Here is a 288,358-nt window from a genome sequence, read left to right as displayed (position 1 = left end):
CGGTATGTGTCTGTGAGTGTGGTATGTGTTTGTGAGTGCGGTATGTGTCTGTGAGTGTGGTATGTGTCTTTGAGTACGGTATGTGTCTGTGAGTGTGGTATGTGTTTGTGAGTGCGGTATGTGTCTGTGAGTGTGGTATGTGTCTGTGAGTGTGGTATGTATCTGTGAGTGTGGTATGTGTCTGTGAGTGCGATATGTGTCTGTGAGTGTGGTATGTGTCTGTGAGTACGGTATGTATCTGTGAGTGCGGTATGTGTCTGTGAGTGTGGTATGTGTCTTTGAGTACGGTATGTGTCTGTGAGTGCGGTATGTGTCTGTGAGTGCGGTATGTATCTGTGAGTGTGGTATGTGTCTGTGAGTGCGGTATGTGTCTGTGAGTACGGTATGTGTCTTTGATTACGGTATGTGTCTGTGAGTGCGGTATGTGTCTGTGAGTGCGGTATGTATCTGTGAGTGCGGTATGTGTCTGTGAGTGTGGTATGTGTTTGTGACTGTGGTATGTGTCTGTGAGTGCGGTATGTGCCTGTGAGTGCGGTATGTATCTGTAAGTGCGGTATGTATCTGTGAGTACGGTATGTATCTGTGAGTGTGGTATGTGTCTTTGATTACGGTATGTGTCTGTGAGTGCGGTATGTGTCTGTGAGTGCGGTATGTGTCTGTGAGTGCGGTATGTGTCTGTGAGTGCGGTATGTGTCTGTGAGTGCGGTATGTGTCTGTGAGTGCGGTATGTATCTGTGAGTGCGGTATGTGTCTGTGAGTGTGGTATGTGTCTTTGATTACGGTATGTGTCTGTGAGTGCGGTATGTGTCTGTGAGTGCGGTATGTGTCTGTGAGTGTGGTATGTGTTTGTGAGTGCGGTATGTGTCTGTGAGTGTGGTATGTGTCTGTGAGTGTGGTATGTATCTGTGAGTGTGGTATGTGTCTGTGAGTGCGATATGTGTCTGTGAGTGTGGTCTGTGTCTGTGAGTGCGGTATGTGTCTGTGAGTGCGGTATGTGTCTGTGAGTGTGGTATGTGTCTGTGAGTGCGGTATGTGTCTGTGAGTGCGGTATGTATCTGTGAGTGTGGTATGTGTCTGTGAGTGCGATATGTGTCTGTGAGTGTGGTATGTGTCAGTGAGTGCGGTATGTGTCTGTGAGTGCGGTATGTGTCTGTGAGTGTGGTATGTGTTTGTGACTGTGGTATGTGTCTGTGAGTGCGGTATGTGTCTGTGAGTGCGGTATGTGTCTGTGAGTGCGGTATGTGTCTTTGAGTACGGTATGTGTCTGTGAGTACGGTATGTGTCTGTGAGTGTGGTATGTGTCTTTGAGTACGGTATGTGTCTGTGAGTGCGGTATGTGTCTGTGAGTGCGGTATGTGTCTGTGAGTGTGGTATGTGTCTGTGAGTGTGGTATGTGTCTTTGAGTACGGTATGTGTCTGTGAGTGCGGTATGTATCTGTGAGTGTGGTATGTGTCTTTGAGTACGGTATGTGTCTGTGAGTACGGTATGTGTCTGTGAGTGTGGTATGTGTTTGTGAGTGCGGTATGTGTCTGTGAGTACGGTATGTGTCTGTGAGTGCGGGATGTATCTGTGAGTGCGGTGTGTGTTTGTGAGTGCGGTATGTCTCTGTGAGTGTGGTATGTGTCTGTGAGTGCGGTATGTGTTTGTGAGTGCGGTATGTGTCTGTGAGTGCAGTATGTGTCTGTGAGTGCGGTATGTATCTGTAAGTGCGGTATGTGTTTGTGAGTGTGGTATGTGTTTGTGAGTGTGGTATGTATCTGTGAGTGCGATATGTGTTTGTGAGTGCAGTATGTGTCTGTGAGTGCGGTATGTGTTTGTGAGTGTGGTATGTGTCTTTGATTACGGTATGTGTCTGTGAGTACGGTATGTATCTGTGAGTGCGGTATGTATCTGTGAGTGTGGTATGTGTCTTTGAGTACGGTATGTGTCTGTGAGTGCGGTCTGTATCTGTGAGTGCGGTATGTATCTGTGAGTGTGGTATGTGTCTTTGATTACGGTATGTGTCTGTGAGTACGGTATGTATCTGTGAGTGCGGTATGTGTCTTTGAGTACGGTATGTGTCTGTGAGTGCGGTATGTGTCTGTGAGTGCGGTATGTATCTGTGAGTGTGGTATGTGTCTTTGATTACGGTATGTGTCTGTGAGTGCGGTATGTGTCTGTGAGTGCGGTATGTATCTGTGAGTGCGGTATGTGTCTGTGAGTGCGGTATGTATCTGTGAGTGCGGTATGTATCTATGAGTGTGGTATGTGTCTGTGAGTGCGGTATGTGTCTGTGAGTGCAGTATGTGTCTGTGAGTGCAGTATGTATCTGTGAGTGCGGTATGTATCTATGAGTGTGGTATGTGTCTGTGAGTGCGGTATGTATCTATGAGTGTGGAATGTGTCTGTGAGTGCGGTATGTGTCTGTGAGTGCGGTATGTGTCTGTGAGTGCGGTATGTGTTTGTGAGTGCGGTATGTGTCTGTGAGTGTGGTATGTGTCTGTGAGTGCGGTATGTATCTGTTAGTGCGATATGTGTTTGTGAGTGTGGTATGTGTCTGTGAGTGCGGTATGTATCTGTTAGTGCGATATGTGTTTGTGAGTGCAGTATGTGTCTGTGAGTGCAGTATGTCTCTGTGAGTGCGGTATGTATCTATGAGTGTGGTATGTGTCTGTGAGTGCGGTATTTGTCTGTGAGTGCAGTATGTGTCTGTGAGTGCAGTATGTATCTGTGAGTGCGGTATGTGTCTGTGAGTGCGGTATGTGTTTGTGAGTGCGGTATGTGTCTGTGAGTGTGGTATGTGTCTGTGAGTGCGGTATGTATCTGTTAGTGCGATATGTGTTTGTGAGTGTGGTATGTGTCTGTGAGTGCGGTATGTATCTGTGAGTGCGGTATGTATCTGTAAGTGCGGTATGTGTTTGTGAGTGCGGTATGTGTCTGTGAGTGCGGTATGTGTCTGTGAGTGCAGTATGTATCTGTGAGTGCGGTATGTATCTGTGAGTGCGGTATGTGTCTGTGAGTGTGGTATGTGTCTGTGAGTGCGGTATATGTCTGTGAGTGCGGTATGTGTCTGTGAGTGTGGTATGTGTCTGTGAGTGCGGTATGTGTCTGTGAGTGCAGTATGTGTCTGTTTGTGCGGTATGTGTCTGTGAGTGTGGTATGTGTCTGTGAGTGCAGTATGTGTCTGTGAGTGCGGTATGTATCTGTGAGTGTGGTATGTGTCTTTGATTACGGTATGTGTCTGTGAGTGCGGTATGTGTCTGTGAGTGCGGTATGTATCTGTGAGTGCGGTATGTGTCTGTGAGTGCGGTATGTATCTGTGAGTGCGGTATGTATCTATGAGTGTGGTATGTGTCTGTGAGTGTGGTATGTGTCTGTGAGTGTGGTATGTGTCTGTGAGTGCGGTATGTGTCTGTGAGTACGGTATGTATCTGTGAGTGCGGTATGTGTCTGTGAGTGCGGTATGTATCTGTGAGTGCGGTATGTATCTGTGAGTGTGGTATGTGTCTGTGAGTGTGGTATGTGTCTGTGAGTACGGTATGTGTCTGTGAGTGTGGTATGTATCTGTGAGTGCGGTATGTATCTGTGAGTGTGGTATGTGTCTGTGAGTGCGGTATGTATCTGTGAGTGCGGTATGTATCTGTGAGTGCGGTATGTATCTGTGAGTGCGGTATGTATCTGTGAGTGTGGTATGTGTCTGTGAGTGTGGTATGTGTCTATGAGTACGGTATGTATCTGTGAGTGCGGTATGTGTCTGTGAGTGTGGTATGTGTCTGTGAGTACGGTATGTGTCAGGGAGTGTGGTATGTGTCTTTGAGTACGGTATGTGTCTGTGAGTACGGTATGTGTCTGTGAGTGCGGTATGTGTTTGTGAGTGTGGTATGTGTCTGTGAGTGCGGTATGTGTCTGTGTGTGCGGTATGTGTCTGTGTGTGCGGTATGTGTCTGTGAGTGTGGTATGTGTCTGTGTGTGCGGTATGTGTCTGTGAGTGTGGTATGTGTCTGTGAGTGCGGTATGTGTCTGTGTGTGCGGTATGTGTCTGTGTGTGCGGTATGTGTCTGTGAGTGTGGTATGTGTCTGTGTGTGCGGTATGTGTCTGTGAGTGTGGTATGTGTCTGTGAGTGCGGTATGTGTCTGTGTGTGCGGTATGTGTCTGTGAGTGTGGTATGTATCTGTGAGTGCGGTATGTGTCTGTGTGTGCGGTATGTGTCTGTGAGTGTGGTATGTGTCTGTGAGTACGGTATGTGTCTGTGAGTACGGTATGTATCTGTGAGTGCGGTATGTGTCTGTGAGTACGGTATGTATCTGTGAGTGCGGTATGTATCTGTGAGTGCAGTATGTAACTGTGAGTGTGGTATGTGTCTGTGAGTGTGGTATGTATCTGTGAGTGCGGTATGTATCTGTGAGTGTGGTATGTGTCTGTGAGTGTGGTATGTATCTGTGAGTGCGGTATGTATCTGTGAGTGTGGTATGTGTCTGTGAGTGTGGTATGTATCTGTGAGTGTGGTATGTGTCTGTGAGTGCGGTATGTATCTGTGAGTGCGGTATGTGTCTGTGAGTGCGGTATGTATCTGTGAGTGCGGTATGTGTTTGTGAGTGCGGTATGTGTCTGTGAGTGCAGTATGTGTCTGTGAGTGCAGTATGTATCTGTGAGTGCGGTATGTGTCTGTGAGTGCGGTATGTGTCTGTGAGTGCAGTATGTGTCTGTGACTGCAGTATGTATCTGTGAGTGCGGTATGTGTCTGTGAGTGTGGTATGTGTCTGTGAGTGTGGTATGTGTCTGTGAGTGTGGTATGTGTCTTTGAGTACGGTATGTGTCTGTGAGTACGGTATGTGTCTGTGAGTGCGGTATGTGTCTGTGAGTGCGGTATGTATCTGTGAGTGCGGTATGTGTTTGTGAGTGTGGTATGTGTCTGTGAGTGCGGTATGTATCTGTGAGTGCAGTATGTGTCTGTGAGTGCAGTATGTATCTGTGAGTGTGGTATGTGTCTGTGAGTGCGGTATGTGTCTGTGACTGCAGTATGTGTCTGTGAGTGCAGTATGTATCTGTGAGTGCAGTATGTGTCTGTGAGTGCAGTATGTATCTGTGAGTGTGGTATGTGTCTGTGAGTGCGGTATGTGTCTGTGAGTGTGGTATGTGTCTTTGAGTACGGTATGTGTCTGTGAGTACGGTATGTGTCTGTGAGTGCGGTATGTGTCTGTGAGTGCGGTATGTGTCTTTGAGTACGGTATGTGTCTGTGAGTGTGGTATGTGTCTTTGATTACGGTATGTGTCTGTGAGTGCGGTATGTGTCTGTGAGTGCGGTATGTATCTGTGAGTGCGGTATGTGTCTGTGAGTGCGGTATGTATCTGTGAGTGCGGTATGTATCTATGAGTGTGGTATGTGTCTGTGAGTGCGGTATGTGTCTGTGAGTGCAGTATGTGTCTGTGAGTGCAGTATGTATCTGTGAGTGCGGTATGTATCTATGAGTGTGGTATGTGTCTGTGAGTGCGGTATGTATCTATGAGTGTGGTATGTGTCTGTGAGTGCGGTATGTGTCTGTGAGTGCGGTATGTGTCTGTGAGTGCGGTATGTGTTTGTGAGTGCGGTATGTGTCTGTGAGTGTGGTATGTGTCTGTGAGTGCGGTATGTATCTGTTAGTGCGATATGTGTTTGTGAGTGTGGTATGTGTCTGTGAGTGCTTTATGTATCTGTTAGTGCGATATGTGTTTGTGAGTGCAGTATGTGTCTGTGAGTGCAGTATGTCTCTGTGAGTGCGGTATGTATCTATGAGTGTGGTATGTGTCTGTGAGTGCGGTATGTGTCTGTGAGTGCAGTATGTGTCTGTGAGTGCAGTATGTATCTGTGAGTGCGGTATGTGTATGTGAGTGCGGTATGTGTTTGTGAGTGCGGTATGTGTCTGTGAGTGTGGTATGTGTCTGTGAGTGCGGTATGTATCTGTTAGTGCGATATGTGTTTGTGAGTGTGGTATGTGTCTGTGAGTGCGGTATGTATCTGTGAGTGCGGTATGTATCTGTAAGTGCGGTATGTGTTTGTGAGTGCGGTATGTGTCTGTGAGTGCGGTATGTGTCTGTGAGTGCAGTATGTATCTGTGAGTGCGGTATGTATCTGTGAGTGCGGTATGTGTCTGTGAGTGTGGTATGTGTCTGTGAGTGCGGTATATGTCTGTGAGTGCGGTATGTGTCTGTGAGTGTGGTATGTGTCTGTGAGTGCAGTATGTATCTGTGAGTGCGGTATGTGTCTGTGAGTGCGGTATGTGTCTGTGAGTGCAGTATGTATCTGTGAGTGCGGTATGTGTCTGTGAGTGCAGTATGTATCTGTGAGTGCAGTATGTGTCTGTGAGTGCAGTATGTATCTGTGAGTGTGGTATGTGTCTGTGAGTGCGGTAAGTGTTTGTGAGTGTGGTATGTGTCTGTGAGTGCGGTATGTATCTGTTCGTGCGATATGTGTTTGTGAGTGTGGTATGTGTCTGTGAGTGCGGTATGTATCTGTGAGTGCGGTATGTATCTGTAAGTGCGGTATGTGTTTGTGAGTGCGGTATGTGTCTGTGAGTGCGGTATGTGTCTGTGAGTGTGGTATGTGTCTGTGAGTGCGGTATGTGTCTGTGAGTGTGGTATGTGTGTGAGTGTGGTATGTGTCTGTGAGTGCGGTATGTGTCTGTGAGTGTGGTATGTGTCTGTGAGTGCGGTATGTGTTTGTGAGTGCGGTATGTGTTTGTGAGTGCGGTATGTGTTTTTGAGTGTGGTATGTGTTTGTGAGTGTGGTATGTGTCTGTGAGTGCGGTCTGTGTCTGTGAGTGTGGTATGTGTCTGTGAGTGTGGTATGTGTCTGTGAGTGCGGTATGTGTTTGTGAGTGTGGTATGTGTTTGTGAGTGCGGTATGTGTTTGTGAGTGTGGTATGTGTCTGTGAGTGCGGTATGTGTCTGTGAGTGCGGTATGTGTTTGTGAGTGCGGTTTGTGTTTGTGAGTGTGGTATGTGTTTGTGAGTGCAGTATGTTTTTGTGAGTGTGGTATGTGTCTGTGAGTGTGGTATGTGTCTGTGAGTGCGGTATGTGTTTGTGAGTGTGGTATGTGTTTGTGAGTGCGGTATGTGTCTGTGAGTGCGGTATGTGTTTGTGAGTGTGGTATGTGTCTGTGAGTGCAGTATGTGTCTGTGAGTGTGGTATGTGTTTGTGAGTGCGGTATGTATCTGTGAGTGTGGTATGTATCTGTGAGTGCGGTATGTGTCTGTGAGTGTGGTATGTGTCTGTGAGTGCAGTATGTGTCTGTGAGTGTGGTATGTGTTTGTGAGTGCGGTATGTATCTGTGAGTGCGGTATGTATCTGTGAGTGCGGTATGTATCTGTGAGTGCGGTATGTGTCTGTGATTGTGGTATGTGTCTGTGAGTGCGGTATGTGTTTGTGAGTGTGGTATGTGTCTGTGAGTGTGGTATGTGTCTGTGAGTGCGGTATGTGTCTGTGAGTGTGGTATGTGTTTGTGAGTGCGGTATGTGTTTGTGAGTGTGGTATGTGTTTGTGAGTGTGGTATGTGTTTGTGGGTGTGGTATGTGTTTGTGAGTGTGGTATGTGTCTGTGAGTGTGGTATGTGTTTGTGAGTGTGGTATGTGTTTGTGGGTGTGGTATGTGTTTGTGAGTGTGGTATGTGTCTGTGAGTGCGGTATGTGTTTGTGAGTGTGGTATGTGTTTGTGAGTGCGGTATGTGTTTGTGAGTGCGGTATGTGTCTGTGAGTGCGGTATGTATCTGTGAGTGCGGTATGTATCTGTGAGTGTGGTATGTGTTTGTGAGTGTGGTATGTGTTTGTGAGTGCGGTATGTGTCTGTGAGTGTGGTATGTGTCTGTGAGTGCGGTATGTGTCTGTGAGTGCGGTATGTGTCTGTGAGTGCGGTATGTGTCTGTGAGTGCGGTATGTATCTGTGAGTGCGGTATGTGTCTGTGAGTGCAGTATGTGTCTGTGAGTGTGGTATGTGTTTGTGAGTGCGGTATGTATCTGTGAGTGTGGTATGTGTTTGTGAGTGTGGTATGTATCTGTGAGTGCGTTTGTATCTGTGAGTGCGGTATGTATCTGTGAGTGCGGTATGTATCTGTGAGTGTGGTATGTGTTTGTGAGTGTGGTATGTGTTTGTGAGTGCGGTATGTGTCTGTGAGTGTGGTATGTGTCTGTGAGTGCGGTATGTATCTGTGAGTGCGGTATGTGTCTGTGAGTGTGGTATGTGTCTGTGAGTGCAGTATGTGTCTGTGAGTGTGGTATGTGTTTGTGAGTGCGGTATGTATCTGTGAGTGCGGTATGTATCTGTGAGTGCGGTATGTATCTGTAAGTGCGATATGTGTCTGTGATTGTGGTATGTGTCTGTGAGTGCGGTATGTGTTTGTGAGTGTGGTATGTGTCTGTGAGTGTGGTATGTGTTTGTGAGTGTGGTATGTGTTTGTGAGTGTGGTATGTGTCTGTGAGTGCGGTATGTGTTTGTGAGTGTGGTATGTGTTTGCGAGTGCGGTATGTGTCTGTGAGTGTGGTATGTGTTTGTGAGTGTGGTATGTGTTTGTGAGTGTGGTATGTGTCTGTGAGTGCGGTATGTATCTGTAAGTGCGATATGTGTCTGTGAGTGTGGTATGTGTCTGTGAGTGCGGTATGTATCTGTAAGTGCGATATGTGTCTGTGAGTGTGGTATGTGTCTGTGAGTGCGGTATGTGTTTGTGAGTGTGGTATGTGTCTGTGAGTGCGGTATGTGTTTGCGAGTGCGGTATGTGTCTGTGAGTGTGGTATGTGTTTGTGAGTGCGGTGTGTGTCTGTGAGTGCGGTATGTATCTGTGAGTGCGGTATGTGTTTGTGAGTGTGGTATGTGTCTGTGAGTGCGGTATGTGTTTGTGAGTGTGGTATGTGTCTGTGAGTGCGGTATGTATCTGTGAGTGCGGTATGTATCTGTAAGTGCGGTATGTGTCTGTGAGTGTGGTATGTGTCTGTGAGTGCGGTATGTATCTGTTAGTGCGATATGTGTTTGTGAGTGTGGTATGTGTCTGTGAGTGCGGTATGTATCTGTGAGTGCGGTATGTATCTGTAAGTGCGGTATGTGTCTGTGAGTGTGGTATGTGTCTGTGAGTGCGGTATGTATCTGTGAGTGCGGTATGTGTCTGTGAGTGTGGTATGTGTCTGTGAGTGCGGTAAGTGTCTGTGAGTGCGGTATGTATCTTTAAGTGCGATATGTGTTTGTGAGTGCGGTATGTGTCTGTGAGTGTGGTATGTGTCTGTGAGTGTGGTATGTGTCTGTGAGTGCGGTAAGTGTCTGTGAGTGCGGTAAGTGTCTGTGAGTGCGGTATGTGTCTGTGAGTGCGGTATGTGTCTGTGAGTGTGGTATGTGTCTGTGAGTGCGGTAAGTGTCTGTGAGTGCGGTATGTGTCTGTGAGTGCGGTATGTGTCTGTGAGTGTGGTATGTGTCTGTGAGTACGGTATGTGTCTGTGAGTGCGGTATGTGTCTGTGAGTGTGGTATGTGTTTGTGAGTGCGGTATGTGTCTGTGAGGGTGGTATGTGTCTGTGAGTGCGGTATGTGTCTGTGAGTGCGGTAAGTGTCTGTGAGTGTGGTATGTGTCTGTGAGTGCGGTAAGTGTCTGTGAGTGCGGTATGTATCTGTGAGTGCGGTATGTGTTTGTGAGTGTGGTATGTGTCTGTGAGTGCGGTATGTGTCTGTGAGTATGGTATGTGTCTGTGAGTGCGGTATGTGTCTGTGAGTATGGTATGTGTCTGTGAGTGCGGTATGTGTTTGTGAGTGCGTTATGTATCTGTGAGTGCGGTATGTATCTGTGAGTGCGGTATGTGTCTGTGAGTGCGGTGTGTGTCTGTGAGTATGGTATGTGTCTGTGAGTGCGGTATGTGTCTGTGAGTGTGGTATGTGTTTGTGAGTGCGGTATGTGTCTGTGAGTGTGGTATGTGTCTTTGAGAACGGTATGTGTCTGTGTGTGCGGTATGTATCTGTGAGTGCGGTATGTTTTGTGAGTGTGGTATGTGTTTTTGAGTGTGGTATGTGTCTGTGAGTGTGGTATGTGTTTGTGAGTGCGGTATGTGTCTGTGAGTGTGGTATGTGTCTTTGAGTACGGTATGTGTCTGTGAGTACGGTATGTATCTGTGAGTGCGGTATGTATCTGTGAGTATGGTATGTGTTTGTGAGTGCGGTATGTGTCTGTGAGTGTGGTATGTGTCTTTGAGTACGGTATGTGTCTGTGAGTACGGTATGTATCTGTGAGTATGGTATGTGTTTGTGAGTGCGGTATGTGTCTGTGAGTGTGGTATCTGTCTTTGAGTACGGTACGTGTCTGTGAGTACGGTATGTATCTGTGAGTGCGGTATGTATCTGTGAGTATGGTATGTGTTTGTGAGTGCGGTATGTATCTGTGAGTGCGGTATTTGTCTGTGAGTGTGGTATGTGTCTGTGAGTGCGGTAAGTGTCTGTGAGTGCGGTATGTGTCTGTGAGTGCGGTATGTGTCTGTGAGTGTGGTATGTGTTTGTGAGTGCGGTATGTGTCTGTGAGTGTGGTATGTGTCTGTGAGTACGGTATGTGTCTGTGAGTGCGGTATGTGTCTGTGAGTGTGGTATGTGTTTGTGAGTGCGGTATGTGTCTGTGAGGGTGGTATGTGTCTGTGAGTGCGGTATGTGTCTGTGAGTGTGGTATGTGTCTGTGAGTATGGTATGTGTCTGTGAGTGCGGTATGTTTTGTGAGTGTGGTATGTGTTTTTGAGTGTGGTATGTGTCTGTGAGTGTGGTATGTGTTTGTGAGTACGGTATGTGTCTGTGAGTGCGGTATGTGTCTGTGAGTGTGGTATGTGTTTGTGAGTGCGGTATGTGTCTGTGAGGGTGGTATGTGTCTGTGAGTGCGGTATGTGTCTGTGAGTGTGGTATGTGTTTGTGAGTGCGGTATGTGTCTGTGAGTGTGGTATGTGTCTTTGAGTACGGTATGTGTCTGTGAGTGTGGTATGTGTCTGTGAGTGCGGTATGTGTTTGTGAGTGCGGTATGTGTCTGTGAGTGCGGTATGTGTTTGTGAGTGCGGTATGTGTCTGTGAGTGTGGTATGTGTCTGTGAGTGTGGTATGTATCTGTGAGTGTGGTATGTGTCTGTGAGTGTGGTATGTGTCTGTGAGTGTGGTATGTATCTGTGAGTGTGGTATGTGTCTGTGAGTGCGGTATGTGTCTGTGAGTACGGTATGTATCTGTGAGTGCGATATGTGTCTGTGAGTGTGGTATGTGTCTGTGAGTACGGTATGTATCTGTGAGTGCGGTATGTATCTGTGAGTGTGGTATGTGTCTTTGAGTACGGTATGTGTCTGTGAGTGCGGTATGTGTCTGTGAGTGCGGTATGTATCTGTGAGTGTGGTATGTGTCTTTGATTACGGTATGTGTCTGTGAGTGCGGTATGTGTCTGTGAGTGCGGTATGTATCTGTGAGTGCGGTATGTGTCTGTGAGTGCGGTATGTATCTGTGAGTGCGGTATGTATCTATGAGTGTGGTATGTGTCTGTGAGTGCGGTATGTGTCTGTGAGTGCAGTATGTGTCTGTGAGTGCGGTATGTGTTTGTGAGTGTGGTATGTGTCTTTGATTACGGTATGTGTCTGTGAGTACGGTATGTATCTGTGAGTGCGGTATGTATCTGTGAGTGTGGTATGTGTCTTTGAGTACGGTATGTGTCTGTGAGTGCGGTCTGTATCTGTGAGTGCGGTATGTATCTGTGAGTGTGGTATGTGTCTTTGATTACGGTATGTGTCTGTGAGTACGGTATGTATCTGTGAGTGCGGTATGTGTCTTTGAGTACGGTATGTGTCTGTGAGTGCGGTATGTGTCTGTGAGTGCGGTATGTATCTGTGAGTGTGGTATGTGTCTTTGATTACGGTATGTGTCTGTGAGTGCGGTATGTGTCTGTGAGTGCGGTATGTATCTGTGAGTGCGGTATGTGTCTGTGAGTGCGGTATGTATCTGTGAGTGCGGTATGTATCTATGAGTGTGGTATGTGTCTGTGAGTGCGGTATGTGTCTGTGAGTGCAGTATGTGTCTGTGAGTGCAGTATGTATCTGTGAGTGCGGTATGTATCTATGAGTGTGGTATGTGTCTGTGAGTGCGGTATGTATCTATGAGTGTGGAATGTGTCTGTGAGTGCGGTATGTGTCTGTGAGTGCGGTATGTGTCTGTGAGTGCGGTATGTGTTTGTGAGTGCGGTATGTGTCTGTGAGTGTGGTATGTGTCTGTGAGTGCGGTATGTATCTGTTAGTGCGATATGTGTTTGTGAGTGTGGTATGTGTCTGTGAGTGCGGTATGTATCTGTTAGTGCGATATGTGTTTGTGAGTGCAGTATGTGTCTGTGAGTGCAGTATGTCTCTGTGAGTGCGGTATGTATCTATGAGTGTGGTATGTGTCTGTGAGTGCGGTATGTGTCTGTGAGTGCAGTATGTGTCTGTGAGTGCAGTATGTATCTGTGAGTGCGGTATGTGTCTGTGAGTGCGGTATGTGTTTGTGAGTGCGGTATGTGTCTGTGAGTGTGGTATGTGTCTGTGAGTGCGGTATGTATCTGTTAGTGCGATATGTGTTTGTGAGTGTGGTATGTGTCTGTGAGTGCGGTATGTATCTGTGAGTGCGGTATGTATCTGTAAGTGCGGTATGTGTTTGTGAGTGCGGTATGTGTCTGTGAGTGCGGTATGTGTCTGTGAGTGCAGTATGTATCTGTGAGTGCGGTATGTATCTGTGAGTGCGGTATGTGTCTGTGAGTGTGGTATGTGTCTGTGAGTGCGGTATATGTCTGTGAGTGCGGTATGTGTCTGTGAGTGTGGTATGTGTCTGTGAGTGCGGTATGTGTCTGTGAGTGCAGTATGTGTCTGTTTGTGCGGTATGTGTCTGTGAGTGTGGTATGTGTCTGTGAGTGCAGTATGTGTCTGTGAGTGCGGTATGTATCTGTGAGTGTGGTATGTGTCTTTGATTACGGTATGTGTCTGTGAGTGCGGTATGTGTCTGTGAGTGCGGTATGTATCTGTGAGTGCGGTATGTGTCTGTGAGTGCGGTATGTATCTGTGAGTGCGGTATGTATCTATGAGTGTGGTATGTGTCTGTGAGTGTGGTATGTGTCTGTGAGTGTGGTATGTGTCTGTGAGTGCGGTATGTGTCTGTGAGTACGGTATGTATCTGTGAGTGCGGTATGTGTCTGTGAGTGCGGTATGTATCTGTGAGTGCGGTATGTATCTGTGAGTGTGGTATGTGTCTGTGAGTGTGGTATGTGTCTGTGAGTACGGTATGTGTCTGTGAGTGTGGTATGTATCTGTGAGTGCGGTATGTATCTGTGAGTGTGGTATGTGTCTGTGAGTGCGGTATGTGTCTGTGAGTACGGTATGTATCTGTGAGTGCGGTATGTATCTGTGAGTGCGGTATGTATCTGTGAGTGCGGTATGTATCTGTGAGTGTGGTATGTGTCTGTGAGTGTGGTATGTGTCTGTGAGTACGGTATGTATCTGTGAGTACGGTATGTATCTGTGAGTGCGGTATGTGTCTGTGAGTACGGTATGTATCTGTGAGTGCGGTATGTATCTGTGAGTGCGGTATGTATCTGTGAGTGCGGTATGTATCTGTGAGTGTGGTATGTGTCTGTGAGTGTGGTATGTGTCTATGAGTACGGTATGTATCTGTGAGTGCGGTATGTGTCTGTGAGTACGGTATGTGTCAGGGAGTGTGGTATGTGTCTTTGAGTACGGTATGTGTCTGTGAGTACGGTATGTGTCTGTGAGTGCGGTATGTGTTTGTGAGTGTGGTATGTGTCTGTGAGTGCGGTATGTGTCTGTGTGTGCGGTATGTGTCTGTGTGTGCGGTATGTGTCTGTGAGTGTGGTATGTGTCTGTGTGTGCGGTATGTGTCTGTGAGTGTGGTATGTGTCTGTGAGTGTGGTATGTGTCTGTGTGTGCGGTATGTGTCTGTGAGTGTGGTATGTGTCTGTGTGTGCGGTATGTGTCTGTGAGTGTGGTATGTGTCTGTGTGTGCGGTATGTGTCTGTGTGTGCGGTATGTGTCTGTGAGTGTGGTATGTGTCTGTGTGTGCGGTATGTGTCTGTGAGTGTGGTATGTGTCTGTGAGTGCGGTATGTGTCTGTGTGTGCGGTATGTGTCTGTGAGTGTGGTATGTGTCTGTGAGTGTGGTATGTGTCTGTGTGTGCGGTATGTGTCTGTGTGTGCGGTATGTGTCTGTGAGTGTGGTATGTGTCTGTGTGTGCGGTATGTGTCTGTGAGTGTGGTATGTGTCTGTGAGTGCGGTATGTGTCTGTGTGTGCGGTATGTGTCTGTGAGTGTGGTATGTATCTGTGAGTGCGGTATGTGTCTGTGTGTGCGGTATGTGTCTGTGAGTGTGGTATGTGTCTGTGAGTACGGTATGTGTCTGTGAGTACGGTATGTATCTGTGAGTGCGGTATGTGTCTGTGAGTACGGTATGTATCTGTGAGTGCGGTATGTATCTGTGAGTGTGGTATGTGTCTGTGAGTGTGGTATGTATCTGTGAGTGCGGTATGTATCTGTGAGTGTGGTATGTGTCTGTGAGTGTGGTATGTATCTGTGAGTGTGGTATGTGTCTGTGAGTACGGTATGTGTCTGTGAGTGTGGTATGTGTCTGTGAGTGCGGTATGTATCTGTGAGTGCGGTATGTGTCTGTGAGTGCGGTATGTATCTGTGAGTGCGGTATGTGTTTGTGAGTGCGGTATGTGTCTGTGAGTGCAGTATGTGTCTGTGAGTGCAGTATGTATCTGTGAGTGCGGTATGTGTCTGTGAGTGCGGTATGTGTCTGTGAGTGCAGTATGTGTCTGTGACTGCAGTATGTATCTGTGAGTGCGGTATGTGTCTGTGAGTGTGGTATGTGTCTGTGAGTGTGGTATGTGTCTGTGAGTGTGGTATGTGTCTTTGAGTACGGTATGTGTCTGTGAGTACGGTATGTGTCTGTGAGTGCGGTATGTGTCTGTGAGTGCGGTATGTATCTGTGAGTGCGGTATGTGTTTGTGAGTGCGGTATGTGTCTGTGAGTGCAGTATGTGTCTGTGAGTGCAGTATGTATCTGTGAGTGTGGTATGTGTCTGTGAGTGCGGTATGTGTCTGTGACTGCAGTATGTGTCTGTGAGTGCAGTATGTATCTGTGAGTGCAGTATGTGTCTGTGAGTGCAGTATGTATCTGTGAGTGTGGTATGTGTCTGTGAGTGCGGTATGTGTCTGTGAGTGTGGTATGTGTCTTTGAGTACGGTATGTGTCTGTGAGTACGGTATGTGTCTGTGAGTGCGGTATGTGTCTGTGAGTGCGGTATGTATCTGTGAGTGCGGTATGTGTTTGTGAGTGCGGTATGTGTCTGTGAGTGCAGTATGTGTCTGTGAGTGCAGTATGTATCTGTGAGTGCGGTATGTGTCTGTGAGTGCGGTATGTGTCTGTGAGTGCAGTATGTATCTGTGAGTGCGGTATGTGTCTGTGAGTGCGGTATGTATCTGTGAGTGCGGTATGTGTCTGTGAGTGCGGTATGTATCTGTGAGTGCGGTATGTATCTATGAGTGTGGTATGTGTCTGTGAGTGTGGTATGTGTCTGTGAGTGTGGTATGTGTCTGTGAGTGCGGTATGTGTCTGTGAGTGTGGTATGTGTCTGTGAGTACGGTATGTGTCTGTGAGTGCGGTATGTGTCTGTGAGTACGGTATGTATCTGTGAGTGCGGTATGTGTCTGTGAGTGCGGTATGTATCTGTGAGTGTGGTATGTGTCTGTGAGTGTGGTATGTATCTGTGAGTGTGGTATGTGTCTGTGAGTGTGGTATGTGTCTGTGAGTGCGGTATGTGTCTGTGAGTGCGGTATGTGTTTGTGAGTGCGGTATGTGTCTGTGAGTGTGGTATGTGTCTGTGAGTGTGGTATGTGTCTGTGAGTGTGGTATGTGTCTGTGAGTGTGGTATGTATCTGTGAGTGTGGTATGTGTCTGTGAGTGCGGTATGTGTCTGTGAGTACGGTATGTATCTGTGAGTGCGATATGTGTCTGTGAGTGTGGTATGTGTCTGTGAGTACGGTATGTATCTGTGAGTACGGTATGTATCTGTGAGTGTGGTATGTGTCTGTGAGTGTGGTATGTGTCTGTGAGTACGGTATGTATCTGTGAGTACGGTATGTGTCTGTGAGTGTGGTATGTATCTGTGAGTGTGGTATGTGTCTGTGAGTGCGGTATGTGTCTGTGAGTACGGTATGTATCTGTGAGTACGGTATGTGTCTGTGAGTGTGGTATGTGTTTGTGAGTGCGGTATGTATCTGTGAGTGTGGTATGTGTCTGTGAGTGCGGTATGTGTCTGTGAGTGCGGTATGTATCTGTGAGTGTGGTATGTGTCTGTGAGTGTGGTATGTGTCTGTGAGTGCGGTATGTGTCTGTGAGTGCGGTATGTGTTTGTGAGTGCGGTATGTGTCTGTGAGTGTGGTATGTGTCTGTGAGTGTGGTATGTGTCTGTGAGTGCGGTATGTGTCTGTGAGTACGGTATGTATCTGTGAGTGCGGTCTGTATCTGTGAGTGTGGTATGTGTCTTTGAGTACGGTATGTGTCTGTGAGTGCGGTATGTATCTGTGAGTGTGGTATGTGTCTTTGATTACGGTATGTGTCTGTGAGTGCGGTATGTGTCTGTGAGTGCGGTATGTATCTGTGAGTGCGGTATGTGTCTGTGAGTGCGGTATGTATCTGTGAGTGCGGTATGTGTCTGTGAGTACGGTATGTGTCTGTGAGTGCAGTATGTGTCTGTGAGTGCAGTATGTGTCTGTGAGTGCGGTATGTATCTGTGAGTGTGGTATGTGTCTTTGATTACGGTATGTGTCTGTGAGTGCGGTATGTGTCTGTGAGTGCGGTATGTATCTGTGAGTGCGGTATGTGTCTGTGAGTGCGGTATGTATCTGTGAGTGCGGTATGTATCTATGAGTGTGGTATGTGTCTGTGAGTGTGGTATGTGTCTGTGAGTGTGGTATGTGTCTGTGAGTGCGGTATGTGTCTGTGAGTACGGTATGTATCTGTGAGTGCGGTATGTGTCTGTGAGTGCGGTATGTATCTGTGAGTGCGGTATGTGTCTGTGAGTGTGGTATGTGTCTGTGAGTGTGGTATGTGTCTGTGAGTACGGTATGTGTCTGTGAGTGTGGTATGTATCTGTGAGTGCGGTATGTATCTGTGAGTGTGGTATGTGTCTGTGAGTGCGGTATGTATCTGTAAGTGCGGTATGTATCTGTGAGTGCGGTATGTATCTGTGAGTGCGGTATGTATCTGTGAGTGTGGTATGTGTCTGTGAGTGTGGTATGTGTCTATGAGTACGGTATGTATCTGTGAGTGCGGTATGTGTCTGTGAGTGTGGTATGTGTCTGTGAGTACGGTATGTGTCAGGGAGTGTGGTATGTGTCTTTGAGTACGGTATGTGTCTGTGAGTACGGTATGTGTCTGTGAGTGCGGTATGTGTCTGTGAGTGCGGTATGTGTCTGTGAGTGCGGTATGTATCTGTGAGTGCGGTATGTGTCTGTGTGTGCGGTATGTGTCTGTGAGTGTGGTATGTGTCTGTGAGTACGGTATGTGTCTGTGAGTACGGTATGTGTCTGTGAGTACGGTATGTATCTGTGAGTGCGGTATGTATCTGTGAGTGCGGTATGTATCTGTGAGTGTGGTATGTGTCTGTGAGTGTGGTATGTATCTGTGAGTGCGGTATGTATCTGTGAGTGTGGTATGTGTCTGTGAGTGTGGTATGTATCTGTGAGTGTGGTATGTGTCTGTGAGTACGGTATGTGTCTGTGAGTGTGGTATGTGTCTGTGAGTGCGGTATGTATCTGTGAGTGCGGTATGTGTCTGTGAGTGCGGTATGTATCTGTGAGTGCGGTATGTGTTTGTGAGTGCGGTATGTGTCTGTGAGTGCAGTATGTGTCTGTGAGTGCAGTATGTATCTGTGAGTGCGGTATGTGTCTGTGAGTGCGGTATGTGTCTGTGAGTGCAGTATGTGTCTGTGAGTGCAGTATGTATCTGTGAGTGCGGTATGTGTCTGTGAGTGCAGTATGTATCTGTGAGTGCAGTATGTGTCTGTGAGTGCAGTATGTATCTGTGAGTGTGGTATGTGTCTGTGAGTGCGGTATGTGTCTGTGAGTGTGGTATGTGTCTTTGAGTACGGTATGTGTCTGTGAGTACGGTATGTGTCTGTGAGTGCGGTATGTGTCTGTGAGTGCGGTATGTATCTGTGAGTGCGGTATGTGTTTGTGAGTGCGGTATGTGTCTGTGAGTGCAGTATGTGTCTGTGAGTGCAGTATGTATCTGTGAGTGCGGTATGTGTCTGTGAGTGCGGTATGTGTCTGTGAGTGCAGTATGTATCTGTGAGTGCGGTATGTGTCTGTGAGTGCGGTATGTATCTGTGAGTGCGGTATGTGTCTGTGAGTGCGGTATGTATCTGTGAGTGCGGTATGTATCTATGAGTGTGGTATGTGTCTGTGAGTGTGGATTGTGTCTGTGAGTGTGGTATGTGTCTGTGAGTGCGGTATGTGTCTGTGAGTGTGGTATGTGTCTGTGAGTACGGTATGTGTCTGTGAGTGCGGTATGTGTCTGTGAGTACGGTATGTATCTGTGAGTGCGGTATGTGTCTGTGAGTGCGGTATGTATCTGTGAGTGTGGTATGTGTCTGTGAGTGTGGTATGTATCTGTGAGTGTGGTATGTGTCTGTGAGTGTGGTATGTGTCTGTGAGTGCGGTATGTGTCTGTGAGTGCGGTATGTGTCTGTGAGTGTGGTATGTGTCTGTGAGTGCGGTATGTGTTTGTGAGTGCGGTATGTGTCTGTGAGTGTGGTATGTGTCTGTGAGTGTGGTATGTGTCTGTGAGTGTGGTATGTATCTGTGAGTGTGGTATGTGTCTGTGAGTGCGGTATGTGTCTGTGAGTACGGTATGTATCTGTGAGTGCGATATGAGTCTGTGAGTGTGGTATGTGTCTGTGAGTACGGTATGTATCTGTGAGTACGGTATGTATCTGTGAGTGTGGTATGTGTCTGTGAGTGTGGTATGTGTCTGTGAGTACGGTATGTATCTGTGAGTACGGTATGTGTCTGTGAGTGTGGTATGTATCTGTGAGTGTGGTATGTGTCTGTGAGTGCGGTATGTGTCTGTGAGTACGGTATGTATCTGTGAGTACGGTATGTGTCTGTGAGTGTGGTATGTATCTGTGAGTGTGGTATGTGTCTGTGAGTGCGGTATGTGTCTGTGAGTACGGTATGTATCTGTGAGTGCGGTATGTATCTGTGAGTGTGGTATGTGTCTGTGAGTGTGGTATGTGTCTGTGAGTGCGGTATGTGTCTGTGAGTGCGGTATGTGTTTGTGAGTGCGGTATGTGTCTGTGAGTGTGGTATGTGTCTGTGAGTGTGGTATGTGTCTGTGAGTGCGGTATGTATCTGTGAGTGTGGTATGTATCTGTGAGTGTGGTATGTGTCTTTGAGTACGGTATGTGTCTGTGAGTGCGGTATGTGTCTGTGAGTGCGGTATGTATCTGTGAGTGTGGTATGTGTCTTTGATTACGGTATGTGTCTGTGAGTGCGGTATGTGTCTGTGAGTGCGGTATGTATCTGTGAGTGCGGTATGTGTCTGTGAGTGCGGTATGTATCTGTGAGTGCGGTATGTATCTATGAGTGTGGTATGTGTCTGTGAGTGCGGTATGTGTCTGTGAGTGCAGTATGTGTCTCTGAGTGCGGTATGTGTTTGTGAGTGTGGTATGTGTCTTTGATTACGGTATGTGTCTGTGAGTACGGTATGTATCTGTGAGTGCGGTATGTGTCTTTGAGTACGGTATGTGTCTGTGAGTGCGGTATGTGTCTGTGAGTGCGGTATGTATCTGTGAGTGTGGTATGTGTCTTTGATTACGGTATGTGTCTGTGAGTGCGGTATGTGTCTGTGAGTGCGGTATGTATCTGTGAGTGCGGTATGTGTCTGTGAGTGCGGTATGTATCTGTGAGTGCGGTATGTATCTATGAGTGTGGTATGTGTCTGTGAGTGCGGTATGTGTCTGTGAGTGCAGTATGTGTCTGTGAGTGCAGTATGTATCTGTGAGTGCGGTATGTATCTATGAGTGTGGTATGTGTCTGTGAGTGCGGTATGTATCTATGAGTGTGGTATGTGTCTGTGAGTGCGGTATGTGTCTGTGAGTGCGGTATGTGTCTGTGAGTGCGGTATGTGTTTGTGAGTGCGGTATGTGTCTGTGAGTGTGGTATGTGTCTGTGAGTGCGGTATGTATCTGTTAGTGCGATATGTGTTTGTGAGTGTGGTATGTGTCTGTGAGTGCGGTATGTATCTGTTAGTGCGATATGTGTTTGTGAGTGCAGTATGTGTCTGTGAGTGCAGTATGTCTCTGTGAGTGCGGTATGTATCTATGAGTGTGGTATGTGTCTGTGAGTGTGGTATGTGTCTGTGAGTGCAGTATGTGTCTGTGAGTGCAGTATGTATCTGTGAATGCGGTATGTGTCTGTGAGTGCGGTATGTGTTTGTGAGTGCGGTATGTGTCTGTGAGTGTGGTATGTGTCTGTGAGTGCGGTATGTATCTGTTAGTGCGATATGTGTTTGTGAGTGTGGTATGTATCTGTGAGTGCGGTATGTATCTGTAAGTGCGGTATGTGTTTGTGAGTGCGGTATGTGTCTGTGAGTGCGGTATGTGTCTGTGAGTGCAGTATGTATCTGTGAGTGCGGTATGTATCTGTGAGTGCGGTATGTGTCTGTGAGTGCGGTATGTATCTGTAAGTGCGGTATGTGTTTGTGAGTGCGGTATGTGTCTGTGAGTGCAGTATGTATCTGTGAGTGCGGTATGTGTTTGTGAGTGCGGTATGTGTCTGTGAGTGCAGTATGTATCTGTGAGTGCGGTATGTGTCTGTGAGTGCGGTATGTATCTGTGAGTGCGGTATGTATCTGTAAGTGCGGTATGTGTTTGTGAGTGCGGTATGTGTCTGTGAGTGCGGTATGTGTCTGTGAGTGCAGTATGTATCTGTGAGTGCGGTATGTATCTGTGAGTGCGGTATGTGTCTGTGAGTGTGGTATGTGTCTGTGAGTGCGGTATATGTCTGTGAGTGCGGTATGTGTCTGTCAGTGTGGTATGTGTCTGTGAGTGCGGTATGTATCTGTGAGTGCGGTATGTGTCTGTGAGTGTGGTATGTGTCTGTGAGTGCAGTATGTGTCTGTGAGTGCGGTATGTATCTGTGAGTGTGGTATGTGTCTTTGATTACGGTATGTGTCTGTGAGTGCGGTATGTGTCTTTGAGTGCGGTATGTATCTGTGAGTGCGGTATGTGTCTGTGAGTGCGGTATGTATCTGTGAGTGCGGTATGTATCTATGAGTGTGGTATGTGTCTGTGAGTGTGGTATGTGTCTGTGAGTGTGGTATGTGTCTGTGAGTGCGGTATGTGTCTGTGAGTGTGGTATGTGTCTGTGAGTACGGTATGTGTCTGTGAGTGCGGTATGTGTCTGTGAGTACGGTATGTATCTGTGAGTGCGGTATGTGTCTGTGAGTGCGGTATGTATCTGTGAGTGCGGTATGTATCTGTGAGTGTGGTATGTGTCTGTGAGTGTGGTATGTGTCTGTGAGTACGGTATGTGTCTGTGAGTGTGGTATGTATCTGTGAGTGCGGTATGTATCTGTGAGTGCGGTATGTATCTGTGAGTGCGGTATGTATCTGTGAGTGCGGTATGTATCTGTGAGTGTGGTATGTGTCTGTGAGTGTGGTATGTGTCTATGAGTACGGTATGTATCTGTGAGTGCGGTATGTATCTGTGAGTGTGGTATGTGTCTGTGAGTGTGGTATGTGTCTGTGAGTACGGTATGTGTCTGTGAGTGTGGTATGTGTCTTTGAGTACGGTATGTGTCTGTGAGTACGGTATGTGTCTGTGAGTGCGGTATGTGTCTGTGAGTGCGGTATGTATCTGTGAGTGCGGTATGTGTCTGTGTGTGCGGTATGTGTCTGTGAGTGTGGTATGTGTCTGTGAGTACGGTATGTGTCTGTGAGTACGGTATGTGTCTGTGAGTGCGGTATGTATCTGTGAGTGCGGTATGTATCTGTGAGTGTGGTATGTGTCTGTGAGTGTGGTATGTATCTGTGAGTGCGGTATGTATCTGTGAGTGTGGTATGTGTCTGTGAGTGTGGTATGTATCTGTGAGTGTGGTATGTGTCTGTGAGTACGGTATGTATCTGTGAGTGTGGTATGTGTCTGTGAGTGCGTTATGTGTCTGTGTGTGCGGTATGTATCTGTGAGTGTGGTATGTGTCTGTGAGTGCGGTATGTGTCTGTGAGTGTGGTATGTGTCTGTGAGTGCGGTATGTATCTGTGAGTGCGGTATGTGTCTGTGAGTGCGGTATGTATCTGTGAGTGCGATATGTGTTTGTGAGTGCGGTATGTGTCTGTGAGTGCAGTATGTGTCTGTGAGTGCAGTATGTATCTGTGAGTGTGGTATGTGTCTGTGAGTGCGGTATGTGTCTGTGAGTGTGGTATGTGTCTGTGAGTGCGGTATGTATCTGTGAGTGCGGTATGTGTCTGTGAGTGCGGTATGTATCTGTGAGTGCGATATGTGTTTGTGAGTGCGGTATGTGTCTGTGAGTGCAGTATGTGTCTGTGAGTGCAGTATGTATCTGTGAGTGCGGTATGTGTCTGTGAGTGCGGTATGTGTCTGTGAGTGCAGTATGTGTCTGTGAGTGCAGTATGTGTCTGTGAGTGCAGTATGTATCTGTGAGTGTGGTATGTGTCTGTGAGTGCGGTATGTGTCTGTGAGTGTGGTATGTGTCTTTGAGTACGGTATGTGTCTGTGAGTACGGTATGTGTCTGTGAGTGCAGTATGTATCTGTGAGTGCATAATGTGTCTGTGAGTGCAGTATGTATCTGTGAGTGTGGTATGTGTCTGTGAGTGCGGTATGTGTCTGTGAGTGTGGTATGTGTCTTTGAGTACGGTATGTGTCTGTGAGTGTGGTATGTATCTGTGAGTGCGGTATGTGTCTGTGAGTGCAGTATGTATCTGTGAGTGCAGTATGTGTCTGTGAGTGCAGTATGTATCTGTGAGTGTGGTATGTGTCTGTGAGTGCGGTATGTGTCTGTGAGTGTGGTATGTGTCTTTGAGTACGGTATGTGTCTGTGAGTACGGTATGTGTCTGTGAGTGCGGTATGTGTCTGTGAGTGCGGTATGTATCTGTGAGTGCGGTATGTGTTTGTGAGTGCGGTATGTGTCTGTGAGTGCAGTATGTGTCTGTGAGTGCAGTATGTATCTGTGAGTGCGGTATGTGTCTGTGAGTGCGGTATGTGTCTGTGAGTGCAGTATGTATCTGTGAGTGCGGTATGTGTCTGTGAGTGCAGTATGTATCTGTGAGTGCAGTATGTGTCTGTGAGTGCAGTATGTATCTGTGAGTGTGGTATGTGTCTGTGAGTGCGGTAAGTGTTTGTGAGTGTGGTATGTGTCTGTGAGTGCGGTATGTATCTGTTCGTGCGATATGTGTTTGTGAGTGTGGTATGTGTCTGTGAGTGCGGTATGTGTCTGTGAGTGTGGTATGTGTCTGTGAGTGCGGTATGTGTCTGTGAGTGTGGTATGTGTGTGAGTGTGGTATGTGTCTGTGAGTGCGGTATGTGTCTGTGAGTGCGGTATGTGTCTGTGAGTGCGGTATGTGTCTGTGAGTGCGGTATGTGTCTGTGAGTGTGGTATGTGTCTGTGAGTGCGGTATGTGTTTGTGAGTGCGGTATGTGTTTGTGAGTGCGGTATGTGTTTTTGAGTGTGGTATGTGTTTGTGAGTGTGGTATGTGTCTGTGAGTGCGGTCTGTGTCTGTGAGTGTGGTATGTGTCTGTGAGTGTGGTATGTGTCTGTGAGTGCGGTATGTGTTTGTGAGTGTGGTATGTGTTTGTGAGTGCGGTATGTGTTTGTGAGTGTGGTATGTGTCTGTGAGTGCGGTATGTGTCTGTGAGTGCGGTATGTGTTTGTGAGTGCGGTATGTGTTTGTGAGTGTGGTATGTGTTTGTGAGTGCAGTATGTTTTTGTGAGTGTGGTATGTGTCTGTGAGTGTGGTATGTGTCTGTGAGTGCGGTATGTGTTTGTGAGTGTGGTATGTGTTTGTGAGTGCGGTATGTTTTTGTGAGTGTGGTATGTGTCTGTGAGTGCGGTATGTGTTTATGAGTGTGGTATGTGTTTGTGAGTGCGGTATGTGTCTGTGAGTGCGGTATGTGTTTGTGAGTGTGGTATGTGTCTGTGAGTGCAGTATGTGTCTGTGAGTGTGGTATGTGTTTGTGAGTGCGGTATGTATCTGTGAGTGTGGTATGTATCTGTGAGTGCGGTATGTGTCTGTGAGTGCGGTATGTGTCTGTGATTGTGGTATGTGTCTGTGAGTGCGGTATGTGTCTGTGAGTGTGGTATGTGTCTGTGAGTGCAGTATGTGTCTGTGAGTGTGGTATGTGTTTGTGAGTGCGGTATGTATCTGTGAGTGCGGTATGTATCTGTGAGTGCGGTATGTATCTGTGAGTGCGGTATGTGTCTGTGATTGTGGTATGTGTCTGTGAGTGCGGTATGTGTTTGTGAGTGTGGTATGTGTCTGTGAGTGTGGTATGTGTCTGTGAGTGCGGTATGTGTTTGTGAGTGTGGTATGTGTCTGTGAGTGCGGTATGTGTTTGTGAGTGCGGTATGTGTTTGTGAGTGTGGTATGTGTTTGTGAGTGTGGTATGTGTTTGTGGGTGTGGTATGTGTTTGTGAGTGTGGTATGTGTCTGTGAGTGCGGTATGTGTTTGTGAGTGTGGTATGTGTTTGTGAGTGCGGTATGTGTTTGTGAGTGCGGTATGTGTCTGTGAGTGCGGTATGTATCTGTGAGTGCGGTATGTATCTGTGAGTGCGGTATGTATCTGTGAGTGTGGTATGTGTTTGTGAGTGTGGTATGTGTTTGTGAGTGCGGTATGTGTCTGTGAGTGTGGTATGTGTCTGTGAGTGCGGTATGTGTCTGTGAGTGCGGTATATGTCTGTGAGTGCGGTATGTGTCTGTGAGTGCGGTATGTATCTGTGAGTGCGGTATGTGTCTGTGAGTGCAGTATGTGTCTGTGAGTGTGGTATGTGTTTGTGAGTGCGGTATGTATCTGTGAGTGTGGTATGTGTTTGTGAGTGTGGTATGTATCTGTGAGTGCGTTTGTATCTGTGAGTGCGGTATGTATCTGTGAGTGCGGTATGTATCTGTGAGTGTGGTATGTGTTTGTGAGTGTGGTATGTGTTTGTGAGTGCGGTATGTGTCTGTGAGTGTGGTATGTGTCTGTGAGTGCGGTATGTATCTGTGAGTGCGGTATGTGTCTGTGAGTGTGGTATGTGTCTGTGAGTGCAGTATGTGTCTGTGAGTGTGGTATGTGTTTGTGAGTGCGGTATGTGTCTGTGAGTGCGGTATGTGTTTGTGAGTGCGGTATGTGTTTGTGAGTGTGGTATGTGTTTGTGAGTGCAGTATGTTTTTGTGAGTGTGGTATGTGTCTGTGAGTGTGGTATGTGTCTGTGAGTGCGGTATGTGTTTGTGAGTGTGGTATGTGTTTGTGAGTGCGGTATGTTTTTGTGAGTGTGGTATGTGTCTGTGAGTGCGGTATGTGTTTGTGAGTGTGGTATGTGTTTGTGAGTGCGGTATGTGTCTGTGAGTGCGGTATGTGTTTGTGAGTGTGGTATGTGTCTGTGAGTGCAGTATGTGTCTGTGAGTGTGGTATGTGTTTGTGAGTGCGGTATGTATCTGTGAGTGTGGTATGTATCTGTGAGTGCGGTATGTGTCTGTGAGTGTGGTATGTGTCTGTGAGTGCAGTATGTGTCTGTGAGTGTGGTATGTGTTTGTGAGTGCGGTATGTATCTGTGAGTGCGGTATGTATCTGTGAGTGCGGTATGTATTTGTGAGTGCGGTATGTGTCTGTGATTGTGGTATGTGTCTGTGAGTGCGGTATGTGTTTGTGAGTGTGGTATGTGTCTGTGAGTGTGGTATGTGTCTGTGAGTGCGGTATGTGTTTGTGAGTGTGGTATGTGTCTGTGAGTGCGGTATGTGTTTGTGAGTGCGGTATGTGTTTGTGAGTGTGGTATGTGTTTGTGAGTGTGGTATGTGTTTGTGGGTGTGGTATGTGTTTGTGAGTGTGGTATGTGTCTGTGAGTGCGGTATGTGTTTGTGAGTGTGGTATGTGTTTGTGAGTGCGGTATGTGTTTGTGAGTGCGGTATGTGTCTGTGAGTGCGGTATGTATCTGTGAGTGCGGTATGTATCTGTGAGTGCGGTATGTATCTGTGAGTGTGGTATGTGTTTGTGAGTGTGGTATGTGTTTGTGAGTGCGGTATGTGTCTGTGAGTGTGGTATGTGTCTGTGAGTGCGGTATGTGTCTGTGAGTGCGGTATATGTCTGTGAGTGCGGTATGTGTCTGTGAGTGCGGTATGTATCTGTGAGTGCGGTATGTGTCTGTGAGTGCAGTATGTGTCTGTGAGTGTGGTATGTGTTTGTGAGTGCGGTATGTATCTGTGAGTGTGGTATGTGTTTGTGAGTGTGGTATGTATCTGTGAGTGCGTTTGTATCTGTGAGTGCGGTATGTATCTGTGAGTGCGGTATGTATCTGTGAGTGTGGTATGTGTTTGTGAGTGTGGTATGTGTTTGTGAGTGCGGTATGTGTCTGTGAGTGTGGTATGTGTCTGTGAGTGCGGTATGTATCTGTGAGTGCGGTATGTGTCTGTGAGTGTGGTATGTGTCTGTGAGTGCAGTATGTGTCTGTGAGTGTGGTATGTGTTTGTGAGTGCGGTATGTATCTGTGAGTGCGGTATGTATCTGTGAGTGCGGTATGTATCTGTAAGTGCGATATGTGTCTGTGATTGTGGTATGTGTCTGTGAGTGCGGTATGTGTTTGTGAGTGTGGTATGTGTCTGTGAGTGTGGTATGTGTTTGTGAGTGTGGTATGTGTTTGTGAGTGTGGTATGTGTCTGTGAGTGCGGTATGTGTTTGTGAGTGTGGTATGTGTTTGCGAGTGCGGTATGTGTCTGTGAGTGTGGTATGTGTTTGTGAGTGTGGTATGTGTTTGTGAGTGTGGTATGTGTCTGTGAGTGCGGTATGTATCTGTAAGTGCGATATGTGTCTGTGAGTGTGGTATGTGTCTGTGAGTGCGGTATGTATCTGTAAGTGCGATATGTGTCTGTGAGTGTGGTATGTGTCTGTGAGTGCGGTATGTGTTTGTGAGTGTGGTATGTGTCTGTGAGTGCGGTATGTATCTGTAAGTGCGATATGTGTCTGTGAGTGTGGTATGTGTCTGTGAGTGCGGTATGTATCTGTAAGTGCGATATGTGTCTGTGAGTGCGGTATGTGTCTGTGAGTGCGGTATGTGTCTGTGAGTGCGGTATGTGTTTGTGAGTGCGGTATGTGTCTGTGAGTGTGGTATGTGTTTGTGAGTGCGGTATGTGTCTGTGAGTGCGGTATGTATCTGTGAGTGCGGTATGTGTTTGTGAGTGTGGTATGTGTCTGTGAGTGCGGTATGTATCTGTGAGTACGGTATGTGTCTGTGAGTGCAGTATGTGTCTGTGAGTGTGGTATGTGTCTGTGAGTGCGGTATGTGTTTGTGAGTGTGGTATGTGTCTGTGAGTGCGGTATGTGTTTGTGAGTGTGGTATGTGTCTGTGAGTGCGGTATGTATCTGTGAGTGCGGTATGTGTCTGTGAGTGCAGTATGTGTCTGTGAGTGTGGTATGTGTCTGTGAGTGCGGTATGTATCTGTGAGTGCGGTATGTATCTGTGAGTGCGGTATGTATCTGTGAGTGTGGTATGTGTTTGTGAGTGTGGTATGTGTTTGTGAGTGCGGTATGTGTCTGTGAGTGTGGTATGTGTCTGTGAGTGCGGTATGTGTCTGTGAGTGTGGTATGTGTTTGTGAGTGCGGTATGTGTCTGTGAGGGTGGTATGTGTCTGTGAGAGCGATATGTATCTGTGAGTGCGGTATGTGTCTGTGAGTGCGGTATGTGTCTGTGAGTGCGATATGCGTTTGAGTGCGGTATGTGTCTGTGAGTGCGGTATGTATCTGTGAGTGCGGTATGTGTCTGTGAGTGCGGTATGTGTTTGTGAGTGCGATATGTGTCTGTGAGTGCGATATGCGTTTGATTGCGGTATGTGTCTGTGAGTGCGGTATGTGTATGTGAGTGCGGTCTGTGTCTGTGAGTGCGATATGCGTTTGAGTCCGGTATGTGTCTGTGAGTTCGGTATGTATCTGTGAGTGCGGTATGTGTCTGTGAGTGCGGTATGTGTTTGTGAGTGCGGTATGTGTCTGTGAGTGTGGTATGTGTCTGTGAGTGCGATGTGTCTGTGAGTGCGGTTTGTGTCTGTGAGTGCGGTATGTATCTGTGAGTGCGGTATGTATCTGTGAGTGTGGTATGTGTCTGTGAGTGCGATATGTGTCTGGGAGTGCTGTATATATCTGTGAGAGCTTTATATATCAGTGATTGTTGTATATATCTGTGAATGCTCTGTCTCTTTGAATTTTGTCTGTATAGGTGAGTATTGTATATATCTTTGAGAGCTGCATATATCTGTGACTGTTATATAAATCTGAGAGTGCTGTGTATATATGTGAGTACTGTCTGTATCTGTGAGTACTGCCTGTATCTCTGAGTACTGCCTGTATCTGTGAGTGCTGTATGTATCTGTGAGTGATATATATATAGATCTCTGAGTGCTCTTTGTATCTGTGAGTGCTGTATATATCTGCAAAAGCTATCTGTATCTGTGAGTGCTGTATATAATGGAGAGTGCTGTCTATATCTGTGAGTGCGGCATACATCTGCAGAAGCTGTCTGTATCTGTGAGTGCTATATAGAACGGAGAGTGCTGTATATATCTGTGAGAGCTGTATATATCTGTGAGAGCTGTCTGTACCTGTGAGAGCTGTCTGTACCTGTGAGTTGTGTATATATCTATGAATGTTGCATATAACTGTGTGTGCTGTATATAACTGTGAGTGCTGTATATATCTGTGAGTGATATATATATATATCTGTGATTGCTCTCTGTATCTGTGAGTGCTGTCTGTATATGTGAGTGCTGTATATATCTGTGAGTGCTGTATATTACAGTGAGTGCTCTATATTACAGTGAGTGCTGAATATGTCAGTGAGTGCTATATATATCTGTGAGTGACGTCTGTATCTGTGAATGCAGTATATTACAGTGAGTGCTGTATATATCTGGGACTGCTGTATATGTCTGTGAGTGCTGTATATTACAGTGAGTGCTTCATATTACAGTGAGTGCTGAATATGTCAATGAGTGCTGTATATATCTGTGAGTGACGTCTGTATCTGTGAGTGCTGTATATATCTCTGATCGTGTTTTCCGGGTCCTGGAGGGGGAGGGGGAGCAACCCGCAGTCGTGGTCCACATTGGCACCAACGACATAGGTAGGAGGAGTGCTGAGGATGTTAGACAGGCTTTCAGGGAGCTAGGTTGGAAGCTTGGAGTTAGAACAAACAGAGTTGTTGTCTCTGGTTTGTTACCCGTGCCACGTGATAGAGATTCGAGGAATAGGGAGAGAGAACAATTAAATGCGTGGCTTCAGGGATGGTGCAGGAGGGAGGGGTTCCAGTTTTTGGATAACTGGGGTTCTTTCTGGGGACGGTGGGACCTCTATAAACAGGATGGTCTACACCTGAACCTGAGGGGAACCAGTATCCTTGGGGGGAGGTTTGCTAGTGCTCTTGGGGGGGGTTTAAACTAACTCGGCAGGGGCATGGGAACCCAGATTGTAGCTTCAGGGTGCAGGGCCTGGAGTGTAGGGAGGTGAGGAACATGGCATCAATTTCCAAGGAGGGTGCCTGTAAACAGGGAAGTGGCTTGAAGTGTGTATACTTCAATGCAAGAAGTATACGAAATAAGGTAGGTGAACTTGCAGCGTTGGTTGGTACCTGGGACTTCGATGTTGTGGCTATTACGGAGACATGGCTAGAACAGGGACAGGATTGGCTGTTGCAGGTTCCGGGATTTAAATGTTTTAGTAGGTTTAGAGGTGGGGGTAAAAGAGGGGGAGGTGTGGCATTGCTTGTCAAAGATAGTATTACAGCGGTGGAAAGGACGATGGATGAGGACTTGCCATCTGAGGTAGTTTGGGCTGAGGTTAGGAATAGGAAAGGTGAGGTCACCCTGTTAGGAGTCTTTTACAGGCCTCCTAATAGTCCTAGAATCATTGAAGAAAGGATTGGGAAGGTGATTCAGGAGATGAGTGACAGTAATAGGGTGGTTGTTATGGGGGACTTTAACTTTCCTGATATTGATTGGGAAAGCTATAGCTCAAGTTCGTTAGATGGGTCAGTGTTTGTTCAATGTGTGCAGGAGAGTTTCCTGACACAATATGTAGACAGGCCATCAAGAGGTGAGGCCATACTGGATTTGGTTCTGGGTAACGAACCAGGCCAGGTGTTAGAATTAGAGGTAGGTGAGCACTTTGGGGATAGTGACCATAATTCGGTGATTTTTACACTCGTGATGGAGAGGGATAAGTGTGTACTACAGGGCAAGAATTATAGCTGGGGTAAGGGAAATTATGATGCGGTGAGGCATGACTTAGGATGTGTGGCTTGGAAAAGTAGACTCCAAGGCAAGAGTGTAAATGATATGTGGAACTTGTTCAAGGGGCAACTATTGAGTGCCCTTGATAATTATGTACCTGTCAGGCAGGTAGGAAAGGGTCGTGCGAGGGAGCCGTGGTTTAATAAGGAATTGGAATCCCTTGTTAAATGGAAGAGGGCGGCCTATCTCAAGATGAGACGTGAAGGTTCAATTGGGGCGATTGAGAGTTATAGGGTAGCCAGAAAGGACCTGAAGAGAGAGCTAAAAGCAGCAAGGAGGGGACACGAAAGGTCCTTAGTAGATAGGATTAGGGAAAACCCTAAGGCTTTCTATAGGTATGTTAGGAATAAAAGAATGACTAGGGTAGGAATAGGTCCAGTCAAGGATAGTAGGGGGAAGTTGCGTGTGGAGGCGGAAGAGATTGGGGAGACACTGAATGAATACTTTTCTTCAGTATTCACTCAGGAACAGGGCATTGTTGTCGATGAGAATACTGAGGCACAAATAAGTAGAATGGATGGCTTTGAGGTATGTAGAGAAGAGGTGTTGGAAATCCTGGAAAAGGTGAAAATAGATAAGTCCCCTGGGCCTGATGGCATTTATCCTAGGATTCTCTGGGAAGCAAGGGAGGAGATTGCAGAGCCATTGGCCTTGATTTTTATGTCCTCTTTGTCTACAGGAGTAGTCCCAGAAGACTGGAGGATAGCAAATGTGGTTCCCTTGTTCAAAAAGGGGAGTAGGGATAGCCCTAGTAACTATAGGCCGGTGAGTCTCACTTCTGTTGTGGGCAAAGTCTTAGAGAGAATTGTAAGGGATAGGATTTATGCACATCTAGATAGGAATAATGTGATCAAGGATAGTCAGCATGGTTTTGTGAAGGGCAAGTCGTACCTCACAAACCTTATTGAATTCTTTGAAAAGGTGACGAAGGAGGTTGATGAGGGGAAAGCGGTAGATGTGGTATATATGGATTTTAGTAAGGCGTTTGATAAGGTTCCCCATGGTAGGCTACTGCAGAAAATACGGAGATATGGCATTGAGGGTGAGTTGGAGGTTTGGATTAGGAATTGGCTGGATGGAAGAAGACAGAGGGTAGTAGTTGATGGCAAAGTTTCTTCATGGAGTGCCGTCACTAGCGGTGTTCCGCAAGGATCTGTTTTGGGACCATTGCTGTTTGTCATTTTTATAAATGACCTGGAAGAGGGGTTAGAAGGTTGGGTGAGCAAGTTTGCGGATGACACAAAAGTCGGAGGAGTTGTTGACAGTGAGGAAGCATGTGGCAGGTTACAGCAGGATATAGAGAAGCTGCAGAGCTGGGCAGAAAGGTGGCAGATGGAATTCAATGTAGCTAAGTGCGAGGTGATTCACTTTGGGAAGAATAACAAAAAGATGGGGTACTGGGCTAATGGTCGGATACTTGGTAGTGTGGATGAGCAGAGGGATCTTGGTGTCCATGTACACAGATCTCTGAAAGTTGCCACCCAGGTAAATAGTGCGGTGAGGAAGGCATATGGCGTACTGGCTTTTATTGGTAGAGGAATTGAGTTCCGGAGTCCTGAGGTCATGATGCAGTTGTATAAGACTCTGGTACGGCCGCATCTGGAATATTGTGTGCAGTTTTGGTCGCCATACTATAGGAAGGATGTGGAGGCATTGGAACGGGTGCAGAGGAGGTTTACCAGGATGTTGCCTGGTATGGAAGGAAAATCGTATGAGGAAAGACTGAGGCACTTGGGGCTGTTTTCACTAGAGAAAAGAAGGTTTAGGGGTGACTTGATTGAGGTGTACAAGATGATTAGGGGGTTAGATAGGGTCGACAGTATGAACCTTTTCCCGCGTATTGAGTCGGGTATTACAAGGGGGCATAGCTTTAAATTAAGGGGGGGTAGATATAGGACTGATGTTAGGGGTAGGTTCTTCACTCAGCGAGTCGTTAGTTCATGGAATGCCCTGCCAGTAACAGTGGTGGACTCTCCCTCTTTATGGGCATTTAAGAGGGCATTGGATAGGTATATGGAGGATAGTGGGTTAGTGTAGTTTAGGTGGGCTTGGATCGGTGCAACATCGAGGGCCCAAGGGCCTGTACTGCGCTGTATTCTTCTATGTTCTATGTTCTATGTTCTATCTGGGACTGCTGTATATATCGGTGATTGCTGAATATTACAGTGAGTGCTGTATATATCTGTGAGTGCGGTATATTACAGTGAGTGCTGAATATATCTGTGAGTGCTGTATATTACAGTGAGTGCTGCATATTACAGTGAGTGCTGAGTATATCAGTGAGTGCTGTATATATCTGTGAGTTCTGTCTGTACCTGTGAGAGCTGTCTGTATCAGTGAGAGCTGTCTGTATCTGTGAGTGGTATATATATCTATGAGTGTTGTGTATATCTGGGACTGATGTACATATCTGTGAGTGCTGTATATATCAGTGAGTGCTGAATAATACAGTGAGTGCTGAATATTACAGTGAGTGCTGTATATACCTGTGGTAGCTGTATATACCTGGGACTGCTGTATATGTCTGTGAGTGCTGAATATTGCAGTGAGTGCTGTATATTACTGTGAGTGTTGTATATTACAGTGAGTGCTGAACATATCTGTGAGTTCTGTCTGTATCTGCGAGAGCTCTCTGGATCTGTGAGAGCTCTCTGTATCTGCGAGAGCTGTCTGTATCTGCGAGAGCTGTCTGTATCTGAGAGGGCTGTCTGTCTTTGCGAGAGCTGTCTGTATCTGTGAGGGCTGTCTGTATCTGCAAGAGCTGTCTGTATCTGCATGAGCTGTCTGTATCTGCGAGAGCTGTCTGTATCTGTGAGAGCTATCTGTACCTGTGAGTGCTGTCTGTAGCTGTGAGAGCTGTCTGTACCTGTGAGAGCTGTCTATATCTGCGAGACCGGTCTGAATTTGTGAGAGCTGTCTGTATCTGCGAGAGCTGTCTGCATCTGTGAGTGCTGTCTATATCTGCGAGAGCTATCTGTATCTGTGAGAGCTATCAGTATCTGTGAGAGCTGTCTGTATCTGCGAGAGCTGTCTGTATCTGTGAGAGCTATCTGTACCTGTGAGTGCTGTCTGTAGCTGTGAGAGCTGTCTGTACCTGTGAGAGCTGTCTATATCTGCGAGACCGGTCTGAATTTGTGAGAGCTGTCTGTATCTGCGAGAGCTATCTGTATCTGTGAGAGCTATCAATATCTGTGAGAGCTGTCTGTATCTGCTAGAGCTGTCGGTATCTGTGAGAGCTGTCTGTGTCTGGGAGAGCTGTCTGTACATGTGGGTTCTGTCTGTACCTGTCAGAGCTGTCTGTACCTGTGAGAGCTGTCTGTATCTGTGAGTGCTGGCTGTACCTGAGAGTGCTGTTTGTATCTATGAGAGCTGTCTGTATCTGCAAGAGCTGTCGGTATCTGTGAGTGCTGGCTGTACCTGTGAGAGCTGTCTGTATCTGCGAGAGCTGTCTGTATCTGCAAGAGCTGTCGGTATCTGTGAGTGCAGTCTGTACCTGTGAGAGCTGCCAGTATCTGTGAGTTCTGTCTGTACCTGGTGTGCTGTCTGTATCTGTGAGAGCTGTCTGTATCTGCAAGAGCTGACTGTATCTGGGAGAGCTGTCTGGACCTGTGAGTGCTGTCTGTACCTGTGAGAGCTGCCTGTACCTGCGAGAACAGTCTGTATCTGCGAGAGATGTCTGTATCTGTGAGAGCTGTCTGTACCTGTGAGTGCTGTCCGTACCTGTGAGAGCTGTCTGTACCTGTGAGAGCGGTCTGTATCTGCGAGAGATGTCTGTATCTGCGAGAGCTGTCTGTATCTGCGAGAGCTGTCTATATCTGTAAGAGCTGTCCATATCTGTGAGAGCTGACTGTATCTGTGAGAGCTGTATGTATAGTGAGAGGTGTCTGTATCGGTGAGACATGTCTGTATCTGTGAGAGGTGTCTGTATCTGCGAGAACTGTCTCTATCTGATAGAGCTGTCTGTATCTGTGAGAGCTGTCTATACCTGTGAGAGCTGTCTGTACCTGTGAGTGCTACCTAAACCTGTGAGACCTCTCTGTGCCAGTGAGAGCTGTTTGTATCTGCGAGAGCTCTCTGTATCTGTGAGAGCTGTCTGCACCCGTGAGAGCTGTCTGTACCTGTGAGTGCTGTCTGTACCTGTGAGTGCTGTCTGCACCTGTGAGAGCTGTCTGCACCTGTGAGAGCTATCTGTATCTGTGAGTGCTGTCTGTACCTGTGAGAGCTGTCTGTATCTGTGAGAGCTGTCTGCACCTGTGAGAGCTGTCTGCACCTGTGAGAGCTGTCTGTACCTGTGAGAGCTGTCTGTATCTGCGAGAGCTATCTGTATCTGTGAGAGCTGTCTGCACCTGTGAGAGCTGTCTGTATCTGCGAGAGCTATCTGTATCTGTGAGTGCTGTCTGTACCTGTGAGTGCTGTGTGTACCTGCGAGAGCTGTCTGTATCTGCGAGAGCTGTCTATATCTGTAAGAGCTGTCCATATCTGTGAGAGCTGACTGTATCTGTGAGAGCTGTATGTATAGTGAGAGGTGTCTGTATCGGTGAGACATGTCTGTATCTGTGAGAGGTGTCTGTATCTGCGAGAACTGTCTCTATCTGATAGAGCTGTCTGTATCTGTGAGAGCTGTCTATACCTGTGAGAGCTGTCTGTACCTGTGAGTGCTACCTAAACCTGTGAGACCTCTCTGTGCCAGTGAGAGCTGTTTGTATCTGCGAGAGCTCTCTGTATCTGTGAGAGCTGTCTGCACCTGTGAGAGCTGTCTGCACCTGTGAGAGCTGTCTATATCTGTGAGAGCTGTCTGTACCAGTGAGAGCTGTCTGTATCTGTGAGAGCTGTCTATATCTGTGAGAGCTGTCTATATCTGTGAGAGCTGTCTGCACCTGTGAGAGCTGTCTGCACCTGTGAGAGCTGTCTGTACCTGTGAGAGCTGTCTGTATCTGCGAGAGCTATCTGTATCTGTGAGAGCTGTCTGCACCTGTGAGAGCTGTCTGTATCTGCGAGAGCTATCTGTATCTGTGAGTGCTGTCTGTACCTGTGAGTGCTGTCTGCATCTGTGAGAGCTGTCTGTATCTGTGAGTTCTGTGTGTACCTGCGAGAGCGGCCTGTATCTGTGAGTGCTGTCTATATCTGCGAGAGCTATCTGTATCTGCAACAGCTCCCTGTATCTGTGACAGCTGTCTGTACCTGTGAGAGCTGTCGGTATCTGTGAGTGCTGTCTGTACCTATGAGTTCTGTCTGTACCTGTGAGAGCTGTCTGTATCTGTGACAGCTGCCTGTATCTGTGAGAGCTGTCTGTACCTATGAGTTCTGTCTGTATCTGCGAGAGCTGTCTGTATCTGCGAGAGCTGTCTGTATCTGTGAGGGCTGTCTGTATCTGCGAGAGCTGTCTGTATCTGTGTGAACTGTCTGTAACTGTGAAAGCTGTCTGTACGTGTGAGAGCAGTCTTTCTTAGCAAGAGCTGTCTGTATCTGTGAGTGCTGTCTATATCAGCGAGAGCTGTCTGTATCTGCCACAGCTGTCTGTGTCCATGAGTGCTGTCTATATCAGCGAGAGCAATCTGAATCTGCGAGAGCTGTCCGTATCTGTGAGAGCTGTCTGTACCTGTGAATTCTGTCTGTATCTGCGAGAGCTGTCTGTATCTGTGAGTACTGTCTATATCAGCGAGAGTTGTCTGTATCTGTGAGTGCTGTCTGTACCTGTCAGTGCTTTCTGTATCTGTGAGAGCTGTCTGTATCTGCGAGAGCTGTCTGTATCAGCGAGAGCTGTCCGTATCTGTGAGAGCTGTCTGTATCTGTGAGAGCTGTCTGTATCTGCGAGAGCTGTCTCTATCTGCGAGAGCGGTCTGTATCTGTGAGAGCTGTCTGTACCTGTGAGAGCGGTCCGTATCTGCGAGAGCTGACTATATCTGTGAGAGCTGTCTGTACCAGTGAGAGCCGTCTGTACCTGTGAGAGGTGTCTGTATCTGCGAGAGCTGCCTGTATCTGAGAGTTCTGTCTGTACCTGTGAGTGCAGTCTGTACCTGTGAGTGCAGTCTGTACCTGTGAGAGCTGTCTGTACCTGTGAGTGCTGTCTATATCTGTAAGAGCTGTCGTATCTGCGAGAGCTGACTGTATCTGTGTGAGCTGTCTGTACCAGTGAGAGCTGTCTGTATCTGTGAGAGGTGTCTGTATCTGTGAGAGCTGTCTATACCTGTGAGAGCTGTCTATACCTGTGAGAGCAGTCTGTACATGTGAGTGCTGTCTGAACCTGTGAGACATCTCTGTGCCTGTGAGAGCTGTCTGTATCTGCGAGAGCTCTCTGTATCTGTGAGAGCTGTCTGTACCCATGAGAGCTGTCTGTACCTGTGAGAGCTGTCTGCATCTGTGAGTGCTGTCTGTACCTGTGAGGGCTGCCTGTACCTGTGAGTGCTGTCGGTATCTGTGAGAGCTGTCTGTATCTGTGAGTTCTGTGTGTACCTGCGAGAGCGGCCTGTATCTGTGAGAGCTGTCTGTACCTGTGAGTTCTGTCTGTAACTGTGAGAGCTGTCTATTTCTGCGAGACCTGTCTGTATCTGTGAGTGCTGTCTATATCAGCGAAAGCTATCCGTATCTGCCAGAGCTGTCAGTATCTGTGAGAGCTGTCTGTATCTGTGAGAGCTGTTTGTACCTGTGAGAGCGGTCTGTATCTGTTAGAGCTGTCTGTATCTGTGAGTGCTGTCTATATCTGTAAGAGCTGTCCGTATGTGCGAGAGCTGTCTGTATCTGTGAGTGCTGTCTATATCTGTAAGAGGTGTCCGTATCTGCGAGAGCTGGATATATCTGTGAGAGCTGTCTGTACCAGTGAGAGCTGTCTGTACCTGTGAGAGCTGTCTGTATCTGTGAGAGCTGTCTGTACCTGTGAGAGCCGTCTGTACCTGTGAGTGCTGTCTGAACCTGTGAGACCTCTCTGTGCCTGTGAGAACCATCTGTATCTGACAGAGCTGTCTGTATCTGTGAGAGCTGTCTGTACCCCTGAGAGCTGTCTGTACCTGTGAGAGCTGTCTGTATCTGCGAGAGCTGTCTGTATCAGCGAGAGCTGTCGGTATCTGTGAGAACTGTCTGTATCTGTGAAAGCTGTCTGTATCTGCGAGAGCTGCCTCTATCTGTGAGAGCGGTCCGTATCAGCGAGAGCTGACTATATCTGTGAGAGCTGTCTGTACCTGTGAGAGCTGTCTGTATCTCTGAGTGCTGTCTGTATCTGTGAGAGCTGTCCGTATGTGCGAGAGCTGACTGTATCTGCGAGAGCTGTATGTATATGTGAGAGGTGCCTGTATCTGTGAGAGCTGTCTGTATCTGTGAGAACAGTCTCTGTCTGTTAGAGCTGTCTGTATCTGTGAGAGTGTCTGTACCTGTGAGAGCTGTATGTACCTGTGAATGCTGTCTGAACTTGTGAGACCTCTCTGTGCCTGTGAGAGCTGTTTGTATCTATGAGAACTGTCTGTATCTGTGAGAGCTGTCTCTACCTGTGAGAGCTGTCTGTACCTGTGAGAGTTGTCTGTATCTGCAAGAACTATCTCTATCTGTGAGTGCTGTCTGTACCTGGGAGAGCTGTCTGTACCTGTAAGAGCTGTCTGTATCTGCGAGAGCTGTCTGTATCTCTGAGTGCTGTCTGTATCTGTGAGAGCTGTCTGAATGTGTGAGTTCTGTGTGTTCCTGTGAGAGCTGCCTGGATCTGCGAGAGCTGTCTGTATCTGCCAGAGCTGTCTGTATCTGTGAGCTCTGTCTGTATCTGTGAGAGCTGTCTGTATCTGTGAGTTCTGTGTTTTCCTGTGAGTGCTGCCTGTATCTGCGAGCGCTGTCTGTATCTGCAAGAGCTGTCTGTATCTGCCAGAGCTGTCTGTATCTGTGAGAGCTGTCTGTATCTGTGTGCTCTGTCTGTATCTGTGAGAGCTGTCTGTATCTGTGAGTTCTGTGTGTTCCTGTGAGTGCTGCCTGTATCTGTGAGAGCTGTCTGTATCTGTGAGAGCTATCTGTATCTGTGAGAGGTGAATGTACCAGTGATGGCTGTCTGTATCTGTGAGTTCTGTCTGTAACTGTGAGTGCTGTCTGTACCTGTGAGAGCTGTCTGTACCTGCAAGTGCTGACTGTATCTATGAGAGCTGTCTGTATCTGTGTGAGTTGTCTGTATCTGTGTGGGTTGTCTGTACCTGTGAGTGCAGTCTGTATCTGCAAGAGCTGTCTTTATCTGCGAGAGCTGTCTGCATCTTTGAGAGCGGTCTGTATCTCCGAGAGCTGTCTGTACCTGTGAGAGCTGTCTGCATCTGCAAGACCTGTCTGTATCTGTGAGACCTGTCTGTACCTGTGAGAGCTGTCTGTATCTGTGAGAGCTGTCTGCATCTTTGAGAGCAAACTGTATCTCCGAAAGCTGTCTGTACCTGCGAGAGCTGTCTGCATCTGCGAAAGCTGTCTCTATCTGTGAGAGCTGTCTCTATATGTGAGTGCTGTCTGTATCTGTGAAAGCTGTCCCGCATCTGTGAGAGCTGTCTGTATCTGTGAGAGCTGTCTGTACCTGTGAGTGCTGATTGTATCTGTGAGAGCTGTCTGTGCCCATGAGAGCTGTCTGTACCTGTGAGAGCTGTCTGTTTCTGTTAGAGCTGTCTGTATCTGTGAGAGCTGTCTGTTTCTGTGAGTGCTGGCTGTATCTGTGAGACCTGTCAGTATCTGTGAGAGATGTCTGCACCTGTGAGTGCTGTCTGTACCTGTGAGAACAGCCTCTACCTGTGAGATGTGTCTGTATCTGCGAGTGATTTCAGTATCTGTGAGAGCTGTCTGTACTTGTGAGTGCTATCTGAATCTGTGAGAGCGCTCTGTATCTGCGAGAGTTGTCTGTACCTGTGAGTGCTGTCTATATCTATGAGAGCTGTCTGTATCTGCGAGAACTGTCTGCATCTGTTAGAGCTGTCTGTATCTGTGAGTGCTGTCTGTGCCTGTGAGAGCTGTCTGTAGCTGTGACTGCTGTCTGTATCTGTGAGAGCTATCTGCACCTGTGAGAGCTGCCTGTACCTGAGAGAGGTGTCTGTATCTGTGAGCGCTGTCTGTATCTGTGAGTTCTGTTTGTACCTGTGAGTGCTGTCTGTATCTGTGAGAGCTCTCTGTACCTGTGAGAGCTGTCTGTATTCTGTGAGACCTATCTGTATCTGTGAGAGGTGAATGTACCAGTGAGAGCTGTCTGTATCTGTGAGTTCTGTCTGTAACTGTGAGTGCTGTCTGTACCTGTGAGAGCTGTCTGTACCTGCGAGTGCTGACTGTATCTATGAGAGCTGTCTGTATCTGTGTGAGTTGTCTGTATCTGTGTGGGTTGTCTGTACCTGTGAGTGCAGTCTGTATCTGCAAGAGCTGTCTTTATCTGCGAGAGCTGTCTGCATCTTTGAGAGCGGTCTGTATCTCCGAGAGCTGTCTGTACCTGTGAGAGCTGTCTGCATCTGCAAGACCTGTCTGTATCTGTGAGACCTGTCTGTACCTGTGAGAGCTGTCTGTATCTGTGAGAGCTGTCTGCATCTTTGAGAGCAAACTGTATCTCCGAAAGCTGTCTGTACCTGCGAGAGCTGTCTGCATCTGCGAAAGCTGTCTCTATCTGTGAGAGCTGTCTCTATATGTGAGTGCTGTCTGTATCTGTGAAAGCTGTCCCGCATCTGTGAGAGCTGTCTGTATCTGTGAGAGCTGTCTGTACCTGTGAGTGCTGATTGTATCTGTGAGAGCTGTCTGTGCCCATGAGAGCTGTCTGTACCTGTGAGAGCTGTCTGTTTCTGTTAGAGCTGTCTGTATCTGTGAGAGCTGTCTGTTTCTGTGAGTGCTGGCTGTATCTGTGAGACCTGTCAGTATCTGTGAGAGATGTCTGCACCTGTGAGTGCTGTCTGTACCTGTGAGAACAGCCTCTACCTGTGAGATGTGTCTGTATCTGCGAGTGATTTCAGTATCTGTGAGAGCTGTCTGTACTTGTGAGTGCTATCTGAATCTGTGAGAGCGCTCTGTATCTGCGAGAGTTGTCTGTACCTGTGAGTGCTGTCTATATCTATGAGAGCTGTCTGTATCTGCGAGAACTGTCTGCATCTGTTAGAGCTGTCTGTATCTGTGAGTGCTGTCTGTGCCTGTGAGAGCTGTCTGTAGCTGTGACTGCTGTCTGTATCTGTGAGAGCTATCTGCACCTGTGAGAGCTGCCTGTACCTGAGAGAGGTGTCTGTATCTGTGAGAGCTGTCTGTATCTGTGAGAGCAGACTGTACCTGTGAGTGCTGTCTGAACCTGTGAGAGCTGTCTGTACCTGTGAGAGCTGTCTGTATCTATGAGAGCTGTCAGTACCTGTGAGAGTGTCTGTACCTGTGAGGGTTGTCTGTTTCTGTTAGAGCTGCCTGTTTCTGTGAGAGCTCTCTGTACCTGTGAGAGCTGTCTGTATCTGTGAGAGCTGTCAGTATCTGTGAGTTCTGTCTGTACCTGTGAGTGCTGTCTGTATCTGTGAGAGCTGACTGTACCTGTGAGAGCTGTCTGTATCTGTGAGAGCAGACTGTACCTGTGAATGCTGTCTGTACCTGTGAGAGCTGTCTGTACCTGTGAGAGCTGTCTGTATCTGCGAGAGCTGTCTGTATCTCTGAGTGCTGTCTGTATCTGTGAGAGCTGTCCGTTTTTGTGAGAGCTGACTGTATCTGTGAGAGCTGTATGTATATGTGAGAGGTGTCTGTATCTGCGAGAGCTGTCTGTACCTGCGGGAGCTGTCTCTATCTGTGCGAGCTGTGTGCATCTGTGAGTGCTGCCTGTACCTGTGGGTGCTGCCTGTACCTGTGAGAGCTGTCTGAATCTGCGAGAGCTGACTGTATCTGTGAGAGCTATATGTACCTGTGAATGCTGTCTGAACTTGTGAGACCTCTCTGTGCCTGTGAGAGCTGTCTGTATCTATGAGAACTGTCTGTATCTGCGAGAACTATCTCTATCTGTGAGTGCTGTCTGTAACTGGGAGAGCTGTCTGTACCTGTGAGAGCTGTCTGTATCTCTGAGTGCTGTCTGTATCTGTGAGAGCTGTCTGTATCTGTGAGTTCTGTGTGTTCCTGTGAGTGCTGCCTGTATCTGTGAGAGCTGTCTGTATTCTGTGAGACCTATCTGTATCTGTGAGAGGTGAATGTACCAGTGAGAGCTGTCTGTATCTGTGAGTTCTGTCTGTAACTGTGAGTGCTGTCTGTACCTGTGAGAGCTGTCTGTACCTGCGAGTGCTGACTGTATCTATGAGAGCTGTCTGTATCTGTGAGTTCTGTCTGTAACTGTGAGTGCTGTCTGTACCTGTGAGAGCTGTCTGTACCTGCAAGTGCTGACTGTATCTATGAGAGCTGTCTGTATCTGTGTGAGTTGTCTGTATCTGTGTGAGTTGACTGTACCTGTGAGTGCAGTCTGTATCTGCAAGAGCTGTCTTTATCTGCGAGAGCTGTTTGCATCTTTGAGAGCGGTCTGTATCTCCGAGAGCTGTCTGTACCTGCGAGAGCTGTCTGCATCTGCGAGACCTGTCTGTATCTGTGAGACCTGTCTGTACCCTTGAGTGCTGTCTGTACCTGTGAGAGCTGTCTCTATATGTGAGTGCTGTCTGTATCTGTGAAAGCTGTCCCGCATCTGTGAGAGCTGTCTGTATCTGTGAGAGCTGTCTGTACCTGTGAGTGCTGACTGTATCTGTGAGAGCTGGCTGTATCTGTGAGACCTGTCAGTATCTGTGAGAGATGTCTGCACCTGTGAGTGCTGTCTGTACCTGAGAGAACAGCCTGTACCTGTGAGATGTGTCTGTATCTGTGAGTGATGTCTGTATCTGTGAGAGCTGTCTGTATCTGCGAGAACTGTCTGCATCTGTTAGAGCTGTCTGCATCTGTGAGTGCTGTCTGTGCCTGTGAGAGCTGTCTGTAGCTGTGAGTGCTGTCTGGATCTGTGAGAGCTGTCTTTATCTGTGAGAGCTGTCTATACCTGTGAGTGTTGTCTGTTTCTGTGAGAGCGGCCTGTACCTGTGAGAGCTGTCTGCATCTGCGAGAGGTGTCTGTAACTGTGAGAGCTGTCTGTACCTGTGAGAGTGTTCTGTATCTGCGAGAGCTGCCTGTATCTGCGAGCGCTGTCTGTATCTGTGAGCGCTGTCTGTATCTGTGAGTTCTGTTTGTACCTGTGAGTGCTGTCTGTATCTGTGAGAGCTCTCTGTACCTGTGAGTGCTGTCTGTACCTGTGAGAGCTGTCTGAACCTGTGAGTGCTGTCTGTATCTGAGAGAGCTGTCTGTATCTGTGAGAGCTGTCTGTATCTATGAGAGCTGTCTGTATCTGTGAGAGCTGTCTGTACCTGTGAGAGCTGTCTGTATCTGCAAGAGCTGTCTGTATCTGTGAGAGATGTCTGTACCTGTGAGTGCTGTGTGTACCTGTGACAGCAGTCTGTACCTGTGAGTGCTGCCTGTATCTGCGAGAGCTGTCTCTATCTGCGAGAGCTGTCTGTATCTGTGAGTTCTGTCTATATCTATGAACGCTGTCTGTATCTATGAGAGCTGTCTGTATCTGCGAGAGCTGTCTGTACCTGCGAGAGCTGTCTGTATCTGTGAGAACTGTCTGTAGCTGTGAGCTCTGTCCGTATCTGTGAGAGCTGTCGGTATTTGTGAGAGCAGTCTGTATCTGTGAGAGCTGTCTGTGTCTGTGTGTGCTGTTTGTACTTATGAGAGCTGTCTGTACCTGTGAGAGCTGTCTGCCGCTGTGAGAGCTGTCTGTATCTGTGAGAGCAGACTGTACCTGTGAGTGCTGTCTGTACCTGTGAGAGCTGTCTGTACCTGTGAGAACTGTCTGTGTCTGCGAGAGCTGTCTGTATCTCTAAGTGCTGTCTGTATCTGTGAGGGCTGTCCGTATCTGCGAGAGCTGACTGTATCTGTGAGAGCTATATGTATATGTGAGAGGTGTCTGTATCTGTGAGAGCTGTCTGTATCTGTGAGAGCTGTCTGTATCTGCGAGAGCTGTCTGTATCTGTGAGAGCTGTCTGTATCTGTGAGAGCTGTCTGTATCTGCGAGAGCTGTCTGTATCTCTGAGTGCTGTCTGTATCTGTGAGAGCTGTCTGTACCTGCGAGAGCTGTCTGTATCTGTGAGAACTGTCTGTAGCTGTGAGCTCTGTCCGTATCTGTGAGAGCTGTCGGTATTTGTGAGAGCAGTCTGTATATGTGAGAGCTGTCTGTGTCTGTGTGTGCTGTTTGTACTTATGAGAGCTGTCTGTACCTGTGAGAGCTGTCTGCCGCTGTGAGAGCTGTCTGTATCTGTGAGAGCAGACTGTACCTGTGAGTGCTGTCTGTACCTGTGAGAGCTGTCTGTACCTGTGAGAGCTGTCTGTGTCTGCGAGAGCTGTCTGTATCTCTAAGTGCTGTCTGTATCTGTGAGGGCTGTCCGTATCTGCGAGAGCTGACTGTATCTGTGAGAGCTATATGTATATGTGAGAGGTGTCTGTATCTGTGAGAGCTGTCTGTATCTGCCAGAGCTGTCTGTATCTATGAGCTCTGTCTGTATCTGTGAGAGCTGTCTGTATCTGTGAGAGCTGTCTGTATCTGCGAGAGCTGTCTGTATCTCTGAGTGCTGTCTGTATCTGTGAGAGCTGTCAGTATCTGTGAGAGATGACTGTATCTGTGAGAGCTGTATGTATATGTGAGAGGTGTCTGTACCTGTGAGAGCTGTATGTACCTGTGAATGCTGTCTGAACTTGTGAGACCTCTCTGTGCGTGTAAGAACTGTTTGTATCTATGAGAACTGTCTGTATCTGTGAGAGCTGTCTGTATCTGCGAGAGCTGTCTGTATCTCTGAGTGCTGTCTGTACCTGTGAGAGCTGTCTGTATCTGCGAGAGCTGTCTGCATCTCTGAGTGCTGTCTGTATCTGTGAGAGCTGTCTGTATCTGTGAGTTCTGTGTGTTCCTGTGAGTGCTGCCTGTATCTGCGAGAGCTGTCTGTATCTGCAGGAGCTGTCTGTATCTATGAGCTCTGTCTGTATCTGTGAGAGCTGCCTGTATCTGTGAGTTCTGTGTGTTCCTGTGAGTGCTGCCTGTATCTGTGAGAGCTGTCTGTATTCTGTGAGAGCTATCTGTATCTGTGAGAGGTGAATGTACCAGTGAGAGCTGTCTGTATCTGTGAGTTCTGTCTGTAACTGTGAGTGCTGTCTGTACCTGTGAGAGCTGTCTGTACCTGCAAGTGCTGACTGTATCTATGAGAGCTGTCTGTATCTGTGTGTGTTGTCTGTATCTGTGTGAGTTGACTGTACCTGTGAGTGCAGTCTGTATCTGCAAGAGCTGTCTTTATCTGCGAGAGCTGTTTGCATCTTTGAGAGCGGTCTGTATCTCTGAGAGCTGTCTGTACCTGCGAGAGCTGTCTGCATCTGCGAGACCTGTCTGTATCTGTGAGACCTGTCTGTACCCTTGAGTGCTGTCTGTACCTGTGAGAGCTGTCTCTATATGTGAGTGCTGTCTGTATCTGTGAAAGCTGTCCCGCATCTGTGAGAGCTGTCTGTATCTGTGAGAGCTGTCTGTATCTGTGAGTGCTGGCTGTATCTGTGAGACCTGTCAGTATCTGTGAGAGATGTCTGCACCTGTGAGTGCTGTCTGTACCTGAGAGAACAGCCTGTACCTGTGAGATGTGTCTGTATCTGTGAGTGATGTCTGTATCTGTGAGAGCTGTCTGTATCTGCGAGAACTGTCTGCATCTGTTAGAGCTGTCTGCATCTGTGAGTGCTGTCTGTGCCTGTGAGAGCTGTCTGTAGCTGTGAGTGCTGTCTGGATCTGTGAGAGCTGTCTTTATCTGTGAGAGCTGTCTATACCTGTGAGTGTTGTCTGTTTCTGTGAGAGCTGCCTGTACCTGTGAGAGCTGTCTGCATCTGCGAGAGGTGTCTGTAACTGTGAGAGCTGTCTCTACCTGTGAGAGTGTTCTGTATCTGCGAGAGCTGCCTGTATCTGCGAGCGCTGTCTGTATCTGTGAGCGCTGTCTGTATCTGTGAGTTCTGTTTGTACCTGTGAGTGCTGTCTGTATCTGTTAGAGCTGTCTGCATCTGTGAGTGCTGTCTGTGCCTGTGAGAGCTGTCTGTAGCTGTGAGTGCTGTCTGGATCTGTGAGTGCTGTCTTTATCTGTGAGAGCTGTCTGTACCTGTGAGTGTTGTCTGTTTCTGTGAGAGCTGCCTGTACCTGTGAGAGGTGTCTGTATCTGGGAGAGATGTCTGTATCTGTGAGAGCTGTCTGTACCTGTGAGTGCTGTCTGTATCTGTGAGAGCTGTCTGTATCTGTGAGTTCTGTGTGTTCCTGTGAGTGCTGTTTGTATCTGCGAGCACAGTCTGTATCTGCGAGAGCAGTCTGTATCTGTGAGAGCTGTCTGTACCTGTGAGAGCTGTCTTTATCTGCAAGAGCTGTCTGTACCTGTGAGTGCTGTCTGTTTCTGTGAGAGCTGCCAGTACCTGTGAGAGCTGTCTGCATCTGCGAGAGGTGTCTGTAACTGTGAGAGCTGTCTCTACCTGTGAGAGTGTTCTGTATCTGCGAGAGCTGCCTGTATCTGCGAGCGCTGTCTGTATCTGTGAGTGCTGTCTGTATCTGTGAGTTCTGTTTGTACCTGTGAGTGCTGTCTGTACCTGTGAGAGAAATGTCTGTACCTGTGAGTGCTGTCTGTACCTGTGAGAGCTGTCTGTACCTGTGAGAGCTGTCTGTATCTATGAGAGCTGTCTGTATCTGTGAGAGCTGTCTGTACCTGTGAGAGCTGTCTGTATCTGCAAGAGCTGTCTGTATCTGTGAGAGATGTCTGTACCTGTGAGTGCTGTGTGTACCTGTGAGAGCAGTCTGTACCTGTGAGTGCTGCCTGTATCTGCGAAAGCTGTCTCTATCTGCGAGAGCTGTCTGTATCTGTGAGTTCTGTCTATATCTACGAACGCTGTCTGTATCTATGAGAGCAGTCTGTATCTGCGAGAGCTGTCTGTACCAGCGAGAGCTGTCTGTATCTGTGAGAACTGTCTGTATCTGTGAGAGCTGTCTGTACCTGTGAATGCTGTCTGAACTTGTGAGACCTCTCTGTGCCTGTGAGAGCTGTCTGTATCTGCGAGAGCTGTCTGTATCTGTGAGAGCTGTCTCTACCTGTGATTGCTGTCTGTACCTGTAATTGCTGTCTATATCTGCGAGAGCAGTCTGTATCTGTGAGAGGTATCTGTACCTGTGAGAGCTGTCTGTATCTGCGAGAGCTGTCTGTATCTGTGAGAGCAGACTGTATCTCTGAGTGCTGTCTGTATCAGTGAGAGCTGTCAGTATCTGCGAGAGATGACTGTATCTGTGAGAGCTGTATGTATATGTGAGAGGTGTCTGTACCTGTGAGAGCTGTATGTACCTGTGAATGCTGCCTGAACTTGTGAGACCTCTGTGTGTGTGTGAGAACTGTTTGTATCTATGAGAACTGTCTGTATCTGTGAGAGCTGTCTGTATCTGCGAGAGCTGTCTGTATCTCTGAGTGCTGTCTGTACCTGTGAGAGCTGTGTGTATCTGCGAGAGCTGTCTGCATCTCTGAGTGCTGTCTGTATCTGTGAGAGCTGTCTGTATCTGTGAGTTCTGTGTGTTCCTGTGAGTGCTGCCTGTATCTGCGAGCACTGTCTGTATCTGCCAGAGCTGTCTGTATCTATGAGCTCTGTCTGTATCTGTGAGAGCTGTCTGTATCTGTGTGCTCTGTCTATATCTGTGAGAGCTGTCTGTATCTGTGAGTTCTGTGTGTTCCTGTGAGTGCTGCCTGTATCTGTGATTGCTGTCTGTATCTGTGAGAGCTATCTGTATCTGTGAGAGGTGAATGTACCAATGAGGGCTGTCTGTATCTGTGAGTTCTGTCTGTAACTGTGAGTGCTGTCTGTACCTGTGAGAGCTGTCTGTACATGCGAGTGCTGACTGTATCTATGAGAGCTGTCTGTATCTGTGTGAGTTGTCTGTATCTGTGTGGGTTGTCTGTACCTGTGAGTGCAGTCTGTATCTGCAAGAGCTGTCTTTATCTGCGAGAGCTGTCTGCATCTTTGAGAACGTATATTTCAGGTCTGTATCTGCGAGAGCTGTCTGTATCTGTGAGAGCTGTCTGTACCTGTGACAGCTGTCGGTACCTGTGAATGCTGTCTGAACTTGTGAGACCTCTCTGTGCCTGTGAGAGCTGTCTGTATCTGCGAGAGCTGTCTGTACCTGTGAGAGCTGTCTGTACCTGTGAATGCTGTCTGAACTTGTGAGACCTCTCTGTGCCTGTGAGAGCTGTCTGTATCTGCGAGAGCTGTCTGTATCTGTGAGAGCTATCTCTACCCGTGAGAGCTGTCTGTACCTGTGAGAGCTGTCTGTATCTGCGAGAACTATCTCTATCTGTGATTGCTGCCTGTACCTGTGATTGCTGTCTGTTTCTGCAAGAGCAGTCTGTATCTGTGAGAGCAGACTGTACCTGTGAGTGCTGTCTGTACCTGTGAGAGCTGTCTGTATCTGTGAGAGCTGTCTGTATCTGTGAGTGCTGTCTGTAGCTGTGAGAGCTGTCAGTATCTGCGAGAGATGACTGTATCTGTGAGAGCTGTCTGTACTTGAGAGAGCTGTCTGTATCTGCAAGAGCTGTCTTTATCTGCGAGAGCTGTCTGCATCTTTGAGAACGTATATTTCAGGTCTGTATCTGCGAGAGCTGTCTGTATCTGTGAGAGCTGTCTGTACCTGTGACAGCTGTCGGTACCTGTGAATGCTGTCTGAACTTGTGAGACCTCTCTGTGCCTGTGAGAGCTGTCTGTATCTGCGAGAGCTGTCTGTACCTGTGAGAGCTGTCTGTACCTGTGAATGCTGTCTGAACTTGTGAGACCTCTCTGTGCCTGTGAGAGCTGTCTGTATCTGCGAGAGCTGTCTGTATCTGTGAGAGCTATCTCTACCCGTGAGAGCTGTCTGTACCTGTGAGAGCTGTCTGTATCTGCGAGAACTATCTCTATCTGTGATTGCTGCCTGTACCTGTGATTGCTGTCTGTTTCTGCAAGAGCAGTCTGTATCTGTGAGAGCAGACTGTACCTGTGAGTGCTGTCTGTACCTGTGAGAGCTGTCTGTATCTGTGAGAGCTGTCTGTATCTGTGAGTGCTGTCTGTAGCTGTGAGAGCTGTCAGTATCTGCGAGAGATGACTGTATCTGTGAGAGCTGTCTGTACTTGAGAGAGCTGTCTGTATCTGCAAAAGCTGTGAGTATCTGTGACAGCTGTCTGTATCTGCGATAGCTGTCTGTATCTATGAGTTCTGTCTATATCTGCTAAAGCTGTCTGCATCTGTGAGAGCTGTCTGTACCTGTGAGAGCTGTCTGTACCTGTGAATTCTGTCTGAACTTGTGAGACCTCTCTGTGCCTGTGAGAGCTGTTTGTATCTATGGGGAAGTGTCTGTGTCTGTGAGAGCTGTCTCTACCCATGAGAGCTGTCTGTACCTGTGAGAGCTATCTGTATCTGTGAGAACTATCTCTATCTGTGAGTGCTGTCTGTACCTGTGAGAGCTGCCTGTACCTGTGAGAGTGGTCTGTATCTGCGAGAGCTGTCTGTATCTCTGAGTGCTGTCTGTATCTGTGAGAGCTGTCCGTATCTGCGAGAGCTGACTGTATCTGTGAGAGCTATATGTATATGTGAGAGGTGTCTGAATCTGTGAGAGCTGTCTGTATCTACGAGAACTGTCTCTATCTGTTAGAGCTGTCTGTATCTGTGAGAGCTGTCTGTACCAGTGAGAACTGTCTATACCTGTGAATGCTGTCTGAACTTGTGAGACCTCTCTGTGCCTGTGAGAGCTGTCTGTATCTGCGAGAGCTGTCTGTATCTGCGAGAGCTGTCTGTATCTGTGAGAGCTGTCTCTACCCGTGAGAGCTGTCTGTACCTGTGAGAGTTGTCTGTATCTGCGAGAACTATCTCTATCTGTGATTGCTGTCTGTACCTGTGATTGCTGTCTGTATCTGCGAGAGCAGTCTGTATCTGTGAGAGGTATCTGTACCTGTGAGTGCTGTCTGTACCTGTGAGAGCTGTCTGTACCTGTGAGAGTTGTCTGTATCTGCGAGAACTATCTCTATCCGTGATTGCTGCCTGTACCTGTGATTGCTGTCTGTATCTGTGAAAGCAGTCTGTATCTGTGAGAGGTATCTGTACCTGTGAGTGCTGTCTGTGTCTGTGAGAGCGGTCTGTATCTGCAAGAGCTGCCTGTACCTGTGAGAGCTGTCTGTATCTGTGAGAGCTGTCTGTATCTGTGAGAGCTGTCCGTATCTGCGAGAGCTGACTGTATCTGTGAGAGATGTATGTATATGTGAGAGGTGTCTGTATCTGCGAGAACTGTCTCTATCTGTTAGTGCTGTCTGTATCTGTGAGAGCTGTCTGTACTTGTGAGACCTCTCTGTGCCTGTGAGAGCTGTTTGTATCTATGAGAGCTGTCTGTATCTGTGAGAGCTGTCTCTACCCGTGAGAGCTATCTGTACCTGTGAGAGCTCTCTGTATCTGTGAGAACTATCTCTATCTGTGATTGCTATCTGTACCTGTGAGTGCTGTCTGTATCTGCGAGAGGTGTCTGTACCTCTGAGAGCTGTCTGTATCTGCGAGAGCTGTCTGTATCTGTGAGAGCTGTCTGTACCTGTGACAGCTGTCGGTACCTGTGAATGCTGTCTGAACTTGTGAGACCTCTCTGTGCCTGTGAGAGCTGCCTGTATCTGCGAGAGCTGTCTGTACCAGTGAGAGCTGTCTGTACCTGTGAATGCTGTCTGAACTTGTGAGACCTCTCTGTACCTGTGAGTGCTGCCTGTATCTGCGAGAGCTGTCTCTATCTGCGAGAGCTCTCTGTATCTGTGAGTTCTGTCTATATCTGCGAGAGCTGCCTGTATCTGCGAGCGCTGTCTGTATCTGTGAGCGCTGTCTGTATCTGTGAGTTCTGTTTGTACCTGTGAGTGCTGTCTGTATCTGTGAGAGCTCTCTGTACCTGTGAGTGCTGTCTGTACCTGTGAGAGCTGTCTGAACCTGTGAGTGCTGTCTGTATCTGAGAGAGCTGTCTGTATCTGTGAGAGCTGTCTGTATCTATGAGAGCTGTCTGTATCTGTGAGAGCTGTCTGTACCTGTGAGAGCTGTCTGTATCTGCAAGAGCTGTCTGTATCTGTGAGAGATGTCTGTACCTGTGAGTGCTGTGTGTACCTGTGACAGCAGTCTGTACCTGTGAGTGCTGCCTGTATCTGCGAGAGCTGTCTCTATCTGCGAGAGCTGTCTGTATCTGTGAGTTCTGTCTATATCTATGAACGCTGTCTGTATCTATGAGAGCTGTCTGTATCTGCGAGAGCTGTCTGTACCTGCGAGAGCTGTCTGTATCTGTGAGAACTGTCTGTAGCTGTGAGCTCTGTCCGTATCTGTGAGAGCTGTCGGTATTTGTGAGAGCAGTCTGTATCTGTGAGAGCTGTCTGTGTCTGTGTGTGCTGTCTGTACTTATGAGAGCTGACTGTACCTGTGAGAGCTGTCTGCCGCTATGAGAGCTGTCTGTATCTGTGAGAGCAGACTGTACCTGTGAGTGCTGTCTGTACCTGTGAGAGCTGTCTGTACCTGTGAGAGCTGTCTGTGTCTGCGAGAGCTGTCTGTATCTCTAACTGCTATCTGTATCTGTGAGGGCTGTCCGTATCTGCCAGAGCTGTCTGTATCTATGAGCTCTGTCTGTATATGTGAGAAGTGTCTGTATCTGTGAGAGCTGTCTGTATCTGCCAGAGCTGTCTGTATCTATGAGCTCTGTCTGTATCTGTGAGAGCTGTCTGTATCTGTGAGAGCTGTCTGTATCTGCGAGAGCTGTCTGTATCTCTGAGTGCTGTCTGTATCTGTGAGAGCTGTCAGTATCTGCGAGAGGTGACTGTATCTGTGAGAGCTGTATGTATATGTGAGAGGTGTCTGTACCTGTGAGAGCTGTATGTACCTGTGAATGCTGTCTGAACTTGTGAGACCTCTCTGTGCGTGTGAGAACTGTTTGTATCTATGAGAACTGTCTGTATCTGTGAGAGCTGTCTGTATCTGCGAGAGCTGTCTGTATCTCTGAGTGCTGTCTGTACCTGTGAGAGCTGTCTGTATCTGCGAGAGCTGTCTGCATCTCTGAGTGCTGTCTGTATCTGTGAGAGCTGTCTGTATCTGTGAGTTCTGTGTGTTCCTGTGAGTGCTGCCTGTATCTGCGAGAGCTGTCTGTATCTGCAGGAGCTGTCTGTATCTATGAGCTCTGTCTGTATCTGTGAGAGCTGTCTGTATCTGTGAGTTCTGTGTGTTCCTGTGAGTGCTGCCTGTATCTGTGAGAGCTGTCTGTATTCTGTGAGAGCTATCTGTATCTGTGAGAGGTGAATGTACCAGTGAGAGCTGTCTGTATCTGTGAGTTCTGTCTGTAACTGTGAGTGCTGTCTGTACCTGCAAGTGCTGACTGTATCTATGAGAGCTGTCTGTATCTGTGTGAGTTGTCTGTATCTGTGTGAGTTGACTGTACCTGTGAGTGCAGTCTGTATCTGCAAGAGCTGTCTTTATCTGCGAGAGCTGTTTGCATCTTTGAGAGCGGTCTGTATCTCCGAGAGCTGTCTGTACCTGCGAGAGCTGTCTGCATCTGCGAGACCTGTCTGTATCTGTGAGACCTGTCTGTACCCTTGAGTGCTGTCTGTACCTGTGAGAGCTGTCTCTATATGTGAGTGCTGTCTGTATCTGTGAAAGCTGTCCCGCATCTGTGAGAGCTGTCTGTATCTGTGAGAGCTGTCTGTACCTGTGAGTGCTGACTGTATCTGTGAGAGCTGGCTGTATCTGTGAGACCTGTCAGTATCTGTGAGAGATGTCTGCACCTGTGAGTGCTGTCTGTACCTGAGAGAACAGCCTGTACCTGTGAGATGTGTCTGTATCTGTGAGTGATGTCTGTATCTGTGAGAGCTGTCTGTATCTGCGAGAACTGTCTGCATCTGTTAGAGCTGTCTGCATCTGTGAGTGCTGTCTGTGCCTGTGAGAGCTGTCTGTAGCTGTGAGTGCTGTCTGGATCTGTGAGTGCTGTCTTTATCTGTGAGAGCTGTCTGTACCTGTGAGTGTTGTCTGTTTCTGTGAGAGCTGCCTGTACCTGTGAGAGGTGTCTGTATCTGGGAGAGATGTCTGTATCTGTGAGAGCTGTCTGTACCTGTGAGTGCTGTCTGTATCTGTGAGAGCTGTCTGTATCTGTGAGTTCTGTGTGTTCCTGTGAGTGCTGTTTGTATCTGCGAGCACATTCTGTATCTGCGAGAGCAGTCTGTATCTGTGAGAGCTGTCTGTACCTGTGAGAGCTGTCTTTCTCTGCAAGAGCTGTCTGTACCTGTGAGTGCTGTCTGTTTCTGTGAGAGCTGCCAGTACCTGTGAGAGCTGTCTGCATCTGCGAGAGGTGTCTGTAACTGTGAGAGCTGTCTCTACCTGTGAGAGTGTTCTGTATCTGCGAGAGCTGCCTGTATCTGCGAGCGCTGTCTGTATCTGTGAGTGCTGTCTGTATCTGTGAGAGCTCTCTGTACCTGTGAGTGCTGTCTGTACCTGTGAGAGAAATGTCTGTACCTGTGAGTGCTGTCTGTACCTGTGAGAGCTGTCTGTATCTGTGAGAGCTGTCTGTATCTATGAGAGCTGTCTGTATCTGTGAGAGCTGTCTGTACCTGTGAGAGCTGTCTGTATCTGCAAGAGCTGTCTGTATCTGTGAGAGATGTCTGTACCTGTGAGTGCTGTGTGTACCTGTGAGAGCAGTCTGTACCTGTGAGTGCTGCCTGTATCTGCGAAAGCTGTCTCTATCTGCGAGAGCTGTCTGTATCTGTGAGTTCTGTCTATATCTACGAACGCTGTCTGTATCTATGAGAGCAGTCTGTATCTGCGAGAGCTGTCTGTACCAGCGAGAGCTGTCTGTATCTGTGAGAACTGTCTGTATCTGTGAGAGCTGTCTGTACCTGTGAATGCTGTCTGAACTTGTGAGACCTCTCTGTGCCTGTGAGAGCTGTCTGTATCTGCGAGAGCTGTCTGTATCTGTGAGAGCTGTCTCTACCTGTGATTGCTGTCTGTACCTGTAATTGCTGTCTATATCTGCGAGAGCAGTCTGTATCTGTGAGAGGTATCTGTACCTGTGAGAGCTGACTGTATCTGTGAGAGCTATATGTATATGTGAGAGGTGTCTGTATCTGTGAGAGCTGTCTGTATCTGCCAGAGCTGTCTGTATCTATGAGCTCTGTCTGTATCTGTGAGAGCTGTCTGTATCTGTGAGAGCTGTCTGTATCTGCGAGAGCTGTCTGTATCTCTGAGTGCTGTCTGTATCTGTGAGAGCTGTCAGTATCTGTGAGAGATGACTGTATCTGTGAGAGCTGTATGTATATGTGAGAGGTGTCTGTACCTGTGAGAGCTGTATGTACCTGTGAATGCTGTCTGAACTTGTGAGACCTCTCTGTGCGTGTAAGAACTGTTTGTATCTATGAGAACTGTCTGTATCTGTGAGAGCTGTCTGTATCTGCGAGAGCTGTCTGTATCTCTGAGTGCTGTCTGTACCTGTGAGAGCTGTCTGTATCTGCGAGAGCTGTCTGCATCTCTGAGTGCTGTCTGTATCTGTGAGAGCTGTCTGTATCTGTGAGTTCTGTGTGTTCCTGTGAGTGCTGCCTGTATCTGCGAGAGCTGTCTGTATCTGCAGGAGCTGTCTGTATCTATGAGCTCTGTCTGTATCTGTGAGAGCTGCCTGTATCTGTGAGTTCTGTGTGTTCCTGTGAGTGCTGCCTGTATCTGTGAGAGCTGTCTGTATTCTGTGAGAGCTATCTGTATCTGTGAGAGGTGAATGTACCAGTGAGAGCTGTCTGTATCTGTGAGTTCTGTCTGTAACTGTGAGTGCTGTCTGTACCTGTGAGAGCTGTCTGTACCTGCAAGTGCTGACTGTATCTATGAGAGCTGTCTGTATCTGTGTGAGTTGTCTGTATCTGTGTGAGTTGACTGTACCTGTGAGTGCAGTCTGTATCTGCAAGAGCTGTCTTTATCTGCGAGAGCTGTTTGCATCTTTGAGAGCGGTCTGTATCTCTGAGAGCTGTCTGTACCTGCGAGAGCTGTCTGCATCTGCGAGACCTGTCTGTATCTGTGAGACCTGTCTGTACCCTTGAGTGCTGTCTGTACCTGTGAGAGCTGTCTCTATATGTGAGTGCTGTCTGTATCTGTGAAAGCTGTCCCGCATCTGTGAGAGCTGTCTGTATCTGTGAGAGCTGTCTGTATCTGTGAGTGCTGGCTGTATCTGTGAGACCTGTCAGTATCTGTGAGAGATGTCTGCACCTGTGAGTGCTGTCTGTACCTGAGAGAACAGCCTGTACCTGTGAGATGTGTCTGTATCTGTGAGTGATGTCTGTATCTGTGAGAGCTGTCTGTATCTGCGAGAACTGTCTGCATCTGTTAGAGCTGTCTGCATCTGTGAGTGCTGTCTGTGCCTGTGAGAGCTGTCTGTAGCTGTGAGTGCTGTCTGGATCTGTGAGAGCTGTCTTTATCTGTGAGAGCTGTCTATACCTGTGAGTGTTGTCTGTTTCTGTGAGAGCTGCCTGTACCTGTGAGAGCTGTCTGCATCTGCGAGAGGTGTCTGTAACTGTGAGAGCTGTCTCTACCTGTGAGAGTGTTCTGTATCTGCGAGAGCTGCCTGTATCTGCGAGCGCTGTCTGTATCTGTGAGCGCTGTCTGTATCTGTGAGTTCTGTTTGTACCTGTGAGTGCTGTCTGTATCTGTTAGAGCTGTCTGCATCTGTGAGTGCTGTCTGTGCCTGTGAGAGCTGTCTGTAGCTGTGAGTGCTGTCTGGATCTGTGAGTGCTGTCTTTATCTGTGAGAGCTGTCTGTACCTGTGAGTGTTGTCTGTTTCTGTGAGAGCTGCCTGTACCTGTGAGAGGTGTCTGTATCTGGGAGAGATGTCTGTATCTGTGAGAGCTGTCTGTACCTGTGAGTGCTGTCTGTATCTGTGAGAGCTGTCTGTATCTGTGAGTTCTGTGTGTTCCTGTGAGTGCTGTTTGTATCTGCGAGCACAGTCTGTATCTGCGAGAGCAGTCTGTATCTGTGAGAGCTGTCTGTACCTGTGAGAGCTGTCTTTATCTGCAAGAGCTGTCTGTACCTGTGAGTGCTGTCTGTTTCTGTGAGAGCTGCCAGTACCTGTGAGAGCTGTCTGCATCTGCGAGAGGTGTCTGTAACTGTGAGAGCTGTCTCTACCTGTGAGAGTGTTCTGTATCTGCGAGAGCTGCCTGTATCTGCGAGCGCTGTCTGTATCTGTGAGTGCTGTCTGTATCTGTGAGTTCTGTTTGTACCTGTGAGTGCTGTCTGTACCTGTGAGAGAAATGTCTGTACCTGTGAGTGCTGTCTGTACCTGTGAGAGCTGTCTGTACCTGTGAGAGCTGTCTGTATCTATGAGAGCTGTCTGTATCTGTGAGAGCTGTCTGTACCTGTGAGAGCTGTCTGTATCTGCAAGAGCTGTCTGTATCTGTGAGAGATGTCTGTACCTGTGAGTGCTGTGTGTACCTGTGAGAGCAGTCTGTACCTGTGAGTGCTGCCTGTATCTGCGAAAGCTGTCTCTATCTGCGAGAGCTGTCTGTATCTGTGAGTTCTGTCTATATCTACGAACGCTGTCTGTATCTATGAGAGCAGTCTGTATCTGCGAGAGCTGTCTGTACCAGCGAGAGCTGTCTGTATCTGTGAGAACTGTCTGTATCTGTGAGAGCTGTCTGTACCTGTGAATGCTGTCTGAACTTGTGAGACCTCTCTGTGCCTGTGAGAGCTGTCTGTATCTGCGAGAGCTGTCTGTATCTGTGAGAGCTGTCTCTACCTGTGATTGCTGTCTGTACCTGTAATTGCTGTCTATATCTGCGAGAGCAGTCTGTATCTGTGAGAGGTATCTGTACCTGTGAGAGCTGTCTGTATCTGCGAGAGCTGTCTGTATCTGTGAGAGCAGACTGTATCTCTGAGTGCTGTCTGTATCAGTGAGAGCTGTCAGTATCTGCGAGAGATGACTGTATCTGTGAGAGCTGTATGTATATGTGAGAGGTGTCTGTACCTGTGAGAGCTGTATGTACCTGTGAATGCTGCCTGAACTTGTGAGACCTCTGTGTGTGTGTGAGAACTGTTTGTATCTATGAGAACTGTCTGTATCTGTGAGAGCTGTCTGTATCTGCGAGAGCTGTCTGTATCTCTGAGTGCTGTCTGTACCTGTGAGAGCTGTGTGTATCTGCGAGAGCTGTCTGCATCTCTGAGTGCTGTCTGTATCTGTGAGAGCTGTCTGTATCTGTGAGTTCTGTGTGTTCCTGTGAGTGCTGCCTGTATCTGCGAGCACTGTCTGTATCTGCCAGAGCTGTCTGTATCTATGAGCTCTGTCTGTATCTGTGAGAGCTGTCTGTATCTGTGTGCTCTGTCTATATCTGTGAGAGCTGTCTGTATCTGTGAGTTCTGTGTGTTCCTGTGAGTGCTGCCTGTATCTGTGATTGCTGTCTGTATCTGTGAGAGCTATCTGTATCTGTGAGAGGTGAATGTACCAATGAGGGCTGTCTGTATCTGTGAGTTCTGTCTGTAACTGTGAGTGCTGTCTGTACCTGTGAGAGCTGTCTGTACATGCGAGTGCTGACTGTATCTATGAGAGCTGTCTGTATCTGTGTGAGTTGTCTGTATCTGTGTGGGTTGTCTGTACCTGTGAGTGCAGTCTGTATCTGCAAGAGCTGTCTTTATCTGCGAGAGCTGTCTGCATCTTTGAGAACGTATATTTCAGGTCTGTATCTGCGAGAGCTGTCTGTATCTGTGAGAGCTGTCTGTACCTGTGACAGCTGTCGGTACCTGTGAATGCTGTCTGAACTTGTGAGACCTCTCTGTGCCTGTGAGAGCTGTCTGTATCTGCGAGAGCTGTCTGTACCTGTGAGAGCTGTCTGTACCTGTGAATGCTGTCTGAACTTGTGAGACCTCTCTGTGCCTGTGAGAGCTGTCTGTATCTGCGAGAGCTGTCTGTATCTGTGAGAGCTATCTCTACCCGTGAGAGCTGTCTGTACCTGTGAGAGCTGTCTGTATCTGCGAGAACTATCTCTATCTGTGATTGCTGCCTGTACCTGTGATTGCTGTCTGTTTCTGCAAGAGCAGTCTGTATCTGTGAGAGCAGACTGTACCTGTGAGTGCTGTCTGTACCTGTGAGAGCTGTCTGTATCTGTGAGAGCTGTCTGTATCTGTGAGTGCTGTCTGTAGCTGTGAGAGCTGTCAGTATCTGCGAGAGATGACTGTATCTGTGAGAGCTGTCTGTACTTGAGAGAGCTGTCTGTATCTGCAAGAGCTGTCTTTATCTGCGAGAGCTGTCTGCATCTTTGAGAACGTATATTTCAGGTCTGTATCTGCGAGAGCTGTCTGTATCTGTGAGAGCTGTCTGTACCTGTGACAGCTGTCTGTACCTGTGAATGCTGTCTGAACTTGTGAGACCTCTCTGTGCCTGTGAGAGCTGTCTGTATCTGCGAGAGCTGTCTGTACCTGTGAGAGCTGTCTGTACCTGTGAATGCTGTCTGAACTTGTGAGACCTCTCTGTGCCTGTGAGAGCTGTCTGTATCTGCGAGAGCTGTCTGTATCTGTGAGAGCTATCTCTACCCGTGAGAGCTGTCTGTACCTGTGAGAGCTGTCTGTATCTGCGAGAACTATCTCTATCTGTGATTGCTGCCTGTACCTGTGATTGCTGTCTGTTTCTGCAAGAGCAGTCTGTATCTGTGAGAGCAGACTGTACCTGTGAGTGCTGTCTGTACCTGTGAGAGCTGTCTGTATCTGTGAGAGCTGTCTGTATCTGTGAGTGCTGTCTGTAGCTGTGAGAGCTGTCAGTATCTGCGAGAGATGACTGTATCTGTGAGAGCTGTCTGTACTTGAGAGAGCTGTCTGTATCTGCAAAAGCTGTGAGTATCTGTGACAGCTGTCTGTATCTGCGATAGCTGTCTGTATCTATGAGTTCTGTCTATATCTGCTAAAGCTGTCTGCATCTGTGAGAGCTGTCTGTACCTGTGAGAGCTGTCTGTACCTGTGAATTCTGTCTGAACTTGTGAGACCTCTCTGTGCCTGTGAGAGCTGTTTGTATCTATGGGGAAGTGTCTGTGTCTGTGAGAGCTGTCTCTACCCATGAGAGCTGTCTGTACCTGTGAGAGCTATCTGTATCTGTGAGAACTATCTCTATCTGTGAGTGCTGTCTGTACCTGTGAGAGCTGCCTGTACCTGTGAGAGTGGTCTGTATCTGCGAGAGCTGTCTGTATCTCTGAGTGCTGTCTGTATCTGTGAGAGCTGTCCGTATCTGCGAGAGCTGACTGTATCTGTGAGAGCTATATGTATATGTGAGAGGTGTCTGAATCTGTGAGAGCTGTCTGTATCTACGAGAACTGTCTCTATCTGTTAGAGCTGTCTGTATCTGTGAGAGCTGTCTGTACCAGTGAGAACTGTCTATACCTGTGAATGCTGTCTGAACTTGTGAGACCTCTCTGTGCCTGTGAGAGCTGTCTGTATCTGCGAGAGCTGTCTGTATCTGCGAGAGCTGTCTGTATCTGTGAGAGCTGTCTCTACCCGTGAGAGCTGTCTGTACCTGTGAGAGTTGTCTGTATCTGCGAGAACTATCTCTATCTGTGATTGCTGTCTGTACCTGTGATTGCTGTCTGTATCTGCGAGAGCAGTCTGTATCTGTGAGAGGTATCTGTACCTGTGAGTGCTGTCTGTACCTGTGAGAGCTGTCTGTACCTGTGAGAGTTGTCTGTATCTGCGAGAACTATCTCTATCCGTGATTGCTGCCTGTACCTGTGATTGCTGTCTGTATCTGTGAAAGCAGTCTGTATCTGTGAGAGGTATCTGTACCTGTGAGTGCTGTCTGTGTCTGTGAGAGCGGTCTGTATCTGCAAGAGCTGCCTGTACCTGTGAGAGCTGTCTGTATCTGTGAGAGCTGTCTGTATCTGTGAGAGCTGTCCGTATCTGCGAGAGCTGACTGTATCTGTGAGAGATGTATGTATATGTGAGAGGTGTCTGTATCTGCGAGAACTGTCTCTATCTGTTAGTGCTGTCTGTATCTGTGAGAGCTGTCTGTACTTGTGAGACCTCTCTGTGCCTGTGAGAGCTGTTTGTATCTATGAGAGCTGTCTGTATCTGTGAGAGCTGTCTCTACCCGTGAGAGCTATCTGTACCTGTGAGAGCTCTCTGTATCTGTGAGAACTATCTCTATCTGTGATTGCTATCTGTACCTGTGAGTGCTGTCTGTATCTGCGAGAGGTGTCTGTACCTCTGAGAGCTGTCTGTATCTGCGAGAGCTGTCTGTATCTGTGAGAGCTGTCTGTACCTGTGACAGCTGTCGGTACCTGTGAATGCTGTCTGAACTTGTGAGACCTCTCTGTGCCTGTGAGAGCTGCCTGTATCTGCGAGAGCTGTCTGTACCAGTGAGAGCTGTCTGTACCTGTGAATGCTGTCTGAACTTGTGAGACCTCTCTGTACCTGTGAGTGCTGCCTGTATCTGCGAGAGCTGTCTCTATCTGCGAGAGCTCTCTGTATCTGTGAGTTCTGTCTATATCTGCGAGAGCTGCCTGTATCTGCGAGCGCTGTCTGTATCTGTGAGCGCTGTCTGTATCTGTGAGTTCTGTTTGTACCTGTGAGTGCTGTCTGTATCTGTGAGAGCTCTCTGTACCTGTGAGTGCTGTCTGTACCTGTGAGAGCTGTCTGAACCTGTGAGTGCTGTCTGTATCTGAGAGAGCTGTCTGTATCTGTGAGAGCTGTCTGTATCTATGAGAGCTGTCTGTATCTGTGAGAGCTGTCTGTACCTGTGAGAGCTGTCTGTATCTGCAAGAGCTGTCTGTATCTGTGAGAGATGTCTGTACCTGTGAGTGCTGTGTGTACCTGTGACAGCAGTCTGTACCTGTGAGTGCTGCCTGTATCTGCGAGAGCTGTCTCTATCTGCGAGAGCTGTCTGTATCTGTGAGTTCTGTCTATATCTATGAACGCTGTCTGTATCTATGAGAGCTGTCTGTATCTGCGAGAGCTGTCTGTACCTGCGAGAGCTGTCTGTATCTGTGAGAACTGTCTGTAGCTGTGAGCTCTGTCCGTATCTGTGAGAGCTGTCGGTATTTGTGAGAGCAGTCTGTATCTGTGAGAGCTGTCTGTGTCTGTGTGTGCTGTCTGTACTTATGAGAGCTGACTGTACCTGTGAGAGCTGTCTGCCGCTATGAGAGCTGTCTGTATCTGTGAGAGCAGACTGTACCTGTGAGTGCTGTCTGTACCTGTGAGAGCTGTCTGTACCTGTGAGAGCTGTCTGTGTCTGCGAGAGCTGTCTGTATCTCTAACTGCTATCTGTATCTGTGAGGGCTGTCCGTATCTGCCAGAGCTGTCTGTATCTATGAGCTCTGTCTGTATATGTGAGAAGTGTCTGTATCTGTGAGAGCTGTCTGTATCTGCCAGAGCTGTCTGTATCTATGAGCTCTGTCTGTATCTGTGAGAGCTGTCTGTATCTGTGAGAGCTGTCTGTATCTGCGAGAGCTGTCTGTATCTCTGAGTGCTGTCTGTATCTGTGAGAGCTGTCAGTATCTGCGAGAGGTGACTGTATCTGTGAGAGCTGTATGTATATGTGAGAGGTGTCTGTACCTGTGAGAGCTGTATGTACCTGTGAATGCTGTCTGAACTTGTGAGACCTCTCTGTGCGTGTGAGAACTGTTTGTATCTATGAGAACTGTCTGTATCTGTGAGAGCTGTCTGTATCTGCGAGAGCTGTCTGTATCTCTGAGTGCTGTCTGTACCTGTGAGAGCTGTCTGTATCTGCGATAGCTGTCTGTATCTATGAGTTCTGTCTATATCTGCTAAAGCTGTCTGCATCTGTGAGAGCTGTCTGTACCTGTGAGAGCTGTCTGTACCTGTGAATTCTGTCTGAACTTGTGAGACCTCTCTGTGCCTGTGAGAGCTGTTTGTATCTATGGGGAAGTGTCTGTGTCTGTGAGAGCTGTCTCTACCCATGAGAGCTGTCTGTACCTGTGAGAGCTATCTGTATCTGTGAGAACTATCTCTATCTGTGAGTGCTGTCTGTACCTGTGAGAGCTGCCTGTACCTGTGAGAGTGGTCTGTATCTGCGAGAGCTGTCTGTATCTCTGAGTGCTGTCTGTATCTGTGAGAGCTGTCCGTATCTGCGAGAGCTGACTGTATCTGTGAGAGCTATATGTATATGTGAGAGGTGTCTGAATCTGTGAGAGCTGTCTGTATCTACGAGAACTGTCTCTATCTGTTAGAGCTGTCTGTATCTGTGAGAGCTGTCTGTACCAGTGAGAACTGTCTATACCTGTGAATGCTGTCTGAACTTGTGAGACCTCTCTGTGCCTGTGAGAGCTGTCTGTATCTGCGAGAGCTGTCTGTATCTGCGAGAGCTGTCTGTATCTGTGAGAGCTGTCTCTACCCGTGAGAGCTGTCTGTACCTGTGAGAGTTGTCTGTATCTGCGAGAACTATCTCTATCTGTGATTGCTGTCTGTACCTGTGATTGCTGTCTGTATCTGCGAGAGCAGTCTGTATCTGTGAGAGGTATCTGTACCTGTGAGTGCTGTCTGTACCTGTGAGAGCTGTCTGTACCTGTGAGAGTTGTCTGTATCTGCGAGAACTATCTCTATCCGTGATTGCTGCCTGTACCTGTGATTGCTGTCTGTATCTGTGAAAGCAGTCTGTATCTGTGAGAGGTATCTGTACCTGTGAGTGCTGTCTGTGTCTGTGAGAGCGGTCTGTATCTGCAAGAGCTGCCTGTACCTGTGAGAGCTGTCTGTATCTGTGAGAGCTGTCTGTATCTGTGAGAGCTGTCCGTATCTGCGAGAGCTGACTGTATCTGTGAGAGATGTATGTATATGTGAGAGGTGTCTGTATCTGCGAGAACTGTCTCTATCTGTTAGTGCTGTCTGTATCTGTGAGAGCTGTCTGTACTTGTGAGACCTCTCTGTGCCTGTGAGAGCTGTTTGTATCTATGAGAGCTGTCTGTATCTGTGAGAGCTGTCTCTACCCGTGAGAGCTATCTGTACCTGTGAGAGCTCTCTGTATCTGTGAGAACTATCTCTATCTGTGATTGCTATCTGTACCTGTGAGTGCTGTCTGTATCTGCGAGAGGTGTCTGTACCTCTGAGAGCTGTCTGTATCTGCGAGAGCTGTCTGTATCTGTGAGAGCTGTCTGTACCTGTGACAGCTGTCGGTACCTGTGAATGCTGTCTGAACTTGTGAGACCTCTCTGTGCCTGTGAGAGCTGCCTGTATCTGCGAGAGCTGTCTGTACCAGTGAGAGCTGTCTGTACCTGTGAATGCTGTCTGAACTTGTGAGACCTCTCTGTACCTGTGAGTGCTGCCTGTATCTGCGAGAGCTGTCTCTATCTGCGAGAGCTCTCTGTATCTGTGAGTTCTGTCTATATCTGCGAGAGCTGCCTGTATCTGCGAGCGCTGTCTGTATCTGTGAGCGCTGTCTGTATCTGTGAGTTCTGTTTGTACCTGTGAGTGCTGTCTGTATCTGTGAGAGCTCTCTGTACCTGTGAGTGCTGTCTGTACCTGTGAGAGCTGTCTGAACCTGTGAGTGCTGTCTGTATCTGAGAGAGCTGTCTGTATCTGTGAGAGCTGTCTGTATCTATGAGAGCTGTCTGTATCTGTGAGAGCTGTCTGTACCTGTGAGAGCTGTCTGTATCTGCAAGAGCTGTCTGTATCTGTGAGAGATGTCTGTACCTGTGAGTGCTGTGTGTACCTGTGACAGCAGTCTGTACCTGTGAGTGCTGCCTGTATCTGCGAGAGCTGTCTCTATCTGCGAGAGCTGTCTGTATCTGTGAGTTCTGTCTATATCTATGAACGCTGTCTGTATCTATGAGAGCTGTCTGTATCTGCGAGAGCTGTCTGTACCTGCGAGAGCTGTCTGTATCTGTGAGAACTGTCTGTAGCTGTGAGCTCTGTCCGTATCTGTGAGAGCTGTCGGTATTTGTGAGAGCAGTCTGTATCTGTGAGAGCTGTCTGTGTCTGTGTGTGCTGTCTGTACTTATGAGAGCTGACTGTACCTGTGAGAGCTGTCTGCCGCTATGAGAGCTGTCTGTATCTGTGAGAGCAGACTGTACCTGTGAGTGCTGTCTGTACCTGTGAGAGCTGTCTGTACCTGTGAGAGCTGTCTGTGTCTGCGAGAGCTGTCTGTATCTCTAACTGCTATCTGTATCTGTGAGGGCTGTCCGTATCTGCCAGAGCTGTCTGTATCTATGAGCTCTGTCTGTATATGTGAGAAGTGTCTGTATCTGTGAGAGCTGTCTGTATCTGCCAGAGCTGTCTGTATCTATGAGCTCTGTCTGTATCTGTGAGAGCTGTCTGTATCTGTGAGAGCTGTCTGTATCTGCGAGAGCTGTCTGTATCTCTGAGTGCTGTCTGTATCTGTGAGAGCTGTCAGTATCTGCGAGAGGTGACTGTATCTGTGAGAGCTGTATGTATATGTGAGAGGTGTCTGTACCTGTGAGAGCTGTATGTACCTGTGAATGCTGTCTGAACTTGTGAGACCTCTCTGTGCGTGTGAGAACTGTTTGTATCTATGAGAACTGTCTGTATCTGTGAGAGCTGTCTGTATCTGCGAGAGCTGTCTGTATCTCTGAGTGCTGTCTGTACCTGTGAGAGCTGTCTGTATCTGCGAGAGCTGTCTGCATCTCTGAGTGCTGTCTGTATCTGTGAGAGCTGTCTGTATCTGTGAGTTCTGTGTGTTCCTGTGAGTGCTGCCTGTATCTGCGAGAGCTGTCTGTATCTGCGAGAGCTGTCTGTATCTCTGAGTGCTGTCTGTATCTGTGAGAGCTGTCAGTATCTGCGAGAGGTGACTGTATCTGTGAGAGCTGTATGTATATGTGAGAGGTGTCTGTACCTGTGAGAGCTGTATGTACCTGTGAATGCTGTCTGAACTTGTGAGACCTCTCTGTGCGTGTGAGAACTGTTTGTATCTATGAGAACTGTCTGTATCTGTGAGAGCTGTCTGTATCTGCGAGAGCTGTCTGTATCTCTGAGTGCTGTCTGTACCTGTGAGAGCTGTCTGTATCTGCGAGAGCTGTGTGTTCCTGTGAGTGCTGCCTGTATCTGTGAGAGCTGTCTGTATTCTGTGAGAGCTATCTGTATCTGTGAGAGGTGAATGTACCAGTGAGAGCTGTCTGTATCTGTGAGTTCTGTCTGTAACTGTGAGTGCTGTCTGTACCTGCAAGTGCTGACTGTATCTATGAGAGCTGTCTGTATCTGTGTGAGTTGTCTGTATCTGTGTGAGTTGACTGTACCTGTGAGTGCAGTCTGTATCTGCAAGAGCTGTCTTTATCTGCGAGAGCTGTTTGCATCTTTGAGAGCGGTCTGTATCTCCGAGAGCTGTCTGTACCTGCGAGAGCTGTCTGCATCTGCGAGACCTGTCTGTATCTGTGAGACCTGTCTGTACCCTTGAGTGCTGTCTGTACCTGTGAGAGCTGTCTCTATATGTGAGTGCTGTCTGTATCTGTGAAAGCTGTCCCGCATCTGTGAGAGCTGTCTGTATCTGTGAGAGCTGTCTGTACCTGTGAGTGCTGACTGTATCTGTGAGAGCTGGCTGTATCTGTGAGACCTGTCAGTATCTGTGAGAGATGTCTGCACCTGTGAGTGCTGTCTGTACCTGAGAGAACAGCCTGTACCTGTGAGATGTGTCTGTATCTGTGAGTGATGTCTGTATCTGTGAGAGCTGTCTGTATCTGCGAGAACTGTCTGCATCTGTTAGAGCTGTCTGCATCTGTGAGTGCTGTCTGTGCCTGTGAGAGCTGTCTGTAGCTGTGAGTGCTGTCTGGATCTGTGAGTGCTGTCTTTATCTGTGAGAGCTGTCTGTACCTGTGAGTGTTGTCTGTTTCTGTGAGAGCTGCCTGTACCTGTGAGAGGTGTCTGTATCTGGGAGAGATGTCTGTATCTGTGAGAGCTGTCTGTACCTGTGAGTGCTGTCTGTATCTGTGAGAGCTGTCTGTATCTGTGAGTTCTGTGTGTTCCTGTGAGTGCTGTTTGTATCTGCGAGCACATTCTGTATCTGCGAGAGCAGTCTGTATCTGTGAGAGCTGTCTGTACCTGTGAGAGCTGTCTTTATCTGCAAGAGCTGTCTGTACCTGTGAGTGCTGTCTGTTTCTGTGAGAGCTGCCAGTACCTGTGAGAGCTGTCTGCATCTGCGAGAGGTGTCTGTAACTGTGAGAGCTGTCTCTACCTGTGAGAGTGTTCTGTATCTGCGAGAGCTGCCTGTATCTGCGAGCGCTGTCTGTATCTGTGAGTGCTGTCTGTATCTGTGAGAGCTCTCTGTACCTGTGAGTGCTGTCTGTACCTGTGAGAGAAATGTCTGTACCTGTGAGTGCTGTCTGTACCTGTGAGAGCTGTCTGTATCTGTGAGAGCTGTCTGTATCTATGAGAGCTGTCTGTATCTGTGAGAGCTGTCTGTACCTGTGAGAGCTGTCTGTATCTGCAAGAGCTGTCTGTATCTGTGAGAGATGTCTGTACCTGTGAGTGCTGTGTGTACCTGTGAGAGCAGTCTGTACCTGTGAGTGCTGCCTGTATCTGCGAAAGCTGTCTCTATCTGCGAGAGCTGTCTGTATCTGTGAGTTCTGTCTATATCTACGAACGCTGTCTGTATCTATGAGAGCAGTCTGTATCTGCGAGAGCTGTCTGTACCAGCGAGAGCTGTCTGTATCTGTGAGAACTGTCTGTATCTGTGAGAGCTGTCTGTACCTGTGAATGCTGTCTGAACTTGTGAGACCTCTCTGTGCCTGTGAGAGCTGTCTGTATCTGCGAGAGCTGTCTGTATCTGTGAGAGCTGTCTCTACCTGTGATTGCTGTCTGTACCTGTAATTGCTGTCTATATCTGCGAGAGCAGTCTGTATCTGTGAGAGGTATCTGTACCTGTGAGAGCTGTCTGTATCTGCGAGAGCTGTCTGTATCTCTGAGTGCTGTCTGTATCAGTGAGAGCTGTCAGTATCTGCGAGAGATGACTGTATCTGTGAGAGCTGTATGTATATGTGAGAGGTGTCTGTACCTGTGAGAGCTGTATGTACCTGTGAATGCTGCCTGAACTTGTGAGACCTCTGTGTGTGTGTGAGAACTGTTTGTATCTATGAGAACTGTCTGTATCTGTGAGAGCTGTCTGTATCTGCGAGAGCTGTCTGTATCTCTGAGTGCTGTCTGTACCTGTGAGAGCTGTGTGTATCTGCGAGAGCTGTCTGCATCTCTGAGTGCTGTCTGTATCTGTGAGAGCTGTCTGTATCTGTGAGTTCTGTGTGTTCCTGTGAGTGCTGCCTGTATCTGCGAGCACTGTCTGTATCTGCCAGAGCTGTCTGTATCTATGAGCTCTGTCTGTATCTGTGAGAGCTGTCTGTATCTGTGTGCTCTGTCTATATCTGTGAGAGCTGTCTGTATCTGTGAGTTCTGTGTGTTCCTGTGAGTGCTGCCTGTATCTGTGATTGCTGTCTGTATCTGTGAGAGCTATCTGTATCTGTGAGAGGTGAATGTACCAGTGAGGGCTGTCTGTATCTGTGAGTTCTGTCTGTAACTGTGAGTGCTGTCTGTACCTGTGAGAGCTGTCTGTACATGCGAGTGCTGACTGTATCTATGAGAGCTGTCTGTATCTGTGTGAGTTGTCTGTATCTGTGTGGGTTGTCTGTACCTGTGAGTGCAGTCTGTATCTGCAAGAGCTGTCTTTATCTGCGAGAGCTGTCTGCATCTTTGAGAACGTATATTTCAGGTCTGTATCTGCGAGAGCTGTCTGTATCTGTGAGAGCTGTCTGTATCTGTGAGAGCTGTCTGTACCTGTGACAGCTGTCGGTACCTGTGAATGCTGTCTGAACTTGTGAGACCTCTCTGTGCCTGTGAGAGCTGTCTGTATCTGCGAGAGCTGTCTGTACCTGTGAGAGCTGTCTGTACCTGTGAATGCTGTCTGAACTTGTGAGACCTCTCTGTGCCTGTGAGAGCTGTCTGTATCTGCGAGAGCTGTCTGTATCTGTGAGAGCTATCTCTACCCGTGAGAGCTGTCTGTACCTGTGAGAGCTGTCTGTATCTGCGAGAACTATCTCTATCTGTGATTGCTGCCTGTACCTGTGATTGCTGTCTGTTTCTGCGAGAGCAGTCTGTATCTGTGAGAGCAGACTGTACCTGTGAGTGCTGTCTGTACCTGTGAGAGCTGTCTGTATCTGTGAGAGCTGTCTGTATCTGTGAGTGCTGTCTGTAGCTGTGAGAGCTGTCAGTATCTGCGAGAGATGACTGTATCTGTGAGAGCTGTCTGTACTTGAGAGAGCTGTCTGTATCTGCAAAAGCTGTGAGTATCTGTGACAGCTGTCTGTATCTGCGATAGCTGTCTGTATCTATGAGTTCTGTCTATATCTGCTAAAGCTGTCTGCATCTGTGAGAGCTGTCTGTACCTGTGAGAGCTGTCTGTACCTGTGAATTCTGTCTGAACTTGTGAGACCTCTCTGTGCCTGTGAGAGCTGTTTGTATCTATGAGAAGTGTCTGTATCTGTGAGAGCTGTCTCTACCCGTGAGAGCTGTCTGTACCTGTGAGAGCTATCTGTATCTGTGAGAACTATCTCTATCTGTGAGTGCTGTCTGTACCTGTGAGAGCTGCCTGTACCTGTGAGAGTTGTCTGTATCTGCGAGAGCTGTCTGTATCTCTGAGTGCTGTCTGTATCTGTGAGAGCTGTCCGTATCTGCGAGAGCTGACTGTATCTGTGAGAGCTATATGTATATGTGAGAGGTGTCTGAATCTGTGAGAGCTGTCTGTATCTACGAGAACTGTCTCTATCTGTTAGAGCTGTCTGTATCTGTGAGAGCTGTCTGTACCAGTGAGAACTGTCTATACCTGTGAATGCTGTCTGAACTTGTGAGACCTCTCTGTGCCTGTGAGAGCTGTCTGTATCTGCGAGAGCTGTCTGTATCTGTGAGAGCTGTCTCTACCCGTGAGAGCTGTCTGTACCTGTGAGAGTTGTCTGTATCTGCGAGAACTATCTCTATCCGTGATTGCTGTCTGTACCTGTGATTGCTGTCTGTATCTGCGAGAGCAGTCTGTATCTGTGAGAGGTATCTGTACCTGTGAGTGCTGTCTGTACCTGTGAGAGCTGTCTGTACCTGTGAGAGTTGTCTGTATCTGCGAGAACTATCTCTATCTGTGATTGCTGCCTGTACCTGTGATTGCTGTCTGTATCTGCGAAAGCAGTCTGTATCTGTGAGAGGTATCTGTACCTGTGAGTGCTGTCTGTGTCTGTGAGAGCGGTCTGTATCTGCAAGAGCTGCCTGTACCTGTGAGAGCTGTCTGTATCTGTGAGAGCTGTCTGTATCTGTGAGAGCTGTCCGTATCTGCGAGAGCTGACTGTATCTGTGAGAGATGTATGTATATGTGAGAGGTGTCTGTATCTGCGAGAACTGTCTCTATCTGTTCGTGCTGTCTGTATCTGTGAGAGCTGTCTGTACTTGTGAATGCTGTCTGAACTTGTGAGACCTCTCTGTGCCTGTGAGAGCTGTTTGTATCTATGAGAGCTGTCTGTATCTGTGAGAGCTGTCTCTACCCGTGAGAGCTATCTGTACCTGTGAGAGCTCACTGTATCTGTGAGAACTATCTCTATCTGTGATTGCTATCTGTACCTGTGAGTGCTGTCTGTACCTGAGGGTGCTGACTGTATCTGTGAGCGCTGTCTGTATCTGCGAGAGCTGTCTGTACCTCTGAGAGCTGTCTGTATCTGCGAGAGCTGTCTGTATCTGTGAGAGCTGTCTGTACCTGTGACAGCTGTCGGTACCTGTGAATGCTGTCTGAACTTGTGAGACCTCTCTGTGCCTGTGAGAGCTGCCTGTATCTGCGAGAGCTGTCTGTACCAGTGAGAGCTGTCTGTACCTGTGAATGCTGTCTGAACTTGTGAGACCTCTCTGTGCCTGTGAGAGCTGTCTGTATCTGCGAGAGCTGTCTGTATCTGTGAGAGCTATCTCTACCCGTGAGAGCTGTCTGTACCTGTGAGAGCTGTCTGTATCTGCGAGAACTATCTCTATCTGTGATTGCTGCCTGTACCTGTGATTGCTGTCTGTTTCTGCGAGAGCGGTCAGTATCTGCGAGAGCTGCCTGTACCTGTGAGTGCTGTCTGTAGCTGTGAGAGCTGACTGTATCTGTGAGAGCAGACTGTACCTGTGAGTGCTGTCTGTACCTGTGAGAGCTGTCTGTACCTGTGAGAGCTGTCTGTATCTTCAAGAGCTCTCTGTATCTCTGAGTGCTGTCTGTACCTGTGAGAGCTGTCCGTATCTGCGAGAGCTGACTGTATCTGTGAGAGCTGTTAGTATATGTGAGAGCTGTCTGTATCTGCGAGAGCTGTCTGTACCTGCGGGAGCTGTCTGTATCTGCGAGAGCTGACTGTATCTGCGAGAGCTGTCTGTATCTGCGAGAGCTGTCTCTATCTGTGCGAGCTGTCTGCATCTGTGAGTTCTGTCTGTGTCTGTGAGTGCTGTCTGTGTCTGTGAGAGCGGTAGGTATCTGCGAGAGCTGTCTGTACCTGCGAGAGCTGTCTGTATCTGCGAGAGCTGTCTGTACCTGCGAGAGCTGTCTGTATCTGTGAGAGCAGACTGTACCTGTGAGTGCTGTCTGTGCCTGTGAGAGCTGTCTGTACCTGTGAGAGCTGTCTGTATCTGCGAGAGCTGTCTGTATCTCTGAGTGCTGTCTGTATCTGTGAGAGCTGTCCGTATCTGCGAGAGCTGACTGTATCTGTGAAAGCTGTATGTATATGTGAGAGGTGTCTGTATCTGCGAGAGCTGTCTGTACCTGCGGGAGCTGTCTGTATCTGCGAGAGCTGACTGTATCTGCGAGAGCTGTCTCTATCTGTGCGAGCTGTCTGCATCTGTGAGTTCTGTCTGTGTCTGTGAGAGCTTTAGGTATCTGCGAGAGCTGTCTGTACCTGCGACAGCTGTCTGTATCTGCGAGAGCTGTCTGTACCTGCGAGAGCTGTCTGTATCTGTGAGAGCAGACTGTACCTGTGAGTGCTGTCTGTGCCTGTGAGAGCTGTCTGTACCTGTGAGAGCTGTCTGTATCTGCGAGAGCTGTCTGTATCTCTGAGTGCTGTCTGTATCTGTGACAGCTGTACGTATCTGCGAGAGCTGACTGTATCTGTGAAAGCTGTATGTATATGTGAGAGGTGTCTGTATCTGCGAGAGCTGTCTGTACCTGCGGGAGCTGTCTGTATCTGCGAGAGCTGTCTCTATCTGTGCGAGCTGTCTGCATCTGTGAGTTCTGTCTGTGTCTGTGAGTGCCATCTGTGTCTGTGAGAGCGGTAGGTATCTGCGAGAGCTGTCTGTACCTGTCAGAGGTGTCAGTATCTGGGAGAGATGTCTGTATCTGTGAGAGCGGTCTGTATCTGTGAGAGCTGCCTGTATCTGTGAGAGCTGTCTGTATCTGTGAGAGATGTCTGCACCTGTGAGTGCTGTCTGTACCTGTGAGAGCTGCCTGTACCTGTGAGAGGTGTCAGTATCTGGGAGAGATGTCTGTATCTGTGAGAGCGGTCTGTATCTGTGAGTGCTGTCTGTATCTGTGAGAGCTGTCTGTATCTGAGAGTTCTGTGTGTTCCTGTGAGTGCTGTCTGTATCAGCGAGCGCTGTCTGTATCTGCGAGAGCTGTCTGTATCTGTGAGAGCTGTCTGTATCTGTGATCTCTGTCCGTATCTGTGAGAGCTGTCTGTATCTGTGAGTGCTGTAGGTTTGTGTGAGAGCTGCCTGGATCTGTGAGTGCTGTCTGTACCTGTGAGAGCTGCCTGTACCTGTGAGAGCTGCCTGTACCTGTGAAATGTGTCTGTATCTGCGAGTGTTGTCTGGATCTGTGAGAGCTGTCTGAACCTGTGAGAGCGCTCTGTATCTGCGAGAGCTGTCTGTATCTGCGAGTGCTGTCTATATCTGTGAGACCTGTCCGTATCTGCGAGAGCTGACTGTATCTGTGTGAGGTGTATGTACCAGTGAGAGCTGTCTGTATCTGTGGGAGGTGTCTGTATCTGTGAGAGCTGTCTGTATCTGCGAGAACTGTCTGTATCTGTTAGAGCTGTCTGTATCTGTGAGAGCTGTCTGTACCTGTGAGAGCTTTCTGTATCTGCAAGAGCTGTCAGTATCTGTGAGAGATGTTTGTACCTTTGAGTGCTGTGTGTACCTGTGTGAGCTGTCTGTACCTGTGAGTGCTGCCTGTATCTGCGAGCGCTGTCTGTATCTGCGAGAGCTGTCTGTATCTGTGAGTTCTGTCTATATCTGCGAAAGCTGTCTGTATCTGTGAGAACTGTCTGTATCTATGAGAGCTGTCTGTATCTGTAAGAGCTGTCTGTACCCGTGAGAGCTCTCTGTACCTGTGAGAGCTTTCTGTTTCTGTTAGAGCTGCCTGTATCTGTGAGAGCTCTCTGTACCTGTGAGAGCTGTCTGTATCTGTGAGAGCTGTCAGTACCTGTGAGTGCTGTCTGTATCTGTGAGAGCTGTCTGTATCTGCGAGAGCTGTTTGTAATCTATGAGAGCTGTCCGTACCTGTGAGTGCTGTCTGTACCTGTGAGAGGTGTCTGTACCTGTGAGGGCGGTCTGTGTCGGCGAGATCTGTCTGTATCTGTGAGCTCTTTCCATATCTGTGAGTGCTGTCCATACCTGTGAGTGCTGTCTGGTTCTGTGACAGCTGTCTGTACCTGTGAGAGGTGTCTGTTTCTGTAAGTGCTGTCTATATCTGTGAGAGCTGTCCGTACCTGTGAGAGCTGTCAGTGTCTGTGAGAGCTGTCTGTATCTGTGAGTTCTGTCTGTATCTGCCAGAGCTGTCTGTATCTGCGAAAGCTGTCTGTATCTGCGAGAGCTGTCTGTACCTGTGAGAGCTGTCTGTGTCTATGAGAGCTGTCTGTACCTGTGAGTTCTGTCTGTATCTGCGAGAGCTGTCTGTATCTGCGAGAGCTGACTGTATCTGTGAGAGCTGTCTTTATCTGCGAGAGCTGTCTGTATCTGTGAGAGGTATCTGTACCTGTGAGTGCTGTCTGTACCTGTGAGTGCTGTCTGTACCTGTGAGTGCTGTCTGCATCTGTGAGAGCTGTCTGTACCTGTGAGAGCTGTCTTTATCTGCGAGAGCTGTCTGTATCGGTCAGTGCTATCTATATCTGTCAGAGCTGTCTGTACCCATGAGAACTGTCTGTAACTGTGAGAGCTGTCTGTATCAGCGAGAACTGTCTGTATCTGTGAGAGATGTCTGTAGCTGTGAGAGCAGTCTGTACTTGTGAGAGCTGTCAGTGTCTGTGAGAGCTGTCTGTATCTGTGAGTTCTGTCTCTATCTGCGAGAGCTGTCTGTATCTGCGAAAGCTGTCTGTATCTGCGAGAGCTGTCTGTACCTGTGAGAGCTGTCTGTATCTGCGAGAGCTGTCTGCATCTGCGAGAGCTGTCTGTATCTGTGAGAGCTGTCTTTATCTGTGAGAGCTGTCTGTATCTGTGAGAGGTATCTGTACCTGTGAGTGCTGTCTGTACCTGTGAGAGCTGTCTATACCTGTGAGTGCTGTCTGTATCTGTGAGAGCTGCCTGTACTTGTGAGAGCTGTCTTTATCTGCGAGAGCTGTCTGTATCTGCGAGAGCTGTCTGTATCTGTGAGAGCTGTCTGTATCTATGAGAGCTGTCTGTATATGTGAGAGCTGTCTGTACCCGTGAGAGCTGTCTGTCCCTGTCAGTGCTGTCTGTTTCTGTGAGAGCTGCCTGTATCTGTGAGAGCTGTCTGTATCTGTGAGAGATGTCTGCACCTGTGAGTGCTGTCTGTACCTGTGAGAGCTGCCTGTACCTGTGAGAGGTGTCAGTATCTGGGAGAGATGTCTGTATCTGTGAGAGCGGTCTGTATCTGTGAGAGCTGCCTGTATCTGTGAGAGCTGTCTGTATCTGTGAGAGATGTCTGCACCTGTGAGTGCTGTCTGTACCTGTGAGAGCTGCCTGTACCTGTGAGAGGTGTCAGTATCTGGGAGAGATGTCTGTATCTGTGAGAGCGGTCTGTATCTGTGAGTGCTGTCTGTATCTGTGAGAGCTGTCTGTATCTGAGAGTTCTGTGTGTTCCTGTGAGTGCTGTCTGTATCTGCGAGTTCTGTCTCTATCTGCGAGAGCTGTCTGTATCTGTGAAAGCTGTCTGTATCTGCGAGAGCTGTCTGTACCTGTGAGAGCTGTCTGTATCTGCGAGAGCTGTCTGTATCTGCGAGAGCTGTCTGCATCTGCGAGAGCTGTCTGTATCTGTGAGAGCTGTCTTTATCTGTGAGAGCTGTCTGTATCTGTGAGAGATATCTGTACCTGTGAGTGCTGTCTGTACCTGTGAGAGCTGTCTATACCTGTGAGTGCTGTCTGTATCTGTGAGAGCTGTCTGTACTTGTGAGAGCTGTCTTTATCTGCGAGAGCTGTCTGTATCTGCGAGAGCTTCTGTATCTGTGAGAGCTGTCTGTATCTATGAGAGCTGTCTGTATATGTGAGAGCTGTCTGTACCCGTGAGAGCTGTCTGTCCCTGTCAGTGCTGTCTGTTTCTGTGAGAGCTGCCTGTATCTGTGAGAGCTGTCTGTATCTGTGATAGATGTCTGCACCTGTGAGTGCTGTCTGTACCTGTGAGAGCTGCCTGTACCTGTGAGAGGTGTCAGTATCTGGGAGAGATGTCTGTATCTGTGAGAGCGGTCTGTATCTGTGAGAGCTGCCTGTATCTGTGAGAGCTGTCTGTATCTGTGAGAGATGTCTGCACCTGTGAGTGCTGTCTGTACCTGTGAGAGCTGCCTGTACCTGTGAGAGGTGTCAGTATCTGGGAGAGATGTCTGTATCTGTGAGAGCGGTCTGTATCTGTGAGTGCTGTCTGTATCTGTGAGAGCTGTCTGTATCTGAGAGTTCTGTGTGTTCCTGTGAGTGCTGTCTGTATCTGCGAGCGCTGTCTGTATCTGCGAGAGCTGTCTGTATCTGTGAGAACTGTCTGTATCTGTGATCTCTGTCCGTATCTGTGAGAGCTGTCTGTATCTGTGAGTGCTGTATGTTTCTGTGCGAGCTACCTGTACCTGTGAGAGCTGCCTGTACCTGTGAAATGTGTCTGTATCTGCGAGTGTTGTCTGGATCTGTGAGAGCTGTCTGTACCTGTGAGTGCTATCTGTACCTGTGAGAGCTGTCTGAACCTGTGAGAGCGCTCTGTATCTGTGAGACCTGTCCGTATCTGCGAGAGCTGACTGTATCTGTGTGAGGTGTATGTACCAGTGAGAGCTGTCTGTATCTGTGGGAGGTGTCTGTATCTGTGAGAGCTGTCTGTATCTGTTAGAGCTGTCTGTATCTGTGAGAGCTGTCTGTACCTGTGAGAGCTTTCTGTATCTGCAAGAGCTGTCAGTATCTGTGAGAGATGTTTGTACCTTTGAGTGCTGTGTGTACCTGTGTGAGCTGTCTGTACCTGTGAGTGCTGCCTGTATCTGCGAGCGCTGTCTGTATCTGCGAGAGCTGTCTGTATCTATGAGAGCTGTCTGTATCTGTAAGAGCTGTCTGTACCCGTGAGAGCTCTCTGTACCTGTGGGAGCTGTCTGTTTCTGTTAGAGCTGCCTGTATCTGTGAGAGCTCTCTGTACCTGTGAGAGCTGTCTGTATCTGTGAGAGCTGTCAGTACCTGTGAGTGCTGTCTGTATCTGTGAGAGCTGTCTGTATCTGCGAGAGCTGTTTGTAATCTATGAGAGCTGTCCGTACCTGTGAGTGCTGTCTGTACCTGTGAGAGGTGTCTGTACCTGTGAGGGCGGTCTGTGTCTGCGAGATCTGTCTGTATCTGTGAGCTCTTTCCATATCTGTGAGTGCTGTCCATACCTGTGAGTGCTGTCTGGTTCTGTGACAGCTGTCTGTACCTGTGAGAGGTGTCTGTTTCTGTAAGTGCTGTCTATATCTGTGAGAGCTGTCCGTACCTGTGAGAGCTGTCAGTGTCTGTGAGAGCTGTCTGTATCTGTGAGTTCTGTCTGTTTCTGTGAGAGCCGTCTGTACCTGTGAGTGCTGTCTGTACCTGTGAGAGCTGCCTGTACCTGTGAGAGCTGTCTGTATCTGCGAGAGCTGTCTGTATATGTGAGCTATGTCCGTATCTGTGAGAGCTGTCCATACCTGTGAGGGCTGTCTGTTTCTGTGAGTGTTGTCTGTATCTGCGAGAGCTGTCTGTATCTGTGAGAGCTGTCTATACCTGTGAGTTCTGTCTGTACCTGTAAGAGCTGTCTGTACCTGTGAGAGGTGTCTGTATCTGAGAGAGCTTTCTGTTTCTGTAAGTGCTGTCTATATCTGTGAGAGCTGTCCGTATCTGTGAGAGCTGAATGTATCTGTGAGTGCTGTCTGTACCAGTGAGAGCTGTCTGTATCTGTGAGAGGTGTCTGTATCTGTGGGAGCTGTCTGTATCTGTGAGAGCTGTGTGTACCTGTGAGAGCTGTCTGTACCCATGGGAGCTGTCTGTACCTGTGAGAGCTGTCTATATCTGCAAGAGCTGTCTCTATCTATGAGAGTTGTCTGTATCTGTGAGTGCTGTCTGTATCAGTGAGAGCTGTCTGTATCTGCAAGAGCTGTCTGTATCTGCGAGAACTGTCTGTAGCTGTGAGTGCTATCTGTATCTGTGAGAGCTGTCTGTACCTGTGAGAGCTGTCTATATCTGCAAGAGCTGTCTCTATCTATGAGAGCTGTCTGTATCTGTGAGTGCTGTCTGTATCTGTGAGTGCTGGCTGTACCTGTGAGAGCTGTCTGTACCTGTGAGAGCTGTCAGTACCTGTGAGTGCTGGCTGTGTCTGTGAGAGCTGTCTGTATCTATGAATGATGTCTGTGTCTGTGAGAGCTGTCTGTACCTGTGAGAGCTGTATGTATCTGCGAGAGCTCTCTGTGTCTGCTAGAGCTGCCTGTATCTGTGAGAGCTGTCTGTACCCATGAGTACTGTCTGTATCTGTGAGCGCTGTCTGTGTCTGTGAGAGCTGTCTATATCTGTGAGTGCTGTATATAACCATGAGTGCTGTATATATCTGTGAATATGCGAATGATGTATATATGTGTGAGTGCTGTATATATCTGTGAGAGCTGTCTGTATCTGCAAGTGCTGCATCTATCTGTGAATGCTGTATATAACCATGAATGCTGTATATATACATATATATGAGAATGCTGTATGTAACTGTGCATGCTGGCTGTATCTGTGAGTGCTGTTTGTATCTGTGAGTGCTGTCTGTATTTGTGAGTCCTGTCTATATCTTTTAGTGTTGTATACATTTGTGAGTGCTGTATATATCTGTGCGTGCTATTTATATTTGTGAGTGCTGTATATATCTGTGGGTGCTGTATATATTTGTGAGTGCTGTATATATCTGTGAGTGCTGTCTGTGCCTGTATGGGATGTATATATCTGTGAGTGCTGTCTGTGCTTGTATGTGATGTATATATCTGTGAGTGCTGTATATATCTGTGAGTGCTGTCTGTGCTTTTGTGTTATATACATATTTGTGAATGCTGTCTGTGCCTGTGTGTGATGTATATACCTGTGAGTGCTGTCTGTGGCTGTGTTTGATGTGTGTATTTGTATTGCTGTGTATATCTGTAAGCACTGCATATATCTGTGCATGCTGAAAACCTGAAATGAAAGCAGAAAATGCTGGAGAAATTCGGCAGGTCTGGCAGCAAGTGTGGGACATCGAATTGATGCCCAGTTCTGATAAAAATTCATGAACGCTAATTGCTAACTCTCTTCCTCTCACCAAATGTTCCCATGCTTGCAGTGTATTTCTGGCACTTAAAGTCATGGAGTCATATCAGCTGATGGGAGTGGTGTTCAAGTTATCAGACTACAGACGTTTTGTTGTGATCTATAATTCTTTGTGTCCAATCGACAGCTTTATCTTCAAATCACTTTTCCTTTAGTGAGACTGGAGTGAATGTCTCACTGTCCCTGCAGAAGCCAGGACTGTTGTCAAATTCATGGAGAGGTATGAGATAGACCTGAAGGATCCACTGATCCCTCTCTTACAAACCTTTTCTGTAACTGTGGTACTTAACTGTTTGTTCCATTAGCTTAGATTAAAGAGCACTTTTGTTTATTTTATTCTTGAAAAAAAGAAATACTTTCAGTTTAACATGACAATTATGCAGGACTACCTGTTTCCATTTCTGCTGTAAAAGTGATCTATATTCATAAATATGAACAGGAATAGCAGCCATAAATCTACATGGAACTATAGGAGAGAGCAGGGTATGTTCTGGAGTTCAATTACCCACTGTCATCATGGTGAACCTCACATTACAAAAGATACCTAAACCCAATGAGATTACCAACATCCTCCGTGGTGGTAGAATAGGGAATTATGAAACTGCAGATATGGCACTTGTGGCTTATTGAGGTCTACCATCTTTGTTTCTTGTTGCTCTTCTCAAAACTGCCCAACTACTTGACTGTACCCATTCTATTGTTGGTTCACTTTGGTTTTTGTGGGCATAGAGGGCAAATCACAGGAAAACCACCAAGGTCGCAAAATGGAAAGGCAGATCACAATCTCAGTGCCTTGACACTAGGACATGGCTTGTTTTTCTTTCTTTTGCACTTTTGCAATAAAAATACTTTATAACTAGAACATATTATTGCTTCAAGTGTGTTATTTACAATCTGGAAGATTTATCTACAACACTATCTGATCAGTTTTGCTGGGAGGGCCCCTCCTTAATGATGATGTGGTTAGATAAATCATAGTACACAACAAAACTGCTTTAGCACAGACAGAAAATATACAAGCTAAAAGATAAATACAGGTTCATCATTCATCTAAGATCAAAAATCAGAGGTATTCAATTCATATGACCTTATGTATATCGTGTGAAGTGCTATTGACCATTGTGTTGGAAAATCTGTACCATTTTTGACTGGAAACACTGTGAGAGTACACACAGAGAAAAAGACATGAGTCTTCATCATGTTTTTGAAACAGAAAACTATAAAGTGGTCAAATTCAGTAAAGATTGAAGTTAGGGAACAGAAGCTGGGTAGACATTCCATAAGTCCAGCTTACTGTGAAATCCTCTGCCCCATGCCAGGGAAATTGTCTGCACTGGAGAACGCCAATCTGATTCTAGTCCTTGGGCATTGTAACTACATTCTGACTTTGGAAGTTTGGGGGTAGATTTCTTCGCTTGGTTTACAAATTGATATCTCTCAGAGATGCAGTAATTTATTTGGCCTTCATCTCTGATTTTTAATTGACAGTTGGATGAGGATGAGGATGAGAGATTGGGTGGAAATCCTTAACATCAAACCCCAGAACAGCCAGAATTTAGGCCTGGGTATGGATTTATCTGTTGATCCTGTATCATAATGATCAATGAAGATCCACTGGGATTTTCCATACTTGGGGTTTTCAGAGGATTTGGGATAAGGTCACCCACTCAGTACCTAGTATTCAGTACATCATGCTATCATCTGTATGCACCTGTGGTCTCATCAAGGCGCATGGTATAAACCCCAAAAGCAATGAATCTATTTTGTGCAAATTGCTTGAAAGCTAGAGTAGGAGCAGGGAGGATCAAAATCTGTTGCTTGCAATTTGCAGCCAATGGTGTAAGATACCTGCCCATCAGCAGCAACTTGGATTTATACATGTCACTTCATGCAGAAAAATAAGTTATAAGGCTTTGGCACAGTCAGCTGACCACAAGATCCTTCCCTGTTGGGGTTCAGCAGCCAAATGTCAGGCAGCAGGCCATTCACCTTGGTACCTTCTGCCCTATTGTGGGCCACTCCTAGATTGTGAGAAAGAAAAGGATTATGTGAGATGAGAATGGGTATTGTTAGTGCTGGTACAGGTATGGGAAAAGTGGTGATTTGTTGTGAGGGAGTGAACAGGAAACACAGGGGGCCATGGTGGTTTGGTAATGTTGGGTGTTGGGGTGGGTGACAGTGATGTGATGAAGTATGAGTCTTTGTGGTGGAGGTGTGTGCCGTAACACAGAGAGCCTGAGAGTGAGGTAGCAGACAGAAGACGTTAGTTCTTAACTTCGGGCTCATTCCACTCATGAGTTTGAATAATTCGATCAAAACTCTTCTCAACTTCTCTTAGATATCCTAAACAATCTAGTCCCATTTGCCAACTTTTGGTCTATATGTCTCTAAACCCTTCCTATTCATGTACCCATCACGATGCCTTTTAACTGCTGTAATTGCACCAGCTTCCATCACTTTCTCTGCAGCTCGTTCCATACACACACCACCCTCTACATGAAAATGTTGCCACTTGGATCCCTTTTAAATGTTTCCCCTCTCACCTTAAACCTATGCCCTCTAGTTCTGGACTCTGCTAGCCTGAGAAAAAGACCTTAGCTATTTATCCTATCCATGTCCCTGATGATTTTATAAACCTTGAAAAGTTAACCTCTCAGCTGCCAACACTTCTAAGAAAAACAGTCCCAAACTATTCAGCTTCTCCCTGGAGCTCAAACCCCCCAACCCTGGCAACATCCTTGTAAATCCTTCTGGAGCCATTTCAAGTTTCACAACATCTTTCCTATAGCATGGAGACCAGATTTGAACATAGTATTTCAAAAGTGGCCTAACTAATATCCTATACAACCACAACATGACATTCCAATTTCTATATTCAGTGCTCTGACCAATGAAGAAGGGCTTATGCCCGAAACGTCGATTCTCCTGCTCCTTGGATGCTGCCTGACCTGCTGCGCTTTTCCAGCAACACATTTTCAGCTCTGATCTCCAGCATCTGCAGTCCTCACTTTCTCCTCAAAGCTTACCAAATGCCTTCTTCACTATCCTGGCTATCTTTTCTACAAGAAAAAGTCGCAGCTTCTCAAAGCTTGAAATTATTTTTATAAACATTTTCCTCACCCTTTCTAATGTCTTCATATCCTTGATAAAGTGTGGTATCCAGTCTGGATACAATCCTCCAGTCTAGGTGACCATAATGTTTAATATGATAACTTTTATACCTTGGTGTTCTAATTCTCTAAATGTAGTGCTCAGGTTCTTTTATACTTTAGTTACTATTTTTTCAACCTGTCCTGCCCATTTTCATTGATTTATGCACATGTACCCCCAGGTTAACTCTAAGTTACAAATCAAACAACAACAGGTTATAGCCCAACAGGTTTATTTAGAAGCACAAGCTTTCGGAGCACTGCTCTTTCATCAGGTGGTAATGGAGGATAAGATCGTAGGACACAGAATTTATAGCAAAAGTTTACAATGTGCTGTAACTCAGATTATACATTGAAACAGACCTGGATTGTTTGTTTAGTCTCTCATCTTTTAGAATGACCATGTTAGTTTCAGTTCTTTCATATGTAAATACCAGAACTTTCCTAAAGTTACATTCTGAAGTGAACTTTAACAATAGGTCCATGTTAGCCCACTGAAGGTGTGAGGTGCCCTGTGTCTGTGTCCCAATGTTCAGACTGATTCTATTTCTAAAAAAGGGATTTACAGAATCTTACATGGATTCATGCAGTCTTTGAGCAAAATAAAATGTAATTCTGCAAGTACAAATTCACCCCACAAACTTATATGTATATATGTGTGTGTGTGTGCATGTGGTGTGTGTGTGTGTTTGAGGGGGGCGAACTGACTGTCTGTGAGAGAGTGTGTGTATGTGCATGTGTGTGTATGCAAGAACGAATGAGAGAGAGCTTGTGTATGAGAGGGGGTCTGTGTGAATGTACGTGTCTGTAGGATTGTGTGCATGTCTATAGGAGTGTCTGTGTGTGTGTCTGTATGAATGTGTGTGTGTGTGTCTGTGTGTGTGTGTATATTGCAGTGGGGTCACCTGTAATGTGACATGAACCCAAGGTCCCTGTTAAGGCCATCCCCGAACTTGGCTATCAGCCTCTGCTCGGCCACTTTGTGTTTTTAGGTTAAAACACAACGTTGCCTAAAACGTCAATTTTCCTGCTCCTCAGATGCAGCCTGACCTGCTGTGCTTTTCCAGCACCACTTTGTGTTGTTGTCTGTCCCAAAGTCTGCCTGAAGGACGGTCACCTGAAGGTCCGAGGTCGAATGTCCCAGACCGTTGAAGTGTTCAATGACTAAGAGAGAACACTCCTGCCTAATGATTGTTGTGTGGTATCCATTCAACTGTTGCTGTAGCCTCTGTTCGGTCTCACCAATGTACCATGCCTCAGGGTATCCTTGCCTGCAGCGTATGACATAGACAACATTGGCTGAGTCACATGAGTACCTGCCACGTACATGGTGGGAGATGTCCCCAGGTGTAATGGTAGTATCCATGTCTACACTCTGACACGTCTTGCAGCGCCTACCGTGACAGGGTTGTATGGAGTTGTCCTGAAAGCTGGGCAGTTTGCTACGAACAATGATCTGTTTGAGGTTTGGTGGCTGTTTAAAGGTGAGCATTGGAGGTGTGGGGAAGGGCTTGGCGAGGTGCTCATCCTCATTGATAATGTATTGCAGGCCATGAGGAACATGGCGGCTCCTAGGAAGAACTGGACATCGAAGGGTACCCCTTCATTGGTTGCAGCTCCTGCTTGTCTCCTGAGGAGGCCATTACAGTTTCTACCTGTGGCACATAGGAACTGGCGGTCGATGAGTTGAGCATCGTACCCCGTTCTTATGAAGGCATCCCTGAGTACTTCCAAGTGCCCGTCAGTGTCCTCGTCTGAACAGATCCTCTGTATGCCTAGGGCTTGTCCGCAGGGGATGGCTGTTGTAATATGTTTCAGGTGGGAGCTGGAGAAGTGTAACATCATGAGTTTATCCATGGGTTTGCGATAGAGTGTGGTGCTGAGGTGACCATCCTTGATGGAGATGCATGTGTCAAAGAATGAGACAGATACTAGAGAGTAGTCCATGGTGAGTTTGATGGTGGGATGAAACTCGTTGATATCACTGTGTAGTTGTTCCAGTGACTCCTCACCAAAGGTCTAGAGGAAGAAAATGTCATCATTGTACCTGGTGTATAGTGTTGGTTGGAGGTACTGCATAGAGAAGAAGTCTTATTCGAACCTGTGCATGAAAATATTGGCATAGTGGCATGCAAATTTCGTCCACACAGCTGTTCCGTGTGTCTGGATGAAGAACTGGTCATCAAAGGTGAAAATGTTGTGGTCAAGGATAAAATCGGTGACTTGTAGGATGGTGCTCGGAGATTGACAGTTGTTGGTGTTATGTACTGAGGCTGTTGCCACAATACCGTGGGGGCTGCTGGTGTAGTGCGCTGAAACGCCCATTGTGACGAGGAATGTTCCCGGTTCAACTGGTCCGTGAGTGCTGAGATTCTGTAAGAAATCTGTAGTATTGAGACAGAAGCTGGGGTCCCCTGTACAATGTTTTCAAGATGCCTTCGAGACAGCTAGAGAGGTTGTCACACAGGGTTCTATTGCCTAATGAATGGGACTTCCTGGTGTGTTAGCTTTGTGTATCTTCAGAAGGCAATAGAAATCGCCCATATGAGAAGTACATGGGATGAGGACATGTAGGGAATTCTAAAAGACTGGATCCAAAGTCCTGATCAATGTTTTTAGTTCACACTCGTGTGCTCATGCCTCCACTTCTCCACTTGCTGTAACTCCTGTGTCCTACAATCTTATACTCCACAAGCACCTGATGAAGGAGCAGCACTCTGAAAGCTAGTGCTTCCAAATAAGCCTGTTGGACTATAACTTGGTGCTGTGTGATTTTTAAATTTATACACCACTGTCCAACACTGGCACCTCCAAATCATGATATATTATTATTAATTGGAAACTAGGGTTCTAAAATCAACAGAACCATGTTAAGGTTTAGGTTAGATTTGTATTTCTGTAATGTGTATGGGAAAAAATGAAGGACATAGTTTTAGTTTCGTTTGTTGAGTTCTGTGAGTAGTTCCAGGTTGTCTGTTAATTTGTTTACATATGTTTAGATTAGGTTTTAATATATGCCTTTCAGGTGAATAGTCAGTGCTTTATAAAATATGGGTTGATGAGAGGAATAAAACAAAGTCGCCACATAAAGTTTCTATCACAGCGGAAGACAGGGACATAAACAAGTATCCTTTTAGATAGGACAACAGCACCAGCCAGAATGCATGTGCAGATTTTGTTTGGTGAGTGAAGCAAGTCATTCAGAGAGAAAAGGCCTGAATGGACAGTAGTGTAGTTTATACATCTCCAAATTATACAGAGCAGAAGAAAATAAGTTTTGAGTGCCTTAGAAGTTTGTAGCAGAAAAGCCCCAGTGGACTTTAAGGAGTCAGAGAGGAAAACATTCCACAAAACTGTTGAATGCATGAGTTTAAGGAACATACATTAAGGAGTGAGTGATCTGTTAGCAGTTTATTTAAGGAGCTCCTACAAAAGTCATTGACTAAAGAAAATAGCATGCAGTAGAGGCAGAAACCATACAAAGCTGTGTTAAATGAACGAAGATCAAGTGGAGCCATTTCACTTAGGTTTGCGTATCTTTAAAGTTGTTGTTGAGGATAAAAGGGTTGAATTTTCATTTCTGATGTTTGTAATAAAACTATTTTGAATGGTTCTTCTTTTGGTCCTTCCAAAAAACTTTGATGATCAATAAACTTTGATAAAAATACATCAACAGCTTCTTGGGAAGATGTTTAATGACTGAACACCAAAGAAAACAAATTGCAAAAATAAAAGGGATGGTCCATCGAGCTAAGTTTCACTCTGGAACCTCTCTTGTTCAGTATTACTATCTGCTGGAATCATAACAATGAAAGCTTGTACTTCCAAATAAACCTACTGGTTTTGTGTGATTTTTAATTTAACACCCCAGTCCAACACTGGCACCTCCACATAACATAACTATTAATTTCCAATGTCTTTCTGAGCAGGTACATGTTAACTATCATAGAGTCATAGAGATGTACAGCATGGAAACAGACCATTCGGTCCAACCCGTCCATGCCGACCAGATATCCCAACCCAATCTAGTCCCACCTGCCAGCACCCGACCCATATCCCTCCAAACCCTTCCTATTCATATAGCCATCCAAATGCCTCTTAAATGTTGCAATTGTACCAGCCTTCACCACATCTCTGGCAGCTCATTCCATACATGTACCACCCTCTGCGTGAAAAAGTTGCCCCTTAAGTCTCTTTTATATCTTTCCCATCTCACCCTAAATCTATGCCCTCTAGTTCTGGCCTCCCCAAACCCAGGGAAAAGACTTTGCCTATTTATCCTATCCATGCCCCTCATAATTTTGTAAACTTCTATAAGGTCACCCTTCAGCCTCCAACGCTCCAGGGAAAACACCCCCAGCCTGTTCAGCCTCTCCCTGTAGCTCAGATCCTCCAAACCTGGCAACATCCTTGTAAATCTTTTCTGAACCCTTTCAACTTTCACAACATCTTTCCAATAGGAAGGAGATCAGAATTGCACGCAATATTCCAACAGTGGCCTAACCAATGTCCTGTACAGTCACAACATGACCTCCCAACTCCTGTACTCTGACCAATAAAGGAAAGCATACCAAATGCCTTCTTCACTATCCTATCTACCTGTGACTCCACTTTCAAGGAGTTATGAACCTGCATTCCAAGGTCTCTTTGTTTAGCAACACTCCCTAGGATCTTACTATTAAGTGTATAAGTCCTGCTAAGATTTGCTTTCCCAAAATGCAGCACCTCGCATTTATCTGAATTAAACTCCATCTGCCACTTCTCAGCCCATTGGCCCACCTGGTCAAGATCCTGTTGTAAGCTGAGGTAACCCCTTTCGCTGTCCACTACACCTCCAATTTTGGTGTCATCTGCAAACTTACTAACTGTACCTCTTATGCTTGCATCCAAATCATTTATGTAAATGACAAAAAGTAGAAGACCCAGCCCCGATCCTTGTGGCACTCCACTGGTCACAAGCCTCCAGTCTGAAAAACAACCTTCCACCACCACCCTCTGTCTTCTATCTTTCAGCCAGTTCTGTATCCAAATGGCTAGTTCTCCCTGTATTCCATGAGATCTAACCTTGCTAATCAGTCTCCCATGGGGAACCTTGTTGAACGCCTTACTGAAGACCATATAGATCACATCTACCGCTCTGCCCTCATCAATCTTCTTTGTTACTTCATCAAAAAACTCAATCAAGTTTGTGAGACATGATTTCCCACGCACATAACCATGTTGACTATCCCGAATCAGTCCTTGCCTTTCCAAATACATGTACATCCTGTCCCTCAGGATTCCCTCCAACAACTTGTCCACCACCGAGGTCAGGCTCACTGGTCTATAGTTCCGTTTGACCATGTGAAGACATCCAGCACTTCCTCCTCTGTAATCTGGACATTTTGCAAGATGTCACCATCTATTTCCCTACAGTCTATATCTTCCATATCCTATTCCACAGTAAATACTGATGCAAAATACTCATTTAGTATCTGCCCCATTTTCAATGTGATTAGATATTTGCATATATTGTGATTATAAATGCGGCTGTGTACAATTTGTTCAGATTTTATTGCATAAAAGGGGAGGTGCTGGCCCACTGTTCTTATGGCTAGACTATTGATTCAGAGATCCAGGTAATCTTCTGGGGACCTGGGTTCAAATCCCACTATGGCAGACAGCGATGTTTAGAATTCAATAAAAATCTGGAATTAAGAATCCATTGTTGATTGTTGGAAAACCCATCTGGGTCACTGATGTTCCTTATCTGGCCTGACCTACATGTGACTCCAGACCCACAGCAATGTGGTTGACTCTCAATTTCCCTCTGGGCAATAAGGCCTCGTCAGTGACATCCACATCCCATGAACAACTAATAAATATTAATGTACATATACGTGCTATGGATTAGTGCACTTGTGTCTCTTGGTCAGTTGTAAAGCTAATATATGAGAGTTTGTTGGGTGTCATTGTAATTGTTGACCATCAGCAGCAAGTTCACTGATCAACTGCCAGCAAACTGCAGCAAGGGACGAGGGCATAGCAGTAAATATAGAATGAAAGCACTCACACAGAATCAGAGCCAAGTGTGCAGCTCAACCCAGGGCTTAGGAGCTCTGATTCAAAAAAAGAATTACTCTGTTTCCAATTAAACTCTCAGGATCCAGTGTGCAGAAGAGGCAAGAGTTAGGCAGAACTTGGACCTGGGACTTAAGTAACTCCACCAGAACGTGAGGATTGTAGATGCTAGAGATCAGAGTCAAGTCAGTCTGATGAATTACCTTTGCTCGAAATGTCAATTCTCCTGTTGTTTGGATGCTGCCTGACCAGCTGTGCTTTTCCAGCAGCACACTCTCGACACGAAGTAATTCCAGGCTCAGGAAAGCAATGGGTTTCAGCGGGCCCAAATTCCTCTGTGGTTCTCCCCCCAGGGTATGTGTGTGCAAATGGAAGACAGGTAACTTGCAAGTAATCCTTATCAAAGTGTATCTCACAGCGTCATAGTCATAGAGATGTACAACATGGTCCAACCCCTCCATGCTGACCAGATATCCTAACTAAATCTAGTTCCATTTGCCAGCATTTGATCCATATCCTTCTAAGCCCTTCTTATTCATATACCCACCCAGATGCATTTTAAATGTTGTAATTGCACCAGCCTCTACCACTTCCCCTGGCAGCTCATTTCATACACACACCACACTCTGCATGAAAACGTTGCCCCTTAGATCCCTTTTATATCTTTCCCTTCTCACCCTAAACCTATGCCCTCTAGTTCTGGACTCTCCCATCACAAAGAAAAGACCTTGTCTATTTACCCTATTCATGCTCCTCATGATTTTATAAACTTCTGTAAGGTCACCCTTCAGCCTCTGACCCTCCAGGGAAAATAGTCGCAGCCTATTCAGCCTCTCCCTATAGCTCAAACCTTCCAACCCTTCCAACCCTGGCAACATTCTTGTAAATCTTTCCTGAATTCTTTCAAGTTTGACAACGTCCTTCCTATAGCAGGGAGACCAAAACTTAATGTAATATTCCAATAATGGTATAACCAATGTCCTGAACAGCCGCACCATAACCTCCCAACTCCTAAACTCAATGCATTGACCAATAAAGGCAAGCATTCTAAACACTTTTACTATCCTATATATGTGCAACTTCACTTTCAAGGATCTATGAACCTGCACTCCAAGGTCTCTTTGTTCAGCAACACTCCCCAGCAACCTTACCATTAAGTGTATAAGTCCTGCCCTGATTTGCTTTTCCAAAATGCAGCACCTCACATTTATCTAAATTAAACTCCATCTGCCACTCTTAGGCCCATCGATTCATCTGATTAAGATCCCATTGCACTCTGAGGTAACCTTCTTTGATGCCCACTAAACCAACATAGAACATAGAACATAGAACAATACAGCACAGAACAGGCCCTTCGGCCCACGATGTTGTGCCGAACTTTTGTCCGAGCTTAAGCACCCATCTATGTACCTATCCAATTGCCGCTTAAAGGTCGCCAATGATTCTGACTCTGCCACTCCCACACGCAGCGCATTCCATGTCCCCACCACTCTCTGGGTAAAGAACCTACCCCTGACATCCCCCCTATACCTTCCACCCTTCACCTTAAATTTATGTCTCCTTGTAACACTCTGTTGTACCTGGGGAAAAAGTTTCTGACTGTCTACTCTATCTATTCCTCTAATCATCTTATAAACCTCTATCAAGTCACCCCTCATCCTTCGCCGTCCCAATGAGAAAAGGCCTAGCACTCTCAACCTATACTCGTATGACCTATTCTCCATTCCAGGCAACATCCTGGTAAATCTTCTCTACACCCTCTCCAAAGCTTCCACATCTTTCCTAAAGTGAGGCGACCAGAACTGCACACAGTACTCCAAATGTGGCCTAACCAAGGTCCTGTACAGTTGCAACATCACTTCACGACTCTTGAATTCAATCCCTCTGCTAATGAACGCTAATATACCATAGGCCTTCTTACAAGCTCTATCCACCTGAGTGGCAACTTTCAAAGATCTATGAACATAGACCCCATCCTCTGCTCCTCTACCTTACTAAGAACCCTACCGTTAACCCTGTATTCCGCATTCTTATTTGTCTTTCCAACCTCACACTTGGCAGGGTTGAATTTCATCTGCCACTCCTCAGCCCAGCTCTGCATCATATCTAAGTCCCTTTGCAGCCGACAACAGCCCTCCTCACTATCCAAAACTCCACCAATCTTCATATCATCTGCAAATTTACTGACCCACCCTTCAACTCCCTCTTCCAAGTCATTAATGAAAATTACAAATAGAGAGGACCCAGAACTGATCCCTGCGGAACTCCACTTGTAACTGGGCTCCAGGCTGAATATTTACCATCTACCACCACTCTCTGACTTCGACCGGTTAGCCAGTTTTCTATCCAACTGGCCAAATTTCCCTCTATCCCATGCCTCCTGACTTTCTGCATAAGCCTACCATGGGGAACCTTATCAAATGCCTTACTAAAATCCATGTACACTACATCCACTGCTCTACCCTCATCCACATGCTTGGTCACCTCCTCAAAGAATTCAATAAGACTTGTAAGGCAAGACCTACCCTTCACAAATCCGTGCTGGCTGTCCCTAATCAAGCAATGTCTTTCCAGATACTCATAAATCCTATCCCTCAGTACCCTTTCCATTACTTTGCCTACCACCGAAGTATGACTAAATGGCCTGTAATTCCTGGGGTTATCCCGATTCCCTTTTTTGAACAGGGGCACAACATTCGCCACTCTCCAGTCCCCTGGTACCACCCCTGTTGACAGTGAAGATGAAAAGATCATTGCCAACGGTTCTGCAATTTCCTCTCTTGCTTCCCACATAATCCTAGGATATATCCCGTCAGGCCCGGGGGACTTGTCTATCCTCAAGTTGTTCAAAATGTCCAACACATCTTCCTTCCTAACAAGTATCTCCTCTAGCTTACCAGTCCGTTTCACACTCTCCTCTTCAACAATACGGTCCCTCTCGTTTGTAAATACTGAAGAAAAGTACTCATTCAAGACCTCTCCCGACTCAATACACAGTCTCCCACCACAGACCTACCCTCGTTTTCATCATTCTCATGTTTCTCACATACACATAAAATGCCTTGGGGTTATCCTTGATCCTATCCGCCAAAGATTTTTCATGCCCTCTCTTAGCTCGCCTAATCCCTTTCTTCAGCTCTCTTCTGGCTATCCTGTATCCCTCCAATGCTCTGTCTGAACCTTGTTTCCTCAACCTTGTGTAAGCCTCCTTCTTCCTCTTTACAACACATTCAACCTCCCTCGTCAACCAAGGTTCCCTCACACGACCATCTCTTTCCTGCCTGACAGGTACATACATATCAAGGACATGTCGTATCTGTTCCTTGAAAAAGTTCCACATTTCCATGACATCCTTCCCTGACAGCCTATGCTCCAAACTTATGCCCCTCAGATCCTGTCTTACAGCATCATATTTACCCTTCCCCCAATTGTAAAATCTACCCTGTTGCACGCACCTATCTCTCTTCATAACCAAGGTGAAAGTCACAGAATTGTGGTCACCATCACCAAAATGTTCACCCACTAACAAGCCCATCACTTGTCCCGGTTCGTTACCAAGTACCAAATCCAATATGGCCTCCCCTCTGGTCGGTCAATCTACATACTGAGTTAGAAAAGCTTCCTGGACACACTGCACAAACACCGCCCCATCCAATCTACTTGATCTAAAGAGCTTCCAATCAATATTTGGGAAGTTGAAATCACCCATGACTACTACCCTGTGGCTTCTGCACCTTTCCAAAATCTGTTTCCCAATCTGTTTCTCCACATCTCTGCTGCTATTGGGGGCTTATAGTAAACACCCAACAAGGTGACTGCACCTTTCCTATTTCTGACTTCAGCCCATACTACCTCCAAAGGCAGATCCCCCCCAAACTGCCTTTCTGCAGGCGTTATACCATTTCTAATTAGCAATGCCACCCCCCTCCTTTTTTTACCACCCTCCCTAATCTTACTGAAACATCTGTAACCAGGAACCTCCAACAACCATTCCTGTCCCTCTTGTATCCACGTTTCCATGAAGGCCACAACATCGTAGTCCCAGGTACCGATCCACGCCTTAAGTTCACCTACCTTATTTCTGATACTCCTTGCGTTAAAGTATACACACTTGAACCCATCTCTGTGTCCGCAAGTATTCCCTGTCAGTGCTACCTTCTCCACAGCCTCACTACATTCTTGGGCATCCTGACAAACAGCTAACCTACTTGCTGGACTACAAGTCCGGATCCCATCCCCCTGCCAAATTAGTTTAAACCCCCCCGAAGAGTGCTAGCAAACCTACCTCCCAGGATATTGGTGTCCTTCTGGTTCAGGTGCAACCCGTCCTGCTTGTACAGGTCCCACCTTCCTCAGAATGCAGTCCAATTGTCCAAATACCTGAAGCCCTCCCTCCTATACCATCCTTGCAGCCACGTGTTCAACTGCACTCTCTCCCTATTCCTTGCCTCACTGTCACGTGGCACTGGCAACAACCCAGAGATGACGACTCTGTCCGTCCTAGCTTTTAGCTTCCAGCCTAACTCCCTGAGCTCCTGTATGACCTCCCCACCCCTCTTCCTACCTATGTCGTTGGTGCCAATGTGCACCACGACCTCTGGCTGCACACCCTCCCCCCTTAAGGATTCTGAAGACACGGTCCGAGACGTCTCGGACCCTGGCACCCGGGAGGCAACAAACCATCCAAGAGTCTCGCCCATGTCCACAGAACCGCCTGTCCGTCCCTCTAACTAGACAGTCTCCTATAACTAGCGCTCTCCTCCTCTCCCCCTTTCCCTTCTGAGCCTCAGAGCCGGACCTCGTGCCAGAGACCCTTTCACTGCAGCTTACCCCTGCTAGGCCGTCCCCCCCAACAGTATCCAAAGTGGTATACGTATTGTTGAGGGGAACGACCACAGGGGATCCCTGCACTGCCTGCTTCCTCCCCTTCCCACCTCTAACTGTTACCCAGCTACCTCTGTTCTCTGGCGTAACTATGTCCCTGTAGCTTCTATCTATCACCCTCTCAGCCTCTCGAATAATCCTCAGTTCATCCAACTCCAGTTCCAGTTTCCTAACGCGTTCTGTGAGGAGCAGGAGCTGACTGCATTTCCTGCAGATGAAGTCGGCAGGAGCATCGGTGATCACCCCTACCTCAAACATCCTGCAGGAGGAACATTCCACTGCCTGCGCTGCCATCACTCTACACTTAGTCTCCAAAACAAGAACACTGAGTAGCTTACCTGTGGACTTTAAAGTTAGGTTAGAGGAGGAGGATGGGAGGGAGGCCCTATTTTGTAGGGCCTGGGGTCTAGAACACATCCACTCAAATATCAATCACTTACCTTCCCGACCAGCTCTGCGCTCCAACTTCACTTCCGCCCAGCTCGCGCCGCTCTCTGCTGTGAAACAATTTTGGTGTTTTCTGCAAACTTACTAACTATACCTCCTATGTCCAAATCAAATTCATTTATATAAATGATGAAAAGGAGTGGATCTGGCACCAATCCGTGTGGCAGACTGCTGGTCACAGGCCTCCAGTCTGAAAAGCAACCCTCCATCACCACCCTCTGCCTTCTACTTTTGAGGCAGTTCAGTATCCAAATGACTGGTTCTCCCTGCATTCTGTGTGATCTAACTTTGCTAACCATTTTACCATGGAGAATCTTGTCAAGTGCCTTACTGAAGTCCATATAGATCACGTCCACTGCATGCCCTCATCAATCCCCTTTGTTACTTTGTCAAAAAATTCAATTAAGTTCATGAGAGGGGATTTCTTATGCACAAAGCCATTTCTAAATTCTTCTTTCATTTACAACACTAATATTTCTTGGAGCTGCCACATCATATTGTAATGACTGGATAGTTTGACTCTGGAAACTGAGAGGAAGTTTGCAGTAACCACATTGCACAGTAAATGACTGAGCACACACATTGCATCTAACTGCACTGGAACTGAACCACAAAAACAGGATAAGAAAATAACAAACTAACCAAACTTGACTCAATTTTCTTCCCTTATTTGCTAAACTAGTACTTGATCCATGATAAAAACAGGGTTTTCCTGCAAATTCCTTGTGAATCATAAAATGTTGTAAGGTCTTAGATTAAACAACTTCAGCAAAATTCTATTTCACAGCTTCTTCTTTTCCCATCTTCGAGCTCCTCGAAATTTGAACACCCCTAAGCCATTGATGGCTGTATCCACCTGCTGAAGTTGTAGAATCTGCAATTCCCTCCTTGAGTCTTTCTTTCCTCCTTTACAATTCTCTTTGAAACCTACCGCATAGACCAATCTGTTGATCACCTAATCTAGCAAATCCATATCTGGTTTAATGTGATATATAATACTTCTATCAAGTGTCTTGTGACGTGTTTACTACGTTAAAGGTGTCGATTTATTTTGTTTCAGTAGCTGGGCAACTTGTGTGTTAGATCCTATGTACAAGGTCAGTGTCAGTTTATTTGCTTCTCTCAGCACTGATAACACCAGGGCTCATGAATAATTTGGCGTGTTTGAGTGTGAGTAAAAGTCATTGCTTATAGATAACTGTATAAACCACACAAGGAAAGTTTGAGTGGTTAACAGACGTCAACTGAAGTTCAAGATAAATTACAGAGATATCAGTCACTGCCTGCTCTCTGTTGGTATTTAGAAATGGAGGCTGTAAAATTTGATAATGAAGGAATCACAAAGTGCAATTAATCCTGTCTATTACGTCAAATGCAAGGAGCACATCAACTTCATGCTGCTTGCTAATTCAAATGATTTCTCTGTGCAGATTGTGCTATTCAGCAGTTGTGTGTCTGAGCAAGGGACACAAAATCACATGAGTTAGCACAACTTAAAGCCAACCTGAAACTCTTAAAGATGAAAAGCATTCTCACTGGAATGGAAAGGGGAACTGTTTAAGAAGAGTATGCGAGCACGAAAACATAGAATGACAACTTAACAAGCAAAGAATGAGCTGCATAGTTTTCCAGTGTTACACTTGGTGGCCTTGGATGAGAAAGTCCAGTTAAGGATAGCTGTTATGTATGTGGAGGAGACCAAGAAGCCTGTACGATCTTGACCTTATGGAGGAGACGGTGGCGATCATTAGAGCAGCAATGACTGAGGCCATTGTCAGTGAAAGAGCTGAAACCATTATAAATGGTATCCTCACACCGACTCTTATTCCTCCCTGAATTTCCACAGTATCTTCCCATTTACAAGTTGCTATTACATGCCAAGGCTCAAATCCTTACCACAACACTGTCCTTATGCCTTTCTCCTTATTGATACTCACAAACTGCATCAGAGCAAGTTTGTGGTAGAAGGAAAGAAGGTGGAAGAGCAATAAGTCAATGAAGATAGAGTTCTGACCCTAACAGCCATCACTTCACACGTTATACTGCATACACTCAAAGGCAATTTTGAAGAGGGTAATACAATGTCTCAGCACCAGGGGAATCCACAGCCAGGGCAGGGGGCATAGCCAGCATAGGTGCCAGCTTCCCAGAAGGCAAGCTGATAACCCTCCTCTACTGCAGAGATTTTGGGTGAGTGCTTTGTCTGGGGTCCCTTACAGGAAAAGGCAGGTATGTATCCACACTAAAATACTTGGTACATTGGCAAGATTGCCAGAAAGCCAATTGTCAATGTCAAGGAGAATGGAGGAAATTGGCTTCAGCTGGCACAGAGTTTGTACAGAATGGGTTTGCTTCGTTCCCAATGAGAAAGTAGCCGCTAAATCCATTGGCATGTGTCTGGAGCCAACAATGATGCAGCAACAGCAGCCTCAGCTCAGATTGTCGCCGAAGCACACTCACCAACAACTGAATGCTGCAATGAAACTCAACCTGAAGTCATCATCTCTGTTCATATCACAGTGCAAAGGGACTTATAGGGCCCTCTCTGATATATTGATATGATTGCTGAAGCACCATACCATTGATAAGTTACATAAGTTGCCAAATGTTGGCAAATGGAGTATAATGTGGAAAAATGTGAAGCTGTTCATTGTGGAAGGGAGAACAAAAGAACAGACCATTGTTTAAGTGCAGAAAAACTGCAGAAAGCTGTAACAAAAAGGGACATGGGGTAACTCGTACATGAAACACAGAAAGCTAGCACACAGGTACTGCAGGTCAACAGGAGCTCTAAGGGAATGTTGATTCTCAATTCAAAAGGGTTGGAGTATAAGAGTGGGTTCCTGCAAGTATAAGAGGTGCTGGTGAGACAACATCTGGAGTACTGTGAGCAGTTTTGGTCCTCTTATTTAAGGAAAGAAATCATTTCATTGGAGGCAGTTCAGAGAAGGTTCACTGGGATGATTTTCGGTATAGAGGCCTTGTCTTACAGGCCGACATTGTACAGGTTGGGTCTCTACTCAGTGGAATTTAGAAGAATGCGAGGTGATTTCATTGAAACATATAGGACCTTAAAGTAGCTTGACAGGTAAATGTTAAGTGATGTTTCCCCTCATGGGACAATCGAACACTAGAGGGCATAGTCACAGAATAAAGGGGCCACAGTTTAAGACTGAGATGAGGAAGAAAGACTTCTCTCAGAGGGCTGAGTGCATTTGGAACACCTTGCCACAGAGAGCTGTGGGGGCAGAATTCTCTTGTATTTTTAAGGCTGAGATAGGTAGGTTCTTGATCAGTTGGGTGATCAGGGGTTATGGTGAAAGGGGGAGAAAGAGGATGTGAGGAAGGTCAGTTCAGCCATGATCCAATTGAATCAAAGAGTAGGCATGAGGGGCTGAATGGTTTACACCCAAGCCTGTTTCTTATGGTTCATACGGGCCACCTTTCCAGCCATACAGTCATCAGGTCATACAGCACGGAAACAAGCTTTCAGTCCAACTTATTCATGGCCAACTAAGTTTCCCAAAATAATCTAGTTCCAATTGCCACTGTTTTTATAATGGATGGCATGTGTGGTGCCTGTATGATGGTGCAGAATGTAGAAACTGCGCATTCTGCTGAGTATTGAATGTCTCCTCCAGAACAGTCCAGGCGATGGATGTCTTGTTTACATCCCCAAAGATTTGCTCAGTGACATTTGATGTGTCAGCAAGGCTCTTTATTATATTCATATTGCCCAATTGTGCAACTAATATAGACTGAAACCATGGGCAGAAAGTCATGGACAACCCTTGTCACTCAGTAGTCACTGTCTGATTTGTCTTGTTGACAGAAATGCACATGATACAATAGTTTACCACAGAATGAAGACATCTGGCCCTGTCAAGATACCCCAGCATTGATCTGCAAATTTGTTACATATGGTTGTACATCGACTGAGACAGTACAATCTTGCGCAGTTGGCATCCACTTCTTTACAAGCACCACCCTTGAAATGTTATGTCAGTAGCCATCAGGTAAGCTGCAATCCTCCTCAAGCTACATTCTCTCTCCACCCGCTGTTCCCAGGAACTGCAGTGGATCAATAAGACAGCTCCCCACTTTGTCCTGTCACAAATGAAATTAATGTTGGGCAATAAATGTTGGCCTAGCCAGCGATGCCCAGATCCGTAAAAGACTTTTAAAAAACTTTCAGAAGAGGTAAGAAGCGAGATGGAAAATCGGAGATGGAAGATTCAATACAAGGATTGGGTGCAAGATAAATAGGAAAGAAAATGAATAGCGTTTCAGCCTACCTATAGGTGAATTTTCAAATTATATAAGGGGCATAGTATTATACAGTAGCCACATGAACTATGGTATTGCAGTTCAATTCCTGTCTCTTTGAAACCTTGGGTTCAAATCCCAATGCTGTTAATTCTGTAGGGGCTGTTATGGTGCGGTGGCAATGTCCTTACCTCCTTGGTCAGGAAGCCGGGTCCAAGTTGCACAGGTCTAATGGTCTGTCATATCATCTCTGCAAGTGGTTGATTTAAAATATGCACAAGGAACGTAATGGAGTCAGCCAGTTTGCGTGACCCAAAACAGGAAACATTCTCTTTCCTGTGTTAAGAACAGTGACTCATTTGGGGTAAATTTCCAGAGACATTATCAGGTCGATGATAGATCACAGACATGGTCTGGAAAATTCAAGCAAGGTGCAGTTGTCAAAAACAAATATTTCTCACATAAAAATCATATCCAATCTTGAACACTTAAAGAAAGTTTTCAATGATAAAGAAAAGAATAAGGAAATTTTTCTTCATCTTTAATCATATAAAGTAAATGTGGGGATTTTTCATAGTCTTAAACCCAAATCTATCTTTTAATATTTATTTGTAAATGCTTTGGTTCTTCTGTGGCATTTCTCCATTGTTTTCCATAAATTAAAGAAAAAAATCTCAATATTGGCAGTCTGAAATAAACTGAAAAATGTTGGCAATGCATCAGATGCAAAATGGACACAGACAGCTCCTTACTATGGATTGATTCTGCTGTTCCTCCTTGAACTACAGTTCTTCTGTCAGGTGCTCACTCTCTTTCTACAGTGTGGTTTCTGCCCAGACCATAGAATCCCTACAGTGTGAAAACAGGCCCATCGACCCAACAAGTTCACACTAACCCTCTGAAGAGTATCACACTAAACCCATTTCCTACCCTATTTAACCCTAACTAACATATCCCTGAACACTGTGGGCAATTTGGCATGGCCAAATCACCTGACCTGCACATCTTTGGACTGTGGGAGGAAACCAGAGCAAACCCACACAGACTGCAACATTTAAAAGGTATTTGGATGGTATATGAATAGGAAGGGTTTGGAGGGATATGGACCAGGTGCTGGCAGGTGGGACTAGATTGGATTGGGATATCTGGTTGGTGTGGATGGGTTGGACTGAAGTGTCTGTTTTCATGCTGTACATCTCTATGATACAGCGAGAACGTGCAAACTCCACACAGATAGTCACCCAAGGCTGGAATCAAACCCAGGTCCCTGGTGCTGTGAGGCAGCAGTACTAACCACTGCACCACCATGCCACCTCAGTTGCAACCACTGTAGTTTATTTGAAATAAAGGAGGGTCACTGGACTCAAAATGTTAACTCAGCTTTTTCTCCACAGCGGCTGCCAGACCTGCTGAGTTTCTCCAGCAATTTCTGTTTTGGTTTCTTTGGAATCTACTTCAAAGCTCACATGTTGCCCTTTGCCAATTCATCCTGGTGCATTTTAGAATAGGCTCAATCATTCTAAGACCCGGTAAGTGCTGAGTCTATTGTTGGGATTGATGCTCACTGCTTCTTCTCAACATAGACACTCCAGTGCCCTAGAGCCTTACTGTATGCTGGTCAATCTTTGGCAAGCCTGTATTAGATAAGTAATGATTTGGAGGTGCAGGTGTGGACTGGGGTGGACAAAGTTAAAAATCACACAACACCAGGTTATAGTCCAACAGGTTTAATTGGAAGCACTGGCTTTTGGAGCGCCGTTCCTTTATCGGGTGGTTGACCACCTGATAAAGGAGTAGTACTTCAAAAGCTAATGCCTTCAACTAAACCTGTTGGACTATAACCTGATGTGCGATTTTTAACTTTAAATAATTACGGTCAACTAAAACAAAAGGAATGATCCCCACACTCAGTGACACAAATGATCAAGGGATTGCTGAAATTAAAATGCAGTGACAAACTTGCCACAATTCAATAGGGTTGCACTTCGGATATTAAGCCCTACTATTCCCAAAGTCACACAAAAGTTAAAGGCTTTTCAAAAAAAGTGTGGAAAGTTCCCCAATTTACCTGATTCTCAAAACCAGGTTGATAGAAAGCACAGACCAGCATTCTGTACTGAACACGAATGACTATTTAGTGCAAGTTAGGAAAGTCTACAGTTATAAATCATTGGCATATGACACTACAAATTAAACTTTAATCCCCCTTATAAACTTCCCCTTAGCCACACACACACACATACACACACACAGACAGATAAACAGGCAGGGAAAAGTAGGTAATATGGTAGAGGGAAGAGTGGAAGTAAGTAACATCGAGGATATAACAGGCTAGATTTTAATGGTTATGGTGAATATCTGGAGTTGGAAGTTTTCTGACCCAACATACCTGTTTCTGGAGGAGACCACCCACTCAGGGAGAGGGACAAAACATGCAGTTGGACACATCACCTCAGGAAGCAAGTGGAGGTGGAAATGGGGCCAGAGATGGAGTCAGGATGATGCGGATGATCCTGAAGAAGGGCTTATGCCCGAAACGTCGATTCTCCTGTTCCTTTGATGCTGCCTGACCTGCTGCGCTTTTCCAGCAACACATTTTTAAGCTATGATGCGGATATAGTCTAGTTCAAGATCTGCCTCTGGATGAGAACTGATCAGTGAATTAAACCAATAGATCAGGTGGTGCAGATCAGTTTTATACATCTCATCATCAACCCAAACCCATCCACGTGGTCTGACCCTTCCATCTCCCTCACCCAGTTTTCATTTTTGCCTTTATAATAACCAGGTACATCCTTTCAAAAACACATAAATGTGTCAAAATATAAACAAAATTAAATAAGCCATTGAAAGGAAAATGCTCCCATATGGACTTTCATAAGTGTCTCTCTATAATCATAGTACCAGAACCATGGAAATGGTAGAACTGGTAAAGCCAACCTGGCAATCTTTGATAACATTTTTCATTGAAAGCCGAATCAGCCGTGGCGATGGGTGACACAAATCCACCCTAGACTGCATGATGTCCTGATGAAGTGCAAAGCAGGAAACACCTTCTCCATCTCCAGGTCACAGTTCATGGCTTCACTCATCAGCTGTGCTTTGGGAAGCCTTCCTGATTGTGGCGCCCTCTGTGAAAATCAGGGAGACAATTTTAAAGAGGCAGTCAGGGGTCAAGACCTGATCCTTGAAGCACCTAGATTAGAACATAGAACATGGAACATTACAGTGCCCTTCAACCCTCGATGTTGTGCCAACCTGTGAAACCAATCTGAAGCCCATCTAACCTACACTATTCCATTCTCATTCATATGCCTATCCAATGACCATTTAAATGCTCTTAAAGTTCACGAGTCTACTACTGTTGCAGGCAGTGCATTCCACGCACTACTCCGCTCTGAGTAAAGAAACTACACCTGACATCTGTGCTATATCTATCACCCCTCAATTTAAAATCCCCTCATGCTAGCCATCACCCACCAAGGAAAAGGCTCTCACTGTCCACCCGATCTAACCCTCTGATTATCTTATATGTCTCAATTAAGTCACCTTTTAACCTTCTTTTCTCTAATGAAAATAGCCTCAAGTCCCTCAACCTTTCCTCGTAAGACCTTCCCTCCATACCAGGCAACATCCTAGTAAATCTCCTTTGAACCTTTTCCAAAGCTTCCACATCCTTCCTATAATGCAGAGACCAGAACTGCATGCAATACTCCCAAGTGCGGCCGCACCAGAGTTTTGTACAGCTGCAGCATGACCTCATGGTTCCAGAACTCGATCTCTCTACTCGTAAAAGCTAACACACCATATGCCTTCTTGACGTCCCTCCCAACCTGGGTAGCAACTTTGAGGGATCTATGTAGATGGACACCAAGATCACTCTGCTCACCTACACTACCAAGAATCTTACCATTAGCCCAGTATTCTGCATTCCTGTTACTCCTTCCAAGGTGAATCACCTCACTTTTCTGCATTAAACTCCATTTGCCACCTCTCAGCCCAGCTCTGCAGCTGGCTGACTGCAGAATCAAGAAGGAGTAGGGCCTACAAGTCTCAGGATTAGCTGCTTAATTGCCATTTAGAACTGAACTGAGGGGAAAGCTTCTCACTCAAAGATCTGTGAATTTTTAACATTCTCCTTTCAGATGGTCATGGTGCAGATTTGTTGGATATGAATTAACAATGATAGAAAGGACTTTGCGTTCTAGGGAAACAAGAGATATGAGGATTGGGTAGGAAAGCGAAGGTGCAATTGAAGATACCTTTCAGCTAACACTTTTGATCCTCTCCCTCCTGCCTGTACTTAGCTAGTTTCTTCTTAACTGCATCTAGGTTACGGTACCCAGGAACATTGCATATGTACAGCAGACACAGACACTATACTTACTGAAATAACTCCACAGAGTCACTCTTTATTTACACGTGGAGAGTCCTTAATACTGATCCAGCTCCCTCAAAGCCAACTCTCAGAGTGAACAGGATGTCTGATGCTCCTGTTCCTTATTTTTAACGTAGTGATATGGTAAAAAGACACCATTGTGCAAAGACTTTATTCTGTATTTTACACCAACAGGAAAACACACATATGGCTAGTGAAACATTAACGAGCAAAGCATGATTAGGGCAATACTTATGTCAAAAAGTGAAGGAGGTGGTTAGGGAGAAATGTGAGGTCTAAATCAAAATAGGATTGGAGGGGGAGATAAAGCAGCCCATCCCCTGCAGTTCCCACCTCTATGTATAAACATTGAGAGTGTTAGTGGACACTGACATCTGGGCTCGAATGTTACTCTGGAAGAGGGGCAGGCAGATAGCAGAATTGACCCCCCTCCACAGCCCACTGCCTGTACCTGTTTATAGCCAGCCTGGCCAGCCAAGAAGCAGAGGGGAGTTTCCAATCTGCCTACACCCCTTCCACATCTGGTGCTCAAATACCAGGAGCGCGGGACTGAAATGCAACCAGAAACATAACCAAAGGTTTTTCAAGTAACTAAAAAGGGAGTGAAAATCCAACCAATCCATATATGGTACACAAACTCTACAGTGCTGCAAAATAAGCAGTTGGGCTGGAGTCCATGACCTACCACAATCTGCAGTTGTAAGGGACTGCTGCATGTACCACCCTCCACACCAGGTCCCTGAGGGAAAGATATAAACCACCTGTTTATATCTGTCAGACAGGGCTCCCTGATTGGACCAGAAAACAGCCCAATCAGGGAACTCATATTCTGTGAGGTCCAACTGGCTGGCCTTATTAGAATCACTACACTTACATTCAGATGGAAGGTCATCTACCTACCTTGGTACCTCTGTTTCTCACTCAACAGATGTTACTAGAAGTGCAGATCCATTGCAATATTTTCATTACAGGAGGTATCAATTAAATTGACTTGACCTTTGAATACTGCATAAATATAAGAACTGACAAGATATTTATGAAATGGGAGAAATGCATTTATTTTATTTTGAATAATTCCATAAATACAGAAGCAAGCTAGGGGGTGCACAAATATCAACGTGTATTAGATTGAAGTGCGTGTTTGTCTTTCATCCAGAGTATGTGATAACAACAAAAATAAAACAAGATTTGCATTAACTTTAAAAAGGACTAATGTAGGTAATTCCCAGCTCCGTTCAACAATTTCTTCAGCCTGTAACTAGCGACAGGCTGTCTAACAGGAAGAGGACAAAGAAGCCTTTATTTAGACAAGTATACGTTTCCTGCCTTGATGGAATACCGTCAATTACTGTCAGGATGGATGCAGTGCACTTTTGGCTGTCAATCTGGAATTTCTTTTCTCTTAACACTCATACAAACTAACGGAAATGTTTGTTTTAAATGGGTGTTTTAACACATAGCGACGTACTGGAATAAGAAAAGCAGATTACAGGTTCCTTCAAGGGCCAAACGCAATTTGCATTTAATCCATGCAGCTCAGGAAAATCCCCAGATTCAATTTCTTGCCTGTGCAGAGTCCGGATATCTCTGGCCAGGATAGTGAAATTTGAGAAAAGGAAACCTGGCCAGGAACTAGGTTCCTGATGAGTATCCACAGACTCCAACACGTCCAGTCAGGATATGATCAAACCCAGCTTTGGTGCCACCATTGCAGAAACAGCTGACTGTCACCTTTTATACTTAGATATGAACATTGCTACGTTGGGAAGATGGAAAATTGGTATTTGCCACAATGGAACTACACCCAAGGAAAAGCCAGTGTCTACAGGATAGAGGAGGTAATTGTATGGGTGACAGGGATAGGTGAAAAGGACACATGCATCTGACCAGTGGATGCTCGAAGACCATGTTCTCTTAATTTTCGCCCCCCTGGTTGAATAGCCTGGTAACATTCACTGGAAATTCAGATAATAAAGTTAAGATTGAATGTATTCCTTCCAAGGATTGTTACACACTAGATGGCCATGTGTTAAAGGAGAGAGCAGAAACCAATGGCTGCACATTTTTCTAAACATGTTTTTACCAAAATACACGTTCCAAACATTACCTCATGACTCAATAATCACAGCTTCAATCTACTTCCATTAATTGGGATGCAAGTGAGATGCCAGTTAATGACCATCTCTGACATACAATTAAAATGTAATTAACATGCAAGGAGTAAGAAGGGAGACTCCTACCTCTGAACTAAGTGTCCCAGGTTCAAGACCTAACTGCTTCACAGAACTCTTGAAGTATATCTGAACAGGATGATTAGAACTATCAGAAAGTTATCTTTTCATTCCATGAAATGTTTTAGTGCATGCTTTCTTATGACTTCCCCCCCCCAACAAAACAATGTCAAACTGCATCCCTTATCACACTTCAGAATAATTTTTAATCAAATTTTTAAAAATTAATTAAAAAGAGGTGCAAAAGCAGAATTATTTATTTTTAAAAATTGTGTTTAATGCTGAAACAGTAAAGGCTTGACCATCAGTGGTGTCATACAGAAAATGCTGGATGGACAAATTGTTAGTGATCTTAAAAGGCGTAAAGAGTTGCTACAGGGAGAAATGGCTGATATTACACAGGTATACTGAATGAATGGGAACAGTGCTGGAGAGGCTATGAGATTTGAAGTTTAATTCGGTTCCATTGCAGTATGCTCAGATGACCAAATACTTTTGAGTTATAATCCTAATTTTGTTGAAAGGTTGTACAGAAAATAAGAAAATGACAGGTAACAAAAGATGGCTGTATATGTTTCATAATAGGCGACTGATAAAATCTTTGATGTCTGTCCTTATACCTTAGGGTATTTCAGCGAGGAGTTCCGTTGATTTTATTCTAATCAGCCAGCGTCACTGGGAATTTTCTGGGAAAGCCAGGAAGTTGTGTAATTGCTTGCATGAACAAGGATATAAAGTTAAGCTAGCAGCTGCAGTGAACATGTCAGTCTGCAAAGATAATCCTTTTGGGCATTGCTTCTTTTCTGTGCAGATAGACAGCCAGAAACCTTCACTGAAAATCAGCCGAACTTCAACTGAACATTTGCCGAGCACCAGGATCAAAGGCAGTGATCTCAGTCCAAATCTGTCATGGTAAGCCAGAATACAACTAAGGCTATGTACTTTACTACATCCAAAATCTTTGAATAGTTTTCTCAAATTTTATTTTATTGTTTGTTTCAAAGTTCTTTTCTCCTGCCTTTGTCTCTGAAGTGTGGTCCTATAGTCACACTTCACATATTGCCCCAAACAAAATAATCAATGTCAAGGTCATCACAGTTGAGGTCAAATTGTCTTGTCATCCAGTGACAAAACAAAGTATTATCCAGTTAATGCTATTGGATAGCAATCTAGACCGGGATTCTCTGGCAAATTTGTCCTCTCCTGAGCCCAGTGTTGAAGATCTTTGTGGTCCCTAGCCTGAGCCCCAAATTAGATCAGCTAATGGGAACTAAAGGAAGGAAGAGAAAAGCTATCTTTATTGTCTATTAGTGTTAAACCAGTCAGGAATTTATCACTGGGTCAGGAAGCATTTAAATCAAAATGTTCAGGCTTCAAATTATACTGAGACTTGATGCAAACTTTGTACTGTTTGGGTAAAAAAAGACCCATCTCTAAACCCAAGAAAGTAAAATGATAGGTGCAAAAATAATGAAACTGTAATGCATAGATTTCTTAATAATTGGTGGTCTTTGGATTTAAATTATATTCAAGCTGTGGTGTTAATTTCACTGTCTGTCAAAATAGGATATCTGAGATTAAGGAAAAGATTCTGTGTTTTCATTGAACTGAAACAAAACAATTTCCTTCAGGAATCAAGTGATCTCAACAAACCGGCCAGATGTTGTATACTTTAGAGAGGGTAACAGATGATCTGTTTTCAACCTGCACTAGACAGGCTGGTACAAATCAGCTGACACCAAACAGCTAAACCAGGTTCTGAAGATAAGCAATCTCAGAAAACTGAGAGCAAACTTGTTGCAAATTGCTTGTTCAAGTTCATTTCCCAGTGTTTTTGACCCTGAATATTGTAACAAACTAGTGCTGACAAACCCTTCCGCCAACCTTTCACAAAATTTTTATTTTCCTAAAATGTAATTGATCCCTCGCTCCTTGTTAATCACATGTTTATAAATATTTTCAGGACCTATTAGTAATTTATACATATGCACACTGTAGAAAAATGACCAGCCACAAAGAACACACTTGTAACAAATAAATGTTGGCTCTCCAGAAGGTCCATTCTGGCTAATCCTCTATTATGTTACAGCTGCTCTTGATCTGATAATAGTCTGAGCACAGACACTGATAAGAGATTGGTATCTCCTTAGAATGATGTGGAACTAGAAATTCAAGTTATGAAGTCAGTATATGCCCATGGCTGACTTAGGAAAATTGGAGCTCTATACATGTGCACCAACGACACTATCCCATAGCCAGACACTGGTAAAACTGTATTGTCAACAGATAGCTGATGGGGCAATCTGTTTCTGATAAAATTCAAAATGAAGTTCAAAAATTATGTGAGTAAAAACTTCTGATATTTCACATTGGTTGTGATGATGACATTGTTATTCTTCATAGGAAGAATGTAACAACTGCATTTCTAATAAGTGTTAGCTTTACAGTGGAGATAGCTATATTCATCCATCACAAGCGAAGACTGTTTCAATATACAGGCTGGTACCATTATGAATTGAAATGAATGTATTAAGCCCACACAGTTATGTGCAGGAGAAATTATAGTTTGGTATTTCAGTATTAAGTGTACAGTTGTTTAATGCACATGGATGAGATTTCCTTGGGTATCTGATGGAAACTTAGCCTGTGAAATGCAATGACTTGCACAGCATAACATCAATTCTCATCTTTTTAATGTATTGACCAATGAGTGCTACAGGTTTCTTATTTAAAATAGAAAATATAATGAGAAGTAGAATTTCAATATTACATATTTATTCTGATTTTTACATACCCAATCTATTCTACTTTGAAAATTATTAACCATAGCTTATTCTATGTAGGCCAACAGCAAAATGGCAAATAAGGTAAACCAACGATCTCCATTGACTCAGAAGAGTGGAAGTCAACTGTGGGTCTTCACCATCGTCATCCTTGGTAAGATATGAGCAATGTAAAATTCAAGTTTTAAATACCTTTTTTTGATACAGGTGATACCTATCATACTCCATGCACTGTCTTGCGTTGAGATGAATGTTCTTGAAATGCAAGAAGAGCTAGCAAACCAGAAACTTACATGAGCTTGATAGTTTATAATGTTAGATACTGAGCTTTCACATTTGGAATTCTTGTTCAGGATCCTCTATCTGGTGGCTATTCAGGTCTCATTTCTAATAGGTATGCACCAGAATGTAATTTAATTCTGCACTAATTGGAGCTAACAATAACCTTACTGAGAAAAAAAACTGAACGATTTTATAGGAAATGCAAAAAGTATCAGATTGACACAGATAGAATTCATCCCTGGAACAGGGGTACAGGCAAAGGAACTCTTCCTTCCTCCTGAGTTGAGAATGCTCAGTTTTGACATTAGAGCCAGAAGTATGAAAGAGTTCCATTTCCTAACATATCCACAAGAGATAACAAATGAAACATTTAGTGCAAAACAAAACATGGAAATAGGGAAACAAATTGATTCAGCCATGGAAAGAATACTTACCTGCATCATTTATCAGAACTGTTCTTTTCTTAACAGAACTAATGCTTCTAGAGAGAATCCATGGCTGGACCTATGAAACTATTGAAGAAAATATGCCCTGGGACAATGCAAGAAGCTACTGTCAACAAAAATACACAGATCTAGTTGCAATCCAGAATGCAAAAGAAATTGAGTATTTGAATAAAATCCTACCTTTTTCAAAATCTTACTACTGGATTGGAATAAGAAAAATAAATGGCAGTTGGACATGGGTTGGTACAAATAAAACTCTCACCAAAGAAGCAGAGAACTGGGCATTTGGTGAGCCAAATAACAAAGGAGAAAATGGCAATGAAGACTGTGTAGAAATATACATAAAAAGATCTGCTGATACCGGGAAATGGAATGATATCAACTGCAAAAGCAGGAAAAGACCTCTGTGTTATGAAGGTAAGGAGAATGACCAAAGATTATCTTAAACACTGCCCTGTGTTACCATGATGATCATGCTAATCTTTCAAGTGCCCTCTCTAACTAAAACAGAATAAATGTATATTATCTTTAGTCATGAGGTTAAGCATTAAGTTAATCCCAATTTATAATTTGCATGGACCAACGTATTTTGTACTTAGCATGTATATATGATAAAATGAAATTGTTTAAAGCCTGTCCATTATAACAATGTCACTATTGAATTGCACTGACTCTATAGAAGTTAAATTGTGCTTACATTTGTATATAACAGTGAGTAATATGCATGGATTTCTGAATTGCTTTTTCAGCTTCATGCACTCCTACTTCATGTAGTGCTCATGGACAATGTGTGGAGGAAATCAACAATTACACATGTATATGTAACGATGGATACTATGGACGAGACTGTGAATATGGTAAGGGTATATTACCTTCACAGAGTGAATAAAATAGCTTGTATAAAACAACATAGCAAGTCATGGTAGCTCAGTGGTTAGCCCTGCTGCCAGGGTCTTGGGCTCAATTCCAGCCTTGGGTAACTGTCTGTGAGGAGTCCACATGTACTTCCTGTGTCTGCATGGGTTTTCTCTGGGCATTCTGGTTTCCTCCCACAGTCCAAAGATCTGCAGGTTAGGGTGGATTGGCCATGCTAAATTACCCATCGTGCCCAAGGATGTGCAGGTTAGGTGGATTGGCCATGCTAAATTACCCATCGTGTCCAGGGATGTGCAGGCTAAGTGGGTTAACCATGGGAAAAGCAGAGTTACGGAGATTGATGGAAAGCTATTTGGAGGATCAGTGTAGACTTGAATGTTCTCTTTCCACACTGTCAGGATTTTATGACTCTAAGCATTTATGGTACATATAGAATCCTCTTTCTCTATCCATCGATAATCTGAATTATAGGCTGTTTCCCTATACCAGTTTTATTTTTGCCTGTGTAAACTTTTCCTCTTCTTGTTAACATTTAACTTAGTAATGGATATTATTATGTGGTCAGTCCTTTTCACTATTTCCCGCCAAATGATCAGTCTTCATTTGTTAATCCAAAACCCTCTTGTGGGGCAGTCTCACTTCACTCTATGTCGATATGTCTGAGGCTCTTGCAAGAGTATGTGGGAATGAGCAGAAACAAGGTCAGGCTGATCAGTCACATCTCAAAACTTCCCTACCCTATCCAGTTCATCAGCTTCAAGGTTTAAAGCAAGCTTAGATAAGCTAAGGTGAATTGGCCATGCTAAGTAGTGTTAGGTGAAGGGGTAAATGTAGGGGAATGGGTCTGGGTGGATTGCTCTTTGGAGGGTCGGTGTGACTTGTTGGGCTGAAGAGCCTGTTTCCACACTGTAAGTAATCTAATCTAATCTAATGTTCCTTCACTTGAGCAGTGAATAACAATACGTTATAAAGTTTGGAAATGTATTGCATCTATCCAGAAAATCCTAAAAATACCTTCTCCCAGTATTGCAACACAATTATTACTGAAATAATTCCCAAATTCTGTTTTCTGCAACTCTGCCTGGCAAATCATTTCACATATTCATTATTCCGTGTTACAAATAGCATCTGAATATCAGTCCTATATTAGACTTATGAAGATTTAAACCAGTGATCCTTTGCTCTAGCTTCATAAAATGAATATTACTCAAATATATAGATAAAAATTACAATGAGTTATTCCAATTTCCCCTGTGCAGTTGAACAGTGTACCACCCTCAATGTTCCTGACCAAGCAACGATGAGCTGCACGGATCCTAATGGAAATTTCAGCTTCAGCTCGACGTGTGACTTCCACTGTGCTGCAGGGTTTACACTGCAGGGCTCACAGAGGCTCCAGTGCAATGCAACAGGAATGTGGACAGCGATGACCCCCCACTGTGAAGGTATGGGCATAGCCCTAGAGAGAAAATATTCAGAAACAGATTTAGAAAAGTTGAAGACGTGATGAACTAATATCGATTAAGGTTTTTCAGCTTTTATTCAATCTCATAATTTATACATTTTAGTTCAGAGATGTGGAGAGCCTGAGGTACACGAGCAAGGATTTAAGAAGTGCTCTCATCCCATTGGAGATTTCAGTTACAACTCAACGTGTGACTTCAGCTGTGCTGAAGGGTTTGAGCTCCGAGGATCAGACAGACTGGAGTGTGGAGCATCAGGAGAATGGTCAGCATCGATTCCCAGCTGTGAAGGTGAGAGCAAATCAACCCTAAACTTAAAAAAGAAAAACTGTTTACCAGAAAGCTAAAAGTTTCAAGAGATATTATGTAAAGACAAGGGAAGCCAAGATTGACACTGAAAGATCACGACGACTTAATTATTTGGTTAATTTACTCCTGTATAACTTCTCCCCAGAAAATAGGTTAATTTAATTTATAACTGCCTTCCCTGTACCAGGGCTAAACTGAACTGAGTAGACATTCAAAAAATAAGTGTAAGCTATAAAATGAGAAAATAGAGAAGAGAGATTTACAGGATGAAATGTGTGAAAAAATGATTGGATTCATTGGTTGATAGTGCCAGGAAAGAAGTACATCAAGGAAATGGGAATGGTTAATAATGTGAGCTCGCTCTGAAACAGTGATGGGAACAACAATCCTGTACCTAACCAGAGCACCAGGCTTCAGGGATAACAGAGGCAGGCATGTCCCTGATGTTCTCATCCATCAGTGAGGCCACCATCTCCTCATTCAATCCCAGCTGATAATTCACACCTGTCATGAAGACACATTACAATAAGCATCACTTTTTTTTATTACAGCTAAAAAATGTGCAGCTCTAGAAGTTCCCACACATGGATTCAAGGAATGCTCTCATCCCATTGGAGATTTCAGTTACAACTCAACATGTGCCTTCAGCTGTGCTGAGGGGTTTGGGCTCCGAGGATCAGTCAGACTGGAGTGTGGAGCATCAGGAGAATGGTCAGCACCGATTCCCAGCTGTGAAGGTAGAGTAAATAGCATTGAATGTTCTAAAGGGAAAAGTGTTGAATAGAGCATGAGAATTTTCAACATATATTTTGTTAAAGAAAGGCAAGAGAAACTGAGATTAACGTTAAGACAATCATGAATTAACTTGTTTACTTACTGTAATTCTGTATGCTTTCCCACTAGAGAATATGCTAAGCTGAGTAATTGTAAACCTTGAAACTGAAAGTTGTGTGTTGGAAAGGTACATTTATGTCAGTATATGGGCCCTTGGGAGTGTAGCAGATAGTTCAAAATCAATGACCCTGACAGGTTGCTATATTTGTTAATGACTAATCAAAGTTGTTAAATTATCAAAGTAAACCTTCCTTTTCTGTAACAGAGCTAAATTGAACTAAATTGGCCTGTCAAGCAATAAATTATTAACATTGGAATGGACAGTCCTGGTGACATGTTGCAGAGAAAGGGAGAAAAAGCAAAAATGGCAAGATGTTAAATGGGAAAATCACAAACACAGGGGCTTAGCAAGGTGAAATATCATGAAAGAATGATTGGATCCATTAGTTCACAGTGATAAGAAAATGGTGCATGAAAAAAATTGGAATTGTGAAGAAGAGCAGAGTAAATGACAGTAGAAAGAGCACTTTGGTTTGCGTACAACTGGAAAATGTACAACTCTATAGGTTCCCATACAATGATTCATTGATTGTTCTCAGCCCGCTTGGAGATTGTGTTTACAGCTCAAGAAGTTACATCATCTGTGCTGAAGGTTCAAGTTCTGAGGGTTAAGTAGACTGGAGTACAGAACAACTACAGAATGATCAGCACTGATCACCAATTTTCGAGCCCACTGTTAAATAGAATTTAATTGTTTTAGCATAAAAGAGATCTAAACACAAAACACACCTTTGAAAGTGGAGTGTCAAGTCATATTCATGTTATCTGCATAATGCAAAGCAAAATCATTATAACTGTGCTCGGATTGTTATATTCATTCTGTATATAGATTTCAATTCAAGTTAACTCATACATGAAATGTTGTAAAATGTTAGTTTTCCATCTGTCCACAGGTAATGCTCCATATATATCTATTTTAACTGCATCTGTTACTGCATCTGGTATCTCTGCTTTGACATTGATAGCCTGGATAGCAAGACAACTCAAAAAGAAAGGTAAATATGCTTCAGCTAATCATTTTCTATGGTTACAGTTTCCTGTATACTCTTTTGATCAGACTTCAATTCTTTGACGTTTATTAAAAGTGTTTTTGATAGCCTATTTCTTGTGTGATGTGTCATGGTTGAACTGAGCTTTCGAGCTTGCCCTCTTCTTGATGTGTACAGTGATATTATTTCACACACATACAGATACACATGCGTGTACATACACTCTGTCTCTCTCTGTCTGTCTGTCTCTCTCTCTATCATACATATTGTTCCTATTGCCTTGTCATTTATTGCCTTTATGTCTATTTGAAAGAATTAGCTATCCACTGGGTTTCTTTACCATTTAACTTTGTTCCCCTCAAACACAAATCTCAGTCTGCTGTTGCCCTCAACTAGATTGTTAAATGCAATCGCTTGATGCTGTGTACTATATCCATTATGGAAGGTAGAGATTGGAATCCAGTGGTGAAACATGGGCAAAAATGTAACAATTTAAACAAATCCTAAGGTATAAGAATACAAAGAACAGAGATTGAAATCATTCTGTGATTCTAATAATGAACGTGTCAATATGTTTATAAAAAAATGACTTTTTTGCCATATAACTCATTAAATTTACACCTTTATTAAAATTCCAGACAGATAAATTTTCCACAATGATGTGGGTGTAGTTTATGTTTATTGATATGACCATGAAGTGTGACTCCAACACTTATCTAGCTTATTACAAGCAATCTGGAAATAAGAAATCTATTAGAAGTTACGAAGTACTTACCAACACCTCTTGCTCGGTGTTGTATTGATAAACATCAAGGGTTTCCTGTTTTATGGGTGGAGTCTTTCCTCAGATTAAAAAATACTATGAACAGTAAATGTTACATTGGTCAAAAGCAAAATTAGAAAATAATGAAAAAGGCAGGTGTGGACAACATATTTTCCCAGGTCCAGGGCCTGAATCCAGCTAAAATGCATAATATGACAAGTCATTTTCTGTAGAACCTAACTATTGAGAATGGTCCACAAATCAAAACTGTCCATACTATGGCTTAAATTAGCCATCTCAATGAGCGAAGCCTTATGAATAGTTGGCAAAGTAAAGACAAGATAGCGCATGTAGATGTACTGGAGAAAGTTTCCCTTTTTTTTTGTTGCCTCAGACTGATTTTGGAAGTGCTCAGTTGTGATGCTGGGTGTGTTCTTTGGTAACATATTTCATCCTAATGCACTGATTTTCCTGTCCATATAAGTCAGAACATTGTGGAAATGCGAATTTACATACAGTTCTCCTTGAGAGAATGCTTCAGGGAATTAGTGCCTGCCTGGAATGATGCTAACTCACATTAATTATTTTTGTTTGCTGTAGATTTAAATGCAGATGAGAATTTGCCTCTTTCTAGTGAGGACTTTATCATTTTGAAAATGATCTGGCTCTGTAGTAAAACTCTGTGACCTCAGTGCAAATTTGTACCCATACTGTTTGTAGTGCAGTTTGGTGTGAAGTACCACAATGTAGGAGAAATTGTGAAAATAGTGATTTTCAAAAATCTCCTTCTGGTAATAAATCCTATGCTGCAATAAGCCATTTGCCACAATTACAACAAGTTTAATTGTGATCCAGAATTGCTTGTAATTTATTTTGAAGACAGTTTATTTAAATATTCAACTCTCAGTAGCACAATGTTGTTAGGTAAACATAATGCTCAGCTTGGATGTTCTGTTTTGAGGGAAAACAAACTCAATTGATTTTATTTCTCTCTCTCCCTTCTAGCACAAGCAGAGAAGTTTTCACTTTTAAGGTAAAACTTGCATTTTTTAAATCAGCTTTTTTAGAAGTGAGATGCCACATGAATACTTTTAAATGTTATCTCTTCTGCATGGTTTTATGTAAACTCAGTGCAAGAGATGCTAGGATTGTATTTACAATATGAACTGGCTTTGTACATTAAAGTGAATATATATCCTGACATCTCAGTCACTATTCACAACATCCAATATATAATTTGAGCCATATAAACTAGGAAAGTACTGGTGTCACTGAGTTTGCTCTGAATTAACTGCTCTTAGCTGGAAAAAATGCAGAGATAGATGAAACAAACTGGGAGAAAGTGAGGACTGCAGATGCTGGAGATCAGAGCTTAAAAATGTGTTGCTGGAGAAGCGCAGCAGATCAGGCAGCATCAAAGGAGTAGGAGAATCGACGTTTCGGTCATAAGCCCTGCTTCATTCCTGAAGAAGGGCTTATACCCGAAACGTCGATTCTCCTGTTCCTTTGATGCTACCTGACCTGCTGCGTTTTTCCAGCAACACATTTTTAAGCTATAGATGAAACAAAGCCAAAGAATCCAAATTGGTTAAAATCACTGTCATTAACCATGGAAAGGCATGTCACCTATAGGGTTGGACATGGCTGAGATTGTCTGCATGATATATTTCACTGAAATGTGGTATCTAGGCTCACAGGTTAATGTTGGTGGTTAATAACTGTGAAATAGTCAGCACTATTGGGGCAATGGAAGGGGGGCAACTTCATTTTGAAACTTATTAATGAACAAGTAAATTCAATTTGACTGCTAATTAAGACATTGTTTCCTTTTCACAGCAATGAAAAACAGAATTTACCAAGAGAAACTTACACAGCATATGAGGAGGTGTAGGGCAGCATGTGTTGAGGTAAGAGATCTATGCTTAACTGATCAACATGAACCAATATTAGAGTTCTCTGATGTGAATAATGAGATAGCTCATTGCAATCCTTAGTAGTTTCTGATTAACTTAAAGCTGATTTCTTCTTTAGATTGTAAGTGCACCACTATTTGGGCAGAATGCCAAAGATATCTAACTATGCGTTCATTTCTTAATATAGGTCTTTGACAGTTTTTTGTAAACAAGAGAAAAACAAGAATTTTCAAGATCGTTCATTTTGCAGCTTCAACATTGCAAGACCTTGGTACCATTTATGAACAGGTGGATCTCCTCTTCCATCAGAATTCAGTTCATTTATTTGACAGCAATGTTCCATCTGTCAGAATTACAAATGCAAATGATAAGGCACTAAACTTTACTACCCAATTCATCATGTAAAGTTACCCATACTTGTGATGTGTGTTTACAATCACAGGATTAAATGAAAGCCTGTACCTATACATTAATGATAAACTTGTCACTTTTTACAAAGGCTAACTAGAGATGTGATGACAATGGACAGTTTTAAAATGAAGCACTTCCACTTAAAGGAGACAGTAGTCCGATGATTGGTATCTAGTTCTTTGTTAGATCAGTGATAAATTGTCAGAATAGTTTACAATCTGCTATGATTTTGTACAATTTGTTTACTGCATAGAATATGTGCATTACCGAAGGCTTCGGTCACTGGTATAGAAAATACAAATACACTAAAGGATATGCTGAGTTGTCATGTGTAGAAACAGCTGTCACTAGTAACACAAGCAAACACTCCAGATTGCCGTTTACATCACACAATGCTTTCAATGAAGGCACTAAACCAGCCTTTATCCAGACCTGCTCCTTAGCCTCTGTTTCAAGTCTCAGATTAGTTCCCCATTTTATTTTCCTTTGTTCCAAATCTCTACCCAGTGGTTTGCTCTGATAGAACTCCCAAAGTCAGAAGTTTGATGCTTTAAGTCCATTACAGCATATTTTAAGATTTATAAAAGCTATCTTCAACAGACCTAAAATTCTGTTTCAAAATTAATTGGTTACAACACTCGCGGAAAGAAGGATTTAATTATTAATAATAAAGAAGGTAATATTGAGAACAACAAACTGGATAGTAAAATAGTCAAACCCCTTACTGCCAATAAATTGAAGAATGACATTTATCAGATATTATAGTATAAACAACCTAAATGATTCTTTTAAGAATCAAAGTGAATATTCACAATGAACACTGAATGTATAGTATTATTCTGTACGTTTTATCCACTCTCCATATCTGTATATGTTGGTTACACATTTGTGTTCACATTTTTATTTATTATCGGTTTATTTAATTACTCCCTATGGCTGAGATAGTGTATGAAAGGTGAATGTTAGATTTGTATCATCATCTCATCGGGCAAACTGCAGTTACGGCGTGATTTCCGTTGTGACTTTCTGTTATCTATATGGCTCTATACCTGTGTATGACATGATGTTACTATGATCTGTTAACATAGAGCTATATCTCACTTGCAATTCATGAGTTGTTCAAATGCATTTTTGTTTTGGAGATCTGATAGAAATTGGATAATCCATTAATGCACCAAGTTCGTCCCTCTCAATCTAAAAGCTAATTATGAAGTAACCTTGTGTGAAAATTACAGAACAAATAAATTGACCATAACATAATGCATTTAGGCATTTAGCTGCCCCACACCCCATACATTTTTGTGAGAGTAATTCAACAAGATTGTAGATAAGCTGATAAAAACAAATCTATGTGGAAGAAAGACACCAGTTAGAGAAAATGTTGCAGCACGAACACTGTTCGTAAAATATTGCACATGGAAATTTAAAATTGTTCCATTCTGCAGCAGTGCTTTTCCTCACAAAATAAATACATATACGTAAAAAAGTACACAGATTGGAAAACTTCATTGTATCATTTTACATAATGCTCACCAGAAAGTATGAAAGAGGAAAGTGTTTAAGATGTTTCTAATATATTTTCGAGATGTCCACATTAATAAATTAACATAATTGTACATGTATATTATATAATTTATTTGTATATCTGTTGTTGATTAATTTCTTGGTTGACCTTTGTACATATAATTCTAATAAAAAAATGGTCATAAACTGATTGTGCTGTCAATAGCTTTCTTAGTTTCCTACAGTGTGGACACTGAACAGTCCATTTATCAGGATCTTTATTTCCTGTTTTTAGCCATGAGATTAATACCTTGCCTCTTATTAATGATTATGCCTAACCCAACACAACAATCAGATCAGTTGACTAGATTGTCTCAAGGCAACAAACACAGAGAATACTGGAGTAACTCTGTTGTGAAGGGGAGTCAAACCAGACTCAAAACGTTAACTTTATTTCTCTCTACAGTTGCTGCCAGACTGGCTGAATCTTTTCAACATTTCTCTGTGTTTGTTTCAGATTTCAGGCAGCCACATATTTTGCTTTTACAATGTTATTGTCTTGAGAGAAACTGTTTTGATTGCTTAGTTATAGTTTCTCCTATGTGACAACTCTTCAGAGACCTATAGACAACTCCCACCCATGTCTTCTATCCCTTGCTATTCTTATTTCCACCAAATCTGATTCCACATCATCATCTATTGCACTCATATCACTGATATTTATGAAGTCAGAAATACTGGAGATATGCAAAAAGGATATGACGACTGTCATAGGTGACTTTAATCAGCATATGGACTGCACCTATCAAATGGACGAAAGTAAGATGGAAGGCAAATATGTTCAGGGTATCAGAGTTTTCTTTAGAGCGGTACCAAAGAACAGGCTATATTAAATATGTTATGATGAGGGATTAATAAAAGATCTCATAGTTAAGAATCCTCTTGGGGCGAGCAATCATAACATAGTCGAATTCCAAATTCAGTTTGAGGGAGGGCAACTTAGGCCTTAAACCAGTGTCCTAAACTTAAATAAGGGCAATGCAGTGCAGGACAGAAATGCAGTGAGCATCCAGGTGGGGGTGACATTGAGCGACAGCAATGACAGTGAACAAAGAGCCTGAGATGCAGTTTGATTTAGTCTATGAACTGAATGTGTGCCCCTGAGCACACAATGCCCTTGCTCCAGCTTTACAATGAGTGTTGCTAATGCAGCCTGAGGTACAGCTTTGAAGTGCAGAAGTGTCCTGCAAGTGGATCAGGGATGTGCTCTGAGGGTTCTTAGAGCTTGGCACATGTCGAAAGCCAATATCACGGACTTGGGGTACATGTAGCTGCTGCCTATGAAATGGGCCCTGAGCTGTTGATGCCTGGCTTTAAACATGGAGATCTTTCAGAGCAAGAGGCAAGCTGAATTGTCAGGTCTTGTTTCCTTGTGGAGTTTTCTCACAGGAATTGATTAAGAAATTGAAAATGCAAGTATGACAGTAAGCTTGCGGAGAACATAAAAACTGACTGGAAAAGCTCCCATAAGTATAAGAAGAGAAAAAGATTGGTGAATACAAATGTAGGTCCCTTACAACCAGAAACTGGGGAAATTATAATGGGAAACAAAGAAATGGCTGACCAACTAAATGTATACTGAAAGCAAAGAAAATGGTAGAATTCACAGCAGGTCAGGCAGCATCTGTGAGAAGGGAGCAAGATAACATTTCAAGTCTAGGTAACTCTTCATTGGAGTTAAGCTACCAAAAATGTTGCAGAACACAAGGATTAGTGATGTTAAGACGGACCCGCGGGGTCTCGTCTTTGCGTGTTCTTTCGGAAGGAGAGACTCACACTGGCAACTATGGTTAGACGCAGACAGCAGTTTATTCACAGAATCTTAACTGGTACAACGAATCTACAAGCATGCATTCGTTGGAGAAGGCGTTCTGTCTTCCCGTTCAAACTTGACACAATTATACTTCGCGCTGCCTGGAGTCCCCGGTCAGTTCGCCTTCCCCATTGGTCCATTCATCTGCGCGCGCTGGGGATCCGTCCTCCTATTGGCCGCATCGAAGTGCCTGTCCAGCTCCTGCTGTGCTTGACAATGGCTCAGCCATCCCCGGGAGTGGTTCCGATCCCGTATTCAATAGTTCATTGTTTCAAGGAATTACTATGCGTCTGACAGGCTAGCCATTTTCAATAGTTTCAGTTTAACTAAATTGTCAATTACACTTATCAACTTTAGACTTAAATAGAGCCATTCACACTCAATAGTTACAGGTTCCGATAGAGCAATTCACACTTGTCTAACAGTTACAGATTCCGATCGGTTTCTTTATTAATCCCGAGTTTCGATGGGGCAATTGATACTGGCTGGTATTTACAGGCTCCAAGATTTAATTAACATTATGCATATCCCTTACAAGCTCCAGCAGTCATGCAGTCGCCTGCAGCAGCTCGCTTGGCTGTTGTTAACCATTTCAGGGCTGGAAGTGTCACCCTCCCTAGCCCTACATTAAACACCCCAGTGAAATCTCCCCAACAGTGAGAAGGAGAAACTGAAAGAAATCAATATTAGCAGGAAGTGGTGTTGGGGAAATTGAAAGCTCAAAGGCTGATAAATCTCCAGAGCCTGAAAATTTGCATCCCAGGGTATTTAGGGAAGTGGTCCTAGAAATAATGGATGCATTGGTCTTCATCTTTCAAGACTCTATTGACTCTGAAACAGTTTCTACAGATTAGGAGGTAAATAATGTTACCCTTTTGTTTAAGAAAGGGAGGTAAAGAGAAAACTGAGAACTATAGGCCAGTCAGTCTGACATCAGTAGTGGGGAAAATGCTAGAGACCAATATAAAAGGCTTCATAGCAGATCACTTAGAAAGCAATGGCGCGGTCAGATAACATCAGCGTGGATTTTCATAAGACACTTGACAAATCTACTGCAATTCTTTGAGAATGTAACTCATACATTTGATGGGAGTGAGGACTATATATATGGTTTATTTTGATTTTCAGAAGGCTTTTGCCAAAGTCCCCCAAGAGAAATTAGCATGTAAAGTTAAAGCGCACTGGATTGGGGGGCAGTTTATTGAGATGGATTGAAAACTTATTAAACAGACAGCAAACAAACAGTAGGAATACATGAGTCTTTTTTTCAAATGGCAAGAAGGATTGATGAGGTAGCCCAGGGATCAGTGGCGAGGACCCCAGCTATTCACAATATATACTAAAGATTAGATGAAAGAATTAAATGTAATATCCCCAAGTTTGCAGATGTCACTAAAGCTGAGTGGGAAGGTTAGAATGTGAGGATGATGCAGAGGTGCATCACTGTGGTTTGGATAAATGCATGGCGGATGCTGTATAATGTGAATAGATATGAGGTTATCGAACTTTGGCAGCAAAGATTATTGCCTGAATGGCTATAAACTGAGAGAGGGGAAAGTGCAAAAAGACCAGTTGCTGATGTAGGCGGGCAAATGAAAAAGTGGTAAAGAAGGTAAATAGTATGTGGGCCTACATAGTGAGAAGATTCAAGCAGGGATGCTTTGCCACAATTGTACAGGGCCTTGGTGAGATTGCACACGGGATACTATGTATAGTTTTGGTCTCCTTATCCGGAGAAGGATGTCCCTGCTATAGAGTGAGTGCTTCAAAGGTTTACCAGACATTCCTGGGGTGGCAGGACTGACAAATGAGGAAAGGTTAGGATTATATTCGCTGGTGTTCAGAAGAATGAGGTGGGGGATGGGATCTCATAGAAACCTATAAATTTCAAGCAGAAGTGGACAAGGTAAATACAGAAAAGTTGTCCCCAAAGACAGGGGAACCAGAACCAGGGGTCACAGTCTAAGGATAAGGGGTAAACCATTTCAGACTGGGATGAGGAGAAATTTCTTCACCCAGAGGGTTATCAGCCTGTGGAATTTATCTCTACAGAGCAGTTGAGGCCAAAACATTGTATGATTTCAAGAAGGAATTGGATATAGCACTTGGGCCTAAAGATATCAAAGGATATGAGGGGGGAAGGTGGAAATAGGGCTATTGAGTTGGATGATCAGCCCTGATTATAACTAATGGCAGAGCAGGTTTGAAGGACCGAATGGCCTACTCCTGCTACTATTTACTATGTTTCTATGGATATCACAAAAGCCTGCGATTTGGGGAATTGAACTGCCCTTTGGAAAGAACTACACTGAGCAGCATGGTGGCTCAGTGGTTAGCACTGCTGCCTCACAGCGCCAGGGACCCAGGTTCAATTCCAGCCTTGGGGTGACTGTCTGTGTGGAGTTTGCACAGTCTCCCCATGTCTGTGTGGGTTTCCTCCGGGTGCTTCGGTTTTCTCCCACAGTCACAAAAGATGTACAGGTCAGGTGAATTGGTCATTCTAAATTACATAGTGTTAGGTGCATTAGTCAGAGGAAAATGGGTCTGGGTGGGTTACTCTCCGGAGGGTTGGTGTGGACCTGTTGGGCTGAAGGGCCTGTTTCCATACTGTAGGGAATCTAATCTAATGAAAGTCTAATGTCATTAGTTTCTCTGTTCTACGAGACAATATATAACTAGCAGTTTGATATATTGAGCCTGTGAAAGCACAGAGCCTTTTCTGTCAAATCAGGTGCACCAACAGTGTTCTCCATTCTTCTCAGCAATGCTACACCTAACTATTGACAGGCTTTCCACAGTGTCCATGACTTATTGCAATAATGGTAAATTCTTCAAGCTTAATAGCTATATGTCAAAATAAAAGGAACAACACTTCTGTAATAGAAATATAGGATATGGACAATGCACAAGTTAGCACTTACTCAGTAGAAGAAATACAATGGATAGTTGATGCAATTATCCAAAGTCCAGAACATCTTGGAACTGCCCTTAAGGAATATCAAAGTCCCATTTTCTGGTCAGTAATTATGGTCCATCCCTAGGTGCCCTTGAGAAGGTTGTCTGGGCTCCGTTCCTGAACTGCTGCAGTCCATAGAAGTGGAGGGACATCGCTGTTATGATGGGAGTTCCAGCATTTTGACCTCGCAACGCTGCAAGAATATTCATAGAAATCTTAATCAGGATGGTGTGTGGCTTGGAGGGGAACTGGGACTGGTGATATTCCCCTGCATCTGCTGCTGCTGTCCTTCTAGATGGTAACAGTTATGGGTTTGGAATGTACAAAGAAAGGAGGTGTGGTCCTCTTCCATCCGACACTAAATGTCTTAAATCTATTGCCTTCAGCTGAGATCAATGATGAAGTATGAGAAATGACTTTCACTTCCCATTTCATTGCAGTTTTCTAACCCAAACAAAACCTGTAATAGATGAAGGGTTACATGACTGAATCCAATGTACTAGATTAGCCTCTTAAATACTCATGTTTTCAGGAAACATATCAGACAAAAGAGCAAACGTGAGCAGCCTCCAAGACACAAACCTGCCAAGCATAAAAGTCATCATAATGTTACATCAGCTGAGATGGGGAAGACATGTCACTGGGATGCCCTCATGCTAAACCATGGCTGTAATCAGAGCTGAGCCATGGACCCCGTTCACAATGGAAAGGTCCAAAATCTGCACAAAGATCTACCCTATTAACAACGGCACATGAGAAGCAGATGCCCCATCATGTCCAAAATGACAATCCATGACCAAAAACAGAGTTAAGACTTATTAATGTACAGAAGCAGCTACTGAGAGAGAACAGTGAGAGTGATGGAAAGGGAGGGCATGCTGCTGTACTGAGCATCTGTCACCACCTCTACCGGCGACAACTGATAACCTCATTGTGGCAGACACTGCAAGGCAAAGGTAGAACGGATAAGCTGACTATAGAGCCATTGGCACCCAGGCCCCACGCAGCCATTCCCAAAGAGAAGCCACAGCAGATTACAGACAATGAAGTATCGATTTGAATACATTTGGAACAGTTATTATAACCTCTTATTAATAGCTTTGGCCTTTTCTCAGTAGTCAGCCTAACAGGAATGTGGAAAGCTGGCTTGCAGATTACATTTGATGGGATCGACTAATTTAGGTATCAGCATATTCTTAATAAAGAGAGGTGAAAATAAGACTCAATTAAACCTTCAAAATACTTGTTTAGTTGCTGCAATACTGCATTAAAAAATAAGTTAATAATTATTTATGTGTCTTATTTTGTTCTGTCTTATTTTGAATGTTTTGTTTTCATTCTGTCTGCATCCCTCATTCTCTATATTTCATCCAATTCCTCTGTTTATATTGGTATCTTTGATTTCTTGTGACTTTTTATCTTCACCTTTTGTGCATGCAGCTGTCTCTGTCTCTGGATTGATAGGTTCCTCCTAAATAGACTCTGCACAAAGAAATGGGCGAAGCATGCACCTTTGTAACCCCACACTCACTCACAGTGTCTTAGGTGGACACTATTGCTTCGTCATCAGTGACACAGCAGCCACTCCCTTGATCTGCACCTTCAAAGGCCTCATCTTTTTTTTGGAGGTGAGGATTCACAGATATTGCAGCACTCCACAGTTTTGAACCTTTACTCAGTGCTCCCTGCAGGCTTTTCTTCAAAGCACAAAAATGAACACTGGAGGAGGCAAGCACAAGACCTGTGCTGGTGATAGCCAGTCGTCTACAGTGGGGTAGTGATCAACAACAACAAACAGGCACCTCTCACCAAAACACAATGACAGTTCTGGGCCTGACCACCCAGCTGGGTGGTCACTTTCTCTCAAAACAAACCGTCTCGTGTGATTGCACACAAGTTCTGAAGGGGGAAAGTGGCACTTTGTACTAGCCATGACAGACTGAATAATGAGCTTAAAGCACTGCATCTGTGGGGGGAGTGGAGGTGACCCAAAGACTGCTGACTTACCAGATGAGGGAGATGTAGTTGTCAGAAGCAAAACAGCTAATATTATGTCACAATGTAAACTTCACAACGTTAATAACTTCACAGATCGAAAGAATCAACAATAACTCTTTCTGGTATAACATCAAAGAGACAAGGAGATACTGTCACAAAAGGGATTGAAAGCAACATACAAATTAACCATCTCTGGGAGAAGCATCATAATCTGTTTCCTGGGAAATAGCAGATAACATCTGCTTAATAAACTGGATGCTTTATTGCCATAAAGGACATGATTGCCCTGCAGGAGAATTTAAGGGGTTATTTGCAATAAAAGCTGTATTTTAAGCAGTCAGCTAACCCCAAATCTAACAAGCAACAGGGGAGCTATTTCTGATAAGAAGGCAAGCTGCAGTCCTGAGGTCTCCAAGAAAGTAAACAGTATTGGGGATGAAGAATCTAAAGGATCATCAATAATGTCACACCATAGACTTGAAAGAGAGAAAATTTTATAAGAATTCAACACCAAAATAAGTCAGTAGCAGAACTTCGAAGAACAACACTGTATAAGGACCGAGCCCTGAACACTTCCAGAGACAGGCACTGTAAAATAAAAGATAGAATATGCAATACAATGGCAGAGGCAGGGATCCATCATGACTGATGTGGGCAGGAAGAGCCTCGGTTTTACTGAAGTTGAGGATAGGTGAAGTTGAAGAACTACAAAACCACTGCAGATGGGAGTGAGAGCATGTGACCAGGGAGGCCCATTTCCATTGCATGGACCCAAGGACCTGGCTGCAATGCCACAAGAGGTGAAACGACCTCAGGTAATGATAAAAGTCGGGAAGTGTATCTTCACACAACACTTGCTCGATGTACCATTGAACTCTCACCTTGCTCAAGGCATCATCAGTCAGCCAGCAGCACTCCTTGGCACTTAGACCTCATGACCAAACTCCAGATGCTCCACATCATCCTCAGATACTTACCAATATCACCAGATACACATTCAACCTACTGCTATCTCCACATACCTCCAACTATTCAGCCATAATAGGCCTAATACACATCATTCATTTACCGATCAGCGTCCATTTATCTTGTGGTATAAACTGTTGTGATTGTTTGAAATCTGGATTCTTGCAATTTCTCTTGCATTAGGCGCAAGAGAAAAAGCTTTGGCAATATGTAGCTCTTTTCAGTAATATAGAACTGATGGGCAATTGCTATCTATACATCATTCAAAGACCAAGTTAGTGAAAAAAACATGAGCTTAGCGTGACTCAAGAATATGAGTGAAAGACTAGGAAGCGAACAAAGTGAGTGTGATATAAAATTCAGATATATTTCCGCCAAGAATTAATTATGTACAATAAAGTGAAAATGTGATTTCATTTGAGAACATGCAGGAAACATTAGCAGTAAATAAGCTTTTTGTACTGCTATTTTTCAACAGCTAATTAAAGGCTCCAAAAATTGTACTCACACTAATACCACAGCCAAACCATTTCCTTTTGAACACAGACCAAGCATTTAACAAGGCTTTTGTTCCTTTAATGAATGAAATATTATAAAATAAAAGTTGGCACATCAATTAAGCATAAGAGGTCTAAGATGCTACTACACCTCTTCAAAAATATTCTTCACATTCCCATGTTATTTCTGATCTTACAAGTTTTAGGCCATACTAGCCTATCCATCTCAAAGGATTCCACAACTGCAGTCCTTGAGTCAGCCACCAGGTGGCCAATGATAGCAATCAAACAATGGTCTTAGAATATTCTCCCCTTATGAAAATAGGGATAACAAAATCAGTGAAGGGGCAGCGCTGTAGCTCAGTGGTTAGCACTGCGGCCGCACGGATTCAATTCCAACCTTGAGCAACTGCCTGTCAAGTTTGCATATTCTCCGTGTCTGCGTGGGTTTCCTCCAGGTGCTCCAGTTTCCTCCCACAGTCCAAAGATGTGCAGGTTATGTGGATTGGCCATGCTAAATTGCCCTGTAATGTGCAGGCTATCTGGTTTAGCTATGGTAAATGTGTGGCTGGGGCTAGATCTGGACAGAATGTTCCTTAGAGGGTTGGTGCAGAATTGGTGGGCCAAAGGTCACTTCTACACTGTATGGATTCTATGTTAATGCCCTGACATACTGTGCGAACATACCATCTCTCCAACAGTAAATTCTTTCAATAAATGTATCATTTTCACAAGAATACGTTACTTCAGGAAGATCATTTGGCCCATTTGATTTCATGCATCTGGAATATCCACTCCTTCCTTCTAACTAATATATAGTTATCATTCTGCTAAAGAGAATGGATTTCAGTTCAACAACACCCGTAAAGAAAGACACCATCTGACAATATCGAGCTTCCTCAGCTATTATTTTAAATCTTTTGATCCGGAGGTAAAAGTGCCCCAGCTGAGCCAATGTGGTAAATAGAATGTGCGATGCTAAACAGTTGTACAAAAGCATCTTAACTGCATTAACTAAGAGGTTAATTCCAATTTTCCTGTTTAGTAAGTTTTGGAAGAGTGCCTATTCAGCCAATAACATTACCTCTTCTATGTAGCCTCCTCTACATGCGAAACTAAATACTGAGTTTATTTGGAAATAACTTACTGAATGGGATGCTGATAGCAGATAAAAACTTTTATTTTGGTATGTTTGGGTGTTGAACACGCAATTATTTAATGCTGATTTTCGACGTCATCAGAGGGTTGGATATAATATCCTGAACAACACTTAAAAGGTAAAGGAGCAGTATGTGCAAAGCCAGAAAGACACAGAAATCTCCAATTTCTTTACCACCAGAAGACTTGGAGAAGTGAAGACAGGACTCTGTACCAAAAAATCAAAAATGGTAGGATGCACTTGTTTTTGGAATGAATTCTGTTGATTCATAGTGCAAAAAAGCATTACAATGAAATATTTTAAAACTTGAGTTTTTGTATATATGAAATATAAAATAAATAATGCATAAAATGGTCAAGAAAAGTAGAGCAACATGTGCAAATATGATCTGAATTTTTATTTCAGCTTTCATGATGAAATGTGATTATTGCCTTAAATTATGTCCTGCATTTATATGGCATTATTTAAACTTCTAGATGTCTCAAAACACTTTAGGTATTTTTGAAGTAATATAGAAATTACAGCATACAATTTGCATACAGCAAGCTCTTCCAAACAGCAACATGATAATGTTGATTGAGGGATAAATACCAGCCAGGATGTCAGGGATAATGGCCCTAATCTTCTTTGAAGTTGTACCATGGGACATTCATCTGTAAAAGGCATATGGAGCCTCAGTTTGACATCTTATCTGAAAGACTGCATCTCTGACATCATCCAAATCATCTCTGACAATGCAGTGCTTCCCAGGTACTATGAAATATCAATATTGATTCCCTGTTCAAGCCCGAACAATGAACCTAGAACCTTGTGACTTAGAAGCAAGACTGCTACCAACTGAGCCACTGCTGACACTGAGTATCAGATAGTATGTATATTACATGGACTTTGATAAGGAGTGCATTTCACTTGAGTAAAATTAGAAGGATGATGCTTTTGTTTTCTGCAGTAGCTGCAATCTGTTTGATACAATAACCCAATGATACTTGATAGCAGGAAAAGCACTGGAATCAGATGGAACAATCTTCCAGGGTTTTCATTGTTGCATGATCCCCTTGCAATTTTATTCACTTAATTGCCTTGAAAATGTTGTTGACCTTATTAACAGTTGCAAGATTATGTGTTTGATGTTCCTTGCTCCATTATTGCAGTGTGAGTGTTAGTTCATTCAAATTAAATTAGTTAATACCTCAGCAAAAGCACTAAGAATCAGTGTATCTTACATCCACAAGTATCACCTTAACTACTTTTTTTTCTTTTTAACTGCAGGCTTTTCTTAAAAGAAAAACAGCTTTCTGTTCCTGGTAAAACGTCGATCATTTTTGTAATAAGATATGAAGGCCTGTGATAAATGTGAAAATTTTACACCAGGAATCAGGTTCTAACATTAGTGAAATTAGGTTTTTCTTTCAAGTACACATGGAGGAAGTTTTTTTTTCATTTTGTATTCTAACTTAATTTTCACAGGATAAGAATATAATGACATGTTTCTATTCCACAGGCATTTTGTATGGAAATCGATCATAGGCATAAGCACTGTCAGTCTTGTTTTTGGCTTTTAGTTGCCATCTGTGGTAAGTTTCTTCTCTTATGTTTTTATGATAATAGTGACAGAATTTATTTGTAAATCCTTTTCAGTTGTGTCAGGAAAACTATGCAATTCATTTTAATATCATTTTTGTTTATTGCTGAACCACTGGAGAGAACATTGTAGGAAGATTAAAGAATGCCAACAGGCAGCTACAAAGCTCAGAGGGGAGTGCAGGAAACATGGTCACCATTTTAAGTCACATTAGTGCAGCTAACAGAATAAATAAAACTACAAGGAGAGCATTTGCCACCCCTCATGCAAAAATCAAATGTACCCCTTGCCACACCCCATCTTGTCCCATAAAAAAAATTTGTGTGCAAGTGCTGTCAGTAGCTGAGTGACTAGGAGAAAGTGCAGACTGCAGATGCTAGAGATCAGAGTCAAAGAGTTTGGTGCTGGAAAAGCATAGCCAGTCAGGTAGCATCTGAGGAGCAGAAGTAGCTGAGTGACTGTCAGCAAGGAGAAAAGGTGAAGATTATACTCAGAATTTTTTTAAAAAATCTTCCCTTAATGATCACTTTGAGAGCCGGGGAAGCAAACGACAGCAATGAGTTTCTTGGTGGTTGGCAGCATGCACTGTTGCACTGAGATTGCTTTCTCAGTCATTCTAATCAGATAGCCATCTGTTTTCCAGTCCCTTGGAAATCTATTTGTAAGAGGGGAGTGTGTGTCTGTGGACGTGGTGAAGAATTCTGTCTTTGTGATATTGTTGGTCATCCAGAAAAGAGGGAGCTTCATGCTTGTTGTTTGTATGAATGAAGAGAGAGCCTTCCTTTTGTTAGAGTGACTGGCAATTACGGTGAAACGTGAAGTGAGATTAACAATAAATAGAATATGAGGAATCATAAACTTGGATTGGAAGTAATTTATATGTCTAAAGATACTAAATTCAGCTTATTCATCTTTTCCTGAAAGTGATATTTTGTGTGCATTAGTTTTTACAATATTGCAGAGTTTAATAATTTTGAATTTCAATAACCAGAGTCAAAATGACAGTATACATTTAAAGCAATTGTCAGTGCCAATAGCAAGACTGTCGGTTATAGTACTAGGCAATGATAGACTGGTTTATGAAGAGCTTACTATTACAGCAGAGAAAATAGTGGGCCGATCTTCTGGTATTGGATTAAGTGTTGCACTGAGGACCTTTCTAAAATCCTGGTATATCCTCCCACACAGAGAGGGAGACTTAGAGAAATGGTGGCTGGTAATATCACTGGACTAATCCAAAATCTCAGCCTAATGGTCTGGGGAGATGGATTCAAACTCTAGTAACTGGTGAGAATTAAATTAATAAATCTGAAATAGAAGACTTATCTCAGCAATGAAACAATCAAATCCTGTCAGGTCAGAATTTGCAAAGGCTGAGGAATTGATGTGTGATCCTGCCTCCTGCCTTATTATATCCTGTTGATTTCCAAAGTGAACATGTCTGACTAACTTGGTGCGTGATCCCATGAGCAATGAATTAAAGTTTAATTTCATGATGATTTGTGGTTGGGGATAGCTTCTGTGCTCCTTAATCATTTAGATTAGATTAGATTCCCTATAATGTGGAAACAGGCCCTTCGGCCCAACAAGTCCACACCGACCCTCCGAAGAGCAACCCGCCCAGACCCATTCCCCTACATTTACCCCTGACTAATGCACCTAACATAATGGGCAATTTAGCATGGCCAATTCACCTAACCTGCACATCTTTTTGGACTGTGGGAGGAAACCGGAGTACCCGGAGGAAACCCACGCAGACACGGGGAGAATGTGTAAACTCCACACAGACAGTTGCCCGAGACAGGAATTGAACCCGGGTCCCTGGCGCTGTGAGGCAGCAGTGCTAACCACTTTGAAGAAGGCTGATCACTTGGAAAAAGAAATGATTAAAAGGCATTTATTAATATTTGGCATTAATAAAACACCTTTATCATAACGATAAACTTCCAAGTAAAGATGGTCAATGTGTCCATGGATTTACTGCTCTTGTCCTTCTATGGAATATAGACCAAAGTTTTGGAAGATACTGTTGAATGATCCTAAATGAGCTGTGCATCTTTTAGACACACTCTGCCACTGTGTATCATTGTTGAAGTGAGTGAATGGTGGTGTACAGGGTGCAAATAATTTGCAATATACTGGCTGGTGTCAAGTTTCTCAAGCATTACTGGAGCTGCACCCATCAAGGTAAGTGGAGAGTATTCTATTACATTCCTGATTTGTGCCTTGTCGATGGTGGACAAGAATTGGGGAGACATAAGATGTGTTATTCACTCCAAATTTCCCAGCCTCTGACCTGCTGTCAAAGCCAAAGTATTTATATGACTTATCCAGTTCAGTTTCTAGTCAATGGTAACCCCCAGAATGTTGATGTTGGGATAATTGGAACATGAGCTGAAATTTTCTAATTAACTGTATTTTATTACAGCAACCTGGATAACAGGATTATTTTGACATTAAAATACCATCTGTCCGAAAATCAAGGCCACTATTGCCCCACTTTTGTATCCAGTCTGTTTAATGATTGGATTTCAAATTTAATCTGAAAGCTTTTCTCATATAATTAACACCCATTAACCACACTTCTAACATTATTTATGGTTCTTGCATAAATCTTCTTTCTTTCCACTGCATTGGAGAGAACTTATGGTCTTTAGACTTCTGGTAGTTACACTTAAGGCTGCTTCAGCAGGAGATGAACCATTGAGACATGGACTGGTCCAGCCAACCCATTCTCTCCCAATTTCCCACGAGATGGGTACTCTACGATTCTTGTTGAGAATTTCAATGAACAGCATTAGTGAGTAACAGTGACTATGTAGATTTAGAGGCAAATTCATAACGTTCTGTTTGAGCATGCCATTCAGTCGTTACAAGAAAGTCTATTGTCTTCCCAGAACTAGCAGCTTGGGAAGGGGTTCAGAGCTGCAACTACAGTTATTCAATAACAGATATGACATGGCCCGATGCCGGAAACTACTGCCAACATTTCTTCACTGACCTCGTTGCAATTCAGAACCACGAAGAAAGTGACCATCTGAATACAGTGATACCAAGGAACCCAACTGGATTGGAATAAGAAAGATTAATAATGTTTGGACCTGGGTTGGAACTAACAAAACATTGGATGAAGAGGCAAAAAACTGGGCTGCAGGTGAACCAACTCCTGGTGCTGAAGATTGTGTAGAAATTTATGTAAAGAGAACGACAGATGCAGGAAGGTGGAATAACGATCCCTGTAAAAAAATGAAGCGTGCATTATGTTATTTAGGTAAGATCAAACCTTATGCATTCATCAGAGCCTGCTGATGTCAATATTGAATTCACTCTAAAAATTAGGGAGATGTGAAGGAGTTCCTACTCTGTTGTCTGATAGGCAATTCATTTTCAACTTTAGTCTTCAAAGTTCTCTGTCTCTGACCCAGTTTGATTTGCCAATAATGATAAAGTCAAAGCTATTTAGAACATTCCTTTTCTCACGAAGCTTTATGACTGTGGTGTAAAGAAGGCACATGCCACATTCTAACTCACCGCTTTATTTAGCTGGAGAACTTCACTCAAACAGCAACTGCATTGCCTCACTTCATTGTGAACATTCAGTGGTTGCAGGTGTGCACCAGAGATACCTGGGTCACATTGCAACATTTATCAATAAGAAACGATGAGTCAGACAGGCACTATAGCACTGATTGGGTTTTTTTTGCTATTCTTCCTTTGTCTATAATGGTGTGAAACACCAGCTTCAAATCCCCGCAACTTCTGCCCTCACACCTCATTCTCCTTCCTGCAATAATTTCCTGCATCAGTTTGTTGTAACATGATGACCACTTCCCATCTTAACTCACCTCTTTTAGGTTTCAGTGTCAGCTACAGATTTTGGTCCTAATGCAAAATCTTCCATTGAAATAGGTTTCATAATTTCAAAAGACTAAAATATCGCATTGCCAATTTTGCTGCTTACTAATGTCTGTTTAAATAAATAATGAACCAGAATCTGCAGCAGTAGTAACAGCGAGGCTGTCAGCCTCACTATGAGTGCTGAGTAAAACTGACAGCAGTAACTGGGATCAGAAATGTGGAAATCTGGAAGCCGTTGTCAGTGATCTTCTGCTCTTCCACAGTCAAAGCATGCGACATGGGAAAAACAATACACAATAAACAATAGGTGCAGGAGTAGGCCATTCAGCCCTTCGAGCCTGCACCACCATTCAATATGATCATGACTGATCATCCACAGTCAGTATCCTGTTCCTGCCTTATCCCCATAACCCTTGATTCCACTATCTTTAACAGCTCTATCCATCTCTTTCTTGAAAGTATCCAGAGACTTGGCCTCCACTGCCCTCTGGGGCAGAGCATTCCATACACCCACCACTCTCTGGGTGAAGAAGTTTCTCCTCAACTCTGTTCTAAATAGCCTACACCTTATTTTTAAACTGTGTCCTCTGGTTCTGGACTCATCCATCAGCGGAAACATGCTTCCTGCCACCAGAGTGTCCAATCCTTTAATAATCTTACATGTCTCAATCTGATCCTCTCTCATCCTTCTAACCTCAAGTGTACACAAGCCCAGTTGCTCCAATCTTTCAACATATGATAGTCTCGCCATTCCGGAATTGACCTCGTGAACCTACACTGTACTCTCTCAATAGCCAGAATGTCCTCCTCAAATTTGGAGACCAAAACTGCACACAACACCCCAGGTGCGGTCTCACCAGGGCCCTGTACAGTTGCAGAAGGACCTCTTTGCTTCTATACTCAATTTCTCTTGTTATGAAGGCCAACATGCCATTAGCTTTCTTCACTGCCTGCTGTACCTGCATGCTTGCTTTCATTGACTGATGTACAAGAACACCCAGATCTCTTTATACTTCCCCTTTACCTAACTTGACTCCATTTAGATAGTAATTTGCCTTCCTGTTCTTGCCACCAAAGTGGATAACCACACATTTATCCACATTAAACTGCATCTGCCATGCATCCGTCCACTCACCAAGCCTGTCCAAGTCACCCTGTATTCTCATAACATCCTCCTAACATTTCACCCTGCCACCCAGCTTTGTGTCATCAGCAAATTTGCTAATATTACTTTTAATACCATCATCTATATCATTAACATTTATTGTAAACCACTGCAGGCCCAGCACCGAACTTTGTGATACCCCATTAGTCATTGCCTGCCATTCTGAAAGGGACCAGTTTATCACTTCTTTTTGCTTCCTGTCAGCCAGCCAATTTTCAATCCAAGTCAATATTTCGCCCCCAATTCCATGGGCCCTAATTTTGCTCACTAATCTCCTATGTAGGATGTTATCAAAGGTTTTCTGAAAGCCCAGGTACACTACATGCACTGGCTCTCCCTTGTCCATCTTCAAAGTTACATCCTCAAAAAATTCCAGAAGATCAGTCAAGCACGATTTCACCTTCATAAATCCACGCTGACTCTGACCTATCCTGTTACTGCTATCCAAATGAGTTGTAATTTCATCTTTTATATTCCAGCATCGCAGGCGGCATGGTGGCTCAGTGGTTAGCACTGCTGCCTCACAGCACTAGGGTCCCAGGTTCGATTCCAGCATCGGGCGCCTGTCTATGTGGAGTTTGCACATTCTCTCTGTGTCTGCATGGGTTTCCTCCAGGTGCTCTGGTTTCTCCCACAGACCAAAGATGTGCAGGTCAGGTGAATTGGCCATACTAAATTGCCCATAGTGTGAGGTGCATTAGTCAGAGTGAAATGGGTCTGGGTGGGTTACTCTTCGGAGGGTCAGTGTGGACTGGTTGGACCAAAGGGCCTGTTTTCACACTGTAGGAAATCTAACCTAATCTTTCCCATCACTGACATCAGGCTAACTGGTCTATAATTCCCTGTCTTCTCTCTTCCTCCCTTCTTGAAATGTGGGACAACATTAGCCACCCTCCAATCCACAGGACTGATCCTGAATCTATAGAACATTGGAAAATGGTCACCGACGCATCCACGATTTCTAGAGCCACCTCCTTCAGTACCCTGGGATGTAGACCATCAGGTCCCAGGGACTTATCAGCCTTCAGACCTAACAGTCTCTCCAACACCATTTCCTGCCTAATATAAATTTCCTTCAGTTCATCCATTACTCTGCGTCCTTCAGCCATCTGGGAGATTGCTTGTGTCTTCCCCAGTGAAGACAGATCCAAAGTACCTATTCAACCTTTCTGCCATTTCCTTGTTCCCCATAATAAATTCACCCGTTTCTGTCTTCAAGGGCCTAATTTTAATCTTAACCGTTTATTTTCTTTTCACATACCTAAAATGCTTTTACTATCCTCCTTTATATTTTTGCCTTCATACATCGTGTTTTCTCCGCGTATTGCCTTTTTAGTTATCCTCTGTTGCTCTTTAAATGTTTCCCAGTCCTCCAGCTTCCTGCTCATCTTTGTTATCTTATACTTCTCTTTTATCTTTATACAGTCCTTAACTTCCCTCATCAGCCACGACCATCCCTGCCTCCCCTTAGGATCTTTCTTCCTCTTTGGAATAAACTGATTCTGCACCTTCTGCATTATATCCAGAAACACCTGCCATTGTTGTTCCACTACCATCCCTGCTAGGGTATTGAACCATTGAACTCTGGCCAGCTCCTCTCTCATAGCTCCATAGTTTCCTTTGTTCAACTGCAATACTGACACTTCCGATTCTCCCTTTTCCCTCTCAAATTGCAGATTAAAACTTATCATATTATGGTCACTATCTCCTAATGGCTCCTTTACTTTGAGGTCCCTGATCAAATCTGATCCTGAATTGCCTTCTCCCTGGTCGGCTCCAATACCAGTTGTTCTAAGAATCCATCTTGGAGGCACGCCACAACCTCCCTTTCTTGGAATCCAGTACCATCCTGATTCTCCCAGTCTACCTGCAAGTTGAAATCGCCCATGACAACTGTAGTAATACCTTTGTGACAGGCCAATTTCAACTCTTTATTCAACTTACACCCTAAATCCAGACTACTGTTTGGGAGCCTTTAGATAACTCCCATTAGGGTCTTTCTACCCTTAGAATTTCTCAGCTCTATCCATACTGACTCTACATCTCCTGATTCTATGTCCTCCCCTCGCAAGGGACTGAATATCATTCCTCACCAACAGGGCTACCCCACCCGTTCTGCCCATCAGTCTGTCCTTTCGATGGCACGTATAGCCTTGAATATTAATTTCCCAGGCCCTGTCCACTTAAAGCCATGCCTCAGTTATCCCCATAACATCATACCTGCCAATTTCCAACTGAGCCTCAAGCTCATCCACCTTATTTCTTATGCTTTGTGAATTCATATATAATATTTTTAACTACTCCCCTCACCCTTCCTATCAATCCCTATTTCACTCGACCATACTGTATGATCCCTTCTTGAGTTTTCTGCTCCATTGATTCTATTGTCTTTCTTAACTTCTCTTATTCTCAGTTTCCCTTTAACTTCCTTCTTAAATTCCCAAATTGTTCGCCTCCCCCCACTTCTTAGTTAAAGCACACCTGTGTTGCAGTCGTATATCAGGATGAAGGGCTTATGCCCGAAATGTCAATTCTGCTGTTCCTCAGATGCTGCCTGACCTGCTGGGCTATTCTAATGTCACACCTTTTGACTCTGATCTCCAGTATCAACAGTCTTCACTTTCTCTCTGCTCTTCCACAGCTTACAATGTTGTAGTCTTCATAGATGGAATCTTCATAAAAGAATCACTAGCTAATTTCAACTATGTGCACACTATTCTCACCAAACAAATGAGTGAAAATGCAAAACCTGCTTCATTCACGAGTAACTACATTTTAATGATGTACTAAGTCATAAATATTTCTGCATAGCTGCTCTGGTCTATAAAAACTAACTTTAAATGTGTGCAGTAACAATCATTCAAAACTAAAGTTTTTTGAAAGTTTGATCTGTTATTTACATTCTCCTTTAAGTCCACATTTATATGCCAATTATTTTTGAATCTTACATAATGATTTAAAGGTGATTTACATGCCAGTTTTTTTTTTGTTATCTGTTTTGCTGTCTGTGACAACTGATTGATAAGCAGACCTACTGTCTTTCCTTAGCTAGAAGCAACTGATCCCTCTGGGGAGTGTTAAACTGGAATTGATATTAGAAATTAGCAAATCTACCTTCTGGATCCCACTCATCTTTGTCAGCAGCTTTTGCAGAGGTCAGTAACAAGCAGAGTCTGTTTCTGTGTATTGGATCATTGGAATGCAGGGAACAGATTAGAAAAGTATATGGAATGAAGCAGCATGGACCTATAGAAGAGCTAACCACATTGCTGTCATTAATGGAAAATAAAGGCAAGAGTGCTTTATGGGTCAGTATTCCATCTTACCTGAATTTCCTCTGTCCTCTGTCACTGGGGATCGAATAAAAACTAGTACAGAAGAAAGAAAATCTGCCCATGATGTCCTTCAATTTGCACAACTCATAATTTGTAGCAGAAGCTCTTGTTAATCACTTGGTGTTCTCATTTCAGTAGGGAGTTCATGGCATGTGCGTTTAATAGAGTGATGAGATTTAGCAACAACACCTTAAACCAGGTATCGATTGATTGTGAAAAATACACCCTCTGAAAACTAGCTCATCCTGCCAAACCTGGCTCTATGGTGCCAGTTCCTTCATCTGTTATGTGCAAATCATACAATCCCTACAGTGTGGAAACAGGCCATTTGGCCCAACTAGTCCACAGCAACCCTCTGAAGAGTAACCCATCCAGACCCATTCCCTACCCTATTACTCTACAGTTCCCCTGATTAATGCACCTCCACATCCCTGGGCAATTTAGCAAGGCCAATTCACCTAACCTGCACATCTTGACTGTAAGAGGAAACTGGAACACCTGGAGGAAACCCACACAGATACAGGAAGAACGTGCAAACTCCACATAGACAGTCGCCCGAGGCTGGAATCGAACGCAGATCCCTGGCACTGCAAGGCAGCAGTGCTAACTACTGAGCCACTGTGGAGTTTAACTTGGAGTTGTGGAATCATAGTGTGATACAGCTTGGAAATAGATCCTTTGGTCCAACCAGCCTATGCCTAACATATGTCCCAACTAAACTAGTCCCACCTCCCTGTTCCTATTCATGTACAGACTAAGTGTCTTTTAAACTGTGCCTGCAACTTCCACCCTCTGTGTAAACAATTTGCCCCTTATGTCTTTTTTAAACCTCTCTCCTCTCACCTTAATAAAATATGTCCCCATCCTAGGGAAAAGACACCTACCATTTACTCTATCCATACCAATCATGATTTTATGAACCTCTATAATGCCACCTCTCAATCTCCTGCATTCCAGTGAATAAAATCCTAGCCTATCCACCCTTTCTTAATAACTCAACCTTCCATACCTGGCAACTTCTTGGTAAATCTCTTCTGAAGCCTCTCCAGCTTAATAATGTCCTGTCTATAACTGGGTGACCAGAACTGGACACAGCATTCCAGAAGAGCCCCCACCAATGTCCTGAACAACCTCAACATGACTTTCCAACTCTTATACTCAAAGCAATGAAGGAAAGCATGCTATATGCCTTTTAAACCACCCTGTCTATATGCGACACAAACTTCAGAGAGGAATTATGTACCTGAATTCCTAGGTTCCTCTTTTCTATAACAGCACCCAAGGCCCTATATTTAGTTGTATAAGTCCTGCCCCATTTGTTGTACCAAAACCTTGCAACCAAACTGAACTCCATCTGTCATTTTCAGCCCATTGACCCATTTGATCAAGATCCCTTTGTAATCTTAGGAAACCTCCTTCACTGTCTACTATGCCAGCAATTTTGGAGTCATCTGCAAACTTTCTAACCATGTCTTCTATATTCTCATCCAAATCATTTATATAAATGACAAACAGAAGAGAATCCAGAACCGATCCCTGTGGAACACTGCCGGTCACAGGTTTCCAGTTTGAAAAGCAACATGCTACCTCTTCTTTCTGTCTCTTGCCTTATGATTTGATGTCTCAGAAATAATACCTTTACATAAATATTTCTAAACTGCACAATCACCTACACCGCAGCACTGTTAGAACGATGCCTGAATGGAGGGAGATGACAGAGAAATAAAGAGATACTAAATCATAAATGAAATATTAAAAACATAAAAATGAGAGGGTGATTTCTGGAGCTTTTGAGTAAATTAAAACAGCGATTGATTTTTCACATCTTTTCTCCTTCTGTTACCAGGATTGCCACTCTGGGAAAACCTAAATTTACAACAGGATGCACTGATTCAGCTGCTTTGAAAGATTTTAAAACATTTATTTTGTTCCTGGACAACAAGCATCATTTGCCACTTCAAGATTAATAAATGCAGCGATCGTGAATGGAATTGTTTACTTCAGTCAAACCAAATTCGGTGTCCACTTCCATTGCGTGTTAATCAAACTATGGTCACAAGTGCCACTTCAATTTCTTTTCATAATTTCAACCTTTTTTTTCAAGTTCTAACGAGTTACTGATTTAGGAAGTGACCTTTGGAAATTTAATGTCTTCCGGTATGAGCATGTTAATGGCACACTGTAAAATAACTTCCTGTGTTCTTCAAAACTCTAATAAGATAAAGGGAGAATGACTGCATTAAAATGTAAACAATTTTAAAAATATATTTGCACAATTGGAAGGAATTAATTTTTCTTCAACTAATTATTGCCTTCGAGATTCATCTTCTTTAAATCTAAAAGATTGATAACCACCCACATAAGAAATGGTAATTAATTAGATTTACACTGAAATGCAGGCAAAATTAAATTCTCACCGTTCCACCAATAACTGCGTATAAGACGTTGTTCATATTCTTCTGATCATAAAGAGGTTTCTGGGTTTGTGTTGCTTTCTTTAATAGGAGCATGCAAGCCTACTTCATGCAGTGGACATGGAGAATGTGTGGAAACTATTGGAAATTACAAATGTAATTCCAATGAAGGATTCCATGGTCCAGAATGTGAATTTGGTAAGAGTGCTCTAAAACCAAAAGCAAAGGACTTAAACTAAAAAGGTTGGAACAACAGGCACATTCTCATTAGAAATTAAAAGACTCCATCCAGAATTGAAAGTAGGCAGTCTATGTGGTGGAAAAGACTCAGAGCATACTTAAGTTGTGAGTAATTTGTTTTAGTCTTAGCCAGAGCTACGTTATCATCTCATAGCATGATAATCAATGTTGTGTTCTTGTCACTAATGTGGACACTTCAATTAACATTCAGCAAGACGTCTAGTCAGGCAAAGATGGCTCCATGCCGTGAAACAATATTAGTAAATGAATAAATATAAAATAATTATTCTCTTTATGATTAGCAATAGAACAGATCTCCAATTTGTTACATACGTCCAATTTCTCAGGGAAGCATTTAACTGCAGGTAATCATGATAATCGTTAACTACATAATAATTCAGAAATTATTCCAATTCCCCCTGTGCAGTTGAACAGTGTACCACCCTCAATGTTCCTGACCAAGTGACAATGAGCTGCACCCATCCTAATGGAAACTTCAGCTTCAACTCGACATGTGACTTCCACTGTGCTGCAGGATTTACACTGCGGGGCCCACAGAGGCTCCAGTGTAATGCAACAGGAATGTGGACAGCGATGACCCTCCACTGTGAAGGTATGCACTCAAATAAGATCCACTAACAGAAAGAGAACATTTAGAAGCAGGTTTGAGAAAATCAATCATATAATTTCATTATTTTTGCATTTGTTTACTTACATCAAATTTTTTATTATTTGATTTTAGCTGTAAAATGTGAAAGTCTGGAACTCCTGAGCATGGATTTTTGAACTGCATGCATCCCTTTGAGTTTGTCAGTTACAGCTCTTCATGTGAGTTTAGCTGTGATAAGGGGTTTGAGCTTCATGGAGCAGTCAGATTACAGTGTGGAACCTCTGGACAATGGACAGGGCAGGAACCCAACTGTAAGGTACAATCAGTGAAAAGCAATACTGGAAAAATAATGATAGATGGATGATTGTCTGACCTGACTAGCTTAATTTAATATAGATGTACCTGACGTATATTCTTCAGTTATACAGTGTAGAAATCTTCAGATTATTGAACAAGAATTGATGAATTGCACATATCCCTTTGGAGAATTCAATTACAACTCAACATGCCACTTTAGCTGTACTGAAGGGTTTGATCTTTATGGATCTGATAAGTTGGAGTATGGAGCTTCTGGGAACTGGACTGCAGAACACCCCATGTGTGAAGGTACATACAATACTGAACCATAATACAGAACAAAGGTCACCTATGGTTTTATATTAGTTTGTAATTCATGTTTGCAAATCTGCATTGAACTCTAAACTTTATGGTTCAATGCAAGGTGTGGACTCGCAGCTTGTTCAGGATAAGGACTGATGAACTGTTCCCATCAGATCAGAGATTTCATTTACAACTCCAAGCCATCTTATTTCAAAGATCTGATCCTTATAGATCAGGTTCCATTGTGGAGCTTCTGAATAATGCTTAGAAAGCATGCTCCGTCTGCAAAGGTGGAGTTGCTCCCCGGACTCCAGGAAGTGGGGTCATTAACCATAAAGGCTACTGGAGTCAGCAGATACAATCATTTCCATAGAATCGGATCTGTTTGGTAAAGAATCTTAATGATGTGGGAATGGAATCTTTCTTCAACTTGCAACTAGAGATAGGCTTTCCCCTTCAGTTCCTGGCTTGAATGGATCATTCACTCTTTATTGAATCCACATGATTTTAAGTGGCACTAGTGGTAGATGGTACATTGTGCATTTAAACAGTAGGAGGTGCTCTCCTAAGTTTAAACAAAAGCAAAATCTTGGCTAGCAAAGGGGAGGCACCTTAGAGTACTCATTATTAACACTGTTATGAACATATACATAAAAATGCAAATCAGGAGATGTAGGCCCTCAAGCCCACTCCACCAATCGATTAGATTGTCGCTGATATGATTTTGACCTCAAATCCACAGCCCCCCTACTTCTGACAGCTGTTCAACACCTTGTTTAACAAGAATGTACTAAACTTTTGACAATATTCAAGGACTTGTGGGGATAACTGTGGGGATATTGTGGGGATAACTGAGACATGGCTTCAAGTGGACAGGGCCTGGGAAATGAATATTCAAGACTACACGTGCTATCGTGAGGACAGACTGACGGGCAGAGGGGGTGGGGTGGCCTTGTTGATAAGGGAGGATATTCAGTCCCTTGCGCGGGGGCACCTAGAGTCAGGGGATGTAGAGTCAGTGTGGATAGAGCTGCGAAATACTAAGGGTAAAAAGACCCTCTTGGGAGTCATCTACAGGCCCCCAAACAGTAGTCTGGATGTCGGATGTAAGTTGAATCAAGAGCTGAAATTGGACTGTCGTAAAGATGTTACTACAGTTGTTATGGGGGATTTTAACATGCAGGTAGACTGGGAGAATCAGGATGGTATTGGACCTCAAGAAAGAGACTTTGTGGAGTGCCTCCGAGATGGATTCTTAGAGCAGCTGGTGCTGGAGCCGACCAGGGAGAAAGCAATTCTGGATCTGGTATTGTGCAGCGAACCAGAATTGGTCAGGGACCTCGAAGTGAAGGAGCCATTGGGAAGCAGTGACCATAATACATTAAGCTTCAATCTGCAATTTGAGAGGGAGAAGGTACAGTCGGAAGTGACAGTACTTCTGTTGAATAAAGGGAACTATGGAGCTATGAGGGAGGAGCTGGCCAAAGTTCAATGGTGCAATACCTTAGCAGGGATGACCGTGGAGGAACAATGGTGGATATTTCTGTGTATAATGCAGAAGTTGCAGGATCAGTTCATTCCTAAAAGGAAGAAAGATCCCAGGAGGAGGCATGGGCGTGGCTGATGAGGGAAGTTAAGAAACATATAAAGTTAAAAGAGAAAAAGTATAACATAGCAAAAATAAGTGGGAAAACTGAGGACTGGGAAGCTTTTAAAGAGCAACAGAGGATCACTAAGAAGGAAATACACAGAGGAAAAATGAGGTACGAAGGTAAACTGGCCAATAATATAAAGGAGGATACTAAAAGCTTTTTTAGGTATGTGCAAGGCAAAAAAATGGTTAGGACTAAAATTGGGCCCTTGAAGACAGAAACGGGGGAATATATTACCGGGAACAAAGAAATGGCAGAGGAATTAAATGGGTACTTCAGATCTGTGTTCACTGGGGAAGACACAAGCAATCTCCCTGAGGTAACAGTGGCTGAAGGACCTGAACTTAAGGGAATTTATATTTGCCAGGATTTGGTGTTGGAGAAACTGTTAGGTCTGAAGCTTGATAAGTCTTCGGGGCCTGATGGTCTGCATCCCAGGATACTGAAGGAGGTGGCTCTTGAAATTATTTTCCAGAGTTCGATAGATTCGGGGTCGGTTCCTGAGGATTGGAGGGTGGCTAATGTTATACCACTTTTTAAGAAAGGTGGGAGAGAGAAAGCAGGAAATTATAGACCAGTTAGTCTGACCTCAGTGATGGGAAAGATGCTGGAGTCTATTATAAAGGATGAAATTACGGCACATCTGGATAGTAGTAACAGGATAGGACAGAGTCAGCATGGATTTATGAAGGGGAAATCATGCTTGACTAATCTTCTTGAATTTTTTGAGGATGTAACTCTGAAGATGGACAAGGGAGATCCAGTAGATGTAGTGTACCTAGACTTTCAGAAAGCTTTTCATAAAGTCCCACACAGGAGGTTAGTGAGTAAAATTAGGGCGCATCGTATTGGGGGCAAAGTACTAGATTGGATTGAAAATTGGTTGGCTGATAGGAAACAAAGGGTAGTGATAAACGGCTCCATTTCGGAATGGCAGGCAGTGACCAGTGGGGTACCGTAGGGATCTGTGCTGGGACCGCAGCTTTTTACAATATATGTTAATGATATGGAAGATAGTATCAGCAATAACATTAGCAAATTTGCTGATGATACAAAGCTGGGTGGCAGGGTGAAATGTGATGAGGATGTTAGGAGATTACAGGATGACCTGGACAAGTTAGGTGAGTGGGCAGATACATGGCAGATGCAGTTTAATGTGGATAAATGTATGGTTATCCACTTTGGTGGCAAGAACAGGAAGGCAGATTACTACCTCAATGGAATCAATTTAGGTAAAGGGGCAGTAATGAGAGATCTGGGTGTTCTTGTACACAAGTCAATGGAGGCAAGCATGCAGTTACAGCAGGTAGTGAAGAAGGCTAATAGCATGCTGGCCTTCATAACAAGAGGAATTGAGTATAGAAGCAAAGAGGTGCTTCTGCAGCTGTACAGGGCCCTGGTGAGACCACACCCTGGAGTACTGTGTGCAGTTCTGGTCTCCAAATTTGAGGAAAGACATTCTGGCTATTGAGGGAGTGCAGCGTAGGTATACCCTTGAGTTTAAAAGACTGAGAGGGGATCTGATTGAGACGTATAAGATTATGAAAGGATTGGACACTCTGGCAGCAGGAAACATGTTTCCGCTGATGGGTGAGTGCCGAACCAGAGGACACAGCTTAAAAATACGGGGTAGACCATTTAGGACAGAGACGAGGAGAAACTTCTTCACCCAGAGAGTGGTGGCTGTGTGGAATGCTCTGCCCCAGAGGGCAGTGGAGGCCTAGTCTCTGGATTCATTTAAGAAAGAGTTGGATAGAGCTCTCAAAGATAGTGGAATCAAGGGTTATGGAGATGAGGCAGGAAGAGGATACTGATTAGGAATGATCAGCCATAATCATGTTGAATGGCGGTGCAGGCTCGAAGGGCTGAATGGCCTACTCCTGCACCTATTGTCTGTTGTCTATTGACTCTGTTTCCACCACATTTTCAGGAAAAGAGTTCCAAAGACTCATGACTTTCTGGGACAAAATGTTTTGTGTTATCTCGGTTTTAAATAGTCTGATTTTTAAATAGCAACCCTAAGTTGTAGATTCTCTGACAAGAAAGATTCTTTCCATATTAACTCTGTCAAGGCCCCTCAGGGCCTTACAGGTTTCAATCAAGATGCCTTTTACACTTCTACATTCAGCTGTTAGAAGCCTTCCTGTCCAATCTTTCTTTATAAAACAATCTACCCATTCCAGAGATTTGTCTAATAAATCTTCTCTGGACTACCTCCAACACATTTACATCCTTCTTTTAACAATTTCCTGATTTATTGCTGCCTCAGGAATGATACTTGTATCCCTTTTAGTGAAGATTAGTGCAAAATATCTGTTTAAATCACCTGTCATTTCTTCATTTTCCATTATTAATTCTCTAGTCTGACTTTCTAGAAGAACAATTTTGTTAATTCTTTTCTTCTTTAAATATTATAAAAACTCTTACTGTCTGCTTTTAATATGGAGAGGTGATGGCCTAATGGTATTCCCCCAAGATTATTAATGGTCCGAGGTAATCTTCTGGGAGGCCTTGGGTTTGAATCTCAGTTGAATCTCAGCAGATGGTGGAATTTGAATTCAATAAAAGAACCTCGAGTTTAGGTGTCTCATGTTGACTCTGAAACAATTGCTGGGGGAAGAAGCCCAACTTGTTCTTTAATGTCTTTTATGGAATGAAACTACCATCCTTACCCGTGACTCCGTATTCACAGCAATGCAGTTAACACTTAACTGCCCTCTGGACAATTAAGGATGGACAATAAATGTGGCAATAGCCACATGCTGTTAATATAAAAAATTGACTCGTTATCTTGTACTCTAATTTTTCCCTCATTTTAAAATTTATTCTTTGTTTTCTTTTATATTGTCTAATCTTCATGTTTTGTACAACTATATGGCTTTTCAATCACCTCCTTTGTTGTCCGCCCAATGCAATTGGTCCCTAACTGGATCACGACAAATGGATTCTCTCCTCCTCCCACTCACATTTTGTCTCCAGTCCTGAGCAAATGTCCAGAACTGTGACACAGAGCAGGCAACACAGTCACCGAGAGTCAATCTCTTTGCTGCAGAGATTATTGTTAAACCCTTTGCTATATCATCAACTACTACCACTATGTTCTTTCTTACTCTCCCCTTTTGAGTGGCTTCCTGTACTGGACAGTTATCGCATCCACCCTGTCATCCTCACTCTCAATCAGACAAACTGAAAGGACCTCAAACCCACTGGATAATTGAAAAGACTGAAGCCCCTGCCCTCTGGGTCCACTTACGCACCTCACTCACAGACACATCCTCCTACGCCTCAACACTGAACAAATCAGATGACACATCATAGTCACGCTGTAGGACATTGATTAGATCCAGAGATGATTTCATGCAAAAAGTTTGAGGCTCAATCAGTGAACAAAGTAAAGTGACTTATGGTTCTGTTACAGTGAAAATCTCTCAACATGGAAAATTAGTTCAAGAGAGGAAGCTGGGATTTAGTCAAGGATTTAGAAATCAGATGATTCGAGGTCACAGCGCATTATCAAGGTCCTGGTTAAAGCTGGAGCTTAACATATTAATACATCTGTTTTCCAAATGACTGGGATTTCAGTCACTTAAAATGAGTCATACTGGAACTGTGGAGCCAAAATCATAATCATATTAAATAAGAGCCTGATGAGTGGAATTGTGTAAGCAATGAGTGCATCAGTGGTACAGATCTCCAGTCTATTTATAAGCTCAGTGAAAGGAAGATAATATCAGTTCTGATGCTTTACTCCTCTCTCAAGGGATAAGAAGTGATACAGCAGCTAAACTTTTGTGGCCAAATCCCAGTGTTAGCACCATTTTCTCAGAAATAATGTGTCGAAGCCTTGCTGTCCATCAACATTGGATTAATAGTGCTGTTACTATAACACTGCTTTCCTACACTTATAACATAACCTCTAGGTTTTAAACTTTCTTTTGCTGCAGTTCATACTTCAGACAGGATGTGGGAATTACATAAATCTATAGGAGCAATTATTGGACCATCATTAGTTTTTCTTCTATTGTCATTTCTAGTTTGTGCTATTATACGCCATGATGGGAAGGGTAAGATCTTGTCATAATTTTTATTATTATTTTGCATGACTTCTGTGATGCTCTGCTTGTTTCAATGTTCTGCAGGCCTTCCATCACTTTGTGTTTAAGAGTGACCTGTGAAGCTTGATGTTTTTCTAGAAATGCTGTCAGATAGCCAGGCTTGAGGAAATGAAGATGGTGGTTCAAGCTGTTTCCTTCTCTTTCTCTTGGTGGTTCAAGTGATATTAGGAAACTAAGGAACCAACAAACAAACTTAGATTCATATTGTGACCACCACATCACTAGGTTCTTCTAAAGTACTGCAACTAATTACTTTAGAACTGTAGTCACATTTGCTACCTGGGAAAACACAGCAGATTTCTTTTACACCACAAGGTCCTATTGACAATAAATGAGAAAAAGAATGAGATTTTCTATCTTAATGGCAGTGAAGGATGGGCAACAACTTCCTAAGATGCTGAGTGAACTTCCTACTGTCATCAAAATTGTGCTACAGTATTTTTGGAACAATGAGGTACCCATTGCCATTCCTTATTGTCCTGAAGGTGGTTTCTGAATTGAACTCTGTGGCAAGTAACAACGGGTATAACAATGAGCTAAATGTTAAACATCACTCTGTGCTATACCAATGCATGTCCAGTTAGATTTCTCAAAAAACAGCAATAACGAATTTCTAGGAGCAACTGGTCGGCTTGCAGCTGTGAATGCAGAATCTAGAGAAATGTAGTAAGGCACTATAGTGGGGAGGAGATAAAGGGATTATGTAAATTATAAAAGGCCATGGCAAATGTATTAACCGACTTGTCAATTTTCTTTTATAGCAAAACAAGAAATTTTTTCAATCACAAGGTAATACTTTAACTCATTACAAGGGTTTACAAATCTGAGCTGCAGAGACCTCATTCTCTGGTCTATCAGAGTGCACAGAGTCTCTGGTGTTCTCCCATTCATAGTAGGAACAACCAGAAGGCAGTAGGTGGCTAAATGCCCATGTGTTCTCCCAGAGGAAAAGCCAGTCACTGCTGCCTTCACAGTAACAAAGGCAAGTGAATTAATCCCTTATAATTTACATTTATTATTTGGAATATTGAAAGGAAATGGGTAAATATGAAGGAAATTGTTTCTCAAAAGAAAGAAAAGGACTTGCAATTATTAAGAAGCTTTAACAACATTAGGACATCCTTATGTATTTTACACCAAAGTAAATACTTCTGAAGTATTGTCACTATTGTAATGTCATAAATACAACAGCCATTTGGAGCACAGCCAGTGCCACTAACAGTAATGTTTATTGATGTCAACTGAGCAATAAATGTTGGCTACAACACAACCCTTTAGCTATTTTTCAGAATGCTATGGAATCCCATGTTAGAGGGCAGATATTTTCTTGGTTTAAAGTCTCATCTTGATCATAACATTGCATCACTCCTTCGGTACTGCAACACAGGAATAGCATACATTTTGCATTAAAGTCTCTAAAGTGAGAGTTAGCTTGCCTTCTACGAATCACGACTGTTAGGACATCAGCTAAACTATAGCTGGATGGGAAGTTTCTCCTTTAGGTTCAGACGGCTTTGCTTTAGCCACCGTTTAATTTGATTTGATTTGCTTTATTCCTAGAGGGATGAAGTTTAAAAATAGGAAAGTTATGCTGTAGCTGTACTGGGTTCTGGTGAGACCACATCTGGAATACTGCGTATGGTTTTAGTCTCTTTACTTGATAACAGTGTGTACTGCCACTGGGGGGGGGGGGTGCAGGGAGATTCATTAGGTTGATTCCGGAGTTGAGGGTTGATTTATGAGGAGACTGGGACTATACTCATTGGACTTTAGAAGAGTTAGGGGGGATCTTATAGAAACATATAAAATTATGAAGGGAATAGATAAAAGCAGGGAGGTTGTTTCCACTGGCAGGTGAAACTAGAACTAGGGGGCAGGGCCTCAAAATAGTGGGGGAGCAGACTTAGCACTGAACTGAGGAGGAATTTCTTCACCCAAAGGGTTATGAATCTGTGTTTTTCCCTGCCCAGTGAAGCAGCTGAAGCTACCTCATTGAACATTTTTAAGGCAAAGACAGGTAGATTTTTGAATAGTAAAGGAAATAAAGGTTATGATGAGTGGGCGAGTAAGCAGAGCTGAGCCAACAAAAAGATCTGCCATGATCTTATTGAATGGTGGACCAGGCTCAATGGGCCAGATGGCCTACTCCTGCTCCTATTTCTTTTGTTCTTCTTGTTGTCACATGTACTGAGATACAGTGAAAAGTGTTGTTTTGCGTGCTATACAGGCAGATCATGCCATATAAATTGTGTCAGGTTAGGAAAATAAAGTGCAGTACACAAGCCGCAGAGAAGGTGCAAAGAGAGAGGGATTATCGTTAACATTTGCAAGGTCCATTCAAAAGTCTGATAACAGTGGGGAAGAAGCAGTTCTTGAATCTGTTTGTACGTGTATTCAAACTTTCGTATCTTCTGCTCATTCAGCATTCAAACATTTTTTGAAACTTAATTTTATATTATTTTCTTACATGAAAGAAAAAAATAAGCAATTGCAGATGCTGAAAATCTGAAACGAAAGCAGAAATTGCTGGAGAAAATCTCCAACAGGTCTGGTATCATCTATGGAGAGAAAGCAGAATCAATAGTTCGAGTCCAGGGACCCTTCTTCAGAACCACTCTGACCAAGTGTCACTAGACCCAAAGCACTGTTGTTTTTTGATCTTCCCTTTCACTCTTATTTACTCCTTGAGTAACCACCATATAGAGTCACTTGCTCTCACCCACATTAGATTCTAGCTCAAGTCTAATGTGTCCAAATTGTGCTACTGGTCTTTTTTACACCTCCAGCTGTCTGCCACTTCATTGATTTTTCCAAGGATATCAAAACCTTGGAATTCCTTGGCTCCTTCAATCTCATTCTATGACTGATACAACTCACACCTCCTACAGGTTGAGCATTTGTTCAATCACACCTCTTCCCTCTTAGTTTCCACGTCACTGAAGACTTACATGATAAATCTTAAGCCACTTATTTTTCAAAAGTAAAATGAAAAAGATTATTGAAATGTCCTTAGTAATTTAGAGGGATATGCATTGTACTATGTCGAAAGAAATTAGGAAAAACATGACTAATGTCAGCTCATGGCAAATACTCACAAAAAGATTTTACCCCTTCAATTGTGCTTTCAGACTGTGTTGTTGATTTGTTTAAATACAACTTAGTCTGAGTATATATTTTTTAATATTCAGTTATTCATGGTATGTGAATACTTATTCTTGGCAAAATCCATTGATGACTGTCCTTGAGAAGGCGTTGTGAAAATTAAGTTGCTTGCTAGGACATTTGAGAAGGCAGTTAAGAGGCAAACATGTTGGAATTCAACTCAAGTGACACATAGACCAAACCAGTTCCTTCCTCAGAGCAATATTGGTGAAGTAGAGTTTATAATGACCCAATAGTTTGACGGCCACCATTGCTCATACTAGTTCTTCCTTCTGGATTTATTTAATTGAATGGATTCAACTTTATAAACTGCCGTCGTGGAATTTGAACGCAAATCTCCAGATTATTTTAACACTACACCTCTTATCATAGAAGGACAGTTTATGTATTTTAAAATTTGGAAAGGAACTTCAGAACTATTATGAAGAGAGAATTTTACTCTTGACAATGACATAGTTGTTTGTTGTAGACATCATTGTAAAATGATTTTTGAGAAGATTTGTAGCTCAGGTTAATGATAAGTATGTAAGTTAGCTCACTGAGCTTGAAGGTTTGTTTTCAGACATTTCATCACCATACTAGGTAACATCATCAGTGAGAGTCTCCAGTGAAATGTTAGTGGTATGTCCCACCTCTCTATTTATAGTTATTGGTTTCTTAAGGTGGGTGATGTCATTTCTATTTTTTTTTGAAGGGAAGGCAGATAAGATCTAAATCAATGTGTTTATTGATGGAATTCTGGTTCGAATGTCATGCCTCTAAGAATTCTCGTGGATGTCTTTGTTTCGCCTGTCCTAGGATGTATGAGTTATCCTAGTCAAAGTGGTGTCCTTCTTTGTCTGTATGTATAGAAACTAGTGATAGTGAGTCATGTCTTTTGGTGGCCAGTTGATGTTCATGTAACCTGGTGGCAAGTTTGTACTTGTACATCAAGTCCGATGTACTTGACGAATTATTTCATCCATTCTCCACAGAACGTGTAATCTTATTTCTATTGATACAAACAAAGCAAATATTAATGATAAGGCTAACACTTTTAGCATTCAAGAGGCTTGAGACGATTCAGGTAGGACAAAGTAGTCCATTTGTTCTACCAACTTAAACATTCTCCCCCTCCACCAATGACACACAGTAGCTGCAGTATGTACCAACCATCTACAAGATGTATTGCAGCAACTCACCAAGACTCCTTTGACAAGACCTTCTAAAGGTATTTGGCCTTCAATACCCAGAAACTTTAAGGTGACAGATGCATGGGAACATCATCATCAAATCACACACTGTCCAATCAGAATTATATTGCAATTCCTTCACAAAATCCAGGAATTCCCAGTCTGACATTACCCATGCTACACAGACAGCACTTGTTCAAAGCAGCAGCTTCCTTCTCGTCACAATGAGGGCTGAGCAATAAACATGGCTCGCATCCAATAAAAAGAAGTGACACTAACAAAGGCCTCCAGTGTATATATTATAAAAATTAAATAGGAAAGCAGTATGTTCAAGGCCATGATCTATCTCATGTGAGAAATAAACCATTCATAAATATGATGCTATGCGGAAACCCTTTAATTAGAACATATAGGCACATTTCTGCTTATTAAACACATATACTCAACACCAACAGTAAAGCTTCAAATATTTTATTGCCTCTTACAGAAATGATGAAAAAATGGAAACAACTCCAGTTTAATCGTGATGTGTTCTAAATTGCAACTAGCATTCAATTGCTCACATTGGTAAAATGAGGATTTAGTAACTTTCAACAACATAAAAGACTGACATGGTCTGACTTGCAGAGAAGCAACTCTTTAAAAGCAAGACACAATTCTGCAGCAAATCCAGGAAGCAGTCTCTTTTACTCGATTTACTCGAATGATGTTGCAGAAATTGGCATGCTGTGCAACGGAGATGGAGTGGGTTGCTCCGGAAGATTTATTTCTGCTTGCAAAGATTGAAATCTTAAACAAAATATAACACCTGAGAATCAAGGAAGCCTATAAGGATTTGCAAAAGTAGCACTGATCTGAAGATTCTATCAACAATGAAATCTGTAAATTCAAGATTTGGTTTCCCTTTAAATTTGAAATTGCATTTTGTAAAAAGAAGTTTGTAATATATTCAAGTGCTTTAGATGCATGAATTCCTGTTCGTGTACCTCTTTGTCACAAAGAATATTTCACTCTTTTCAGCCAAATATGTCAAGTGAAGTCAATTCCATATTTTTCAGCTTGGCTCAGATGTTTACTTGAGGTTAGAAATAATGTATGTTGAAACACAACAGTTAGACAGTACCCAGTCATGCAGGAACAGCTTGCTAAGTAGATCAATCACTCAATGTTAAATCTAAGTGGAGGTTAATGTAGCTTGGACAGAGACAGAAAATGTAAACAGTGAAAAAACTATATTTACTTCTGGGAATCATATGAAAAACGTAGAAGTAAGTGGTGTTATACAGAATACTTTAACTATTTGAAATTCCTTTCATTTGGTTTGCATTTGTAATTCCTGGCATTTTTAATTTTAATAATGCTGCTAGATTAGACTATGCACAACTAAAATCAGCATGTTTTGATGGTTTATGTTGTCCAACATACTTCTCTTCCATTGCTGTTGTTGTAAACCCCTACAATTCTACTCTTCAAGTATTTATACCATTTCCATTTGAAAACCTGCAGGGTTACATTGTACTTTGCTCAAAAACTGCACACATACATGTAGAACTCTGAGCTCAAAAACTGCATGAATTCATGTAAAACTCCGTTATCTCACTTTTTAGATTAGAATCAATCTAAACATCATGGCATAGACAGAGAATACAGGGGGCTAACACCTTCAACATATTGTCTAGCTATCACCATTGTTAACAGCTAACCCGAGAATGCAACTTTAAAAAAAAAACATTTTTGTGATTTACACATGAAAGAAGTGAAACTATCACGGTATTCTAACAGATGAAAGGCTTAGCAGACAATCAATTTTTCAATGTATAATTTCAGTTACATCACACTGTAAATTTTTGCGATAAATTCTGTGTGTTAGGATTGCGCCCTCCACTACCACCTGATGAAGGAGCAACGCTCCGAAAGCTCGTGCTTCCAATTAAACCTGTTGAACTATAACCTGGTGTTGTGTGATTTTTAACATTTGAAAACTATTATTGATATTGTTTCCATACCCATAATTACTTCATGAATGAAAAAGCTTTTCTTGATGTCTCCACCAATTGCTTTTAGACTGTACAGGCCCTTTAAATTTTCATGCAGCTATATACACAGTAACTTGCACACCTAAAAACAGGGGCAGACCAATTTTCTGCCCTATATTTATAAAGCTCAGGTTCCTACATTAATGTTTCCTACCAGTTTCAAACATTCGTGTAGCTCTGATGTTACACATCCTTTAAAATTGCATTATTTTCTCATTAGTCCAATCAAAATGTATCTTACGACACTTTTCTGAGCCAAATTTCCTGTGTGTGTGACTACTTCACTTGCTTATAACCTCCTAGAGTCTTTTACACGCCTCCACAATGTTTGTTGCACTGCTTAGCTTTGTATTGTACTGCAACTTGAATTTTTAAGGTATATTTAATGTAATAAAGGGTCCACAACAAATGCAACCCAGACAATTACTGCCCAGTCAGTCTATTCTTTAACATCAGCAAAGTGATGTAAGGGATCCTCAACAGTTCCATCAAGTGGCAATTTACTGATGCTCAGTTTGGCCTCTACCAGGGCCACTCATTACAGCCTTGGTTCAAACATGGACAAAAACTGAATTCCAGAGGGGAGGTGAGAATGGCAACCCTTGACATCAAGACCGTATTTGACAGAGTGTGGCATCAATGATGCCCATCAACATTGGAATCAATGGAAATTGGGGCAGCAAACTCTCCACTAGTTGAATTTATACCCGGCACAAAGGAAGATGCCTATGGTTTTGGGGTTCAATTGACTCAACCTCAGGACATCGCTGCAGTTCCTCAGGAACGTGTCCTAGACAAAACTATTCTCATCAATGACCTTCCCTCAATCGTAAGGTTATAAGTAATGTAGATGGTAGAGATCGCAAGTTCAGAAGTTGCTATTGAAGAAAGCTGCAGTGCTTTTTGGTGATGTATGAAATACGAGGGCCAAATGTTGACTGTTGGGCTTGGAGCACACCAGAAGTAACTGTGAAATTGAAGAAAAAATCCATTATTATTCATTCCTGAAGAAGGGCTTATGCCCGAAACGTCGATTCTCCTGTTCCCTGGATGCTGCCTGACCTGCTGCGCTTTTCCAGCAACACATTTCCAGCTCTGATCTCCAGCATCTGCAGACCTCACTTTCTCCTCATTATTATTCATACTCTGATAACAATTAGAAGTTAAGAATGGGACTAGACAAACATAGTCCCACCCAGATGGGCAACAGTAGAGAACCACTGGAGAAAAAGGAAGATAACAGCGCAAAGGTGGAAGGAGTGGAGAGTGTCAAGCTCCTGGGAGTGGTCATCCACAAGCTTTCTTGGACTCTTCATGTGGACACACTGGTTACAAAGGCCCAACAACGTCTCTTCTTCCTCAGTCAGCTTCTTCCTTGCCAACTTTTATAGGTGTGCCATCAAGAGCATTCTGTCTGGATGTATCACTACTTGGTATGGTAACTGTACCATTCAAGATTAGAGATGGTTACAGAGAGTGGTAAACTCGACCCGGATAATCAAAAAGGCCAACTTCCCATTTATAGAATCCTTCTACCAGGCCCGCTGTCAAGGAAAGGCCGCCAGCATTCTTAAAGATCCATCCCACTCTGACAATGTTTTTCTACAACCTCTACCATCGGGGAGAAGATACAGAAGCCTGAATACACGCACCAGCTGGTTTCGAAACAGTTTCTACCCTACTGTTATTAGAATACTGAATGGACTCTCAAACTCTTAATATTCACCTGTACCTGTGTTTTCGTTTTTGCCGCTGTTTACCTATTATTTACTTAACTATGCAACTTAACTATGTGATCTGCCTGTATTGCTCACAAGGCAAAGCTTTTCACTGTGCATCGGTACACATAGTAATAAATAAATTCAATTCAATCATAGAATCGTAGAGTTTTAAGACCCTTCAGCCCATTTTGTCTCTATCAGTCACACGCACCTAACCACTCTAGTCCTATTTTCCAGCATTTGGCCTTTATATGATGGTGTTTAGCAAACTGCTTGTGTCATAATTTACTAGATAAGGGCTTATTTATGAGAATAGATAAAAATTCAGTGTGGCAATGAATGTGAATAAGAATAAATATTGATGTTTAAATCCATGGTTGGTCTCAAACCAACAAACTTTCAGTTAATGCACTGCTCAATTTGAGAAGGGCATCTGCAAATTTCAAAATTGTGCCCCATAATCCTGAGTCTCAGTTATGTAATACATATCAGAAACAGCAGTGGCCCTGGTAGCTACATCTGCGGAAAACTATTGTATGCAACATACGTAAGTAAAAAGCATACAATTGTGGAAAGGTAAGTGGTAGGTCCAATGACTGGTCAGAATACAAGTGACAAAGGATGGTTAAAAACGTAATCTGATGAAAGGAATTAGAATATGAGCAGAAGCTAGCTAGAAATGTAAAAATGGATAGTAAAAGTTTCTACAGGAATCTAAAAGAGTTAGGAGTATGTCCTCTAGAATGAGAGAAAGAATTGGAAGCTAATGGTAGATAAGGAAATGGTGGAACAAATGAATAAAAAAAACAGAAATAGCAGCAAATCTACAGGCAGAAGAAATAGAGGAACATAGTGACATTACAATCACCATGGCAGCAGTACAAAGCAAACTAATGGAGCTGTGGGCTCATGTGTCCTTGAGTACTGATGGACTTCATCCTAAATGTATAAAATAGGCGACTAATGAGGTAGCAGATGCATCAGTGCTAATTTTCTAAAAGCTCTTAGGCTCTGGAAAGTAGCAAACATAACTCCTCTATTCAAGAAGGGAGAGAAGCACAGCACTGATAACTATGGACTAGTCAGCTTGACACCTGTTGTGGTGCAGGTGTTTCAATCAATTTTTAAGGAAATTATAACTGCTATAGAAAATTCAAAGTTAATCAGGAAAAGTCTTTTTTTTGTGAAAGGGTAATCACATTTACCCAATTTATTGGAATTCTTTGAAGGAGTAACTTGCACAGAGTATAAACATGAGCCTGTTTACCTTATGTACTTACATTTTCAGAAGACATTTGACAAGGTGTCACATAAAAGGTTATTCATGGTACAGAAGGAAAATGCTAGCATAGATAGAAGTTTAGTTGGCTGCCAAAAAACAGAGCTTGTATTAATTGGCCTTTTTTCTGATTGGCCAGATATAAGTGGGATCCTGTATCAGTCTGTGCTGTGGCCTTAACTTTTTATAATTAATATCAATCAGCTCGATGATGGGAGTGAAGACATGGTAGCTAAACTTTACACAAAGATAAACAGGCATTTATGTCATAAACAGAACAAAACCTATCTACATTAGTCTGTAACCTTGTTAAATGAGTGGGCAAAAATCAGGGAGATGAAATACGAGAAAATGTAAAATACTTCATTTTTGTCAGAGGCTAAAACAATGAACGATTGCAAAATTCTGAGGTGCAGAGAGATCTGGGTGTTCTAGTGCATAAGTCACAAGAAGTTAGAATACAGCTACAGCAAATAATTAAGACAATGGAGTTCTGTCCTTTGTTAAGAGAATTGAGCATGATCATAAAAATGTTCTGTTTCAGTTATATAGCATTGGTGAGATCACATCTTGAAAACTGTATGCAATTTCAGTCTGTTTATTTATGACAGTATGAAAATATGTTGAAGGCAGTTCAGAGAAGGTTTATCACTTTGATAGCTGAATGAGCACATTGTCTCTTAGAGATACGTTGGACGGCACAGTGGCACAATGGTTAGCACTGCCCCTTCACAGCGCCAGAGACCCGGGCTCAATTCCTGCCTCAGGCAACTGACTGTGTGGAGTTTGCACATTCTCCCCGTGTCTGCGTGGGTTTGCTCCGGTTTCCTCCCACAGTCCAAAGATGTGCAGGTGAGGTGAATTGGCTATGCTAAATTGCCCATAGTGTTAGGTGAAGGGGTAAATGTATACGTGGGTTGCACTTTGGTGGGTCGGTGTGGACTTGTTGGGTCTAAGGGCCTGTTTTAACACTAAGTAATCAAAAAAAAATGGGCTTCTTTCATTAGAGCATGGAAGTGAGGGGTACTTGATTGAAGTATTCACGATCCTGACAAGGTGGATATGGAAAGGATGCTTCCTCTTGTGGATCTGTCTAGGGGTTACTTTCTCAGGACTGAAATGATTTTTCTTTTCTCTTAAAAGAGTGTATAATTCTAAAACTCTGTCACAAAGCAGTCAAGACAGAGTCATTAAGTATTTTTATAATAGAGGAAAAAGCGAGGACTGCAGATGCTAGAGATCAGAGTCAAAACATGTGGTGCTGGAAAAGCACAGCCAGTCAGGCAGCATCCAAGAAGCAGAAGAGACGTTTCGAGCATAAGGTCTTCCTGACATTCCTGATAGTCATAGAAATGTCAGCATGGAAACTGACCCTTCGATCCAACCCATGCCGACCAGATATCCCAACCCAATTTAGTCCCACCTGCCAGCACCTAGCCCATATCCCTCCAAACCCTTCCTATTCATACACCCATCCAAATGCCTCTTGAACGCTGCAATTATACCAGCCTCCACCACTTCCTCAGGCAGCTCATTCCATACCCATACCACCCTCTGTGTGAAAAAGTTGCCCCTTAGGTCTCTTTTCTATCTTTCCCCTCTCACCCTAAACCTATGCCCTCTGGCTCTGGACACCCTGACCCCAGGGAAAAGACTTTGCCCATTTACCCTATCCATGCCCCTCAAAAGGTCACCCCTCTCCTGCTCCTCAGATTCTGCCCAACTGGCTGCACTTTTCCAGCACCATACTTTTTGACTATTTTTGTAATAGAAGTGAATAGATTCTTATTAGCAAAGGAGTCAAAGTTATCAAGGGGTGCGCAGGAGTGGTCAGGATGTATGGAAACACAGAATTCAAAACACAAGCAGATTGAAAGCATAGGCAGATCAGTCTTGATCATGTTGAGTGGTGGAGGTTTGAGGGATCAAATGCTCTGCTTCTGCCACAATTTGTATCCTTGCATACTTGCCTTCAATCAGTCGCCCACCACAACTTTGTTTAATTCCTTTCGCAATTTTGCGCCAATTCTGTGACAGCCCTTTTATCCAATGGCCTTCAATGTTGCTGACAAGCTATAATATGCATCACATCAAAATGTCCAATGTGTAAAATTATGCAATGGCTGGATCAACTTTATTTTAAAAATGAACAGCATGCATAAACAGTTCAGTAATGAATAGTTAAAAGTTATAATATTTACTCCTTAAGTATTCATTTTCATATAAATATTTCAGACTCTAAGTAAAAGTGTTCCAAACATTATCTCTGCTTTCTCTCAACTGATGCTGCCAGACTTTGATTTTTTCCAGCACTTAGTTTTTGTTTCAGATTTCCAGCATCTGCAGTTCTTAGTGTGTGTTTTTTTGTTTAAGAATATCAAGTTTATTTGATAATATGGGGCAGTATGGTGGCACAATGGTTAGCACTGCTGCCTCACAGCACCAGGACCTCAGGTTAAGATTCCAACCTTGGGCGACTGTGTGGAGTTTGCACATTCTCCCCGTGTCTGCGTGGGTTTCCTCCCACACTCCAAAGATGTGCAGTTAGGTAAATTGGCCATGCTAAATTGCCCATAGGGTTAGGTGCATTAGTCAGAGGGAAATGGGTCTGGGTGGGTTACTCTTCGATCGGTCAGTGTGGACTGGTTGGGCCAAATGGCCTGTTTCCAGACTGTAGGGAATTAATTTATTTTGAATGTATTTAGTAACCAGTCCTAAAATAAATGGAAAAATAGCCAAATGCAAAACCATGATGTTTCATTTATTTTATTTGTAACAACGGTACAAGTTTAATTTACATTAATGTAAGATTACGTTATTTGAGATTACTTTGTGTTTTACTTAAGTGTTCAAATTCAGTCATTTAATATTACTTTTACACACCCATCTCTGACACGTATGCGAACAAATAACATCAGAAATGTAGCACAGAACCAGCTCATGTCAATAAACACAAAAACAGAAATTGCTGGAGGAACTCAGTTGGTCTGGCAGCATCTCTGGAGACAAAACAGCATTACCATTTCTGACCTCATTTCAGTGTATCACAAGTTTCCTCCCATTTTTCCTCATCAAAATCTAACATTGCAATATTTTATTTCATTCTGATTCACGTGTTTGTCTTTTCCTTACTATTCAGTTCAAACCCATGTGGTTGTAAGTTCCACATTCTTACCACTCTTTGGGAGCGGATGCTTATTCTGAATTTTTATGTTTTACTCTATTACACTAAATTAACATCTTTATTTGAGAATATGGATTTTTATGGTGAAGGCAACTTCTCTACAGCTTGTACTTTTCATTCATCACCTGCAGAACTCATGGTCAATACCAGTGTCACTGTATTTTTATTTCAGATCTATATGACCAACTCATACAAACACAGAGAATTAAGTAAGGCTGCTGAGTGGAAATACTATCACTTAACATCTTTACAGAAATGTCCTTACTATTTCTAATCTACCAAGTCAATTATCAATCATATTTTTAAAACTTGCTCCTAATCGAAACAAACCCTGCATGCAAAATATGCACTTTGTTCTGCCTTATTGTTAAAGGTCTATTGTGCCTTTCAACAGACTAACATATTAATCTGTGAGCCAACTCCATTATTAGTTAATTCACATCTTTAAAAATTAGCTGCAGCACTTCAAATGATCAAGTTTCTCTTGATATACTGTTGCCACCACGTTGTATCTGTTAATTATTTTTGATAGAAATTGACCTTGCAGATGAGTATGCTTGACCAAACTTTACATCACCCAGTAAGGTAGAACAAAAGTGGTGACACAGCCTGAAAACTGAATCTGATCTATTGCACTGCTCCCATTCCAATTTGCCCAGGTGCTTTTGTCACTGGCTCATAAGACTGGCCCAGCAGTTTTGCATATTCTAACATGCCAACCAGGATCCTATGATGTACATAACGCCTCAAAGCATAATTTAAATGCCACTAGTGAAGCAAGTAGCAAGTATGGCAGTGCTTCCCAAACTTGCTTCCTGATGTTATCCCTTTTTAAAACAGGTCATTCTGTTATAATGCGTGTTTCCTTAATGCAAATTCAGTGTAACGCAATTGACAAATTAGGGACACTGCTTCTATCGCACAAACTTCTGAAGTGTGTATTGGTTATAACACGATTGCAGCCTCATTAGTTTAAATGGTGCTGCTGTTCCACAAATTTTCTTATAACACAGGATTGCACGAGAACAGAACTACCGCGTTATAGCAGAACCTGACTGTACCTCAGACATTATATGTCTACAGTGTGACAGTCTGGTGGGTTGTGAAATCGACTGCATAAAGAACTAATTATATATGAATTGCTCATGTCATGCAAATGAGGAGCCTGGGAAAAACCAGTTGTAATTAGAAGGGGCAGAATGTTTTGCAAAATTAATGATATGCTATTGAAATTGCATCATTCAAAATCATGTTAACTTTCATTTACTGCTCATGTTACAAAACAGAGACAAACAGAACCAAGCCTTTCTACCTCTGTATTGACAACACAGTAAAATTAAAACACTCAAAATTGACCCCAATGGTAGCCAGACATTTGAATAACCAATTCCAGACTCTGCAAATAATCAATTCCAGACACTGACTTATACCTTAATGAAAGACTTAATGATTTATTAACAAAGTAGTAACTTCAGCACAGCAAATATTAATCAGAGCAATCTAATTGGACTATGCTTTAAACCCATTCACACAAGAGACAGACAAACACACACAGTTAAGATTAGATTAGATTACTTTTTTTAGATTACTTACAGTGTGGAAACAGGCCCTTCGGCCCAACAAGTCCACACCGACCCTACGAAGAGCAACCCACCCAGACCCATTCCCCTACATTTACCCCTTCACCTAACACTACAGGCAATTTAACACGGCCAATTCATCTAACCTGCACATTTTTGGACTGTGCGAGGAAACCGGAGCACCCGGAGGAATCCCACGCAGACACAGGAAAAATGTGCAAACTCCACACTGACAGTTGCCTGAGGTGGGAATTGAACCCAGTCTCTGGTGCTGTGAGGCAACAGTGCTAACCACTGTGTCACCGTGCCGCCCATAGCGGGATAAATAAAAGAAAATAACAAAGCCGACTAAATTACTTAAATGATTTCATGAAGCACTGTTCCAGAGGCATGGATGATGGTTTTATGGTCGATTTTCTGAAGATGTCAATCAGGGTTTCAGTTCACTCAGATAAAAGGTAGCAATACTTATAACTTAATTTTCTATTCTATGAGCTTCAAGGAGCACCAGGGAGTGAGACATGAAGCTTTCAAACCTTCATGCTGCAGCAACAGCCAGGTTCCTTCTCACAGAAAACAGTCCAAAACCCAATTCAAACTTACAAACTATCTCCTCTGCATCGAGTTACCATTGAGCATCAGCCATCTGCTTGAGTATAACGCATTTTCCAGACTTGCTGGAACTAATACCCAGATTCTGACCTCATTTATAGCTAAATTTTGCTATGTTTAAACACAATGCTCTTCCCTGATGACAAAGTGGCTGCAGAACCTTTTGAGCAGGTACCTACCTGAAATCAACTTCAGGACTGGCCTCATGAAGAAACAAAATTTCATTTGGTCTGTTTTCCTTTGAACACAAGCTGTTACCCTACAGCTCAAAAGTCATTTTTAACTTATAGCTCCAAACCAAAATTGATAAAATAAAAATAATGAAAAATCAGCAAGGCCTCTAAAGTTCGTTCATGAAGTAAACATTTATGGAATTAAAACTGCATTTTCTTTATTTTCCATTGAATGAGGATGTCTGGATCATTCAAGTTATAATGATTCAATAATACTGTTTCACTTCCATATTTTGAAAGTGCAATTGAATTCCATTTGTTAGGCATTGCTGAACATTAGTCTACAAATCAAAAGTTGCCTCTGGATACATTAAATGACTTCTTAAAAACATATTTGTTAATTTATAATCATTCGTTCCCTTGCTAAACATTTTTAACCTCCAAGTTTCCTACAACACTGCAGTGGAAAAATGATCTGGGGAAGTCACTTATGATAACACTAAAAGTCAAAGTATTCCTTGATTCCAACGTATCTTGATATCATCAGGTGTTCAATTTGGTGAATTAGTAATTCAACAGCTCTCTCTCCCCCACTTTGGTTAAATTGGCGTCAGCACAAGTAAGGGAGTTGAGTATGAAAGCTTAACAAAGAGCCAAGACATTACAAGAAAGTAAACACTGGGACTGATAAGCTGATTAAGTATCACAGAAAAATTATCAAAACCTATCTTGAAGATTGACAACTCTTCCTCGTTTAAAAAAAGTCATGAACTTGTACTGTTGAAAACGGAAATAAAAGGATTTTATAGAACCAATTACAAGAACATATACATGATACTTTAAAACTAAACCTTCTATTGGTGCAGAAATTGTAGCATCCTAATCTTGAATGATAATTTATGGATCCAGTAAAATGCTCAGGCCATTTTAGTGAAGTACTTTGAAATGTGTCAAACGCAACAGAATACATTTTCAAATGGATTGGTCTTTAAACCTATTTTTTCTTATTCCATCATGGGAAGAGGGTGTTGCTGGCAATGCAGCTCATTCCTAACTACCCAGTGAGCAGTCAAGAATCAATCACATTGTCGTGGGGTTGTTCTGGAGTCACATGTAGGCCAAACCAGGTAAGGATGGCAATTTCCTTCCTTAAAGGGCTTAAGTGAACCAGCTGGATTTTTCCAAAATCAACAATGGACTCGTGGTCATCATGAGACTCTTAATTCCAGATGTTTCTTTTTTTTTACATTGAAGAATAATGCATGGTCGGATTTGAACCCGGGTCCCCAGAACATTATCTGGGTCTCTGGATTAACAGTCCAGCAATAATACCACTAGGCACTCATTATGATTACTATTCATTCTTCCAGATTTCAACTTTATATTCTTTCATATCCATTATTACTGTAAGCTGTAACAAGGCAAAGTAGCAGAAATTTCACATAACTCTGGTTATCCCATGGTACTAAATGCAAATACAAATATACTACATGCTAATGATAACTTTCCTTAATAAATTCATCAATCTGCATTGTTCCTATAATACACCATCTCTACGAAGGATTATTTTGATTTTCATTAATCGTTCAATGTAAAACAACACAATGATGAATACAGATATTTCATCAGAATAATGAATAACCATTTTAGGGAGAATATACAATACTATCTGCATCTATCAGTTCAGAGATTTCAAAAGCATTATGAGAGGTGTGCTTAATATACGATGCTTTTTTGGTTATTTTTGTCATGTGAAATGCGTCTCCTACTGACTAAACATTAAAACGACTTGGCATCAAGAGTCAGTATTGTCTCAGTTCTAGCAGTTTTGCCTTTGGGTCAGATGGTTGTGGGTTCAAATTCTAATTCAGCACATAATGTAAGCTAACACTGCAGTTTAGTAGAGAGACTGTTGCAGTGCAGGGGATGCCAGCTTTCAAATGTATTGTTAAATCAACATGTTGTCTGTATTCTCAAGGTGATGTAAAAGACCTCGAGGACCACGGGAGTTCTTACTATATCTGGTCTATATCCTTCAACCAACTTCCCATTTGGTCATTATTTCTTTGGAAATTTGATGAATTAGCTGCAGCTTTTCCAAACTCTGTCTACACTTTAAAAGTACTTCATTGGTTGCAAATCACTTTGCAACCAATCTGAGGTCTGGAAATGTACTATATAGACCCAAACTTTTTCATTTTTATTATATAGCGTGGAGGAGAAGACTATAAGACGTAGAGGTAGCAGTCGGCCATTCGGCCCATTTAGTCTACTCTGTTATTTAATGAGATCATGTCTGATCTGATAACCCTCAACGCTGCCTTTTCCCCATAATCTTTGATTCCCTTCCAGATTAAAAATCTGTCTCAGCCTTGAATTAACTTAAAATTCCAGCCTCAATAGCCTTCTTCAGTAAATAGTTTCAGAGAAAAGATATTCCTGTACATCTCCGACATAACTGGGCAATCTTACTCTGGTCCTAGACTCTCCTATATGGGCAACATCTCCACACCTGGGAGAAAGAGAGGACTGCAGATGCTGAAGACCTTTGTCAAAAAGTGTAGTGCTAGAAAAGTACAGCCGGTCAGGCAGCATCCGAGGAGCAGGACATCGATGTTTCAAGCATAAGCTTTTCATCAGGAATTCCTGAAGAGCTTATGTTTGAAACATCGACTTTCCTGCTCTTCAGGGGCTGCCTGCCTGACTGGCTATGCTTTTCCAGCTCCTCACCTTTTGACAACGATCTCCACAACTACTCTACCAAGACCCTAAGGAACTTGTGGATATCAATAAGGTTGCTTCTCTTTCTTCCAAACTCCACTGAATTTCAAATTCACAAAGATCTTCAGACAGCACCTTCCAAACCTATGACCACTTCCATCTCAAAGGACAAGGGCAGCAGATATATGGGAACACCACCGTCTTCAAGTTCTCCTCCAAGTCACTCATCATCCTGACATGGAAATATATTGTTGTTCCTTCATAGTCGCTTTGATAATTTCCTGGAATTCCCTCCCTAATGGCATTGTGGGTCAACCCACAGCAGGTGGACTGCAGCAGTTCAAGAAGGCAGCTCACTACCACCTTCTCAAGGACAACCAGAGATGGGTAATAAACATTGGCTTAGCCGGCGACACCCATATCTCACAAGATGAATAAATTTTTTTAAAAAGTACAGGTCCAAACTACTCAGCCTGCCTTGTAAGATAAACCTTCCATGCCCAGATCAACATTGTGAACCTTCTCAGGGCTGCTTCTAATGCCATTGTATCTTTCTTTAGTAAAGGTGGTAAAACTGTTCACATTCCATCTGTGGGCTGACTACTGCTTTGCATAATTTCAGGAAAACTTCCCTATTTTTATACTCTGTTGATTTTGAAATAAAGTCTTAGCATCCCCTGAACGTGGACTCTTTCGTTTTGCAACTTTTGCATAAGGACTCAGAAATCCGTCTGTGCTGCAACTACCTGCAGTCTTTCTCTGTTTAATTAATACTCACCTCCTCTACTCTACCTGACAAAGCACATAACTATAGACTTTGAATGGCTTAAACAGCCTGCGTTGGACCAATGGGTACAGACATTTAAAACTAACACCATGAACTTCTATGAGATCATTTGCCTAGAGGACCTCAAAAAATCAATCCTCTTTCCATGTAGATGAATAGTGGGTCACAGGGCAGCCATTTTGGCTCGTTACTATGCATCAACACATTGGCTTTAAACTCAGGTCAGGCAGGGAACTTTCATGGACCAGACATAGATTAGGAAGCAGATAAATATGCAGTGTCTAAAGTATGAATGAGAACATTTAATTCATTTGAAACAGTGAAGAAATAATGAAAGTGGTGGAAAAAGCTTGGGATTGAGACAGTGATAAGTAAGTCAAAGACAAATATAATTACATTAGAAAGAAATTAAATTTCACCCGTCTAAAATTAAAAGGATCCACGTCAGAGATGATGTTTAGCCTTACTTCAGAGTTCTTATGCTTTTAAAAATGCACTTACAACCTGCATGCACCACTTTTTCTGGTATATTTACTGGATAAGTACACCAATCTTTAGGTTGTTACAACGTTATTAATGATCAGTATCTTGGCAAAGTACTCGTGGAACACAGCTTCTGGTGGACTAGCTTAACTTAGATTGAGTTTTGCAGTTAGCTCCACGTGTGTTGAATCCAGACAGCCTTATTGTCATTTTGATTGCAAAATCTGGCTATCATTGCTCTTTATAGCTCAACTGTGACTCAAGAAAATTTCACCCTTTGGAAACTAAATCTTGATCATTGATTATTTGTCAGGGGTTGTAACAGATTATAGCTACTTTAAAGATTTTTTAGATCATTTCTGATAAACTGTTTCCCAATATAATGTACATAGTTTGACAATTTTTGAAATACATATATAAAATGGATAAATTAAGTAAACACCACCATCTATCCTTCACATATCGTATATTACAAGTTAGATTAAGGAGTGATGATAAAAATTTATTCTGCTTTCGTAGCTGATCAAATAATCCAGTTTTTTCAACACTTACATGAAAGTATTATTCAACTACTGACATTTTTCACATTGGAGAAACTTAAATGCTTCACTTCATCAACACGATTCTTGTGAATCTGGAAGGCAGGGGTTACCCAACGACCACAGGAACACTGATCACCATACCAGTTGAAAGATCCTAACTTAGATCTGCACTTCGGGCAAAGTATCTGGAAAAAAGATCAAATATTGAAAAGAAATGCAAAGAGTAACTCATGCTTATTTTATAAATCATTTCAAACAGAACGAAACAAGTAATGCTCAGTAAAATATAATGGCTACAACAGCAGACCAGGAACTAAGAATACTGCATCAAGCAACTCACCCCCAAAACTCCCCAAAGCACATTCACCAGCTACAAGGCAGAAGTCATCAGTGTAAGAGACTATTCCCTCATTGCCTGTATGAATGTAGTTCTAGCAACCCTTAAGAAGCTTGACACCATCCAGGACAAAGCAGCCGGCTTGACTGATACAACATTCACAAGCATCCACTCCCTCCACCATGATGCTCTGTAGCAGCAGTGCGTAATATCTACAAGATGCATGGCAGAAATTCACCAAAGATCCTTTGACAGCACCTTCCACAACCATTTCCATCCAAATGGACAAGGACCACAGATACATGGGAACAATACCACTTGCAAGATCCCCTCCAAACCACTCACCATCGTGACTTGGAAACCTATCACCATTCCTTCACTGTTGCTGGGTCACAACCCTGGAATTCCCTCCCTAATGGTATTGTGGGTCAACATACAGTACATGGTCTGCAGCAGTTCAAGGCAGCTCACCACTGCCTTCTCAAGGGCAACTTGGGATGGGCAATAAATGTTGGTTCAGTCAGAAACACCCACATGCCACAAATGAATTTAAAAACAGAGATAGTCACTCTTTGACAGAAAGCATAAATATAATTTTATTGCAAGGATACCATTTTTGCCACCATTATTGATACATAATAACAATTTATCTAAAAAAGAAAACAAAATTTCAAGGGACAAGCTACTTTTAAACATTTTTAAAACGATGAGGACTCAGTACATTTGGCTGTTTCCACTTTCGATTACCGCTGATCTCTTTCAAACATGTCTGGTTCTCAAACCTTAACGCAAAACACCAATTTTAAATTTCCTTTCACTCGACTGTTGTTCTTCCCAATCCTTTATTGGCAAGAAGGAAGTCATTCAGCAACATCATTCTAGTTTCCTCAAGATCAGGGAAAGCAGAACCCACAAAGGTCAACTGCTGTCCCTCCACCATACTATCCGTTGGGTCAGAAGTCACATGACACCAGGTTATTGTCCAACAGGTTTATTTGAAATCACAAGCCTTTGCAGTGCTGAACTCTTTGCCTGACGAAGGAGTAGCACACCAAAAGCTTGTGATTTCAACTAAACCTGTTGGACTATAACCTGGTGTCATGTGACTTCTGAACTTGTCTACCCCAGTCCAACACCAGCACCTTCACATCATAATATTACTGACCTGTCATATGGGAAATTTAGGCCCAGCTTTAGGGCAGACAGAAGGCAAAGGCCAGGTATGTCTAGGTTGGAAGGAAGCTTGAGGTACACAACAGGGAAAAGGGTGTGAAGTCAGCAGGAAAACATGGAAGGTTTGAAACTAATACAGCATCTCAGAAAATGCTATATAAATGCTATTCTGACATAGTAAATAGTCCAAGATTATTCACGGAGTAAAATAAAACAAAAGAAAAACTTTGTAAATCATCACAAAAACAGAAATTGCTGGAGAAATTCAGCAGGCTTGGCAGCATTTGCAGAAAGAAGACAGAGTTAATGTTTCATGTCCAGTGACCCTTCATCAGAGCTAATAAAATCAAGCAGCGAAGTTAGGAGGACATTTGTCCAGTAATCCCCATGTACCTGCTGCCCTAAACTCACTGACGTACCCTGGTTACTAGTTTAGCAATATCTCGATTTTAAAATTCCAAATCCCTCAAATTTCTCACTCCCTACCTTTGTGAGCTCCTCTAGCTTACAACACTCTTAAGATCCATTGCTGATCTAATTTTAGTCTCTTAAGCACCACCAATTTTAACTGCTCCACCAATGCTGGTTGTGCCAAAGTCCTAAGCTCTGGAATTTCCTTCATGGACCTCTGCTTGATTTTCCTTTAGTATGTTCCGTAAAAAGTACTCAAAGCTTTTGGTGATTTTCCCTAACGTCTTTATATGCGATTTTGCACTAAATTCTATTTCATAGCACACTGTGAACTATCTTGAGGTATTTTATTACGGTGAAGACATTATGTAAATACAAGCTGCTGCTGTTTTTATTTCACTTAGTTCAAGTTGTCATATTTATTTTTATTAATTTACTGCAAGTCTTGACCTAGCTTCAATGCAGGAAAATACAAAGGAACCTCGATTATCCGAATATCAATTATCCAAATATCGGATTACCTGAAGGAAATCTCGAGGTCCCGATAGAAACATTATTTCCAACACTGATTACGTCTTTTGCTTACAGTGATTAAAAGTGGACTCGGCTTACTGAAATGCTTCAGAGAACAGTCCTGAACTGATGGGAGCCCAGGCACAGTCTCAAATGACTGATCTCCCACCCTCCCCCTCTCTCTCCCCACACTTTCCCTGGAGTTCTACACAGGCGTGTATCCTAAACCCTCATCCCCCAGATAATCTCTCCAACATTGTCCTGTACAGGGCAAAGGTAAAACCTGTCAAAAAGTTGCAGCAAAATGTTGTGTGCGTGGCTGCGTGTGCATGTGCTATTTGGGGGAAGACTGTGTTGGGGGGGCAGTCAGGGAAAGGGTGCATTGTTGGACGGGGTTGGAGGTGCGCAGGAGGGATGGGTTTTGGGGGGGGGCAGTGTTAGACATGGTTTGGGGGGGAGCGATGTTGGACAGGGTTGGGAGGTGCACAGGGGCGGGCGGGAGGGACGGAAGGAGACAGTGTTGGATGGGTTGGGGGCAGGTGGAAGGTGGTGTTGGGCGGAATTGGGGTGCGGACGGGGGGGGCAGCGTTGGATGTGGTTGGGAGGCTGGCGGGGGGGCGGTGTTGGACAGGGTTGGATGGGCAGGGTCAGTGTTGGACAGCGTTGGGAGTTGGGTAGGGGAGGCAATGCTGGAGGTGCACGGGGGGGGCAGTGTTGGATGGGGTTGGGCAGGAGAGCGGTGTTGGGAGGTGGGCGCGGGCAGTGTTGGATGGGGGCTGTGTTGGACAGGGTTAGGAGGTGAGTGGAGCGCGGGTGACGAAGCGTTATTGGACGGGGTTGGGGGCACAGATGGGGTTGGGGGGGTTCGCGCACAGTGTGCTGCTGCTTAGTCTCCTGAACGGGGAGCAGTCTTAACAGAAAACTCTGAGCATTTAATCAATTAACTGAATACTCAATTATCCGAACGAAATAGTGCCTGACCATCTCGTTCAGATAATCGAGGTTCCTCTGTAGTTCTTAAAACTGTTAAAATTTTGGCATTTCACATAAAGGTACGCATTTATAATTCAACCATTTGAACTGCATTTCAACCCAACCCCCCATTATAACCAGGTGACTTGTTATCGGGATTTATTAATGACAAATTAACAAAGATTTAATGTGCACTTTTTCAGGCACCTCTAATTCAGAGAAGATAGAAAGTGATCAGCAATCTACTCAACATAAATTGAGTCTTTATAATGCCATTCCATACAAGAATTACATCTTATGTTTACTTGTCTTGGTCGTCAACCCCATAAAAGCCTTTAGAAATCAAGACTAAATACATGCCAGTCTTACCAGAACTTGTTACAGCAAACAGTAACAGTAATCGCATTACTACAATCATTTACCTGGCCATCTAAAACACCAAGTAATGCAGGCTCCATCCATTGCACCGGCTCAACAAAATATGATGTACATTTGGTCTGACCCTCTCTATGAGTTTGCGTCATTCTCTTGTGAGCAAAGGCATTTGGTCCCGATCCAGGTATATGATTCAAAGTACTCGAGCCACGAAACAAAGAACGCCTGAAATTATATATTTTAAAGGAAAAATCTTAATAGGAATATTGGTTCATACACATTCTGAATTTGTAGCACATAGACAAGTATATGACCATGAAAGTTATAGAGCAATTACACAAACAAATCGGAGACAGGAGGGTAAGAACTATAAAACTGCAGCCTGAGCTACACATCCCTCATTGAAACCACAACATTTATGTTGAAAGGGTTAGACAAAAAGGGACAAGAGAAGCTTTGTGTTCATGCAATTAGAACAGTTAGGATAAAAGACTCCTTCCAGATGTGCAACTAAAGGAATTCATATATTCTTCAACATTTTGGTTATTCTACTTTCTAAGCTATACCCCATATCAGTAAAAGAACTGCTGCAGGTGTCATCAACAGACACTTAGCCAGAGGTCATTCATGGGAAGCTAATGGAAGGAGGTGCGTACTAAACACCAAGTATAAATGTTAAAACATGCGTTCCTTGTGGCCCAGTGGCTTGAAAAACATAATTCTATGAAGTTTTAACTACTCGTTTAATCCTCGAGGCAGTGAGAAAGAAAAGAGGTAATCAAACTGACTTAACAGAACAGCGCATGATGTGCAATCCATAATGATAGTCAGTTTCTCTTGATCAATGATCCTTTTAGGCGTATTTGTAAGATATTAGTTTAATACCTAATCTAAAGGTAGAAATATGATTTCATTCCTGTGATATAAATGTTAGAATATGATTAGACAAACTTAGAACAATTTAAGAAATAATTAAATACTGTAGTAAGGGAAGTTGGGGACTTTCTGGATCGATAAACTAATATGGACCAAACAGTTTTCCTTCTTTCACAGAGGGTGGGAAGGTGCAGAACATAGTCTGGGTGGGGACTTCATTACCCATCACCAAAAGTGGTTTAGTAGCACCCTACTAACTGAATTGGTTGAGTCCTAAAAGACATTACTGCTAGACTGGATCTGTGGCAGGTGGTAACAGAACTAAAAGAAGGGAAAAACATACTTGACCCGATCCCCACCAATCTGTCTGCCACAGATGCATCTGTCCATAGCAGTATTGATAAGAGTGATCATCACATGGTCACTGGAAAGACAAAGTCCTGTCTTCACCCGGACAATACCCTCCATCATGTTGTTGGGCATTGAAATCTAGCCAGTTAGCATGGTGACAAACAGATCTAGGAACTAAAGACCAGGTATCCATATAGTGTTGTGGACCATCAGCAGCAGAATCATACACCAACAACCTCACAGCCCAGCACACCCCCAACTCTACCAATAACATCAATCTGGAAGTCAATTCTGCTGCAATGAAGAGCACAGGAGAGCATGCCAGGAACAATAATAGCATAGTTCACAATGAGATGTCAACCTGGTGAAGCTGCAGAAGTACTGGCATGCCAAACAGCATAAGCATTAAGTGATTCCAGGTCTATATAATTCCACAACCAATGGATCAAATCTAAACCTCTGCAATCCAGCCATGTTCAGTTTGAATGATGGTGGGCAGTTAGTTAACTCACTGGAGGTGATGGCTCCATAAATATCCTCAAATCACGGAGATACAGCTGACGCATTTGCAACAACCTTCAGCCAGCAGGGCCAAGTGCATCATCCTCGCGGTCTCCCCTAGAGCATCGCAGATGCCAGTCTTTAGCCAACTTGCTTCACTCAGTGTGATATTGAGAAATAGCTGAGACTCTGGATACTGCAAAAGCTACGGGTCTCGACAATATTCCAGCAACACTACTGAGGACTTGTGCTCCATAACTTGCTACGTCACTGGCCAAACTATTCCAGCACAGCTACAATAATGGCATGTTCCCTACAGTGCTATCAAGCCTGAAACTTTGCCAGGAATTCCCAGGACAAATCCAACATGGCCAATTACCATCCTATCAGTCCACTCTCGATCGTCAGTAAAGTGATGGAAAGTGTCATCAACAGTGCTATCAAGCAGAACCTGCTCAGTGACACCCGGTTTGGGTTCTGCCAGGGCCACTCAGCTTCTGACCTCCTCACAATATTAGTCACAACATGGACAGAAGAGCTGAATTCCAGAAAGAAAGTGAAAGTGACTGCCCTTGATATCAAGGCCACATTTGACAAGATTGTGACATCAAGAAATCCTAACTAAACTAGAGTCAATGGGAATCCAAGGGAAAATTCTCTGCTGAGTGAATTATATTTAGCACACAACAAGATAGTTGTAGTTATTAGAGGTTAGTCATCTCAGCTCCAGGAAAACTCTGCAGGAGTTGCTCAGGGTAGTGTCCTAGGCCCAACCATCATCAACTGCTTCATCAATGAACTTCCTTCCATCATAAGGTCAGAAGTGGGAATGTTTGTTGATGACTGCAAAGCGTTCAATACCATTTACTACTCCTCAGACACTGAAACAATCCATGTCCAAATGCAGCAGGAACTGGACAATATTCAAGACTGAGCTGGCAAGTAGGAAATAAAGTTCACGCTACAAAAGTGCCAGAATTGATCATTTCCAATTAGAGAAAATCTCACCATCACCTCTTGACAGTCAATACTATTACCATTACTGAGTCCTCCACTATCAACACTCTAGGGGTTACAATTCATCATAAACTGAATGGGACTAGGCATATAAATGCTGTAGCTACAGGAGCAAGAGAGGGGCTAGGAATCCTGCAGCAAGTAACTCAATCACTGGAGTCAGGGAGGGTCTCACAGGGCTGGAAAATAGCAAATGTAACAGCCTTCTTTAAGAAGAAAGAGGCAGAAGACAGGAAATTATAGGCTGGTTAGCCTGACCCCCATCACTGGTAAGATTTTTGGGTATATTGTTAAGGATGATTTTGTGCAGTACTTGGAAGTGCAAAATAAATAGAGCCATCAGCACAATTTTGTCAAGGGAAGATCATGCTTGACAAATCTGCTAAATTCTCTCAGGATGAATGAGCAAGTTAGACAAAAGAGAGCCAGTGGAGGTGATCTATTTGGACTTCCAGAAGGCCTTTGACAAGGTGCCACACAGGAGTCTGCCAGTTAGGGGTCATAGTGTTAGCGGTAAGCGACTAGCAGTGATACAGGATTGATTGACTGGCATAAAGCAGAGTGTGGGGATAAAGGTGTCTTTTTCAGGATGGCAGTCGGTGACTAGTGGACTAGTGGGGTCCATGTTGGAGCCACAACTATTCACATTATACATTAACAATTTGGACAAAGGAACTAAGGGCATTGTTGCTAAGTTCGCAGATAACACAAAAATAACTGGAGGAACGCGTAGTTTTAAGGAAACAGGGAGGCTACAGAAAGGCTTGGACAAACTAGCACAGTGGGCAAAAAAGTGACAACTAGAATACAAACAGGGAAAGTGTGAGGTTATGCACTTTGGTAGGAAGAATAAAGGTGTGGACTATTTTCTAAATGGGAAAGGCTTTGGAAATCTGAAGCACACAGGGACTTGGGAGTACTAGTTCAGGATTCTCTTAAGGTTAACGTGCAGTTTCAGATGACAATTAGGAAGGCACATGCAATGCTAGCATTCATTGAGAGGGCTAGAATATAAGAGCAGAAATGTACTGCTGAGGTTGTACAAGGTTCTGGTCAGACCACATTTGGAATACTGTATTTGAGAAAAGTCGCCCTGACGTTGGAGGGGGTCCACAGGAGGTTTATGAGAATGATCCCAAGGATGAGGAGCAGTTGAGGACTCTGGGTCTGTAGTCATTGGAGTTTAGAAAGATGAGGAGGGATCTGATTGAAACTTACAGGATACTAAAAGGCCTGAATAGAGTGGAAGCAAAGATGTTTCCACTGATAGGAGAAACTAGGACCTGAGGGCACAGCCCCAGAGTGAAGGGACAATCCTTTAGAACTGAGATGAGGAGGAATTTCTTCAGAGGGTGCTGAATGTGTGGAACACATTGCCGCAGAGAGCTGTGTAAGCCAGGTCATAAAGTGTATTTAAGACAGAGATCAATAGGTGCTTGATTGGGAAGGGAATCAAGGGTTACAAGAAGGCGGCAAAAAATGGGGTTGAGAAACATATCAACCATGATCAAATGCTAAAGCAGACTCAATGTGCCAAATGGTCGAATTCTGCTCCCAAAGTCTGTCCAACATCTATAAGGGGCAAGTGAAATGTGTAATTGAACACACTTGTGTGGATGAATGCAGCTTCAACAATACTCAAGAAGCTCAACACCATCCAGGATAAAGCATTTGGCTTGATTGGCACATCTACAAACATCCACTCCCTCCACCACTGAGAAATAGTAGCCGCAGTACCATCTTCAAGACGCATTGCAGAAATTCATCAAGGGTTCATAGGCAGCACATTCCAAACCCACACCTATGACCACCGCGGGAAAGGGCAGCAGATGTATGTGAAAACCATCACCTGCAAGCTTCCCTCCAAACCACTCAGCATCCTGACTTGGAAATATATTCCAGCTAATTCAGTGTCACTAGATCAAATTGCCACAAATCCATCACCTACAGCACACAGACTGAAAAGGTTCAAGACGACAGCTCAACTTCTCAAGAGCAACTAAGGATGGGCAAGAAACAATGGCTAAATAAGCAACATCCAAATCTCATGAATTAAGCTCCTGTCTTATGGTTTTGCAGTGCAAAGTTGGACTCATAGAAAATAAAATAGAATATGTAAACACATAGAATAAAATCCCAGCAGAACAAACACAAATTTTTCAGTGTTGCTCAGCAACAATTTTTTTTTAAGAATTATGTTAAATGGCTTTCCCAAACCAGGCATACGTTAGGTGTTCAGTTTTGTTATACAGTAAACAGAGCATTATATCATCTATTAGAGTTCTGCTCACCTACACTTTCTGCACCTATAGAGGACTTCATTTGTTTTCTCTTGACTCACAGGATCCAATGCAAACAACTCCTGAGGTAAATTCTGTAGCTCTGAATAAAAGAAAAACTAAGAACATTCAAGCAATTATAATTAACATATTAATAGGTGATAAGTTAGTTTAAAATCCATGGACTTTACAACAGTGAAAGCAGAGCCTATAAAACACAGAATTGTTGAAGCAAAGAAAGCACAGTACCCTTATAAGTCCATATCATATTCTTGACATAACACAGATTTAAAAGTTGGAGTCTAAGTTCACTCAAGATATTAGGAACAATTTGGCAACCATAAGATTATAGTAGATAGATAATAATTCATTTCTATCTTAACGAGTATGAAATGACTTTCATTCCATCTTATATTATAAAATGCTACTGACAGTATAACGAATTGGACAGAATGAGAAAGAAACAGAAAGAGGGGACTATTTAAGCCAGAATTTTAAGAATTTTAAGAATGCATTTGGATTGCTTTTTAAAAGAAGGAGGCATTCAGAATTTCAAACCAGGATGGGACCAAGCATCAATAATGATCAATCAGTTTTTAAAAACGTTAGAGCTCGATGAAGAGAATTAACAAAGTAGATGGTGAAATGATTTTCATATAACAAAGAACACAATGACTAATGTAAATGAAAGAGCAGTTATCATGGTTAAGGACTACTGACTGCAGACTGCTACAACTTAGTGACTAAATAGTCTCAGATGAAATATTAACAAGGTGGAAAAGAATAATTCCTCATTTACAACTATAGAAAGACATACTTTGGATATGAGAGATAGAACACAGTCAATGTGACCAATCAAAATTATGGGATGACGTGAATGGACTTTTCTTGCCCTTGCCAACTGAACAGAATAGAAGCAACAAAAGAAGTGGATTACCAGGATACTTGTTAATGACTTTCTGCAGTCGATACTGTTTGTAATCAGCACTCGTTAAATCCACATTGCAACCCATCTTTTCATACAACTTCAGCTGCTTCACAAACTCATCATTTATCCTATAATTAGATAATGGAAATATTTTTAAAGTTTTCCCATTAAAGCTTGTTCAAAGTTGACAGAAATGGATAAATTTAAAATAAAAGCAAATTACTTGACATCAGGTTTAACGTCCTGGAGTTCACTATATGCCTCTTCAAAGGTCAGGCCGTCAATTTTCATCATGTAAGCAATTACTATAGTTGCACTTCGACTGACTCCTGCATGACTGACATTGGAGAAAATATTACAATGAATGAAATATGACAAATGAATTATACAAAGGACATTAGTTCCCAACAAAGACTATAAAATGGGCAGCAATCCCTTCCTTATCAGAAATTCTGAATACCTTCTTCTTAAAGTTTGGTGCATTTGTACCCCATCATAAACAGGAAATGCTGGAAATACTCAGCAGAACATGCAGCATTCTTGGATAAAGTTAGAAACTGATGAGAAGTCACTATCCTGAAATTTTAGTTCTTTCCGTCTTCACAGATTTTTCCAGATCTATAATGTAATTCCAGCATCTTTTTTTGATTTTATTTCAGGTTTCCAGCATCTGCAGCATTTTGCCATATGTTAGGCAGCCAACAGAATTTTGTCATCTGCAAACTTGGCTACAGCACATTCATTCTCTTCAACCAATTTATTAACAATATATTGTTTAAAAAAAAGTGGCCCCAGCACTGACTCCAGTGATACTTCACTTGCCTGAAAATGCCTCCCTCATCCCAACTCTGTCTTCTATTAATTGGCCAATTCATGTCCAGGCTAGTAATTTACCTCCAATTTTAAGTAAACCAATGCATGATACTTTATCAAATGCCTTCTGAAAATCCAAATGTATTACATAACACTGCTTCCCCTTTATCCAACACGCTTGTTTCTTCCTTGGAGATTCAGTAAATTTGTCAGGCATGAATTCCCCTTCATGAAACCACATTGATTCTGCTTGATTGTATTATGTATTTCTAAATGCTCTGCTATTACATAGTGTATAATAGATTCTGACGATTTCCCAATAACAGATGTTAAGCTAACTAGCCTACAGTAGTTATTCTTCTCTCCTTCCATTTTTAAATAAAGGTGTTACATTGGCAGTTTTCTAATCCTCTGGGACTCTTACAGAGTTTAAGGATTCCTTGAAAATCATGCATCCACTATCTCTGTAACTATTTCTGCATGCTAGACCAATTAGTAAGGGTAGATCACATAGGATTCAGGCTGGGCCTGCCAATTGGATACATAAATAACTTAACTGCAGGAAACAGAGGATGCTGGGTGGAGGGATGCATTTCAGATTGGAGGCCTGTCACCAGTGATGTTCCACAGGGACCCTCTGGATCCTCTTTTGTTTGTCATTCATATTAATCATTTGGATGAGAATATAGAAGACGTCACCAAAATTGGTGGCCTAATAGACAGTGAAGAAGGTTTTCTAAGATTACAAAGGGATCTTGATCAAATGTGTCAACGGGCTGAGGAACAGCAGATGAGAGTTCAATCTGGATAAATGCGAGTATTGCATTTAGGTACAACAAACAGGGGGAGGGCTTATACAATTAATGGTAGGACCTTGAGTAGTGTTGTGGAACAGAGGGACCTAGGGATTGAGGGACATAATTCTTTGAATTTTGCATCACATATAGACAGGCTGCTTAAAAAGACATTTAGCATGCTTGCCTTCGTTGCTCAGTCATAGAGACGTACAGATCGGAAACAGACTCTTCAGTTCAACTCATCCATGCCGACCAGATATCCTAACACAATCTAGTCTCATTTACCAGCACTTGGCCCATATCCCTCTAAACTCTTCCTGTTCATATCCCCATCCATATGCCTTTTAAATTTTGTAATTGTATCAGCCTCCGCCACTTCCTACGGCAGCTCATTCCATGTAAGCACCACCCTCTGTGTGAAAAATCTGCCCCTTAGGTCCCTTTTATATCTTTCCCCTCTCACCCTAAACATATGCTCTCTAGTTCTGGATTTCCCCGCTCCAGGGAAAAGCCCTTATCTAATTATCCTATCCATGCTCATGATTTTATAAACCTATACAAGGTCACCCCTCAGCCTCCGATGCTCCAGGGAAAATAACCCCAGCCTATTCAGCCCCTCCCTGTAGTTCAAATCCTCCAACCCTGGCAACATCCTTGTAAATCTTTTCTGAACTATTTCAAGTTTCACAGCATTCTTCCAACAGGAAGGAGACCAGAACTGCATGCAATATTCTAAAAGTGGCCTAGCCAATGTCCTGTACAGCCACAACATGACCTCCCAACCTCTATACTCAATGCTATGACCAATAAAGGAAAGTATACCAAATGCCTTCTTCACTGTCCTATCTATCTGTGACTTCACTTTCAGGTCCAAGGTCTCGTTGTTAAGCAACACTCCGCAGGACCTTACCATTAAGTGTATAAGTCCTGCTCTAACTTCCTTTAAGAGTTGGGAAGTCATGTTGAGGTTGTACAGGACATTGGTGAGTCCGCTTCCGGAATACCATGCCCAATTTTGGATGCCCAGTTATAGGAAGAATACCATTAAGCTGGGTGGTTTCAGAAGAGGTTTACCAGGATGTTGCTGGATATAGAAGGTTTGAGTTATAAAGGCTGGAACTATTTGAGAGGCATCCTTATCGAAGTTTATCAAATAATGAAGGCTATAAATAGAGTTAATGGTAGTCGTTGCCTTTTCCCTGTGATAGGAGACTTCAAGACTAGGGAGCAGATTTTTAAAATGAGAGTGGAGAGATTTAAAAAAAGACAAGGGGGCAAATTTATTTTACAGAGGGTGGTTTGTGTGGAAATGAACTTCCAGAGGAAATGGTGGATATGGGTACAATTAAAACAGTTACATGACATTTAGATAAGTACATCAATAGGAACGATTTGGAAGAATATGGGCCAGGAGCGGCTGTTGGAACTAGTTTAGTTTGGGATTATGGTCAACATTGACTGGTTGGACCAAAGGATCTGTGTATGACTCTATGACATTTCAACTCCCATACCCCGATGTCCTGACCAACGAATGCAAGCATGCCAAACTTCACCACCCTGCCTTCCAGCAATTCCACTTTCAAGGAACTATATACCTGGTCTCTTTGACTGGCAATGCTTTTTGACCACGGAAAGTGCATTCATAATGTGAGCAAACAGGATTATTGTGCATCCGTAAATGCTGATAGCAGTAAATAATGAAGTTCTGAAGAAGTGTTACTGGATCCAAAATGTTAACTGATTTCTTTCCAAAGATGCTGCTGGAGCTGTTGAGTTTTTCCAGCAATTTCTGTTTTTGTTTCTGATTTCTAGAATCTGCAGTTCTTTGGTTAACTGTGAGTATGAGTGGGAAAGTTTTCTGGTCAGCCATCCAGCAGATTCAAGGGCAAAGCATGGTAGTACTTTGCACATAAAAGTGGACCAATTCAATGGAAGGTTTTGGCCCAACTCTTGGAAATAGGCACTCCCGTACAGGTGAGTAATACAATAATAACATTGTTAACTTTGAAGTAATATTGTCTTGTAGACATAAGCAGATAATGCCAGAGCAACTTGTCAAGTCTGATAGCAACTACGGAAAGAGAAACAGAGTTAATGTTTCAGGTCCAGTTTGGCTTTTCTTTATGGACACAATCCTAACTGTTGCTTTAAGATTTCACATGACAGCCCTCAAAGACTAGTTTCACAAGGGGCTGGGAACCAGAGGAGAAGACTAGTAGACAGCGAGGTGGGAACTGGAGACTAAGAATCATGAAGATAGCATTAATAAGGGGAAGAGTAGGCAGACAGCAGATGAACACAAAATAACTCGTGGCCTGAAATGCATCTACTTTAATGCAAGGAGTATAGTGTGTAAGGCAGATGAACTTAGGGTTTGGATTGGTGCCTGGGAGTATGACATTACTGCAACCACAGAGACTTGGTTGAAGGAAGGGCATGATTGGCAACTAAATGTTCCAGGATATAGATGCTTCAGACAGGACAGGGAGGGAAGTAAAAGGTGGGGGTGGAGTTGCATTGCTGGTCAGGGATGAAATCACGGCTGTGCTAAAGGAGGACACAATGGAGAGCTTGAGTAGTGAGGCATTGTGTGTGGAGCTGCGAAATAAGGATGCAGTTACATTGTTGAGACTGTATTACAGGCCTCCCAGTGAGCGTGACATAGAAGAACAAATAGGTAAACAGATTATGAAAAGATGTAGAGGCAATAGGGTAGTGGGATAGGAGATTTTAATTTTCCCAACATTGACTGGGATACATTTAGCGTCAGAGGTCTGGATGGGGTAGAATTTGTAAGAAGTGTCCGGGAGAGTTTTCTAGGGCAGTATGTCAATAGTCCGACGAGGGAAGGGGCCATATTGGACTGGTATTGGGGAATGAGCCAGGCCAGGTGGTAAAAGTTGCGGTGGGGTATTTCTTTGGGAACAGTGACCCCAATTCTGTAAGTTTTAGAATACTCGCAGACAAAGATGGGCATGGTCCTAAGGGAAGAGTACTAAACTGGGCCAAGACCAATTATATAAAAATTAGGCAGGAGCTCGGAAATGTGGATTGGACACAACTATTTGAAGGAAAGTCCACATTTGATATGTGGGATATGCATGTCCTGTTGAAAGCAAAGGATAGAAAAGGCAAGATTTGTGAACCATGGATGACTGGAGAAATTGTTCGACTAGCCAAGAGGAAGAGGGAAGCGTACATAAGGTCCAGGCAGCTAGAACAGAATGGGCCCTGGAGGAATATTGGAAGAGTAGGACCAATCTTAAATGAGGAATCAAGAGGTCTTGAAATAGCTTTAGCGAGCAGAATTAAGGAGAATCCCAAAGCATTTTATTATTATATAAGTAGCAATTGGGTAACTAGAGAAAGGATTGGTCCACTAAAGGATAATGAAGGAAGGCTGTGTGTCGAACTTGAGAAAATGGTGAGATTCTGAATAATTACTTTGCATCAGTGTTCACTGAGAGGAACATGATGAATGTTGAGAATAGAGACAGATGTTTGTTTACTCTGGATCACATTGACATAAGTAGGGAAGATGTGCTGGGTATGCTAGAGGTTATTAAGGTGGACAAATCCCTAGGACCGATGGGATTATCCTAGTTTGCTGAGGGAGGTGAGAGAGGAAATAGCTGGAGCCTTGACAGATATCTTTGTGGCATCCTTAAACACAGGTGAGGTGCCAGAGGACTGGAAAGTTGCTCATGTTGTACCCCTGTACAAGGGTAATAGGGATATTCCAGGTAACTACAAACCAGTGAGCCTGACGTCAGTGGTGGGAAAGTTGCAGGAGAAGGTACTGAGGGATAGGATCTATTTATATTTAGAAAAGAATAGGCTTATCAGTGATAGGCAACATGGTTTTATGCAGGGGGAATCGTGCTTTACCAACTTAATAGAGTTCTTTGAGGAAGATGAAGGAAGGACGGTTGATGTCATATACATGGAGTTTGTAAGGCGTTTGGTAAGGTTCCCCATGATAAACTAATAGGGAAGTGAAGTCAGATGGTGTGCAGGGTGTTCTAGCTAGGTGGATAAAGAACTGGTTGAGCAACAGGAGACGAGAGTAGTAGTTGAAGGGAGTTTCTCGAAATGGAGAAAGGTGACCAGTGGTGTTCCACAGGGATCAGTGTTGGGGCCACTGTTGTTTGTAATATACATAAATGATCTGGAAGAGGGCACTGTTGGTATGATCAGCAAGTTTGCAGATGACACAAAGATTGGTGGAGTAGCAGAAAGCATAAGGGACTGTCAAAGAATCCAGGAGAATATAGATAGACTGGGGAGTTGGGCGGAGAAGTGACAGATGGAGTTCAATCCAGACAAATGTGAGGTGATGCATTTAGGCAAGTCTAATTCTAGAGCAAATTATACAGTGAACGGAAGAGCCTTGGGAAAGTTGCTGGGCAGAGAGATCTGGGAGTGCAGGTCCATTGTACCCTGAAGGTTGCTGCACAGGTAGATAGAGTTGGCAAGGAGGCATATGGTATGATTGCCTTCATTGGACAGGGTATTCAGTATAAGAACTGGCAGGTCATGTTAAAATTGTACAAGACATTGGTTCGGCCACATTTAGAATACTGTGTACAGTTCTGGTCGCCACATTACCAAAAGGATGTGGATGCTTTGGAGAGGGTGCAGAGAAGGTTTACGAGGATGTTGCCTGGTATGGAAGGTGCTAGCTTTGAAGACAGATTGAGTAGGTTAGGTTTGTTTTCATTAGAAAAAAAGAGATTGAGGAGGGATAGTGATTGAGGTTTACAAAATCATGAAGGATATAGAAAGGGTAGAGAGAGATAAGCTTTTTCCCAGGATGAAGGATCCATTAACGAGAAGTCACGCTTTTAAGGTGAGGGGTGAAAAGTTTAAGGGGGATACACATGGCAAGTACTTTGCGCAGAGGGTGGTGGGTGTCTGGAACACGTTGCCAGCAGAGTAGAGGCAGGCATGGTAGACTCATTTAAGATGTGCCTGGAGAAGCATGAGTAGGTGGGAAGCAGAGGGATACAAACGCTTAGGAATTGGGCGACAGGTTTAGACAGTAAATTTGGATCAGCTCAGGCTTGGAGGGCCAAAGGGCCTGTTCCTGGGCTGTAAATTTTGTCCTTTGTTATAATTAAGCGCACAATTCTCAAAAAAAACCTGTAAAATGCAGTTACTAACCGCAGTTCAAAGTCACACAATGGAGTTAACTCTGAGGTGTGGGGAACAACATATAGACCACCAACAACCATAGCAAGCAAAACTCTGGCTATGTCTGAGATACCATTGATACACGAAATTCAATAGAGGACCAAATACTAAGGATAAACATCAGAAACAGAAATCTTTGGAGAAACTCAGCACCTGTGGCAGCATCTGGGGAAGAAGAAACAGTGACCACAGTAACCACAGATACTGCCAGACCTGCTAGGTTTCTCCAAAAATGTTATATTTGTTTGTTTCAGATCTCCAGCAGCCACAGTTCTTTGTTTTATTTCGTCAGCAAACGTCAATTTCTTTCCCATCACTTAGGCTGCACTTATGCCTACAGTAATTCATGCTTTGTTAAACCGTTTAAATTGGAAGACACACGTGTAGTTTCTAATACAACAACAGAAGTTGCTGGAGCTCTGTTGTTTCTAATAGTCAAGTTTAATTTCAAGAAGTTCTCTGCTTCGGAACATTGTCCTTTATTGACACGTTGTTTGCTTTAACTATACATTTGTTTCCAGGTAAGGAGCTGTTGGCAGTGCCTGGTAATGAGGCTGACAGAAATACAGGGGCAGTGTTTGACATCTCACAGTGACTGTACCAATGAACCAGGACAGCAGCTCCTGCACGAGCCAGCGCCTCCTGCACAAACCGCACACACTCGTCCAGGAAGCTCAGCAAGTCGGAGCCCGCATCATCCAGTGCCCGCACGAACTTGGTCTGCCGGTCGCCGAGAGGCGGCGGTTCCTTGGAGTCCACGGTCAGCACGTGGGAGATACCAGTGTCCGGAGCGATTGTCGCAGCATCTCCTGCCGTCCCAAGGAACAGGCCGGGCCGCAGCGGGATCATGTCTGCCCGTCTAACGTTGCCACGCACGGCAACTTCCGGTAGGAGGAGCCACGTGACGGGAAAATACAGGGGTCATGTGGGGAGGGGGAAATGCTGTGCGGGGTCACGTGGAAATGGTGCAGGCGGGGCTATGATGGGTCACGTGGGGAGGGTCCGCCTGGAGGGATGCGGGGTCACGTGGGAAGGTTTGTGGGCGGGGAATGCATGGTCACATGGGGAGGGTCACATGGGGAAGAATCCAGGGTCACAGGGTTTGTGTTGGGGAATGCGGAGTCACGTGGGGAGGGTCACATGGGGAAGAATCCAAGGTCACAGGGTTTGTGTTGGGGAATGCGGAGTCACGTGGGGAAGAATCCAGGGTCACAGGGTTTGTGTTGGGGAATGTGGAGTCACGTGGGGAAGAATCCAGGGTCACAGGGTTTGTGTTGGGGAATGCGGAGTCACATGGGGAAGAATCCAGGGTCACAGGGTTTGTGTTGGGGAATGCGGAGTCACGTGGGGAGGGTCACATGGGGAAGAATCCAGGGGTCACAGGGTTTGTGTTGGCGAATACGGAGTCACGTTGGGAGGGTCACATGGGGAAGAATCCAGGGTCATAGGGTTTGTGTTGGCGAATGTGGAGTCACGTGGGGAAGAATCCAGGGTCACAGCTGTGAGAAACAAAAGCTCACTCACTTCAATAATTTCAGTCCGAGACCAAAAATCTGAAACAGTAGTGCTGCTTTATTTGTACACTTGCAATTGGGTGCAAGGTCTAAAGCCAGGTAAGACAATGACAAATACACATCAAATCCAACAAACTCTCGAAATTTATACAGTTTGAATCCCCATATTTTTTTCTTATTCCATTGTTTGCCCCCTCCTCCGCTTACGCCACTCATTTCCTTAAGACTGATCCCACAACTTCTGTTTATCCGGCCTTGTCAGTGACAAATGTCTATTTCTGCCTCCCATAAGGTTGTTTGACGTCATCCCATCCTTTGCTTACCATTATCTACTCCCTCCATTTGCGCTGCCCCTCACAACATCTGATCACTAAGCCCTTTTAATTGGGGTTTGTTCCTGTGTCTCTGTACAAGTGGGAAACCTACTGTTTATAAAGGCCTTTTTTTCACAGCATTTTATCAAGTGCCTGTATTTCTACCATTGTTCTGTAATCCTGTCTCATGCTAAGTCCTTCCTCTATGTAATTCCCATTTTTGCTAACTCAGCTCCTAGCTGAGAAAACAATCACAGACCAATGTGAATTAATTTACTCTGTATCAGAACTTATAATTTGCAGAAATAACATCAATTCACCTATATCCCACAATTTCCCCTTTTTCTTTTGATTACCATTTGTTATCTTCTGCATTTTTGTCTCTTTTTTAAACATCGTTCCCAAAATTCGCAAGCATCATTTGAGAGATTTCATCCATCTTGGTTTCACTCATCTCCTCATTATTTAGCCGATAAAGTTCCTCTGTCTGATTCACTCTTAGGGGCATCTGTTTTATCAAGGCTGTTTCAATCAGTCTTTGGGTGAGCCCTCGTATACAGGGTATGACACAACAGCCAATGGCCAACAATACCCCGACTACTACTATCAAGGAAGTAAGGATAGAAACCACCACCGCCTTCCATTTTCCAAACCAGGATTCAAGCCATCCCGTGAGAGATGTGTCTACTCCTGAATTCTCAGCCAGTTCCTCTGCTAAAGTAGTCAATCCCCGTAAGGCCCGAGTAATTGAACCATCAGGCGCAGTATTATTAGGAATAAAGGTACAACACCTTCCTCCTAACATCACACACACACACCCTTTTTCTGCTAAAATCATATCAAGGGCTATTCTGTTCTCCCATGCCATCCTACTTGTCGCATCAAGTTGTTCTGATATTCCTTTAACCGCATCTCTTGTATAATTGATAAATCGCGTTGATTATAGAAAATGTAATTTATCCAATCTACATTTTTATTAATTGTTACCAACCAAAAGAGAGCTGACTCAAAGCCTGCTGCAATCTGGTTACGAGCCTTGAATTCATCAGGTACTCCCCTAGGGACTCCTACCGAGTCGAGATAAATCCTGTCATCAAAAGAAGTGTCTAACAGTAATCTCTTACCCCTTCCCTTTTTCCCTACGATCTTTTCCTTCTCAAATGCCAAGGTAAATGGAATTGCCAATTGTACAATTGCACATATCCCTCTCCAATCCGGAGGTAGGGTGGGTCTCAATATTTTGCCTCCACAGTACCACCACAGATCCGCTCGGGGAACCTTTAGTGCTGAGTAGTTCCCTCCCTTCTCCGTTTCGGTAACATTCTTAATCTCTGTACATAATTTCAGCTCCCCCAAATCTCTCGACCGACTTGTACCTTGCCTGCGCACACACGACGTGTGATTTCCAACTGCAGCGGAAAATGTGGGGGGAACGTTTACATCTTTCTTCTCCAAGGGAGGGAACATCAGAGATAGGGAGGTACAATTCCTATCATTCCATGCAGTCTCATCCTGGTACAGGAGAAAGTGAGGTCTGCAGATGCTGGAGATCAGAGCTGGAAATGTGTTGCTGGAAAAGCGCAGCAGGTCAGGCAGCATCCAGGGAACAGGAGAATCGACGTTTCGGGCATAAGCCCTTCCTGAAGAAGGGCTTATGCCCGAAACGTCGATTCTCCTGTTCCCTGGATGCTGCCTGACCTGCTGCGCTTTTCCAGCAACTCATTTCCAGCCCATCCTGGTACAGGGCTATCATACATTTCATGCCCTTCCTGTCTCGCTTCCACCCGAGCGGAAAGGGAACCACCTGGGCCACTGGCCTACCGGAGGCACATGCATAGCAATTGCTTTTGTTCAGACTTTTTACAGTATACTTTACCCATTCAACCCAGGCATTTGCATCCCCGTACCCAGTTTCTATCTCGATGGTCTGTTTCAAGTCTTTTACCTCTATAATTTTTACTACTTTAGGATCATCGGGAGGGGTGAAATGTTGTATCTCATTATCCAGTAATTCTACCCGTTTTCCCTGTCCTACGCTAATTCGAAAACAACAGCCCACGAACTCCTTCCCATTTGTTTTCATTTCAATCCCAAATGTTTCATTTAATTGTATCTCATAAGTGCACCCCTCCCAGAATTGCTTCGTGCCATGTGGTTTTCCTTATCGTTAAGTATGTTGGGTTACACTTCTTATCGAGACAATCGCGAGCTGGTCGGAAGGGGGCCCGGTGTACTGTGACGAGACCATTATACCAGGTACCATCCCCGAGGCCATCCCCATAGGACTTAAGATGTATCTCAGAGCTGCGGTACTGTCTTTGATTAGCTACATCCCCACAATTTACTAAGCCGCATGCATCAGTGTCTATTACTTGTGGATTATCAGACTCAGGAACCGTTAATAATACATATGAAAATGATATGTGACAAAATCCCAAAACTAAGAGGGCTAGCATCATAACTCTAAACATTCCCAGTATTCTAATCATCATGCTGAAGCACAAAAAGGCTTAATATACAATCTTACAGAAATAATCCCGCGCTCGCGTCGCCACTGTATAGTCAGTTACTCAAAGTCTCTTTAGTCTGAGCTTTAGCGGGTCTTGCGTTGATTCGGCTGTCCAGATTTCTTCCTCAACTGGAGGGTCTACAGGCCCTTTGATCCGAGTGTAATGAGTCCAGCCTTTTTCCGCCGTCCTTATTGCCGTTTCGGTAGTCAAAAGAGCCTGGTACAGCCCTTCCCTGTCCGGCTGCAATTTAGTCTCTGTCCATGATTTTACTAAGATCCAATCACCCGGCCGGATGGGGTGAACAGTGAATTCAAGGGGCGGAGTCTGTGCCAATAGACCCTGTTTTCTGAGGAAAGATAAAGAGGAGGACAAGCCCAGTATATACTTCTTTAAAAACAAATCTTTAGTTTCGGGAATTGGCAATTCTCCATTCATTCCCAGATAAGTTAGTCCAAATAAGATTTCATAGGGGGATAGTCCCAAATCTTTCCTTGGGGCTGTTCGTACTCGCAAGAAAGCTATAGGTAAACATTTGGTCCAAGGGAGTCTGGTTTCTATTATCAATTTAGAGAGCTGTCGTTTGAGTGTTTGGTTCATTCTCTCAAATCTTCCTGATGATGGCAGGTGCCATGGAGTATGGAACTCCCAGGAAATCCCCAACCCCTTCATTACCCCCTGTAACACTTTAGAGGTAAAATGAGTTCCTTGGTCGGAATCTATACGGTTCACTAGCCCATATCGGGGAATTATGTGCTCTAATATTGTTTTAGACACCCCATTCGCAGTGGCAGTAGCTAGGGGGTATGCCTCAACCCAACCAGATAGATGATCTATTATGACCAGCATATATTTTAGTCTTCCTACTCTAGGTAGTTCAGTATACTCTGGAAGGGTCTCAATCCTGGGTCTCTTCCTCCTGGGGCCTGTTTTCTCAAGACTTTTTTATTTACCTTTCTGCATATTATGCATCCCTCACATATTTGCTTAGCAATGGTATATATTCCTTTACATCCATATTCCCTAAGAACTAAATCACACATTGCTTGTACTCCCCAATGACTGCCTTGGTGTAGGACAGCCATAATCTCCCGCATCGTCATTTTGTTTAACATTTCCCTTCCATCAGGTAACTTCCAATGCCCGTCTGCTGTTTTTGTAGCCCCTAAATCTCTCAATTCTTTTTCTTCTCTTTCAGTAAATATAGGAGTTTCCCTAGGACCTGGGACAGTAGGTATTAGGGAATGAATCACCACTTCTTGTGGGTTCAGGGCGGCTTCCCTAGCCGCTTCATCAGCTAATCTATTTCCCCTAACCTCTGGTTCATTTCCTTTCTGATGACCATTTACGTGCACTACGGCTATCTCTCGGAGGAGTAATAGAGATTCCAAGACCCGTTTAATCAATTCTTCATGAACTAATTCCTTCCCCCGACTATTGATCAGTCCTCTTTCCTGCCATATCTTTCCGAAAGTGTGCACAACACCAAATGCATATTTAGAGTCAGTGTATACTGTTCCCTCTTTATTTTCTAATGCCCTAAGGGCTCTTTCCAATGCATAGAGTTCGCAGGTCTGAGCTGACCACCCATTCAGCAACCTTCCTGCCTCCACCACACTACCTTCTGTCCCATCTACAACTGCATACCCATTATGTCTTTTCCCTTCAGTCACCCGGGATGATCCGTCTATAAAAAGTCTAGCCCCTGCATGAAGTGGAACATCTCTCAGGTCCATACGGATCTTAGTTTGGTATTCAATAATATCAAGACAGTCGTGCCCTGGATTCTGAGGAGAGTCTCCTTCCCCTTTCCAAAGAAAGGCAGCTGGATTTAAACAATTGTCAGTGACCAACACTAGATCATCCTTTTCTATCAATATCGCTTCATATTTCAAAATCCGCGAGTCTGTCAACCATCGCCCAGCTTTTTGGTTTAAGATTGTTCTCACTTGGTGTGGGGTGCTTACTATTAGGGCTCCCCCAAACGTAAGCTTTCTGCTTTCCTCTACCAACAGTGCAGTGGCAGCCACGGCCTGCACACACTCAGGCCACCCTCGGGATACTGGATCCAATAGCTTTGAAAGATATGCTACTGGCTATTTCATCCCTCCCCACCTCTTTACAAACACTTTCTGTGCCTCTCTCAACAATTCATCTAATGGTTTTTCACTCCATCCTTCTATCTTCTGTATCATTCTCTGTATGTCTGGCCATGCTTTTGTCACAAAATGTACTTTCAAAAGACCCTGTGCCACTGGGTCCTCAAGGTTCATTCCAGAATATTTCCACATTAAGTCCCTTAATCTTTGCAAGAAAGCTGAGGGAGTCTCATCTTTCTCCTGTCTAACTTCAAAGGCTTTAGTTAAATTCTGTGACTTCGGAACTGCCTCTCTTATTCCTTTTAGAATCAGGTCTTTCAATTCCCTCATTTCTTCTCTATGCTCCGGGTTTTGGTTTTCCCACTGGGGGTCTTTGAGGGGAAACTTCACCTCTCCCTGTCCAGCATCCCCATCTCCAATCGGGTGTTCCCTGTCCCATATTTTAATAGCAGCTCCCCGTATAAGTCCCCTTTCCTCCCCAGTAAATAGTATATTCAAAATAGACATTAACTCAGCCCAGGTATACAGACTGGGCCCCAGAAATTGATCAATTTGTTCAGACAACCCCACCGGATCCTCAACCAGGACCTTCATTTCCTTTTTAAATGTTCTGACCTCCCCACTGGTGAGGGGGGCACTTACAAACCCAATCTCTTTGTCCTCTATGGGTACCTCCTGAAGGGGATAAGTCGTTACATTCTTCCCCTTTTTCTTTTGTTTTTCCCCCTTAGACTTTGATTTAGATTCTCCGGAAGCCTCCTCTACATCTACTGTAGCTTCCCTTTCTTTTGCTGAGGATTGAGGGTCAGGAACAACAACATCCCCATCCACCGTCCCTTCGTCCTCTTCTGGTGAATCATCTGTTCCCTGTCCCTGTCTGTCTGTCTCTCCTCCTTCCCCATGTTCACCTAACCTGATTTTATGGTACGGGGGGGCAAACAGTTAAGAGGATCCCAGGGACTAGGTGGGGCAGAGGGGGAATCCTTTGTCTTTACTACCATCATTCCCAAACTGCCCTTCCAACAGGACGTATAGTCTGCCTCCTCTTGACTAAAAGGTTGTTTTCCATTCACATACAAACCTAAATACTGACAGACCCAATCCTCGTCTGAACCATACTTTGGCCAGAAGACAGCCGGATGAAGGATTGGTTCTTTGGTCCATACTAAACAACAATATTTAATCATTGTCTTTTTATCTTTTGTCCTTGTACGAGTATTACTTGTCCAATCCCGCAACATCCTCCCCAACGGACTTTCAGGAGGAATGTTACCAGGGACTCTTTCGTCCTTTACTCCGTGGCAGCTACTCTGCCTACCCCCCATTTCCCGGGGCCCTCGCTAGTCCCTCAGCGAGTAAATACCTCTTTTCCCGGCCACCAAGGCAATACTTAAAAGTCAGGTTTCTTACCTTGGTCTGTGCACAGAGTTGCCTGGCCCCTTTTGCCGCCGTATCGTCTATCGAGCTCCTATCACTATCTGATTCAGATGTCTCTCTTGTAGGATTCACACCAGTCACCCAAGAGAGCAGACCAAACCGGGACACGAGACCGCTCCTCAATGGGGAACGGGACGCGTCTTCCCAGCGTCCAAGGCCAGCCACTCCCCCTGGTGATGGAAGAAAAACCCAGACGAGCCCCCAATTGTGAGAAACATAAGCTCACTCACTTCAATAATTTCAGTCCGAGACCAAAAATCCGAACTAGTAGTGCCGCTTTATTTGTACACTTGCAAGTGGGTGCAATGTCTAAAGCCAGGTAAGACAATGACAAATGCACATCAAATCCAACAAACTCTCGAAATTTATACAGTTTGAATCCCCATATTTTTTTCTTATTCCATTGTTTGCCCCCTCCTCCGCTTACGTCAATCATTTCCTTAAGACTGATCCCACAACTTCTGTTTATCCGGCCTTGTCAGTGACAAATGTCTATCTCTGCCTCCCATAAGGTTGTTTGACGTCATCCCATCCTTTGCTTACCATTATCTACTCCCTCCATCTGCGCTGCCCCTCACAGCATCTGATCACTAAGCCCTTTTAATTGGGGTTTGTTCCTGTGTCTCTGTACAAGTGAGAAACCTACTGTCTATAAAGGCCTTTTTTCACAGCATTTTATCTAGTGCCTGTATTTCTACCATTGTTCTGTAATCACGTCTCATGCTAAGTCCTTCCTCTATGTAATTCCCATTTTTGCTAACTCAGCTCCTAGTTGAGAAAACAATCACAGACTAATGTGAATTCATTTACTCTGTATCAGAACTTATAATTTGCAGAAATAACATCAATTCACCTATATCCCACACAGGGTTTGTGTTGGGGAATACGGAGTTAAGTGTTGGTTGAGTCTCGTGAGGGGATTCTTGTTCTTGCTCGTCGGGGTGGGTGGGTGGTACTAGGCAGGACCTTATGCCCGAAACGTCAATTCTCCTGCTCCTCGGATGCTGCACATTTTGACTTTGATCTCCAGCATCTGGTGTCCTCACTTTCTCCTCCCTGAAGACAGCACAGGTAGAGCAAGAGGGTAGGCGCCCAGAGGTGGAGTGTGTGGACATTGAGGTGCAGGGAGTAGGGACCTGGGAGATGGACAAGTAGCATGGTAGGTTAACAGAAAGACTGGGTTATGAGAGAGAGAAGATGTATGAGGAATTGGGGCACAATGTGGGGGAAAAATAGGGCATGAGTTGACAAGATGGTTTAGGGCAATTTTGAGGGTGTGGGAAAGAGGGAATTGTGAGGGTGGAAGAAGCGTCAGTGGAAGTAGAGGCATGGGGTAGGCATGAGAGAGCACCAGGATAAGGGTTAACTGGTGGGAAAAAGAGGTCATAAGAGAGTGGATGGGTGAGAGCCCTGATGGGAGGAAAAGAGGCTATGAATAAGATGGGAAGAGAGGGTACTGGTATGGAGGACAGGCACTAGAGTGAGAATTGAGGGAACAAAGGAAAGGGAGAGAAATCGGGTAGGGAGAGGGCATGGGAGATGAAAGAGCATATTGGAAAATGGTGGTGGACAAGATACCAATTGAGGAACTGGGGAGGTGGTGTGTTGTGTGAGGAGAACACTGGAACTCAAGCCTAATTACTCAGCAAGATGGACCATATATAATCACCAAAATGGTCAATTTGTTCTCTTTTATTATTGGTGATGAGAACAAAAGAGACTTTCAACAGGCTTTTCCATAAATTCAAAATATAACATTTATTACAGGCAAATATATTCTTCAAACAAATGACCAAATGCTTATCAATTAAGCTACAATGTGAATTAAATATTGTGTTGTCTTATAATGACATCTGAATATAAACTATCACAAGCCCCTCGTTAGATCACTGGTTTGTTATCAATGTGGGGTGTCCATTATACTGTCTCTGACGTGACACCAGTGATAAATTAATCTCTTGCTGTACAGGCCAGCTGGACTCTCTCCTCTCAACATCCAGTGATACAATGACTGATGTATGTCACAAAATTATTGCTTTATGTTATGTTCATCCATCAGTCCTAAACTTTTCCATAACACAAATGCTGAACAATCAAAACAGCACCAATGGTCAACATAGATTTTGGCTCAAGTACACCTCTAACATTGTGTTTTGCAAATAATTAAAACATTTTATTTACAGAACTAAACTTGGCATAATTGCCCATTCCAACATCATTGATTTATTGAATACCAGGTGTTGACATAATGAAGGGTTTTGATTGTAATTTAGCATGTAGCTGAAGCATTATCTGAATCTTGCCTAGCATTTTATCAAACTCTTGTCTGCATCAATTGCTTTGGTAAATTGTAATATTTTTGAACAGTACTTTTTAATATTGTAAGTTTTGTGCAGTGGAATGTATGCTTACATTGAAGGTTATTGATAGAATAAGCCATGAAAAGAGAAAGGTTAGTTGCCCGGCTGTTCGGGTTTTGTGGACTGACAATGGGTCTTTAAATGCCCCATTAATTAACTTTAATTGATCAATAGAATAACAAGATTATACTATTTGCTGTATTTACAGTAAACATCTTCATGCATGTTTTGTTCAGGACGCATGAAACTACTGATTCTATTACGTTAGTTAAACTCCTCATACTCTACTAAAAAAAAGTTAAAAATCACACAACACTAGGTTATAGTCCAATAGGTTTATTTGGAAGTACTAGCTTTCAGAGCGCTGCTCCTTCATCAGGTAACTAGTGAAGCAGGATCATAAAACACAGAATTTATAGCAAAATATCATATGTTCATGCAATTGAAACAATATATTGAACAAACTTAGATTGCTGTTAGGTCTTTCCTCTTTTAGAACCTGCAACCCATTGGAAAAGAGGAATGGCTTAACAGCAATCTAGGTTTGTTCAATATATCATTTTAATTGCATAACACTGTGATCTTTTGCTGTAAATTGTATCTTATGATTCTGCCCCACTAGTTCCTTTATGATGGAGTAGCGCTCAGAAAGCTAGTACTTCCAAATAAACCTGTTGGACATAAATGTGGTTTTGTGTGATTTTTAACTTTGTCCACTCCAAGTGAAGTAATAATTTGGGCAATGTAACTAGGTCATTTGGTTACTACTCAAATGTGCAGAAATCAGTAACAAATTACATTTTTAAATGCACTTTGCTTAGAGGCACCTCAGTCCACTTTACAGAGGACACTATCTGAACAATTTGCAGGAGGGATAAGGCCTTCAAATCCATGATCAACGAGCAGCATGAACAGCACTCTCTTGGTGACAGAGAGAGGTGACAGTGGAGACGCTGAAGGACAGAGTTGCAGTGGACAGGGACACAATGGCTGAAGAAGCAGACGTGTTCAAGTAGAGGAAGTTAACAATGACAAATAGGCCAGTGATAGAGGGACATACATTCAGGAAGTAATTGGAAATAAGGAGGGACATAATCACAGAGGAGAAATGTGATGAAATTGATTCCCGGGAACAATAAAACATCAGTGGATCTTAACAAAGATAGGAGTAATGAGGATGTGGACTACTGTGAGTAACATCTCTGCTAATAAATTGTAGCTCAAGGATAAAAGGTGGTTCGTAAATAATTGGTGTATCAGATTAGGATTTCAACAGGAATGATGGGATGTTACAGAAGTAAAGGAAAGCGGTCAGATATAAGGGAGAGAGCAGAGTGCAGGATCCAACAGAATGTGAAGATGTTGCATTTTTGGTCTTAATCTCAAATTAGGCAGATTGATGTAAATGTTGCTGGTTATTCAGTTGCTTGAGACAATTAGAGGAGGAAGTTGGTTCATTGAGGCTTTAATGCTGGAGAAAAGTGCAGTATCCTTGGAGACAATGAAGGAAGCATGCTTGATGTGAAACAACACCAATCATTTGTCAGACGTCTTTTTTTCCTTTGTGCGTTTGTACCAAAGGCACTTGTCCTATTCAATGGATCCTGTTAACAAAAGAAGATTTATGATAGTTATGCTCAAATTTCTAACCTAAGGAACTTGACTCTTCTTGAATTAATCCTGATTTATTCGCTGCTCATTGGGATTCATCTTTGTCTACTGCACAGTATGATATATTCAGGTTAGGTAATAAATATCGGTGCTGAAACTTTATTGCTGGAACAGCACAGCAGGTCAGACAGCATCTAGGGAAAAGGAGATTCGACGTTTCGGGCACATGCCCTTCCTCAGGAATAAATATCCCCTTGCTTTCAAAAAACCTGAAAAACATTTTCATGTAGAAGCCAGGAACATATGCTTTTGATCTGGAATATATGATTTGTTCACCTCTTACAGGGCAGAACGAATAATGACATTTTCCCACCCAGTACCTATGCATTATTCATCCCAAGAAAATTAAAATAAAAAGTTGTGGGAAAGGCTTTGAATTCCTACTATGATATACATTCAACTAACTGAGTTAATTAGTTGGATGAGTTCAGCTCCAACAACATTCACAATTCTTGACACCATCCAAGACAAAGCAGTCTGGTTGATTGGCACTACTTCCACAAACATCTACTCCCTCCACCATTCAATAGCAGCAGTGTGTATCATCCATGAGATGCCCTGCAGAAATTCACCAAGGATCCTTAGAACCTTCCAAACCCATGACCACTTCCATCTCGAAGGTTAAAGATAGCAGATACATGGGAAACATCATTAGATGCAAGTTACCCTTTAAGCCAATCACGTTTTTCACTTGGAAATGTATCACCTTCCTTCTTTGTTGCTGGGTCAAAGTCCTGAAGCTCCCTAACAGCATTGTTGGTTAACCTACAGCATATAGATTACAGCGGTTCAAGAACACAGCTCACCTTTTCAAAGGTAACCAGGAACGGGCAATAAATTCTGACCCACATCCCATGAATGAACTAGAAAAAATAACTTATCAAGAGTCTTTAAAGTCTGGTTAAGATGGTCACTTAATTCAGGTAGACAAACCATCAGTCACCAATCCTACATAGAACATAGAACATAGAACATAGAACAATACAGCACAGAACAGGCCCTTCGGCCCACGATGTTGTGCCGAACTTCTAACCTAGATTAAGTACCCATCCATGTACCTATCCAAATGCCGCTTAAAGGTCGCCAATGATTCCGACTCTACCACTCCCATGGGCAGCGCATTCCATGCCCCCACCACTCTCTGGGTAAAGAACCCACCCCTGACATCTCCCCTATACCTTCCACCCTTCACCTTAAATTTATGTCCCCTTGTAACACTCTGTTGTACCCGGGGAAAAAGTTTCTGACTGTCTACTCTATCTATTCCTCTGATCATCTTATAAACCTCTATCAAGTCACCCCTCATCCTTCGCCGTTCCAACGAGAAAAGGCCGAGAACTCTCAACCTATCCTCGTACGACTTCCTCTCCATTCCAGGCAACATCCTGGTAAATCTTCTCTGCACCCTCTCCAAAGCTTCCACATCTTTCCTAAAGTGAGGCGACCAGAACTGCACACAGTACTCCAACTGTGGCCTAACCAAAGTCCTGTACAGCTGCAACATCACTACACTTCCTCACCGCGACATTGTCAGTGCCTGAAGGGCAGCATTATCATCCAGAGGCATTCTGTAAGTGGATCGAAGATGTGCCATGATGGCCAAATGAGGCTGGCACATGTTGGAAACCATTGTCCAAGGATGTGAGGTGCATGTGACTGAGACATCAGTACCAGGTGTTCAAGATGGAGGTCCAAAGGAGTAAGCAACATGCTGGAGTCACCAGGTATCCACTCTGACTTTCATGTTGGGAATTCTTGGCTTCTAATTTCTATCCATCCCATGTATGATAAGAAGCTGTGTATTTATGAGGTGAGATTGATGAGGGTCGTAACGAACAATAATCCTGATTAATAGGCATCCTAGCATTTCCTAGTGAGAAAATCATCTCAACGTCTGGAACTCTGTTGGAAAATGCTGGTGGTTGCACCAAGCATTGAGTTGGGCTTTACTCAACGGCTCAGATTTCTCAACATAAACAACATCACCCAGGGCCCTATAAGAATCTGCCCGATAGCTTTGAGAGAATGAATATATGTCAGTCCTGCTAACAGGTTACTGAAATCAGAATAGTACATAAGAATCACAAAATGTCAACATGTGCCGTGGCCTAATGGTAGACTGCTTAATGCTGAGTTATCAAGTTGTGGGTTCAAGTCCCACACAACGACCGGAGCCCCAAAAATCCAAGCTGATATTCCTGTGTAATACTGAGAGAACACTCCCTGTCGCTTTCACTTTCCCTTCCCCCCAACTCAGAAGTTTGGGGGGAAGGGAAAGTGAAAGTGACAGGGAGTATGGAGTTAAATGGAAAGATATGCAGCAGGATAGCATGTGTGCAGGAGGATTTAACCTTGAGGCAGACTGGGAATGCAGCAAAAAGGAAGGATAATTTAGGACATCTTATGACTTCCAATATCTCTAATGATAAAGTTAGAATTGAGGCACTTTACCTGAATGCTCGTAGCATTCGTAACAAAGCAGATGAACTAATGGCACAGATCATCGTAAATGATTATGATGTGGTAGGCATCACAGAGACGTGGTTGCAGGGGGGTCAGGACTGGCAGTTAAACATCCAAGGATTTTCAACTTATCGAAAAGACAGGGAGGCGAGCAGAGGGGGCGGAGTTGCCTTGTTAGTTAAGAACAAAATTAAATCTATGGCACTGAATGACATAGCGTCGGATGATGTGGAGTCTGTATGGGTGGAATTGAGGAACCACAAAGGCAAAAAAACCATAATGGGAGTTATGTACAGACCTCCTAACAGTGGTCAGGACCAGGGGTGCAACATGTACCGGGAAATAGAGAAGGTAAGGTCACGGTGATCATGGGAGACTTCAATATGCAGGTGGACTGGGTAAATAATGTTGCCAGTGGATCCAAAGAAAGGGAATTCATGGAATGCTTACAGGATGGCTTTTTGGAGCAGCTTGTCATGGAGCCCACAAGGGAGCAGGCTATTCTGGACCTAGTGCTATGTAATGAACCAGACTTATAAAAAACCTTAAAGTAAGGGAACACTTAGGAAGCAGCGATCATAATATGGTAGAGTTCAGTCTGCAGTTTGAAAGATAGAAGGCAAAATCGGATGTAATGGTGTTACAGTTAAATAAAGGTAATTATGAGGGCATGAGAGAGGAACTGATGAAAATAGACTGGAAGCAGAGCCTAGCGGGAAGACAGAGCAAAAATGGCAGGAGTTTGTAGGTATAATTGAGGACACTGTACAGAGGTTCATCCCCAATAAAAGAAAGATTATCCGGGGAGGGATTAGACAGCCATGGCTGACAAAGAAAGTCAGGAAATGTATTAATGAAAAAGAGAGATCCTATAAAGTGGCCAAGAGCACTGGGAAATCAGAAGATTGGGAAGGCTACAAAAACAAACAGAGGATAACAAAGAGAGAAATAAGGAAGGAGAGGATCAAATATGAAAGTAGGCTAGCCAGTAATATTAGAAATGATCGTAAAAGTTTCTTTCAATACATAAGAAACAAACGAGAGGCAAAAGTAGACATTGGGCCACTTCAAACTGATGCTGGAAGCCTAGTGATGGGAGATAAGGAAAGAGCTGGAGAACTTAATAAGTACTTTGCATCAGTCTTCACAGTGGAAGACATGAGTAATATCCCAACAATTAAAGGGAGTCAGGGGGCTGAGTTGAGTATGGTTGCCATTACAAAGAGAAAGTGCTAGAAAAGCTAAAAGGTCTTAAAATTGATAAATCTTCTGGCCCCGATGGGCTACATCCTAGAGTTCTGAGGGAGGTGGCTGAGGAAATAGTGGAGGCGTTGGTTGAGATCTTTCAAAAGTCACTGGAGTCAGGGAAAGTCCCGGATGATTGGAAGATCGCTGTTGTAACCCCCTTGTTCAAGAAAGGATCAAGACAAAAGATGGAAAATTATAGGCCAATTAGCCTAACCTCGGTTGTTGGTAAAATTCTAGAATCCATCATTAAGGATGAGGTTTCTAAATTCTTGGAAGAGCAGGGTCGGATTAGAACAAGTCAACATGGATTTAGTAAGGGGAGGCCGTGCCTGACAAACCTGTTGGAATTCTTTGAAAAGGTGACAAGTCGGTTAGACTAGGGAAACCCAGTGGATGTGGTCTATCTAGACTTCCAAAAGGCCTTTCATAAGGTGCCACATGGGAGGCTGCTGAGCAAGGTGAGGACCCATGGTGTTCAAGGTGAGCTACTGGTATGGATTGAGGATTGGCTGTCTGACAGAAGGCAAAGAGTTGGGATAAAAGGTTCTTTTTCGGAATGGCAGCCAGTGACAAGCAGTGTCCCGCAGGGTTCAGTGTTGGGGCTGCAGCTGTTCACGTTATATATTAATGATCTGGATGAAGGGACTGGGGGCATTCTAGCGAAGTTTGCCGATGATACGAAGTTAGGTGGACAGGCAGGTAGTACTGAGGAAGTGGGGAGGCTGCAGAAGGATCTAGACAGTTTGGGAGAGTGGTCCAGGAAATGGCTGATGGAATTCAATGTGAGCAAATGCGAGGTCTTGCACTTTGGAAAAAAGAATACAAGCATGGACTACTTTCTAAATGGTGAGAAAATTCATTAAGCCAAAGTACAAAGGGATCTGGGAGTGCTAGTCGAGGATTCTCTAAAGGTAAACATGCAGGTTGAATCCGTGATTAAGAAAGCAAATGCAATGTTGTCAATTATCTCAAGAGGGTTGGAATATAAAAGCACCGTTGTGCAACGGAGACTTTATAAAGCTCTGGTTATGCCCCATTTGGAGTACTGTGTCCAGTTTTGATCCCCACACCTCAGGAAGGACATACTGGCACTGGAGCATGTTCAGCAGAGATTCACATGGATGATCCCTGGAATGGTAAGTCTAACATATGAGGAACGGCTGAGGATCCTGGGATTGTATTCATTGGAGTTTAGAAGATTAAGGGGAGATCTATTAGAAACTTACAAGATAATACATGGCTTGGAAAGGGTGGACGCTAGGAAATTGTTTCCATTAGGTGAGGAGACTAGGACCCGTGGACACAGCCTTAGAATTAGAGGGGGTAAATTCAGAACAGAAATGCGGAGACATTTCTTCAGCCAGAGAGTGGTGGGCCTGTGGAATTCATTGCCGCAGAGTGCAATGGAGGCCGGGACACTAAATGTCTTCAAGGTAGAGATTGATAAATTCTTGATGTCACAAGGAATTAAGGGCTACGGAGAGAATACGGGTAAGTGGAGTTGAAATGCCCAGCCATGATTGAATGGTGGAGTGGACTCGATGGGCTGAATGGCCTTACTTCCACTCCTATGTCTTATGGTCTAACATTGCACTGTCAGAGTTGGATAAGACATTAAGCTAGGACTCCATCTTTCCACTAAGGTCAATGTAAAAGATCTCATTGCAATATTTTTAAGAAGAGCAAAGATGTTACCTCCAAAGTTCTGATCAGTATTTTACCTGTCAATCAACATCACAAAAATGGATTGCTCATTATTAGAATTTGCTGTGCACAGGTTAGCTGCTGCATTTCCTACATTATGACAGCGACTACATTTCAAAAGTACTTCAGCTGTAAAGTGCTTTGAAGCATCTGTGGCAGAGAAGGTGGCTGAGATCCTGAATGAGTACTTTGCATTAGTATTCAACTAGGAAAAGAATATGGAGGAGAATGAGATTAGTGTGGAGCATGGTAATTTGCTCGGGCATTTTGAGATTAAAAAAAGTAGTAGTATTGGGTCTCTTGAAGAGCATTAAGATAAGCCCCCAGACCCCGATGGAATCCACCCCAAATTATTGAGAGAGGCAAGAGAGGAGATTGCTGGAGCCTTGACCAAGAACTTTGTATCCTTGCTAGCTACTGGAAAGGTCCTGGAGGACTGGCGAGTAGCTAATGTTGTTCCTCTTTCAAGAATGGAAATAGGGATAGTCCAGGAAACTATAGATCCATGAGTCTCACGTCGGTGGTTGGGAAGCTATTTGAAGGAATTCTGAGGGATAGGATTTACACGCATTTGCAAGAGCATGGCTTAATTAGGGACAGTTAGCATGGCTTTGTGTGGGGCAAGTCATGTCTTACTAACTTGATTGAATTTTTCGAGGAGGTGACAAAAGTGATCGATGAGGGTAGAGCAGTGAATGTTGTCTACATGGATTTTACTAAGGCTTTCAACAAGGTTCCTCATGGTAGGCTCATCCAGAAGATTAAGATGCGACTTGGCTGAATGGATTCAGAATTAGCTTGCCCATCGAAAGCAGAAGGTAGTGGTGAAAGGGTGTTTTTCAGGCTAGAGGTCCATGACTAGTGGTATCCACAGAGATCTGTACTGGGACCTCTGCTGTTTGTGATAGATATAAATGATATGGATGAAAATGTAAATAGGTGGGTTAATAAGTTTGCAGATAATACAAAGATCGGTGAAAATGTGGATTGTGTAGAAGGTTGTCAGATGATAGAGCGGGATATATATCAGTTACAGGTATGGGTGAAGAAATGGCAGATGGAGTTTAATCGGATAACTGCGAGGTGCTGCACTTTGGGAGCTCAAATGTTAGGGACAAGTATACAATTAAAGGCAGGACGCTTAACAGCACTGATGTATAGAGGGATCTTGAGGTTCAAGTCCATAACCCACTGAAAGTGACCACACAAGTAGCTAGGTAGTTTGCTTGCCTTTATTGGTCAGGGAATTGAGTACAAGAGTCAGGATGTCATGTTTCAGCTTTAGAAGACCAGGAAGGATATGGAGGCCTTAGGAAAAGTGCAGAAGAGGTTTACCAGGATGTTGCTTGAATTAGAGGATATGGGCTTTAAGGAGAGGCTAGAAAAACTAGGGTTGTTTCTCAGCGGAGGCTGAGGGGAGACTTGAAAAAAGTCTATAAAATGATGAGATGCATAGAAAGGGTTGATAGAATATTTTTCCCAAGAGTTGAAATGTCTAACACTATGTGGCATGCATTTAAGGTGAGGGGGGGAAAGTGAAGCAAAATTATATCAGGCACTCTAAATTGGTTTGGGCAGCTTTCTGGCGTGTGTGGCATGTTTCCTGATCTGCCCATATCCATTGAGACAGAGATAGGCAACATCTAAATTTTGTATATTCACCTCACTTACTGAATTAGCTTTAAGCCAAACTGCTTCAATGCTACTCTCATCCTCCATGCTTATTAGGAATCTGAGCAGCGGGTTACAAACAGCATAGTTTTCCTTCTGTTCTTAAAGGCAGTCTGTTCCTCTTAAAGGGAAAATGCACTCAATTACTGAACTGCTGCTGGAAAAAGTCCTACAATAGAGAACTGGAAAATAGAACATGAGGGCAGTGAATGGACTCCAGAGTTAATTTGTCCATGCTGTAGGACTTTGTGGTGGAGATGGACAGGGATCAGGAGGCCCTCAATGACCTCTCTCACAATGTATATGGAGAAGGTGACCAGGGAGGCCAACGCTAATGTCTGGAGCACAAAACCTAGTCGCTGTGTCACAAGGAATCTAAATGACCTTATGCTGGTAGTCAAGTTCAAACAATTCATCTACATATGATATCTTCTGCTCAAACCTCTCACATTGACAAACGCATCACAAACCTCATCCCTCCAGCCCTCGGTACTCAAGGCTAACATCCAGATACCTCACCTTCACATGTTTCTAATGCCAATCTTGCACCCAGCTCCTGCTGCTTTCTCAGACTTCTAGCTATTCATATGTGGCAGAAGGATTACCCAAACACAGTGCAACACTATCCCCAGATATTCTTCTGCTTTCTTACAGGGCACAAAGTAGAAAGAAGCAGAGCAGAAGCAGCGGAGACAAGCCTCTGAGCAGCAGAAGGTTCTCTGCATCATGGGGCTGGCAGTGACTGACCATTTGCCATTCCTAATTGCTGAGAACATATGTCCCTTTTGAAGTCCAAGCTCACCTTCATCTTCCCTGGACCTGGTAATGATGGTCAAGCTGCTAATGGTGTCACCACAAAATTCATGCCTTCTACTCCACCTCACCTTTTCTGATTTTCTGCTTTTAGAAAAGAATTGCTGCCTGTCCAGCCACAACAGTCCCAGGAGGAGAGAGAAACAGAGAGAGCAACACTTCATCGCTGATGAAGAGGTCCAGTCACTTGATATAGCATTCATAGCCACCAGCTCCAATGCAGATACCGAGCATATCTCCATGGGCTAGCTTGGAATTGTCATCTGCACCCGATGAATCCCCAGATACAAGTGAGCTTCTGTCACACTAAGGAAATGGATGGTCTGAGTGTCACTTCACTGGAAGGTGAGGTTACAGACATGTCCTGGTAGAATGTCTGACAATATAAAAGCACCAGATCAGTTCCTTCTGTTGTAGGTTGATGTGCATTACCCTACACAAAGAGGACATTTGGCTTCTACCTTGCTGTGTGCAATGGCATTATTGATTGAATTTAATGTCCCAGGTCGTCTTCCCCATTATTCTCACCTGAATTTCTGAGGCTTCTCTCTGATAGCCACTCCTGACCTAAAACTATATCCCATATGTGAACACCTGCTCTGGTGAGGAAGTACAATATATTGCTCTCTGTGAATGATGCAGGATAAGGCATTCTCAACACTGGATTCTCTATGATCGTCAATGAGATGCCCAAACACAGGACACTCTTTGAAACACAACCCACAGTCGGCCCTGTGCTGGGACATTCCTCAACACATATCAGTTCTGGCTCAGAGTTGGTAACTCTTTTGCCAGTAAATCCACAAGGTCCTGGGTTCATATCCCACTCTAGGATTATGTGTTTAAAGAAAAACCTGAGCTAATATTCCAATGCAGTAGCAAAGTAGCATTGCACTGTCAGAGGTGACCTCTCTCAAGCGGGACATTAAACTGAGGTCCAGCTGCCTGTTCAGGTGGCTGTAAAAGTTAAGATCCCATGGCACTATTTCAAAAAAGAGCAGGAGAGTTACCAATAGTGTCCTGGTCAATAATTAGCTATCAACATCATAAAACGGATTCTCAATTCATTATCAAATTGTTAACCATATCTAATAGATTTTTAAAAATCAGCATATGATCATAGAATCCCTACAATGTGGATACAGGCCCTTTGGCCCAACAAGTCCACTCTGACCCTTTGAAGAGTAACTCACCTAAACCCATTCCCCTAACCTATATTTACCCCTGAACAATGCACCTAACCTACACTTTCTGAACACTATAGAGGATTCAGCATGGCCAATTCACCTAACCTGCACATCTTTGTGGGAGGAAACCTGAGAACCCAGAGGGAACCCACACAGACACCGGGAGACTGTACAAACTCCACACAGACAGTCACCCGAGGCTGGAATCAAACCTGGATCCCTGCCACTGTGAGGCAACAGTGCTAACCACTGAGCCACTTTGTTAGTCTGTGATGCCAAATCACCAAAGTAGAAGAAAGCTACAAGGGTAAATAGGGTAAATAGACAAAGTATTTTCCCTGGGGTGGGGGAGTCCAGAACTAGAGGGCACAGGTTTAGGGTGAGAGGGGAAAGATATAAAAGAGACCTGAGGGTCAACTTTTTTACGCAGAGGGTGGTACGTGTATGGAATAGCTACCAGAGGAAGTGGCGGAGGCTGATACAATTGCAACATTTGAAAGACATCTGGATGGGTATATGAATAAGAAGGGTTTGGAGGAATATGGGCTAGGAGCTGGCAGGTGGGACTAGATTGGGTTGGGATATCTAGTCGGCATGGACAAGTTGGACCGAAGGGTCTGAATCCGTGCTGTACATGTCTATGACTCTATGGCTCTTGGAACAATGTAAAAGCAATAAGTCTACCAAGTTTTGGTCTTTATCTAGCAGGATCTTTCAGCTATGGAGTATTCTGACTGCTGCTGAAGTGCCTTGACCAGAAAGCCACTGGAGCCTGCAGCAGGGTTCCTGTTTGCATCTCTGGTTCCCAAAACAATACTAGACAGCCGTCAACATTCAGAGAACTGTATTCCCAAACAACACTGCATTTTTTTTGAAAACTAACAAATTTCAGAAAATTTCTCTAAGATTGGTTACAAACTAGATTCTTCTTATGCAGTATAATATATTGATGAGATTTGTAATCTTGCCTTCAGGAGAATTGTCGAACACTGGATTCTCAAACATACCTTCTAAGCCTTCAGTACTGGAAAAAGACAAATCAGAATAATTCAATAGTAATTGAGCTTGCAGAGTGTTGTTCACAGACATTGTTCAAAATCAAAATTGGAATTATGTTTACTTCAGGAATCTACATTTCTGAACACACATTGACTCAGTTTGTTAGATAATGACTTGCTTCCCATCTTCACTTAATAGTTTAAAAATTTATGGTGCAAGTGTCATAGGTTTTCAGTATCAGTGGTATTCTCTGAGGTGTGGTGATGCCTGGTAGTAAATGGACAAAAAGCACACTTGTGGCTGAATTTTGCACAGGAGGGGGTGAACCTGCTCACTAACTTAAAAGTCAGACGCAAACCCATTTCTGTCAGCCCTGGAAACACAGCTCAGGAAGTTAATTTTCTGAGGTCGTGACTTTTGCCCCAACAAGGGACAAGAACAACCAAGCTGATGGCCAGCAATTCCGTATCCACAGCAGCACCACCGGGAGCAGTGGATGCTGCTGGGAATGCAATTATGCTTCAATGCCACTGGAAACCAGATTAAAGGTATCTGAAGCGGTTTCTTTGGGGCCAGTCAGACAGGCTATCATAAGAGAGGGGTGAGTGGGCAGGAAACAGTGGAAGGGAGACCAATACCTACACATTTCAACTCCCCCTCCCACTCAGCCGAGGACATAGAGGTCCTGGGCCTCCTTCACCACCGCTCCCTCACCACCAGACGCCTGGAGGAAGAACGCCTCATCTTCTGCCTTGGAACACCTCAACCCCAGGGCATCAATGTGGACTTCAACAGTTTCCTCATTTCCCCTTCCCTCACCTCACCCCAGTTCCAAACTTCCAGCTCAGCACCGTCCCCATGACCTGTCCTACCAGCCTATCTTGTTTTCCACCTATTCACTCCACCCCCCTCTCTGACCTATCACCTTCATCCCCACCTCCATCCACCCATTATACTCTTTGCTACCTACCCCCACCCGCCTCCCTGACCTATCACCTTCATCCTGACCCTCACTCACACATTGTACTCTATGCTACTTTCTCCCCACTCCCAACTTCCTCTCATTTATCTCTCCACCCTTCAGGCACTCTGCCTGTATTCCTGATTAAGGGCTTTTTGCCCAAATGTCGATTTTCCTGCTCCTCGGATTCTGCCTGTACTGCTGTGCTTTTCCAGCACCATTCTACTCCAGAATCTGGTTTCCAGCATTTCCAGTTATTGTTTTTACCCAATACCTACACATTGCTGGTATGTGGGTGATGAGCCTGGTGCTGTGCTGCCATCCCCATTTCTCCTCATTCCTGCCCATTGCCCTACCATCTCCGCTGATTTTATAGCTCTCTTGCTTCCCATCTGCTGTCCAGGCTGTAAAAGTTCAATGTTAGCAAATTTCCAATGCCATCAATGATTGTGAGCTATGATATATTTTGTTCACCCCAAGTAATGCATGATGTTTACTTCCCTTTGCCTCTGCAATGGGCAATTTATCATCCTTAATGGTTTCAGCCTGAACTCATCCCCATTACAGAACTCAGTCTGCTCTGAATTCAAAGTCTTGCTACCTACTTTAAATCTTTCCTTCCTTATATCACCTAGACATAGAATCCCTACAGTGTGGAAACAGGCCTTTCGGCCCAACAGGTCCACACCGACACTTCAAAGACTAACCCAAAACAGACCAATTCCCCTATCCTATATTTACCCCTAACTAATGCACCTAACCTACACATTCCTGAACACTATGGGCAATTTAGCATGGCCAATTCACATAATCTGCACATTTTTGGATTGTGGGAGGAAACTGGAGCACCCAGAGGAAACCCACACAGACAAAGGGAGAATGTGCAAACTCCACACAGACAATCGCCCAAAGTTGGAATCGAACCTTTCCCAGTTTGTACAGCAGAGAAATTCTATTTATTTCAAAACGTAAAAGTAAAAGAAATTGAAGTTACCTGTCAGAATTGAGCTTTGTTGTATCATATGCTGAAAATAATTGAAACAAAATAGAATATTAACACTTGTACCTTAAAAAGCTTTAAGTTTTAAAAATTTCAGACTTAGACTTGAACTATTAAAACATGATGAAGTGCTTTCAGCTCGGCAGGAGTAGGAAAGCTATCCTGGGCCTCAGTGTTTCTAGACTTAAAAAAATGGTCAAGGTAAGTTCACCATAGTTCAAGAGGGCTCATTAGAGAAAGATGACTGATGGTGGTTTAATTGGAGGGTGACTGCATCTCAAGCAAGGGGAGAGGTTGAGAAGGAGAGTCCTTCACGGTGACCTCAGTCAATGTGGGAATTGAACCAATGATGTTGGCATCATTGTTGGCAGCGCAAATCAGCCTTCCAGCCAACTGAGCTAGCCAACCACTGTCTCTGGATTAGGGAGAGCCAAAAGTTTAGGAGAAGTCCCCATTTTAATTGACATCTATTGATTGCTGCCGGAAAGTATATGTCTGGATGTCAGGCAGGAACAGCAGGATTAAGTAACAGACTGCTATCTTTGATTAAACAGCTAGTTCCACTTACTGTCTAGCCTGACACATGAAGGAAGACAAAGCACCAAAGACACAGGGTCCATGAATTATTCATTCGGAAGAGAATGTTTATCCCTCCCCAGGCTACCTGTTCACAAGTGACTGGGCAGCCGATTGAGATTAATAAACATTTACAGATTTTCCACACAGCCTCCAATCCCATGGGTGGTGGCAGTTGGTTGAACTGCCTGCAGGTGATACAATGGAATAGGTGAGGGAGGCCAGTGCTCAATACAGATCTAGGGCTACTCGCTTACTGACAGCCTGCCCGAGATCAGCTTTAACCACAGGCTAATATAAAACAAAGAACTGCAGATGCTAGAGACCTGAAACTAAAACAGAATTGAGAGCTGAGTGTAGCGGAGAATAGGGAATCTGTGCTGAAAGCAAACCACGGAGTGTGATAATCTACCTGGGAGTGGGTGAAAATGGGATGAATATGCTGAAAGCAACCCATGTCATAACAGGACTGGGTGTGGGATGGGTAAAAAAAAAATCAGAGAAGGATGGAATCAGATTCTAAAGTTATTGTACTCAATGTTGATTCCCAAACAGAAAATGAGATGTTATTATTTGTGCCTGCACTGAGCAAGCCTGTGACAGCGATGCTGGTGTGTGAACATAGCGGTGTGTCAAAGTGTGATTAGGAGCTCCGGGTCACTTTTACTGACAGAACATAGGTGTTCTGCAAAGTGGTCACCCAAGCTACTTTGTGGAGAGGCTTCTCCTGATACACAGTAGTCTCGCTGCAAAGGATATTTGTTGTTTAAAAATTGGAAAAATATTGGAGACATGTGGGAGGGTTGGAATTGTGGTTGAGAGGAGGTGTTGGCTGGCAGAGAGTTGGGGAAGTAGGTGAGGGATGAAGAGAGAGAGGAAGAAGGAGGATGAGGGAGGTGATGGAGGGAGGAGAGAGGAAAGGTGGCAGTGGGCTGGGTTGGGGATGAACCAGGTTAAAAGTTGGGTGGTGAGCCAGGGTGTCATGGTTGTAAAGACACCCCTCCTGGTTTACCTCTCCTGTACACCTATTAGGGTTAACACTAATAAACAGTGTGAAAAATAAGTTAAATCCAAGGCAAACAACTCACCTTTACACCCTGACAGGTCCCTGCAAAACCATCCCCAGGGGTTCCTATGGAACTATTTCTGACATACCAGAAGTTTGGGATCCCAATGTAAGTTGACTCCTTGCAACTTGCAATTCCATTGTTTTCCCCAATAGTGAGAAACACCTGACCATTTGTCCCTACTGGGATCGGAAGATCTGGGTCAATCTTCTCGTGGTGTGATTTTTTTTTCTGGCACCACAGTAGGTAAGTAGTGGTGCTCAAGTCACATCATTTGCAAGCATAAAGGATGCACTCTGGTAATAGTTATGATTTACCTTTTGTTTTCAGTTTTCTTCTAATCAATGTCACAATCATAGCAAGGATACCAGCAAGTACAGCAACTGCTGCAACTGTGCTGACATAAGTCAGAGCATTCGATGTAGGAGGTAGCCCTAAAAGCACTAAAGATAAAAAGACCATTAGACTGTCAAATGGTGTACCTGATACATTAATATTTACATTTTGCTGTTGTTGTCACAGTCTAATATTGGTTCAGCAATTTGAACCAGCTACATTTATAAGATTTTGCCTCTCTTTCTGCATTATATTAAGAATTTCATATGAGCATTGATTTATATTACATTCATACACTATTAACATAATAAAATATCCCAATGCACTCCATTATAAAACAAAACATGGCATAAATCCACATAAGGAAATATTAAGGCAGACAACTAAAAGCTTTGTCAAAGAGATCAGGTTTTAAGGTGTGTGTTAGAGGAAAGTAAACTTGACAGCTTCAGGAAGAAATTCTAAAGATTAGAATTGAAGCAGTTCAAGGCATAGACATTATTGATGGAGTAATTCAAATGGGAGCTGTTCAAGAGGTCAGAAATAGAGGAGCACAGGTGACTTCAGCTCATTATGTCTATGCCAGTTGACGTGAAGCTATTCAGCTCTTAATTTGTAGGTCATCTAGGTTACAGCATTTCAAGTATATGACTAAGTAATATTTACATATTGTGAGGGTCACTGTCTCTACCACCTTTTCAGATAGTGAATTCCAGGTCTTCAGCACATCTGGATTAAAAGATTTCCTCTTACATCCCCTCCAAACTTCATACTTTGTGCTCTCGATCTACAGATCCTGTTTAGTGAGCCCTCAATCAAATCGGTCCTTCCCATCCAATTCAAGTAGTTTCTCATAATTTTATTCACATTCAATAAATCTCCCTTCAGCCTCCTCTGTTCTAAGGAAAACAACATTCATTCTCCAATCCAGGCTGCATGCTCATAAATCTCCTCTGCACCAATGCAATCACGTCTCTCCTATAGTACTGCGACCAGAATTACATGAAATACTCCTGTTATCGTTTAACTAGTGTATTGTCTAGTTCTAGCAGAGTCTCCCAGCCTTGGCTCACAAAGACAAATATCCTGTATACTTTCTTGATCACATTATCTCCCTTTCCAACCACCTTCAGGGATCTCAGGACATGCATTCGAAGGTTCCTCTGATCTCTCTGGTCAGTATCACTCCTCAGTATCCTACCATTTATTGCATGTTTCTATCTTTTTAGCCTTCCCCAAATGCATTACCTCACACTTATCTGGATTCAGCTTCATTTGTCTCAGTTTTGCCCACCTGACTAGTCCGTTGACGTCTTTCTTCATCATTATCAAACAGCCAGCCAATTTTTATACTGTTCACAAACTTTTTAATCATTCCCCTGCACTTAAAGCGCAAATCACCACAAGAAGCGATGGCCCAGTACTGAATCCTGCATAGCTCTACTGCAAACAGCCTTCTCGTCACAAAAACAAATAGCCATTCACCTTTGATTCCTGTCTCTGAGCCAGTGTTGGACCTGACCTGCTACTTTGCTTTGATTCTATGATTTTTACTTTGGTGACCAGATTATCAGGTAGGATCACATCACAAACCTTGCTAAAATCCATATAGGCTACATCAAATGCACTACCCGTAGTGGCACTCTTTGTTTCTGCATCAACAGAAATTAGCTATTGTGGTGCAGCCAATAAACTAACTCAGTGATCTGTTTGAAGAGACTAAATTGAACAGATCTTTTGGTTAACCACAATGAATTGCTTGGTCTGTTTCTGTTCTGTAAGATTCAATGAGTCCAAGAGCCAGACTACCTGATGATGATACATCCTATGAGTGTATGGAATGAGCTGTCAGAGGAAATGGTGGAGGCTGGTACAATTACTACATTTAAAAGGCATCTGAATGAGTACATGAATAGGAAGGGAATCCCGCATATGCTAGCATGTGGGATTAGATTAATTTATTATCTCTGATTGGTATGGACAAGATGGACTGAAGGGTGTATTTCCTTCTGCTGTACATCTCTCTGACTCCATGTCTCTATTCAGTGACAAATCTGGTAAAGGGAGAACTTGGAGGCATCAAGTATCCTTCAATTGGAATAAACTTTCAATTAGTTAATCTTCATGATAGTGTGTGCTGTGAAGCATCAAACTGGTATTAGCTTATGTTATTTTACTAGGATCACAAAATGTGTCCATGAAACAGCTTCCACAGTGAGTGTGATATATTATTTGAGTATGGAATACCTCATATTGAAACCTACTCCTGCACTCATTTAATGTACACTACCTTAGTGGGATCTACACATAGCTAGCAGGAGTAGAAGACCTTGTTCCTGGGAACTAAGGCTATTTATAGCACTTTTCCATAATTCTATCTGGAATTAGTGGAGCACAGACCAGAGATCCACCTGGGACCTTTTTTGATATATCGGACTAGAGCTGTAAAACACAGAGCATTTAATTTACTAACAAAGCCACACTCTGTCTCTTTTCTATCATTCAACACATGAAACCTATTCTCAGGTATTACATAAATGATGCATTCTTCTATAAATTCTCAAATGATTCGTCTAGTGGCATTAAGTCACTTCATTTTGACTAGATGTTCTAAACAGTACCGTTACAATGGGGAGCCTCGTCTGTCCATTGTCCAGATTCATTGCACTGGAGTCTCACAGATCCTTCCAATTTAAAGTCTTCAGCACAGTCAAAGTCACATATTGAGCCATAGCTGAAATTCCCAAGATGATATGAACAGTTCATGATTGTCGGATGATCAACATTCAGTTCCTGACACTTCACCACTGTGTTGGATTTCAAGAAGTGACGTTATTATGAGAAATGTATACCACTGGCCAATAATTATTGATGTAATTAATGTCAAAATGATTCTCATGGAATTGCATAACTTGAAATTATATCAATGTAAATAACACCAATAATAATTTTTGTACATGCAGCATCTGTACTAAATATCTTTTTCCAAAAATCAAGCAGCCACCAGACAAGTTCACTGCTCACACCATAGATGTGCTTAAACAGAGAAATGACTGGACATAGGATTGGCAAATGTGCCACTCCTAGGCTTTTACCAATGCTGCTTTTGGGACAAACACAAGTGAATAGGACAAAGAAGCAAAGGGCATAGGCTTTTTAATTTTGCCTCCCTTCCTGAGGGAAAAGGCATATTTGAATTTGCCTGCTGTTCCAATAGCAAAACCCATTCCCTGTTCTCTTCATCAGGGAACTGATGCTAAGAGCAACATGGAGGAGATTTTTAAAAATACAAATGTAGAAACAAAATGTTTTAAAAGATAATACTATTTGATTTTTGAAGCAATCATGTACCTTCACAATTTGGCATCTCATTTGTCCACTGCCCTAAGGCTGTACATTCCAGCTGGTTCCTTCCCTTCAAATAGAACCCCTTTGCACAGCCAAGGTCACACACTGAGTTGTAACTAAACGCTCCATTCGGATGGGAGCAGCTCATGCTACCATGCTTTAGACTCTTCGGTATGTTGCATCTTACAGCTGAAACAATGAAGACATTTTTATTATATATCACATCCCTTCATTTACATTGGAAAATGTCAGCCATCAACAGGGAAGAATTCTGACACAATCTTGCAGAGCTAATATGCAAAATCCAAAGTTCAAACTGATCATATAATTCAGTTAATTAAAGAAGAACTGAAAAAAAACGTATGTTTGAAGTAATGGCATCTCTGATTCAATGCAAATGTTTTTGGAAAAGAATAAATCCATTAAACTCAAGAAGCTTCTTTGATACCCATCCAACTTGCTTACAGTTTCACCTATCATTCAGTTATTTCTTTCTTCCAAGATACATTGAATGTTCACTTGAACCCATTAACATTGTTCACCCCTGTGCTCTTCTGTTGTGGTTTATTCTACGACTCCCGTTCTTTGGATGAAAAAGTTCATCCTGAATTTTCAATTACTGCCTCCTTTCATTTTTGTGGCCACCTTTGTGAAGTCTGTCTATAATTCTTGAATGTTTCAATTAAGCAAGATTTTACCTTCACTTTCTAAAGAAAATATGCCTTATTTATTAAGGTTTTCTCGTAAACTTAAATTCCTGATACCCTAAATCAGCTTGATCATCTTTGTATCTTCTCAAAAGTAACAATAACCCTAACTGAAGACAATTGTCATGAGAAAAACATTATGAGATAACAGGAGTTAAAAATAAATATTGTGCTTGCAATTTTGCATTTTATATTCAGCAGTTTTCTTTCTTAACATGGTCTTAACAGCCACCTTCCGCAACTATTCTGTCAGGTCTGATTGTGGATTGATCTCATAGACAACTTAAAGAGAAAGGTGGAAAAAGTTTACATTAATATAAAGTTAAAAATCACGTAACACCAGGCTATACTTTAAGTTTATTTGGAAGCAAATCATGACTACATTAATATAGTGCCTTTCACACCCATAGAGTGTCCCGAACTCTTCACATCGTAATAACACTTTAGGTTGAGTCACTGAGTGAATGTTGCAGCCATGTGGAGGAAGTTAAATTGCCTACACCTTAATTGCCTCATCTTCCGCCTAGGAACCCTCCAACCACAAGGGATGAACTCAGATTTCTCCAGTTTCCACATTTCCCCTCCTCCCACCTTGTCTCAGTCAAATCCCTCAAACTCAGCACCGCCTTCCTAACCTGCAATCTTCTTCCTGACCTCTCCGCCCCCACCCCACTCTGGCCTATCACCCTCACCTTGACCTCTTTCCACCTATCGCATTTCCAACGCCCCTCCCCCAACTCCCTCCTCCCTACCTTTTATCTTAGCCTGCTGGACACACTTCCCTCAATACTGAAGAAGGGCTTATGCCCGAAACGTCGATTCTCCTGTTCCTTGGATGCTGCCTGACCTGCTGCGCTTTTCCAGCAACACATTTTCAGCTCACACCTTAAATGAATACAAAGAAACTTCCAAGTGCCCCCAGTTTTTACTGACACAGGCTACGAGTGCAGGTAGCAACATTTAAGGTGGTGAATAGAGTACAAAGATTACTTTGTCTTGAATATAGTAAAACTTCCTGAGTATGGTGGAGCTGCACTCTTTCAAGCAATTGGGGTGCATTCCATCTTACCCCTGACATCTGCTCAATTGTAGTCCCATGACATTAATGATGTGGGATTCAAAACCCTTGATTGTCCAGATGGGAATGTTTAGACTTGTTCTTTTTAGAGATTGTAATTGTCTGGCAATCCCTTGATACATGCCACTTTACAAAGTTGAATACTATCCAAATCATGCTGCTACTGAGCAGGCAGTACTTTGTTCTCTAAGGAGTTGTAAATTAATCTTCTTCAAACTCAGACATCCCTTGGGGTGGCACGGTGGCTCACAGTGCCAGGAACCCAGGTTCCATTCCGGCCTTCAGTGACTGTGGGGAGTTTGTACATTCTCCCTGTCTCTGTGTGGGTTTCCTCCTGGTGCTCCGGTTTCTTCCCACAGTCCAAAGATATGCAAGTTAGGTTGCTGGACATGCTAAATTGCTTGTAGTGTCCAGGGATGTGTGGGTTAGCCCAGGGTTACAGGGCTAGGTGGGATTTTTTTTTTTGGAGGGTCGATGTGCACTTGTGAGGCCGAATGGCCTATTTCCAGACTGTAGGGATTCTGGGATATCTATATTTCTCTAATTCTATCCTCTTAATTGCTCAAATATTGGTGGCCACACTATCAATTGCATTAGGCCCTGAACTCTAGAAGGCTCTCCCTAAAGTTTTTTGCTTCTCTTTCTTCCTTTAAGTTGCTCATTAAAATGTATTGCTTTGATCGAGCATTTGCTCATCTGCACTAATATCACCTTGTGTGGCTTACTGTCAAAATGTTACTTTATAATTCTTCTGTAAACTCTCAGGTGTTATGCTACACCATTACAATTGTGGTGGTTGTTGTTGAATGGATCTGCACACAGCAATTCTCAGTGAACATCCTCACATCCAATCTCAGTGGTATGGGAGTGGGGGGGAAAAGTCATTAATAAAACAACTGAAGATGCTTGGGCTGATCGCAATAGCCATAGTAACTCCTGAAGTGATGCACTGGGACTGAGACAATTGACTCCCAACAAACCTAACAACCTTCACTCCTGCTGATTCTCATTCATTTCAATTGTATCAGGTTACCTGGATGCCATACTTGGTGTGTGTGTGTGTGTACATAGATCCCTGAAAGTTGCCACCCAGGTGGATATTGCTGTTAAGAAGGCATATGCTGTGTTAGGTTTCATTTCTGGAGGGATTGAGTTCTGGAGCCACAATATCATGTTGCAACTATACAAAACGCTGGTGCGGCCATACTTGGAATATTGTGTACAGTTCTTGTCCCCATATTTCGGGAAGGACATGGAAGCATTGGAAAATGTGCAGAGGAAATTTACCAGGATGTTGCCTGGTCTGGAGGGAAGGTCTTATGAGGAAAGGCTGAGAGTCTCGAACCTGTTCTCACTGGCAAGAAGAAGACTAAGAGGGGATTTGATACAGACATACAAGATGATCAGAGGATTAGATAGAGTAGACAGTGAAAGTCTTTTTCCTAGGATGACGACATCAGCATGTACGAGGGGGCATAACTACAAATTGAGGGGTGATAGATTTAAGACAGATGTCAGAGGCAGGTTCTTTACGCAGAGAGTGGTAAGGGCGTGGAATGCCCTACCTGATAATGTAGTCAACTCAGCCACATTAGGGAGATTTAAACAATCCTTTGATAAGCACAGGGATGATTTTGGGATAGTGTAGGGGGATGAGCTGAGAATAGTTCACTGGTTGACGCAACATCAAGGGTCGAAGGGCCTGTTCTGCGCTGTATTGTTTTATGTTCTATTTGCCTCTATAGTTCTCTGCAGCAAGTGACTCCGGGCTAAAGACAGTCAATTGTTCTCTCCCACCATTTACTATGAGCTGTTGCCTCTAACCAGTGACTGTGACATTAAATAATTAATGTATAAATTCCCTGCATCTTAAGCAAAAAAAATGTGATTCTGGAAGGAAGGACGTTGGAGAGTAGAGGTTCTTCGGAAGAAAAGGAAGATGTTATCCAAGCCTGTAGTGCTATTGAACTGTGTGATTCTCCAATGATTTTCTTCTCCACCCAATACAACCACATTTTTGTATCTGTCTGTATGTATGTGTAGGACTTTAAAGGGAGTTAGAGTTTTAACTAGTAAAGTTGTATGTTGCTATTTTATAGTTATTTTCCTGTGGTTAGAATTTACTTATTTTAATCATTTGCTATTTGATGACACTGTCAGTGACCCATACCGTCATTTTGCAGATAATTGAGAGTAGTCTGATGGGATGTTAATTGGCAGGACTGAAGTTGTCCTGTATTTTATAAACATATTATGCCTGTGTGATTTCCCATTTGCTCACATGGATGTCAGTGTTATTGTTGTGGTTAATGCATGTTACAGCATTAGTGCACATTCCAACTGCACAACTGATGGTCAGTGTGATCACAGCGGTGAAGTATGCCTAACACATACATGGCTAATCCTTCAGCACAGTTTAATGTAAATCTCTATTGGGATGTGTGCAGGTCATTCAGGTTGAATTTGTTCTGACAGCTCACAGTTGAATATAAATTTCAAATTTAGGTAAATATGAATTTAGGTACATTTTGAGTTTATAACATTCATTGAAATACACACAATTTCAAATACAGAACAGCTTTCCATTAATTTAAATGATAATCTATGTAAAATTCTCCAGTACCTTTACAGTTAGGGATCTGTGCTGTCCACTCTTTATTGGCTTGACACTGAATACGTTTTGACCCATGCAGTACAAATCCCTTATTGCAGCTAAAATCACATATTGAGTTATAACTAAAATTTCCGATGCGATGGGAGCAGTTCAATGCTCCTTGTTCAGGCTGCGTCAGTGTCTGGCAGGTTACAGCTGAAATAAAGGATCAGAACTTAAATTAGGACGTTGGAATATGGCACAAACTGAATACTTTTCTCGCAGTATTGTGGATCTAAAACCAGCTTTCCTTAAAAGTTTTGTTATCTCTCAGAAATAAACACAGTACCTTTGCAGGTGGGACTGTGTGCTGTCCACTGTCCACTGGCTTGACATTGAAGTCTGCCTGAGCCGTTCAGTATAAACCCTTCATCACAGTTAAAATCACATGTTGAATCATAACTAAAGTTTCCAATGGGATGGGAGCATCTCATTGTTCCTCGTTTGGGCAGTGTCAGTGTCTGACAGGTTACAGCTGAAATACAAGACTGGAATCTCAGTTTATTTTTAAACATGTGACGCCTGATGTGTATGGGTAAAGATACAGAGCTGGAAAGGCAAAGCCAGCTTTGACTGAAGAATTTAAAGCCAAACTTAGAAAGGAATATTCATTTGATGAGTGACAACATTATGAATGGAGCAAGTTTATTATTACATACTGAAGTCCACCCACTTCCCTAAAAATTAAATCTACATAGTTGTTAGTGTATTAGATTCAGTTGTAATGAAGATCTCCAGTGGGATTGAAGCCGTTGATAGCTCTGCTTTCAGGTTGTCATCAGTGTCTGACAGATTATAGCTAAAATACAAGATTACATTATCAATGATAGATGTTTAAAAATTTTGAAGGCTGAACTGGTTTGGAAGTACTCAGTATTTTACAGGTGTGCAGGCAACTGGGGTTGTTGCATCTTTGGTATATCATTTTAATATTTGATGCGTCATCTAATGTTCATCAGTACCTTTGCAGGTGGGAGTGTGTGCTGTCCACTGTCCACTGGCTTGACACTGAAGTCTGCCTGAGCCGTTCAGTATAAACCCTTCATCACAGTTAAAATCACATGTTGAATTGTAACTAAAGTCTCTGATGGGATGGGAGCATCTCATTGTTCCTCGTTCGGGCAGTGTCAGTGTCTGACAGGTTACAGCTGAAATACAGGATGAGAATTTATAATTAGAATAATGCGAGATGGGATATACCACCAGTATATTATTTTTTCAACATTAAAATAATACAGATGTAATATGAGCTTTTTCAGTTTTGCGTATCAATTTCTCCAGTACCTTTACATAAGGGAGTATCTGCCGACCATTGTCCACTGGCCTGACACTGGAGCTTGTCTCGACCATTCAGCACAAATCCTTCATCACAGTTAAAATCACATGTTGACTTGTAACTGAATTCTTCAATGGGATGAGAACAGTTTATTGTCCCTTGTTCAGGAGGAGACAGTGTCTGACAGTTTATAGCTGAAATTGAAATGTTTTACAAATTTAAATGCAGCAGGCCTCTAAAAGATGAAGCACATGTGCATAAAAACCGAGGATTGTGTTCATGCCCTGAAGTTATTGAACTCAGTGTAGAGTCCTGATGGCTGTAAAGTGCCCAAGTGGTGATGAGGTGCTGGTCCTCCAGTCTGTACTGAGCTGGAACACTGCAACATGGCCAGGATGGGGAATTAATCATGGAAATTAAAGGGATGGCCGGTGAATTGAATAGGTATTAGCATTCCTCTTCACCATAAAGGATGTAAATCGTATCCCAGAAATACCTATAAACAGTAAATGGAAGGAAGGGAGGGACTCCAGAAAACTACAAATACCAGGAAGTGGGACTGAGCAAATTGTCGAAGCTGTGGCTGACAATTCCTTGGATCGTGATCAACTTCTTCCTGGAATCTTAAAAGAAGTGGCTAGTGAGACAGTTGATGCATTGATTTTAATTTTCCAAAATTCCCCAGATTCAGGGAAGATTACCATAGGATGGAAATAGCGAATGTAGCTGCTTTATTCAAAAGAGGGAGGAAGACAAAAAGCAGGAAAGCATAGGTCAGTTAATGAAAATTTTATATGAGGAAAATGTTAAAACCTGTTATTTTATACATTATAGTAGGGGACTTTAACTAAGTTTAAGCTCATCAGGTAAAGTCTACAATATGAAAGGGAAATCATATCTGACTATTTTATTGGAGATTTTATAGAATGGCAGTGCAGGCTTGAGTGACATTGGTTGATGACTGCCCCTAATATGTATGTTTGCACATGCTTAATAAAGCAGGAGAATCGACGTTTCGGGCATAAGCCCTTCTTCAGGTTTATGCCCGAAACGTCGATTCTCCTGCTCCTTGGATGCTGCCTGACCTGCTGCGCTTTTCCAGCAACACATTTTTCAGCTCTTACCTCCAGCGTCTGCAGTCCTCACTTTCTCCATGCTTAATAAAACAAAGTTAAAAATCACACAATACCAGGTTATAGTTAAACAGGTTTAATTAGAAGCACTAGTTTTTGGAGTGCTGCTCCTTCATCATGTGGTTGTGGAGGCTAAGATCATGCTCCCAAAATCTATAGCCAAAGGAGTCCAGTGTCATGAAGATGTGATACAGTAAACAATCTTAGATAAACCTTTCATCTTTTGTAGTGGGATATGCTGGTTTCTGTTCATTAATATGTAAATTCCAGAACTTCCTTTAAATTACATTCTCAATATAGCTCAAGTTTTTAAACAGTAGGTGTGAAGTCTGTCTGTGTCCCAATGCTATGTCAGACTGACAAACCCTCTGTATAGTTTTGCAAAGTTTTACATGGATTCATCTAGTTTTTGAGCAAAATAAAATGTAATTCTGTAAAAAGAAATTTACCCCATAAGTTTATATGTGTGCACATGTAGGAGTGACAGATTGAGTGTGCGTGTGGATGTGGTTGCATGTGAGAAAGTGTGTGTGTAAGCTCGGTTAAGTGTATGTGTGAGTGTGATGGGTATGTGTGAGAGGGTGTATGTGTTGGTGTGAGTGTGGGGCGTGTATGTATGTGCATATGAGAGAGAGCTTGTGTAAAAGGGAGGGCCTGCGTGTGCGCTTGTGTGAGTGTGTGTGATGAATGAGTGAGAGAGTGTGTGTATTGTGCATTGGGGTCACGTGTAGTATGACATGAACCCAAGGTCCCAGTTGAGGCCATTCCCATGGGTATCAGCCTCTGCTCAGCCACTCTGCATTGTTGTTTGTCCCAAAGTCCACCTTGGAGGATGGTCCCCCAAAGGCCCAAGGCCCAGACTGCTGAAGTGTTTCCGACTAGGAGGGAATACCCCTGCCTGGTGATTGTTGTTCAGCATCCATTCATCGATTGTCATAATGTCAACTTGGTCTCGCCAATGTACCATGCCTCAGGGCTTCCTTGCCTGCAACGTATGAGATCGACCATGTTGGCCAAGTAACATGAGTACCTAACCTCCACAACCACCTGATGGAGGAGCAGTGTTCCGAAAGGTAGTGCTTCGAAATAAACCTGTTGGACTATAATCTGGCGATTTTAACTTTGTGCACCCTAATCCAACACCAGCACCTCCAAGTCTTAATGAAACAAATAATTTTAAATTGATGATAAACATAAAGTTCTTCAATACCTTTACAGGTTGGAATCTCCTTTGTCCACAGTCCATTGGCTTGACATTGAAGCTTGTCAGACCATTGTAGTACATAACCTTCTGTACAGTTAAAGTCACAGACTGAGTTGTAACTGAAATTTCCAAAGGGATGATAGCAGTTCATTGTCCCTTGTTCAGGCTGAGTCAGTGTCTGACAGGTTACAACTGAAATACAAAATTAGCATTTGCGTTTAGAGTTTTGAAAAATGGGATAAACTAAATGTTTTCTCAACCTTAAAATAGTACAGATGTGTAGTCAGCTTTATTGACGGCTTTGCTTCAGTCTAAATTTACTCTAAAATAATCAGCTACAACAAAATTTTGTATTGAAAAGTTCATTTGTAAAGTGGAGCTTAGGTTTAATGTGTAAACTACTGTAGATATTGAACCATGTTTTTACAAAACATAAAGTGCATTGTCTATTAATTTGGTGCAGGCAATACCTTTACACATGGGAATCTGTGCTGTCCATTGTCCAGAAGCTCCACACTCCACTCTCTCTGATCCTATCAATGTAAATCCTTCAGCGCAGGAGAAGTCACACGATGATCTGTAACTGAAGTCTCCAATTGGATGGGAGCAGTTATATGTTCCTCTGTCTGGACTCTTCAGCACGTTGCACTTCATGGCTGGAATATGAATGACATAGTTAACGTGCTACCTAAACAGACTTGGCGGGATCTTCCCAGCCAGTGGTGGGAAGTGAACTTGGTTCAACAGTATACTGAAGGCCAAGATCCATTTCCCACCCAACCACCAACTGAGTCAGTCATTTAAATAGGGAGAAGGTGAGGACTGCAGATGCTGGAGATCAAAGCTGAAAAATGTGTTGCTGGAAAAGCGCAGCAGGTCAGGCAGCATCCAAGGAGCAGGAGAATTGACGTTTTGGGCATAAGCCCTTCTTCAGGAAGAAGGGCTTATGCCCGAAACGTTGATTCTCCTGCTCCTTGGATGCTGCCTGACCTGCTGCGCTTTTCCAGCAACACATTTTTCAGTCATTTAAACAGTCAATTAGTGATCTTCAGGACATATCTCCCCCCCAGGTTGTAATTATTTCAGCATCAGTCACATAATCCCAGAACCTGCACTAATGGGTGCATGATTGACAGATTCAACTCACTGTGGGTAGGTGTGGCCACTGAAAGCAACTGCTGTGCCCTTGTTTCCAATCCCATGTCCCTATTTCTCCATGTCCCCCCACCCTGTGAGATTCCCCCAGTTAATACTTCCCTTTTCCATGGATGACCCTTCATCGTGGGAGCCTGGGGGATGTTGTCCCAGGAACAGTCACCACCTTCAAAGTGGCACCATTGAGTTCTGAAGCTGCTGGGCCTCAGACTGACCAGCAGCTCTTGTTGGGTGGGACTTCCTGGTCCACGGTTCTCATTCCAACAGAGTTGAGTGAGTTTCTGTCCAGGTTTTTCTGTTTTTGGATTTAGATTTTGCCTGAACAGTTAATTGGAAACTAGGACACTGCCTGACTTTTCTGGCATGCGCTAAGTTACAGGATGAAGTCATATCCTGAAAGTGGCAAATTTAGAGCCACTTGACTTCATGAAATTGAAGTGTTTATTGTTGAGGGGTGGAGGAAATCATGCCTGGAGAAGCATTGGTCACATCTAAAACTGAAGTGTCAACCTGCTGAAGATACAGTACAGGACTATTTATTTGATAATCAGCAGTAATAGTAAGCCATTGACAATGCTAAGTGACCCATTAAGAATGAATCAGATCAAGGCTCTCAGTTCCGTTACACCCTGAAGGTGAATGACAAACAACTGACACCCTGAGATGACAAGGTTCCACAAATATTCCCTCAGTGATAGGAGGGACAAGCTCATAGTGTAAAAGAGAAGACTTCGCCATGTGCATATACCTTCAGCCATAACGTCTAGGTGAATGCTTCAGCTTGATCCGTTCTTCCTGAGATTTACAAACAGATCAGTTTGGAGCAGGAAGAGGTTATTCAGGCCCCAAGCCTGATCCCCCATTTGATAAAGGTGTGAGTTCTATCTGGACAACACAACTCAAGATCTCATTACAGCCATTGTCCAACTATGAATAAAACAGCGTAATTCGGGCAGTGAGTTAAAAGTGGCTGCCTATGGCAGAAGGAAGCCTTTGCCTGAGTGTTGTATTCGGGAGCCTGGGTATTACTGAAGTCAAGGTGAATTGGTAAGAAAATTATCCACTGGCTGGAGTCATACCTAGCATGTGAAAAGGTGGCTGTGATTTTTAAAGGCCAATCAACCCGGTTCCCTGACAATGCTGCAGGAGTTTCTCAGGATTGCATCCTGGACCCAACTATCTTCAGCTGTTCATCGATGGACCTTCGCTCCATCATAAGGTCAGAAGGTGAGAATGTTTGCTGATGTTTGCACATTGTTCAATACCTAGGGAATGAAGCAGTGCATGGCTGCATGCAGCCTGCATAACGTCACGCAAATAAGTAGCAAATTTCACACCACGTAAGTGCCAGGCAATTGCCATTGCAAGAATCTAACCACCTCTCTTTGACATTCGTTAGTATTACCACCGCTGAATTCCCCACCATCTGCATTTTAGACATCAAGATTGACAAGGAATTTAATTGGACAAAAGTGAGAAGTGCAGATGCTGGAGATTAGAGCCAGCATCTGTACTGGAAAAGCACAGCAGGTCAAGCAGCATTCGATGAGCAGACAAATCGACGTTTCAGGCAAAAGCCCTTCATCAGGACCTTTAATTTAATTTAATTGGACCAACCACAAATATTGTGGCCTTGGGCCAGAGACTGAAAATTCTTAGGTGAGTAAATCACCTCTCAAATCCTAAGGCACAAATCAGGAGTTTGATGGAATACTGCTTGCTTGCCTGGTTAATATGCAGCAACAACATTCCATTTGATTCAGGACAAATCAGCCTGCTGGACAGGTACTTCATATTAAACATTCACCCTCTCCAACACAGTGGAACTTTAGCATCAGTGTAAACCATTTACAAGATGCACTACAGAAAATTTTCAAGGTAAGTTCAACAGCATCTCTAAATCTGCAACCTCCACCACCTAAAAGAACAAGGCAAAGGATGCATAGAAATACTACCATCTGCAAGATCCGCCCCAGGCTTTTATTTTTTTCATTCATCAGATGTGAGTATTACTGGCTGAATGATATCCTTTTATTACCCATTCCTAGCTGCCCTTGAGAAGTTGGTGGAGAGCTGCCTTCTTGAATCACTGCAGTCCATTTATTGTAGCTAGACCCACAATGCCAACAGGAAGGGAATTTCAGGATTTTGACCCTGTGACAGTGAAGGAATAGCAATATATTTCCAAGTCAGGATGCCGAATGGCTTGGAAGGGAAGTTGAAGGAGGTGGTTTTCCTATGTCCTTTTAGATGGAAGTAGACACGTGTTTGGAAGGTGCTGTGTGAGGAACCTTGATAAAATTTCAGCAATGCATCTTTTAGATGTTACACAATGTTGCCACTGAGCATTGGTAGTGGAGAGATTGGATGTTAGCAGGTGTGATACCAAATATATTGAAACATGTAAGTTCTTGAAGGATCGTGAGAGGGTAGATGTTGAAAGGATGCTTCCCTCATGGAAGAGTCCAAAACACAGGACTATATTTAAAATAAGGGGGTTCTCACTTGAGATGGAGATGAGAAGTTTTTTATTTCATTCAGAGGGTCATGAATCTGTGGAACTCTCTTTCTCAGAGACTAATGGAGACAGAGTCATTGAATAATATTAAGGCAGAGATAGATAGTTAATTGACTAATAAGGGAATCAAGGAATAGCTAAGTAGACAGTAAAATGATGTATGGGCCGCAATCAATTCAGCACTGATTTTAACAAATGGCAAAGCAAGCTTAAGTTGCTGAATGGCTTACTCTATTTCCTAGGTCTATGTTCATACATTTATATATGTTTAAGTCACACATCTTCCTGATTGGGAAATATATTGCCTTTTTTATTCATCGTTGCTGAGTAAAAATCCTGTAACTCCCTTCCTAATTGCAGCTGCAGTGCTTTAAAGTAGTAGACAAAAAACACTTTCTCAAGGTCAGTTATGGATGGGCAATAAATGTTGGCCTTGCTAGTAATGCTTACATTACATAAACAAGAAAAAAACATAACTGTAAAATTCTGAACTCTGGTCAATATGCCCCATTAGTAATTCCTCAGATCTGCTTGCGAATTCTTCAGAGAATTTTAGTTGGAAAAGTGATAGCTCCAGCACAAACTAAAAGTATAAAATTAAGATCTTCCAGAAATGATCCCAAGTGTGCTCTTTTAGCAAATCTAAACTATTCTAGTAGAAGTTTGCTGTGTTTGGTTGCAGTAATCTGGGCTAGGAAGAGTTAAAGGTCAGGCCTGGCAGGAAAACATGTGCACTTTCAATAGATGAAGACATGGTGCAGATCATGTAGTATTCTCTAATTTAAATAGCCTGGAATCATAATCTACATTCACAGACAAAGAATGACCATTTACATTACAGTGCTGACAGCATACATGCTTCAGCAAGTGTCAGTTAGTGCCTTTAGGAGAGGAAGTAAAACAAATAGAAAGTAATGTATTTCCTGTTTATAGAACCATATCACATCTCTCAGACGTCTCAAATAAGATAAGTTAAATTTGAAGCATGGTGACTACATTATGTAGGCAAATTGGAAACTTTTACACAGGAAGAACCAAGCAATTAGAACTTCCCATTCCCTGTTGAATGCATCGGATTCATCTGAATTGAGTTAGATTGTCAGGGCCTTTGTTTAACTTTTCATCAAAATAACTATCTTCAACAATGTTACAAAGCTTCATAATTGTACCCGAGAGACAACAGAAACACAACCCAAACTTCCTGTCAAAATCAAAGGCACAAAGTGGACAGATTGCAGGAAAGGGATAAGATGATAGGGTAAACTTGGGATTTTCAGCCAATTCATTGCAATTTAAAATTATGACCATCTGCTGGGGTACTGAATGGAAGTTGCTGGGAAAAGCAGATAGATTACTTGTCAAACTGCCCACACCCATGGTCACAGCCAGATTTGAGCTCATGTATAGGAGGTTCCTATGTTACTCTGAAAATTGCATCCAGCAGGCAGAGAAATGGAGGTCTTTCTACATATCTTCCACTTAAATAGAAACATGATCCACTGTGTAATTTCATCTTTGGGAATATGAAAAAAACCCAGTGTCAGTGATTGTTAGGTGGCCTCTATTACCTTTGCATGTTGGAGTCTTTGCTGTCCATTGTCCAGATGCGTCACATTCGAGCCAGTTTGTTCCAGATAACAAGAATCCCTCAGAACACCAAAACTGACATGTTGAGATGTAGCTAAATTCCCCAATGGGATGGGAGCAGTTCATCACCCCATATTCAGGCTGTGTCAGTAACTTGCATTTTGAAACTGAAATAAAAGTTCACAATTTTTAAATTTAAATCCACTTTTTGCATGAGTATCTAAACTTTTCCTAAACAGTGTAGCAAAGTATAATTTTGTGCATTAAATATCTTTATACAAGAACACAAGTAATACAAGCAGGAGTAAATTATAGGGCCCATAGAGCTGATTCTACCAATTAATACGATCATGGTTAACCTTGGATTTCAATTCCACCTTCCTGCCTACCCCTTGTATGCCTTGATTCCTGAACATTCACTTAGAACTTGCATATTCCTGCATAAATATAGTCATGGTTCTATGCAAAAACACGATGTTCAAATTGTTTAGACTGGATTAAAATTTTTTGATTATGGTTTCCATGATGTTATTAGTCATTCGTAATGGAAACAAATGGGAAATTCGAGGAATATTAGGGTGAGCAGTAAAGTAAATTGGATCAGCTTCCTCTAACGTATCACCAAAATCAAAAATCCATAAAAGCATTCATTTGTCATCAAGCTGCCTTTCTTGTATATTCAATTCTAATTTTTCTGTTTTTTGACACTACGTCTGCTGGGCCATTTGGAATGGACAATAGCCATTGAAACCTTCATCCTATGAACGAATTTGCAAACCTAATGTTGATTTTACATGTTGTCACCAGAAAGTTAAAGGCTGAGAGTGGATATGATTGTTGTTTTTAACGTTCTAAAGGATGTCAATAATTCAGCTAGTTCGCCTCATCCAGAACAAAGAAATAAGAGAATAAGGTGTACACTTTAAGGGAGTAAATACAAGCGGAATCTATGGAAACACTGAGCAAAATTTGAATTCATTCAAAACTCACTCATTCACTTGTACAGAATTGTAATCTGGCCCATTATTTCTTAGTGAGGATATGGTATATCTATGAAAAAGATGCCCTGGGGTGACAGTGGAAGCAGGTAGTAATCATAACTTCAAAGTAAATTAGTCATATTTCTTTCAGAAAATAATACTTTGGGAGATACTTTACAAGCAATTTGATATATATGAGATAGTATTGGTGCAGATTTAGTTTTGAATGTCAAAGAAACAACTTGCGTCATTCACCTTGTGTACAATTGTGAACAAATCTTTAATGGTTTAATTTCCAACTAAGCAAAGTTTGTTTGAATCCGACCCCTCTAATGGGGAACTGTGCCATCTGAACTTAGCAAAGAGGCTCTTTAAACCTATCAAATTGAAGAATTCTAACTGGGACATGCAGATCGCAAAGCAAAAACAGTTTGTAAAATATATAAATTACATTCACGTATAAAAATTGCAACATGTAGATGAGATCAATGGAGAAAAATTCAAGAGAAAAACAGAAAAATACCACATTACACAAATATAATTTTTAGACATCTATAATTGTAACTTTACTTTTATCAAAGGAAATAAAGTTTTACAGGGAACCAATGTTGACACTATCACAATGATCTATGTCTAGATTCCATTGCTGAAAATTACAGTGACATATTCTCTGTAGGGATAGGATACCATTACAGTGACTTTCATATTTCCACATGCACTGATGCCAGCTGTTTTGCCATGTACTAATGGTGAATGGTGTCCCCGTTATTAGTGTAGCAAACTCCAGACCATGATAACCACAGCATGCTCAGAAGGAACAGGTAACTTTGAACCTCTGGGTCTCAATGCTTTCCACCAGTCACCGTTTTTCTCATGTTATTCCTGGGCCTGTTTTATTTTTATTGATTCATAGAATGTGTTTTTTGTTGCCTGGAGCAGCATTTATTGAGAAAATAGTTGTGAGCTGCCTGTTGAACTGCTGCAGTCTATTTGGTATTGGTATACCCGAAATGCTGTTAGGGAGAGAGTTCCAGGATTTTGACCCAGCAACATATTTCAAGTCATGATGGTGTGAAATTTGGGAGGGGATGGTATTGGTCATGGGTTTGGAAAGTGCTATTCAAGGAGTCTTGGTGAATTTTTTCACCACATCTCATAAATGGTACATACTGCTGCCACTGTGCATTGGTGATGAATGAGTGAATGTTTGTCAATGTGGTCTCAGTCAAGTGTGTTGCTTTGTCTTGGATAATGTAAGGATTCTTGAGTGTTGTTGCAGCTACTCTCATCCAGGCAAGTGGGGAACATTCCAACATGCCCCTTACTTGTGCATTTGATCAGTCTTTGGGAAGTCAGGAGGTGAGTTGCTTGCAGCAGTTTTCCTAGCTTCTCACCTGCACTTGTAGTCACAGTATTTATATTGCTAGTCCAGTTCAGTTTCTGGTCAACGGTAACCCCAGGATGTTGATACTAGAAATTTGTTCAATGGCATTGAATATCAAGACTCTAATTGATCAAAATGGGTTGCCATAATTAGTTAAGAACAATATTATTATTGTATCATGCAACTACCAGGATAATAAAAGGCAAACTGGATGGATATGTTTCTCTGTCCAGAAATGTAGTTTATATGCTATTCCAGTCCACAAGCCTTGGCAATATTTCATGGACTACAGAAATTTTCATTTCCCCACTAAGACAATAATCTCCAATAACTGAGACATAACTGGATTATGACAAAAATAAAACAAATATACCTGAAACTAAGGTCAAGGGATATAATTTCATATTTGTATGTGTTGAAATTAATTTAGAATATTTTCCTGCCTTTTCTTGAAGAATTGAGTGCCATTTCTGCAACAGTACATCTTATATTCATAATAGTTGAACAACAGTAAATGTTTTTACCTGTTTTATTCAACATGATTGTCACTGATAATAGTCTGAACTTTTAGAATACAGCAGCAAACAAATGGGAGTCATCAAAAGACATGGTGTGTCAGTCACTCTATTACCAGTGCCACTCCTGCTGTGATCATCTGCTCTGACAACCAGTGGCTGATAGGGCTGATAAGACAACCTGATAATGCCGGTTTGCTGACTGACAATTAAATCAGAAACAATAACTTATAAACAACATTTGGAAGTGCCAGTGTTTTACTGGGGTGTACAAAGTTAAAAACCACACAATAGTCCAACAGGTTTATTTGAAAGCACTAGCTTTTGGAGTGCTGCTTTTTCATCAGGTGGTTGTGGAGTATCAACAACCACCTCATGAAGAAGCGACGCTCCGAAAGCTAGTGCTTCCAAATATACCTGTTGGACTATAACTTGGTGTTGTGCAGTTTTTAACTTTATAAACAACAGCGTATGTTCCAGTGCTATTGAAATTGCAATGTAATTATATAGTACCAGTATCCTTGCGCAATCGCAAAGTTCTGTAACAAAAGTAGACCGTAGACTGCATAGTACCTTCACAGGAGGGTGTCTCTGTTGTCCATTGTCCAGTAGCTCCACACTGAACACTGCCTGATCCATTTATTATAAACCCCTCTTCACAGTTGAAGTCACATGTAGCATTGTAACTGAAGAGTCCAAAGGGATGGGAGCAGTTCATGGTCCCTCTCTCAGGATCCTTCAGACTTGTGCAGTTTACAGCTGAAACAATGATTTTGATAGTCATTCAAAGAACTTAAATTTAACCTTATCACATTTCCCCTTCTATCCTCAAACAGCTCATCTTATCTTCTAAGGAAAGGCTAAAGATAGTCCAAGCAGATACACTAGGCAGAGCATGCCTCTCAGAAGATAATAATACCTGCATTTTTATTTCGAGCTGAAAGAAATTGACCACTTCCAGTTTAGGAAATAAGATAGGTATAAATGATGTTGTAGTTCAAGAATGTCTCAAAATGCAAGAGTGGAGTATCATTGGCAAGGCTGGAATAGTCTATCCCTATTTTGATTTTCAAGAAGAACTAACTGTCCAAGGAAAATTATTATTCAAGAAACAGCAACACATGCTATCAGTTATATTGCATAAGGATTTAGTGCCATTAGCTCATTAAATAAACAATGGTAGAGAAATTTATACCTTGGAATCCATTACAGCATCAATAGGCGCTGGACGTCAATAATGCTTAAAGAATATATCTTAAACTGTGATAGCTGTTCGATTAGATTAGATTAGATTACTTACAGTGTGGAAACAGGCCCTTCGGCCCATCAAGTCCACACCGCCCCACCGAAGCACAACCCACCCATACCCCTACATTTACCCCTTACCTAACACTACGGGCAATTTAGCATGGCCAATTCACCTAACCTGCACATCTTTGGACTGTGGGAGGAAACCGGAGCACCCGGAGGAAACCCACGCAGACACGGGGAGAACGTGCAAACTCCACACAGTCAGTCGCCTGAGGCGGGAATTGAACCCGGGTCTCTGGCGCTGTGAGGCAGCAGTGCCAACCACTGTGCCACCATGCCGCCCACGATGTGTTGCCAACACCCAGATAAGAATCATTGCTGCTGCAAAGGATTGTGGCTAGGCCTTATTCAAATTTGGTGATGACTTTGTTTTCAATTTGTTCTTGGGATGTGAGTGTGTCTATGCACATTTATTCACCATCCCTAAATATCTTTGAGAAGAAAGGGATGAGCTACTTTCTTGAATCATTGCAGTCCACATGGTCTAGGCACACCCACAATGTTTTTAGAGAAACAGTTCCAGAATTTTGATCCAGCAACAGTGAAAGGATGAAAATATAGTTCCGAATCAGGATCATGTGTGACCTGTTGGTGTTGGGTGGGATGTTTGGTGATGGTATCTGCAGGTAGTAGAAGTTGTAGGATTGGAAGATGCTGTCAAGTATGAGTTGACAAGTGTTGAAGTGCGACTGGAATAGAGTAGACACTGCTTTCACTGTGTGTCACTCATGGAGCGGGTGAATGTTTAAAATTGTGGAAAAGATTCCAGTTAATCAGATTGCTTAGTCTGAGATAATGTGAAATATCATGAGAGAGGTTGGAGCTGAACTCATCCAGACAAGTGGAGTGTGTTCTACTACGCTCCTTGACTTATGCCATGTAGATTGTGGACAGATTTTGGAGTCTGGAGGCGAGTAATTCATTGCAGGATTACCAGCTTCTGATCTGTTCTTAGAGTCACAGTATTTATAAGGCTCGTTCAGTTAATTTTCTTGTCAGCTTTAACCCCGAGGATGTTGATGGCATGGGATTCAGCAATAATATTGCTATCAAATGCCACAGGAGATGGTTAGATTCTGTCTGGGTTGGGATAATTATTGCCTGACACTTGCAAAGGGCAAATGTCACTTGCCACTTTTCAGCCCAATACTGGGTGTTGTGCAGATCTTGCTACATGTGAGCTGGGACTACTTCAGTATTTGAAGAATTGTAAATGGTGCTGAACACTGTGCAATCATCAACAAACAGACCCACTTCTGACTTTGTGCTGGAGGGAAGGTCTTGGATGAAGCATCTGTATAAGGTTGAGGAGCTCTTACAGAGATGTCCAGGGCTAAGATGATTGGCCTCCAACAATCACACCACCTTGCTCCATGCTAAGTATGATTCCAGAAAGCAGAGAGATTCCACCCTCAGTCCTTAATGCCAGGGACAGTGATTCTGACCTCACTCCAAAATTCAGCTCTTTTGTCCACAGCTGAATGTCCCTACTTGAACTCAAGCTGAGCACATTGTTGATAAATGCCACTTGACTGCACTATCTACGATATTTTTTATCACTTTGCTCATGCTTATGGGTGGACTGAAAGGGCGCTAATTAGCCAGATTGGTGTTTTCATGTTTTCTTTATGAACAGGCAACATCTGAGTGATTTTTCATATTGGCATACCATTGTCAGTGTTGCAGGTATATTAAATCAACTTGGACAGGAGGACAGGTCATTCTGGAGTACAGGGCTTCATTACTACAGCTGAGACAAACATACTCACTAAATTGTACACCCAACAATATGGAGACAAGACTTATGCCCGAAACATCAACTCTCGTGCTCCCTGGATGTTGCCTGACCTGCTCTGTGCTTTTCCAGTACCATACTTTTCAATTTTGACTCCCCATCATCTGCCATCATCACTTTCTCCAAATATGGAGACAACACATTTTCAAACAGTTCCTCTATGAATGAACCCAGGTGAGTCCCCAGTTAATATTTACCACCTCAATACAATTAACCTCCAATGGACTAAATTCATAAGGGTCCTTGCTGTTCAGTGGTATTGCTCCTATCTCTGAACCAGAAGCCTTAGCTTCCAGTCCCACCAGTGCCAAAGTTGTATTATAACATGTTTGAACAGATTGATTAAAAAAGATCTATAATTAGTTACAAGAGAGAAAGGTCATTTTCATGTTTTAAAATAGCATCTATTGTTAGCAGAAAAGAATGATTCCAGATTTTGTGATACCTTCACAGCTGGGGACCTGAGCTGTCCATAGCCCCGAGGCTTGACACCAAAGATTGCTTGATCCCTGCAGTACAAACCCCTCAGTGCAACCGAACACACATGTAGAGCCGTAACTGAAGTCTTCAAAGGGGCTTTTGCAGTTCATAGTACCTTGTTTAGGAATCGTCAGTAAACTACAGGGAACAGCTAAAACATAAAATTATGCCAATGTAAAACTGACAAGTGAAACCCATTGTACATCAAAACATTTTTGAGAGATACTCCAACTACAATTGTCTTTAATTTATTTTGTGGATGACACGAAAAGCAAGCTCAACTTGTGACTTGGTGGATACATGCAATGTGCGGTGTAGTACTGGGTAACCCTGAAGGATTGCAGTTTGAGTTCTTATTAGATGGGCGGCACGGTGGCACAGTGGTTAGCACTGCTGCCTCGCAGCGCCAGAGACCCGGGTTCAATTCCCGCCTCAGGCGACTGACTGTGTGGAGTTTGCACATTCTCCCCGTGTCTGCGTGGGTTTCCTCCGGGTGCTCCGGTTTCCTCCCACAGTCACAAAGATGTGCAAGTCAGGTGAATTGGCCATGCTAAATTGTCCGTAGTGTTAGGTAAGGGGTAAATGTAGGGGTATGGGTGGTTTACGCTTCGGCGGGTCGGTGTGTACTTGTTGGGCCGAAGGGCCTGTTTCCACACTGTAAAGTAATCTAATCTAATCTAATCTAATCTAGATGCTGGCTAAGATGATTTCAGCTGCAGCATTGTTTGAAATATATCAATTGGTGTTAGCATCCCTGGACAAGGAAGGAGAACAGCATCAGCCAAGATTCCCACCCTTGTTCCTGACTCAGTGATAGCTGTTCAGAAGAAGATCAGGTAGGGAGAGGATCAGATCAGGCTGACATTGAGAATGAGATATCTGGAGGTTGTTATCATCATAGGATTGCAGCCCAATAAGAGGTGGGGAGAAACCTCGCCAAAGAGTTACTACAACATACAAATCCATTTTCATTAAGCGAGGGACTGGCCTATCATGTCACTGCTGTAACCAAAAGTCAAGATGAATGTTTGAATTTTTGACTGGATGTAGGTTTGCTCGCTGCATCCAGAACCTCAACCTGACCTACAAACCTTCTCAAAACTTGCTAGTTTTTGACTGAATCATTGCTCCATTGCCATAGCTTATTATTTTAAACGTTGTCCATGAAGAGAACACATGCTTCTACAGCTGCTGTATCAGCCAGTTCTCACTACTCACAGCTTAGACCTCAATTTAGTACAGTTACAATTTGGGATATTGTTATATGAAAATCTACAATGAATAAACTGATGAGGTTAAGAAATGTCTGTTGCGTTGAGTCTCACAGCAATGCACATTTAAATGACAGACTCAAAATGATATTACTGTATTGTGGCATGTGACCTAATGGTATAAAGCTTTCCATCTCTATTTTACTAAGCTCTGCCCTTTGACAGGATGACACACTGAGTGAAGCGCACTATAGTACATCTGAATTGCTTAGCTTGAACCCACAAACACACAAGTGCCTATGGTTGTAATGTACATATGCAGACACCAGGTTCTGTCATACAAGTTCGTTGAATTCCTCAGTACTTTGTGAATCATTCTCATTGATGAACAGTCAGTTCTGCTATAACGCGGTAATTCCGTTCCTGTGCAATCCCATATTATAAGAAAATCACATAATAGCAGCACCATTTAAACTAATGGGGCCAGAATCACATTATAACAAATACACACTTTAAAAGTTCATGCTTTAGAAAGAGTATCCCCAGTTCGTCAATCGTGTTATAGCGAATTCACATTAACGAAACGCGTGCTATAGCAGCATGACTTGTATTAGTGGAGCTAACCTAATATCAAGTCTTACTACAATATCATGTTGGAGTCAGAGAATTAGAGAGCTCTATAGCACAGAAAAAAGGCTCTTCAGCCCATCGAGTCTGCGCCAGTCAAAAACAAGGACCCAACCGTTCCAATCCATAATCTAATGATTCTTCTGCCAGATTCACAAATAGCCACTAATAATAAATATAGAGAACTTATTACCTATAATTTGAAGAATAAACATGTTAAAAAACTTTCATTTATCAATAGGTTCCATTTGGTAATTTTTCTTCAATTTCTGACAACACCACATCGAGATTGACAGAAGAGGCCAATGCTACATTAAGACATTCTATTAAAGATGATCTTGCAGCTAGCCACTATACCTTTGCAAGTGGGTATCTCTGCTGTCCATTGCCCAGAAGCTTCACACTGCAGGCTATCTGATCCCTGTAAGATTAATCCAGTTGCGCAGCCAAAATCACATTTTGAGCTGTAACTGAAAGGTCTAAATGGGTCAGAACAGTTCACCAGGAGGTTCTGAGGTGTCTTCAGTTCACTGCATTTCACAGCTGAAATTAGAAGTTATCAGGAATTATAATACATTGCATAAGCGAGAAAAACATTTCTTATTGAATAACTTTGTGAAAGATATACTAGTATGGGTTGAGAATTGATTAATAGACAGAGTGCAGAGAGTAGGAATGAACATACAAATCTCAAAATGGCAAGATACAACTAGTGAGTACTGCAAGAATCAGTACTAATACCACAGCTATTCACATTCTTCATAAATAATTACATGTGGTGACTAATAGGCTCTTGTGGTACAGTGGTGGTGTGCCTAACTCTGGGACAGGAGATCCAGGTTCAAGTCTCACCTACTCCAGAGGTGCACAATAATGTCTCTGAATAGGTTAATTAGAAAATACCTAGATGCACAGACTAGTTGTAATATTTCCAAATTTTCAAATGACACAAAACTAAACGGGAATTGTACATTCTTACAAAGATGCATGGTGGCTTCAAACAGAGTTGGACAGGCTGAGTGAATGTCCAAGAACATGGCAGGTAGAACACAATGTAAATTGATGGTAAGTTGTCCCCTTTGGTAGGAAAAGGAGACAAACAGACCATTTTTAAAATGGCAGGAGGTTGGGAAACATTGAAATCAAAAGAGACCTGTGCATCTTGGTCATGAGTCATTAAAGGCCATCATGGAGATCCAGCAATTACTAAGAAAGAACAATTGCATGTTGGCCTTCATTGCAAGGGGTTTAAAGCACAGAAATAAAGACATTTTGTGGCAATTTTACAGAGCCTTGGTGAGACCTTAATCAAGTACTGTGTACAGTTTCGCTATCCTTATCTAAGGAGGTTATATTTGCCATAGAGGAAGTGCAACAGAGGTTCACCATTATATTGAGGACATTGAGCCTGTATTCTTTACAGTTTTGAAAACTGAAGCCATAAATTCTTACAGGGCATGCGGAGTGAATACAGATAGGATGTTTCCCCAGCTGGGTGAGTGTAAAACTAGGGAACATAATGTCAAGATGAAGAGCAGGCCACTTAAAACTGAGATGAGGAAAAATTTCTTCAATCAGAAGGTGGTGAATCTTTAAAATTCAAGCCTTAATCATTGAGCAGGTTCAATACAGAAATCTGGATTGCCAGAGATTCGTGACATCAAGAGATATGGCAATGTTATAGGAAAGTGGCTTGAGGTGGATGATCAGCTATGACCTAATTGAATGATGGAAGACTCTCAATAGATTTAACAGCCAAGGCTTGTTCCAATCAATGATTTTTTTAAAATGAGTGTAGTTCGAGATGTGGCAAGCGACATTATGTTCAAGGACTTTGGAGTAGAAAATGTTTGGCGATGGAGTGGTAATATGGAAGAACAGAGGTATTAAGGGTTGATTTATACATGAGAGTGATGAGGGCAGCAGATTTGAAGTAGAGAGAACAGTACCTGAAGAGACCTGGGAACTGCCAATGTGCCAGGAAGGGGAGAATATGGGTAATCAGCAGTTTAGTGAGGAGAGAGTTAATGAAGCAGGAGGTAGATCTCACCAACAAGGTGAACTTGGACACAGCATGAAAGGAGATAGGAGAGAAACTAAAACCAGAAATCAGCTTTAAATCTCATGGAGTCAGTGCCTTGCCAGTACTCAATATTAAAGTATGAAGAACTATTACTTGGATGAGATGCCCAAGTGTTGCTGGTTGGAAAGATAAAGACTAGAACTGATCTCTAGACAAGTATACTGAGATACCAATGTACATATTCTGTATTTCCATTCATTCTAGATTCTTTTTATTTCAGATTTCTATTACCAGCATTATTTCTAATTGCCTTTCAATTTGATTTCTGTTTAGTAGCCAGACATATCTATGCATGTCTATGCAAAACATAGATGAAACAGTACCTTCACATGTTGGCTTTTGCGGTGTCCATTCTCCAGAAATTCTACATTGGATCCTGCTCTGTCCACTTAATGCAAATCCTTTGCTACAGCTAAAGTTGCATGTTGAGTTGTAATGAAAGTCTGCAATGGGATGGATACAACTCATATTGCCATAGTCAGGGGCTGTCAAGGTTTCACATACTTGGACTGCAAAACAAAAAACAAGGATAGTAGAGAAATTATTTACTTGAAAAGTGGCAAAGTAACAATCTATTCCAATCTTAGAAATATTAAAATGGCTATCTTATAAAACAATGGCATACCTTTGCAGTTGGGGATCCGCCCTGACCATTGACCAGAAGCTAGACATTGGAGTGTGTCTAATCCATTCAGTACATACCCCTCCCTACAGCTAAAGGTGCAGGTTGAGTTGTAACTGAAATCGGCAAGTGGATGGGAGCAGTTTAGAGTATCTTTACGCGGAACCTCCAACCATCTGCATTTCTTAACTGAAAGTTAGATGCAAATATCGTGATATTGGTACATAAATTGCAACAATGAAATGTAAGCATTTGCTATCATTCTAGGAGTTCTCATTAAAGTAGCAACTTGTCAGTTTCTAGTGAGGACAGGGGAAAGGAACACTTTGAAGCTTTCAAAAAAGCATCAAGGATGTCTAGTTCTGTTGTACACTGCTTTGATATAAGTTAAAGTTGTCTCTGTTTTGCCCAACAATGTACTTTAATGTAGAAAATATTCCAAGATAATTCTGGATGTAGGTTTGCCCGCTGAGCTGGAAGGTTCATTTCCAGATGTTTCGTCACCCATTGGAGGCCCACTGAAGATGTTACCTAGTAGGGTGATGAAACGTCTGAAAATGAACCTTCCAGATCAGTGAGCAAACCTATATCTAGAACCTCAACCTGAGCTACAAATCTTCTCAAAACTCGTTAATTCCAAGGTAATCTAAGCAGAGAAAAACAAAGGGCTATTCAATTGCCATGTTTCAGGACCATCTGCTATTCACAATGTGGCCGGGTATGTTGGTGTTACATTATTGTGAAGCCTGTCTCAGAATAAAGCATTTTTGAAACACAATGTGTATGTTACCTTTGCACTCTGGAACAGGCGCAGACCAAACTGCTGAAGCTGTACATTGAAGCCTCTGTGTTGTACTTATTTCATATCCTTCTACACAACTGAAATTGCATATTGAGTCGTAGCTGAAATTTCCGTAAGAGTGGAAACAGCTCATAAAGCTTCGATCTGGTGCCTCCAGGTCAATACACTTAATAACTAAAACGATAATAGCAACATTGTTTGAGAAAGAAGAGATTAGAAAAATTATGGAGAGATACAAAGATATTAAATGCAGCAAGTATATGAGCATTATGCCAACAGCATGGGCTCAATTCCCATCATCGGTTTGAGACTACCATGAAGGACTCTCTTTCTCAACCTCTTCCCTCGCTTGAGGTCTGGTGACTCTCAGGTTAAATCAACCACTGGTCGCTTCTCTCTATAATGAGAAAGCAGCCCCTATGGTCTAGTAAGACTATGATGACACAATAACAACCAGACGAGGAAATGCTGGAGGTCTTAAAAAATATAAAGGAGGATAAATCTCTGGGACCTGAACTGGTATATCCCAGGACTTTGTGGTAAGTTAGTGTTGAAATTTCAGGGCCCCTTGCAGAAATATTTGTATTATCCATAACTATGGATGAGGTGCTGGATGACTGGAGAGTGGCTAATGTTGTGCCTTTGTTGAAGAAAGGATGTAAGGAGGAGCCTGGGAACTACAGACCTGTGAATCTGACTTTGGTGGTGGGTAAATTGTTAGAGGTGATTCTGAAAGACAGAATTTATGTACATTTGGAGAAGCAAGGAATAATTAGGGATAGTGAGAGGGAAATCATGTCTCACAAATTTGATTGAGTTTTTTTGAGGAAGTAACCAAGAAAACAGATGAGGACAGAGCGGTAGACATTGTTTACTTGGTCTTTAGTAAAGCTTTTGACAAGGTTCCACATGGTAGACTAATTAGTAAAGTTAGATGACATAGGATTCAGGATGAGCTTTCCGATTGGATACAACATGGTTTAACGACAGAAGACGGAGAGTGATTGTGGAGGGCTGTTTTTCAAACTGGAGGCCTGAGACCAGTGGAGTTCCACAGAGATCGGTGCTGGGTCCACTTTTGTTTGCCGTTTACATAAATGATTTAGATGAGAATGTAGCGGGCCTGGTTAGTAAGTTTGTAGATGACACCAAGATTGGTGGAATAGTGGGTGATGAAGAAGGTTATTCAAGATTACAAAGAGATCTTGATCAATTGGGTCAATAGGCTGAAGAGTGGCAGATTGAGACTAATTTAGATAAATGCAAGGTATTGCATTTTGATAAAACAAACAAGCGCAGGTCTTATACAGTTAAAAGTACGGCCTTAGTGTAGGGTAGTGTTGCAGAACAGAGAAACCTAGGTGTTCAGGTATATAATTCTTTGAAGTTTGCGTCTCATATAGATAGGTTGCCTAAAGAAGGTATTTAGCATTTGTCTTCATTGCTTAGATTTTTGGCTAAAGGGGTTGGCACGCTATGTTGAGATTGTACAGGACATTGGTGAGGCCTCTTCTAGAGTATTGTGTCCAGATCTGGTTGCCCTGTTATAGGAAGGATATTATTAAGCTCGAGAAGGTTCAGAAGAGATTTATCAGGATGGTGCTGGGAATGAGGGTTTGAGTTACAGGGAGAGGCTGGATGGGCTGAGACTATTATCACTAGAGCATAGGAGGTTGAGGGGTGACCTTAGAGAAGTTTATAAAATTAGAGAGGGGTATAGATAAGGTGAACAGCAGGTGGTTTTTCCCTAGGGTGGGGGATTTGTTTACTAAGAGAGTAGTAGGGGCATGGAACAGCCTGCCTGCAACTTTAAGGGCATTTAAGTGGTCATTGGGTAGACATAAGGATGAAAATGGAATAGTGTAGGTTAGATAGGTTTCTAATTGATTTCACAGATTGGCGCAACATCGAGGGCCAAAGGGCCTGTACTGCGTTGTAATGTTCTATGTTCTACTAGGAGACATATTTCTAAGGCGAGAGAAGAACATTTCAAAGAAGATGTGAGGGGCAATTTTCTTACATAGACAATGGTTCGTATATGGAATGAACTTCCATAACAAGTGGTGGATGCGGGTGCAGTTACAACATTTAAAAGACATTTGGCTAAGTACATGAATAAGAAATGTTTGGAGGGATATGGGCCAGCCGCAGGCAGGTGGGACAAGTTTAGTTGGGGATTATAGTGGGCATGGAGTGGTTGGACCAAGGGTCTGTTTCCATGCTGTGTGACTCCATCTGCACCATAAGTCTCCTGTGATTCTGTGAGAAGCTTTGACCAAGGAGATACACTGTAGGAAACCTATTACTGGTCTCTTCAACTTATAAAGCTCAAAATTGGTAGTCCAAACCCCCACTTTCTAACTGAGGTGAAAGAAACAACAAATGGTGAAATGATGCTAACATTTATTAATCGGTTTTTATGTGATTATGTGCTTATTTATGCAGCTGACCACAATCTGGTGAGGACTTCCAACAAAACTCCAGATCATTTCAGAGTGCACGAGTACAAATCCAACTGGTGTTTCATAGTTCCATTTGCGGTTTTTACCAATTGTTCAATTCCCTCAGATTATTGAAATTTTGTTTATAACCTAACTTCACACATTTTATGTTGATATTTAACCTTAGTTTATGTCTTCTTTCAAATATAGGAATTGTACAAAAGGCTTACCCTTTTCACAGTTGACTCCATAGAAGCCTTCATTGCACTTACACTTAAAATAACCAATAGTTTCCACACATTCTCCATGACCACTGCAAGAATCCAGTTTGCACGAAGCTGTCAAAGGTTTGCATAGACTTGTAAAAAATATTTACTTTATGCAATAAACATTATTAAATACTCATTAAGACTTGTGTTCAGTTTATCACGGAGTCACAAGGTATCTGCAGATGAGAAAGTTAATTAGTCTTCATGGAATCATCTATCCAAATAACCCTAAATTACTCCCAATATAGCATGAAATTGGATTTAAGTTCCAGGGTTTATGTCACATTGCTATATCTGGAATTTCATTTCATGTAGTGATCACTTAATGTAGGAGGAACAAATTCTAACTTTAGTCCTAGAAGTGCCTTTTACAATTTGTGTTTGCTTGCAAATTAATTAACTTTCTGTATTTGCCTTACTTCATACCAAGTATTACTTTATATTTCTATAGGTTTATCCCATTTCTAGAATAAAAGTGCTAAATTCTGCTCCCGTTATATGGATCACGAATACCAGGTTAATAAAACATCCACCAATATCATTTATTGTATCCGTTGCTCCCGATGCGGTCTCCTCTCCATTGGGGAGACTGGACACCTCCTAGCAGAGTGCTTTAGGGAACATCTCCGGGACACCCGCACCAATCAACCACACCGCTCTGTGGCTCAACATTTCAACTCCCCCTCCCACTCTGCCGAGGACATGGAGGTCCTGGGCCTCCTTCACCACCGCTCCCTCACCACCCGACGCCTGGAGCAAGAACACCTCATCTTCTGCCTCAGAACACTTCAACCTCAGGGCATCAATGTAGACTTCACCAGTTTTCTATTTCCCCTTCCCTCACCCTTTGGAGGGGGTCCAAACTTTCAGCTCAGCACTGTCCCCATGACTTGTCCTACCTGCCTATCTTCCTTTCCACCTATCCACTCCACCCTCCTCTCTGACCTATCACCTTCATCCCCTCCCCCACTCACCTATTGTACTCTATGCTACTTTCTCCCCACCCCCACCCTCCTCTCATTTATCTCTCCACCCTTCAGGCACTCTGCCTCTATTCCTGATGAAGGGATTTTCCTGCTCCTCGGATGCTGCCTGAACTGCTGTGCTTTTCCAGTACCTCTCTAATCTAGTCTCTGGTTTCCAGCATTTGCAGTTCTTGTTTTTACCTAATAAAATCTTTGCTCCAACCAGTATTGCTAATGATTCAAAGTTAAGATAAAGGAAAATGGTGCAAGGAAAGCAAAAATTCTGGAAATAAACAGCAAATGTGAAAGAAAGATAGGAAACATTTTGGAGAGGTCACTTCAACAGAATCAGAAAGGGATTTTTTATTTTCAAATAAAACAAATTGTGTAAGTTTTTGTTGTGCCAGATTCCAGCTGCTCATATAATAAATGTGATTTTTGGCTCAGTTTTACAGGGTCCATGTATGTTAGAATTTGGGTGATTCGGCGAGTTGACAATATCAGCAAGATTTTCACATGACTTAAGTTTCAAATGCAGTAAGACATCATTCAGTTGCTGGTTGGAAAATTATTGTTTTACAATTTCTGAAGAAGCAGTCCACTAAATTTTAACCTTTCTTTTTATATCAGAAATAAACTGACCTGTTGTGCAGCATTTCTGTTTTTATTTCAGACTTTCAGCTCATCAATTTTCGATTCATCTACATTGGCTCACTTTGGAGTACTGTTACATCTACATCAGAAGTTACAGTGTAAACCCATACAGCAGGCCTGATCTGTAATCTAGACCATTTGTACAGTTCTGAAAGACAGCTGTGGTGTCAGAGCTCATGCCTCGTTGTTTGTGGAGATTTAAGAAGAGCAGAGAGAATGGGCTGGTCTGACCAGCTGTCTTCTCTCAACCAGCAATCTCCTTCAAATCTCATAGAAGAGTTGATCCAAGGAAGAATATTGCACCTTAACTCATTTGATGGCAAATATGACTCTGTTGTGTGCAATTTGCTGTTTTCCAAAACAAGTTAATTTTATCCATTTGTGGGATATGGGTGTTGCCACTAAGGTCAATCTTATTCCTAATTGCCCTTAAGGTACAACTGAAGAGCAAAATTATTGCTGTTGGCCTGGAGTCATACATAGGCTGGGAAATGATAGCAGATTTCCCTCATGAGTATTGAGGAACCACTTAGGTTTTTACAATACTCCAGCTTCATGATCATTGTTACTGACACTAGCTTTTAATTCCAAATGTATTTAACTTGCTGGATTACTAAGAATATAATTTAAGTGGCTCCAATACATATGATTGGTATTTCAAACATAATCCATTGATTATAAATACCTAAGGAAGCGATATAGATGCACCGGTAAATCTATTTGTACTTATTAACAATTTTTAAAGTTACCTTGGTAACAGAGTGGCCTTTTCCTTCGAAGGCAGGGTTCATCATTCCATTTTCCAGCATACAGAGTTCTCTTTATATACATTTCCACACAATCTTCATTATTCTTTCCATTATTAGGTTCATTAGGAGCCCAGTTCATAGCAAATGTTTCTAAGGTCCTATTTGTTCCGATCCAAGTCCAGATATTGTTTACTTTCCTCAAGCCAATCCAGACGTGGGTTTGTCCTTTTGGCAAATATTCATTCAGGTACTGGTTTTCCTCCATATTCTGTATCGCGACCATATCGGTGTACCGCTCTCGACAGTATTTCCTCGCAGCATTCCATTTCATGGTTCTATTGGAATAATGGTATATCCAGCCATGTACTCCTTCTAACATCAGAATTTCTGCAAAGGAAGAAAGCCTGTGATTTTAATGGGGCAGACTTTTTTTGAGTTGTAAAGACTCTGTTGCCATTTAAAAATGACAGGCAAGACCCACTTGCAGGATTCCTGCCCCTTTTCTTGGCATTTTTGTTGGGGGTGCAGGATAAAGCTGCGCCCAACCTAGTTGGCTGTGCTGCCTGGGTAAGCACCCAGCTGCATCCACAGTTTTACTGCAGTCAGGCCAACTTCTCAATAACTTGTGGTTCATGGATCTCACCAGACTCATGCTGTACCAGAATCTTCACTTGGAAACCTTTTGAAAGGTAGCTTCAAAAGATTTTACCCACGCTAACTTGATACTACTCATTCAGATATTCACCAATCCACCCACCATGGTCCATCATACTCTCCATGCCAACTGATGCTAACTCATTTCTTCTCCCAATTGTTTGAAATTCCAGACTTCTCTGGAAGAGTCACGTGAGTGACTTTATTGACATGTACAGATAGAATTGACAGATACATTAGATTATCATTAGCTTTTTTTGTGATCCCATTTGTCAATAGCTCAATGTTTACTTCCACAAGCTAAAGATGTGCGCTTCTCTGATTTACATTTTGGTCAATTAATATTTTAATATGATACCAACGACAGCAGGTTTTTCAAAGAAACATATACACATTTTATTTAGCGCACAGATGCCATTTTGTTATTGGTTTTGTTGTCTCCGTAGAGATTATAAAATGAGTGAATGAGCATGGAGCATGGAGCATGGATTGGCAGTGACAGCATGAGAGACCATTGGGGTTGGGAGAGGGCATGCGTTTGAATTGAAGATGTGATGGGGAATGGGTGGGAGGTCTGAAGGGATGCGAGGGATGAGGGCTAGGAGGTCTAAAATATAAGCAAACCAATGGGAAAGGTCCAAAAGAACTGAGGTGGACCTCTAAAACAGACCAGATAAGTCACAGTAAAATCTTCACACTTTCAGAGTTATCCAACAAATGTTGTTCTTCATAACAAAGTCATTTAGAACATAGAACATAGAACAATACAGCGCAGAACAGGCCCTTCGGCCCTCGATGTTGCGCCGACCTGTGAACTATTCTCAGCTCATCCCCCTACACTATCCCATCATCATCCATGTGCTTATCCAAGGATTGTTTAAATATTCCTAATGTGGCTAGGCTGACTACATTAGCAGGTAGGGCATTCCACACCCTTACCACTCTCTGCATAAAGAACCTGCCTCTGACATCTGTCTTAAATCTATCACCCCTCAATTTGTAGTTATGCCCCCTCATACATGCTGCCAACATCATCCTAGGAAAAAGACTTTCACTGTCCACCCTATCTACTCCTCTGATCATCTTGTATGTCTCTATGAAATCCCCTCTTAGCCTTCTTCTTGCCAATGAGAACAGGTTCAAGTCTCTCAGCCTTTCCTCATAAGACCTTCCCTCCAGACCAGGCAACATCCTGGTAAAACTCCTCTGCACCTTTTCTGATGCTTCCACGTCCTTCCTGAAAAAAGGGGGCCAGAACTGTACACAATATTCCAAGTTTAGCCGCATTAGCGTTTTGTATAGTTGCAGCATGAGATTGTGGCTGGGAACTCAATCCCTCGACAAATGAAACCTAACACACTGTATGCCTTCTTAACAGCACTATCCACCTGGGTGGCAACTTTCAGGGATCTATGAACATGGACTCCAAGATCCCTCAGCACATCCAAACTACCAAGAATCTTTCCATTGACCCAGTACTCTACCTTCCTGTCATTCTTCCCAAAGTGCATCACCTTACATTTAGTTGCATTGAACTCCATTTTCCACCTCTCAGCCCAATTTTGCAGTTTATCCAAGTCCCCCTGCAACCTGTAACATTCTTCCAAACTGTCCACTAATCCACCGTCTTTAGTGTTGTCTGCAAATTTACTAATCCATCCACCTGTGCCTGCGTCTAAGTCATTTATAAAAATGACAAACAGCAGTTGTCCCAAAACAGATCCTTGTGGCACACCACTAATAACCGGACTCCAGGCTGAATATTTTCCATCAACCACCACTCGCTGCCTTCTTTCAGAAAGCCAGTTTCTAATCCAAACTGCTAAATCACCCTCAATTCCATGCCTCTGTATTTTCTCCAACAGCCTACCATGTGGAACCTTATCAAATGCTTTACTGAAGTCCATGTATATTTGCAGAATCACACCTAACTTTGGACACTGTGTGACAGCTCTTGCTGGTTGGGTACAATCAGTATCTTGCTTATTGCCAATTGCCACAGCAATATGTGTTGGCCTGTGCAAACAAAGGAGATTTAAGAGTCCTTGTGCAATATTAGTTTGCTGTCGGGAGCAGCCACACTCATGCTTCATAACAAGGTCTGTTGCAAACTGGCATCAAAAAGATAATTTGTTGAAACCACTCAGTTGACTGTGGCACCTTTTTTTAAGAATCCCTACAGTGTGGAAACAGGCCATTTGGACCAACAAGTCCACCCTGACCTCTGCAGAGTAACCCATCCATACTTATTCCTCTACATTTATCCCTGATAATGCACCTAACCTTTAACACCCCTGAACACTATGGGCAACTTAATATGGCCAATTCACCTAACCTGCATATCTTTCAGTGGTTAGCACTGCTGCCTCACAGCGCCTGAGACCCGGGTTCAATTCCCGCCTCAGGCGACAGACTGTGTGGAGTTTGCACGTTCTCCCCGTGTCTGCGTGGGTTTCCTCCGGGTGCTCCGGTTTCCTCCCACCATCCAAAAGATGTGCAGGTCAGGTGAATTGGCCATGCTAAATTGCCCGTAGTGTTAGGTAAGGGGTAAATGCAGGGGTATGGGTGGGTTGCGCTTCGGCGGGGCGGTGTGGACTTGTTGGGCCGAAGGGCCTGTTTCTACACTGTAACTAATCTAATCTAATCTAATCTAATCTAATCTTTGGATTGTGGGAGGAAACACATGCAACCCATGTGCAAACTCCACTCAGACAATTTTGGCAAGCTGTAGGAATGCATAGGAAAATCCAATGGGTAATGTAATCTGCTCACTAGGTCATTAATATTAAGGCACAGTCTGAAACTAGGTGCTTGTAATCCCATTAAGGACAATGCTAACAATTTTGTAAACCTGGAACTACAAAACTGCATGGATTGTAACATTGTTCTGTGATTACAGAACTCAGCACTCCCTCTGCTGGCCTTTATTCATATTACATAAATATACCAGAGCCCAACCTTCAGGGAGAAATTGCAACGGCAAAACATTTTTATTTAGGGATACAAAAGTCTGGGTTTATTTACCTTAGTTTATTCACTCTTACTTTACAATATTTTATCATTTATTAATGGTCTATAATTTGTGTAATATTTTCTCAATGTCTCTGCTATTTTCTCACTACCATGCTAAACTGTGCAGCTTTTTCTAAGGAACTAACATTTAATTGAGATACTCTTTTCCTTGTTACAGATATGATTTTTAAATCACTTTTATATTTTATCTTTCATCTTTATACTAACTTTTCATAGCCCTTTACTAGTTTCTGAAACATCCTCAGTCCTCAGATTCATTATTCTCCTTTGGCAGATTATAATGGTCTTCTCGTAATTTAATGCTTTCCTTAACCTCTGTACTCAGCCATGACTGGAACTTTCTTGCTGAGTTTTTGTTTATCACGGGAATATATTGTTGTCAAACATTTTGAACTTTTCTTAATGTTTCTCATTGTTCATTTACTGCTATACCTTTTAGTGAGGGGTCATCTTATAGAGGCTTATAAAATCATGCGAGACATAGATAAGAGAAGTGGTAAGTGGCTTTTCTCTAAGGTGGGGAAGTGCAAAACTACAAGGCATATTTTTAAGATGAGAGGAGAGAGATTGATAAAGGACGAGAGATAACCTTTTTACACAGAGAATAGTTTGTGTGGGGAATGAACTGTCAGACAAAGTGGTAGATGTTGGTACAATTACAATGTTTAAAAGACATTTGGATAAGTTCATGAATGGGAAGGGTTTGGAGGAATATGGGCTAAGTGCAGGCAGGTGGGGAACATGGTTGACGTGAACTGGTTGCACTGAAGGGTCCATTTTCATGCTGTGTGAATCTATGACTTCAGTCTATTTATCAATAAACTTCAGCCAGCTTTCTATTTATACTTATATAATTGATTTTGTTTAACTATAAGATTCATGTTTAGGTCTGAAATATGCCACTCTTAACTATTATATGGAATTCAATTTATTATGCTTACTATTTTTTCAGCATATCCTTTACTGCAAGATTACTAAGTAGCCTAACATATGAGACTTAAGGATTCCCGAGTTGACTACAATGACTTGTTCTGATCTCAGATTCTGAGTAAAACAAAATAAACAGCCTCAGGTGTATGACTAAAACAAAGGTAAAACAAGTCTATTGTTTCTTTTACGTTATACCAATTCATTTTAGTTGCAGGATCATATTCAACAACAACCTGCATTTAAACAGTACTCTTAATGTACGAAGGCACCTCACAAGAACATTATGAAATATATTACACCAATTGTACATTTGTTCCAAGGACAAATCTTTAGCCAAAGAAAAGAGTTTAGGAGGTGTGAAGAGAAGTGAAATTAATAAGAAAGAACAGAAGTGGAAACTGGCTGAAAGGATTTGATCCAGAACAGCAGCCAGAAAGATAGATGGAAATCGATGGAGGAAGAATGCTGATTACATAGATCTAGTTACAACAAATGGTTTGCTTCCTTATAAAATATTCTGTGGATTCTTGTGGCTCACTAGGTAGTGCCCCTATCTCTGAACTAGGATGTCTGGATATAAGGCCCATCTGCCCCAGAAATGTATAATTACATCTCTGAACAGGGAGATTAGAAAATATCTACCATATTCTGACAGTATAGGATATAGTTTCATTCACAACTTTTGCCTTTTAATTTAGAATTCTATGATCAACTTTATAACATTACATTCACAGTGTGCAAAATACATTTAGTTTGGAGCGAACAGAGAAAGAGAAAGTAACAATATTTGGGAAAGAGAAGGGAAGACTGAGATCTTGTCAATGTGTGGGCTAAGAAAGAGAATAACTTAAAGAGGTGAGAAGTTTCCTGTTAATGGAGTTGGCAAATTGAGGGATGACATTGGGATGAAGAAAATTACAGATCAGAAAGCATTGTGCTCCAACTGAAAACTTTACAAACAAAATCCTCTGTTCCAAAATGAGCTGTTCTCTCTTCAAACCATGTTCTTAGAGCCAAAAATGGCTCTCACAGCATCACAAATAGTCAAGAAGAGACAAATAAAGGATAAGATATTGCAGTCTTACCACAGATCAATACAACTAGTGCTAACAATCTGAATACATTGCCTTTTAAATTTGGCCATCGTGTGGATATACAGATCATGTAATCATGAGATACCTGTATGTGACAGAAAAGAATAAAAAGCATCAATTAAAAATAGATCTTTTATTGCAAAATTTTGAATAATAGCTATATCTTGGTTGCGAAATAAAATCATTAAAGCAAAGCAGATCGCAGCTGGCTTTACAAATATTTAGTTGTGCTACATATGATACTGTTGAGCTGTGGATTTAATGTTCTATCACAGCCTTTTCATATTCTATCATTGACTCTATTTCTCACTTAGATTATTCTCTGTACAAACAAAGACTCTACCAAAGGATGGTGCAAATGTGTCAGCAGTCCAACATTATTGCTCCCAAGTTATTATTCTTGTTAAATGAGTTTTAGTGAACTGTCTGAGGGCAAAGTGAATAAACAGTCTCTGAAGATAATTTGAACTTGACCTCGTCCAACATCAAAATGTCAAATGGCAAATGTGAAAATCAGCAATGCCATTTTACTAATGCATATTTAAATTGTCTCATAGCTGCATTTCGGTATTATTATGTATATGTCTCTTAACTAATTTAATCCTGACCTTTTGGAGTGCTGCTCCTTCATCAGGTAGTTGTGGAGTATAAGATTGTAAGATACAGAATTTATAGCAAAACTTTTATAGCCTTACGTTTTTATTCTCCATAACCATCTGATGAAGGAGCAGCGCTCCGAAAGCTAGTGCTTCCAAATAAACCTGTTGGACTATAACCTGGTATTGTGTGATTTTCAACTTTGTACTCCCCAGTCCAACACTGGCACCTCCAAATCATAATTTACTCCTTGATATAGTTTCTGCAATCACAAAAACCAAATAAGGAATCTTCAGTTTGTTATACACATACTCAGTTTCTTTTTATAACTCCTAATCAGAGAGACTATCACCTTGTATTAAGGAGCAATTCTGTCATCTAATAATCCAAATGAGACTGTTCATAAATGGTTATCGCAGGAAATCAGAGCATAATCTTGTAGTTTGCCATGCAACGTTATGTGGACCCACAAATTCCCAAGATGTGAACATTGTTGCTTTTGCAAATTCTGGATGATGAGATTAATTCTATAAGTTAAACTTTAAACAAGTACAATGGGGTGTTAATCGTTGGATTGCGAAATAGAGTAAGCATTTCAGTCACACTCCAATGAAACCTTTATGTATCCAGATTCTTCCAAACCATCAAATGTTAAATTTATTAGTCAGCTGCTGAAAAATACATCAAATAACAGCTCCTATTTGCAAAGGAAAATACATTCATTATTTGCCAATAGAAAGAAAGCAGAGTCTGGATGAACACAGAGCTCTCATTAGAGCTTCATAAGAAATCAGAGACAAAACTAGTTTGATGCCTCACTCTCACCTGCTGGTGTGTCAATGACCATTGCATCAAATGGTAAGAGGGCACACCACATTCACTTCACCAGCTATCAGAGCAAATATGGGGAAACCAGAAGATGAAGTACATTTTGAAAGATGTTTGACGAAAGGCTGCATGAGAGATTGTTGCACAAAGTTAGGTGGGGATAATGTAAGAGCATGGATTGTGGATTAACTAACAGGTAGAAAACAAAGTAAGAATGTAGGGAATGGTTTATTTTAGGGTGGGCAGATTGCAGTGTGGCAAGTATCAATGCTTGAGGCTCAGCCATTTATGATCTATATTCCTAGCTTACATAAGACCACAAGACATATGAGCAGAATTAGACCATTCAGCCAATCGCATCTGTTCCATCATTCAATCATGGCTGATTGTTTCTCAAACTTATTCTACTGCCTTCTCCCCATAATTCCTGATCCCCTTACCAATCAAGCACCTGTCTCAGACCTAAATACACTCTATGGTTTGGACTTCACAGCCATCTGTGGCAATGAGTTCCACAGACTCACCATCCTCTGTCTGAAGAAATTCCTCCTCACTTCAGTTAGAACATAATAACATCCCTACAATGTGAAAACAGGCCTTTCAGCCCAACAAGTCCACACTGATCCTCCGAAGAGTAACCCACCCAGACCCATTCCCCTATTACTCTATATTTGCCCCTAACTAATGCACCTAACCCACACATCCCTGAACACTAAGAGCAATTTTGCCATGGCCAACTCACCTAACCTGCACATCTTTGGATTGTGGGTGGAAACCGGAGCACCCGGTGGAAATCCATGCAGACACGGGGAGAATGTGGAAACCCCACACAGACAGTTGCCCAAGGCTGGAATTGAACCCAGGTTCAATTGTGAGGCAGCACTGCTAACCACTGAGCCACCAGTTCTAAAGGGTCATCCCTTCTGTTTGAGGCTGTGCCCTTGAGTCCTAGTCTCTCCTATTAGTGGAAATAGCTTCTCCACATCCACTCTATCCAGGCCTCTCAGTATTCTGTTTCAATGAGGTCCCCTGCTCTCTTCATCGAAAAGAGACCCAGAGTATTCAACCACTCCTCATATGACAAACTCTTCATCCCTGGGATCATTCTAGTAAACCTCCGCTCGAACCCTCCAACATCAACACTTCCTTCCCTTGAAACAGGACCCAAAACTGCTCACAATATTCCAAATGCAGTCTGACCAGACCTTGTACAGCCTCAGCAGTACATTTCTGCTCTTGAAGTGAATGCTAATTTTGCATTTACCTTCCTAACTACTAACTGAAACTGTGTGTTAACCTTCAGAAAATCCTTAACTAGGACTCCCAAGTCCCTGTATGCTTCTACGTCTTTATTCTTCCCACCAAGTACATTAGCTCATATGTTTCCACATTGTATTCTATCTGCCCCTTCTGCCTGTCCAATTCCTTCTGTAGCCTCCCCTCTTCCTCAACACTATCTACCCTGCCCCCTATCTTTACGTCATCTGTAAACCTAGGAACAATTCCCTCAGTTCCTTTGTCCAGATCATTAAAGTATAATGTGAACAGATGGGGTCCTAACACTGCCTCCTGCTGAATGTCAGTAAACACTGGCTGCCATTCTGAAAAAGACACCTTTATCCCCACTCTCTGCCTTCTGCCAATCAGTGAATCACTACCAGTACCTTGCTCCTAACACCATAGGCTGTTATCTTATTTAGCAGTTTCCAGTGTGGCACCTTGTCAGTGAGGTGATTACATGTGACAGATCCAGGTTTGCTGACAATAGAGTTACCTACCTCTACCTGTAGGGGCATCCTTCAATTCTAGAATGCAGCACAGAAATAGAGCATGAGGTCTGTTGTGCCTCTTTAAAAGAGCTATCAAATCCGTCCATCTTTTTCTCCAGAAATCCAAAAAAAGTGTTTCTATAATTATATTTCCTTTTTAACAGTTCCTATGAAATTTGCTTTCACCAACTGCTCTGTTAGTACATTCCACATCTTAACAACTCTCATTGTGAAATCATTCCTCCTCATTTCCCCTCTACAATGTTTGCCAATCTATTTAATCAACCATGAGTTGTTAACTCACTTGCCAGCGAAAACAGTTTCTCCCAATTTCTCTTTCAAACCAATTTTTTGATTATTACTATTTGGTTTTTCCCTTAATCTCCTCTTTTGTAAATGAGGACAATGACCAACTTCTCTAATCTCTTCATGTAATCAAAGTTCCCTATGCCTGGTATCATCCTGGCAGTCCTCCTCTATGTACCCTTCATATTCACCCAGAATGTGGTGCCCATAATTGTAAACACTACTCTAGCTCAGACTTATTTTGTAAACGTTTAACATAACTTCTTTATTTTTGTCTTCAAACTCTACATCTGCAAATTCAAGTGTCAACCCCTGATCAGTTTTACCTTGGTACCTTCCAGAACATATGAATATGTATCCTCTCTGTTCATGTAGCCTCTCAAAATAGTATCTAATAGGTTATGGTGCCCAGCTATGTTGTCTCTTTGGAAGTTTAAAACTTCATATTTTTCCATAGTAAACTGTATTTGTTATATGCACCAGCCCGTGTTGACCTGAAATCTACGATGATCAGGCTTATCAATACAGGTAGGTAAAAACCCTTATCAATACAGGTACACAATCCTTTATCCAAAATTCCAAAATCTGAAAAGCTTTGAAATCCAAAATGTTTTTCATGGAGTGTGGAGCGTCATTTTGACGTGCGAACAGATGACCCAACTTCACACCCACTGAAACCATATATGATGTGGCAGCATGACCCAGCACTGACAGGAGTCTCAGCACTTGTACTATTCACACATGTGTCTGCTGTTAGGTCTTATTTTTTAATTTCACTGTGAAAATTCATTTATTCTGAAATCCGAAAATTTCCGAATTCTAATAAACTGGCCCCAAGGTTTTCAGATAAAGGATTGTGCACGTCTACTATGCTGTCAAGCTTTGTATTTTCTATAAACATCAAAAATGTACCACATATATTAAAATTTATGTAGGTTTAATTTATGTAAAACAAGAAAAGAAGTTACCCGAAGAGGAGACGGAGTGGGACTGTCACTAATCAGTGTTCTAGAAACTATCATAGTTGATGGAATTTAAATTGAATGAATAATTTGAATTAAATTGAATGAAAGAAAGCTAGGCTCAGGAATGGTGATCATAATAACTATCATTGATTGTTGTCAAAACCCATCTTGTTCACTTAGGGAAGGAAATCTGCTGCTTTCTCCTGGTGTGGCCTATAAATCACTTAAATCCCAAGCAATGTGGTTGAAACATAGAAATGTAGAAAATACCAGCAGGAATAGGCCACTCAATGCTTTGAACTTGCTCTGCCATTCAATATGACCATGGCTGATCAGTCTAGTCAATATCCTTATCCCACTTTCTCCCTGTATCCTTTGATCCCTTTAGCCCTAACAACTTCATCCAACTCATTCTTGAAAACATTAAATGTTTTGTTCTCACCCGCTTTCTGTGACAGAGAATTTCACAGGCTCATAAATCTCCTGCTGACGAAATGTTTCCTTATCTCAGTTCTAAATGGTTTACCCTGTGTAAATGGTTTACCCTATCCTTAGTCTGTGACCCCTGGTTCTGGATTCCCCAGTCATCCTTCCTGTGTTAACACTGTCTAGTCCTGTTAAAATTTCTTAGGTTTCCATGATCATCGCCTCCTCCACCATCTGTCTTCCAGTGGATGTAATCCTAACCGATCCAGTCTCTTTTTATACATCAGGGCAGAAGTGGGTACTGCAGTTGCTAGAAATCAGAGCCTAGGTTAGAGTAGTGCTGGAAAAGCACAGCAGGTCAGGCAGCATCCGAGGAGCAGAAAAATCGAAGTTTCGGGCAAAAGCCCTTCATCAGGAATGAAGGCAGGGAGCCTGCGGAGTGGAGAGCTCTCTTTATATATCAGTCCTGCTATCCCAGGAATCAGTCTGGTAACCCTTAATTTCACTCCCTCCATAGCCAGAACATCTTTTCTCAGATAAGGAGATCAAAACTGTATACAATACTCCAGCTGTGGTATCACCAAGGCCCTTTACAATTGCAGCTGAAAATGTGTTGCTGGAAAAGCGCAGCAGGTCAGGCAGCATCCAAGGAGCAGGAGAATCGACGTTTCGGGCATGAGCCCTTCTTCAGGAAGCCCTTCGGGCTCATGCCTGAAATGTCGATTCTCCTGTTCCTTGGATGCTGCCTGACCTGCTGCGCTTGTCCAGCAACACATTTTCAGCTCTGATCTCCAGCATCTGCAGTCCTCACTTTCTCCTTTACAATTGCAGCAAGACACCTCTGCTCCAGTACACAAATTTTCTTGCTATGAAGGTCAACCGTGCCATTTGCCTTCTTTACCACTTGCTACCTGTGCAGGCTTACTTTCAGCGACTGGTGTATAAAGACAGCCAGGCCTCAAGGTACCTCCTCACTTTCCCAACCTATCACCATTCAGATAATAATCTGCCATTCGATTTTTGTGACCAAAATGGTTAACCTCGCATTTATTTACATTATACTTCACCTGCCACGCATTTGACCACTCGACTTGTCCAAATCACATTCGATTTTAACTAGTCTCCGAAATGGCTGAGCAAACCACACAACTTAAGTGCACTGAGAGACAGGTAACAAATGCTAGCCTACCACCAGCTCCCAGTTCCTATGAAAGAATTTTAAAACACCTGGGACTACACTTGTTTCCATTCAGCACATAATGATTACTCTTAGTTTGTATCACTGCTGTCTCCTTAATACCAAGTGCTTCTACTTTGAAACTAAGTCCAATATGAGGTACTTTAAGCAATGCCTTTTGAAAGCTCATTTCACAACAGATATTGCATTAGCTTTACTAAATCTCTTTGCTGCATCAGGAAATAACTCACTCAGATTCGATCGGTATGATTTTTCTTTCACAAATCCATACTTACTGTCCCTATTGACTAATTCTTTTTAAAGTGAGAATTAACTTGGTCACAGGTTTAGTAGTTCCCATGGCAGGTGTTAGACGAGTTTAACACTTTTCCCTTTTATTAACAGGGCTGTAACATTTTCATTCCTCCAGTCCCCTGGCACCATATCCAAAGAGAATTAAAAATCCTTCTGCTCCTTCATCAGGTGCAGTGTTCCGAAAGCTAGTGCTTCCAAATAAACCTGTTGGACTAAACCTGGTGTTGTGTCCACCCCTAGTCCAACACAGACACCTCCACAGTTTTACTTTCTATGCAATTATAAAAAATTTTGGGGCTATTTCTGTTACTTTGTTTTCTTCATTCCCTTTACACCCTTTTCATAAACTGTTTCGATTCTGCCCTAAATCACAAAGCACAGCATCTCTATTCTGTCTGCTCCACTACTATGTTCTGTACTTGAAATTCATAAGAAATCTTCCTTGCCTATTTTATTTTAACATCCTTATCATCTGGAATTTTTAGTTTTGAATTCACAACTTGTCCTCCAGTATGTAAACACAGATTGTGCTTGTCCACACATAGAGTCATAGAGATGGACAGCACCGAAACAGACCCTTCAGTCCAACTTGTTCATGCCAACCAGTTATCCAAACATACTCTAGAACCATTTGCCAGCACTTGACCCATATCCCTCTAAACCCTTACTAAACATATACCCATCCAGGTGCCTTTTAAATGCTGTAATTGTACCAGCCTTCACCACTTCCTCTGGCAGCTCATTCCAAACACGTACCACCCTCTGCATGAAAACATTGCCCCTTAGTCCCTTTTATATCTTTCCCCTCTCACCCTAAACCTATGCCCTCTAGTTCTGGACTCCCCCACCCCAAGGAAAAGACCTTGTCTATTTACCCTATCCATACCTCTCTTCATTTTATAAAGCTTTATAAAGTCACCCTTCAGCCTCCGACACTCCAGAGAAAACAGCCCCAGCCTATTTAGCCTCTCCCTATAACTCAAATCCTCTAACTCTGGCAACATCCTTGTAAATCTTTTCTGAACCCTTTCACGCTTCACAACATCCTTCCGATTGGAAGGACAGCAGAATTGCATGCAATATTCCAAAAGTGGACTAACCAATGTTCTGTACAGCCACAACATGACCTCACAACTCTTATACTCAATGCTCTGACCAATAAAGGAAAGCATACCAAATGCCCTTCTTCCCTATCCTATCTACCTGCGACTCCACTTGCAAAGAAATATGAACCTACACTCCAAGGTCTCTTTGTTTGGCAACACACCCCAGGACCTTACCATTAAGTGTATAAATCCTGCCCTGATTTGCCTTTCCAAAATGCAGCACTTAACATTTATCTAATTAAACTCCATCTGCCACTCCATGGCCCATTAGCCCATCTGATCAAGTTACTGTTGTATTCTGAGATATGCTTCCTCACTGTCCACAACACCACTAATTTTGGTGGGATCTGTAGACTTACTAAACATACCTATTTCACTGCTATCCAACTGGTCAGTACTCTATAAACAGCACCAAAAATACTGGCTTTATGTCTTTAAGAAAAGATTATTTACTGATCTTAATGTTCGAGCTCAGATTGCACTAAAACAATTACCCAAATACGAGGTAAATATTTCTATCAGAAATGTACTGATAAGCAAATACCTTCGCAATTCACAAGTTAATGCAGCAACAGTGTCAAACATATAATTTTACAAAACATTAATTACATGGTACAATTCATGTATATTCATTTAACATTGAGAATATCCAATGAAAGTGTTTTTAGCTGTGAACTTTTTTTTGCCTTAGCAAATTTGAGTTATCAGCATTCTTGTAATTCTCCTCACTTCAGTTTCTTTCTTAATCTAATAGAACTATGCAATGCTAATACTGCTTTACACAGTTGTTGCTGGAGTTTTCATTTATATAAGAGACAGAGAATTTTACTCACCATCTTTATTATACAAGAGAATTCTTAGATGCAATTCTTTGTCGCAGCTCTAGCTTTGGCGTTGCCAACTTCTGTGCATAACAGCAGGAACATAAACAGAACCTATTGTGTGGATTTCCTGAAGAGCTGTCAATTAGGAACTCGCTCACTTCTCCTTCTTGTCTGACGAAACTCTAAGGATCACAGGAATTGACTGTATATGACAGAAGACTGTGGAGATTCTTATGAACTTGCCATTTCTATAAATAACAGGCTGCTTTTATAGGTAGGTCTTATCAATGATTACCTTTCATCTTAAGCTATTTTAAAGTATATTGACCATGAAAAGGCAAGATTAGAGAAAACAGACATTATATTGCCTCAATTCACCAGAGCTTTACTGCTAACAATGAAGTATTTTCCAAAGCAGACAGCAGTCTGAGAGATTCCAAATACTAACTGACCAAAACTCTACAAACATAATTACATAGAATGTTGATTGATTCATTAATAAATTTGCTTCAAATATTATTTAAAAGCATTTGGATCAAGAACATTTCATATTTAATTTCTGGTTTAAGCTGAGTTAACTGACTTCTTCATACAGGTAGTTGTAAGGTGGGTGTCACTAGCCCAGCAACCAATAATACATACCACATGGTTGCAAACTTTTAATTTTAGTTTTATCTGCACATTTGTATTAATTGGGGAACTTTCTGTTGAGTTGCTCAATGATTAATGTTTGTGTGATAAGCTTCTTGTGTTGTCTAAATGTAACACAAATAACACACATGCAGTCTGTTTAGATAAAAATCTCTAGTGGGTTTATTTACAAGTTAACAGCTCAATACAGTATAATGTACAGACACAGCCTGTGTCTCAACTGCCTATGAACTGTGCTCATGTTACAATATCCAAGTATGTGGTTCATCTGCATGTTCATCTCTTAAATGAATATCACTCCAAAGGTGATATCACTACATCCATGTTTATTTCCAAAGATAGCTCTTATATGTAACAAGTAAAAATATAATACTAATAGCAAAACAGGCTGTACTGAAATAAATATTATGAAACTTACAGTAGAGAAGTCAAAGAAACCATACATCATGTTGATATTTTGACTATTCTTCTAGACCTTGTCATGGCATAACCTTCTGTGAGTGTGGATTTCACTCTTGAATGTTCTTGGTTTGCCAGTGAAATGTCAGTGTGTTGTCGCCCTAATCCTCTTTCACATTGCTGTTGTCTGGGGTTGTTCTTTCATGTTCACAGGCCACACAGCTTCGTTTCTGGACTACGCTGCCAATTCTGCTTGCTGCACCTAGTGCTTATAAGTTCAATTGTCCAGCCACAATGGTTTGTATTTTCTGCCATCCATTAGCAATCATTGCCATGAACTATTTTTTTTATCTAAGGATCCTTTTAAAACTGCTTTGATAGGTGTTGAGGCAATTAGCAACTCCATTATTAGCTCCAACAGTTCAACCTCAGGAAAATTGCATTCAAATTGGTCTCTTGCTTTCTTTGGCAATTTTTGCCTAAAGGACATCAATTGCAACCAATGAATTCTAAAGTTGACTCTTACATCTAGCTGGTCTATTAGGACTTCCCATATTTTGTGGAATCTTCCCATATTTTGTCCTCTTCAGATAAACCTGAGTTATTGACTCTGTGGAAACCCACATTACCAACTGCAATCAGTATCAGCAGAGCTTATTTAACTGGTCTATGAAGCACAGCTGCATCTTTGTTGAAAAAGTTTGAACTCAGATAAAAGATTACTATCTTTTCAGCTCATGCTGAGAAATTTTGGATCCAACCTTTACGCTTTCAGTGCTACACTTGATCATCCCTTTTTATTTTTAGGCTTGAAACTTGTTTTCAGGTTTGTTGTGTGGGCTCTGCACTGCTCCTGAATGCAGCCTGATTTTTTTTTTGTTGTATGCGTTTAGGTGTATTTTTAATCCATTTGGTGTGCTGTTGATTCCTGACTGATGTTTAAATTTAAAGAGCATTTACATAGAATGTGTCTGAATCAGTTGGCTGCCTGCACAAACCTGGACAACACATAGCTAGCAAAGGAATCCTATTTCCTTCAGTGCTCTGTACTGTGGGAACATCTAGATCATTGTTATATTTTGTTTGCTGCTGTTCCCCCCTTGACTTACAGGCTGATTTGTTCTTTGTTCTGTATTTTAAAGATAAGAAATCCCACCTATGCATTATGTAGTAATATTTTTCTTGTGTTATCTAAATGTAACATAAATGAGGTGCATAGACTCCATTTACTAGAAAAGTTTAAATAGTTAAAATAACAAACCAATATAGACAGTGCAGAATAATCCCTAGACATAGTGTGCACCTTGAGTGTTGCAGTACGGAAAGCCTCTGATCATGTGACACTGTGTACTTGGCTCATTTGCATTTTTATTTCCTAAAGGGATATAACTCTAGAGGTGAAACGCTACGACTTGGACTCACTTACACTTTTATGAAAAAGTAATGACACAGGCCAAAACCTTATCAACATGGGCCAAGATACACATTCTCACAAGTCATCATGTAGCATGAGCTTGATAAGGCTCATTAGTGGGTGCAAGATTAGCTCGTGTCCAGTGGAAGTGATGCAGACACGATGTAACCTTCATTCTGCTTGCTCATTTTCCTCACCTGGCAGGGGACATACCTTGATCAGGGTCTGAGCTAAGAACCTGGATAACTGAAAAATCTTGAGATCGTCGCTGGATTGTGAGTAGAATGTGGAAATGTGTTGTTTAAGCTGAGCTGAATTTGGTGGATCTTTATTCTGGCTTTGGTCTAACATCAATTCAGGTTGACTGACCAGCCAATCAGAGTTATGACCTCTGCTAGTGCCCGCACCGTGAGGCAGGGGGTCCACAATACAGTCAGGGTGACTGTGAAGAAGGTGGAGGAAGGATCGCTGGTCGACCAGACCCTCTTCATGAAGATGTTCCCCAGGTGGGGCTATTTTGACGTAAACTTCAAGAACGTGACGCAATGTGAGTGTCTCCTGAAGGTATTTGAGGAGAAAGGAGGTCAGAGCCCCCTCTCCATCCTGTCTGCAGTACCATTGTTCATTCTCCCTGCACAGAGGAGCTGGGTTGTGACAATCCATTTGTACAGCGCCCCACGTCCTGGCAGCAGATGTCCTGACCTTCCTGGGAAGGTGTACACAGTTTGAAGAGGGCAGCACTAATGTAGTGGACCCCTTTGGAATCAGGACCAGCAAGCAGCAGGTCAAGGTGACCCTGAAGGTGGAATCCAGTGGGAACATCTACACTCGCCCTCCAGCTTCGCAGTCAGAGGGTGCCGAGGCTACCTGACGTACGCGGGGCAGCCTGGAGTGTGCCGACCCTGCGGGAGGGCAGGGCACAAGGCAGCGGACAGTAAAGTGACCCTCTGCAGGAACTGCAGGCAAGAGGACCGCCTGACCAAGGACTGCAAGGAAGCCAAGCCGCCTGACTAAGGACTGCAGCCTGAGTGGGGAAGCAAGCACGCTGAGATGGAGGGGCATCCCAGCGTGGACACCCAAAGGGCAGTAAAGTGCCATCTTCCAGCAAGAAAACTGATACAAGGGGCACCCAGAAGGAAGGGCAGGCAAGAGAGGAGGAAAAGATGACCAGTGCAGAGGCACAGCAACCAACCCAACCTCCACTTGAATAGACAGACTCATTGGAAAAGGTTTGGGGGTGGAGAAGGAGAGGAGCACACACTCCTCCACCAGAACCCAGAAACACCAGCCCTCCCGAGGGGCCAGGAGAGATGGCCAACCTCCAGCCATCGGGAACCCAGGGGTATCCACCACACCACAACTCCGGGCAATCACGAGCAGCGATGCTCTGTCAGACTCAGAACTGGACCCTGCTGGCTTCGTTCTCGCCCTGACAACACCCGAGCAGGACAATCCCTTGAGGGAGGAGCAGGGTGGCTACCTCAGTGCGGAGAGTGTCCAGCAGTTTGCCCACACTCCGGGGATGCAGGGAGTCACTAGTGACATCTAGTCACCTAGTGAGAATGTACATTGGGTAATTCTGTAAACTTTTAAAGTGGGTGTTAAAATTGCAAGTATTAATGTTGATAGTGTGAAATCTACTCTGCAATGATTTTCATCATTGACTTACTGGGGGATAGTCAAGCTTATGGACCCATGGGCTTTGGATTTGGTTAGCGAAAATGATAGCCATTCCTCTGGCCTGGGTGTTCTGCTATGAGAGGCAACTTCACTGTCTCCAAGGTTAAGGAGATGATAGGTGGGCGCCTCCTCGTAGCAGACGTTACATGCAAAAACGCTCCCCAGAGATTAATTAATGTGTTCACCCCGGTGCTACAGAGTGAACAGCTGGTGGTCTTACAGCTGCTCCCACTGCTGCTGGCGACGTCCAGTCTGGTCATTCTGACAGAGACTTCTACTGCATCATTGATGCAGATGGACGATCTGGAGGAGCTGACAGCAAACTGGACTCCACGTTCAGATTCCTAATGGAAACAGTTAACGTCACTAAGCAATACAACACTTTCAGCACCCTTGCAGACAGAGCCCCGGAGGTACACCTGCTCGCGGCCAGATGGGTCTAACTGCTCAAAAATAGATTTCCTGTTTGTGTCCCGCACATTCTCAGTCAGATCCATTGACGTCAAGCCAATGTTTTTCTCTGACCACTGCCTCCTGCTGGCCGACTGTCACATACAGAATGACCAGTGAGCTGGCAAGGGAATTTGAAAGCTGAATGTGAAATTGTTGACCCTAGAAAACACTGAGGAGCTCAAAAGGGTTTACACTAGTTGGAGAACATGAAACCTCTCTCTGAGTCTCCAGGGGACTGGTGGGAAGCAGTCAAAGAGAACATCAAGAATTTCTTCATCCTCAAAGGTGTTCAGAAGTCGAGAGAGAGAGAGACGGGCACAACTGTCCAAACCCCAGAGAAGCATGTAGTACCTACTCCTGCTGCAGATGATGGGGGGCGATGGCAGAGTGTATCTCCAGCAGGTGATGAGCCAGCAAGCCTCGCTCTTTGCCAAGATAATCTTCCTAACCAGGGTCTGCTCTGTGGAGCAGGATGAGACATGCTCATATTTCTTTCTCCACAAGATGCATTAGGAGAGCTCTGCGATCTTAGCCTGAGGGAAGAATATGGCTCAGTAACATCATCTCAGTCTGACACTGTGAGGCAGCAGTGCTAACCACTGAACCACCATGTTCTGTTCAGTTCCAAGTAGGCCTGACTGGGTCAGAAGCAAGTGTCATCTCTCCTAGAAAAGGGATATTATTCAGAAAAATTATGAAAACAAATTACTCAGTGAAAGGGTGTAGTTTGTGAAACTAGCTGTCAGAATGTTTGGTTAGATCTCTGCAGATTATTAAAAGATTGAGGAAGTTGAAGCTCTCTGTTAGGTATGTGGTCAAGGGAAAAGGCTTCACAAGTCCCGGGACTGAAACAAAAAGAAGCAGTTAAATCAAACCTCCAGATTTGAAAGGGAAGGAAAATTTCTCTTCATCCTGATTTACTGTAAAGTGATGGTCTTGGGGAATGAATGGGATTTAGTTTTGCCAGTGTTTTTTGAAATCTTTCAAAAGTTATATGCAGATAGCTAGGTTTGTTTCATTTTATGTTTATTTATTTTGTGTAATAAACTTCTATTTTCGTGTTCAAACCAAATTTTGAGTCTTGTGTGTGTTTATTTCAGTAACATCATCTGAAATCATAACAAACCTGCGTGGTTATCTGTTTCTACTCTCTCTGAAGTTTATGGTTGGAGGGTTTCCTGGACCTATGTAGAATGATGATCTCTCTTTCTTTCTCTCTCTCCTCCATTTGTTCTGATTTGAATTAATAATGAAGGTCCCTGTTCTGGAATACAGGCCCTCATGGATTCCCAGATGCCGGATGCGGTGATGGACAGTGAAGTGAGTGATGTTGGTGATATCAATAACTCCAGCCTGATGTAGAAATTGAGGCTATAGCGACTTTGACAGCCAACAACATTTGTAGTGGCTACAGGTGTTATTCAAGAAGGTGACATAATTCTATGATTACCTCCTTGCTGAAACTATCTCAGCAACTGGCCGAGGTGCAGAGAAGACAATGCTCCCTGAGGACACTTGGGAAAGGCGGGGTTGGGGGTTGGTTTGCTGAAACTTCATGTTTAAAGCTTTTTTTCTCTTTCTCCCGATCCTGCCTCTGCTCTAGCTCCCTAATATGTTGCAGTCTAAGGAGAATTGTAATTTTGTCCCCAATTATTGGAGCAAGCATTGCATTCGGAGTCCTTTTAAAACTCCATTGCTCCTTTTAAATGTCCAGAACACTGTCTTCTGATTGAAAAAAACTTTCATTAACTCCTCCAACAACATGGTACTTTCATTAACTCCACAGCAGGAAGTATGTCGTCAAAAGCACTTCATCTGTAAACAGAATGGCAATGCCTTTAAAGAGCACTGTTGGGGTTGGCCATCATAAGCTGAATGTATGTCCATCTGCACATGCTTAAGAAAAGGTGTTATTAAGACTGGTAAAGTCCACAATAGGTAGCCAGATAACCAGTCAATGTTAAACTCTGACCAATGTCCAAAGCTGCCTGTTCTATATATTCCAGCATACAGATGAGCACCCATATTGTCATCCTTCAAATCATGGTCATCAGAATGAACCATACCAGAAGTTCTTGGGGGATGATCCCTCATTAGTTTATCATTTTTGGGCTCCCATTTCACCATCCCTCTAGTATTGCAGCGCCCAATATTATGTCCCACATTTATTTTCATTCACAGGCTGTGTTTGTGTGGAAGAAAGAGACAATTATTTATTGCTATCTAGGTGTAAGAGATGAGTCATAACATTATGTGGTCAAATGTACCAGGGGTGTTTCTTTCTGCTACATGACTGATCAATTTTAAGCTGAAAATGTGTTGCTGGAAAAGCGCAGCAGGTCAGGCAGCATCCAAGGAGCAAGAGAATCAACATTTCAGGCATGAGCCTTTCTTCAGGAAATTCTTCAGGAATTTCTCCCTGATCAATTTTAAGAATGACCACATTTTTCCTGTAAAAATAGCAATAGTGTATGTGAATATCTGAGATAGAATAAAGAAATTATTTTCTATAATGTGTCATTTTGGATGCAGCCAGAAGCACCATTGGATAGCAATATTCCTGATCACGTATCTCCAGTAAAGCCAAGAATCCAAAGTTCTGAGGTAGTACAGTCTACTGGGGGATAAACATTCATAGCTTTACACTAGAGTGACAGGTGCCAACCTAGCATGTGTGTCAACCTCTCTCTGCAAGTTCTATCTCCAAATTGCTCCTAATCACAACTACTTTTGTTCAAAAATTCAGTTAACTTTACTTGTTTAAAATCTATTTTCTCTTGCATCTTAAATTCAATAACTTGAATTTTTTTTCTTTCATTAATGGCAAATAGTAATTTTCAAATCAATGATTAAAATGTAAAGTAAAATGAACTTTGCCTCAGATTGCTCTTGGTAATGTTAGCATTATAGTTTGTTGATAAACAACACTTTTACAGATCAGAACTCACTATATTTTTTGATAGTTTGAGGTAGATAGTGGAGTGGGAAGTGACCATAGATACTATTAAGATGTTCAAAAAACTCTATTATTTTATAACATCCTGTTTTTTGTGAGCATTTCACAACCTGTAAAGAAATCGATTACGAGTCTTGCTGTGAGTTAGTCCATGTGCTTTCTTCTCTATCTGTTCCAGACACATGTGATCAAGATGTCTTACGCTGGCTGCGAGGATAGTATATGCAAATAAAAAGCTGATTCCTTGTAGAGAATTGACACAAAACAAACTGCTTCTAATTTTACATAAATAATATATGGCAGTCAATGAACACAAGCTAGATGATGCAACAAGCAAATATTCTTAGAGTGCATTGTGATCTCCCTCATAAATCTGAAAATTAAAAGCTCATTTTCAGGGGGTTAAATTTGGGCTCCATTAATATCATTGTTAAGATGCAATTTTCATATGTACAAGTACATGTCCTATTCTGTTTCATCAATGATCAACATCCTCTATGACTTTGCTCAGAGAATATTGTCCATTCTCATCTTTCTCATCACTCTGTATTGTTTATTATTGGAAATATGCCACTCCCTACTGTCCAGATCAATGGGCCTGAATCTATTATGTTTCATTTCTTTCTGTTATGACACAGTTCCTTGTAACACAATATACAGTTAGTTTCTATATGCAATGTATAATAATACAGTAATTATAGTAATGATCTTGCATTTTACACACCCATGTGGCAAGATTTTAGGATTCTGTTCCATATTACTCAATACTACGTCAATGTTGATGAAATTACTGTTACTGCAACCACACTTCCTCTCTGAATTTAAGCTGCAAACATGAACACTTGCAATTTATTGGAAATAGTAATTAACGTTTGACCTGCTCCATTGGCATATAAACCACATTGTTTAAAATTAGGTTCTGTCGTGATAATTGTTAACAACAGCTGCATTGCATTTTTGAAAATAAGTTCAGTGTTCATTTTATTCAGGTATATTTTTCCAAATGAAACATGTAAATCAAGCTGCAAGAACCAAACATTTGTTCAAACCAATCCACCTACAAGAAAACTATTGAGATGAGCTCTAGTCCAATCTGCCTTCCTCCTCAGGCTTAGATTAATAGTAGCCATATTAAACAATTTCAATGTTATCCATTTAGTGTTTGTTCAGAATTGCATTAAAATGTGAACTTCTCTCAAAATTTGTCATACTGACAGTATTAAAACAGTATCTGTGGTCAGGTCCCTGACTCGATGGTGCAAACGTTATGAAACGAATGAGTGGATTGAATCAGTTAAAATGCAACAGTAGCAATAATTACCACTTTTCACAAGTTAGAGCAGCAAAAAGGATGGGATGGACACCATTTGTATCCATCAGTGGGATAACTCTACACTGGCCAATTATATATTTCAGGCCAGACTATAGTGTATTTATTGGAGATACTGGGTTTAAAAAATGTGATAAAGCCAATAAGCATTTGCATGGCTTAAGATGTGGGATTACCCTGTGTGTGCCTGATGAAGGCATTTAAAGCAACATGCAAACTTTGTGCTACCTGCTATGTAGCCCATCATAAAACATTCTGCTCTATGGTTACTGGTCAGCAGAGTGCTCAACTTTGCTCAGAACCAAAAAATGTTAGCCTGCATTTCTTCAAAATAACATGCACCACTTAAAAGGCAGGTACGTTCTAAATGCAACAGAAGCTGATGTGGCTGGCCAGAGTCTGTGGAAGAAACTTGTGCAAACAGAGTGGGGGGGGGGGGGCTCCTAAGTTCTACGGTGCAGCTACAAAGCGTATAAAGTACAAGAGATCGAAAAGAAGAGGGACAGTTGTGCAAAGAGCCAGTAGATCTCAAAAAAAATAATGTGAAGGAAGTGGGAACAGAGGACATTGCCATGAGTCTGACTCAGGGACCTGGATTAAATGGAGAAAAGTCTGATGTCTTCATGCAGGCAGTCAAGATCTGTCAAAACATCTTCATATTCAATCTTCAAGCAACCATACTACAGACCTCACACACTGCTCAGTGTACTCCACCCATACCACTCAGCAATAATCTCTTATGATCAGGACTTGAGTATAACATTTGTATGCACCAGCTCAAGCTTACAGACTTACCTGCTATAAGCCTCTTACCTATAGCTTGCAGATTTCATAAGCTTTCAGTTACTCTGCTCTGTTGGGAACATCACCAAAACAGATCACAACACACTCACTGATCATTTCCTCACTTCCTTGCAGAAGTTGACAGCAGCATCATGAACTGGCAGGGACCAGGCATGGTCATTATTGCATCTGCAGCTTTTGGTGTTGTAAAGCTGTTCAGATGGGTTATTCAAATTCTCAAATCCCATTTCACCCTTAGCCACCAGTGTAATGCACTAGTATTCCATAGGCCCAGGTAAACGTTCTGGGGATGGGAATTCAAATCCAACATTAGCAGCTGGTGGAATCTGAATTTAATTGATTAATCTGAAATAAAAAAAGCCAGTCCAAATAATGGTGACCATAAAACTATCATTGATTGTTGTAAAAACTCAACTGGCACACTAATGTCCTTGAGGGAAAAAAAACAGATATCTTTACCTGGTCTGGGCTACATGTGATTTCAGTCCCACAGCAATGTGATTGACTCTTCATTGCCCTCTGAAGTGACCTAGAAAGCCACTCAGTTCCAGGGCAATTAGTTGCGGGCAACAAATGTTGATCTTGCTAACAATACCTAAGTCCCATGAAAGAATAACAAAAGTGATATTTACTATTGAGTTGATGTATGATATGGGTGCGGTCAGACCTCACATAAATTCCAACTGGCTTCATTTCAAGCCCAAATGAAACAAAGATAGCCTTGCATTTATAAAATATACTTTTTGTAATGTTAGGACATGCTGAAGCACTTTATACAGTCAATTATGGAATGAGCTATCGGCTGCTGGCTTTCAATGGAGAGCCTGCAGAGAGCCTTGCAGCTCTTTGGACTGCACTGAGCTGGCTTCGAGGAAACATTGAAGTCACTGGCGGAGTGCTGGTGGTGGTAACAGCAGGTATGCTGTCATTCTGTGACAGAGAAGCAGATCTATACTGCACAGTGATTCCCCAGACTGCACCTCACCTAGTGCTTCTTCTGCAGAGGCTTACTCTTAAAGTACTGGAACTCCTTTTTGGGAAGTATTTTTAAGTTACATGTTTAGGTAACATAACAAAGCAATGGCTTCAACACATATAGGGGCCACTGTGTTTGGGTCTGAAGCACAATAGGGAGGTAGAGAACAGGATGTAAAAGTGGTGAGCACAGTCCTGTACTGGTTTGGACAGAGACTCCTTCTTGGCAATGACATAAAGCTGTTCGGCAGCTAACCAGTGCATGTTTCTGCATGTCAACTCATTAAAGTCCTCAGCTTAGTTCTCTGCAGCAGTGCATGGTTACTATCTCACCCTCTGGCAAAGAAACCATCCTTTAATGCTCGTTTGTTTGTTGCCCTTGTGCCCTCTGTCAGACCATATGCTGGTTCCAACTCTATACTTTGCTCAAGGTGCAGTACTAGTGCCTGAGGTGGTGGCAATGAAGGTTAAGTTAAGTGATGTGGTTTCTTTTATCTTTGCTGTACCATTGTTACCTCCATTTCTCCTGACACTGTTGTGAAGACTAGGTGGCAGTGCCTGAATGTTCGAGAGCAGAAGAAACATTAAAATTCCATCCTATATTTTTCTCTCAAGACATTGCAACAAGATCAAAATTCTCCAGCAACACGCAATCTCTTTAGGAATTCTTCTTCTCCAAAACTGAAGAGGGATGACATTGCTTACAGTATACTTGGAGTCATGCAACTGCAGGAATGATGGCAGACTGTGGGCCACCTGGCACAAAAGATATCAGGCAAATACTTTTAACACTAATTGCACTCTCTAGTTAACTGCCCTGTGTCAGCTTGCTGTCTGTTCTCATTCCAATCAAGGACTGGGACAACCACAAACTTCAACATGGCAGTACTTTGGTGAACAAAGAACAGCTTCTCCTGGTCCCCACAAACAATAAACAAGGTGCCCTGGGGCCCTTCTGTAAAGCAGCATCCAGCTACACACAAACAATCTAAATAGTCAACATAAAATTAATGTTAATATTTTCTACGTAGCCTAACATTTGAATGAAACTGCTGTCTTTTATTAGAAGTGCAATGGCCTAGAAAGGAAATCCACCACTTCTTATCTGACAATACATATTGTGAAATGTATATGTCCTTTCTTAGAAGGATTGACCAAATATTTTCTTACTGGAACTGATCATTTATGGGAGGAGAGGGCACATGTTGACAGAGTGCAGACATAGGATCAGCTGGAGGAATGGAAGAACTTGTAGATGAGAGCAAGAATTTTAAATTCAACATGTCAGGGGATGGGGAACAAATCAAGATTGGTGAGAATAAAGTAGGAACTGTCAGGAGAATAGGAAAAGCAAGACACGGCATGGAACCCTCTGAAAGTATTCATTGAATCAGAGAAATTGAAGTGACCTGCTACAGTTAAGTAAATAGTCACTCAGGAAAAATTTGATTAATATAAGTCCAACTCCTGAGTAACTTTAAATTGAGCTCCCAACTTAAACTTCACACACCACAGTTATAGCTCACTCAGATGCCTTAAATGTATAGGCCCCGATCCAATGCATCCCCCTCTCTGCTGGGATATGACAGTCCCTCTACTTCCCAGACTTGACACTCCCCACAATACTGGGCCCTGAGTCATGTTCTCTACCCCCAGGACCTGAAACACCACACCACCCTGGGACATGGCCACTGCATCCCACAACACTAGACCATTCCCCAACCCCAACCCCTCCTCTGGCCACTGGACCCAATATCCCCCCAGGATCTGATTAAAAAAACCCTGCCCCTGCTGGACTTGCCAACCCATGAGTCCCTGCCTATTCTGATATCCTCTTTCTGCTAGCCTACAAACTCGATCACTTACCTACCCCTTTCCACCTTGCCCCCAGGCACACTATTTAACTGGCATCCTTCTCATTGAGCACCCTACCCCCAACCACTTGACAAGCTACCCACTCAACCCCTCCACACCTGGCACCCATGCTATATCCAGCTGGCATCCTACCTATTTGGACCTTAACTCTATCAACCAGGTACACTTCTCTCCTGTTACCATACCCTCACATTTACCTTGGTGTACTTTTCCCTTCACAGAAGCTGTCAATATGGCTGTCTACTTTGCTAGACCTTTGACTCACAGAATATGGCAATTAGTTGCTGTGAAAAAGGGGGAACGTTTGCCTTCCCCTGACTGTTCTGTACTATGAGGGATCTGTTAGAATGAAAATGGAACTTTGCATTTCTGAAAGAGCCCTGATTGGAATAACCTCTCAGAAATGAGGAGCTTTTCATTATGTTGAAAAGGAATGGAGCGGCAATCTCCATGCGATTGATACTCCTTGGAAAACCAGCCCAATCTATGTAAGTTTACTGATGGCCTTTGCGGGTCAGCTGCAAAGAGATATTATGAAAAAATGAGGACTGCAGATGCTGGAGATCAGAGTCGAGAGTGTGTTGCTGGAAAAGCACAGCAGGTCAAGCAGCATCCTAGGACCAGGAGAATTGACGTTTCGGGCCGGAGCCCTTTATCAGGAATGAGTCTGGGACCCTCGGATGTGGAAAGCTAAAGAGGGATGGGGCTGGGCAGAAGGTAGCTGAGAGTGCAATAGGTGGATGGAGGTAGGTGAAAGGTGATAGGTCGGAGAGGAGGGTGGAGCGGACAGGTGGAAAGGAAGATTGACAGGTGGGACAAGTCATGAGGATGGTGCTGAGCTGGAAGGTTTGAACTGGGGTAAGCTGGGGGGAGGGTAAATGAGGAAACTGGATAAGTCCACATTGATGGCCTGGGGTTGAAGGGTCCCGAGGCAGAAAATAAAGCGTTCATCCTCGGGTGGTGAGGGAGTGGTGATGGAGGAGGCCCAGGGCCTGCAAGTCCTCAGCAGAGTGGGAGGGGGAGTTGAAATGTTCAGCCATGGGGCAGTGGGGTTGATTGGTGTGGGTGTCCCGGAGATGTTCTCTAAAGCACTCTGCGAGAAGGCATCCAGTCTCCAGTCAAAGACACATTGACTGGTGAGTGAGCAACAAGACACAGATAGAATATAATGTGATGAAGTGTGAGGTTAATCACTTTGGTGGTAAGAATATTTTACAAGATGTGAAACTTGTACATGCTGATGTTCAGAGACCCATGGGCATGCTCATATAAGCAAATCAAAATTAGCATTCAGGTACAGCGAGCAATCAGGAAGAAGATGGCATTTTGGTCTTATCGTAAGGAGATTGGTGTGCAGGAATCACAGAATTTTGCTACAATTGTACAAAGCGTTGTTGTGAGCAAATCTGGAATACTGTGTGCTGTTTGAAGAATCAATTGGAGGTGATAGAGTAAACATTCACTCAATTCTTCCCTAGGATTTGTCCAATGATAAGAGACTGAGTCAATTGAATTATATTTTCTGTATTTTGGGGTGAAAATGAGAGCTGATGGGACTACAACATACAAAATTCTGAAGGGGCTTGAGAGATTCTTTCTATTACCTGGGGAATCTAGAACATGGAACTTAGTCTCCAAATAAAGGGGCTGATCATTTGAGATAAAGAGAAATTTCTCCCTTCAAAGAGTTGCAAATCTCTTTCCTCTAATGGGTTGTGGATCTAACTAGATTTAAGGCTGGGAGTAAACAGAAGTAAGGGAAATGGGGAGTAGGCGGGAAAGTGAAGCTGAAATTCAAGATCAGCCATGATCACGTTGAGTAGTGAAACAGTCCTGATGGGTTGTGTGGTCTATTCCTTCTCCAATCACTTTTGTTCCTATGTTTCATTTGTGTTAAAGTCAGAAATGGGTCATGTTATGGACGTAGAAAATCTAGGCTTTGTGATGCATAGATCAGAGTCACTCACAATATGTACACCATTGTGTTAAACCTGAACTCACAGCTATAGAGGGAAGTGGAATTGGAGCAAGAATGTTGAGTTTTTACTGAGAAGCTTCAGTCATGCTGAAGTCAATTTGAAAGAAGTTTCTGTTTAACCCATGAGTAAGCAATCAGCACAGTTTTGAGCTGCGAAAAATATGGCAGAGGACAAATATGGGATGATTGAAAGGTACAACTTTGAACACCATAAAGATGTCATGGATGGTAAGGAAAAATTGGGCACCACAATTTCAGTTACAGGAATAATCATTTGTGTCCTTCATTAAGGCAATCTCCGGACTCCAAGCAGAATGGAAAAGTTAACAAAGACTCATGGGAAAGATCTGCATGAAACTATGTGGCAATGTTAAGAATCTTCTGAATCAATGGAAGTTCAAATATAGCTCAATTCTGTGTGACAGTTGTGTTGTCTACGATCAGCCCCTCAACTCATGGTTTTAACATATCAGCCTATCTTCCAGTGTTTAGAAAGTTTATAAATGAGGCAGTTGAGTAAGTGGCGAGTTGTAACTGTTTTGTTTTGATTTGCTCAAAATTTCCAGCAATCAATCAGAATGTGTAACACATCCTTTTGTTCTTTGGACACAAGTATCCGTGGGACATCTTGTATGTGAGAACTTTAAAACTTTACCAACGTCACAAAAAAATGTACTCGCAAGTGTAGCCTCAAAAATAAGATGCAATGAAACTGTTACCTTTCAAGATATTATGTCACAAGACATCTTGCAGAGAAATTGGTAATTAGTTGAAATAATTACTTGTCAGGAGCCAATCAACTATCTAGCTATAAATATTTTACCTAACTGTGTCCCTCAGGCAGATAATAATAACAAATGAAAAAGCAATAAAGCAGCAAAATTGATTATTCAGAAACTGATCACAGCAGCAATTTGCATCAAATATTTCGGTACTTCACATTTACCACAGCAGGGAATAGCTAAGAAATTTTAAAATTCACTGGTATTCAGATGGGATTTTTATTATGTACTCCAGCTGCACATCTTCCAAATGGAAAAAAAAATGCAGTTTTTCACGTTTGCCACTTTAGCAAAAACTTAACTTCCTATTTTTTTGAAATTGTGCAAAACTTTCACTTTTGTGACATATCCTGTGTGGCGCAATGGCAAAAAAACCTTTAAACAGATGATCAACATCTACAAATTGGTGATGTGCTGCCACAATGAGAAAGGAAGTGTATTGTTTCAAATGGGAACATTCATTTTAAAAACAAACAGATTAGAGTTGTCAATTAATAGCAAAAGGATGATTCAGCCAAGGTGTCCTCAGACCACACTTGTTGATTATAGTGGGCAACACATGAAATTGGAAAAGTAGAACCAGGTACCAGCAGCACAAGACACTAAAGCTCCATCATTTGTACTACCATCAGACACTTTCATTATTTTAGATAATTACAAATATCATGCAAATGTATCATTATTCGCCCTCAATTTTATACATCCTCATAATCCCATTTAAAACATATATTGCTAGAAATCGTCTTAACTATGGTAGACTGTCTATTGAGAACTTGGGCTGAATCTGTCCTAACAATATTAATTATTACACACATTTAATTTTGTTTTTTGAACTATTAATTCATTAGAAGGGAACATATTTCTCCATAATATTAAAGCATTTCTAGAAGAGTACATATTTATTCTCGTTCCAGAAGTCATCCGTTTTCAGTTATGTGAGAACAGTGACAACATTTCAGAGTGATTTGGAGATGCTGGTGTTGGACTGGGGTGTACAAAGTCCATTAAACCTGTTGGACTATAACCTGGTGTTGTGTGATTTTTAACATTTCAGAGTGGCAGAGTGGTAATATCCCTACCTCACAGCTAGGAGGCTTGGGTTCAAGTCCTACTTGCTCCAGAAGAATGCAATAACATTTCTGAACAGAAAATATCACCAGCATTCCAGAAGTGCTTTTTGCCATACAAACAGTCCGGCAACACAGAAGTGGTAGAACAGTTAAGTGAGATGGTGGAAATTGCAGACATGCACCTGCTTGGTGCATTGAGCCTGCTTTTTCAACACACCATATTTGAGCTTCCCAACACTTCATCCCACTCTATTCATTTCATCAATCAAGAGAAAACTCTGAAATCAATTGGTCCTGGTCTGCAAAGCAAAATACGCACATCTTCAGAATATAGTTGCTGATTTATATATTCAACCCTATGTTTCTCAGGTTGGGCAGTACATTATTGCCTGTGAAAAACAGTGAGAAATAGGTTGCATTATTTACACCAGTTTTTGAGTTTAATTGTGTTATATAATGGGTAAATTATTTATGTCCTAATTCCAAGGCTTCAATGTACAGAATAGCTGTCAGCACCTCTCTATCATCATTTTATTTAGTGCAAAGTTCATTACAGGTGTTCTAATTTTTATGTATTAGCCAAAATATGACTTAGAAACTATAATGACACAACAGCATAACAAATAATTTCCCCCTCTTCAATCTACACTGGAAAAGAGCTGAAAAATAAATCATCAAAGGTAATTGTAAAATTGTATCACTGCGGTCAATCCGATTTCCTGTCAAATCTTTTCTTGGTAGTCCTTAAGATTTGAGACTGAGAATTCTAGGCCGCTGTTGACCGAATAACAATAAGGGTAGCCATGCAGGTTTCCTAGGAAATGTGCCAAGATGACCTTCCTTTCTCGTGAACGAAGGAAAGCTTGCCAAGTGAGTGACCTTCATGACTTCCTCCTGAGGTTTCCACAATGGAAAATGCCGGTGACATCAAGAAATGACTGTGCAGCATACACACCAACGTGCAGATTCCAAGAATATTCAAAATTAAGAGATGTGCGACCTAGAATTCATTTAGCTATTTTATTACAACTGTAATCTACTGATATCTACCTGACAGATGGAAAATTCCTTGTATATGCCCTGTTCAAAAAAAGCAGGACAATCCAACCAATTAGCCTATAAAACAGTTTTGAATATTATCCTCAACTGCATTCTCAAGTGGCACTTAGTCTGCAATAATCTGTTCACTAAGTTTGAGTGCTACCAGGACCACTTGGCTTCAGACATTATTATAACCTTGGTTCAAACCAGCAGCTTAATTACAGGGATAAAGGACTGTATCTTGAGTTCCAAACAATCTGAGAACAGGGAAGATGGGAAAACCCAAAAATAAATGAAGCTCCTCCAATCTGTGCCTTTTTTGTAAACTCAGCCACTCTGTCGCCAGATTATTTCCAGATTTCTTGACCAGCTAGAATGTGCAAGCTTGGCAATGATCCACAATGCGACTTCAAGGCAGACGTAACTCTGAATAGCAAATTTGCTGGAGTGAGAGCAGAATGGATTCCAGACATTCAAAAGCAGCACCTCACCTTACTGATACCTTCTCCTGGAGGCAGTGCTGAAGACTGTAAGTTCTACTATAATGTACTATTCCCTGCAGATGGAATGAGCAAGCCAAGAAGCAATGGTCCCAGTGGAGGAGTGTGGTACCATGATCATGAAATCAGTGCTGAAAATGGTTCAATGATCTTAGCAGAGCAGGGAGGGTGAGTACTGCAACACATTGTAATGACAGATCACCTCAAGCTCCTCACTCGCCCTTCCCAAGCCTACTGTAGCATATCATTCTTTATGTCAACTCAGCTTGCCGGTTGCACCCATTGATCCATCTGTGTATTTTCTCACATTCGCATTTGTTCATTCAATAATGACATTCATCTTCCTCCTTACACAATTTCATAGTCACTACCAACAACTGTCTCCATCCATCAGTTCAATGCCTGCTGTTAATCTCACTCACACATCACTTTTGAGCATTTTTCAAGAGGAGCTACTGGGCATCAGTACAATTGCACTGGATTTAGCTATTATAAATGGGACCTCCCATTTAGTGGTGACAAAATGATATATTAGTCATTCATGTGTATCCAATACCAACTCCATGCTGAAGGCAATATGTGGAATGCGATCATGTGCCTTAACAGCTCTTACTTATATCTTTGATCTCTCGGAGGGCTTTCAAGAATCCCAGATGATATGATTCAGCAGGATGCAGACTCTGGAGTATAGTGAAAGAGAAGAGGAGACCTAGTTGGGGTAAGAATGGATGAGCACTATAAAAGTGTGGGTAAGCAGTGTCAGTGAGAGGGTGTTAGCACAGTTGGGGATGGGATGAGTACTGTCAGTCAGATAAGGGGTTGAACACTGTCACGGTTGATGGGCACGGACTGTCTAGGAAGCTGGGATTGTAAACATTGTCAGAAGGGAATGAGCTATATTGGAGTTGTTCTGTGTACTCTATGCTTTGACACTCCAGCTGATTTACGTTGAGCTGCATTCCTGAGCAGGTTTTATACTTTTACCCTGCACTCTGCCACTCACCAAATTTATGTGCCTTCTTCTCCTGTAAGGAAAGAAAGCAGAGAAATGTGAATGTTTGAAATGACCCATCCAGAGAAGGGCAACATTTGTGAAGAGTGACTATGAGCATGAAAGCAAGAGGACAATAGGTTCAGGGTCAGTGTAAATGCCAGTGTAAATGTGATGGGATCCTCAAGTGAGAGGAGCTATAAGACATTTTGACCAAGGGAGATCTGTGCAGGAAGAATGCTCAATAGTCAGAACGTATAACTTGGCACCTTGGAGTATTTATGCCACTCACCTGAGGTCCTGGATCCTCTTGGTGCACTGTCCACACTCCTGCTATTAACACTCTCAACCACTCCCATCCGTTTCTCTCTGGGTGCCAGATTCTCTTTGTTGTACCTATTCATCCCAGTCCCTCAGATCTCCAGGTAAAAGTGAGCAACATGGAATAAGGTTTGTAGGGAAAAAAGAATTTTGGCTTATAAAATTGAGATACAGGGCAAGACATTAACTAGTTCAAATCCATTCTACAATAGTATTAAAATTGGACCCATAATACAGTTTGAATGGGGCTAAGAAATAACAAATGGTAGAGAGAATGGTGGGAGCATTACAAATCATTGTAACGTGTCAGGAAGACTATAAATCAGGAAATTAGACTTGCATGTAACAAGAATAATAGTTATACTGAGAGACTGAAATTTTCATATGAACTGGACAAATAAAATGTACACTAACAGCTTGTAGAAAGAGTCCATGAAATGCATTCAAGATGGTCTTCTAGATCAGAATATCAAATAACCTAATAGTGAACTGAATATTTTCGGTCTAATATTCCATCACACTCCTGACTTGTACCTTATAGATTGTATTGATGATGATTATTAAGAGCTTCCATCTCACTGAGGAGACTTGAGGTCAATCTATAACCAAAATTCTGCTCAGAAAACTCTGCTCATATTTATACAGGTGCGACAAATTTCAGCACAGTAGCTGAGACATTCCTCACTATTCTATAACCATCAACACTGTACTTTATAAAACAATGCAAAAAAACACTAACAAAAAGTTAATTCATCCTATTTCCCAATGTTAATGGATTCTTACAAAAGTTCCAGGATCTGTCTCAAGATTGAGATCTACAGCTTCACTAAAAACTACACAATTCTCTCGGGTTATTCCCTATCTCCAAGTTTCATTGGAATCCGTCCATTAGCTTTTGATTTATATTGTTTTCACACAAACAGAGAAACAGATGAATAGATGATCAAACAGGGTCAAAATATCATCTCTGCTCACCTTCAGAGGCAGAGGTGAGCAGATTCTGGAAGTTGCCTATATGTTAATTATAATGGTCAATTGATAAGTGTTCATCAGGTATTAATTAACTATATGGTTAAACTCCATTAGTTTATTTAATGCAGTAAAACACATGACATGTTATGAAGCAGACATTGAAGCAAACCAGGCAGAAGTGGGCACTGCAGATGCTGGAGATTAGAGTCAAGATTATAATAGGGCTAAAAAAGTACAACAGGTCAGGCAGCATCCGAGGAGCAGGAAAATCGACGTTTCAGGCAAAAGCCCTAGATCATTAAGGCAAACCAACTGATTTCTGTGTCCATGCAGTTTGCAGTGTCACAGAAGGCTAACTGCAAGGCAGAGTTGCAACATTGTAGACACACAACACATGAGTCCCTAAAGGTGAACTCTCATGAAGGCAAGGTGCGCATACAACATTTACTGACTGCTGTTATTCATAATTCCCTTTTACTATTAGCAATTTAAAAATCCTGTCATTCATTCTCCTTCACAAGTTGTCTCAAGTGCTGTTTTTTAAAAAATCCCATATAATTTAATTAAGTTCCTATTCAGAGACAAATATATTCATTGAACATCTCAAGCAATGTAGGAATGACAAAACCTCACTCAATGGTCACAACTGAGAAGTTAACATTCTATAGTGTTATGATATCAGCTGATAGTGTTACTATAGGAGCCAGCTTCCAGAATGAAATCTGGCTGAATAGGTCTTTAATTTTAAAGATGTTTTAGTTAACCTGATAGTCATTCACTGAAACATAGTCACACAAGGCTGCAGAGCTTTTCTAAAGACAGAATGGAAATTTATTGTATGAAAGATGAAAATAAAGAAACCCAAATTAAGCTATCTAGATGTCAAACACAATTTTAAAAATCTTTTAATAATTCTACAAAGCAATGCTTAAATCTATTTCCTAACACCACCACATGACAGTTTTTCACATCCAAAGAAATTACAACTCCATATCAAAACCTAATTGATTCTCCCCAGTTTCAGTCCTGTGGACTATGGAGTATTCTTATAGAAATACCTACAAGACTAATAGCTTAGATAGAACAATATTTGATAACCCACAGATTTGTAACCAAACATCTAGCACAAAATGAATTTTTCTCCTAAGGTTACTTATTATTTTAATTTTTCTGAAAAAAAAAACCTTTCTGGGAGAGGGGTTATACTTGCTTCTGACCTGATTCAGGTCTCCTCTGAACTGCCCTAAAATCTTTTGATCTCTGGGCTTTCTAAACCAAAACTCAAACTTTGGTTATTCCAAACTAAAAACAAACAAACGGCCTTCAATGTTTACTCCACCAGTTAGAAACCCCAGTATAAGCACTTTTTGATGAATACACCAGGGGTTCCCTACTCTCTGAAACGCATTAGAATAGACCAATATTCTGAAGGAACTATCTAACCTCTTTGCTTTAAAAGTAACCAACATTCATATTCCATTATTTTATCATCTGAACACTAAAAAAACTATTTATGCATATAGATATAAATCACATATATTTCATCATACCAGTTGTATGGGCTGTTACAGTAGCAGTTGTTAGGTTGTCCATGGAATATTTCTTTTAATTACTTTTGTGACGATGCTTTAGCTTGAAGATGTGTACTTTGTCCTGGTTTCTTTTAAGAGAGGAATTAAATGAGAGTGACGAGCATGGTCTATGGTAACATAAACAGCTTTTGAGGACTTGGGTTTCTTTTTAAGTTTTAACAATAGAAGCAGCCTGGGTGACTGTGGCCGGCTCTCACAGACTAGGATTTCTAGTTTTGCTTCACTTTTAAATTTAGCATAAGCTGCTGGAGGTTTGAAGAAGTAGAAGTTATTCCTTTCCCTTCTTTGATTACATCTAGACACTGAGGTTTCTCTTCCTATCGCAGACGTTGCATTCTGAATTTGCCTTTTTGCCAGGGGCAAAGTTTATGAGATGTTATTATATTGGAACAGTTAATTAGTAATAGTTACTGTATGTATTATTCTGTTAAGATTTCCAATAGAGTTAAGTTATTCCAAGTTCTTCTTTCTTTTGTTATATTTTAATTATAGTGTTTGAATAAATTGTATTTTGCTTAAATTGTAGTTGGACCAGTCAGATTGCATCTGGAACACTGCACCTTATATTTTCCTTTAAAATAAGAAAAGGTTAGGATTTAGGCAACTTTCTTAAAGAATTTTGAGGGAGTCTGGTCTGGTCTAATCCACTTTTTCCTTACTAAATAGTACTGTATACAACATTTCTTTTTCTCAGTTAGAACTATTTTTCCTGACAAATAATACCAGATGCCAATTTATCTTTCTTTTTTGTAAAGTAAATATAACCAAGCACGTTTGTTCTCCACTTATTGCCTTTTTTTGATTCACGTTTCAGTTACCCTTAGGAAAGCTATTTGCAATTTTGTTTATCATCACTTTTAATTTGTCCCTTTTTCTATTTTACACAGAACAGACTTGCATTATGCAGCAACATCCACAATTGCAGATTTTTCAAAATGTTTTACAGCCAACAAAATATTTCTGAGTATAGTCACTTTGTAATGTAGGAAACATTTCAGAATCTCCATCTTAATCAGCACTTGCTTTAAATCCTGAAATTGCTATCAAATGAAAGAGACAATGATGCTGAATGCTGACAGTATGCCATCAGAAACCCTGCACGTTCTGGGCCAATGATGTTTGATTCAGAAAGCGTTACATCCAGCAAACCTAAATTCAGTTTTTTCTAACAGGTGACTAAGGTTGGTGAATAATACAGTATAGTGAAAAGCTTCAATATTTGCCACAATCTCACGCCATTTTGAATAGTTTAAAAAACAAGATGTAACTGAAAGAGAATCCCCTTTGTTCCATAATCTCCACCATGAGTCCTGAGTCTGCTCACCATCACTGCCTGCGCTGCACCCCCTCCTCCACTGCCTCGCCCCAACCGACGCTGGATCCAAAAACAAAGTGGCCACACATTCAGGCTGCTGATCCCACCTCGCCGACATCACCTTCACTGGTGTAGCAGCTGCCCATACTGATGCCGCGTCCTGTGGTGGGCCTACAGCCTCCCTCTCACTGATAAAAGGTAAGACAAAAAGCAAAAGAAGAAAAAGAAAAGAAAAAGCCGACGGTAAAAGGAGCAGATGGCCTCCGGCTCAGGAACCCAAACTCTGCATACTCAGGTTCCTTGATTCCCGGGATATGACTACCGGTGTCCTAAAAGGATGTGTGTCAGGCCTCAACTATTCACCATATTAATTAATAGCATTGACGGTGAGATAGAAAACCAAATATCTAAGTTTGCAAATGGCACCAAGACAAGTGGCATTATTAGCAGTGTCAATAAAAGCATAAAATTGTGAAGAAATATTGATACATTAAGTCAATGGATCAACGTACATAAATCGATTTCAATGTAAGCATAAAGGAGGTTGTCAACGCTGAACCAAAAAAATACAGCAAACAACAGGATGCTTTTCAGAAGATCATGGACATGTTGATGTCAATGTGTGTCCCAGTTCAGTACAATCTGTCCTTTCTGTCAAAGCAGCTGATACCTCAGTTACTGATGTAGAAGGTGACCTTGATAAACATTACCCATGCAATAACAACTATTGCTATTTAGTGTTTAGGGAGACCCCACAACCACCCACAATTCACTGAGAAAATTTAACCACTATCCAAGGATTAATTCTGTCTTCAGCTTTTCTATTATGAAGGGGTTGTCCCGTTTACCCAATTCATCATCAGCAATACACCATCCAATATTTCCCCCTCAACTTCTTCAAACATTGGAACCTAGGAAAGGTGATGATGACCTGAGGAATGGTGTGGAGTGGTAATGGGAAACCAAACTGGATTTGGTCATGTATGCAACAGGGCAATCATGCTTAATTTAACCAATCCATCACACTGATGCAAAGACATAGCTCGGAAATTGATTTTCAGTTTTGCACACTAAATAGAAAAAATGACCAATACTGTAACATTGCAACAAAAAAAGTACAAAAAATTGTGACATAAAAAGTAATGCATTCATGACATACAAAGGAATTGCAAGTTATTTACCTGTACATATGTTCGACCATCAGATTTTGTGTTTCCATAGATCAAAAGGATTTTACAAAAATATGAAAGTACATTGGTTTCATTTGCTCTAAAACCAGGAAATTCTAAACATCTGCTAATATAGAGAGTTTCATTACTACCAACATTAATTTCAAATTGTCATTGATATATTATGCTTCCAGTACATTAATAAACTCTTGTTATGAAATGCCGAAACTAATATTGTTCAAAACCCTTCAGTAAATGAATCTCAGAACTGTGCAGGAAAAGAACTTTACAGAAACTATACATTAATATGTCTGGGTTTGGGTGAAAAGCAAAAATTGAGACCTTGTTTAGTGGTCAATTAGTTATTCTGTTACATATAATGTACAAAAGGTTATGTGAGATCTAAATTGGATTGGATCACATTCACAGGTATCAAAATAAGATAAACTTAACTAGAGGTTTATAACTGTTAGACCATTACATGCAAACAAAGCGCACCATTACAAACAAAACCATTCATAGAAAGGTTTAAATATCCTCCAACACTCTTCACTTCTTGCTTTGACCTTTGTTCATCCCACCCCCTTTGCCTCATCATTGCTACCATGGATTCTATTTGCTGCCCTCTGAAATTCCTATCCCAAATTCTTCGGTCTTCAATTCCCTTGAGGCATTCTTTGAAATGTGTCTATTTGGCCAAGTGTTTGGTTACCAAATGAAATTTCTCCTCTTACAGTTTGATATCAACATTTATCTAATCAAATCGCTGAGGCTTGTAATAAACATCTTCCTTTTTCCCATCTTGTTCTCATTTCTTAGATCCTTTTCATATTCGTATGATTAGTTTAATTTTATGAAAATTTCCTGTTGTCTAAAATGAATGCATCGAAAGAATGAAAATTCCCAAATGATATACAAAACTATTTGAACATAGGTCACTGGCCATCTGGGAAACATATTAAACCACAAAAAACAACTATATTAGACATGTGAAGATGCTGCTGCTTTGACAAGGTTATGTTGTCCTTGGCTTTTTTTTTCAAAGATGTCGTAAAAGCAGTGATTCTGAAAATTCTGCCTTGGATGGGTTTTAGGGCCAATTTGATTATAGTTAACATATACTGCCTCAGGCAAAAGGCTTCTAAGTTTAAAAAACACTTACACAATGACGAGGGAGTGGCCAGTTCTCCCAGCTCAGCCTTTCTCTGGTTTGATTCGGTTTTGGCAGCCTGGCTATTCACTGAAAGCAGTCAGGCAGTTTTAGAACATAGAACATAGAACGTCACAACACAGTACAGACCCTTCAGCCCTCGATGTTTGCTGACCTGTGAAATCAATCTGATGTCCATCTAACCTACACCGTTCCATTATTATCCATATGTATGTCAATGCCAATTTAAATGCCCTTAATGTCGGCGAGTCTACTACTGTTGCAGGCAGGCCATTGCACATGCCTACTCCTCTCTGAGTAAAGAAACTACCTCTGATATATGTCCTAAATCTATCACTCCTCAATTTAAAGTTATGTCCCCTCGTGTTAGCCTTCACCACCCGAGGAAAAAGGCTCACTGTCCACCCTATCTAACCCTCTGACTATATTATACGTTTCAATTAAGTCACTTCTCAACCTCCTTCTCTCCAATGAAAATAGCCTCAATTTGTTCAGCCTTTCCTTGTAAAACCTTCCCTCCATACCAGGCAGTATCCTCGTAAATCTCCTCTGAATCCTTTCTAAAGCTTCCACATCCTTCCTATATTGCAGTGACCAAAACTGTACACAATACTCCAGGTGCGGCCTTACCAGTGTCTTGTACAGCTGAAACATGACCTTGTGGCTCCGAAACACAACGCCTCTACCAATAAATACCAACACACCATATGCCTTCTCAACAACCCTATCAACCTTAGTGGCAACTTTCAGGGATTTACGCACCTGGACACCAAGATCTCTGTTCATCTACATTGCCAAGAATTTTACCATTAGCCCATTACACTGCATTCCTGTTACTCCTTCCGAAGTGAACTACCTTACACTTAAACTCCATTTGCCACTTCTCAGCCCAGCTCTGCATCTTATCTATGTCTCTCTGTAACCCACAACTTCCTTTGACACTATCCACAACTCTGCCTACCTTAATGTCACCCGCAAATTTACAAACCCATCCTTCTATGCCCACATCAAACGCCTTTTGAGGTTGCTGATCCAAGAAACAACTACATGGAAAAGGGTGTTCAGTGCTGCCATCCGTCTCTTTCTCTCCAGTAAAACTCATGTTTGATTTCACCTTTTGTGCCAAGGGATGTTTGTGGGGATTGCTGTAAGCATTTGGAATAGCATCATTAAATTGGGATAATTTGTTGGGTTTTTGTATAGGTTAAGTTATTTGGTGTTCTGTTCTCTTTTGTTTGTGCTTCATTTGGTAATCTAGTAAATAAATTTTGCTTTGTTTAAAACTAAGTGGTTTGACCAGCTGCATCCTTCCTAGAATATGTGCGTTACATCCACCTAAAACAACTAGCAAAGTTAGGGTCTGGGTTACTTTCTTGAAATGTTTTGAGGGGGTTTTGCTGGGTCCCTATCAGACAATATCTGTCAAAGTCCAATGTGGAAAGTGTCAGAACAGATGTTAATAGTAAAATAAATACTTAACAAGAAATGAAAAAGTTATTGATGATCAAGGCAGCAGGACTAGAGGTTAAGCAAGTACTAAAGAATGGAGCAACTTGCAAGAAACTCAATGCAGAAGTGGCTGAATGTAAACTGTCAAATGGGAATACATCAATGCTAATAGACACTAATGCTATAAACTTTCTGCCAAAAAAAAGTACTACCCCACCCTAACCCTGCCACAATAGTTGACTTCAGCAGTAGAGCCACACGAGGTTAAAGGATCAACTAAGCAACAAATACAATGTTGATTAGAAAAGAACAGGACTGCACCATTCAGTCCATCATTCTTGTTCCTCCTTCAATTAGAGATTGGTTGATTCATTTCTCAGCTCCATTTACTAACTTAATTCATGGAAGATCAAGATGTAGAATCAGTTTGGATGGACCTATGAAATAACAGTGGATGCAAAACATGGGTAAAATTGGCAAGTTCACAGCAAATGGTGCTGATAAAGCAGTGCATAGTTTAAATCAGAAAATTAGTGAGGCATGTAACAAGGATAATACAGTAATTATGGGGGATTTTCAATCTCAAAATAATTGGGCCAACCTAATTGACATTAATGCTGTGAAGGATGTATTCCTGCAATTGTATATGACAGTGTTTGTCAGTGTTTTTCTTGGTGTGATCACATTTTAATGCTCTGGACTTCACATGGCCCTTATTACAGGAGGATTTCAGTAAAGAAATAAAGTTGTTTTGCTGTAGTTGTATAGAACCTTGATGGAACTACAATTGGAGTCTTGTGTACAGTTTTGGCCTTTTTACCCAGGGAAGGATATACTCACCATGGAGGAAGAGCAATGAAGGTTCACCAGACTAATTCCTGGGATAGAGGGCTTGTCCTGAGAGAAGTACGCTCTATTCCATATCTCTCTACACCCTTTTCTGATAACTTGAAAACTTCAATTAAACCTACATCTACAGCTTTTAGGGGAGAAAGTAATTCTTAAGTTTATTCCTAAAAGGCCTCTGCCACAGATAACAGTTTCTCCTCACTTGCCCTCCTGAATTCATTTATCATTGAAACCATCTCAAACATATCATCCCTTAACCAGTTAAACTCAAGGAAATACAACCAAATCCTGAGGTTTGAGGTCCAGAACTCAATGCTATGGGCATGTGTGACCAATGAGCTCTGTTTAACAGAACCATAATTTTTTATCCTTTGTTTGCCAACAGGCTCACTGGCCTCTCTGATTACTTTTCCAGCTCACCAACAGCCCCATCGCCTTTTTTGATAATTTTCCCTGCTCACATTCTAGAATCTCTCCCCGTTAAAAGAAAATCCATTTGAATTTGTTGGATCCAAAGTGGCTGCCTTCATATTATACCACAAATTCAAACTCTCTCCAATTATCCCACTCACATAATTTCTGTTTTGTCTTGTAACTTGCTTTTCCATTTCCTTCCTGTTTGGCTTTTGGAAAAATATCATCTGCAAACTCAGATAGGCAAATTTATTTCCTGAACCAAGTCACTGGTGCATTGGCCAACACATATCAACATTATTAAAATAGATTGTTATTCTGACTATGTGTTTGTTGAATTAAGCTATGTGAAATCTCGCTGCTGCATTTCCAACATCAGAATAATGACTACACAAAAAAATTACCATATTGAATATTGTCAAAAATCACTAGATAAAAGCAATAATTTAACTTTAATTTATGTGGTAAGAAGCTGTACACCATAAAGATTTGTAGAGATGATCATTGAACACAAAATCTACTAATCAGAATACATTTCCTTTATGAAAAATAGAAATTGCTGGAGAAACACATCAGGTCTGGCAGCATCTGTGGAGAGAAATCAGAGTTAATGTTTCAATTCCAGAGGCCTTTCTTCAAAGCTGTTCTGCTGAAGAGCCACTGGATTCAAAATGTTAACTCTGATTTCTCTCCACAGATGCTGCCAGATCTGCTGAGTTCTCCTGCAATTTCTGTTTATGTTTCAGGTTTCCAGCATCCGGAGTTCTTTGTTTTACATTCTCTTTATCCCAATTCTCTCTCTCTCTCCCCCCCCCCCCCCCCCCCTTTCTTCTTCTTCCTTCTTATTAATTATCAACCCATTTCACAAGATTCCCAATTGCACATTCTCTAATTTTTGCCAACAATCGCTAGTGTAACAGTTTATCAAGTAAGATTTGGAGGTTAATTTAGGCAACATCCATATTAATTTAGACAACATCCATATTAATTTAGGCAACACCTACAGACGTTCCCCATCTGTCACCCCATTAATGCCAAACAAAAAGTACTGAGCTACAGAAGTAAAAGTTTGAGTAGATTATGTCTCAGCTGAGTTTAGGACAATGAAAGGTGATTTTATAGAAACATATAAGATTCTAAGGGGATGTTGCCACTCATGGAGAGAGTTGGCTTAAGGTGATAGTCAGATCAGCCATAATCTTATTTAAAGGTGGGCAAGCTTAGTAGCTGAATCACCTACTCCTGTTCCAACTTATTACAATATTATTGTATTATATTATCATGTCTGAAATCCATCCTGATCCTTTTTAATCAGTATAAAATGTCCAAAAGCTCTTTCATTCTGCCCCCGATGAAAGAGTTCAGTAACTTCGCCACAACTTACATTGAAAAGGTCAGGTCTGTGAATTCCAGGTTCCACCCTCCCTGCTCTTTGTAATGAGCTAATTAATTATTGTTTTTATTGAATGCATGCCAAGCTGACGTAGACTTCTCTTTGCAGAAATGACAGTAAATAAAATGTTAAACCTACATTAACTCATTTTAATGTAAATCACAATACTTTAATGTAACAAATCTCAAAATCCTTTGTGTAATTAAATTGATAGCAAACAAATCAAACTAACGAGCAGAAAATTTGATTTAAAAATTAATCTACAACACACCAGTTGTAGATGTTTTAAGTTTGAGTTGTATGGGCAGATAGAATTAAATCTGAAGTCATAAAACACACAAAATTAAGCAAAATTCAATTGCTTAGTTATGCGTTTGTGTTTGTGTGTGTGTGGAGAGTATTTCTGCTGCCAGCAATACCTTGTATGATAAAGGTTTATAATTTATTAATCACACAACGCCAGGTTATAGTCCAACAGGTTTATTTGGAAGCACTTGCTTTCAGAGCGCTGCTCCTACACATACTCCTTACTCATACACTCTCCTACAGACACACAAACTCACGCAGACCCTCTCTCATACGCTCACACATACATTCCCACACACACCCTCTCACAGACTAATATCCCTTTACACTCACACACACTCTCTCTCTCAGACACTCATAACCCTCCTCTCTCTCACACAGACACATGTGCACACATACATATATAAGTTTGTGCGGTGAATTTGTACTTGCAGAATTACATTTTACTTTGCTCAAAAACTGCATGAATCCATGTAAGATTCTGTAAACCCATTTTTTAGATTAGAATCAGTCTGACCATTGTGGCACAGACAGCCTCACAGGGAAGTCACACCTTCAATACATTATCTGGGCTGACACGATACCAATTGTTAAAGTTCACTTGAGAATGCAACTTTTTAAAAAAAGTTTTGTGATTTACATATGAAAGAACTGAAACTAACATGGTCATTCTCAAAGATGAGAGACTTAACAAACAATCCATGTCTTTTTCAATATATAATTTCAGTTACATCACACTGTAAACTTTTGCTATAAATTCAGTGTCTTACAATCTTATTCTCCACAACCACCTGATGAAGGAACAGCTCCGAAAGCTAGTGCTACCAAATAAACCTGTTGGACTATAACCTGGTGTTGTGTGATTTGTAACTTTGTACACCCCAGTCCAACACCAGCATCTCCCAATTATAATTTACTGTTACTTAGAAACATGGGTTTTAAAGTAGAGTTAAATGGGTTTTTGTTTTTGAGTTCTGGGAATATCAATTACATTATTTTTAAGGGTCAGAACTCATTTTTTCAACAGTGGGTCAAAACATCATTTTCAAGACATCATGTGATTTAAGCTAAATGACTGAACATCCCATTCGATGAGGTAATTGCTTCAGTGTTTATCAAATTGAACTTTTACAAACTAGAAGAAGACAGATGAAGTCGGCAAAGGCCAACAAAGGAATCCTGAAGAAGGGCTCATGCCCGAAACGTCGATTCTCCTGTTCCTTGGATGCTGCCTGACCTGCTGCGCTTTTCCAGCAACACATTTTCAGCTCTAATCTCCAACATCTGCAGTCCTCACTTTCTTCTAATCAAACTATCAAGCCAGGTCTCAATCTGGATTCAGTTTGTCCAGTATTACTATGAATTGGGATGATAACACTTGTGATCCGAAAAACATGCTCATAAAATTGGATTCACTGAAAATCTGGTACAGAAGATCTGGAGACTAATTGCCTATTTGTAACTTTGATCAAAAATAACAACTTCTATTTATATAATGCTTTCAATGTAGCTAAACATCCAAGACAGTTTACAGGAACACAAAATTTGGCACCGAGCCACATAGAACAATTTGGACATAAGAGTTTGTTCAAAGATATACATGCTGTCCAGGACTTTTGGAAAACTGGCCCTCCAATGTGTGATTTTAAAATAAAAATGTATTCTTATCATATTTCCTTCCAATTAAGTGCATGTCTGAGTTTATTTTTCCCTTCATGCTAATATCAATCAAATATCAAGCTGTGAGTCAATGTTTGCTTTGGGCTTATTAAAAATGGGGAAACATTTAACTTCATTGTGCACAGATTTCCGAATCAATAAACAAGTAATTAATTCAATGGTGGCTTTCCCTGTTTTATCACTCCAATCTTAAACTGGAAGCAGTAGTATTCTTTGAAAAGATTTGCATCATTGTTTACAAAAACAGAAATTGGAGAACCATAGAAAGGGTCAGAGATGCATGTCAGAATCCTTTGGAAATGCCAACAAATTGATTCCATGGAAGTCTGAACTTCCAACAGGCAATTTCCTTGATCCCAGAACCCTCCAAAAAAGTCTCAGATTCTGAGTGAGTCATATATGCAGATAGTTCTGGCTTACTTAGCTGGATAGTTACACAGAAAATGTTAGGCATAAAACTTCTGATATAACTCCTGGGTAGCTACTTTGTACCAACAAACCCAATGACTCCAACCTCAGTCCCCTGATCAAAAACAGATTTAGCTAGGCAGTAGATTTTGACATGAGAAAATTACCAAAAGGATACCTCACATCTGCCTCCACTCAGGAGAAGGAGGATGTAAGCACAGAATTTGTGGAGAGGAACTGTGAGTTTCTTGAGCAGATTGACATTGGGAGTAAGGGGTTATTGGAGGATTTGGTGGGCTTAAAAATAGAAAATCCCCAGGTACAGATTAATGTATCCCAGGATTCTTTGAAAGGCAATGGACAAAATTATAGGTCTCTGACTCAAATGTTTCATTTCTCTTTGCCAGAGGACTGGAGAACAGTTAGTATAATTCCACTTTTCAGGAAGGGTGATAGAGATGAACCAGGAATGACAGACCCATGAGTCTCACATCAGGAAACTACTGGAGAAAATTGGAAGGAGAGAATTACATGCGATTTGGAGAGGTGAGGCTTAATCAGAGATAATCATCATGGCATTATCAGAAAGAGATCATGCATAATAAATCTGATAGAATTTTTTGAGGAGGCTGCCTTCTTTTTCAATCTCCTATGGGGATCTGGTGGGAAATCTACATAAACTACATCAATCACACTATCCTGAACTACACACCTGGGCACCTCCTCAAAAGGGATTTGTCAGATGGGCAGACCAATGGCATTTGCAATTTAAACCTAAAAAGTGTGAGGTGATGCACTTTGGAAGAAATATCCCAGCAATTAAGAAGAGTCAGGAGGCAGAGTTGATTATGGTAGCCGTTACAAAAGAGAAAGTGCTAGAAAAGCGAAAAGGTCTAAAAATTGATAAATCTCCTGGCCCCGATGGGCTACATCCTAGAGTTCTGAGAGAGGTGGCTGAGGAAATAGTGAAGGCGCTGACTGTGATCTTTCAAAAATCACTGGAGTCAGGGAAAGTCCCAGATGATTGGAAAATCGCTGTTTTAAACCTCTTGTTCAGGAAAGGATCAAGACAAAAGATGAAAAATTATAGGCCGATTAGCCTAACCTCGCTTGTAGGTAAAATTCTAGAATCCATCGTTAAGGATGAGATTTCTAAATTCTTGGAAGTGCAGGGTCAGATTAGAACAAGTCAGCATGGATTTAGTAAGGGGAGGTCATGCCTGACAAACCTGTTAGAACCAGGGAAACCCAGTGGATGTTATCTATCTTGACTTCCAAAAGTGCCTCAAGGGAGGCTGCTGAATAAGGTGAGGGCCCATGGTGTTCGATGTGAGCTATTGGTATGGATTGGGAATTGGCTGTCTGACAGAAGACAGAGAGTTGGGATAAAAAGTTCTTTTTCAGAATGGCAGCTGGTGTCAAGTGGGGTACCGCAGGGTTCAGTGTTGGGGCCGCAGCTGTTCACTTTATACATTAATGATCTGGATGAAGGGACTGGGGGCATTCTGGTGAAGCTCGCTGATGATATGAAGTTAGGCGGACAGACAGATAGTACTAAGGAAGTGGGGAGGCTGCAGAAAGATTGAGACAGTTTAGGAGAGTGGTCCAGGAAATAGCTGATGAAATTCAACGTAAGCAAGTGCAAGGTATTGCACTTTGGAAAAAAGAATACAGGCATGGACTATCTTTTAAATGGTGAGAAAATTTATAAAGCCAAAGTACAAAGGGATCTGGGAGTGCTAGTCTAGGATTCTCTAAAGGTTGATTTGCAGGTTGAGTCCATGGTTAAGAAAGCAAATGTAATGTTGTCTTTTATCTCAAGAGGGTTGGAATATAAAAGCAATGACATGCTTCTGAGACTTTATAAAGCTCTAGTTAGGCCCCATTTAGAATACTGTGTCTAATTCTGGGCCCCACACCTCAGGAGGGACATACTGGCACTGGAGCATGTCCAGCAGAGATTCACACAGATGATCCCTGGAATGGTAGGCCTATCATATGATGATCGGCTGAGGATCCTGGGATTATATTCATTAGAGTTTAGAAGGTTGAGGGGAGATCGAATAGAAACTTACAAAATAATGCATGGCTTAGAAAGGGGGGATGCTGGGAAGTTGCTTCCATTAGGTAGGGAGACTAGGACCCGTGGGCACAGCCTTAGAATTAGAGGGGGTCAATTTAGAACGGAAATGAGGAGACATTTCTTCAGCACATTTCTTCAGCCAGAGCATGGTGGGCCTGTGGAATTCACTGCCACGGAGCACAGTGGAGGACGGGACGTTAAATGTCTTCAAGGCAGAGATTGATAAATTGTTGATTTTGCCAGGAATTAAGGGCTACAGGGAGAGTGCGGGTAAGTGGAATTGAGACGGCCATTACCATGATTAAATGGTGGAGTGGACTCGATGGGCCGAATGGCCTTGCTTCCATTCCTATGTCTTATGGTCTTATGGTCTAAGTAAAAACGCAAGTGAGTAATCAATGAATGGCAAGCCAATAGGAGGCTCAGAAGAACAGAGGGATCTTGGGGTTCTTGTCCACAGATCCCTGAAGGTAATTAAGAAGGTATGTGGGACAATTGTTTTTATTAGTTGTGGTATTAATTATAAGATCAGGAGGTTATATTGGAATTACAGAACTTTGGTTATGCCACAGTTGGATTATTGTATGCAGTCT

At 42.7% G+C, this 288,358-nt stretch overlaps 3 protein-coding genes and 1 pseudogene across 9 annotated transcripts; 2 read left to right on the top strand and 2 right to left on the bottom strand.

Annotated features, from left to right (window-relative positions):
* The first annotated feature begins 103,369 nt into the window (after nt 1-103,369).
* On the top strand, nt 103,370-115,449 carry LOC122554486 (L-selectin-like). The gene is made up of 11 exons (XM_043699591.2): nt 103,370-103,518; nt 105,450-105,543; nt 106,142-106,534; nt 106,867-106,974; nt 108,253-108,438; nt 108,562-108,747; nt 109,317-109,502; nt 110,553-110,654; nt 112,417-112,444; nt 113,248-113,318; nt 113,512-115,449. Exons 1-10 carry the CDS (start codon nt 103,516-103,518, stop codon nt 113,300-113,302), a joined length of 1,341 nt encoding a protein of 446 aa, XP_043555526.1. The 5' UTR covers nt 103,370-103,515; the 3' UTR covers nt 113,303-113,318; nt 113,512-115,449.
* Nucleotides 115,450-124,804: 9,355 nt separating this feature from the next.
* On the top strand, nt 124,805-144,362 carry LOC122554488 (P-selectin-like; annotated as a pseudogene). The gene is made up of 9 exons (XR_015758006.1): nt 124,805-124,916; nt 126,189-126,261; nt 129,167-129,540; nt 137,132-137,239; nt 137,709-137,894; nt 138,024-138,216; nt 138,320-138,497; nt 144,088-144,207; nt 144,337-144,362. The product of XR_015758006.1 is annotated as a P-selectin-like (transcript).
* Nucleotides 144,363-156,378: 12,016 nt separating this feature from the next.
* Nucleotides 156,379-181,117, bottom strand: dusp12 (dual specificity phosphatase 12). Of its 3 annotated transcripts, XM_087990763.1 has the most exons (7): nt 180,814-181,117; nt 180,196-180,245; nt 173,667-173,780; nt 173,453-173,571; nt 172,528-172,618; nt 167,539-167,716; nt 156,379-163,895 (listed from the first exon to the last, which is right to left on the bottom strand). In XM_087990763.1, the coding sequence occupies exons 1-7, from the start codon at nt 181,093-181,095 to the stop codon at nt 163,734-163,736; spliced, it is 996 nt and encodes a 331-aa protein (XP_087846889.1). In that variant the 5' UTR covers nt 181,096-181,117; the 3' UTR covers nt 156,379-163,733. The 3 variants fall into 3 exon arrangements, with proteins under 3 accessions (XP_087846889.1, XP_043555525.2, XP_043555524.2); XM_043699590.2 differs by lacking the exon at nt 180,196-180,245 and having other exon boundaries at nt 180,848-181,113; XM_043699589.2 differs by lacking the exon at nt 180,814-181,117 and having other exon boundaries at nt 176,649-180,649.
* Nucleotides 181,118-191,049: 9,932 nt separating this feature from the next.
* Nucleotides 191,050-253,854, bottom strand: LOC122554483 (P-selectin-like). 4 transcript variants are annotated; one of them, XM_043699585.2, is made up of 23 exons: nt 253,754-253,854; nt 245,423-245,516; nt 239,721-240,107; nt 237,314-237,421; nt 234,631-234,816; nt 233,844-234,029; nt 233,542-233,727; nt 231,493-231,678; nt 229,263-229,448; nt 226,285-226,470; nt 222,814-222,999; nt 218,043-218,228; nt 217,579-217,764; nt 215,244-215,429; nt 214,922-215,107; nt 214,249-214,434; nt 213,930-214,115; nt 209,525-209,710; nt 208,795-208,980; nt 206,155-206,280; nt 204,189-204,219; nt 202,203-202,258; nt 191,050-192,081 (listed from the first exon to the last, which is right to left on the bottom strand). In XM_043699585.2, exons 1-23 carry the CDS (start codon nt 253,754-253,756, stop codon nt 192,068-192,070), a joined length of 3,609 nt encoding a protein of 1,202 aa, XP_043555520.2. In that variant the 5' UTR covers nt 253,757-253,854; the 3' UTR covers nt 191,050-192,067. The 4 variants fall into 4 exon arrangements, with proteins under 4 accessions (XP_043555520.2, XP_043555521.2, XP_043555523.2 ...); XM_043699586.2 differs by having other exon boundaries at nt 202,242-202,258; XM_043699588.2 differs by lacking the exon at nt 214,249-214,434.
* Nucleotides 253,855-288,358: the final 34,504 nt, after the last annotated feature.

The sequence above is a fragment of the Chiloscyllium plagiosum genome, unplaced genomic scaffold, assembly GCF_037043375.1.
Source record: "Chiloscyllium plagiosum isolate Xiang-an unplaced genomic scaffold, Cpla_swu_hap1 HiC_scaffold_9, whole genome shotgun sequence".
Classification (NCBI taxonomy): domain Eukaryota; kingdom Metazoa; phylum Chordata; class Chondrichthyes; order Orectolobiformes; family Hemiscylliidae; genus Chiloscyllium; species Chiloscyllium plagiosum.
Note: the sequence above shows the minus strand (reverse complement) of the source record. Positions and strands in the feature narration are given on the sequence as shown.

Excerpts from the sequence above, each read along its gene's own strand:
- LOC122554486 (XM_043699591.2), top strand. Across the intron at positions 106,535-106,866 it reads AAGACCTCTGTGTTATGAAG|CTTCATGCACTCCTACTTCA; the intron begins GTAAGGAGAATG and ends TTGCTTTTTCAG. Across the intron at positions 109,503-110,552 it reads ACCGATTCCCAGCTGTGAAG|GTAATGCTCCATATATATCT; the intron begins GTAGAGTAAATA and ends ATCTGTCCACAG.
- dusp12 (XM_087990763.1), bottom strand. The coding sequence starts at position 181,095 with ATGATCCCGCTGCGGCCCGGCCTGTTCCTTGGGACGGCAGGAGATGCT. Across the intron at positions 180,246-180,813 it reads AGATGTCAAACACTGCCCCT|TTAACTCCATTGTGTGACTT; the intron begins GTATTTCTGTCA and ends CACACCTCAGAG. Across the intron at positions 172,619-173,452 it reads AGTCATTAACAAGTATCCTG|AGCTACAGAATTTACCTCAG; the intron begins GTAATCCACTTC and ends TCTTTTATTCAG.
- LOC122554483 (XM_043699585.2), bottom strand. Across the intron at positions 234,817-237,313 it reads TGGAGTCAACTGTGAAAAGG|TTATTAAGTGTATTGACCTG; the intron begins GTAAGCCTTTTG and ends TTATCGTTTTAG. Across the intron at positions 204,220-206,154 it reads AAGAAAACTGAAAACAAAAG|CATATGATACAACAAAGCTC; the intron begins GTAAATCATAAC and ends AATTATTTTCAG.